The sequence below is a fragment of the Argiope bruennichi genome, chromosome 2 (genome assembly GCF_947563725.1).
Source record: "Argiope bruennichi chromosome 2, qqArgBrue1.1, whole genome shotgun sequence".
Classification (NCBI taxonomy): Eukaryota; Metazoa; Arthropoda; class Arachnida; order Araneae; family Araneidae; genus Argiope; species Argiope bruennichi.
In genome coordinates this window covers 29,440,388-29,687,098 of record NC_079152.1, presented here as the reverse complement: position 1 = coordinate 29,687,098, position 246,711 = coordinate 29,440,388, and the positions used below count along the sequence as shown (strand labels likewise).

Genomic DNA, 246,711 nt, shown 5'->3' with positions numbered 1-246,711 from the left:
CATATAACCCGAGTTCGTCTTATTGTTAAATGCAAACATTGTTTCCTTCATCTTTTCTCTCACCCCTATTTTGATTACATAAGTACATTTTAACGCATGCGCAAAAGCACGAAGGGTTTTAAATAAATTGCATTATGAAATTCATTAAAAAAAATTACCTCGTTATTTGATTCGACTGAAGAAAATTTAGTTGAATCAATTTACTGCAAATTAAAAAGTATATATATTACGAAACAAAAGCGGAAGTGAAAACCCCATAACGGGGATAATGACTGGTACAAACCTGCGATTGAATGTTTTGATGAGGAGTTTGAATTCAATCAAAGCATTTACATATATATTATATCAAATTGAATTATAAATATTATTTAATGATAAAATTATTAAATTAATGGTGAAATTCTACGAAAATAAAATTGATATTATTAAAAAAATTTTAATCTTTAGATAATGCACAGATTATTTTAGTAAAATAATTGTTTTGGAAGATATGAACATCAGTTTCCGTACATAAGTCATAACGATTACTTATCTGGCCTATTTTGCTCGAGTAAGTTTTCTGTTTAAAGTCTATTACTTGATCTCTTTCGTATCTTCTTTCCTCCAACTGAATATACTTTTTGATGATACGGCGAGCCATCTTCAGAACATTTCTAATAATATTTTGCAGCTCCATTAATTAGCTAAACGAAGCGTTGAATTCCATGCAGCACTAAAAAAGTTCAATGAAGCTAACTGAAATTCGTATGAATCCATCAGAACTCAAAGCATTCGTTTAAAAATCTACTCGGCAACAATTCGATTTCACGAAGGGAAAAGTAATTTTGATTTTAAACGATCCTTCCATTAAGACAATTACCGATAGCCTCTTAACAAGTGAACTGCTCCCCTGAACGATTTCTCGGTGGATCAAAATAAATGGCAATCTAAAACAGCAACCACTTGTGAAAATGGCGAATGTAGTAATAGTTCCGCCTTAATATTTTTAATTGACTTTAAATTTACCTACAAAATTTAAACGGGAGAATAATTTCGTTAAAACGGTGATCCTGTCGATATAAAAAAAGAATCAATTTCAATCAAAAAGTTAAGAAACTAAGTTACAAAATAATTTTTTCATCTCAGATTTAGCTATCGAATATTTACATATAAGGCATTTTATTCATTTCTGACATTTTCCAGAAATAAGTTGAAATTCTCAAAGTTTTTCAGTATAAAAATTTGATTAGATTTGAGTTCGCCGGCGTTCGGGCATAGGGGTAGCGCCTTTTCACCGTGATCTGGGGGGGGGAGAGGGTCCTGTTTCGAACATGGTTGTTCTCTTCCCTCTGTTTTATCTGTAAAGTGTGTGAAAGATCACCCTGTAAAAAGGTGTGCAAGCGAATGTGTTTGCCATCTTCATATGAGCTAGAAGTCAGACTTCTGCCCTCGAGTACTCAGGGACCTTTACCTTCAGAAGCTACTGCACACTCGGCTTAAATCACTTGACTTCACAAAGACTTTAAAGATATTTTCAGTTCTATTATTTCCTCAAATTGACAGATCGACAGATCTAACCAATTTCTCTGATTTTATAGTGCGTCATTATACAAGGCGTGCCCCAAAAATAGAGCAAGTATACTTTTCCTTAAATATTGTAACTAGGCATAACCAAAGTTTACTTAAATAAAGCAGACAATTTTTTTAAGCACTTTGATTTTTATAGAAGTTGATAATAAAAGTTATAAAATTAAAATGTTTATACGGATCCCATTGTGAAAAGTATTAGTTAATAAAAACTATAGGCGCACAAAGTTTCAGGTTTCTATCTAAAAAATTTGTTGAGATATTATCGGGAACATTTGTTGACTTAGAACCCTTTTTTTACACCCAAAACTAGCGTTTAAACGAGTCTTTCGTTGTACATTTCAAGAACGGTATACATATTACAAAAAGATATTAAAAGGACAGCAGCAAATAATAATAATCCACTTACTGCAAAACTCTAGAAGTCGTTCATGATCTGATTGAAGGTATTTATTGAATTCACGAATGCTGTCTGAATGCCATGGCCAGGCAAAAAATCCACAGTATAATCAAATTTATAAGTGAAAATAGAGACCTATTCTTGCCTCCATAGCTCTCAACATCAAGTCTCATACCAAAAAAGACTAAGCGAAAAAACAAGCACCGCAGTCTCCTGTTACACATTTCAATCAAACAGAGATTCTCTTCATTTTCATTTCTCAAATTATTTTCCATCTGATTTTTTTAACTGCATCCTGATCTACTATATCATAAAAAATAAGTGAACACAGATTATATGTATATTTTTACACATTTTATCTCACAGCATTATATTTCGAAGTTTATTACTACAAATTATATTTCTAAGTTGAAAAATTATGTAAACGGTCTCATCTCAATATAATTTCTTATATAATTGTAAATTCTGTAAATAGTTATTTTTGTTTCGCTTTCCTACTCTAAATAATTTGTTAATTAAATAAAATTCTTGTAACATGCCCACCAAACCGTTCAGTGACCAGAATGGTCACGGATACGGGGGTATGAGACGGCGTTCTGTTCTGTCTGAATGCCATTTATTACGTGGAAGTAGTCTCTGTCTTACCATTTTTAAAACGCTGAATGCTAAAATGATCATTTGTATACTAGCATGAGGGTAAGTTGAAAAATAAGCCAAGCTGTCAGTTTTTGTATCCTTTTTATAATGTCTCATACTTCCCGTTCCTCAGCGATGAAGTATAGATATCGTAATTTGTAATTTCTGTGGGGGTAGGGGGGATAGCAGTCAGCATTTTTGTTAAAATACACTTCTTGAAAAGATACTGGGAATTCGTGAAACGATAATCCCAGCAACAATTGCTGCTTAGCCAAATTTATGCTGAATGTAATTAAAATGCTGCTGCTAACCCATCATTGCGATTAGAAGCAGCATAAATAATCAGCCCATATATCAGCATTTTTTAGACAAGTTTAGTATCACTATCACGATTGAAAGCAAAGAATTTCATTTTCTTTTTCGGTATTATCTTATTTTTCTAATATATCTTAAAAGCTTACTTAAGTTGAAAATGTCGATTAATCAAACTGAATAACAGTATGCGTGATTATCCGATTATCTTTAAAGTCAATACAACTAGATGATGTGCTAATAGACGAATAGATGAATTCGATGATTGCTTTATAGTAAATAAATTTCATTTCTAAAAAAAACGTCATCATTTAAACTTATGATAAACACCTCTAAATTTAGAAATAAGTATGCCTCTCAAATTTTGTAGATAAAAGCATTCTGTGTAAATAAACGGATGTAAGAGAAACATTTCATTAGTTGATGCTTTTATACTATGGTGGCTGTATAAAATTATAGCTTTTCAATATTAATCTCAGCTGAAGTCAAAATATTTTAATACAATATCTCTATTTTATTTAAAGAACCGTGGACACCTTCTGAATTTTTCTTTGTTGAAAAAAAAAAAGCATGGTATTCCTTTCCTCTTTACCACCGCATTTCTATTTGCTTAGATTGCTTTGCATTCTTGTTATTCTCTAACATGAAATCACATTCAAACTTTATCATAAAACTATTCTTCACAAGAAAATGCATAATTCCGTAGCGAATATTTCCATACCAATCTTTTCAAAATCTTTAAACTGCTTTTTAAGTAGTAATAAAACTAGACCATGAATTTTTTAATCGTATTAAACCATTTAATGCTTAAAGTTTTTAAATCTGTATAAAAGATCAATTTTTTTTTCAGTAAAACGACATAATTAGATTTAGTTATGGCAATTAAATTACAAACATTTTAAGTCATTATTTGAAATTACTGAGAACAAATTCATACGTCCGTGTTGTTAACAGACATCAATTAAAATATTAACATACAAAAAATAAAATTAATATTTCCCGAAATAAAAAAGGGGTTTTTTGGATAATTTCATTTTACTTTATATTTGAGCATTAATAATCTAAAATATTTCAGTCTATTTTTTCTTCAAAAATTCTATATATCATTATTTTTAATCTTGAAGGGAATTGCATATTTACAATTAAATTTTCATGCTATTACATGGCAAATATTTTCTCACTTCATCATTCAACAAAACTTTGCATTGCTTTTTGAAATTTAGTGCAACGAAAGGAATCGTTGCCATGTAGCAATAATTATTTTCTATCGAAAAAATCGTTTGAAGAAAAAAATCAAATCTTTTTACACATTGTTGATTTGAATAATGTTCAATTTTTTCGAATGAGTCGGGGATTATTTTTCAGATGAAACCTTGAAGAGTAGTGGAAAGGGACGGTTGATGAACTTGAATAATAGTGAATCATAAAATTGTACGTCATGTTTATCGTTTATCGTACTAAAATCAAAGAATTTTTTTAAATCGCTTTTCTATAAAATTTAACTACAAATTACTAATATCTTCAGTTTGTTTCTGCAAGATAAATTTTCAGATGCTATCTAACCCATCGGAACATTATATTTATATTTTTCAGAAATTTGTTCCATTTTATTTCATTTCTGGAGTTCTATGAGCTTTGCGTAAATATCGAAAATTATTCATGTATTAGTTTTTTAATGACAAATCAGATATCTGTTGTATGCGATAGTTTTTTTTTTATTATTATTATTTATTTATTACCACAAATCGATATGCCAAAAAAAAATTCTGAGTAAAATCACTCCAAAATTAGCCAAATATATGAGCATAGGTTTAATAATTACATTGAACAGTTTCATTTAGTTATGCTGATAGTAAAAATTTCAAAAAAATAATAAATGTCGTGTGATTTGAAAATCTGAAAATACATAATACTTTGCATGATAAATAACCTCTAAAGATTAATACTATTTCTTAGAAAAAAGTAAAACATATGTTTAACAGATGCATAATGTTTGAAAATATTGTTACAGAATTTTTTATTGGATTGTAATGAATAGAGTGCATTTTATGAAACCATTCTGCCGAAATTTGGAGGGGCGGGTGGGGGTGGGGGGCGAAAGACGTGTTTTGAGAAAAAAGGCGCAAAAAAAAAATCCTCTTATTTTTGATCCTCTAGTTAGTCATTATTAAACGATAATTTATAGACTTCACAGATCCAACAAATTATACATTTTTGTAATCAATGAAATGCTTCTTATTTTATTAGACGAAAATTGAAAAATTAAATTTTTGAAGGTACAAATGTTCTCAGTTTTCTTAACAAGTTTCTGTTTTACAAATATTTGTTTCTAGATTTTATGTTTCTGTTTTGAGACCCGATATTCCCAGCGAATTTCAAGATGCGAGTTAATTCAGTAGAATCCAGCTTCACCAGCTATGGTGTGGAAGTTTGCAGAAGGGAGAGAAATGCTGGCTCAGATGTTGTCAGTAGTCAGACCAAAATAATCTTAATACAAGCAAAACCAATGAGTTGAACTATCTTCTGTTATGCATATTTATAATTAACTAGTGATACACTTATTACAAGATATAATTTGTGATTCATATTTTCAGCTCAATTTTTCTTTCCCAGTTTTTCCGAATCCATGCACTCCCTCTCCCATCTTCAGGCAGAACCAGTCCAAAAATAAACCTATCAATATTTGAAAACAACTATTTTTAACATATGGAAAAGGGCCTGAAAGAGCTTCACAGATGGGAGAAAACATTGGAAAACCCTAAAATAGACTCTTAGGTGAAATAAATAACTGGACTTCCTGAATGTCAGTTTGGAATACTGGTTGGGAGAAAGGAAATATTATAGCAAAACACAGGTGTTTAAATTATATTAAATTTTAAAAATAAAGCGGTTAATTATTTCTTAAATTTCAAAAAAAAAAAAAATAGAGAGATAGAAGCGCGAATAATATATTTAATGTTTTACAATTTTTTCTCAGTCGAAATTCTTCAATATTAATGACTATATTCTATACAAAGTAAAAACGTGGATAAACAATTATATGACTGTCAGAAGCTGATTTTTTTTAAAAAAAAGATAATAAATACTAGCCGCCTTTAGCGCCTAGGTTATTAACTATTTGGGTTGTTAAGTGTTAATGTGGAATGCATATTTTTTTAAATTTCATCCTGTTATTTTATAAAACCAAAGAATGATAATTTAATTGAATAAGTCAAAACAAATTATAGTACATGCAAATTAAAAGTGTATATACTACGAAATAATAGAGGAAGTGAATGTCCAAGAAAGGCATTCTTGGACATTCACTTATTTTTAACACTGGCAAAACCACACGATTGAATGTTTTGACGGATGAGTTTCGATTTTCTAACATTAAAAAATTGCTTCAAATGGTGTATTACATTAAAAAAGGTTTATTAAAATCGAAGGAAACATAGAGCAGAAATGGAACTGGCATCATGAAAAAGGCTTTTTTTTTTTCTTTTTTGAGTTTTAAAATGATATAAAAACCGCTTTTGTGAGATAATATTTTTGGAAAACAAAGTAATCAATTCCCATAAGTAAGTCATAGCGATCATCTATCTAGAAATGGTTGAGCCTATTTTCTCACCCAATTAAACTTCGTTTAACATATATGTATTTCTTGATTTCTTTTACATCGTCTTTACTCCAAGTGAATAGAGTTTCTGGTGAGCCTTACCCAGAGCATTTCTAATAATAATTTTCAATGTCATTAATTGGCGAAGTTTTGGCTGTCGTTTTAAGTTTTTCAGGAGCAGCTATAGCAACGATCAATGAAATGAACTAGAACGTTCGTATAGCGATTTGTTTACATTTGATTGCTGCCATTCGGCAATATGTAATAAAAGCGATTTTTATCCTACATACGTTACCATTTTACAAACATAAATATTTTTGAATTTCAAGTCCAAAGTTCTAAAAAACATGTAAATTCATCAAAATCTTTATATAAATTCCCTAGCTATTACACTGCTTTCTTTTTACACACATGGAAAAGTAAAAAAATCTTGGACGGAAAGAAGGCACATGCAAAATGAACACGTTCTAAAATAAAACTCTCAAATTCATGGACGCTGCCAAATCCAAAAAAAAAAAAAAAAAAAATTAGTTACAAAAGTCTTGAGAACGTGTTCCGTTTTTAACATTCTATTTTGTAGTGATTGTCGCAGTTCGCTGCTTACGCTATTTTAGAAACAGTTGTTCGTATCATTAAGAATTCTAATTTTAATGCTTCATTGTGGGCAGCAAAACGACTAGCATTAATTCGTCTTTGAAGTTCATGTTGATGCCAGTTTTTCCAACGTCTTATTCTTTTATTTTTGTCTTTGGCATTATAAAAGAGTAAAACATTATAAAGAAAAATATTTCTAATAAATGGTGAAAGGAATTTTTTAGATACTTTTTAAATTTTTAAGGTTAATTTTCTACAATTTTTTTATCATAAATTAATTATTAAATTTTAGACTAGAAAATGAATTTAGCTAAAAACACATATAACTTAAAGATTTACTAGTTTAAAAAAGTAAAAATTGTTTGATTGTTTCATTTTGAAACAATCAAACAATTCCCTGCACATTAAAATTCAGTATATATCAGAAAGATGTTTGTATTTATCTTTTAAATGCATATATTAGAGTTCCATATAAAATAAGGTTAGCATAAATAAGTACTCGAGTATTAAACATTTATATTTTCATACTTATTATACATTACATAAGCAGTAATACATGAAAAAGAAAAAAAAACATTCTCCCTTCCCTCTTAAACCTTTCCTTCTTAACAAAGGTTTCTCCCGTGATCCTCCTTCCATTAACGTGATAAATGTCATATCTATAGTCAAGTTCTTTCCACGAATTTTGATCTTTTAAATGGTGCTTAATGCAGCACTGATACGCTCTGTAAGTTCATTGACATTTTCAGCAGATGAAGGCTTATAAACAAGGTCTTTAGCTAACTCCGTAAAAAGAAATCACATTAGATAAGATTTTGGATTTTGTTTCTCATTTGATGAAGGGTAAATCAGTATTACCAACAAGTTCAATTCAGCGCGGAAACTCCTTTCTTACATTGGCTACAAATATCCAAACCCCAAAGGAAGGGATCCCATGTTGTCGAATGATAAAATTTGTACTATCCTCACGTAGTAGTGGAAAAAGCCATATTTCCTATATGCCCAGATAATTGCCACTTTTTGAGCGATGCTAAAAACTAAATTTGGACCTTTTTCTTTATTTTGTAATTATTACTATGTTACCTGTAATACGTAGGCAAGTCCAAAATTATCTACACTTTTCATTCTACAGTTTATTAACATTGTAATGATTCAGCTTCTTCCCTGCTTGACTATGGTGACGTTTCTTTTCCCACCCTCCATAATTAGCATCCAGACAGCAATATCAACAATAGCGACGGCCTACCGCAGTGTAAGTGCTTCCAGAAGTGCCAGGTAGTCAACCCCTTTAAAGTAAGGACATCTGGGCAATTAGTGCGAGTCCAGATAAGGGACCCCACCTGCATTGTATTTGAAACAGATGTAAATCTGCATTCTTTACATTGTGGAGGGTGGCTCCTCAACGGATTCCCAAGGTCGACGGTAGACCAGTGAAGTTGTTGCTGAACGATCATTGGATAACCGGGAAAATGGTCCGATGTGAATGAGGGTGGGAACAGGATAAAAAGTGCGAGGGGATTGGAAGAGAGAGGGGAAATCGTGGACACTGAGGCAGAGATCGGAGTGTCCGACTAGAATTCCACCCGAAAAGATTCGGTGGATCCCTGGAGCTACGCCTGTGTTTGCGAGAACGCTAAGAGTCGGCTAGCTGTTTCCTTAGGAGGTTTCTCCGAAAGTATTCGAGAAACTATCCTTGTTGTGTCGAATAAGAATCATTTAACCTAGATGATGATTTGTAATTTTATGTAAATAAAGAATTTGATCCTAACGCTACCCTTTATTGGATCGAGACAACATGAAGCTAGGGTTATACTAAGCACATCATTTTTCTGCGTAATCTCCCTCCTTTTCAATGCACTTGGCCCAAAGGTCAAAGAGCTTACGTATTCCTTCCAAATAAAAAAGTGTTCGGTTGGTCGTGAGGCCACTTTTGCACCGCATTTTGTACGTTTAAATCTGAGGCAAATCGGCGGCAGAACCATAACTGATGTTTAAAGCAGATGCTACCTCATCGATAGTGATTCGCCTATTCGCCAGAACTATCTCTCAAGCTTGCTGAATGTTGTCATCTGTTGATGGCCGTTCTGCTCCCTCTTCATGCGTTACACTTGTTCGACCACTTTTAAACGTCTCGAGCCACAAAAACACTGTTTTACGTGATAGTGCACTTTCCCCATATTACGATGACAGTCTGCGATGAATGTCTGACCCTTTGACACCCACCGACCAGAGGAATCGGATCACTGCTCATTGTTCCTCTTTGGTGCAAACTTCTAATGGAGAAGCCATGATATTTCTGCAACAGAAGGAAGGAAAATGGCGGAATCATGATCAAAGCAATTGCATAGCATTACCACAATAGTATAACAATAAAATAAGCGCGAAGTCAATGTGTACAGTTTAAGTAGAGTTACGTCAAAAGTGTAGATAATTTTTGACTTGCCCTCGTAGTTTCAAAAATGTAAATATCTGAAAATTGGTCATTTATGTATGCTAAAAATTGTATTTTACAATTTGCTTAATATTAAACTTATTATTGTTCTTTTTTTTTTTTTTTTTTTTTTTTTTGAAGCGTAGACAGCGGTGGAGGACTATTAAGGACATATTTCATACAATATTTTTTTTTCTAAGTCCGGCATCAAAACATGAAGTAAATTCACAGATTATTAGTCGCCTCTTAACGAAAATCTCCAAGCGATCCCCATTACGTCACGGAACGTGGAATGTAGATGGGGTGAGGGGATTTATTTTTAACAAGATCAAGATCCTCAATATAAATGACAAAACTGATGAAATTTAACATATACTCTTTTACTATTGCTCTATGACGTAAAAAATATATTAATCAAAAATTTGGAAATCAAAATAAAATCTGAAAATTATAAAGCTCTGTTAGAAGCACTCTGAATAAATTGAAATTTTAATATTATCATCATTATTATATAAATTTAATTTATAATTTTTTAAATTTTAAATTAATGTTTTGGAATCTTCTTTATTGATGTTATGACCATCGCTGACGCATATGACAATCCCGTAACTCATACCTGCTCTCTAATTAGATGAATCTTTCTCTACTGTTGATAAGACACAATATCTAATTAGGCGTCATCTAATTAAATAAAAAAATGCGATTCACAGTATGAGATATTAATTGTGACTTAATTTCCTTTTAAATTTTTCAATATCTCATAATTTTATGATTTTGTTTTCACCTCCATATTTATGACAAAATTATGCTCTTCACATTCATAACGTCTGAAATCGTGTTGTTGTTGTTGTTTCTGATGTCACTTGTCAAAGGCAAGCCCGCTGACTAAGTTACTGAATTTAAGTTGAATTTTTTGCGTCTCTTGTTTTTCAGTAGCGCCATCTAGGACCAAGATTACTTAATTACTCAAGCGTCACAACCCTTTTTACGGGGCGGACTTCATTCACGTATTTCATTCATTCAACCACAGATCGTAATTTGGACCTGAACCAGAGAATGATCACCTCTGATCCAGTTCTCCCAGCGGTATTACTCTCGACATGAAGGACTTTGTGACCACGACAGATTTATACGTGCGCCAGCCACCACCACACACGGAGAGTCTTCGAATGGCGGGTTCGAATTCACAACCTAAAGGATGCAAATCCAACGCTCTACCAATCAGGCTATCCAAAATTCGTATATCAAATTTTATTTGTATGCATATAAAAAAGATAAATGAAAAATGTAACGATTTAAATGAATGAAATTCGATTCGAGTCCTTCACCCAAATTGTGGGTCTGAAATAAGTTTTAAACATAATCCACACATTTCATAAAGTCGCTGCTCAATGAACTGAAATGCACCAAATTTCTCTGTTAAACCGCAATAGAAAATCGCACTGTATTTATCATCTTATTACTTCTCGTTTACGTAGTATAAAATATAGTAATCGAAAAAAAAAAAAAATCGAGATTTTAACGAATCTAAACATTTTAGATCACCTCGAGTTTTAAAAACACATTTTCGCAAGAAAGACAGACACACAATGTGTTCTAAAAACACATTGCGCGTCTGTCTTTCTGTGACAAATATAACTCAAAAAATGATATGAGCTAGATAACTGAAATTTGGTATACGGTCTTTACATCAAATGTGCAGATTTTTACCAAATTTTGAATAAAATCTGTTCGGAGGAGGTCCGTTTATCCGGCTGTTCGAATGTAATTTATCACGATAATTACAAAGCGAAGAGGTCTAGACGAATGAAATTGGGTAGACAGATTTAAAATCTATAGTGTAGTCAACTGTCAAATTTGTGTCAAATCCATGCACGGGTTGACTGTCTGTTGCTCTGGAGAAATAAGTAAAAGCGTTAATTCATATCGCTCTGACTTACATATATCAAATTTGATATAGGAATTTGTGACTACAAGTGCAGTTTTATGTCAGACTTTTGTATTAATCGGTTGACAAGAATACTTCTAAAATGTAAATTCCATTTTTAGATGAACTAATAGTAGTTCATATCAGGAATTAATCACCAAATAATTCGCCAAGGACGACACGATAGATTCTGTGAAAATGCTAAATTCACGCCAAAAGTAAATATTTCGTATCAATGTTGTACGCCAAAGCCATGTAAGGCTACTCTGCACGACAAATTTATTAGAGAGTATCCGAGAAATTTTTTTGGAAACCACTCTAGCTGGTTTAATGAAATCTTCTTCAATGCAGTCAAAGTTAAATATTCTGAAAAAAGTATTGGAATTGGTACTGGAAACGACATTCACGATGTAAAGATTTGAAAACACACAATGCCGGATTGGTGTAAGCGGGGTTAGAACGTCGGACCTTGGGGTTCGCAGCCCAGTAACATGACCACAATACAAAAGCAATTGCTCGTGCAGCGTAGTTGTTAACTGGTTTATAAGTTTCCTCCACAACACAAACCCAACTTGCAGGAATAGATGTAAGAAACCTATATTTATAAATATCAAAAACTAAAAACTGTACAAAAAGTCGTATTTGGAAAATGATCTCTTATAATTCTTTTTTGGACTTCGGTGGGGGGGGGGGAAACCTCACTTTCATCTTTAAGCACTTCAATAGCAATATCAGCTAACTCCATTCACTTTCATGAACGAATTTTTTTTTTTTTTTTTAATGTGGTGGTAAGAGAGAGGGAAAATATTCTTTTGAAGACGACTGTAAAAAAATACTGGGTAAAAGCAAAAGAACCAACGAAAAGTAGCAACAACCCAAATCTCATCAAATCTAATTAATGTTTCAAAATGCATCTAATAAGCAGATAAATAATGAAAGAATTCGTTAAAATTTTAGTACATAATAAACCTAAGAACATTTTTATAATTTCGAAGTGAATTTGGAATTGAAATCTTATTTCAATTCCAAATCTTATTGAAAGAAAAAAAAATCGATAACTAAAATTTAATCGTTGTTAACCAAGCTTTTTATTATGGTCTCAAACAACGCGTATAATCGAGTTCTACAGTATATGGTTTAGGATTTAAAATAACAAACGTCATCATCGCCTGAATGTATTAAAAAGTTAGACCGCCCAACGTGGGGCTCGAACCCACGACCCCGAGATTAAGAGTCTCGTGCTCTACCGACTGAGCTAGCCGGGCACGTTAAGCCACCACTAAAATAGCTTAGTCTTCAAATATATCTTTAATAAATGTTATTCATGTTTGTTGCATAAAATGATTATATTCATTTTTATTTAATTTAATTTTTTAAATGCGGATTGCTATTTTCATTTAAAAGAAATATAATCCACTTTTTAAGTCACTGCCTTGTTTATATTTGAATTGATGCAAGATATTGAATGCATTTATTTTCTGTATAAACTTTTGTCTCTATAATTAGCCATCAATTTTAATAAAATTATAAAAATCGAATAACAGTAGCTTGACAAGAACAAACTAATACAACAAAAAGGATTCTTTTTTTTCTTTTAGAAATTTTAAATTGCGTGAAAGTTATGTCTTGCATACATCTCCGAATTTATCGACAAAAATCACGAAAATCGGAAAATAAAAAATGGCATTTATAAATAAAAAGTGAAAAAAAAATATTATTTCAGCCACTTCAAGTAGGATTCATTCAATAGCGTTGCGAACGGAAGGTGGGAAAAGGGGAAAATTGATGCCCCTGACTCACTTTTAGGGGTTGCCATACTGTCAAAATAATGATGCAATTATGTCAATCTGAGAAATATTATAAAGATCGGAAAACGCTATTTACCTTAGCTACGCCATTGAATTGATTTAATCTACTTCGGTTGAAGTATTATTAGAAAAGTTTCTTTTTTCAAGAAATAAAAACAACTAAAAATGTTCAAGTCGATTTTATATGAATAGCATTCCAGAAAATTTAGTTTTATATCTCATAGATGACATTTTCGAACACAGATTAAAAATTCATTTTTATATTCGATTCTATGATTATCTAATGAAGCATTTAAAACTGTTTTTTTATTTTTATTTTTATTTTTATTTGTTTATTTATTTTTATTTTATTTTATTGTAGAAGATAAGCTGATACATGGCGAATTGCTGCCTCAAAAGAAATAATTTTGGAATATCTTTTGAAATTTCAAATAGCTATCTTGTTTAATTAGGAGTGATAGAAAGAATATTAATTTTCTTATCGATAATGAATACATTTATTGAAATCGAATGATATATAAAGGAGAAGTACAAATAATATTCATTCTATTTTTTATTTATTTATTTTTAATTTAATATTCAAATATACTTTTGTTTTTCCGTCTTCAGCAAAAATAAATAAATTTCTTAGCTGTCCAACTCGTGGGCATCTAATATACCATATGGAAAACATGGATTTTTCAGTTCAAAGCAATAAATTGGCAAAATTTAATCTCAGTCGGGTGAGTGGTAAGGCAGTGTATAAAATATGAAAAAACAAAAATTAATTTTTATATATTAGATATAATAATTGTAATATGTCTATAAACTTCGCACAAGTGCAAGATATAAGTTGTCCAAAGTCTCATTGGAATCGGTTGAATGGTACAGCAGGGCATGAAATATGAACAGACAAAAATTCATTTTTTTATATTAGAAGATTAACCACCTCTGACTGCCAGCTGGTTTGACAGAGATATTGGTTGTATTCACTTTCAATTTAATCTCCCAGATATCCATGATTCCGTCAATAAACTATTTTTAAATATTACATTCTCATAGATATTAATCCTTTAATCGCAAATGATGAAATGTTGTAGTAAGAAATGTTTGAGATGCACATTCTAAATAGTTAAGATATGCATAGTTACGAATTTGTAATGCTGCTGTAATCGCAATTAATTTCTGGTTAGAAATACAGTTCTGCAGGTAGATTTGGTGGATGCAGAATAGATGCCGAATCACTGATACAGGCCTTTGTGAAAATTTGGCTATTTTGGTGGAAAAATTGGAGATTCCGGAAACAGCAAGAATCTTGGATATAGATCCATTAGAATGCGGAGAACCTTTCTAGAATCTTCTTTGTCCTATCAGGGAAACTATAAAAAGCCTAGAGACAAACCGCAAGTTGAACAGTATTGAGTTAGCCGACGGGTGATGTCTTGAAGTCAACATTGAGTGCAACACTAGATGGGCATATGCTTCTATGCGTCTTAGCTCAAGCAAGCAATCAGTGGAGAATAGTAGACGTTCCAGAGGCGTCAATAGTAGAATGAAGCTTCTCTTCTATAGAGTTCTCTCTGAGCATTTTGTGCTACTGCTATAGTTTACTACCTATTCGCGTACGACGGTTTACGATAAATGTTGTTTTTGTGTAAACTTCGGTTGCATTATGTTGTCAATATGTCAATTGCATTTTGTTGTCAACGGCGCTTTATTCTGCAGAATAAAGCGCCGTTATATGTTACTGGGCATGTTCATTCTGTTTTACAGTACATCCACTGCACCAGAGCTTTTGATTTATGAATTTTAAAACTTCCGTAGCAGCATAATATATTTACTTGTTCCTTGGAATTTTTAGTGAATTAATTTTAGATATTTATGCTAATTAATTCATTTTGATTATTATGCTGACATCAATACACAAAAACATGCTTACAGTAGTACAGAGAAATTACTCGGAATTGTAGATCAATCATAAGAGCCAATTTTGAGCAACTGTTCCGTATAAAGGATTAAATCGTATTATTTTATTAATCTTGCACATAATCTGTTCATTGTGCAGCGGAAGCTTTCAAATGGGAACTAGTCCAATGACATCACAGCGGCATTGGATTCAACATTTTATTCACCTTGTTAAATTCATTCACATTAAATAAAAACTTTTTTTTCTTTGTTTTCCACAATGGAAAGAAAATCACACGAAAAATAATAGATGAAACAAAGAAAACTCTTTAAAATCCAGGGTAACAATTTAATCTATCGTTGAAAATTATGCAAAAAATATCTATTAAAAAATTACTAAGTTTCAGCGAAAATTTTAAAGACTATTTAATTGATATCATTAAAAAAATAATGAACTAATTTTTAAGATAATGTAAAAAACATTTTTTGTGTTGCAAATTATGGTGAATAAATGTCAAAATTTTGATTAATTTTTAATTACTTAAAGTTATAATTAAAATTTCTATAAAATCTTTTCGTGGTATATATTCCCACTCTCCAAATCAAATATGTGCCAGATTTAGTAGCTGTAGCTCTATCGATCTTTCCTGTAGGGCGCCAACACGGATACACACACACACACGCACGCACGCACACGTACACACATTCAACTTTATTATTAGTAGAACTAGAGATAGTTCCCTTATCAATGGCAAGGTGAAATAGATAGTTTTAATTTTAAAGTCCCATTTTGTTATAAAAATAACAACTTGTGTTTTTTTTCTTTTTTTAAAAAATTTATGTGAGAAACATATTTAAAAATTTTGTTCTATACCGGAATGGGAAGGAGATTTTTTTTAGTATAATATTTGATTGCACCCTGCTAATTAATACATTAACTCTGTGCATATTTATATTTTCAGCATCAATGTAACTCTAAATAATATTTCACAAACTGTTTCTTTCTTTCTTTTTTTTTTTTTTTTTTCCTCTTTGCTGTTTTCTTGTCGTGTTTCGTAATATATATTGCATTTTCAGTAGAATTTTTTCTTCTGTTTCCAAATTTAATTCTCAATATAGTATAAAACACAATTTACTAGAATATGAAGTTAAGCAGATCCTTCCTTTACCTCCCAACTTCAAATATTTTCCAATTCAGTATTCAATGAAAAGGCATAATCCAGAAATAAAAAAATATTACAGAAAATAAAAATAAAATAAATGTCGATTCTTTTTCAGAAAATAAACCTTTAACGACGCCAGAAACTGTTCAAGTTTCTCATGTAATACAAGTTGTACATATAATAAAGTACAAGTCATGCTTCGATTGCATTTGAAAGTTGATAGTAATATCATTAGTGAAGTTATTGCATGGGATATGGCTTATTAATATTGAAAGCAGAATAATTTCAATCATATTACTTATCTAAATTTGCAGAATTCGAATCCGAAATCGGCAGTATCCCAATAAAAGTTGGATTTATCCAAAAACTCGAAACTATACCTGAAAATGAATTCTTGTCTGAAAGGGGGAAACGACAATTTTCAAACAAAAAATGGCAATCAAGATTCATTCTAAGCATCTAACAGCTTTAATAAATAAAACATAATTAACAAATAAAAAATAAGTAATTTTATTAGATAAATTATGATTTGTATAGTTAACTAAAAATTCAGTAATTTTAAAGATAAAAACTCTCATAAGTAATTTTAAAGAGCAAACAGCAGAATTTTGTATAGCAAAAATTTTACAGAAAAATTTCTTAATAAAAATCATTCACATTTAAAAGTCTCCACATTCTGCTTAAAAGATGAATATATATATATATATATATTACGTTTTTAATGGAATATTTTGTATAGCTGTACAATTTTCGAGTAAAGGAAGGGCTTTAAAAACTTTTCATCAACGATCATTAGGGACGTTAGATGCTGATTTCTTTAACTAAAGAAAGCAAATCAGAAAAGATTTTTTTTTTCTTGCTTTTAGTTTTGATTTCAAATTAATAAAATAAAATATTTTATATTACGATGATCGTATTTTACTGTTATGTTAAAGGGAAATTTATTAGAATAGAGAAAAGATTTTAATTGCCAGCACATACAAATGAAAAAAAAAGTATTAAAATATTATAAGATTCAGAATTGTTTAGTTACCCATTGTAATTATACATAGAGGTGATTTCTTCATGTCATTAACTTACATTGACTGCCATTGACTCTAGAAATTTTTTCATATCATTTCGGTCTTGAGAAAGCAACAATTAAAACTACGTTTAATCTCTGCTGAAAAAATTGATTGGATTGAAAAGCCTGAACATATAAGAAAATAGCAAATACAGTCGGATCTAGCTTAACAAGTGATTCGCTTAGCAAAAAAAAAAAAAAATGTACAAAATTGCTCGCTTAACGAGCAATGTTTCGCAGAACTAGTGAGAAGGAGATGCTGTGACGTCACATACTGGATTGCCTTTATAAATTTTTATTTCTGAATGGAGAAGCTCGGCAGGATAGTGTTGTCAAACATGGTTCCGAAGGCTTTGAGAAATGTCTGTGATATCTTAATCGACGAGACTGTCTTTTGCCAAGATTATGGGCCTAAAAGTGGGCAGCAAAGACATCTTCCGAAAAAAGCCGTAAATACTGGATGGAGCTGTATTCTGTGCCACGTAAAAAGTTACAGAGGTGATTTGGCAAGGTGTAATCAGAATAACAACCTTCCAGTGAAATAAAGGTTTAGTTTAGTTTAGTTATATTAACGTACCATTTTAAGAGCTATTTTGAGACGGACCACGTAATTTTGCACTGTGATCAGATGACGAGGACGACACCTGAGCTGGCACCCCCTCTCCAAACTTCCACTAAACCAGCGGGAGGACGTTTGGTCGCGACTCTTTTAACGTGTACTTGACCCTTTTACACGATGGTTCTTCGGTGAAATCGGGTCTCGAACCTGAAGCCCTCCGGTTCAGTGAAATAAGGGAGATACTGAAAACACAAAAAATTATTGCATCGTTTGTTGAGAAGCATCACCCTATTCAAGGGGTAGCTGCAAATTATGCTGTGTCCCATTTTTACCAAATTTTGAAACGTAGCCATAGACAAATGGTTTGAGACAATTTTCTTGTAAGAAAAACATACATTATAATATATTGTTTGATTATTTTTTTTTCGGAATGGCGCGTATTATCCTATTTTACATGGATTCCTATGATTTTTTTTTTTTTTTTTTTTTTGGCTTAACGAGTGCCTTGCTTTACGAGTAAAATTTGGGAACGAATTATATTCGTTAAGCCAGGTTCCACTGTATATTAATAAACAGATTGAATGATATTCTATTAGCAAATATAGGATGTCAAAAAAAAGTTTCAAATAATTAAGCTTACAATATATAATTCTAGATAGTCAAGTAATAATTGTTTGCCAACGGATTCTTAAATCCTCCGCGCTTTTGCGCATGCGTTAGGATGGGTTTAATTTAGCGAAATAGGGGTGAGAGGAAGATGAAAGGAGGAGATGTTTAAATATAAGAATAAAGTTAATTTCGGAGATTCACACACCCTTCACCCCTTTGTGAAATAGAATCGTCGAAAACTAGTCGTCTCAGGATATTGAAACGAACAATAATATTGTTGAATTTTTATGATAGCATTATTGTTTGTAGATTTGATTAATTGGTAGAAATGAAGTTGCATAAGAATATATTCGGTTGCGCTGAATTTACACAAACTTGATGATCATTTATATATGCTAAGCAGTAGGACAAATCACAGTCCTCGCCCTACTATTCGCCTGATGCTATTGTCAAATAGTATCAGGCAATTACTCACCCAAGTATTCGCCTGATGCTATTGCAAAGAAATGATTTTTGAAAGCGGAAGATATTATTGCCGAGCGGCAACTGGCGCGAATGCTTCTTGTTTTTGTTAAAAAATAATAATGATGTTAATCTTAAAACTGCAGATGATTAAATGGATTAAAAAAATGGCAATGGAATTACGTTAACGATGCAGAACATATAATTTTAAAGGAATTATGTTAATGATGCATTCGTTAATATTCTAATAACGTTAATTCGTTAAAATTCTAGTTAATAAAAGTATTTGAAAATTAAAAAAAAAATTGATTATTATTTATCTGAAACTACTTTTCTGAAATTTTAACGCAAGTGCATCGTTCCAATTTTCCATCGACGGGTTTACACAAAGAAATAAAATTTATCGAAACCCATGAATAGAATTTACCAACTAATCTGAAATTTATCTCATCTAGAATTGTTCGCAGTTCATGGTTGGGTCTACCATGTTGTGGAGGCATCACAACAAATCAGTAAAAAATTTTGTTCTGAAGAATTATTTATGAATTATTTTTTTATTTTTCTGCATCAGCTTGAGAAAAGCGTCACTTACCAACGTTTGACTCTATTTAGCTGGGTGAAGGTCGAATTAAACAAAATTTTGTTTGATTTTTAATCAATTAAAATCTTATTTAAAATTTCGGGAAAAAAAATCTGTTTAAGATATAAATTTCCATTCACCAAAGATTATTAGTACTAAATATGCTTTAGTAACTTTAAGTCAGATAATCCACATATTATATGCTAACAGGCAGATAACAGATATAACATTCTTTTAATATTAAGTATTATAATAGCTCAATACTTATGAAATACGAATGACTCTTCTATCCTAAAGACATCACTAAGTCATATCGAAAAAAAAATCTTATGAAATAATTTCGCAACTTTCTATTTTATTTGATACATTATAGTTGTAACTACATAAAAAAAAGCTCAAATAAAGACTTCGATCTGCTGTTTTTTTTTTTTTTTTTTTTGCTTGTTTTTGTGAGTGTGTGTGCGTGAAAATTATCATGAATTTGAAGAGATAGAATCAATCTAATGGCATATATATTCAAAAATCATTTATGAAAAAAATTAAGCCAAATAAAAAAAAATTAAATATTTTGATTACGTTTTGCATAATGACATTTTTTAAATCAAAAATTACTTATCGAAGAACTTTAAAATGATAGGAAGAAATAACTTGATATTTCAAAATGCATCTGAAATCAAGATAAATATTATTTATAGAAACATTATAAAATTGCAAAATTCGATTGGGTGAAGGGTAAAATATGCATATAACTGGATCCTGGACTTATATAATTGCTTTTAATGTTTCGCAAAAATTTAAATTTTTGAAAGCATACTTAATACAATACTGTCATAAATTATTAATCGATCGAGTTATCTAAATCGATCGATATTAATCGATCGATAAAATCTAAAATTCCGACAAGCCTGTTTTATAATTCCGACCAAGTGATTTGTTTAAAAAGAAAACTGGGCGTCAAACATTGCACCGAAATCCTGTTTTCCGGATTTCGCATTCGCATGTTGTTGTTTTTTATCAGTCATGAATTTATAGGATCTTCCTGGTTATTTTACAAAATGCTGTGGAAATTTCTTTTTCTTGTGTTTTATTGAAGTTCGTATCTTATATAGGGAGAAAAAATGAATGCAAATGAAAGGGAGGCGGAAGATCAGTTTCAATAGCCTATATATTTTTTTTATATCCTCGAATATTCTTTCACATTATTCAACGATTCAGACTCTTCAAATCTTAGTCAATGGAAATTTAAACGAATTCAAAATTATTCTTATGATCTGTTTAAATACACTAGTCTGTTTTTTTTTCCAAAAAATCTAGTCTAGTAAAATGACATCCATATAATAAACTTTAGCTAATTTTTAATTCCTGCTTTTAAAAAATTAAGTTTTTTGCCACTTTTGATACTATTTTAGTAATACAAATACTGCGCAACCCAAATTTTGAATTAGTATGAGAATGAGAAAAATAATATTTCAATTTAAAAAATTCATAATATGTTTTAAATAAAGTTGTTAAATGAACTGGCATTCGTTTGTAGAAAATTCTAAAAGAATTTAGGATTATAATATAATTTTTTATTATTATTAATATATAGCTAAACTAAATTAAAATGTATCTATACTTCTAAAAGGAATGTGTATGTGTATCTAATGAAGATGAATCCTTAACATTTAAGACATAAAATTTAGTTGAGAAAATACATGGGTTTAAAAATTTTTATTTAATAATTGTGTGTTATTTTATACAATTTTTGACACTTATTTGCGGTATATCACTTTCTGGTGATCTTAGAGAAATAATCTAGCCACCATCAGATAGATCAAACAGTTATGGTTCATGTGAAATTTGTTTTGAATGTCTAACTTACTGAATCTTCAGAGATTTTTAAGAAATAATTAATCTTTCCCAAAACTTTTACGAATTAAATCGGTTCCTACATTTTAAGCTCTTTAGCTTTTTCCCATTTTTTTTTAATAATAATCGGATTAAAATTCCTAAATTTAAAAAAATGTAGAGCGAAATATCCTTTATTATTATTTATTTCACGTCGTTTTCAAAGATTTTTCTTTCAGATCCGTGGCAAAAATAAATAAATAAAAACGGACTTACATTTTTCTTCTGGAATTTTCCTTTTGGAATTGTATTGACTAAGTCTGTTCCAATCTTGATTTGGCAAAGAGCCAAATGAGAATTAAAGTTCCAAAAACCATGAAAATTATTTTTGTAGGATTTAAATTCGAATAACTTTGTTTCCAGCTTTTTTTTTTCTGCCTGTTTTTTCCTTTCCTTTTTTTTTTTTTTTTTTTTTTTTTGCTCTATCTTCATTTTTAGTTTTTAGTTTCTCTTTATCGTCTGCAATTCCGAGTGTGATGTCATTGCCGGGAATAAAAATAAACTTACAAAATCAGTACCAAACTTTTCTTATTTGATTTTGTTTTTATAATTTTACTTAAGTTTTTATTTTTGTGATTATGACTTTTTTTGATATTCAATAGGACACTGGCAACGCCATGCGGGAATTGCTAGTATAGAATATGCAGCATTGCAACATACAAATGGTTCTAGATTCGAATTTCAGAAAATCCTCGACAAACTTTTGAAAAACATTCATATAATTCTATTTGAATAAATTAAATTTATTCAAAGTAATTAATTAATTTAATTTAGTTATGTATATATATATATATATATATATATATATATATATATATATATATATATATATATATATATATATATATATATATATATATATATATATATATATATATATATATATATATATATATATATATATATATATATATATATATATATACTAAATCAGTCATTAGAGGTATGTGGAAGAAATTTGGGGAATTCATGCTTTTCTCTTGGTATAATCACACGTTGCATGTTTCCGTGCAGGAAAAGGAATTTTGTTTGTGTATGTGCTAAATGGAATATCCCAAAACTTTATATATTCAAGAACATTGCTATGAACTTAAAGCAGCAATACTGACAATTTATGAGATCTAAAATACAAAAACTAATAATATTTATGTAAATATCTCATGTTAACTAAATGTAATGATATATCAGGCTTTCAATCAGGTGCCATCTCAGGTATCATCCTTGACCGCGATTCAAAATTACCAGGCCCGTCTTAAAATAGCCCTATTGTTGCTTTAAAGCAGAAAGTTAATATAACTAAACTAAACTAAAAAAAAAAAACGCAGATAAATTCTCTCTTGAAAATTAAATGAATGTTTTTGAAATGCTGTTATTAGAAAATTACAGACAAACCTTTCTTAACGAGCAAAACAAAATGTATAAAACTGACTAGCTTAATGAGCGATGTTTCGCAAAACGAGTGACGAGGAGATACCGTGACGTCACATACTAGATTGACCTGTATCTCTTTCAACACTTGTCTGAAAAGAACACTTATATCTACATGGAAGAACTTTTAGCCGGTTAACGTTATCGAATGTAACTACAAAAGGTTTGAATAAGTGCCTGTGGCTCCTTAATTGACGAGATTTTATTTCTGGCCGAAATTGTGGTTTAGAAATTATAGCTATAATATCAATGAGCTGGTGGAAGAACATAGCTAGAGATGCCGAAGAACTTTAGCAGTCTCATTCTGTGTAAAGGTGGGTTCACACGAGGCAAATAGTTGCGCGCAATTGTTGTCTCTCTGCTGTTGTCCTTATATTGTCCCCGTGTGAACAGTTGAGACAACGTGGATGGAACAATGGCAAATGGTTGTCAAGACGGGATAACTATTTGCCATTGTTCCGTTGCAGTCACGTGATTTTCTTGAAGTAGGCGTGACCTTCTATTGCGCCCAATAGTTGGCCTCGTGTGAATCCACCTTAACAGGAAGACGCTGCGGTCGAGATTTGGTCAGGAAAGAAAGAAATAGTAGACGCAACAGAGCAACAATCTACCGAAAGTATGGGAAAATATTACATGGTATGTTGAGAAGCATCATTTCGACAAGGCAGTAGCCGTGCGCACTACAAATTCATTTTTCGGTAATACTGTGTCTCATTTCTGCCAAATTTTGATGTGCAGTCAAAGACAAATGATTTTAGACAATTTTCTTGTGCAAAGAAAGCATGCATTATAAATAAAAAAAAATTACTTTATTTTAAATTTGTTTGGTCATTTCTTTTCGGAATGGCGATTATTGTGCTATTTTACATGGATTCCTATGAAATAAAATCGTTTCGCCAAACATTTACATTTTTCACACGACTCGAGAACGAATTATTCTCGTTGAGTGCGGTTCCACCGTACTGTGTGATATGCTGGAGTAAGTTTCTACCTCGCTTATCCAATTTAGCTCAACTCAAAATTGAAAATATAGTGCAGTTAGCTAATTCAAAACTGAAAAGACCACAACAAAAATTCAATTTATTCAAAAATTAAGAAAGAGTGATTCTTAAAATGAGTACAACAACCGAAAACGATTTTTTTAAATTGAAAATAGCATTAATTTTTTTTTATATATATATTCAACAGTTTTAATAAATAGTGCATAATAAATAAACAATCAGTAATTTTAATAAATAAAATGATAATTTTTATAAATATTGAACACTAATTTTAAAAATAAAAAAATTAAGTAATTGCAATAAAGATACATAACGATCTTTTAAATACAATTATTATACAATAGAACTTCAAAGTAAATGACACACCTGATATCGGATATATTCAAATATTTATAGAAAACAGAGATTTTTTTATTGCTTTCTATACATATAAATACACACTGTGGGTTCATATTAAATAGTAAAACATTCTTTTTTTTTTTCAATTTTTGTTTTATCGAATTCAATTATATATGATAATTTAGAATTAAAGTAAAATTTAAAAAAATCGAATTTCAACCATTTTAATTAACCAAATTTCATTATAAAATCTTAACTACAAAACAATTGCATATGAATTTGGTTTTTTTGGTCATGTCCGCTTTCATGAGGTATAATTTGAAGAGCTTCTCCGAAATGCTGAAAAAAATTATTTTATCACGTTCTTGTAAGAACAAAAATAACTACTACCCGCATTACTTTATTAATCAAGAGATATGTTATATCTGATTTTGTTTCGCAAATGAACTGACTGCTTTGGCAGAACTTTATTATTACTTCTTGAATGATAAAATAAAGAAATAATCTGAAAAACAAATCATTAAACGTTGTAATTCGTACGTTTTATCACAAATTTTGTTCTATGGCTAGACGACTATCCAACTAAATTAAAACTCGCCTACAATTCAACTTTATTTTGGTCAATTCCAAGTCAAAATAGAAAATAATTATTTCATTTTTTAATTGTTTTTGTTCAATAAATGTGCTCTCAATGATCATAAGGGAATAATTTTTATATATCTTTATTACACTGGAAGATTTTGATGTCTTACAATGCAATCAACAAAAAATGCAACAGAAAATTACTCACTGTTTTAAAATTTGTTTAACATATTAGTTTTGGATTGGTAAATTGTTTTATTTACGGATTATATAATTTTTGTACTTAAAATATTGTATATCGTTTCTTTTTATGCGTATCAATTATATTAAAACTGCACATTTTTTAAAAAAATTCTCTAGTGTTTATTCATTGTTTAATTATATTTATTGTAAAGTCGTTAAAGATTATACCAGTTTGTATTTTTTAAATTGAATAAAAAATTTTCTATGTTGCAGTATGATATTTGAAATGATTGAGGTATACAGTAATAAGAATAAGTTGAAATAGTTTGAAACTTTTTCAAAATGTAATGTGAAAAAATATAAATTTGTTACAACACTTTTCAACAAGAGAAGAATACTTCCAGCAACGAAAAAATAAGAATAAAAATTAATACAAAAATTAAGCTGAATTTTAGCATTTTTCTGCTAAAACTTCAGAAAATATTATTAAACAAAAATAAATGTTATACTATATTCAGAATTTAAAAGAAAATGTTTTTTTTTAATGATAGCTATTAAATTTTCTCCCAAATTGTTTTTTTAATTTTTGATTTTTTAAAAATATTTTTTGTTTAATTTCTAATTATAAATTGCTTTGTTTTTATTGTTTCGTGAAATATTTAATCGCATGCTTTTCTTTTATTGTTGAAAATTGTGAAGGATTCTGTTTAATATCTGTCATTTACATGGCAAGTAAAAAAATGAAGTTACAATACTGCGAAATCGAGAAGATAAATGAACCGAATATTTCGTTTTCAGTAGCGTTATGATTTTATGAAACTGGCCGGCATTAAAAAGATTCATGCACAGAATTAACAGAATTTAAATAAGACAATTAAAATAACAATAGATTTAATGTCTGCCAAGTCTGTGGAATCACGGACATGGGAGTTTTATCTAGGTAATTTATTTGATATGAAACATAATTTATCTCCCCGGCGGTCCAGGTGAATATACCATAGACTAGCATCTTAATAAATAAATTAATAATAATAATATGAAAATTTGAATAGAAGTTAGTAAAAATTAAAAATTTAATGGCGGATTTTTTAAAGAGAAATACAGAATAAGTTTGGAAAATATTTTGCAGAAATTGAAGCATCGTAATTGTTATTTTTCGGTAATGCAAAGTGCTAAAAATAATGTTAATGAAAAAAAAACAAAAAAACTCATAATAATGTTTAATTTCAGAAATAAAAGCAAACTTTAATTTGAAATAAGATTTCATGAATGTTGTTCAAATATCCTTTTTGGAAATCGTTGAAAGGTTTTTCAGACAGATGAAAAAAAAAAAAAAAAATAGTCAGCAGAATAAAGTTGGAAAAAGAAAATTCCGCAGCCGGCAGGATTCGAACCTGCGCGGGCAGAGCCCAATGGATTTCAAGTCCATCGCCTTAACCACTCGGCCACGACTGCTCGAATATTCGTCAAAAGTATATTTAAATATACAAAATTATCGAATACTTAAATTGTGATTTTAAAAGGTTGGAAGGTAAAATCGTCATTTAATAAAGCCACTCATAACAAATTCATTTTTTAAATCGGTAAAGCTACATTTTAATAATATTTGTGCATTGAGTCTTTTTTAGAACAGAAATACTGGATACACTTTTTTTACACTGAAAATTAAATTCTACGTTGAATATACTATTAAAAGCAATGGCATACAACTATGAATGATTTGTTTTAAAAAACTGAGCTTTCAGGAAGTGCTGCAAACTTTTGATAACTGAAACGTTGAAATTACCTACTTCTATTTATTATGTACTCGCTTGTGTCAGATTTTTGAATAATCTATTATAAGTAAGATTTCTCTACATTTATCGATTGATTAAAAATTATGAAGAGTTTCATTATCTCGTAAATAGTACGGTCATCCTAGAAAATTACTATTGCAATTATCTAAAATCTCGTTGCATTACACACTTTTATATATAAAATAGAAAAAAAAAATTATTTCTGTCCAAAATTCAGAAAACTAATTTTCTGTTGAAAAGAAAATTTCTGAGAAATTATAGTTTTATTATTCAATTACATTTTACTCTCAGCACTTACAAAACGGGATTTACCAACTAATTTAACTGGGATTTTTCATTAAAAATAAAAGAGATTTTGATATATATTTTATAATTTTCACGCAAGGCTCACAGCAGTTTTCGACTGAAAAATATATTTCCGTTAAACAATTTACTTATTTTCCTTAACACTATGTGATGATGATCATTTTCTCCACGAGATGGAAGCACAATTCAATAAGTAAATTTCAATTAAAGAAGTTTCATTCTGGAACTTTCTCCCATGATTTAATTGTCGCTAATATTGTTTAGTGAGCAATGGATAAGAGTGGACAGTTATCAAAATATCTAATAAATCGCGAAGCAGGAAACAAACGATAATATAATCTCTCTTCATATATCTTCTTCCCCAAAGATGTAACTTCGGACATTTCGTTTGGGATTTTCTGGAGCTGTTTGCGTTCATTTTAGAACTTTTAAAGCACTCTCATACACATATTTGAGTTTGTGCATATTATAATAAATTAATATTATATGCTTGTGAATTTTTTTCTAATTGTTTTAAAGATTATAAACTATATGTTGTAATAGGACAGAGAATTAAAAAAAGGTAGTAAAATTATTTAAAGGGAAGGATGCAACTCTTGCGATGCAAGTACAATGATTACTTGGTTATTGAGTTGGAGGAGGAGGTGGGAAATCGTTAAATAACAGAATTGAAAAAAATTCATGGTATAGTATTTCCAAAAAATATTGACAAGAAATAATGTATATGTTTGTTTATGGATCGTCATTTTTATCAATTACAATCACATTAGTTAAATCTTTATTGAAATATAATCAGAAACAATTTATAATTTATTAGTATCTCGGATGTAAAGCATTAAAATCTTTTAAATAATATGAAATAGTATATCATATCATATCTAAATTTTAGAAGGAAATGAGCTGGGAATAGATTCGTAGATTTCATTTTAGTAACGATGATTGCCGAAAGGGAATTTTGATTGATATATGACGTCATTCGTGTACGTCTTTCCTGGAGCTTTCTACTCCTGCGTAAACGTGTTGCCTCTTATTGTTTACGCTCACAATGGATAAAAAAAAGTTTTAAACTCGCTTTTTTAACAATTTTTTTCGAGAAATTTATATTTTATTATCTCTTTTTATATTTACTTCTAAAATAAAGTATTTAAATTACAAGACTAACATCATAAATAGTATTAAATATATATTAACTGGATCCGCTGTGATATGTATTTAACTGTCGCACACCGTCGTTTCTTAAATCGAAATGAAACATGAACCATAGCAAATTTAACTGGTATATTCATATATAAGCAAATATTCATCTTTCTTTTATTTTAAAATGATTTTGATTCAAATAAATTTTATATATATTTAAAATGGAAGTAATTTTCTTTTATTTCTCGTCAGTTTGTAGCGTCTGTTTCCCTATCGTAACGTACATTTTTATAATTCTTGTTTGATAAATATTTTGTTGCTTATACTGTGGATAATATTGATAAATAGAAAGTAAATTACATTTAGCTATATTATGTGTTTTTTTTTTTTTTTTTTTTTGTTCTATAAAGGGAGAGAAAGTTCTAATTTTATGATTTTAAGTATTATAAGCCATAAATTTCAGCAGGATGATAAAAAGTTCCATATGTGATGTTAATATCATTCAATTCTTTCTTACATAAAATTAATAACAAGCATCTTTTTTGAAATATGATATGAAGCTGCGTAATTTTTTTTCATAATTATACGCAAGATTATGTAATACTTTTATAACCAGCAGCATTGAAAAAACGTTCATCAGATATTTAATTTTTTAATGATTGCTTTATTTGTATTAAAAACACAATCAGATCAGAAAAACAAAATAAAAAGTTGTGTGGAGGTTCCTAGATTAAAAAGCCAAATTATGTGAATTTGAAGTAATGTGTAACTGTTAGTAACATTTCAATAATGTGTGTCATACTTTGTTTCCGTCTTAAGACTTTAAAAACATATAGATGCTTGCTATATAATCCTATCTGCCACCATTAAATAATCCAGCGAAACATATTAATTTGTTTCAAAACTCAAACATACATATATATAGGATTTAATTATGTATTTGTTTCTATGTATTCCTTCTTGTGCATGCTACAGCTAATAGTTAATTAGCTTTAAAAATTTACTTTAGAATAATAGAATTATAATTACTGAATAACATAAAAAAAAGTATTACTGTATTATAAGTTCTAATAATACTTTTATATATGAATTATGTCTAACAATACTCACGATAAAATTATATTTACATAATATAAACTGATGAAGTGGAATTGTATCTGTTTTAAAAATAAAAAAGAAATATTAAAGAAATTGAGTATTTTATTAATGCATAATGTCATTGCATGAAACATTCTTGCTTATTTTTTTAAGGCTTTTAAAAAACTTATTTTGTTAAAAAAAAAAAAATATTATTTTATACTTAGTTTTTCTTTTGTAATTGAAAATATTTTGAAATCTTTTAAATACAAATTAATTGACTGTACAATTAATTTTTGTACAATCCAGGTAACATGATTTGATCCCATGTACAACTTTTATAATTGAAGAATTCTTTGGGTACATGATGTTCATTCGTTTATGTGCCTAATTGAAAATAAAGCTGTACACTTCCTCCTTTTTTTTACTTTTAATTAGTTGTTTAATGCTAGATAACCAATCTGTTCACTTAGGGGCATGAAAATTTGTAAAAAGGACGAAAAATTATATTTTGCTTTATGAATGAAAACCATAGTGATCTGGGATTAGCAGGATGGTCTCTTTTTCTACTCTGTACTCCAGGTTTAAATAAAATTATCTTTTTGTTATGTACTTTTATTGAAATTTTTTCCTTAACTTTACATTTTTATCTAATTTGTCTGATTTTATCCTTAAAAAAATACAGTTTGACTATCAGTTTTTCACTGACTTCTTGACATGTTAGAATGCTGAAATTCTATATTATCGTGTGTTCCTGCCCTATCATCTGATAACAGTACAATATTTTAACATTTTCAAGTAACCTGAATTGCTAGTTAAGTGGACCTAAATTAATCTTCAATAAAAAAATGTTCAAAATTTATTTCAGTGCCTTTTGTTTGCTTATGTTCAGTTAAGGTTATTTAGACCGCTGTCACTTTAATCTCTCCAGATGCTTAAATTTATTGAGTTTCTATTCAGTATTCTACTAGATATCATAACAAAATAGAAAAAGTTTTAAAAAGTATGTGTTTATTGTGGGCACTAAAGTGTAGAAAGAACTTTTATGTTACATCTGTAATTAAAACTTTGAGGGACTGAAACACTTTAAGGAAACAAACAAAAACAAAAAAAAAAAAAAAAAAAAAAAAAAAAATCAATCTTCATAAAAAAAAATTTCTAATGTATTATGAATATGATTAGAATTCATTTAAAGTAATTGTATGGATGCTTTGCACTTTTATGGTTTTTTTTTCTTTTCTTTGATGTCCAGATTTATGATAAACATCTTCATTTTACTATATAAAAAATATACTTTTATTTTTATCATTATCAGTAAACTGACTGCTGTACTTACAGTTCCTCCTGTATTATTTATTCTATATGTGTATTTAGAAAAACAAATTACATGCTTCTTTATATCAAGTAGTTTTAGACTTTTGATATTAACTCCCGTAGGAGGTTTTGGAAACTTTATCCTTAGTTAATAAAAATTAATTAATTAGTGCTCTAAAGTTTTTGGATAATTTAATTCTTAGTAACACCATTTGGGCACATATTTGTAATAATTCCCATTCTAGAGCTTCACAACATATATTTGGTTTGGATGCAAATATGAACTTTTAAATGTAATTCTAGCAATTTGTAAAAGATTGAAATTTTATATGGTTAGTAATTATAATAGAAAACAAATTAAATTATTCTTTGTTCTCAGATGCTTAGTATTTCCTTGATTTAATACTTAATTATGTGTGTTCCAATTTTCTTTAATGTTCAATCAGTTACTTAAAATTTAGTATAGGAATTCTGAGCCTCAATCATATGACAGTAATGACTGACAAGAAAAATCAGTGAGAATAGTTTTTCAAAAACTATCTTTTCCAATAAAGTTATCTTCTCTCTCTCTTGGTTAAAAATTGTAAATTTTAGGAACATCACAAGTCCTAAAATTTTTATTTTGAGAATCCTGCAGGTGAAAGTGAAAGATCCTTTCAAAGTGAGGAAGAAAATAAAATAAAATTTTAAGCATTTTTTTTCAATCAGTGTAAATCAAAATTTGATTCAGAACTATAATTTTGATATCAAGATCTCATATTAAGTTTCATGTATGGCATTGTGTTTTGAGTTGCCAAATTTATGTAATGGAAATATAATAACCAATAGCCAGTGAACTCTTTAACAAATTTTTCAAAATTTGATATGTATGTACTTTTAGTTCATAAAAGTGTTGATAAATTTTGTTTCTCGAACTCTTTATATTTTGTAGTTATTATATTCACTTCTACTCTGAAAGAGAAACAAATAAACTTAATAGATTTTGTTCAAAATTTGATAGCAGTCCATAAATTTGATGTTTAGTGGATATACCAAATTTTATCTATTTAGCTCAAAAGATTTGTCAGCTACTTTGTTCACAGATAGGCATAATTTTAAAAATGTTTTTCAGAATAAGGGAAGTCTGAAAGATGAATTATTATTATTTTTGTTTATTACTTTGTATATAAGGCAGTAAAAAGGCCTGAATTCTATTGTATTGTATTCCTATTTATTGTAAAATTAAAGATGCATTAGTTACTGATAAAAATATATAGTTAAAAATGCAAAGCTTGAAGAAGATGTCCATTGAGACTATTGAAATGTATGGTGTTTAAGCTGAAACAATAAAATTTGAAAAACATCAAATGAAATAAAATTTTAATCACTGAGCCTAAATTAAAAAACAGTCACAAAAAAGGCATGATATTGTTAAATTAAAAAGTGTTAAAACTTGAACCAAAATGAAAACAATGAAAGAAATAGCTACAATTTAAAAATATTTTTGACTAATTACTGTCTGTATATATTAAAGATGCTTAATGAATTCAAAAGAGAAAATGTCTGAAGAATGCTACTTAATTTTAACTTTGTTCAAAATGTGCAAATGATAAATATATTTAAATGATGAAGTACGTTGAACATTTTGATGAAAAAAGAAAGAAATTATCACAAATCACTTTGAAAAAATGATTGAAGATCAGAGAAAATTATATGGAAATGGAATTAATGTCACTGTAAGGTAATTTTGTAAATTTTAAAATGTTGGAAAAATATATTTTGTGCAATGATATGTTCCAAATCTATGACAATTTTCCCTTTGTCTGAATTGTTAATAGCATATTAATCTTTTTAAATGTTAGGGAATGCATGCACCAAATTTTATTCAAATCCATCAAGGATGTAAAATTATACTATTCAAACAAACAGATATTCAGTTATATTGGTAGATGATTTATATTAAAAAAGATTCTCTAGATTTTATTTTTTAGAAAATTAGCTTCCAAAAACCTTGTCTTCATTATTGTTATTATGTGTAGAATTTGATATCTGGATGATTTGAACTGAAGGGCATAGCTTGGATTTCAATAGCTAAACTTGAAAATACAAAGCATGCTTCCACTGGTTTTTAATTCCATCTCTTGGCAATATTAAAAAAAAAAAAAATAATAATAATAATAATAATAGTGTTCACTCTTCTAACCTATATAGCTTATAGAGAAACACTTAAATAGTTAATAAAAATTTTATATTCACAGAAATTAAGAGATGTAATTTGAATTATTAACAATATAAATTTAAACAAACAAAGAAATGAATGTCCACTAAATTTTACATTATTATATTAATTATAATAATGTAAAATATTTCTTATTTTGAAGTTGTAAGGTTGAAGTTCATTTTTTCCTCCCTTTTGTAACTCCTCCTCTACCTTGTACTGAGAAACACTTCTTTGCTGCTTTGAATATTAAAAATGTTGGCATTTTGTATTTCTATTTCTGTTTATTATTTTAATCCTTTTTTTTTTATTATCATGCAGGTTTTACCATTGAAAATCAAGCAAAGTGAATTGTTCTTCTGCCATTGCATACCTGATGATTCAACTTTTTAAATATTTCCTGTATTTTTATTTAATTTGTTCATGTATTATGTGTGTTTAAACTATGAACCTTGTATACCCTCCTGAGAATTTAAATTTATAATATGTGATGTTATAATATTTTATGTGTGCTCTTTTGTCTTTGATGAGTTTGCTGTAATTTAATTTTTGGTCATTCTACTGAAAGTATCTTTATAAGAAATAAAAAAATATATATATATTTCAGGTTTAGAATTTGAAGTCAAAATGCTTTTTTTATTTGTTTTATTATTTTTAATAATTCTTGAATGCTATCCATTTTTCTTTTGCTTTAAATTAATATTTACCATTTTGACATGCATTCATATTAATGTCCATATTTGATAAATATTTAATAATTGTTAATTAATTTTGTGTTGTGTTCTTTTTATGTTTTTGTTTGTTAGAACTGTATTAATATATTTTCTTTCTGTTACAGGTAAAAAGTGGTTATTGAATGCTGGATTTTCTTCCTCTTTATGGTTTCATATTTTTAAATGATATGTTATAAATAATTGAGAGAAGAAAAATGAATATACATAAATATTAAAATCATTTCAACTGTGTGAATGTAAACTTTTTAACCAACAGATTCTCATAGTAAGGAATATAAAAAAAATGCAATTTTTTGATACACAACATTAGCATACAAAAGAAGCTGCCATCTGCTGAGAATAATGCAATGCCAGGCATGGATTTGAAGTGGTTGAATTTTAAAATATAGTTGCAGTTTCATTTCAATATTTGTTTATTTATCAAAAAATTGGTTACTCTTGTTATTAATCAATATGTTATATTATCTTAATAACCATGCAGAATTTTTTCTTTCATACTTCCACATGGCCTTCCAGATTTAATTGATTATTTATATGTTGATTAAATAAGAAAAAAAAAAATACAAAGTCAGATTTACAGTACAAATAAAAATATTGCTTTTTCTTCTCCCTCCTCTAAAAAAATACTATTCAGTTTTGCAGCTGTTATTTATTATTAAATATCTTTATAAAATAAAAAGTTTCAAGTAAAAAATAAAACTGTGATTCTTTTAATAAAGTATTTTCAATTTAAAATCAATACTAGAGTTTTGTTTAAAAAGTTTAATAGATGAATAAGCAGTTATAGTAGCTATTTAGGAATAATGAGAGTTTATTTATCCTTCAACTATTCTCATGTCCTCACTAATTTTTGACATTGTTTAATAAATACATAAATAAATTGCAGCAAACATATTTATTTGCTTAAATAAGTACTCTCTTACACTTTCCTTTACTATATAACTTTCTGTTTATATATATATATATATATATATATATATATATATATATATATATATATATATATATGATTTTATTTCTTAAAAAATCAGATACCATGTCAGATTATTATGAATTCTGGGTAATTTTTACATCCACTTACAAATGATTTAATTTGAATGTATAAGTTTAAGAATATTAATGGCTGAGCAAACTAGTTAAATTGTTAAACAAAAAATTTAATATCCATTTGATTTCTACTTTTATAGGATATAGACGCTTTGAAAACACTAATGATCAAGTACCTGTCGAAATTCTGCCATTTCTGAAGCAGAGACCTGAATTGACCATTTTTGAAAAGAAACCTGCTACTCCAGCGCCACCACCAGCTCCTACTCGCAATGTGCGTTATCATTGTGAGTTCTGCCCATATGAAAGTAGTTCTATCCAGCAGTTCCAGGCTCACCTTGATAACCACAAGTCAACCAGTGCCCAACAGTGTCATCTTTGTTTTAAAGTATTTAAAAATGCCAGCAAATTGCAGGCACACATGTATAGCCATGAACCAACTCGCTCTCATACTTGTGTATATTGTGAAAAGAAATTCAAGACCCCGGCTACATTGAAAGCTCACATGAAAAGCCATTTTCAATTTGAACAAGTGAAATGTGCATATTGTGAAAAAAGCTTTGCCAGTGAATCACTTCTAAAGCGGCATATTGCAACATATCACATGCAGTAAAGTTGATATGGTAATTAATAACTGTTTTTCATATTTTAAAAACTTTATACCTATATTTTCTCTATGTTTTTCTTAAACTTTGTACAAAGCTTATAATAGAGAAAAGCAGTTTGTTTTATTTATTGACTTGAAAGTAAATAGATAAATTAATTCATTATTGTAATAAGATGTTATATTTTTTCCATATAAAAATTTTCTAGAACATAATGTGGTATCGAAAAAGAATTTTATATAACAAGCAATTTTGTTATAATTCCATTTCTATTATTATCAATTGCCTTTGGATTCAACAAATCTAATTTTTATAATTATGAGATTTTAAAAATTATACAATTAAATAGAAATTTCATTTCAAATGTTATATATGTTTAGCTGAACTTAGCTATGTTATTAGGAGAAACTATAAAGAGTGATTGAAGGAAGAGTATTAGTAAGAAAGTAAGGGGTTCCTTTGCTTATTTTACCATATTTTTTTTGTGTATGCTCGGGGGGGGGGGGGGTAGAGATTATGAAGCATGTAAAAATGTCTTTAATATGTATATTTCAGATCCTTTCAATTTAAACTTATTAAGAAAAAAAAAACTAATTTAGCTTTTAAAACTCTACAGATTAATTTGACTTTGTTTGTCTTTAATTTTTTATTATAAATATATTACATTATATGAATATCAATTAATAGTATTAAGCAAAATAATATTTATGTACTTAAATTAAATCAAAATGAGATGTGCAATATTTTTAAATATAATTTTTATACAAACCAAAATGATTGCCTGACTAAAAAGCTTGATTAATTCATTGTATTCAATTGGACACTTTTGTATGCTTAATCTCTTTGTAATTTAAACTATGCAATATATTGTATTGCCATCTAGTGATCTTTTATATACAGATAAATTGTTTATTGCATAGCAAAGCTATGAAAATGAGCATTCTTTACCCTTTTGAATTTTGTTTTTCTTTTTGTTTATTATTTTAATATTAATTTTTTTTAAATTCAATTAACTTCTAGATTTTTTCATTTCTGTTATATTGAATATTAAATTGTAAATCGTTTGATCCTGCATTGCTCTACATTTTTCTTAAAACTTGCATTTAAAAAAAATGTGTATTATACAAATGGATGTTATGGTCTCTGGCTAAAGAAAACTCTAAAAAGTGAATATTAGGAGATTTATGCCGTTGTGTAGCTTTCCTTTAGAAAGAAAATGAATATGCTATTGTAAATAAATGTTTTTCTTCATTTGTATAGCAGTGAGTTACGATTTCATTTGTATTTTAATTATATTGCTTTTTGTATAAGATCTGTGGCTAGATTTTGTTAATAGTTAATAATTTGTGAATCTTATGATTGAATATTTCTTGTATAACATTTTTTTTTAAGTTAAAATTTTTTTTTTCATTGATACTGTGCATATATAAACATTTAAACCTTTTATGTAAAACTCTCAATGTAAGCTACTATTCTAATAAAGCATTCTAAATAATATTAGATTTTTTTTTATCAATACTTATAAAAGCTAGTATTTGTATGTGTTTGCTTTGTACAGAGGAATCTATTGTTCTTATAGCCATAAAAGTTTACAGTACAGGTACTAATAATGGTGATTTGATGCATCTTGTAACTGAAGTTTCAACATTTTAATCTAGAAGATTTTTTTATTTAATATTTTGTATTGCTTTTGGTGATTCCATATTATGATTTCTGATGGTTGTAGAGAGAAGGAAAATTCACAATTTCAAAAAGAGAAAATAATAGCCATTCTGAAAAAAAATATTGCAACAGTATAATTTTTTGAATTTTGAGTAATTTTTAAATATTAGTCATTTTTTCTGAAAAATTTTAAAAATTGAAACTTAAATTCTGACTTTCAAATTCACTGTTTTGTTATTTGTGCATTAACTGCATGTCAGAGATTAATCGTCAAAAACAAACTGCATAAGATTGCACTTTCTTAACTAATATTTGCTAATGGCATACACTTAATACTCAAGTATTTTTTTAAAAAAATTTTATGATCATTATTTTAATATTTTTCTCCAATATAAAGTAAGAAATGATCTAAATATTTTAATTGGTTATTTTTTGTTTTACGGATTCTGTCAATGGAGAATGTTTGCCTATAAAGCCCCCCCCCCAAAAAAAAGTTAAACTATGTCCAAAAATTTGAAAATGATAAGATTGTTCTTGTAGGAAGGGCTTCAGACAGAAGAAACAAAAGGTTGAATTGGACAATTTTATTTTTTTCTAGAGCACAACTCTATGTACTGTTATATTTTGTGTATTTGACAGGATATGAAAAGGAGCAACACAAGATACTTTCTCCAAAACTGCAATCATCCTGGAAAATCTTTACATAGTTCTGTAAAGGCAATATTGTTGTAGTTCAGATTAAAAAACCAAATGTTAGACCTAGAGTTGTTAGATATGATTGGCTAGCTCCTTATTTTGGTAATACCTTCTAAGGAAAAATTAATTGAAACCAACATTGTTTTCTTTTTAAAAGTCATGTATGACATGTCTGTTTGAATTGTGAACAGTTTTTCTTTAATTTTATTATTCTTTTGTAATGTAAATTTCTGTTACCTTAATGTTCTTTTGCATTATTTGCTTTATTATTCTGTTTCATTTAAGAGTAATCTCAAACAGTTTTAAGCTCAGGGGCTACACTGCCCAAGACATGTAGTCTTTAATGAGGTATGTTTTTCGTAAGACGAATTCGTATGTTACGAATTCTGTCAATTGAATATAATATGGTTTCTGAGTGGTTCTATTTTTTCCGGAAAATACTAATAATCAAAAAACGTATCTCAACTATAAAAGAAATTAAAAGATTGCTCAAAAAATCCTCAAAGACTTGAAGATGTACTGAAAGTTTTATTTCATTCAAAAATGCATGCAAAATAAAAAAAAAAGTCGTGCACCATGTTCTAAGTTTTCTTTTTTTAATTTCCAACAAAACTAATCATGATTTTAGCCATTCATCTCATTGGGTACATCAGCTTCTCCTAACAATTTGACTCTGATTAGCCTACCATTCTTCACCTCCGCCTGTATTCTTCATCAGCATTTCATCTCTTCCGCCTTAATCTGTGCAAGTCATCACTCATTCAGTACTATGTTTCTGTCATCGTGGCGTCTCTACCCCATGATCCGTTTTTAAAATAAACCACAAATGTATTTTTTCAATATCCATTGCCAAACAGTTATGATTTTGAATAAGTGATCTTTTTTGCTTTGTCTTGGACGAAACTGTTGTATTTGACCGAGAATCTAAGTTGATTTAATGTGGAACATTTTAAATCTTTCTCTGCTCAGTGAATGTGAAGTGTAATTATCTTTTGAAGACTGAATTGTTTTTGCTTTTATGAACTGTAAATGAATTTCAGTTTGCACCATTTTAATTAAAAGTCATTCAATTTCCAAATCGTATCATCATAACACATATGCATAATTGTTGAAAGTCCTCGAAATTTCTGAGAAAATAAATACTAATTCATATAGGTAGATTCCTTATAGGAAAACTGGTTCTCATGACAAGACTTTCGAGAAAATTCTGCACATCCTCACCAAACATGGTCCCTTGAACCCAAAACCACCCTTCATTCAAAAGTTTATATTATTATGAATTTATAATATTGCTTTCCAATGCAGTAGATCTCCTAATAAGGAAGGCAGTTTTATATATAGCTCTTAGCGGATCCTGAATGGATGTCGGATCAATGACTTCCGGCTTTGGCGACAAAAATCGAAGATTCAAGAAACAGCAAGAATCTTGACGATAGTTTCATTATTACGCGAGTCATTTCATTATTATATTTGTAAAGCCTTTTTCCTCTGTGATTGGAACTATAAAAACGTAAGAGAGTAGATTTGTGAATCAGTGGTTGAATTCAGCTTAAGCTAGTTAAAAGTAGCAGGTGATTTGAGAAACTTGAGAAGTCACGCGAAGGCTCTCCTGCGAGTATCAGATGATTCGAGAGGTGTGAATAGTCGTGGGAAGTCTATCTTTGTAAGCTCTCTCTGAGTATTTTGTTCTGTTATGTTTGTCCATTATTTACTTATGCTGTCTATTGCAAAATGCCGTAGTAGGCTGGGATAGCCTGGTTGGTAGACCGTTGAATTCGCGTCCCTTGGGGTGCGAGTTCGAACCCCGCTGGCCGAAGACTCCCCGCGTGTGTGGTGGCTGACACGCGTATAAATCTGTCGTGGTTACAAAGTCCTCCATGTCGAGAGTAATATCACTGGGGGTACTGCATCAGGGGTGATCGTTCTCTGATTCAGGTCTAAATTACGATCTGTGCTTGAGTGAATTAAATGCATGAAAGAAGTCCGCCCCGTGAAGAGGGTTGTGATGTGTGTGTAACTAAATCGTTCTCTTGGTCCTAGATGGCGCTACTGCATAATAAACAAGAGACGTACCCTTGGCTTAAAACCACGAATGACTTAAAGTCAGTGGGCTTGTCTAGACAAGAGCCATTAGAAACAACAACAACAACGATATTGCAAAATGCTGTTGTGTATAAATAAAACATTCATTTAAGAATCAATTCAACAGAATTAAGATAGAGGAAAATATTCAATTTATTCAAGATATCAATAATATTCAAGAAGTAAATTGAAAAAGGAAATAGCAAAGTTCGAAGAGAGATCTCCGTCGTTTGAAAAGGACTTCATGATCCGGAAGATGAATCGAAAGTTTGTGAAGAGGTGCACGGACAGATAGAGTGCCAGGTAATTACAATAAAGCTATTTTTCGGCCATTTTGCGAAACGAAGACTGTCCTGTGCGAATAAAGAAGTATTAGGAGCTTCCACTCTTGGTTATGGGAAAAATGGATCCTACACGGCCTGATCCTTTCGTGGCTTCTGGTGTTCAACATCAGAAGCATCGTGTTAGTAAACACCGGAGCTAATACGACGGTTGAGAGCAGATTTGGTTCAAAAATTAAATAAACAATCTAAAAGCAAGTCATTTTTGTGTGTGGCTATTGGCGGAGCCTAGTAAGTGGAAACGACTGTCGAATATAGGAGTCATTTCCCTCTCTAAGCATTTCTGCACTGTTTGTGAGCACATACTCTGTGCTCCTGTTTGCAAAAAATAGAAGATTCCACGCAAGAAAAGTCAGGGAACAGTTTTCTTGACTAGTCATCCATTTATTCATAACGAGCTATTCTTTTTTTTTATACAATTTCCTATAAGCAATTCCATATCACGGTTACGAATATTGCTTAAAGACAATAAAAATTATTTTCTTCATAAGCTACTAATTTCATGAGAAACTCGCTGGTTTCCGCGTGATCGTTAAAATAAATTTGCTTTGCTTTTCCTCGCGAGTTAAAAGGAGACGTACACTCACGTGAACGTCTCCTTTTCTTGACTGCTAAGCAAACCCAGAAATCTTTTCTGAATAACTTTCAAGACAAAGGGAATGCGCTGCCATCTGGGGTTAGGAAGGGAACTAATCTCGACAGTGATGATGAAGCTGAGCGTGGGAGTAGGGACAAAAGCATATTATCCTCGAGAGCTACTCATTGCTCACACTCCTAGTGTCCACCCTTCTAATTGCCAAACAAACAAGAAATCTTTTCTGCATAACTTTCAAGGCAATGGGAATGCGTTGCCATTTGGGGTTAGGAAGGGGAATTAATCCCGACAACAACGATTCTCGGCTTGGATTTGCTTCAAAAACTTTGCTTTTCTGAATCTGCAAAGCAGTGTAATGCGGACATAAGGTGAGGAACTGCCTTTATTTCCGTACAATGTGGATGTTCTCTTTGAAACACCCTATATGGAAAGTTAAGGTCAATGCTCGGGAACCGAGGGAGTCCGGAAAAGACGAAGAAATTCCCATGAAAGCTTTGGCGACAACAGCGGTGGATCCTTGGTTTTCAAGTATCCTGACATTAAGCTAGTTCTATGGAAGAAGTTGAATGCGACCGATCAACCATTTTGATAAGAATTTGCTCCAGAAGATCCTATCTCGAAACGATATTTACATTTTAAGGTGCATGATCAAGTCAGAATTATGGCTCGAGGCTGGCGTAATATTGGTGAGAACATTTTACTACTATCATCAAGAAATCTTACTATTGTCAAGAAATTGAAACGTGGCCCACGGAATTCAGAAATTGTTTAGCAACAAGCCAAAATTGTTTACATCTATCGGTTAGCACCATGTTTTGCTACTGATTATAGTTTTATCTAAAGAACCTGCTGGGGCATCAGTCTTTGAAAAAGGGAACAGTGTTACGAATTTGTAATATTGCTTCCCAAAGCAGTAATTCTTCTGGTAATAAGGCAGTTTTTGAGATAGTTATAAAGGATTCTGAATGATACTGGATCAATATTCCCTCTGCCGACAAAATCAAAGATTCCAGAAACAGTAAGAATCTTGTCTCCATTAGGCCCCGAGTAATAGCTATCTTTCTAGGTCTTCTTTGATCGGAAAAAAGAAAATTATAAAAAAGCTGGAGACGTGGTTGAAGTGAGTCGAAAGGCGTGCGAAGATTTTTTTCTGCGAGTAGCAGATGATTCGAGAGGCGTGAATAGTCATGCGAAATGTATCTCCTGCCTGCTCTTTGAGCTCTTACGATTGTTTATTAACGATTTTTTGCTATATTGTTCTTGTATAGACTTCGGCTCTGATTTGATGTCTGTATATTCGTGTTAAATAAAGCCTCTTGGATCTTTTCATCATACACTCAAGCTTTGTTGTTCGGATCCATTTTCTATAACAATATATATTAATGTATAGTGCTTTGCACATGTTATCTTATTGACCAGAATAATTTCGGTTGGATTTTAGCCTGTCTAATATGTTTTAAAGAGTTAAAAATATCGAATGAGTTTACATATAGATTCCATCCTTCTCAAACAGGATGGATTGATGGACTAATCTTCAAAATGATCAATATGGAGATCCCAGACGACTTCATTAAACTATTCTCCTCCTACTTATCATTTGGGCAATTCATTGCCAGAGTTAAAAATTCTCTTTCGATGCTACGTAGGATTTACACTGAAGTAGTACAGGGATCCAAACTCAGACCCACTTGCTTCAACATATAATCAATGGCATCCTTCGCGTGCAGGAAGTAAAAATCAGTTGGTTTGCTGATGACGCAGCCGTGGTCTGTACTGATGTTAGATGACTACTATGAGATCACTTCTCGCCAAATATCTATGTTTACGGCGGTCGCTAAAGAAACAGGTTATTGTAGAAAGAATTCATTTTACGTAGGTAGATGTTCATTCAAGTTTTTCACACTGGCACGATTAGCGCCAAATTGGCGATATTTGGTATTACATTTAATTTTTGAAAATAAATTCAAAAAATAATTCACTAAGATAAAAATTATTTGAATACTCGCAACCTTGAAAATATCTGATATTCCTGCCATATGTATGCGAAGAATAACACAAATCAAATGGAGAAAGTGAATAATTATTTGTAAATTTAACGATTGTACAAAAAGAAAGAAAAAAAAATCAATTAAGAAATCTAAAGTAGATTCTTACATGACAGAAAATTAATCATATTCATTTCATTTATTTTAAACTTATGTAGGTAATTAATATCAAATTTTCTGGAACAAACGAAAGGTAATTTCTAATTTAACATAAAAACGACAGTATGATTAATCGTAATTATTCCATAATTTTTATCAAAGATTGCTTATATTCTAATACAAAGTAAAATGTTTATTACTAAATATGCCTAAAACCTTTTCGAAATTTATATTTATTTATTTTCTCTGAAGTATATACTATTTTTCGAAACGCAAAATTAACAACTCCATACTATTAGTTTTTCAGTTTTCAAAATTTAAATTTGATTTGCAACGTCAATATGCACAAACGTTCTGAAATAATTTCATAATTAATTTCGCAGTTTTTTTTTTCTGTAAAAATATTCTGAAATTGTAAACAATTAAAGTGTTCATTCAGGCGCCTGCCAGAGGTCTTGGAAAACTCCAAATAAAATCATTTAAAAAATTATCTGAATATCGTTTTACATTATTTCCACAAAAAAAAAAAAAAAAAAAAAAAAAAGTAAAAGTTTGCTTTAAACCATTTATTAATTTTCTCCGACTTAAAATAATTTCAAAGAAAACTTTTTCTCACGAACTGTTATTTCAAATAATAAAGTGAAAAATTAACTTTTCCTTTCAATGTATATCAGTAGTCATGAGCAGCGTAGTAATAGAGGATCCTTATATTCCTACATTCATTTTATCATTTCGGGGTTGAAAATTCTTTACACCCAATATCCTTCGGGTTTCTCCTTGACATTTTTGTTCAAAGCTCACCAATGTCATTTGAGAATACTCATCAGTCAGTCACCGTTTTAATCATATTTATCGGTAATTACTTCCATGGTGCCTTGAATATCCAAAAAAATTAAAACATTAGCCGCCTGTGGTCACCAGTTTGTTCGCCCAGGTTATTGCTATTTTTAAGTTGTTAAATTATTAATATGATATGCATTTTTTGAAATTTCAGATTATTATTTAACACAATTGAAAAACGCGAATTTAATTGAAGAAATCTAAATCTACTAGAAATTACTGTGGGTGCAAATTAAAAAAAGATTACGAAATAAAAGTGGAAAATCCTTTTTCGGAATTAATGTGCAAAGAAAGCATTTTTCAATCTTAATTTCAACATTGGCAAAAATAGGGTATTGAATGCTTTGACAAACGATTTTGAAATTAATTATAATATTAAAAATATCGTAATAGACTGTTCAAATAAATTAAAAAATATTTAAGTAAAAAAATCGTACAGAAATGAAATCGATATCATGAAGACAGACACCTCAATCTCAGAAGACACTCTAGCACAAGTCGAATCTGATTGGTTCGTTCGATCACGACTTCAAACTATACGTCATGGGAAATCTTCTGTTGGCTCTTTATCTTTCCTTTTGACAATAAGATGCGTACTTTGGCGAAATTAATTTGGGAATAGATATCAGTACTGTAGTATCTTGTTTTGTAATTCAGTTGATTAAAATTTTACACACACATCTGTTTTATAATAAAGCTGATATAGAAGAAATCAGGGTCTGCTACATGTTTCTAAGTATGCTCTTATTTCAATATTTAAAAAGAAAATATTATGAACTGTTATTACATAGGTTTATAAATGTTGTCTTTCAATAAAAATGAAATGCACAGATCTACAAAACTCTCACTGGATCCATTTTAACATATGTTTTCGTAACTTAAGGCAATAACTTCACAGGGAGAATCTCTTATTTCTGTATTTGAAAAGAAATTATTATGAGCTGTATTTTTATAAAATGCGTTTAAAATAACTGCGTTTTTATTAAATTCAGCGCCAGATAACACACATTTGAATTCCATGTTTATTGCTTATCCTTGCAATACGGAACAAAACTTACCGCTTCACTGATAAAAATTGGCGGTTTTCAATTCACTGATCGAACGAACCAATCAGATTCGACTTGTGCTGGGGTGTCTCCTGAGATTGAGGCGCCTGTATTATGAAGTAGGTAATTTTTCTGAGATTTAAAATTATTCAAAAACCATTTTCGAGAGATTAATAATTTTGGAAGATATGTTCATCCATTTCCATTAGTAAGTTATGGCGATTATTAATCTTATTTTCGCGTACGATTAAATTTTCTGTTTGATGTTTATTTCTTGCATTCTTTCATTTGACTGAATGGAGTTTTGAAGATACGACGAGCTCTCTCCTGGGCATTTATAATAATATTTTACAGTTCCATAAATTAGGAGATATTGAATTAAGTGTGTAGCTGAAAAATGTAGGCGATACTGTAGCCGTTCAATCTGAATCTTTGATAAATATTAAACCGTCTCTGAAATACTCGTGTAACAATTTGTCCACATTTGACTGTAGCCATTCGACAATAAATAAAAAAAGCGATTTATGTTCACGTATTATATATTACAAATAAAATTTAAGAAAATGCTATTTAACAAAATAACCCTATTTATTTTTAAAAGAAAAATGGAACAAAAAGAAATGTTTATAATGGCGCTAAGATTAAATATAAAAAATCAAAAGAAGAGCACTCACAGCTTCTAGAAATTTCCAATCCATCTCTGCATAGTGTTGATATGAAATTTTTTTACCATCATTTTTAGTTTTCAGCTATTAAATCTCACTCATTTAATCAGTTTTGAAATAAAAAGTTATATATATATTTAAAGTAAAGTTATATATTTCGTAAAAGTTTCGTTAAATATTTTTTCAATACGGTGTTAAAGTTCTAGGAGGCCCTCTGAAAAAGTCACAGATATAGACTTATAAATTTCAACTTCTAAGATTTAAATTAATTTCGTATATTTTAATTCATAATTATTTCTATTAATAATAATTTCGTATAATGATTCCTCTATTGCTTTACGTTAATTACAGTGAATTGAAATAAAACATTGTCAGGAAAAGGGTATTTTCAGCGTATTTTGTAGTTCATTATGTATCGCTAGTTTTAACCTAATTTCCGTAGCAATTAGGGAAATTCCGTAGTTACTGGAGGGTATACTGTGACGAAGATAATTCAAAAGTTCTTTGATCTAGACGGAGGAAATTTGGCATATGATTTTATACCACATTTGTTTATCAAATTTTCAGCAAAAGGAGGAAGTCTGTACGAATATATGTTAACACAAAAACGGACAGAGACACATAATGTGTGTACCATCTGTTGCTCTGTACTTTCAGAAGCATGTAAACATAACTTAAAACTGCAAAGATTGAAATATAACATATTTGGCATGTGATCTTGTGACTACAATTGTAGTTCTATGTCAAAATTTGGTTTTAATCGGTCGGGGAAAAATGTATTTGAAACACAAATTCGATTTTTGGATACTATTAACAATTTGCCAAGGTTAATTAATTAATCGCTGAAAAATTCGCCAAAGGTTATTATTTCTTTATCATTGTACGCCAATGGAATGCAAAGCGTTCTCTGCCTTACCCAAAATCCACAATTTTTTTTGAAAGGCCAGGAATATCAGAGTATGCGAAAATTTTTTGAAGAGAGCTAGCTTCTATTCTTTTTTGAGGTTAATTTAATTCTTCAGCTAATTTTTTTGCATAACAGATAAAAAAAAACCGGATTCTGTATTAAATTTTAAGAGACAACAACAACAAAAAGTTGCAACAATACAGATTTTCTTTCTTTTATTTCTACAATTGCGCAGCAGATAAGAAAATTTTGTTTTCATTCGAGCTTACCTCCAATAACGGATTAACTACTTTGGGTTTGCTTTTAGAAAAAAAAAAGTGTTTTTGCCAATTTTACAATATTCGATTCTCATTCAGCAAAAGACTACACCTATGCTTTTTAAAGCAAGCAATAACATATGAGTTAAATGTTTTTAAGTGCTTTGTTTTTGGTTCATTAATATATTTCATACACTCAAGGAAATCATCTCCATTATAATTACAAAAAAAAAAAAAAGAAAGGATGAAATATGGAAACTTTGATGTATTAAACAAATTTTAGATTAGCATCCTCTTATTTGGAACTTTTTAAAAGTCATAAATCAACATAGTAGCTTTTTTACATTCTGTTTTTATTTTAATTAAATTGCTTTCAAATTTTGTTTTGACAATCTTTTTCTATGGAATTCAAGATAAAAATTTTCATGTAACAAAAAAGATTAAATTTAATAGCTGCCCATATGAAGCATTAGTAACTATAATCTTTAAGTGAGGAGATACACTTTACAGACTACTAACATTGTTTTTCACATCTTCATCATATATTTGGTCTATTTAATGGATTTGAGTTGCAGCTTCCCACTTTCTGACCTTAATTACAAAGAAAATTTTTTCAGCTTTGATGCTGAACTTTTTCTTTGATACTTCAATTATTTTTTTTCTGAGTAATCTGATAGACCACCTCTTGCTGGTGTTCCAATATTGTGCAAGCTTTGCAGAAACTTGATTTCTGGGATATTATCAAACTTTCTGATCCTTGCCATGGTTCATAATTTCAGATAATTTTTTTTTAATGAAGTAATTTCAATGTTGAGAATAATTCTGCAGTTTTTAAAAAATGGAAGTGGCATTTGACTAATTCCAAATTATCCACATTTGAAGATGGAGAAAATCAATAAATTGACATAATCCAAAAATTTTGAAAAAAAGAAAAATCATTTTAGCCACTTGAACTAATTTTGATGAAAACGGGTGACAGCTTATTACTATTTTCTAGATTCTGAATATGAGTACTGATAAATCATGCATTTTAAATCAAAGTTAACCAGTAATTCTGTTCCAAACAGAAAAAAGTTTACAGAAACCTAAAAAAAAAAAAAAAAAAAAAAAAAAAAAAAAGAATTACTTCCAAAATAAGAGGAAGAGACAAAAATCCAAGAAAATTACCCATGGCAATAAATCAAACTTTAGGAAATAATGTGAAGATCCAATAGAGGTTGATAAAAAGTAGAAATCAAGTTACAACATAAGAATACCTTTTTATCCACTGAAAAAGAAAACTGTATATTTATGCATGCATTGTATTATAAAAGAATTGATGTGTTCAAAATGGATTTGGAAGCTGTTTTGCATAGTGATAAAAGAATCTAAACTGCAAAAATTCTAATTTAAAAATAATTTTAGAAATTATTAGTTAATTTTTTTATTTAATATCTAATTTTTGCATTTAATTATTTTCATCATACATTTATATAATGGAAAAATTTAAAAAAATGACTAAACAAGTTTTCCTTCTAGATTAATTTTACCTACTATATATATCCTGAGGGGGGCGGGAAAGGCCGCAGACTATTTAAAAAAAAAAAAAAAATTAAAACAGCATATTTCATAAAAAAAAAGTGATAAACATATTAACAGAAACCCATCATTTTTATTAGAAAATTTTATTTGTAGTTTTATAAATGTAGCTTCATAGGCCACACCTCTCCAACTAAGCCCAAGATTTTTTATTTTCCAAGGTAAGGATTAAGTTCTGTTTATACCTGATAGTTTTTTTTTTTTTTTTTTTTTAAACAAAAAATACTATAATTTTTCATTGGTTCCAATTGTGAGATCATTTGGATAAATACTATTCCTTATGACCACATCTCTGTTCCAAAATTTTATATATTATATAAATACCATAATTTTCTTCTATTAAAATAAACCAGCTATACAATAATAAACCCTACCAATCAATACCCTTTTCAATTTTTAGATAAGCTTGGATTAGATGGAATTGAATTATCATGGGATTGAATTATCATTTGCTGAGGTCACCAGCAATTTTTAAAAAAAATTTAGGTACACTCCTTGAAACAATATTGCTATTTTGAATTTTACTAATACTGACTACAGACATTCATTTCTCCCTTCAACAACTTGGTCACTGTTAATTTTCTTCATTTATCTGGCATTTTTAATATTTATAAACCATGTTTCCTCCCACCCCTATCATATTCTTTGTATAAAAATACAATATACAGTTTCATCCCTTATTAAAGCATCAATTTTTAATAAATTTTTACAAAATTTATCTTGGTAGTAAATTAAGAAAACATGTGATGATCTCAAGTTTTCTATATGATTTTCAGTTGATTCTGCAGAAAATAAAATTTCAATTTTATTCAAAATTGTAGTGCCCCTACCATGCACATCATCTGCAAGTTCTATTTTTTTTAAAATCTTCCGTCATTTCTGAGATCGATAATAAAAAAAAAAAAAAAAAAATCTTACTTCCTAAATGGCGATTAACATCACTAGTGCCCTTTCTAATCAAGTTTGCAAACACCTAAACTCCGACGCATCAGGACTTGCAACCATCTTTCCAGTAATTTACATGATTGTTAATTCTGCTCTGTGTTAACACTGTTTAAATCTGTGTCACAATAGTGACATTTACAAATTTCACTAACTCAGAATCAATGTATTAATTTTTTAATCATTCTTATTATTTCATTATATCCATACAATGAATCTTCAAATGATCGCGAGAGAATGATTTTTAAATTTCCCACTTCAATCAAAAGACAGCATGAAGTTTCATATCCGATTTTGTGAAAGCACATTCAATGAATGGAAATTCAATCAATCAAATTTTTATCTCCCCTCTCTTTATCTTAAGTTTTCCTACCCATAAAATCCATTATTAACTATATCATATTAAAGAGCTGATCTTTTTTATAAATTCTATAAAAACATTATGCATAAGAATACTTTCAAAGACTTTATTACTTCTGCACATTGAGTTTCAATAAAATGCACATATAAATGTATTATCAAAATGCTGACAGAATAATTAGAATACTAATTATGATTGGGAATTTATTCTAATTCTACAATGTTCAAACCCCTTCAAAAGTTTTTATTTCCATCAGAGATATAGTAAAAATATTAAAAAATTAAAGGGATACAAAATCAATACATGGTGCAAACTGAAAAAATAAAATGACAATATATATATAAAGTACTTTTATTTAGAGTATGAGGACAAATATGATGAATATCAACTATTTATCAAATTATATGTTTATAACATGAGGCAGAGGGACCTATTTACACATAAAATACGAGCAAAATTGTTACATGTGCATAGACGTTTATATGGCATTGAAAGAAAAAAATGAGCACTTCCACATAAGTTTTATAATATATGCACATCAAATGAAACATGACAATCACTGGATAAAAAAGAAGTTACATGTCTTATGAGTCACTGGCTGTTATATATTTCTAATATCCAGGGTATGTAGTAGGACCCATCATACCTAGTCCTTGGCCAGGCGAGGATTGATAACTATTATCTCCAAACAATTTTCCAGATCCATAAAATTCTGATTCATTTGTACGATCTTTGCCTAAAGAAAACAGAAAATATACTAAAAAAAAATAATCTAATCAATCAACATGATCTTTTTAATTCATTTCACAGTACACTATCAAAACAATGGATTTAATATTTCAGAGCTAAGAAAAAATGATTAAATTTAAGTACTTAAAATTATGATAATTCTTTACACAAAAAGATTTCATATATAATAAATTTATTCATTTACTTAAATTAAAAATTCCACAAATCTACCACTTACTATATCCAGTATCATTTCTCATGGCTCCTGCACTCATGGAATTTCCTTGCATACCATTTCGATATGTATCAGTCATACCATAAGGCCTCTCATCCATTCTTCGGTCTGCAGTTCCAAATCTGTCACTAGTAGAATAAGCTGATCGTGTTGGTCCACCAGCAACTCCTACAAAGCTTCTATCAGATGAGCTGGTTCCATATCCACTTCTATCACTAGTACTTCTACCATAGCCCCTATCAACAGGACTACCACCAAATCCTCTATCAGAAGATGATGCACCTGTACTAAAACCTCTATCAGATTGTCCACCAAATCCTCGATCAGCAGAACTTGGGGCATATGGCTTTTCTGAATTAAATCCAAAATCACGATCTCTACCACCAACAGAACTCATCCCAAATCCTCGTGAAGATACTGGAGATCCTCCTCCATAGCCACCATCAAATCCTCTATCTGGCTCACCACCAAAACCTCTTGCTGGCCCAGATCCAAAACCACGTTCAGGCAACCCTGCTCCATAGGTCCGGTCCAGTCCAACACCAGGACCACCATATCCAGGATCTGAGTCTGGCATAAAAGGCCGGCCACCACCACCACCACGAGGGCCAAACTGGCCTGGTCCAGGTGGACCACCAAATGGTCCCATTCCCTCTGGCCTAAAGTGGTCAGGTTCAGATTGCAAAAACAATTCAATGTAACGATGTTCTGTAAAAAAAAAAAAAAAAAAAAAAAAAAAAAAAAAAAAAAAAAAAAAAAAATTCAAAATTCGAAGTTAGATTTTATAAGGCTTAACTATATGGATTCAGTTATTAACTTGTATATCAAATACTACATTCTTTAAGCATTACATGCATGAAAATCTTTCATTACATTGATGAACCAATTTCTAATGATTTTAATGAAAACCTTGATATGAAAATAATGAAAACCTCAAATTGGTTCAGGGGTGGAATTATCAAATTAATTATTATGAAAATTACATACATTTGATGCAACAGAAGCTGTTTGAAGTGCAAGGACTATCAAAATATTTTCCTATATACTTAATAAAAGTATCTAATATCTTCTGTAAGTATTTGAATGTTGTACACTATTTGGATGCTAATTACTGCACATTTAAACCAAAATTTACCATTATCTAAAAAAACTGAACTCAATATACTAAAGCACTAAAAATACCAATATTTTCACTTTTCTGGAAGAACTGCAATTTAATTAATAGATTACCTATAAAAAATATTGCTAAAACAAAGCAGACCTTTGTTATTGTGGACTAATAATATGGTATCACTACAAAAAAGCACACATGAATTTTTTCTAATCTAACATTAAAATGCAATATTTTAAAATACATTAAACTAATTAAGGTTACATACTTTTGGGAATGCTAAAATACACAGTGCATATTTTAAATTGGAAAAATTAATATAATTCTTAGATCATGACTAAAGGGCAAACTAAGCCAAATATATTCATTTGGCATTGGTTCCCCGGGGCTACAAATTAAGCAAACTCATCAAGTCTCAAGCATCAGAGAGCTCAGAACTTAGACAAACTTTGTGAAAGGAAATTTATATCAGTGACTTACTTTCCAAAATGGATTATATAAAAACACCTACAATTTTCTAATTGCCCATCTTTGGTTGTTTTGCTTAAAATTGTTTGAAATTTCACATTCAAAGGCTTCTGAATGCGAGACATTATTTAAAAGAATAAATGTGAACTGACATTGGAATATTTAGAGACGTGTTTGTGCCATCAGTGATTTACACGTATATAAAGGAAACAAAGAAATGGTACAATTTGTTCAATCTTTAACTGTTATATTAAAAACTACTTCTGTAAAAAAACACAAGTATACGGTAAACAACAAACAAGGTAGTTTTTAACAAAGCAAAATGTAATCTTAGCAGTTGTACACCTATGACATTTCTATGTAAAATCCCTCTTTGATGAACTTGTAAGCATTTAATAACTACATCTTCAATAGTAACCTCATAAGAATGAGAGTCTATATTTTTCTTGGTAGCATTTCTCCATACCAGATATCATGATGGAAACAACCACCATACTTAATGTTTACAAAAGTACTTATGTTAAACAATAGTATTTTCGTATTAATGGTACCACATGCCAGCAACTAATCACACACACACAAATGACATGTTTGTTACAATAGTGATTAATTGTCAAAGATGTCACGCAAATATATTTACTATGTTTGCCAATGGCATATGGCTAATACACAATTAAATTAGCATAAGCATTTTATGAAGGTTTTATTTCTTTCAGCTATTGATAGTTATTAGACAATAATTAGAACATAAAAGAAGGAATATTTTACTTATGCAAAGCAAACATGAATTCCTCAGAAGTATTATAATATTATTCACATATTTCTGAGGTACTGTGTCCTAATTACATACAATCTTGTAATATAAACAAATAAAAACATTCCAACTTGAACAACTCACTCACTGACTAATAAACAAACACACACACATACACAAAAATGTTATTAGCGTAGAATAACGAAATCAGGCACATACTATTCAAACTATAAGTCGCCTTGACTTGATACAAGAATTCCAGAAATTATGCATAGATTAAAAACAATAGCCAATTTGCAATTTTTAGTATCGAACTTCAATTTAGAACTTTCAAATTAGTTTATATATATAAGACAAATACAACACTCACGAATTTTTTCTTTATCTTTCTTCATTGCTCTTAAAGCTTCTTCATGTGTAGCAAACATAGCATCAGCTTCACCAGAAGATCGTCCACTAGGCTCATATTTGATTCTCACAGCTACAGGTTTCAAAGGTGCAAAGAACTAAAATGAAAAATTTCAATATTGCTGCAACATTTCCCATATCTATCACATCATATACATTAACTCACATGGTTCTTTTCATTAGAAAGTCCACACAAGGGCTTTATTTTCTAAACCTGCCATATGAAAAGAGGCAAATTTCTTTCAAATTGTTGATGTAAACAATCAGGAGAAAATTTTAAATTATGTAAAAACATTTTTAAAATGATAAAATTAAACCATACATAAAAATTAACTATGTAAAATTAATAAAACTTAAAATGCTGTTATATGATTTTATGTGATATCAAAGCACAATTTAGCAAGTTTGTTATAAAAATAGTTAAATTTGCACTCTCTTCATAACATGAGGAATACAAAAATTATTTGATTAATAGATGTATCTTCCATCATTGTCAACTCAGTTTCCTTTGCTAATTTTTTAAGATAAATTTTCCCAAACTGTTTCACTAAATATGACTGTTACAAATAAAATAGTCACATCATTGGAAGCTAATTTTATTGGATCAATACAACATAAGCATTCTGAAACTAATTAGTGATTTTTCTAAAATATCTTTTAGCATCTTTAAAATAAATGTGTGACACTACAATTTTAAATCAAAAATACCTTCACCTTAAATATTTTAAAATGTTACTCTCATCTTAGCAAAATGGGAAAGAACTGTCCAATCACAATTAAATTTTGATATCTACAGGGTTGTCACTCAAATCTAGGGGAAAAAAATTCTGTGTCTTCCCTATACATATATTCAAAATATGAGAAAATGCACAATTAGAACTCATGTACTAATTATAATAAATATGGTTTTAAGGAGTGGGAAAAGTAAGGAAAAGAAGCAATAATTTCACATTATTTGAAATAATATATTAAAAGAAAGTTTATATTTACACACAAAATATAATATTTATATAAACAAACAATTTACAGTTATTTGATATCAAGAATTTAGCAAGTCATTTATATATTAAGAGGAGTAAGGGATATATTATCTCTCATGAGCTTTAAGTCACACAAAATTAAGGATTCAGGTGAAATAAAATGCAAAACATTTTTTATCAAGACACAAATCCTTTAATAATTAACAAAAAACATCAAAAGGAAAGACTACTTAATGCATTAAAAGACGAACGTGACACAAGTTTTATGCCCATAAAAATTAAGCTTTAAATGATTGTTCTTGAATTAAAAAGCTCGAAATCGGTTGGATTTTCAATATAATGTTTTCAGATTTTATATTTCATCGTTTCCTGTATTTCTTTTTATCCAACATCAATGATGACACAACTAGCAAATGCCTGTTTCCCCATATTATTTAGGTTTATTATCTTCTTGCAAAGCAAGCAGTATGTAATAAATGAATTTTGTGGAACTTCTCGAACACCTTCTGCAAAATCAGGATTGAGTTTTATTTTTATCTGCCCAATTAATGCTACATACAGATTTTGTGCAGCTCAATGTTTTTTTTTTTTTTTTTAAATTATTTGTTCTATTCTGAACAAGCCGATAGCTTTTCAAATAATAAATAAACCATTCAATAAACTCAAGTATGAATGACTAAACAACAGTGCGGCTTCTGTAGAATGAATTTTCTTATCAGAAAAATGTATTATATTCTTTCATGTAGTTACAAAAGTATTATGCATGCTCATCAGCTGCAATTCAGGAATCTCATGGAAAAAGAACAATCGTCTTGTAGATCGAAATTGGGGGGCTCTATATGGGGTGAAGGGAGACAGGAAAAGTGTGAATTTCCACATTACACAATCATTAACAGTATTGTTTTGTTTTAGAAGATATGATTAAGATCTTTTATTCTTGCAACCTTTAAAGATGACAACCGTATTTTATAGGTGGGGTGGGGAGAGAAAAACTTGAAATTCTCAGTCTTTTTCTAGTGGCATGACAACCCTGATTTATAAACACTATTAACAATTTCCAAAAAACACAATTTTTCTTCATACATTAAATACTGTATCCATGATTTTTTTTAAAAAAGTTTTCAGATACGATATAAGCTACTGGCACATTTCGAAGCCATCAATGGGAGCAAAATTATATATATATATATATATATATATATATATATATATATATATATATATATATATATATATATATATATATATATATATATATATATATATATATATATATATATTGCGAGTACATGTGTAAGAAATTTTAATATATTCTTTACATATGCAGGAATTTTTAAATACCAATAAAGAGCAGTAAATAAACTGCTCAAATTCTACTCACTTGCCCTATTTCTCATTTTTAATGCATTTATAATATGCACACTAAAAATGCATATATTATGGAATTCATATTCGACTTGTTCTTGGATCAGGTAGAAGAATTGCCAGCCGGTCCATCCATTGAAATTTATATTACTTTCTATAGAACTTTGTTGTGACATCATTAAATGCTTTTAAAGTTTGATATAGAACGACTTATAAAGACTGAGGTTAAATCTTTGAGGTATTTAAGTTCCAGGATCTCTCTAGTATGGCTATCTATTTACACAATTATTCAATTGAACCCAAACAATGAACACACCATGAATTTTAGCAGTATTAAACAGCAATTTCATATCAATTAAGGCAAAACAAAAAGAAATTCTTCAGGATATATTTCATTTGATTTTCTTTCTCCAAAGCTTCTCTCAATATAAATACATAACATTCATCACCCACTGAAAATATTTAATGCAAATATTAAACTAAACCTCATTTTATCCAATTCATGAAGGTACGCTTACAACTGTAGCATCCTACAATTTGTGTTGCTCAAAACGTACATCCAACATTTATAATTCACATGTTCAGTTTATGATATTTCAAAAATGTATTAAAAATCTTACATCAAATATATCTCTTTCAACAGCTCTAAAAGGTAAGCCTCTTAAGTGCACATTATGCCCTGTATCTCGGATTCGTTCAGGAAAACCACCCCTATCTCCAAAACTTCCTCCAACAGAACCACCTCTACCACGACCTACAAAATGAAAAAGATTTTAAGCAAAAACAAGACAGGTTTTCAACTTTAAATAAATGTAGAAGCACACAATTTTTATTAATAAAATGATAGCTTTAAAATCAGGTAGAAATCAAATGAAAATGACTTTCAAATCAGAAAAGCAAAATGAAACCCAATAATGATCAATTTACTTTAGATACATTTTATAATAATGCTAACACCTGCAACAATGACAATGCATGACTATATTAAACATTTGGATCAAATATGACCCAATCATTAAATACATAGTTGTAGGACTTACGTTCTGTTTTCAGAAGAACACTTTTCAAAGATAAGCAAGAATTATTTTTATTTGATACATTGTTTTTAATAGAAAAAATTCATATAATAGAAATATACAATAAATAATTATAAAGCATATACACATAATAAATTAAAAGCATAAAAATTTTCTCGCTTATATTTTTTTTGTGCCCTCCTCCAACTCCCAAAGAATAATGCAAGCAAAACTACTAGAAAAATTACTATACTTAAATATCACTTATTCTTTGAAAATAATTCACAGCACTATTTATAAACTAAAAACTTGAGCAACACACCTTTTTGTCATTTAATCATAGAACCCCCTCTCCCCAAAAGTACCACACATAATATTTTGTTTAGAAAAGGGAAAAAATTATCCAGTTTAAAGGATCAGTTTTTAACATGCGCACCCTTGTGTTAACTTTAGACTTTATATGTTAGGTCATTTATAGTTCACATACATCATTTCTTTCTTTCCCTTATCTGATTTTGACCTAGATTCTTTTCCAGTAAATATGCCTTTATATAATATTCACCACTGCACAAACATAATATTTTATTTCCATATTTAGATGTTTTATTTGATATGTACTGTTTGTTAACCATGGGGGAAAAAATATATCTATTATATAATTTTTAACAAGTTTTGCAAACAAGAAAAGGTTTATCTATGCAAGTTCTATCTTTGCATATTAATTTATCATTGAAAGCACATGCTTTAAAGGTTTTTCCATATTTTTCCAGTAGTTAAGAAAGAGTATTGCAATATGACTCAAATATGATAATATAATTTGAAAAAAGTTACAGAAAATATATAATTATCAGGGAAATAACATCCTCACACTAACAAAATTTCATACTATCATTTTTCATTTCTTGGATTCAAATAGATCAAAACAGTACAAAAGGTTTAAAATAATATCAGGAAAGAGCACAAGACAAACAATCCCAAATTTCAAGGCTGGGATTTCTTATGTAACAAGCTGCTCACAGATAAATTACAAGAACAATCATTACAATTTGATACAGAAAGCTGCAAATAAAAAAAATTAAAAATTATGATTATATAATTACAAAAATTAATTTACTCAAATACAAATATATTAGAAATAAATTCATAGGGTGTACAGAAAGCTTTATTTGCTCTAAGTGCAATCATAACCATATCTAATAAACACCAATTAGATCTATTATTTAATTTTGTTGTTATTCAATTAAAAAGTGAATATCTTGGAGATTTTCAGAAAAATTACTTAATGCATACACTAAATATAAAAATTGCTAAGTTTGGACAAATTAGTTTAATATTTTTATTGTTGCAACACATTTTACTTTTATAAAAAGATGGGTATATTAAGAAGTTTACAAAACACCTGAATACATTTAAATAAAATTACGAACAGTATTCAATATCTATGCCCCAATCATTATCCTGATTAAATGCTAGCCTTATTCTGTTAACACCAGTATTTATTGCAAAGAGTAGAAAGACCTTTTTAATACGATTTACTTTGCAGTTACTTTATAAGGAGGAAAAACAAACCACTATAATTGATCGGAGGAAAATTTACACTTTAGATAAGATGATTTATAACTAATAATAATAAAAAAAAAACTGCTAAATTATACTGAAATGCATAAGGGTAAAGTAACCAGGTATGATAAACTTAAGATACATTTTCCACTGCAAACATAAAATAAAAAATTTGTATGTAGAAGGGGAATCTCCCCCATGAATGTTAGCAACAATAAGAACTTAAACTACTGAAATAAGATATATACCTCCTCTTCCAAATGCACCAGGACGTTCAGGCCTGTCATAGGGGTTCATACGGTTAGAGCCCATTGATCGTCCCATACGAACAGGACCCATTCCCATAGCATTACGAATTTCTTGTAAACTGCTTTTGAAGATTTCAATGTACCTGTAAAAATTTCTTTTAGTTAGAACTTAATGCCTGAAAATATTCCTACACAACTTTAAAATTATAATTTCTCAAACCCGTGATCCTGAAAGTAGTCAAAACCAAGTAGTTATAATAGCTAGGATAGCAGACAGAGGAATCAATAAGCGACATATCAAACAGCTGAAACTTTATTCAGGACCATGAAACTAAATGTTAGCAGTAAATCTTAGCAATACAGATAGATATTTCAATACTTACTGATCTTTAAGTTTTAACGAGCAGATAAAAGTAATTAAAATACTAAAATAGGACACTCTGAAAGTTTAATTTTATAAAACAGAAAGAATCAGCATTAATTCTTTTATTATTAATTAGCCCAGTTAAAAAATGAAATCTAAATAAATAAATAATGAAATGAAATAAATAAATCTTAGAAATCTTTAGAAGACCAGAATCCAATTAAAAAACCAGGAGATAAAAAATCTGTGCGCAAATAAAAGCTCAACATTTCAAAAGATGAGTAACTTTATGGCTATACATGATAGCTCAAAATATACACAATATTTTAGTGAGAAGGATTAAACAGAAGAATACATATTGCAAGTGTGCTACAGAAAATGTGAATGAACCATACTATATGGTTCTCATTGATTTAACCATTTAATCAATATTTTATTTCCATTAAATGTTTTTGCTACACTAAATTTATTATTTCAACCTAGAATCATTAAATCAGCAGAAAGATATTTGAGAAAATATTTTATTTTTGTTTCAAAGCTGATAATAAATGTATGATTTACATTAGCTTTTAAATATTTAATTACATTTCCACCACACTAAACTATTAAACCTTAAAATTTCAAGCAATAAATGAACCCTTGAGTAACAACTAGAGATTTTTTTAAAGTCACCCTTTAATAAATAAAAATAATCCCAAGTATATATTTAAGATTTTTGCATGTTAAGCACTTTTTACGGTCAGTAATAACTGCCCACAGAAATTGCTTTGACTTCATATACGTCACATCCAATTTAATCTGCGAGATAAAATAGCTTTTAAATCAGAGTTCTTTAATAAATTCTATGTAAGAAGCAGTGATGGAAATGGCATAATTAACCCAGAAGAAACAAGAAACTGACTTAAACCTTAACTTTAAGAAATCAGAAGAGCCCCAATTAAAATCTATCATTTATACACCCCCCTTTCTATAAAGCGTGCCCCCATCAAGATTTTAACATCTTTAAACCTAAAGCCCTTAGAAACCAGATTGAATCATAAGTGCCAGACTATACCACTTTACAAAGACTTACCGCTCATTTCCATCACTGAAGAGCAACATCCCAGTTATAACTATCTCATAAACATAAAACAACAAAAAAATAACTAGTTATATAAAAATAGATGAACACAGCCCAGTTGACGGACATAGTCCCGCCCTGGCAGTTTTATTTAAATACCTGTGCCCAATTTTTTCCTTGTGTTTCCCCATCGCCTTTTCAGCTATCTCTTGTGATGCAAACTGTACATAAGCCTCCCCAGTGCTCCTTCCCTGGTAGTCAGTTGGAAGGGTAATCCCATTTCGGACAATCTCCAACCCTTTAAATTAAAATCCATCCCATTATAGATAACTAAATAAACTGTAGTAAAACAATCAATGAAACCTAAGGGAGAAGTATTCTCTCTCGTTAGGAAGCTAGAAAAGAATTACACAGTTCATAATGTTATAACAAGATAATAAAAAGATAACTTTTGTTTTATCAAAATAAAACCTATAAGAAACTGATTAACATACAAAATAAAAAATTCAGAAAAAAAAAAAGTCAGGAATTTTTTTAAATAAAAAACTCATGCTATAATTAACCCATTTTTTAAATCAATTAATAGAATGGAAATTATTCAATTTGAATGAAAGGGTAAATTATGCAGGATAATAAATGATTTTGAATGGCTTTAATGGCAGTAAATGTTACATAGGACAAATGAATAATATATATATATATTATTTAAGATAAAAATATTTATACTTCTTAACTTTTAAATATGAAAACATTTAGTTATTAATGTAATTTATTAAAATAATTTTTTGAAAGAACTAACTTTCCTTCCAAGCATAAAAATTCATGAATAATGAATTTTAAAAATATTTGATACCCTCCATGGAAGCTACAATTATTTTAGCATTGCTGCGTTTAAAAAGACTACAATTACAAAAAAAAAAAAAAAAAAAAAAAGAATCCAAATGTAAAATAGCCAATTTTTTTTCATAATTTAAAAATATGAGACTTCAAACAAAAACAGTCAGAAATGGGAAGGGAGGAAAAATAAAAATGCAGGTAATAGTTAAGCAAGACAGACAAAAAAAAAAAAAAAAAAAAAAAAAAAAAAAAAAAACTCTTTTCAAGTAATGAACATAAAGTCACATTATGGTATGTAAGCATAAAATCAATAATAACATTAAATACTCGTATACTTTTAAAGAAAAATGATTTATTAATTTAACTATTAGATTAAATAATGATGAAGAACTTATGGATAAAATAAATATAAACGAAGATCTGAATTTGATAGTTTATTCCATTTTGTTAAAACAAATGCAAGAACTTTTTTTTTTTAATTCTAAGAGAATAATTTAAAAAAAAAATGAAACTTGATATTTAAACTGTACCTAGTAATATTTTGATACAGGAGAATACAGATAGTTTTATTGTTATTTGAAAGAAGACTAAAAAGCTGAGTTGAAATGAACAATGCAGTGTGATTATACAACTTTTTAGACAAAGAACTTTCCACACCAAAAAGATGTAAAAATTAAGTACTTTTTCAAAAGTCCTAGAACAATTAAACTATATATCAAATTCTTCGTATACAACAACCTTACATATAAATAATCAGTTTTTTTTAAATAATTTATAAGATGCTGCCACACAAGGCATTTACACATGACTAATTTCTATAAAAAAAGTATGTATGAGTTTAGTATATTTATTCCATTTTTCAAAACATAGCAGTTTTTGCAAGTATTCAAAAGAAATTTAGAATAATTGTAAATATATACTAGTAAAAAAAAAAATCAAATCCTATATAAGTAGAAAAATATTAAATAAAAAATATTTTAATAATCATATATTAAGATAAAATTATTACTAGTGAATATCATGCAAAACTTATGTAATAATTTCATCTGAAATTAAACTTTAATTCATAACTGTACTATTGTTAAAAATTCAACCCTAAGCATATATCCAAGCTTATATATATTTAAAAAATAATGTATACATTAAAAAGCTGAATTAAGTAAAACAGACTGTCAGTTAACATTTATTAAAGTACGACTTTAACCTGTAAAAAACTGGGCTATTTCTTCTTTTGAGCATCCAAATGGCAAGCCTCTTAATCGAACGCATGCATCCCCAAAAGCTTCTTGGCCATCTAATCCACATCTACGAAGAGCCCATTCCATCTCATTTTGTTTTGAGCGAAAAACTGTACGAGATAAAATACAATATTTAAAATAAACCCAAAAACTGATAAATAAACAGAAAATAAATTACTAAACCATTAAAAATTTATACCTTCTATATAGCGGCTACCAAGATGCTCATTATTCTTTTCCAACCCTTTATCAGCATCTTCTGGAGTTTCAAACTCAACATAAGCTTCACCACTAGGTCGACCTTCTCTAGACATTGTCAAATGAATACCATTCGGGCCATTTTTTAATTTACATCCTTAAAAGATATACATAACAACTTTGAAATATTTCCACACACAAAAAAATTGTCAGCAGTTTTCAAGATAATCAGGATATTAGAGTAAATATCATAAAATTGGCATTTTACATATCTGGTTATAATAAATGCTTTTTTTACAAATTAACTGAAAAGTTTTCAGATCTTCAATACTTATTGAATAATTACTAAATGTGATTAAGTGCATACCTTCCAATAATTTCTATTCACACAAAGTTGAAAAAAACCATAACAAAATAAAAAATTTCATTTAATAACTCATTTGGTTGCTTCTCAGTAAATATTATATAGTTTACATAGAATCATAGAACATGTTCTAAAGAATTTTTTTTTTTGATTAAAGTCAATCCCAAAAACTTACCATCAAAAAATTTCACAATGTCATCCTTTGATGCAGACCAAGGTAATCCACGTACTCGAAGAACGTATGGATCAAAGTCTTCAGGTTCACTTTTAACTCTGCACAAAAATGCATAGTTAAGATAAAACTGATTAAAAGCCTACTCCAAAACCACCACAATAAATGTAATATATTGTCTATGTTGTTAGAAAGTTTAACACATAGCGAAGTTCCATACATTAAAAAAACAAAGTTAATATGAAAGAAAATAATACTTCTAATTTGTTTCTATAAAGCTATTAATACTATTAGAACAGGTATTAACATTTGTATGTGCAAAAATGTGTTGCTATATCCTTCCCTAGTTTCAGCTTGACACATCCATTAAAATTCTACAAAGCAAGCTTTAATAAATATAATTATTAGGATAACTTAGAAAAATCTGTCTATACTTAAGTTTAAAATATACAGCCCACACACAATTTAAGTTTTGCTAAACAAGACACAAAATCTTTTTCTGATTAGCGAAGGAGATGATAGCTAAATGCATCCAAATACTTTTAATAATTTTTATATTTAAACATTACAAGCATTCTTACAATAACTAAATCAGATAATAGTTTATGGAAATTTATCATAAAAAACACAGTTTGCATATTGAAAACTGAGTAATAGTATATAATAAATAATGAAGTAAAAAAAAAAAAAAAAATGGAGATTTTGGACAGTTACAGCAAGCTTATTCTACTCTAAATTTTGAAAAATTTATCATTAGTGGCACATGAATTATCTAAACATAATAAAGACGTAAAAATTAAATATAACTTAAAGATAACACTAATAATAAACAACATGTAAATTTAATAGTATGATTTACACGTGAATAAAAACTTAAGTTCATTTAACATGCACACAGTTATTCCATCGTACTGCGCCATTTTCATTTGCAGAGAAATATTTGTTGAAAAATTAAATTTAGTATGCTAAAGGAACGCATTAAAAAATAAAATTTTAGTAAACATTATCTAAGTAAAATGAATAAAATATGAAATAAATACATTCTATAAGTTAATAACAATATTTAAGAATAATAGAATGATCACAAGCACTCACCTGTCCATTTTAGAAAGCGCTCGTTTTGAAACGTCAAATTTCCGTACGTTGGAAAAATAATTAAATTGAAAACAGATAACTAAATTTAACAAGGAAAATGATTATTCTATAAGATATAAATGAAATAACAATACAATAACCAGTTAACGATCAATACCACTCGCATACAAGCAAACACACACTCTACCGGCAATGATGAATTAAGGAATTTGACAGTTGCCACCTCTGATAACACAACTCCACTTTGAAGCGTGATGTTTTAATTTATGATATTATTTAATATTCAAAGATAGGTTTTCTACTAATTTTTGAAGATACCATAAGGTTGATGGATGAAATAAAGTATTTTATCTGCTTTTTTATTTATCGAATCTTTATTAGTAAATAGTTATAAACTAAGTGAATTATCTAAGAAAAAAAGATGTTATTTTGCTTAAAGCAAGTGGCAACAATTTAACAGTGTTTATTTATTATGTTGTAAATATACCGAAGAGTCGCTCTGTTATTATAATTCTGATACTCCGCAAATTTTTAACTGCCATTTCTAATTAATATAAACAAACATGCACCTGTACTGCTTTACAGGGATATTTAAATGCATTATTATTGTTTATATGCGTGATTGCTATACTTCATGTTGTCTTCATCTTCAAAAATAACTTCTTTTTTATATAATTGTGTCAGAACAAATTATTTTAGTCATGGCAGATAAAAATATTGAAAGTGTAGATTTCTTTAAAGATCAAGAAGAAGTTTCCAACAAAAGAAAGAATTCTGAAAAACTTATTAGTAAACGTAAAAAGGTTGCTAAATTAAGTGATAAAAATACTGGTTCCAATGTACAGATATGTTTCGAGGACGCTTGTTCCAATGACACCGTGGATAATGTATTGGAAGACATGGCAGAAGAAATTGATAATGTGTTGGAACAAACACAATACAAAAATAAATTAACTCCTGCAAAAGTTAAAAACATTTTGAGAGTACGAACATTTATTTTATTTTTATTCAGTAAAACATTGAGGAATTTTTCGATGCATTTACATTCTTTTCACTATTATTTATATTCTGTATTTTGGTAACTGTTTTAAAATTGTTTTAACAGAATAAAATTGACGAATTCTGGATCGGTATTTGTGGAATATTTTTAAATTTTATAATAAGTAGCAATAAGTTAATATGTAATTAATCAGTAATGATCAACATTGTCAAGTTCACAACATTTTTAATCACTCTCATATATGTTTACTTTATATAATTGTTACACGAATGAAAGATTAAAAATGTATTAAGAATCTAAATTGGTAAAAAAAATAAAGTTAATTAATAAAAGTAAAAAATAAACTAATATATTATTTTTAAAAGTAATATCTCATAAATAATAAAAAAAAAGTAAATTTATATTTTGTGAATTATATAAACTTTATTTTTTAACAATTAATATTTTATTAGCCATTAAATAAATAAAGTATAATTGACTTACAACAATTAAGAGGAGAGAAGCTATGGTTTAGTTTGATGTGTGCATGTAAAATGGGATATTGTATATCTGTCTATTTTTCGTATGGTGCTTGATTTAGTATTTTTAAATAATTTCATAATAGATGGTATTAATAAAATGTGAAACTTGGATAAAACATACTAAAAGAAAATAATGATGGGACTTTTCTTAATGAAATATTGCTCTGTGTATTAAGTATTTTTTCATGATAGATATCTGTAGATTAACTGCATATATAGTTAAAAATTATTATGTCGAGATGACATGATACCGGAAAAGATAAATACCTTTCACTTTGGTGATTTACGTAAAATTGTTAACCAAATCAGTGTAAATATTTTTTTATTAATATATAAATGTGGTTCTACTCAATCAATCCTGATTTACCCAGTGGATAAAAGTACGTTTCTAACTAAGCTTTTTTTTATGTGCTGTTAATTTGGAAGAAAAAATTTCATTGTATAGTCTGAAATTAATTTCTATTTTTATGATAAAATGAACCATCATTAACAGATTTTAATTTTCATTTAAAACTTGAAGATATTGATTTTCTTTTATTTATATATTTGTATTATACACCTTCAAGATTAGCACTGTAAATGAAAAGGATTCTTTTTGTTTGTTCGGTTCTTATTGTATTGAAGTAAAAATTAATGAATAGTTTTTTCCCTTAAAAAGAGATTTATAATTTCTTCTACCTACAAGCATACTGAGATGCTTATCAAATTTATGACAAAATTAGTATCAATACGTTTCAACACTTAACCTTTTTAACAAGATGCATATCTATATTATTTTACTATTTAATCAAAAGTACAATGCTATTGATTGTTAGTTATCTACGCAGTTAATTTCTGTTCATTTTTATTTCTTTCCAAGTTTACTTTTTAAACAATAATATGGATGATATCTTTATATATATGTTACCGTTAAAGTATGAAATCCGTTATTTTATAGAATACCTAGTTATTCCATGAAATAACTGATTGTATCCGTTAAAGTGTAAAACTCTCTTGTATTTCATGGTTTAACTAGTTATTTCATAGAATAACGATCTGCAGCCCGTTAAAGTGTAAAATAATCTATATCATATATCTCGCACGACAAATATATTTACCTTCCACCCCTACTGCATTTATGAACTTTTCCAGGCCATAGGGAGAGAACTTGTTTAGCGTGTTGGCGCCAGTTAATTTCGGTTAATTGATTGTTTGCACGTACAGTGCCGGCTGCTGTTCATCAAATACTGTTTCCACGTATCAGTTATTGAGATACATTTATTTTTTTAAGTTTTATAATTTAGTCATTTGTTATTACGTTAATTTAGTTTGCTTACGTTAAAGTGCAATTATTTTTAAGACCTTAAATTGCCTTGAACAATGAATTCTTTAAGTGATAACGAAAAAAAAAAAAGCTGCAATGAAAGAAAGTTTCAATCTTTACTAAATAAGCGTGATGTGAAAGAGAACAGTTCTTTGCTCACCCGTGAAAAGTTATTAAGTTTGATAGCTGATGTAAAGAAATCTAAAACATCAGATAAGAAAGTGCCACGTGATTATTGGTTACTTCAACATTACGATGTCCTTGAAGTTCAAGGAGTAGAAAAATTAATAGTCCTAGTAACAAATGCAACACCAGATGAAATGTTTTATTGCTCAAGTGGTTCTTTGACATTTTGTACGAAACTCATTTATCTATTGGGCACGGTGGTAAAGACCGAATGATAAAAGAACTTAATCATCATTACAAAAATATTACGCAAAATAATATTCAGATTTTCCTGAATTTTTGTGAATCTTGTCAACAAAAACACAAAGCGGGCAGAAAAGGTGTTGTTGTTAAGCCCCTGATTTTTTCACATATGAATTCAAGATGTCAGGTTGACCTCATAGATTTTCAATCACAACCTGATGGAAACTATAAATTTATTTTAGTTTATCAAGATCACCTTACAAAGTTTGTGGTTTTAAGATCTCTTCAAACAAAGAGAGCAGAAGTAGTTGCAGGACAGTTGCTTGTTATATTCCTGTTGTTTGGAGGCCCATGTATATTGCAGTTGGACAATGGAAGAGAATTTTGTAACAAACTTATTGATGACTTAAAAGTAACTTGGCCAGAGCTTAAGATCGTGCATGGCAAACCAAGACAGTGTTGGGAGAGCCAATCAGGACATAGAAAATATGTTGACGACTTGGATGCAAGACAACCAGTCAACTTCATTGAATAACGGGTTAAAATTTATCCAGTTTATGAAGAACAGAGCCTTCCATTCTGGTATTAAAAGGTCCCCCTACGAGGCTATGTGTGGTTGTGCAGCTAGAGTTGGAATGTCAACAACTGCCATTCCGAAGGAAGCACTTAATTCGTTGGTCGACTTAGATCAATTACAAAATACTTTGACTGCAATGAATATTTCTTCTCAACCTGATAATGAAAAAGTAGTTGAACAAACAGTATTAAATAATCCCATTATGAAAGTATGTCTTGCCTGTTTAAAAGAATGCAGTGAAGATATAGTTTGCTTCAAATGTATAGAGCCTGACCATATATCATGTTCAAAAATTATGTTTCAGAAGATAAAGTTGAGCAGAAAATCAGCAAATTGTGTTTTAATGAACTTAATGTTCAAAAAGAAAGAGAAAAGTCTAAAAAAGTTTTAGAAATTCAAGTGAAAAAGATGAAATTAATGTTGGATAAATCTCATTCTGAAGCCTCTGTAGGGTTTGCCGTCCGTATCCCAGTGCCTGAAGTTGACAGAGGAAAAGGTGATGCCAAATCTGTTTTAGCTATCATCATAAAAATAACCAAAGAAGGATTTTTCCAATTGGGCACAAGAAACGGCCACATAAAACAATTATATTCCCGATCCCAGTTTAGTGTCTGCAAACAAAAATTAATTAAAATCGAAGAAGTACCGGATGTAGAAATTTAGGTACTGGTCAGGGATTTAAAAAATATTCGTGTAAAACCCAGTGTGTCAACTAAAAATGTTTTTGTTTTAGAAATAATGTTCTTTGTAATTCCAAGTGTCATTTTAGTAATCCTTGTTGTAACAAATGATTTTATGGTACGTTTCCATAAATACCATTTATACGCTGCATAAATTAAATAAATTGCTTCTTTTTCATTTTAATTGTCTATCATTAGTTTAATTTCATTTTAGATAAATTGTTTATTTTACACTTTAACTGTCTCTCATTAGTTAATTTATAGAATACCTAGTTATTTCATAGAATAACTAGTTAAAGTGTCAAATTAATAACATATTACACACTTTAACGGACACGATCAGTTATTTCATGGAATAACTAGGTATTCTATGAAATAACTGCATTATATACTTTAACAGTAACATATATATAAGGAAAAAAAGAGAGATTTAATTTAGTTTTCTTTTCATTTTTATTTCTCTTTGAATTTGTTTCTAAATAATTATGTAGATGATGTTTTTAGTTATATTAAAGAATAAAGAAATTTGATTTAATTTTTTCAGCTATTAAAAAAACTAAAAAGTTATAGCACTTTTCTATTATACTAACAAGAAATATAAATTTTAATGTGAAATGTCACTTTTTACTTTTATAGTAGTTGGGCTACACTATATTCAACATTCTTATATCAGAAATTTTGAAAAGTCTCAGATTTTCTCTATAAAACCATTTTTTTTAGGCTGCTGTTGGTCTAACAGAAGAGTACAAAAGTTTTAAATAAGTACTTTTTGTATTTAATAAATTTTTTTTGTAAGAATTTAATTGTTAAATATCATTATATTCAAATATGTTTTTATTTATGATAGTATAAATGCTATAAACTTCCCAGATTTATTTATTAATCTTGGTAGATAATTCTAATGAATAAAAATGTTTATTTAGGGCTAATTAGATCTTTTAATTCCTTCAACAATGAGATTTTTATTAACATTGCATTTTCAAGGTTTTGTATTTAATTAGACATTTACAATATATTCCAGTAATTATAATAAAAATTTTTTAGGATTAGAGACTTTTTTTTTTACAAATACTTTTACTTCCTTGATTCATATTGTTATTTTATTACATACTTTTTGTATTGTGCAATTTTAAATCAAAACAAGCCAACAGAAAAAGATGTTTTTCTAAAAGTAATATACAATGCCTTTATCTGCATGATAAATCTAAAAATATGATGTATTATGTTTCCTCCTACTTTTTCTCCCTCCCGAGTTCTTGAAAAATTTGATTTATACAGAAGAATTGAATCTTAAATAATGCTATAAACATAAATATGTTGGCAACTTCTGATATTATATGTATTTCTTGTTAATATTTGCAAATTCCTTATATAATTGATACATTGGAAAGCATTTTAGTAAATTAAACATTCTATAGTAATTTTTTTTTTTTTTTTTAAATTTGTGACTTAATTTTTAGAAGTATTAATTATATATATATATATATATATATATATATATATATATAAACTCTTTTTTTTTTATGTAATATTAATTCTATTACAATTCCCACGATCCTAAAAGTTATGTATTTTAATTCTTATCAATACTTAATTTTAAAATGTCGTTTTTCTTGAATTTTCTCCGCATCAATTTATAAATATTTAATATTACGAAAATGCACTGAAAAATTTAAGCTTTAGAACTGCATTTGAAAATTTAAATGTTAGAAAGAAAGATTTTTTTTTTCTCCACAGATATCAAAATAACACTTAATCACAATCTAATAAAAGTAATATAGCTTCATTACTGTTCAGAATTATAGGCATTGTTCAAAAAAAGTTATGATTTTAATACATATTTGTCAGCCATGTTAGAAAACACTTAAAAATTCATATGTGAAATTATTTTCATGTTGGGTAGTAGTATCATTTCTAGCAGTTTTTCTCTCTTAGGAAAGGAATATTAGCCTTTTATCTGATTTAACACCCATCTTGGTTCAATTTTAAAAGTAATTGCTGTGGACAAGATATTCTTTGAAGTAGAAAAGATAACAATATAGAGATACCAATGGTCAAGAAGAAATCATTAATCTTGATGTTTATCTTTTTTATACTGTATTTAGTGAATAAACCTATGTTTCAATAAAATTTTCATGGCTCATATTAACATTTGAATTTGATTCCTTTAATCTTTTGTAAATGATTTGAATTAATTTCAGACAAAAACATTTTACAAAGTTAAAAAATATCATGAATTTTTTTATGTGTATTGCTTTGTATAATTTTTTTAGCATTGAATGCCCATTATTTATGTTATTTTATTGTTTCTTCTTCAGCATATTATAGCAAATGAATATGTGCTTGCCATGGTTCGTAACACAATGAAACCAGAAAACAGTGATGATGAAGAGCAGGGAGACTCTACCTATGAACCTAAGTTGACAAGATCTAAAGCCAAAGAAATGAGAAAAAAACAATATACTGTAAAATACATATGTATATATAAATATATATTATTCTTTTCTCATTTTATTATGAGATTTTAAATCATTTGTTAGATGTATTGTTTTCTAAAAAAAAGTAAATTTATTTTATAAAAAAAAGTATATTTTGATATTTTGTAAATTTTCTTTTAAAAGGTTTTGTTTAATTCATATTTTTCTACTATATCAATAACTGGGAATATAATTTTGAAGATTATTCTGCAAATTTTTGTGTTATTGTAGTTTTCTTAAATCTTGCAATTACAGTCCTTTTTTTCCCTCTAAAGTTTTGTGGTTTATATTAAATTCCGCTTGGAATCATAAAATTTAGAATTTTTTATTTTCTTATATTAGAACTATACAAAGTGAAAGCATTGTTATCTGTAAAAAATCTGACCTCAAGATTTTGATGGTCCCGTGTGTTTTAAACTTCTCTAAGTATGAAAAATCCATTTTTAGAATCATACCTATCTACCTATAAACATGATGACTCAAAGATACTGTTAATTAAATGGATAAAATTTGGAGTGATCCTTCACCAAAGTTGTATAATTTTGTCAAATTTTGAATAAAATTTATCCATGGGCAGTTTATTACTTTGGTCATCCATGTTTAAGTGAACTTGATGATTAAGAAATGATAAGGGTTTGAAAGATTAAATCTAACATATATTTTATCAGCAGAATTATAGAACTGTGTTAATTTTCAATTTATTAGTTAGCTTTTTCTTGAAAATTTAATATACTTCAGTCCTCGATTGTAGGAAATATCCTTGTAATTATTAAATGTTAGCCTGAAGATATAAAAATTAATTTTACTCAATTATTAGCATGAAATTTTTCTAAAAATGTAATTTTAATTCTAGCTTCCTTGGCCAGTTTCTTCTCCTGTGAAAAAAGCTGAGAAAGTTTCCCAGAAACTTCTTGAAGAAGAATTTCCAGATGAAAGCTCATCTGATGAAGATTACAAACCAAATGAAGAAGAGGTGATATAAAATTAGTATAATAATTGAAGTATTGATTTTCTCTAAACTTTTATCATTAAAGATTGTTATTAAGTATAAATTGTTAATAAGTGTAATAAAATTGTTATTATAATGAAAACTTTTAGTAGCTTTTCTTTTTTAGTAGATTTTCATTTTCATTTTAGTAGCTTTTCATTTTTTTAGTATCAAATTTGTCTCCTCTTTTACTTTACTTGTGTCATAAGAAATTTTACTGTTCAAACACCTCTTTCAATATATCTAATATGCAGACTCAGGAAATAATCTATGGCATCAATTAATATTAGTGTAATAACTGGAAAGGGGTTTGGAACTAAACTTGAAATACCATATACTGATTATTGTATCTTCTTGTTCTTTCCATTATTTTTAAGTATGAAATATGTCACAAATATTGGTTTACTATATCAAAAGAAAATCTTAATGATTGCCATTATTTGTTTCGCTCAAGCTATTTTGTGTGTGTGTGTGTGGTTGAGCTTGCTTTAAATTTGTTTGATTTTAAAATTACTTTTATTTTTACTATTAACGTAATACTTATACTTTATAATGTTAAATTATGCTGAATAACTGAGAAATCTTTTTTAAAATCAGATTACTGTGCATATACTTGCAAACTTTTAATGTTTAATTGTGAAAATGTTTTATTTCAGTCTCCTAGCGATGATGAAGATGTAATTGCAACATCACCAAAAGCAAGTGATTCAGCACAACTTCTCACAACTGTTTATTCTTCTTCACCTGTTCAGACTACTACAGAACTGGTATCTGAAGAAGAAAAAATTCTTTCTGCTGAATCAGTTCCATTTGATATTCTATCTGGTAAAAGTGAAGTAAGCTTTTCCCTTTCTATTGAAATGTTTTCTTTAATACATTATGCTATAATGCTATTATGTATTATAATGTATTAAATATATATATAATCAGTAAATGCATTATAATAGTTACAATCAATTAAATTTTATTATATACAATCAGTTAATTTTTATACTAGAAAAGAGTTATTATGTTCTATTATATGAAGATATTATTCCCCCACCCCCATAAATTGTCTGTTAATAAGTAGTATTTTCATCGACTATATTTATCTTACATGCAAGCCTGAACCATATTGCATTAAGAAACTGAAATATAGTTTTCTATTAACCTTTTTTTATTTATTTAAAAATAAATGTGAAAATGGTCAATTACATTAAAGAAAATCAGTTTTTTTATAAATGTATTTAACTTTAGAACAGTTCTTTTATACCATAGCCATTGAGCATTTAAGTAATTAATATATAGAAAGTAGGTTATGTGTGTTTTCTACTTTGCTTTATGGCTTACATTTTGTAGATAAATGATTTACATTCATGTCTTTATTAATAAGTGTACATAATCCTGAAAAAAAATGCATATTAAAAACGATTTATTATCTGATGGACTACAAAATAGACAACCCCTAATAAAAGTAATGGATAACTTGACCTTCATTACTTTTATTAGGTATTTTGATTAGAAAATCAAGGCATAAGGATTCTCATTTTTGTGGTTTTATTATTTTGTCTCTGATTGAAAGTATTGCTTGATGCTTAAAGTTCTGTGTTTCATCTTGATCAGAATCTTGCCATTAAAAGATTAATTTTTAAGTAAGCATAGTAAAGTTTCAATATGCTTTTATGTATATAATTTTAATGGTTTTTTTTTTGTTGTTGTTGATTAGGCAGATAAAATTGCTTTACGAACTCGTTCCAAGCTTTGCTTAAATGACACTCCTTTGGAAGACATAGAAGCTTCATTTATAGCTCCTGATATCACAATTGATATGTATGATACCAAATGTGATGATGAAGAGTGGCAAGAATTTTTACGAGAATTGTGTAAACCTATAGGTAAATTTTTAATATATTTTATAATTTTAAAGGATCACAGTATCAATTAACAATTAATTTTTTGTTTATTATGAGATTATAAATATATATTTTTATTTTGGAAATATATAGACTTTTTATTAACTCTTCTTCTTCCATTTTATATATTGCTCATTCTATAAATATGTACATATTTTAATTTTTTTTTTTCATGTACATATTTTTTTTTTTATTCTTGACATTTAATCTGCTTCTGTATTTGTGGTCATTATCTTAACTTACTACATTAAAAATTATTCAAAAGAAAATTATTACATTTTTTTCTTATTTAATTCGATATATTTTTAATGTTTAGAATCTTTTTAAAAAGTAAAGTTTAACAATTTGTTTCAGTATCTTTCCTCCCAGTATATTTATATTAAGAAAATGAATGCAAATGTTTACTAGCAGTTTGTTTGGAAATGTATTAATCTTCTTAGATAAGTTTCTTAAAATCATGTTTCTCTTTTTAATTCTGTATTCTAAAAGGCATTAAAACATGTATTGCCCCATTCATAAATGAGATGACCTTGTATTTTTCTATATGTTGTGTTCACATTACTGATTTTAAAATGAACTGTTTCTTTAGATCCACAAGTAGTTTTAGAACATCCAGAAGTAGATGATGTTGAAGATGATCCAGAATATAAAGTTTTAGATGAAGAAGATGTACCAGATTACAATGATTTGCGTTATGACAGCTCTGTAAAAATCACAAGTATACATTTCTTTTAAATAGATCTCATTTTTTATTTATTGTTATTGTTTAATCATTAATTACTTGCAAAATTCACAATTAATATTTAAATAAATTATGACTAGTTGTATATTAAAGGGTAGTTTACAAATTTCTTTACAAACAGGAGATGAACTGAATGCTTTGATGGCTGAAATATTGGATTTTGCTCAACAAGACTTGGGTGATTTGGATGACGAAGAGGATGAAGAAAATAGAACTCAAATAGGGTAAGCAAATAATAATAATAAAAAAGAAAACACATATAGAGCATTTTGTTCTAAAAATTTGAATCGTAAATAAAACTAGTATTATGATAGATGTGAAAACTTATTGAGCTAAAATCCATTATGATTTCATGCTATTCAATTTTGCCTTAAAATTTCTATCTATTTAAATTTTCTGTATATTGTTTATTATAAAAATTTGCTAGATTAATATAACCCTATTATACAATACTAGCTATATTTTGAAATGATTTTTATGATTTTGACTGATAAAAATCATAAGTTCTTGAATATGGTTCTAATTTAATATAAAATAATATATATTAAGTATGGTTCTATTTTACTATTTAATATTATATAATTAAAAAAAAAACTTTAAGAACTGAATACTTTTTTTTTTTAGTCAAATGGAGCACTAACACTATTTAAACTGAAAATATTTTAGTTTTAATATGATGTATATTATTATAACACTTGTGCTCCCTTTTGAACATTTATTCAGCAGGAATGATACAGCTCCTATTGTAAATGTTTGGACCTGTTTATATGAGAATGTTCAGTCTCAATGGATGAGTTCTGATGAGAGTTATGATTCTATTTCACTATTTAATATTATATAATTAAAAAACAATTTAAAAACTGAACAATTTTGTTTTTTTTTCTAGTGAAATGGAGTACTTACACTATTTCGACTGAAAATATTTTAGTTTTAATATGTTGTATATTATTATAACACTTCTGTTCCTTTTTGAACATATATTCACCAGGAATGATACAGCTCCTATTGTAAATGGTGGACCTGTTTCATTTGAGAATGTTCAGTCTCAATGGATGAGTTCTGATGAGAGACTTCAGTTAGATGAACAAATAAGAATGGTAAGGTTTTTAAAAACATTAAATAAATTTTTTTCTAACCAAAGTACATACTTTACTTCCTATTTTTTAATGATTACTTTTGTGTAATCTTTCTAAGTAATTTATGATCTGCGTAACCTAAAATTCATGTTTCGGCTGACTATCAGAATTTCTCCTTTTAAAATCCATTGTTTGATTCAAATATTTTACTGTTATTTTTCTGATTTATGTTATATATTTTTTTTATCCAAATATATGAATCTCATTATCTTGAAATAAACAAAAGAAAGATATTTCAGTTGGTTTTATCGATTCTGAAACTTATACCCAAAAGTTGCTTATGCGTTTCATATATACTGTAAATCTCAAGGGATTATAATTAAGTGGCAGATATCCTGATTTCTCGTATTTTGATTGTTGCATGAATGTTATTTTTTAAAATCATTTTTTGATTATTATAGATTTTTAAAATATTTCAGTTAGGATTATTATGCGGCCTTTGTAATTAGAGAGAAGTTTTTGTAAACAAGTGATCAATTTAGCAACAAGATTAAATATGTGAAATTTATTTTTATTCTTTAGATTATATGTAATTTATTTTTATTATTCTATAGGCACTGAAAATTTGCCTCTCATTTATATTTATACTTCAGATGCTTTACGAGAAATAGAATTTGGCTAAATGCTTTAATTGCAGTTAAAAAATTATTTTGGTAACTTTGTTTATTATTCTTTTGGCTACTTAATATATTTCTGAGATTTCTTTGTTTTATCTATGTTCAGACGGAACTTTAGAATCAATCTCAAAAATATTATCATATCCTTATGATTGTCATTAAATAGCTTTTAAATATTGCATGATTTTTATTTCATTAATTTATGGCTTTCCAATTGGGAAATTAAAACAAATTATAAATTTTTCTGTTGAATATAAATTCAAGAGTCAACATATTGAATAAAAAAAATAATTGTTGTTTGAAAATAAGAATTATTATTATTATTTTTGTAATAAAACAATGGATCCGGTTAAGAAATATTTTTTATTCTTTATTTATACAGTTTTATATACATATAAGATGCATAAGTAATGCTTCACTTGATACATATTTTTCCAGAAAAGGGGGGGCAGTATAAAATTGTTAATTGTTTTAATTTGTTTGTGGAAAGTAAATGTTATTCATATTAAGTGTTTTTACAAATATTCTTTCAATTATATTTGCTATATTAATTTAGTTTCTAAATATCTGTCTTTATAAATTTTAAACTTTTTGGAGGAAAAAGAATAACAATTATTTTTAATTGTTTAAAATTTAATAGGTAACTATTAAACTGCAAAATAATTATGAAATTTTTGTGTCAGAATAATATTTATTGTACAGAATATTGCTTATTTTTACTATTGATGTCTGGAAAAATTCAGTGAATACGAAAAACAATTGTTTGTTGAATAATTTAAGGGTCTTTGCATAGCTGATAATTGTTACATTTTGCTGCCATAAGTATTTGTCTTGCACTTTAAAGTTTATACAATTTTCTTACAGTATGTACAGATTCTTGCACAGTCCTATTTACTCTCTCATGGAAATCCACAACTCAATTTCATAAATGTGTCATCAAAATTATTTCTGGTAAATTATATTTGCTTTATTTTATTTTTATATAAAATACTTTATTTCTGTACTGCTTATCTGTGCCTTTTCAGAATTGACAATCATGCTATAAAATAAGGATTTTATGTAGTTATTAATATTTAATATATTGTTTAGTAATTCATAAAAATAATTAGTAAGTTAAAAATTTCTGTCATGAAAACAATAAGGATTTTAAGTTCATGATTGCATTTTTTTTATATACAAAGAATTTACTTGCCTTTTGTGGCTAGGCAAAACATTTAAACTGTTTGCATTAAAAAAAATGATTTAAAACAGTTGATGTGTAATGTTTCCTTGGTGTCCAATTAAAAAAAATATTATTAAGATAAATATTTCTATTTCAGATGAAAATTTCAAGATTTGAAAACACAGTATGAATTAACTCTTATTGTATATTAAATATCTCAAGGTTGAATGCCTGCCTGTTAGTGTAATGTAGAAATATGGAATGTGGATGCAGTGTCATTATTATCATTTTTCTACATTACAAATTAAGTTCATCTAAAAATCACCCTCGTATATTTCAAATTAATCTAATTGAACTGAATTAAAGCTGAAAAAACTCCTTCTTTTTAAAACCTAAAATATAATTTAAGTTTTATTAATGTGTAGATAAATTATAAAGGCATACAAAATTTAACTTTTCATATGCAATTTACATAAATTTAAGTAATTTATTTAGTATTTATTATGCCAATTTTAAAAATTATATCCTTTTTTTTTCATAAGGATCAATAATTATATCTTATCACATGATGTCTTTAGTTTATAATTGGGAAACTCAAAATATTGAATCTGATATATATTTTTATAAATAATTTTTGCATTAATTTTATTAAATAACCTTCCTTTTGATTCAAGAAAAATCTGTGGATGATGGAACACATTAAATGTCTTTTTTGTGATCACATATCTAATTTATTACAAAGTATCTTTTACATTCTGAAAACCTCAGATTCATGTTCCCTGAGTATTCATACAAAAATCTAGATTTTTCATTTGCAATTATATTTTTTAAAGAAGCTTATGACTATTTAGAATATTTTGCATTTAAGAGATTTCAGGAATTTTATGTAAGAATTTGGCACGTGAATACTAATTTTCCAATCTTCATTGCCTGAAATTCTCTAAATAATGTTTTTTGAAATCATTTTTAATAAGTAGATTTTTAAAGAATTAGAACATTTAATTAATTACTTAATTTTAGCATTCAATCAATTAAATTTAGAAGTTTAGATATTTGTTTTTAAATTGGGTTTAACTTTTGTAAAAATTAATCTCAAAATTCATATTTATTTAAAAAAAGTAAAACATGAAAGCTTTTATAAATTTACAAAGTTTTCTTTATTTAATTTGACTAAATCTTGCTACTTTGTCTGTGTAAAGATAGCTATGTAATTATGTGGATAAATTGTTTTATTTTATATGTACCCAAGGGGTAATTATATTTCTGAGTTGAAAAATTTAAAAACTTCTAAGGAGGCAGGAGAAATACAGCTAGTTTTGAATGCTAGAAATGAGTATAATAAGTGTATTACAACTTTTTAAAAAGTTAAAATAAGAATTTGAATGTATTTATAATTTAATGTATAGCGGTTTTGATTGAAATTTGAAATTGTTAGTAGTAAAGTTATTGCAGAAATTTTACATTTGTCTCCCCCCCCCCCCACCTCAAGTTTTTTTTCTATATTTTTGTTTTTCTTGTAATCATAAAATCTGCTTTCACTTTTATGAAATCAATTAATATCATGTTGCTATTACTAAAAAGTATTGTGATTTATGTAACTGAAAATTTGATACGATTTGTAAATATAAGCAACTGGTTTATTTAATTTTGATAAATCCATTTGTTTATTTTAACACAGAAATGTTTTATAATATTTTATGAACTTTTATTTTACATTTGTTTTTTTGTTAGTGTTAATAATTTTTGTTTTTAAATCATAAATTAGTGTGCTAGTGTAATCAAAAGAAGAATATTTTTCAATGAATATTGAAAATTTAATAATGTAAAATGTTTTGAAGCAGTGAAATGAATGCTTCTTTGCAATTAAGGTTTAAGGAAGAATGGAAAATAAATCTTTATCTTTCACTAATAAAAAAGTCTCATAGTTCATTATAATGATAATTAGAGAGTTTGATTATGATAGAAGTCTTGACTATAATAATGATTTTACATATATTTGATTTTTTTCAAACTCTTAAATGGCAAAACTTGACAGTAGCATTGCTGAGAGTGAGATTTAATTCTAATATATGAATTGAAATTGAGTGTGACTACCTATTATTTAAGGTCACAATTATTGCCTAACTAACATCTACTTTGCATATGTGAGAGAGCTGTATTTTCTTTGTGTGCTTTTAAAAAGTTATTATTTCCTGAATTATGTTCTCCAGAGAAACAATATTTCTGTTCATTGTAAATTGACCAGTTTATTTCGGTTTCATTAGCATGGACTACTTACACAATAATTTCTTAGTTTTGACATGCTAAAGTAATCTATCATTTCACATCTTATGGATTATCATCTTGTGTAGTGATTTGAATATTCTAATACAAAAGGTTTCAGTTTAGTTTTAAGTGTAGATCTGCATTTAAAATAATTTTCTGTATAATTTAAATCTTATTTATTATTATTATTGTAATACAATTGTTTATATAAGTGAGAGTACACTAATTTTTTTGTAGGATGAAATGAAAATGTTTGCTTCTCGTGAGATGGCTTCAAATGAAAGATCTGCCTTTTATGCTCAAAATCTAGATGGTGCACTTGAAATTGTAAATGAGTATGAGAACCGTAAAATTCCTTTACGCCCCAAAAATGTTACACCTGTTAAAAAGTCTGTTCTTCCACGTAAGTTTCTTTCATGATAATTCGACATGTAAAAGTGAGTTATTTCCTTTTTATAATATGAATTTTAAAATTCTTTTTTCAAAAAGAGATTTTTTTTTGACTTATGACCAAATTTAAAAGATATAACTTTGAAATTTTAGCTTTTGTGATCATAAGTTGAGAAGAAAGCATTTGATGTGGTGAATATTAATGTACTGACATATTTTGAAAATGCAGTTATTTTCTGAATTTGTCTTGTGTTTTTATTTGCAATCTGTAGGAACATAAAATGACTACATCATCATTAAGATTTTGAAGAAAATTTTGTGAAGTTATACAAATTTCATTTTCAATACAAAATTTATATACAAAAAAATTTGATTATGTATGTTAAAAAGACTATTTTATTCAAATATATCAATTATTTTTAATTGCAATAGAATCATATTCAAACTTATTTAATGGATATAGTGATATACATATTACACACACACATACATACACACACACATACATACACACACACATATTGATACACAATACATATTGAAAGTATGCATTTTTCAGAGAATTCTGGGAGTCTATCAAAATAATTAGTTGTTTTAAAATTATGATATTTAAAGCAAAGATAGTTGTGATTCTCATTTTAATTTTACAGCTGTTCCTCAGCATGTGAAAAACACTCTAGCAACTAGTAAGGTTTTTATTTATCCTGAATTATTGCCTGTTTGTGGATTTCGAGATGTATTTGAGAAACAAAAAACTAAGTTCTCTGCTCCTGAAGATAAGTTTGTACCACTTTATTTTTATTATTACTATTATTTTTGAAATTGCATGCTTGGTTGAAAAGTGAACTTATTTAGATGAAACATTCATGTTTCAAATTTTTTGTTTGTTTAACTTGCTTTATTATTTTGGAATTTTTAATTTCTGAATTAAACATTGTTTGAAAAAAATTCGAAAGATAATTATGCATCAGGTGTATACTAAATTCTAGATTTAATTTTTTTTTTCAAATTTGGTTATTTTTGCCTTAAAAAATCTTTTAAATTTTCGAAAAAAAAAACTGTTTATAAGATATTGTAAAAATTTAAAATTTTTAGATTATATCAAATTCAGTAATCTTATCTGAATAAAGTAATGAAAATGCATTCGTTTTACTAAAATATATGTGTATGCATTTATATCCCACTAACAATCTGAATTATCCAAAATTATGTCAGTTTTTTATGCCATGCTTTTTAAGATTTTTATAATGAAATCACTGTCAATCCTGCTTTTCTTTCTGTTATATAATTGAATTTTTTAAACAATGTTTAATATTTTTTTATGTTGTGATAACTGGAAATGTGTAATGTGTAAATGTGTTACGGTTTGTTGTTATTTTAGTTGAGTGTAATTATCTTTATTGGAAGTTAAAAACACAATTAAAAATATTTTGTGTTTTCAATAACAAAATTTGCATTTTATTTTTGGATATATCACTGACATGACAATAAGTAGCAAATGGATGTCTCATAAAACAAATTATTTCTATAAATTAAGCAATGAGCTTTTAATGGATCTAAATCCAGGTATTCTGTTGCAAACCTGATTGGATGATAGAGATGTTTCATGGCAATTGTTTTGTTGTTTAATGGTTCCAACATTTGTTTAACATCTAATTGATTGATTGATTGTTTACTTTCTTATTCATGAAGTTATATTTGTCTTTAGTAGTTTTTGCATTACTTTTTGGATTTTGTTTTGGAAGCATTATTGTTTTTTAGACTCAGTATGCTTTATGTAATTAAATATAGGAGTTCAATTGTCAGCCTGTGCATGAACTGTTTTTTGTATCCTTTGAAAGATAAAACAAATTATTAAAAAAATATTTATTATTGTAAAATCTTGCTACTGTCTCATATTTTTGTCAATATAATTTTAACTAAATATTTTAAATTATGTATTTGGTACTTCAAAGCACAATATTTAGGCTTGTTTCTAAAATCATATATTTTTAAATAGCCAAATTTGTTAATTTAAAATGTATCATACCTGTTGTGCGGAAATAATTTTTAAAAAATAATCTCCGAGATATTATTTTTTAGAAATTTATTGAGATTTTTTTTTGTCCATTTGTTAATGTTACTTAAATTATAAAATATTTGCCAATTTCTTTTCCATATTTGTCTTTCAATGATATATATATATTTTACAGTCTCATAGCATTGGGTATGGAACAGTTTGCTGATGTGAAAAATCCTGTTGAGTGCATTCAGGCTTTATTGGTCCCTACTAAAACGGTTGAACAAATAAAGATTAGAATCAAGAATTCAAAAGTTAAAAAGAATTCTCTGGATAATCCTATTAAGGTATATGCATTCACTGTAGTGGTTTAATAATATGACACAAAATAAAAAATGTTCATTGTTGTAGAATTCTAAATCTACATATCATTATTTTAGATCACCTAGTAGAATTTTGATATTATAAAAATATTGATAGTTTTTGCCATATGTTTGCCACAAATTTTAGTTCTGATTTGCTTCATTTTCAACCTTCAAAAACAATAATAAAATTTAAATATTGACGAATATCAAAAGATATGATAGAAAGCTTGCAACAAATTTTCAATTTGGATTTATAATTGCTACAAGAAAATTATCATCACTATTGCTACATGAGTTTCTTTTGTTTAATATGTATAACTTAATGTTTTAAATATATGATTTCCGAGTAAAAATTAGTTCCATTATTGTATCATTAGTTAATGCTTCATTTTCTTAGAAATACAAATAACTTATTGAAGTCCTATGTAGCAAAGTTGGAGAAAAATATATAATGAATATGATTCTCAAATGTGAAACAAATTTTTGAAGTGAAAATGTTCGAGGAACTTTGAACAAAAGTAAAGAATACAAGTTATTTTTCTTGTGAAATCATAAAACCTTCCTCATATAAATAATAGGGATAATTTTTTTTCTAAATTTATCTGTTGGGTATGATATGAAGAATTTTCATGTGATGCTTTCTGTATAATATATGATTAAAAATTTCAATTATGAATGAATATTAATATTTAAAAATATAGTTATGAAGTAGTTGGAATTACTAGCATCTTATAATAAAGTGCTTTTTTTACGAATTTTGCTGAATAATTGAAAATTGTATGTATCAAAATGTAATAGAAGGTGAAGTTGCATTATTTTAAAAATATTTATTTCATTATTCAGTTCTATCATGTCTACAAACAAGCTCCCCAATTTCAAAGAGTTATTCGTATATTTGATCCATTGAATGTTAAAGCTCCAGAAAATTATCCATCAGAAGTCCTTCCAAAATGGATGGTAACAATTTTTTATTTGTTTTTTTGTGTGTATATAATGCTTTTCTGCACCTCATTATTTGATTTGAGAATCTTAAAACAAATTTTTAACACTGATATTTATTATAGTAAAAATGTTTATTGTAAAATATGTGTTTTATGATAAAATCTTAATGTGCATATTTGAAAATTTTCTAATGATATTTTAGTCAATTTTTATTTAGTAAGCTGCATTATTTACCATTTTGATTTCTGATTGGAATATTTACTATATATTTCTGAATATAAGCCTATCTGTGTACAAGCTGAAAATTTTTTTTTCATCAAAAATTTATCCTAAAAAATACCATATATAAGATGAAATAAAAATGTTAAAAAAATTCTATGGCATTCGAATATATCAATGAAAATATCACCAAGAATGTGAAATAGCAGAAATATTTTTCAATCAAGTTGTTGTAAAATACAACACCAAATGCAAACAACAATAATTTTAACTCCGCTAACCCACTCTGGAGTTCTTTTATTTTTATCTTCCATGTAACTTGTTGTATCCGTGCTAGTCTTTTTTTCTGTGCCATTTTATTTTTATTTGAAAGATGAGTAGGAAGAGAAATTTTTATATGGATAATTTCAAATTACATGTGATCACATTTTCAAATTTTTCTATTTACCAGGAATAAATTTCGCCAACATCATAATTTTGCCTTGATGGCAATGTAATAAATCTGCAATAATAAATAATTTCGAGAATAAAAAAAACTCATTTTTACCAAAAGAATTTGTTTATATAAGACAAAAAACTTATTACATTTACAGTTAATTTTTTTTAAAAAAATTAAATATAAACTATAAAATTAAAAGTACTTTGCGATATTTTACAAACTGAAAAGTACTTACATTGTTTTGAAAAATTAGCATCTCCATATATAAGCCGATCCCCATAATTTAAATTTAGAAAATTACCTAAATATCTTACCTTACATACAATAATATATGGTAATAATGATGATTATATAACTTATAATACTTTCCCAGCAAGAAAGGTTTGTATGATTTTTCATTCTTTTGTCAATTAAGAATTTAAATTTATTAAAGATTTGATCTATAGTATTCTTCCATTTTCAGTCTATGTCACACAGATCTATTCTTTATTGCATGTAACAGTATTTACAGATCTGCTGGATGCAAGAAAATCATTCCATAGGACAATATTAAGAGATTATGTTTTCTGCTGATTCTCCCACAATATAGGAATTGCAATTATTAATCAGTTTTTTATTCCTATATAGTTTTCTTTAAATAAAAACAAAACAAAATTTGGCTATGATTTATTGTTTGCCTTTACATACAGAACTTATTTTACTTGAGCATGCATATTTCATATAATATTGTATACAAAAAAAAAAAAAAAAAAAAAAAAAAAAAGCAATATTGCATAATCAAATGTGCAGCATAGTTTTTTTTATTGTTAAACTATTTTTAAAGTTTAGATACTCGAAATAACTAAACATCAAATTCAAATGCAAAATTCAGCTTCTTAATTAAAATATTCATTTAGTGAAGAATTTTATAGCTATATAATTAAGGTATAAAATAATGATTTTATTTTGTATCTAATGCTTTTGTAATAAATTTTCATCTATTTGTAATATAATTATTTTACTTAATTACATTAAAAATATTGCCAGCAAATATATCCTAAAAAGCAATGTGTTCAAATAAATAATTATTTTAAATAATAATCTAAAACTGATTAATCATTATCGATAAACCCTGGTCGTTATTTGAATTTCAGGGCAGATTTAATCTCCATTATTACTATGCAAGTTAATGAAATCAGCGACTTGAAATACCTTTGACTTGACTTAAGATAAAAAAACAGCAAAAATCTCACTTAATTTTGAATTAAAATTCTAATTATGACCCCATAGTGTGTATTCAACCCCCCAAAATATCTTTGTACTAAATTTGGTTGCATTAAATCAAATATTCCGGCCTGTAGAATACCAACTGTTGAGATATTCTAAAATATATACTCTTTTATTAGTAGTCAACATTATCAGTGTTATTACAATTTTTAATTTATTATTTCAGGAATCTTACAGCAAAGTTGGGATCCATGCTCATGCTAACCCAGTAATTGCTCCAATTCAGCCCAAAGGGAACACAAAACCACCCGTAGCTATTGTCCGCCCAATGTTCCGTAAACCTCTAGAATCCAGAAAACTTCCTCCCATACTTCCAAGAGGCTTTTCTCCTCTTAAACAGATATCACCAATTCTTAGAAAATATTCTCAACAAAGACGCATTGTGCCAGTTGTACCTTTTAATATAACCTCTCCCCATAAAAGAAAATATCCTCCAAAACAATATGCAAAGCCTTTTATAAAACCTGCTCCTCTTAATATAAATAATCTTCTGATACTGGATAATAAGAAAGCGCCTATTAATAAAGAAACTAGCTTTCCAGAGAACAGAAATGGTGATGGAAGTCAGACTGTCAAGAAAAAAGGAAATTTGCCCTCCACTCAACGAACTTCTATGCAAAGTGTGCCTGCTGCTATGGAAACAGAACAAATCATATCTGGTCATCTTTCTGCTTCAGAACCTCATGTAGAGACTGAAATTTTAGATGAAGCTGATGAAGAAATTGCTGAAGAAGAGCAGGATCTGGCAGTTTCTATGGCAGTCACTAATAATGTGAATGGGAAGAAACAAGTTGTTAGTAAAAAAAGGAATAAGCTCCAGAGAGATCTGGAGGCATCTCTTGCACTTCTTCAGCCAACACTGTTGAGAGATGATCCAAAGGTTAGTTCTGTTGATTCAGTGTTTAAGTATATAATTTAAAAGCCACGTAGTTTTATTTATTAAAATTCATTTTTCTTTATTGTATTTATAAAGATAGCTTTTCAGCTAATTTCTTTATTTTTCTAAGCATAGAAAGTTGTCATTTCCTTCAATTTATTTTGGAGTAGGGGATGGGGATTTTAATTTGTTTAGACAACTTCACCAGTTTTCTTGCTATATCTGTAAGATATGTTTTTTTTTTGTGTGTGTGTGTATGTGTGTGTGTTTGTGTGTGTAAATGATGTATTACAAAGAAATTTGTATTTCAAACTGAATTTTGAACATATGCAAATTTAAATACAGTAAGCATAATGCTTTTGGAAACATTAAAATATTTACTTAAAAAAAAAAATTCTTTTATGTGTAAAGTAACTTGATGGGAAAAGTGTATCACATAATAATATAGATCATAAAAACTTATTGGGTGAAATAGCAAAGGTTTATTACAACAATTAATGACCAAAACTGAACATCAGTATTAGTTTTAATACCCATATTGTAAATGTTTGTGTGAAATATAAATTATTATTTAATATTGATGTTATTACAAATATTATTATTATAGATTGCAGCATGATATATTTTTTCTCTTCATTTCATTTTTAGATTTAATTAAGGAATTATACTTACAGGTGTTTATCAAAATAATGGAAACATCTTGGATATATAAAGAATCCTTTATTAGTATGGTGTAGGACCGCCCTTGGCAAGTAATATAGCTTGGATTCGCCTAGGAATCGATTCATACAAGTGTTAAATAGTGTTTAGAGGAATATTGTACCATTCTTCCTGGTGATATTGTGAAAGTTTACTGGGAGAGATGCCAGTGGAGGATATCAATACTGTATTGAATGTTCTAAAATAGACCATAATGGTTCAATTATATTGAGGTCAGGTGGCTGTGCAGGCCAAGGCAGATGTTTAACTTCATCCTTGTGTTCACAAACAATGATTGTACAAATCTTGCTGCATGGATAGGTGCATTATCATCCTGGAAAATTCCATCTCTTGCCGGAAACAAAGTTTGCATCACAGGATGGAGCTGGTCAGCTAAAATTTCTCTATACTTCTCCCCAATGATCCTTCCTTTCAGGGTTATGATTGGTCCAGCAGAAAATCAATACATGGCTGCCCATATCATGACAGATCCACCTCCATGCTTGACAGTTGGAAGGAGACAATCACAATCATACGTTTGTGCAGGTGTCCTCCAAACAACACCCGTCCTGTTGTAAGGAAGAGTATGAAACTTGGTTCGTCAGACCATATTATTTTCTTCCACTTATCAATCAACTAGGTTTTGTGAATGTGACACCACTGTAGACGACGTTTATCATTAACATCTATGACAAGTGACTTGGAAATTGCTGCTCTACTATAAATGTTCTGTTTATTAAGGTGCCTTCTAACTATAATCACTGATACTGGAGAATCCAGATGGGTATTGGGCTCTGAGATCATTTTTGCTGCAGTTCACTTTTTAGACATTACAATCCACATCAATACCCGTCGATCTTTTTCACTGAGCTTCTCTTTCTGCCCTATATTTTGCTTTGCTGAACATGTCTTGCCTCATTTTATGTATGCTGTCATGACTTTAGACACCGTACCTCTAGAAATGCTTAAAAGTTGGGGTGTTTTGGGCACAATTGCTCCAGCTAGACGGGCTTCTACAGTTTCGCCTCTTTGAAAATCTGAGAGGTCCGACATTTTATGCTTTTGAAAAAAATCCGAGAATTACAGAACTTTAATAAAGCTAACACATACTACTAGAATATATACATTGCTATTTATAAAAAAATTGATGGCTGTTATTGCATTTTAATTCTTACCAAACACATTAAAAAATATCACTTTTATTCACAGGTGTTTGCATTATTTTGTTAACCACCTGTATTAAAGTGAGAATGAAAATTAAAGAGAATGTAAAATTATTATATATATTTTGTGTAATTTCTAAGCATTCTGTTTTTATTCTCATGTAATGTTAAACTATTCAATTGATGTAATATACATTTTGTTCGGTACTTACGTATTATCGCAACCAGGTTGGCGCGATTTGTAAGTTTGAGTAAGAATTAGCCACCAAATTTCTACAAGTTGAGTAAGAATTAGGGTCGCCAAATTTGGCGATTTATGCGAATTTTGGCCTGGTTGCGTTAATACATAAGTGCCTTTTATTCTTTTCTTTTAAAATTTAATTTTAATATTAACAATTTAATTATTTCTGCAGAAAGAGGAGCGAGAAGTATTATTTGCAAATTCTTATCTTTTAAGAGCATCTGAAGTTTTGAAAACTAATCCAGAAGTGTATGAACAATTTTTATCTATCCTTTGCAAATATCATCAGAGTACCAAATCTCCTGTAGAAGTAAGCAATTTCTTGTAGAAATTTTGATTTTTTTAATGCTCATTTGTTTTTTTGATGAATTCTATAATGATTTGAATTTTTCTTTTATAGTTGTATAATGAACTAAAAGAAGTTTTGAAAGATTACCCAACTTTAGTGAGAGATTTCATAATCTTTTTAAAGCCTGAACAAGCTAAAGAGTGTGGGAAATACAAAGAACATATTGCACTGAGTAGAATAAGAGAATTTTTTTGGAAAATAGAAGTAAATTTTTACTTTAATTTATTTATATGTTTTAAAAGAGATAATGTTATTGGAAATTTTTAAAACTAATATTTAATGAATATTCCCTTATTATTATTTTTTTTTCTGTAGATGCATTTTAAGCACCAGCCTCAGTATATCACTCGCATTTTACGAACATTTGCTCAGTTGCAACAGCAAGTAGATATAACTTCATCTGAAGTCATCACTGCCTTACAACCTTTGCTTAGAAATCAAAGTCATTTGATGGAAGAGTTATATAACATTTTACCAGATGTCTCTCCACCTGAATAGTATATAATTTATTATTTCTATTGTTATTTTTATTTTAATTTGTTGATGTCTTTATGGTTCTTTCATCTGATAGCTATATTAATGGTCCTTATCTTTTATTAATGATCGAATCTAATATAACAGAATTTCTCATTTCATAAATGTTTTTGTGTCACTTCAACTCTCCTGTTTGGTTCATCATTTGATTGATGTAAATTGAACTTTTATAATTAGTAAAAAAAGAACAATATAAAGAAAGACAAGTTTTATATAAATACATGGTATTTTGCATCTATAATCTTATTGTTTCTTTACATATACTTTTGCTGTTATGCATTGCACCTGAGTTTTGTAATTAATATCTGATTTTAATTCCTTATTGACTGAATGATTGTGCCAGTGTCGGGGGGAAAAAAGACTCGATACAAGCATTAGATATTAATTTTGTGATTTTTTTTCTTTTACTTGTAAAGCAAAAATATTTATAAAAAATTATTAACATTTTTAATAATTATAACTTACCTAGTACTGTGAGGTTCTTTTGGTAACACAAGGGTTAATATGTTGAGGCTTTTGAAAAGAAAATGTAGATCATATTTGACAGTGTGGTGAATAGCATATAAGCCAGTAACAGAGCTTCTACCTGGACAGCTGTTTTGGTAAAATCGGATCGTTACTGGACTGCTAACTAAAAGGTCCCAGCTTCTATCCTCACGCATCCCATACCTCTTCATTGGTGACCTCGGACGCTGAACCTTCAACCTTCGTACAGCTGTTGTGGTGCCATCTACCCACAATTAAAGTCGTCAGACTCACTTGATGCAGCAACCCAAACCCGTCAGACACACTTGGCACAACAGCACCCACAAACACTTGCCATAACGCTTGGCGCTATTCAAAACTGGGTACAGGCCCATTAAGACAACAGCTACTAAATATATCACCACTCAACAGCCATATCGTTCGTCTCCCCTTCGACTCACTGGAGGGAGAGTACTGTGGTGAATAGCATATAAGCCAGTAACAGCGCTTCTACCCAGACAGCTGTTTTGGTAAAATCGGATCGTTACTGGACTGCTAACCAAAAGGTCCCAGGTTCTATCCTCCCGCGTCTCACCTCTTCAACAGCATATACATGCTTTTTTTTACCTTCTATGTTTAATTTAATTGTAATATTTTAAATTGAAAGAATATGTAGATATATATATCCAAAGAAACCTTTCTTATTAAAATATTCATACTCTCAAATCCAAATTTGCAAAAATCATTAGAAAAAAAGTTAAGATAAAGATTAAATGTTTCAGATATTTGATGATTCATTGTGTTCTACGTTTTTGGAATAATATCATAAAATTTTTGATAATAATAGTTAATAAACAAGAAGGTGATGCAATAACTTTTAAAATAATAAATAAAATTTAAATTAATAAATTAAATAATAGACTGCACAATATAGAAGACATTTTCGATTATGTACTACCATTGTATGTACCATTGATTATTGCTACACCATCATATTCTTGCCCACAACATTCGTTAAACTAAAATCTTTCTTGTGCAACGATCTCATAAGGTTTTTTTGGGGGGAGGGGCGGTTCAAAGTCCTCTGATTACTGATTTTTGATTACTCAAAATTCCTTTCTTTGCTTTTTGAATAGTTATAATTATGTGATTGAAACCCTATGGTTTATCTTTGATTGACTGATTACTGATCGTTTTCATGAAGAAGTTTAAAGCTGAATAAATTTTTATTTCCTAATTTTTTTCTTTTTTCGCCATTCTCTGGTTTTGCATATCTGTAATTTTACTCAGAGGGCCAATTTTAGAAACATCTTGTGCTGTAACTAAGATTTTTGTGTATGGTTGGTTGGAGGAAAGATAGGGCATTTTGAATTTTCTGAATATTATTTTTTATTTCAAATACCAAGAAGTTGAATGTTTGAACTTAAATATTTTTTATTCACCTTGTGGCAGCTGATGAATTCATATAACACAGATTGTACTTTGGCAAGAGATCAATGATTGATAGAATATACTTTTTATTACTATGTTCAAATATCTAAGTCATATAAAAAGTGAGATTGCATACCAAAAGATTTAGTTTCACATTCAGGATTCTCTCAATAACATTGCATCAACAATTTGTTTCCATTCCTCATTTTTCTATCACTTGTTTCATCTGCATTCCCATGCCCTTCATCACCATTCATAAACAACATATGCATTGTTATTGATTCTAAATCTTTTATGACTTTTTATGCATTTATATATATATATATATATATATATATATATTATCATCAATATCTACAATGTGCAACTCCTCCAATAGTTAAAATTTTGAGTCTCTTTGCTGTGTGCTTTTCTGTTTCATTTCAGGGTCTTTGATAATGTTAGAGAAGACCTTATATTTGATTATTTCTTTCTTGTTTTTTGTGTCCTTAAAGAGTGATAGACATACAGTTATACAAATAGTTTTTAGGCTTGCAAAGTGAAAATATAAATATTGTTATAAAAGTTTTAATTTTTCTATTTAAAAAAAAAATCTATATATATTCCTCTTTATTTGGAGTTCTTTAAAGTTGAGGCTCCAAAGTATTGCCACCATGGTAGTTACAGCCATTCCAGACATGAAATGTGATTGCTTTGAAATCATTAATTAATTCTTTTACAGTATGATTTGCATCGCATTCCTTATAATAAAGTATAAATGCTTCAGTATTTTGGAAAATCTGTTTATGTTCCAGCATAACATTTTACGTGTTTTAAACTTTATTTCCATTAATCAATAATAGTTGCTTAAATTTTTGATGTTATGTAATAACACTAGATCATTACACTATTTAAAACTTACAAAGTTATTTCATATCAGCTTAGCATTTTGTTTTACTATTAAATTATAATTTTAAACAAATCATTAATCTTTATTGTATTAGATTTCTTGATCAAATTATATTTCTCTTGATTTATAATTTTCTGATGAACACCAACTTAAAAAGCAGTTGGTGTTTTATCAATTCTCAAGAATGCAGTTTTAAATATAGAGTTCTACAGGTTTCTGTCATTACATTAACTATGTCAAGTTTTTATAATAAATATTAAAATACATTTTTAATTACTTTTTATAATTGTTGTTAACATTCAGTTTCAGAAAACTGAGTATTGGTTTTCTATTTGTATAATTATATAAATTTTAATGAATTTATCAATCCATTGTTCTATAAATTTTGTTCATAGTAATTTTTTTTATTTTTATTTCTACATTATTTACTTTTTTATAGCTTAATGACAGACTTCGAGGATGTGACAGTTCCTAATAGTGATGATGATAATTCTAGTGTAGACAGCTGTGAAGATATAATGATTCCTGATACTCCAGATCCTTATGGTGGTAAAGACTGTCCTTGTGATTGTCACAATTCCTCAACTGATAATAGGATGTTGAATAAAAGCCGTCACTGTGTTAAATGTGGTGTAAAGGTAGACTTATTTTATTTAGATTAAAACGAATATTTTCTTAATTTATTGTTATTAATTTGATTACATTTCTTGTGTTGATATTAGCATTACACAGTTTAATCAGCATAACATGATGTAGATAACTGAACGTTTAAAGGGAAAGATATGTGGGATATATTTCTTGAATTATATTTTTTATGATTTTAAGTATTGGTTGAAACTGTCATACAACATCATACAATATTTGTCTCAGAAATATGATCTATAATTTCTTGTAATTTCTTTGAAAAGAAATGTTTAAGTATTGGTTTATGGAGATTTTTTAGTGGTTAAGATTATTTTTATGATTGTCATATTTCCACTTTATAAGATGCTGATTAATAATCACACTGTGCTAAAAATGTCTTATAGATAAAAACAAATTTAGTTTTTTTTTCATGCAGAAAAATTCATATTCAGTGTACATTTTTTATGCATAAATAGTAAAGAATAAACAATCAAACACATAAAATGTTTTCTTGTAAGAAGTATAGATGATTTATCCAAATGCACATTCCATTTCAAACAGCATCAATTATAAATTTTAATGAAAATAATATTAATCTCATTCTTATTTAAGAATTTTGAATAGTACTTATACACAAAGAAATTGAAACAATTTTATTTCATTAGGTTTTAGAGAATTCTAGAAGTGTGATGAATTTTTTCTTTAAAATGTGATTAAATTGCAAAATATGACTCATTTGTAAGTATTACTATTAAATTTGATTTTTAGTACCGAAATTTCATAAACATTGTCCCCTCATATTTACAAGAATGTTTAATAAATCTGTGTAAATTGCTCCTAATTGTGTGAAATTACAAATTTTATTTGTTTTTGGAAGATTTTATGTAAAAACTTGTAATTTGCTGATAGTTAGAATTCATGTGATAGGTTTGATTAACCTTTTATTTTGAAGTTACATAATTAGCTCTTGTGACTGACCTCATGTTTTTGAAATGTGATCAAGAACATTCTTATCTCCATGTTTCCATACTTCATCAACAAGATATGCTTCATCTTATATCAACATATGTTCACATATACAATGAATTCTCAGTACAATCTTGAACTCATTTTCCTGTTATATTGAAGTTGATTCAACCAGAAGCCACAAGTTATTCTAGAACTCATTATCTAGAAAATAAATATGTTGTTGTAAGTCAAGAGGAAAGTGCCATAAAGAAATGAGCATGATGTGTTTAATGTTAAGTCAGTAATGTGTAGTTACTAGTTGATTCATCATTTTTTTTTCTAATAATTACTAGTAAATATTTTGCATTTTTATGAATAATTTTGTATTAAAATGGGATTTCAACTATTTATGGTAACGTTATATTTATATATAAAAACAATTTAAAATAGAGAACAGAATAAAATTCTGTTTATTCATTTCTCAAATCCCCTCCTCCTGAATTTCAGTTGTTTAATGTTCAAATTTCAAAATGAAAAACATGAAAGATGAATGCATATCTGTGTCATTTACAGCCAATATATTTACATCCTTCTCTCTTCTCTTATTAATCGAGATTTTTTCTAAATGAATTCACTAACTAGGCCATGAGAAATAATGTACATTCACTTTCAAAGAACATTGTTTCTAAAATCACATGAATTTTATCAATTGAAACTTTTAACATTCAGAATTTGAGTTAATCAACTTGAAATTTGAAAATAAAGAGTTATTTGTTATATGTTGAAGTATAGGTATTAAGTAGTTTAGTGCTTCATTTTAGTAGGAAATTTTGGATTATTCAGATTGTGAATCTGAATGTTCATTTGTTCATAGTTAATTAGATTTATGAGAATAGTGTGCACCTACTACTTAAGATTTCATTTCATTATATTTATACAATATCAGAATTCTTTACAAAAACTTAGATTTAATATTTGGTATTTACATGTGTTTCCATTTGTAGAAATTGTAACTGAATATACAAAATATTTCCTTTTGTTGAAAAAGTAATCTTGCTTAATAAAATATTAGCATTAATTTATAATTTTGACTTTTAAAAATTCTTAATGTTGCACAAAATGATTTTGACAAAAGAAAGTTAGATTTGAAAATTTTGCTGTTAATGCTTGGATTGTTTTAATTAATGTATACTATAAATGTATATATACAGAATAATGCTATGTTTATTAGTTAATTTTTGAAAATCAAATTAATATGATTAAAGTGTAAGAAAATTGTTATTATTATATAAAATGTTGAATGCTTCTTAAAAACAATAAAAAATAAACATAATTAAATGAAAAAGCTGAAATTTTCATAATTTTGAATTATTTATGAGCAAAAGTTAGGAAAAGTTACAAACTCGAAATAGATGCAATAAATCAGTAACATTGCTTATTTATTGTTAATTGTTTAACGCAACAAAAGAGTGTTTTTCCCTCATGTGTGTATTTTCTTTATAATTTTGCATTTTCGTTATGAATAATTTATTTGATTGTAAGTTCTCTGTTTAGGTAAATGAATTGACATAATTACATAATTTTAAACTTCAGTTGAGATGATTTGCTTGTATGAAGTGGGAATTTTGTGCTGAATTTTAACCTTGATGTAGATATTATATAAGGAAGAAAAATGTTAAAAAAAGTTTTTATTATTTGAATTTGGAGAAATATTAAGTTAGATGTAAATATTATTAAAAAAATTAACTTATTTTCTTTATATACAGATTAAAATTAATATTAACTTTCATTAATAATTTTGTAACTACAAAGTAACATGAAAAATATATAAATATATTTAATCTTCAAATGAGAAATATTATACTTTCCAATGAATGATTGGATCATATTAGTATATTCGAAAAAGTACTGTAATGAAATACTTCTAAATAAATATTTACAGAAAAAAATAAAAATAAAAAACCTTTTATGAAAGTGTGAATTACTTTTTTATTATTTGTAAACATATATTTCATGCTTTTATTTATCAGTTCATAGATGGCCGCATATATATTCAAACTGGTAAAGTTTTGAAGCCCGCACAAGTAACATATCATGATCCTCCATCGAGTTCAGTAGAAAAAGAGAAAGTTAATGGCCATCCTGTGGCTCCTAAGTCTCAAGTGCTTTCTGACACATGTCCAAAATCTACTCCTACAATTGAAACCAATGGGAAGATAGATGTATGTGGAAAGTGTGATCTTTTTAAATAATTCAAAACTTTTTTTTAATGTCTACAAAATATATTAAATGTCTTCAAAGGTGTTATTATTGTTGAGTTTATAAATTTCATTTCCTATGAAATATATTTTATTAACATTTATTACATTTGAAAATTCCTAAATCTGAATTGAATTTTTAAAGTCTGTTAGAATTTAAAATTTCAATTATTTTAATGCTAAATTTAAGAAATTTTTGATTATTTTAAAAAATATTTTAAAGAATAATCCAGTGTCTTTACTGCAAATGTGTAAACTCTTTTGAATTGATAATTTATAATAAAATAATAATAATCATTACCAAAAATTTTAAAAGAAAACTGTAATAATAAATTGATAAACATTTTTGCATTCATGCTATATTTTTTTTCTGATGAAGAGGAGAAAAAATATGTGTGTACGAAAGAAGGTAGTTCAATTGTATTATTGAATTTCTAGAAAAGATTTCTTGATAAATTGTTATTTTATAAATGTAGATATGACACATTTCAACAGAAATATGGAAGTATCAATATTTTTAGAATTGGAATATTATCATTCTTTAGATTGATTAATTTTCTTTAATGTAATAATCCTACAATATTATTAATTCAAACACTTTTTCTATAAATTGATTCATTTTATTGTTCAGTTAATCATATTATTTTATATATTGTTTCTGTGTGACACAATTTATTATTTATGAAGTTCAATTATTCTTGTTCCAAGCCTGAGTCACGTCTGTAAGTGATTTTTAAAAACCACAGATGATGGTTGGATATATTGTTATTTTGCAGTGCCAAAAGGAAAGAACTATCATTCATCATATGTCAAAATGTAAAAACTATATATTTCTATTTTTATGTTTTTTTTATTTGATTATTTATATATAGGTTGTTATAACCATCAATGTTTAATTAGAAGTTATTATAAACTTCAAAATCTATTTAAATACTTAAACATTTACTTTCAGGTAATATTGATTTATTTTTGATTATTTGATTTTTAGAAATTCTAATAATACTTTATTATTTGTCTTTTCATGGAATAGATTTGACTTTATTAATCGGTTAAGATTGCTTAACATTGTTTTAAACAAAAGTGGACTATCACTTTATAATAGTTATTTCTATTGTAAACTTTTGATTGCATTTATGAAATATATATATTTAAATTCAGAAATTTCTTTTATCATTTTTGAAAAATATTAGCAATTCTATTAAATATGTGATTAATCTATATTTATTATTATTTAAATATTGTATATTTTAGAGTATTGCATCAAAAAAGGATACATCAAAACTGCACAGTGTACAGAAACCAGTTCTGAGTCATGATGAGCATCCTATATTATCAAACAACAAACTACCCTGTGATGTTATTGAAGACACTGTTTTCCCAGCTGTCACAAATAACTTAAATAAGAGTGCTCCATCTGATTTCAGCCACATAAGAGACATGATAAGGCCTGTTACTACAGCAGAATCAAATGGGAAAACTTCATCTACTCAGAATAAGAAATGGACAAGGTAAAAATGCATTTCATATTTTTTAAAACTATATTTCTAGATACATTTGATAACCAATTAAATAATTAGAATTATTGATTTTATAACATTTCAATTGAATATTTTCATATATTTTAGGTTTAATGGTTTCCTCAACGAAGCATGTTTAAATTTCAAATTTTAATAGTCTCGTAACATATATTATTTTAGAACCCTTAGACAGTTATATTCATTTGCTATATATATACATGTAGTGGCAGCTCATCAGTTCGGAAAGTAGCAGTGCTGCAAGAAATATCTATGAGGAGATTGCAATTTTAAAAAAGCTATTTTATCCATAAGTATCCTAAAATTCTTAATTTTGTACCAGATATGAAGTTGGTTTCATTTCAAAAATGCTAAATAGTCATTATATAAATAAATGCTATAAATGCTAAATAGTCGTGCTATAAATGCTAAATAGTCATGCTATAAATGCTAAATAGTCATGCTATAAATGCTAAATAGCCATGCTATAAATGCTAAATAGTCATGCTATAAATGCTAAATAGCCATGCTATAAATGCTTTTTAATTTTCTCATTAGAAAAACATATGATTAACAAAGTGATGACTCTTTACTTTTAAAATTTATCCTTCCCTTAACAGATAAAAGAAACGGGCAAATAAAAGTAACGTAACCTATTCCCCCCCATACATACCTCTAATTTCGTCCATTCCATTTGATAATACTCCAAAATAAATCCAAAAATAAATATCGTATAAAATGTACAATAAATGATTTGCAATATGGATTGTTTTCTACAAAACGGACTATCTGTGGACTGTTTTCCTTACAAAAATAAATTGATGTTATAGATAATTAGAAGACTCTGCAACTAAATATTTTCTAGAAGAAATATAACAATTACCAATTGATAATAATGACACAGCTAGAAGAGTATTGCAAAAATATAATTATCTTTTTTGTAAACTATATTATATCATCCACTCTAAAGACAAAATTTCAGTAGAAGCAATTGCAGTATTGCATATTTCCAGTTATTTGTATGTTGTTCTCGATAAGTATAAAGTTTGCATGCAAGATATTCCCAAATCTTACAATTACCTTCAATATATCAATAAAAGACTAACAATTACCTAAACAATTTACCTTCAATATATCAATAAAAAAAATAATAACATTTTTTATTTGTCCTATTCTTTTGATTTAGCATCTTAGGTAATTTTTTCATGGATCTGTTTACATAGAAAAATTTAAAACAAAAACACTTTTCTGATTAGATGAAGTCAGAGTAACTTATGAGAAATAGTAAAAATTATCTCCAAGTTCCCTTAATTAGTTTTTTAAACTTACGTACTTAAATTATTTATTAAAATGATGCAACATAAAATGATATTGTGACATAAATAATGGTGACTTTAAAAAAGTAAAAATGTTAAGTTTTTAAATTTAGAAAATTTATTTGCACACAATATAAATTAAATTTCTCTTAACATTAAAAAAAAAAATCTTTTATATTATTACTGAAAGTTGCAAAATAATTGTTGAAACTGATTTTTCTTTTGACACAGAGATCAAGATAAACTTATTATTTATAACTGCCAAAGATTTGGAATAAGCCGTAAAGCTTTTTCAACATCGGCTGCTGCTATAAAAGGCAGAACAGTTGAAGAGGTAAGAGCCAGATGTTTCTTTTAAATCTTTTAAGTGATTTATATTAATTCCTTCTTTTTAATCCCCCCTTGCATTCTTTTACTTTTTTGGAACAATGTTTTTTCTCCCTTCCTTTTTGATTGGTTGAAATATTTTCTATAATAGTTATGTTTATTATAAATTATGAAATGTGACCAAAACTCTTGTACATTACATTCATATAATAAATATGAAATTATGAATTCATATATACATCCTGCTCAAAAAATAACTAATAAATACAAAGCTCATAATAAAACAATAATTATTTAATAGATATGCGCGAAAATTATACACAGAGTAGGTGTGACATTATTAGATCACATATCAAATAAAGCTAAGAGAAGTAAAAATACTTATATTATAGTCATCGCGGCGCGACAGCCCGAATTGATAGGTAGAAAGTACAGTGGGAACTCCACGCTAATAACCCTCTATGATATAGGTAGGATACCCTCTATCTGAAACGCATTTTTGATAACGGCGAGTTATGCTGGCAAATTGTCGTTGATTGACAGTAATAACCGTTACCGTAATAATGTTTTTTGGAACTCGTGGCATGTGCCTGGCACACTTCGACCTACCATCCGTCTTCCTAACTTCCAGGATTCAGGTCTGTTGATCTAGCAGGCCACACCATCTGTGGCTCCGAACCAATCATGCTCTATGCGGACCGGCGTTATCGTCCATAAATACCGCGTCAATACCTTTTGCAATGATAAAAAAAGCAGCACAAGGTAATGTAGGATTTTGTCCGGTATCAGACAATTGTTTTGGAATCCCCATCGAATATATGGAGATCGATTCGAGCGTTCATTTCTATGCCTGTCTAGACAAATAAACCGCCACCTCTGTAATGGCCCCTTTCTATAATGTTTGGAGCGCGATAGTGTGGCCCTGACTCTCGCCATATCCTTTCCCTTCAGGAAACGTTCTGGATGTTAAATCAACACTCATTGGTAAAGAGTATATAGCCCGCTGCTGTAGTGTCCAACCGTGATGTTCATTGGCCTAATCCAACCGGACTCTAGCGAGCTCTGAGGACAAAGGCACACAATCATGTGGTCTGCACGGCACATTTTGGCGGGATATGGGTATTCTGTGATGCCAGCTGTCGCGCTGTTAATGTCATTCGGCGTCTGGCACATTGGAACAGTAACTGACGATGTGGCGATTCTCCGGCTTGCGGAACCATGTCTTCTACAGCGTTTTGATTCCTTTCATAATAATTCTGCAGTTTATGGATGGCACTGTGTTCTCTTTCACATTCAGCTCTGGCAACAGCAGATTGTTTTGCACCAGCTTGTAACATACCGACAGCCCACCAACGCATCTCATCGTGCAAATAGTTTCTTCTACTAATGCTTTCCGTTTTGGTTGTCTCAGATTTCGCGTAATTATCGCTGCTTGCGAACTGAGGCATCCTCCAGTAAACTCCCTTTTTAGGTGCTATGGTGTGATTGCATTTTATGCAAATTTTGGTTACCCATTTGCATTCGGCGACGCATGTCTCATATGTTGCCTGTTTTAATTCACTTTTTTGCATGTGCACTTCGTCTTTTCGTCTTTGTTGCTTATTTTTTAAGCAGGAATAAATGTGTGTTCTTTATATCGTGATTATTACTATTATTGAAAGAAATAGTGAAATAAAACATATATGTATTTTCCATAATACATTGAGAATGTGTTTTCTTTTATTATTGAATATTATTTGCTTGATTTTAAAGTAAACAGGTATCAAATTACAGACACACTTACAAAAAGAAAAGTCACTGAAAAACATTCAAAACGGCATAAGTACCAAAAGTAATACTCTTCTTCGCTAAATCCTTAAATTATTAGGAAGTTTAAGGTGTAAAAATTATTACTTAATTTTAAACTTGAAATGAATGATACTTATATTAATTTATTTATTAGTTTGTACATTATATAATTTCTATTATTACATTATTAAGACATTATAAGAAGGCCAATTGGAGATCAGTCAAAGGAACATATTGTTCCTTTGATAGATTGTACTTCTGTCTGTGCTGGCAGTAGGATGCAAAATTAAAACGCTTTCGTGCTTAGTACAAAAATTAATTACCTGTTATTTAATATAACTTGTTGCTATTTTAAAGAAAGCTTACTTAAGGGAATTAAATATTTATCTGATTAGTTATATTTAAAAGTATATATTAAAAACAATACCTTTTACCTTATTGCATTTTTTAATACAATTTTAAAAAAATTATTTTAGTGCATGCATGTTGTAGAGGGATTAGTAATATTTATTTTGTGCAAAATTTGTTTTTCTCCTCATAATAAAAAATGAGTTATAGAATTTAAGTGCGAAATTGCACTATGCTATCGTTTTGATCTCTATGACATGTTGTTTCTTTGATCAAGTTAGAAGTGTAGTATTTCTTATTTGAAAAAAACTAGTGATACGATATACAATAATTTTTCTCAGATTATGAGAAAGATGATAATTTGTGTATACCATCTGTATTTTGATCCATGGTTACATAGTCTATACCAAATTTCCATTCAATCTTAAAAATCAAAATAATGGTGGGAATTAAATATGTTTTGTGGGCCTTTAAAAAAAATTCTTTGTAGATTGGAAGTTTACTCTCAAAAGAAAGATTAAGATATTTCTGAATTTTAAGTATACCTCTATCTATAATTTGATGTAACGATATCGCGTGATATTTGAATTCTGTTTAATCATTGGGTTACCGTTAGTCTCCGATTATTTTCTTATGAGATTACTTCTTGATTTTCAGATTATTTTAAAAGATTAGTTTATTTCAAATACCATATCGTTAATATCCGACCAAATCCTGACAAACTTACATTATTATTCTTTGATAACCATGAAAATCATTTAATTATTCTTGTTATTAAGATGACAAAAAAAATTATGATTATCATGATTTTTATCCTTACAACAATAGTTGAATAGAGTTGTTAAATAAGGATGCATTTATAAAAAATGATTGAAAGAAAGTAATGATTTAATGTAATAATCATTTTTTTTTTCAAATTATTAAGTCCAGTAAAGATTTTTTTTTTTTCATTCATAAAATAGTAGCATAGTGAATTATTTTAAAATGAACTAAACCTTTTAAAAAATCTGAATTCTTGTAAGTAATTGTTTTTATGTATGAGAGATTTAATCAAAATTAACTATTTTACCATTTTATGAACATAAAATTCATTTTCTTATTTATATTTGTTTTCATAATAAGCACAGGTTAAAGATACAACACTATTTTTTATCATTGATCACTATGAAAGATTTAAAAAAATAATAATAAAAAAATTTTAAGATAGAAAAATTTCATCTTTTAAAATATGCGACAAATGCAAAACCTTTCCCACCTTTAATTGAATTGTGGACTAAACGTATAAAGTCAATAAAAAATTAATATTGAAATTTGGTGAAAGGTACAACATTTTCTGCTATATATTTGTCACTTCTTTTATGCTGGTAAATCTTTAAAAAAAAAGATACCTTTTCTGATTTTTCTATCCATTATTTTTATTTTTAAGTGCTATGTTCTTTTAGGTTGAAGAGAGATTCTTAAATTTGATGAAGATTCTGTCAGAAGAAATGAGGAAGCAATAAATTTCTTACTACTTTTTTAAAGAAAAGATGATAAATATTTTTTATCTAGTCATAAAAGTAAGTGTGTTTTTAGACAAAGACTAATATGAATTTCATAATTGTTTTTTAACTAAATGTAAATTCGTTTGTTATGAATTGCTTTAATAGTTTTTAAAAAGAAAATTGTTTATTGGATTTTTTTTTAAAGAAAATCATTTTTAAAAAAATCATAAAAAAAAAACTTTGTTTTTCCTTTATTTTTTAGTGATAAAATTTTATGTTGATTTTTGCTGTAATTGAATTAAATATATGAACATAAATTTGTGTTCATATATTTAATTTAGTATAATGTTTGAAATTTTCAGTTTATAAAAAAAGTGTTTTTTTTTTCCAAGGCTCCTCAACTTTAATTATTCTTTAAAGAAAATTAGGTTTCCAGATGTAGTGATGAAAAAAATAGGTATAAATGTCAAATAGAATTAAATAAATAAAAAATTATTATAATTATTTTAATTTTGAAAATTTGAAATATATTTACAATGTTAATAATTTTAAGGGTACTGTGATGGAATGAAGATCATTAGGATCTATGCAGTAGAAGCAAGAGGTCATATGTTTTCGGGAACATTTCTTTAATGATCACATTTGACACAAAACAAACACAAAGACGATATTAATGCATGGTCCTCTCAGAACAGTGTCTCGTCTCATTTTAATAACAATCGCAATGCACTATGGGAGGCATACCTAATCAGGCATCGTCGTCTATTATTCAAAAGAAAAGATAGAGTAATGCAACTGCTACAGTACAATGTATATATAGATTACTGTATTATTTTTCTATAGCTTTTAATTTATATATATATGTACTGACTCCTCAAGTGTTAAAAATTCTTTATTGCAAATATTCCATCTGTGTGATAGGATGGTGCTAACAAACCTGCTAAATGCTATTGTTTATCTGGTTCTCAAGTAGGCTTAATTATAAATTTCAATTTTTGGCAGTAAATAAGCTTTGAGTGGTATCATTCAGAGTGATTACACGTGTTATTTATTTAAATTTACAATTAAGCCAAAATTCAATTTCAAAATCAAAGTCATGAAATAAAAATGCTTAATACAGGAAGGCGACAGAACCAGGAAATCAGGGAAAAATTGCCAATAAGAGCATTTTGAGCCAACATGTGCACAATCGGTGATTTTGCGTAATCATTTCTATACATCGGAAGCATAATATCATCAAAATGTTCATAGCAACAGCAATCTGGTACACTTTTCTTTCAAGGGTATGGTAGCCTTTTGGAATTTCATTATAATAAGAAGGGTATGGTGGCCTTTTCGAATTTCATTATAATAAGAAGAGCAGTACGATGATAACTGTGGATAGCAACAACTGCAATGAAACTTTCGGAAAGACCGGTTTTCACTTTTCAAAAAACCTGGGTGGTAATAATTTTTATTCATCCTGCTCAAGCAGCCTTGTAATAATGTTATATCATTATTAAAAATGTATAATACTTTTTCATGAGTACAAAAATATAGAAAGAGAATTTTCAATCTATCGCTGTGAGAATATGAAAGAACAAATACTCATTGCAAAATGAATGGTTTATGACAGCATTCAAGAAAATAATGAAATAAGTAATTTTGAAGTATCCAAACAATTAATTTTAACTGAAAAGGGTTGTATTCTTCAAATATGAAGCAGAGTAAAAAAAAAGCAAAATAATAATTTTAATTTTTAAAGCAGCTGCAAAAGAGAGTTTAAGAATTGAGAAAAAAATTGCAGACTCCAAAAGTTTGCAAATGAAGCCTTTAAAACTTTTTGATACACTGAAAGCATTACTGGTTGTCTTAAACTAAATATTTTTATCAATATTTTAATAATTGATGCTTTAGTTTTGAATTTAATGATTATTATTTGTAATTTTTTTCATTTTAAGTGTTATAGGCAAGTGACTATTATTACTGGAGTATAACTCTTACTGATAACTTAATATAACTTGTGACCCAAAGAGTAGTTTTAATGTTTCTTACAATTCTTATGCAGTTTTAGAAGCAAGTATTGTGTTAAATTCCCAATATTTTTAAATATAAGAAATGTAATATATTGTTTAATAGATATTGCCCATTCCATTTTTTAAAAATTAAATTTTGTAAAATAAGTTGTTTCAGGTGAAATAACGCTTAAAAGTGTTTTTAATAATTATTGTACAAATATAGTAATTCTGAATAGAGAGGAAGCCAGGACACTAATATTATTAGTAGGCATACGTCAGGGAAATTTTTTTCACAGCTACTGTATCTATCCTATAATAGGTTTTAGTAAACTAAAACAGAATTGCTGAATTTCAGGTTGTAAAAAACCTATTCTATTAAAATTATTTTTTATAGGTTTTCTGGTTTCTGTAAATCATCAGTGGTTTGTAAGATTTATTTACATTTTTTTAATCTTTGGACTTCCAGCAAATTGAACAAGACACTTTTCAATAAAAGGAGCTGATGTATATAACTATTTATTTGTACATACTGTATTTTAGAATGTAAAATATGTACAGAAAAATAAAAGTAATTTGCTATAATTAATTGTTTTATATTGATGTAATTTTACTTTGTTTGAAATTTTGCACCAAATACTTGATATATTGTTTTATATTGTTTAAATATAAATGTATGAAGAAACAACTATGCTATTTTGTATATAGCTTTTAGCTCATCCACATACGCAGACTCCTCAGGTGTTAAGAACTCTTTGTTGCAAATATCCCATCTGTGTGACAGAATAGTACAAAAGTTCATTTCTGTTAATCCTAGAATGGGCAGATGACTTAAAATAGCTTCCCAGTGCAGTGGTGGCAATTCTGACACAATCTGCAAAAGAAAGTTAACATTTACCTTACTGAAAAAAAAAAAAAAATTAAGGAACGTGAAAGATATTTTTAATTTGAAACATTGTAACATGACAATATTTTAGGCTTGATGCATATATCTTTATAATATTTTTAAAAATTTAGTTATTAACTATAGTAAAAAAATGAATTTAATATTGTTGAAACTTATTGTAAAATACATTAAAAATATTTTTTAAATCTAATTTATTAAAATTAGAGGGAAAAAAATGCCTGACTGTAAAATTACTATTTTTAAAAAAGCCGATTTTGTAAAAAAAAAAAAATGTATACAAGTGATTTTGAGGTAACTTCGAATGACTTCAAAATTTTATAGGAAAAGTGTTGAAATTTATTTTTAATTAAAAATCTAATTTTTATATATTTTAATTGAGAAATTATTTCTTAGTAAGCACTTATTGCCTAAAAAAGTAATTATGTACTCAACTTAATACCACTGAGCCTAATAGTATCCTGTAGTGAGTTTTAAATTATTATTACATCGTGCATGTCACATTACACAATTTACAGATAGTGTCCATCCTATAAACATTATCTTGCAAAAAAAGGGGGAAATAACACTCTCATATAGAGAAGTGCACAGAAATTATTATTTAGGGGGGTGCATATTGTCATTTTCATGACAGAAGCAATTTCTTTAGTTTAGATTCATCACACAGAAGAAAACAAAGAATATTATGTATTAATTTTATTTCTGAGATTTAAAACTATTTAAGGATTGATAAAATTTTTATCATGATAAAAATGCTATTATAAAGAATATTAAAAAATAATAAAGATACCATGAGAACTAAAATTCTTATCAGAATCAGTAGAAACCAACATCAATATAAAAAAATGATAAAAATCTTTGAGAATATATGAAAAGAAAACTTCTCTATATAATAGTTTTAACAAAGTTATACCTATTCTTGTTTTTGCGTTTCCAAAATATATAAAACTTCTTTGTAACAAACAGAACCCATTTAAACACATTTCAGATCTACTGTGTTATTTCGTTTTCTTTTCTTTCTTTCTTTTTTTTTTTTCTAGTTCAAAACGATTTTTTAGCTGTACACATTTTAATAGACTAGGTGACTAAAATATTTAGAAGTTAATCTATAGTTGGGAACATAATTATGTTGCATTCTTGTAAAGCTTCTATAACAAGTTAATCTAGTGTATTGCACCAGTAATATCTTTTTGAATAACTGATATTCTGCAATCAAAATTCTAAAATATAATGTAATTAATATGAAGAATTTGTCTCCTTCAATATTTCTAATTTTTCTTCTACAGATATGAGATCATTCTCTGGTATAATTGAAGCATTTCATGAATTCACAACTGCAATTTTGTTTTCTGAATCTTTTTTTCGAGATGTAGAATTACAACATCCAGAAATGATTAAAAATTGTTATCTTAAAATGAGATTTAGGTGATTTAGCTAATATATTAAAATGGTGCGTTTTTCTTAAAATTATTATTTTGTTAATTATGTAAGAACAATTTTGAAGTCCTTATATATTACTTGTTTTAAAATAGATTCCGACTTAAAGAAATCGAATTGAAAATCGTTTTTGATTGATTACGAGTTATATCAAGTTCACAAAATTCAATTGCAACAATGAGTTTCACAGTCTTGCATTGCAATCCTGTAACAGAAAACATAATAGGAAATATATTTTCAACATAAAAGAAAATATTTTTTTTCTATCGAAAATAAAAAAGACAAAATTGGAACTTCTCAATGAATTTAAAAGAATTTAGGTTCAAGAAGGCGAATCCTTATCATTCCATTTTCCTATTAACTTAAGAGCATGAATCAAAAGTTGGAGCAATTCCCAGGGGTGATTGTGCACTAGATTTTTTTTTTTTTCCTTTTAAATTTCCGGATTTTTTTTTCCTTAGGTTTTTTCAACTTTCTGGAATTTTGCCTGGTTATACTTAAGATTTCATCATGATTGTCAAATAGAATTTGCTTCTAATGATAAATCGCCAAATGTGAATATTCAGATAGTTTAGATTGCAATCATAAAAATAAAATAAAATAACTTAAATGACAATTAAATACTTCTTTAAATAAACTTTTTTTCTCTGTCGAACGTTTTGTGAACTTGGCGATGATACTTTTGCGTAATTCTATCTGGAATAAACAAATATTTAACACTAATGGGTTATGCATTAAATGAACCGATTAAAGCTGCATTTAATTTAATTTTGAAATGTTATGTTCAGAATTTCGAAAATCATAATTTGTATTAAATTTATTTGAATAAATATACAGTAGACTCCCGATTATCCGCGCCTGCAGCACTAAGTTTTTTTTTTTTTTTTTTTTTTTTCTTTCAAGCAAAGAGAAAATGCTTCCAAAGAAAGAAGCAAACACAAACGACTGATTTCTTCAAAAAGGTGTAGTTTTACAGTTATGCTTTTGTAATTACATAAATACTTTACAATATTAAAACAGTATATATGTATTACTTTTTCTGTGTATCCTTGACGCCTCTCGTAAGTACAAAGCACTTTTCTGTTTTCATTAACAAAATGCATTTTATGTTAGTTTTGAGAGATATACTAAAATATTAAGCGTTAGTTAAACATTTCCTGCTGTTTATTTTACGTTTTATTGTACATAAAACGATTTTTCAAAGTTGGAATGACTGTTTTCTCTTTTGCTATACCCGTTTTTAGCTTTTTTCGGATTATCCGCGATTTTTGTTATCCGCGGCGGCCGCGCCACCCAATTCCGCGGATAATCGGGAGTGTACTGTATTTATTAAATTTATAAAAATTTTCATCAAGATCCAAAAGAAATACATCCCCAAAGAGGCATGCATTAAATGTATTGATTACATGCTGAAAATAAAAGTTACCTCTAAGGACATCTTCATCACGTTTAATAGTTTGTATCCTGTTCTACAAGGTGAAGCAACAACTTTCCTCGTTTTGATGAAATTCGTAATTTGTTAATAATAATTTCAATTGTGAAAGACCAAGAAATCAAAAGTTATCAAATAGTTTTTCAGTTGTCTTAAACGAGAACTGAAAATACTGATTTATCCACAAAGTCTATTTAATTGCTTTAGTAATATGATAGATGATGAACACTTTTTGGGAATTGATAGTCTGTAAGATGTGCAGATTATAAAGTATTATTTATTTTCTTTAAACAAAAGTGCATGTAAAATTTTAAGGTCAAAAAATTTTACCAAATTTCACTGGTAAAGATTTTGTTAAAAATTACTTCCTTTCCATGAACCTTATACATCTTCTCGAGTGTCTATTGATATGGATACTTTAAAAGCACTTCAAATTCTAATGGCATATTGGAAGATTTAAGTTAAAAGTCATTGTCTTGATCAAATGAACTTCTATTTATCAGCTGAGAAAAATGTAAATACTGCAATTTACAGAACTTCTGCTCCAAAGAATAATTTAAATTTAGCAATTATTTAAAAAAAAATGTTGAAGAACAAAAATTTCCAATAATATTGTGGTGAGTATGTGCACAACATGGTATTATTGTGAACATACAATATCATGTGTGTGGTATTGTTCACAACATCATACAATTATAATATTGTATGACATTGTGAATAATTATTTTCAAAAATTTTCTTTGCTTAATAAAGTTGTTTGAAAATATGAGAAATATAAAAAAGTAAATTATTATTTGAGAAATTAACTTATTAAAAATTATGTTCATTTGTGAAATATTTATAATTTGTACATCTTTTTTTTGCCATACTAATAAAATTTTTTAAAGATATGCACGCATATGTGCAAAAAATTTCTCATATTTCGTTTCTGTGTTCTGGTGCGAACAGACGCGTTCTGCCTTTGATCCCTATTTACAAATCATACCCTCCCTTGAACAAATAAATTGTAGTTAAATTATTGTCTTCATTTGGCTGAAAAACCATGTAACACATATAAGCATCACATAAACATTCTGAATTATTCAAGATTTTTACATCTCGCTAATATTCTGGATTTTTGATATGGAGTCGCAATCACCTTTGAATCCTGCAACCACCATAATAGATTCCTGCCATTCTTAACCAAGGCACAGGAGATAATTTTATCATTGCTTCTTTACAAGGGAAATATTCTGATATGTTACACTGCAGAACACTTATTTCTTTCAGGAGTATTCGTGAATGCATACTTTTTTCAACAACTGCGAAACAGTTATAAATTTCTTTAATCTGACATACGTCTAAACAGCCAAATTTAGAAAATGAGAAATACAATGTACATATAACGCCGATGGAGATCTTTTTCTTATTTTGCCTTGCATATTGTTAAACCTTCAGATTAGCAGTACTACCATCACACTTTAGGTTTCCTATCTCTACTAGTAATAACGGTGAATATGTATGTGTTTGCTCATTATATTTTATAGTTTAAAATATTACGGACAATTAGCGTTCAATAAATAAGGATCACAGAGAAAGCGTACTCATTCATTCACATTTTTTCTTATAATCTGGAAATATTATTCCAATTGCGATATTGCATCGGTGGTAAAGCTCAGCGGTAGAGCATTCGATTGCAGATCTAGATGACCCATTTTATAACCCCGGTGCTGAAAGAAGCTCTATATTTTGAAGTTTGAAAAACTTTCGAACTAAAACTTTGATTTAAAAAAAAAAGGATCTCAGAGGAAGCTTATTTTTTCATTGAAATTTTCTCCTCTTAAAGAGCAAATATTATTCCATTGATGGCATTGGATCGGGGGCACAGCCCAGTGGTAGAGCATTCGATTGCAGATCGAGAGGTCCTCTGGTCAAACCCTACAAACCAGAACATTTAACATACAGTACCACATTTAGCACATATATATCTCGGAGGGCAGAAATATATATTTTAAAGCGACTGTTAAAAAATTCTAATTAATTAAAAATTAATCTGAATTTTCGCGTTTTTCCACGATAAGTTTTGAAAATATTATTGCTCAAAAATAAATTTTACACTATTTCAAAATTAAAAAAAAAATCTTTTAATTATATCAATTTAATACTCGTGTACATTTTTCCTGAACTTTGGCAATATATATATTCGGAAGTTAAGGAAGGAAGATTCAGTTTAATATCTTTGTAGTTTACAAGAAAGTTAGGTGAAACAGGCATTTACATTTTTAATAGCTCTATGATATCATGAGACTGACCTTCATTAAGAAAATTCATCTACAGTGTGAAAAGAAAGTATGTGAGATAGTTTAAATAACATGGCTCTGGTGCTGATAATTTGACGGAATCTTGGTTATGAAGTTATATCTATAGCGATTTAACTGCAGTTAGATATAGCCAATATACCAACATACTCGACAAAAACGACTAATATAACTTAAATACAGTTCTAATAATTCTAAAAATAAATTGTATTTGCTACATGTTCACGTGTTGAAATTGCTGACACAAAACTGCAGCCAATGGAAGTGGTCTCACCGAAACTTTCTCGCATACTCTCCAATGAAAATCTTACCCTTTCCTTTCACATAAAATTGTGGACTTTAGGTAATACCGTGAAAGACTTTTATGCCTAAAAATTTACATTTCAGATGCTAAACTTTCGTATCAAGATTTATCCAACTAATTCTTTTCGTTTTGTAATTATCGAATTCACTTATATTCGAATAGAGACAGGCAGACAGATTTCTTCCGAACGGATTCTATTAAAATTTGACAGAAATCTTCAAATTTAGTCTACAGTCCATATACCAAATTTTATGAATATTTCAGAATTAATTCAGTACGCAGTTTGTAGTTAGGGTTATAATATCATTTATTTTAGAGGTCGTTAGTTCTGATAAGAATAATAAAAAATATTTATTAAAGCTATATATATATTTATTAAAGCTCCTCTAGGAAGTTACCTTTAAATTGACATTTACGAAGAATATTATTCTACTACAATGATTTAACTCTCAAATAAAGAACTTAAGAATATTCTTAATATATCATGGGCTATATTAGAATTTAGAAAACACCATAAGAAACTAAAATGAGTACTGAAACATAGCTTAAGATATACCTGTTTAAATGTACTCTCTCCTAGTTGATCAAAACAATCTAAAGGGTTGAAATGAAACTCTGATACAGGAATGCTGTCAGTTACTTCCAAATTCAGGACAGTAACAGTTTCTTCAAAATCTGAGACATACAGATTTCTCGGTGAATTTCTTGTTTCTTGCTTTCGTTCGGAATTACAGGATGCACCTTGACTGCTAGTATGTATAGCATCAGCAAAAACTGGAATTTTTAAAAATGCATATATTCGCAAATTGAAAGACAAATTCAAACTTTACTGTTATCATACTTTTAAACAATGAATTTTGTTAATTTATGTGAAGCTTCGTATTATTTTATACTTTTGTCTATATTAAAGTAGTATATTGGAAGTCAATACAATTGATTCCAGAAAAACAAAATTAAAAGAAAATTGTTTTTAATGCTTTCATAAAAATTAATTGAAATATAATAATAATTATTAATACATACTGATGAGGGAAAAAACAAAATAGCATGTCAATATATTAATAATTTTTAAAAAGTAGTATTTATTCCATTAAAATTCACAAAAAATAACAAAGATTTTTAAAAAATGGACTTAACTGCATTGGCTTCTGAGTACAACTGGGCGTTTACAAACTTACACCATCATGATGTATAATATAAACATAAATCGATATGTCTCCCCGAATTGGAATTTTACTATTTATTTACTGTAATTATAAATTATAAACGAAATATTAATGCCTTTCACAGTTTTTCTTAATATGTTAGCTAATCAGAAATTTTCTAAATAAAAGGAAATTTCAATTTATCTTCTATATGTTCCTTTTATATAATAAAAATATTCGTGCTATTTCTTCAAATGAAATAATTAAAAAATAACTATGTTAAATCATCTTCAAAAAAGTGTGTCGAAGTAAAGGTAATATTTGTAATTTAAAATTTATTGTAGTGTTTTATTTCTTGAATAATAGAGGACACTATAAAATTTTATCTTTTTTACTATTTATTAAAAAAATTTCGATTTCTATCATTCTTCACAAAAAAAACAATAACAATATATTGATGCAATTCCCCAGCAAAATTACGTGAACTAGAATTTTAATTCAATTGTTAGATTAAAGGATTAAAATTAAAAAAGACTTTAATATGATCGACACTTTTAGAAATCGGAAACAGATTTTAAAAATAGTAATTCCAAAATGTATAAAATATAAAAAACAGGTGGAGTGTAAGCACATTTATAGAAAAATAATGCAATACATTAGAAATTTTAGAAAAGGTCTCCAATTTTTAGGTAATTATGATACAACATGAATAATTAAAAGAAAAATATGCCATTATGTACTATATTTAATATAAACTTATGAAAAAAAGAGCCAACAAATAAAACGTTTATGTTTCTGCCTATTAATACCTTTCTCTTTATTTTATCAATATTTAGCAAAATTATGAAGTTCGAAATATAAAACTGAAAATTAAATATGAAAAAGGATTACATGAAAGAAATATTGAAAAATAAAGATAAAAATAATATTTATCTTAATATAATTCTACACAAAACATTTTAAATCAATTAAATGAGGGCATTTTTAAGCAAAATACTGCATGCTTGGGGGGGGGGGGAAGCACGACTAAAAAAAGGAAAGAAAAACATTTTAAAACTTATATAAGTATGAACCATACGCAGCATATATTCCAATCGTATAAACCAAACTAAATAAAAGCCATAAACATCAATCATTTCACCCAATTATTCTCAGCAACATAGAACTAGTTCTATTGTTATACCTGTGAATCTAACACTATCTATATACTCCAATCACATACAATCTAAAATAAATATGACCTATTATCGGTCAACTAATATGCTTCTATCACTTCTATCTCTTTTATCCACATTCTAATGTGTGGTCTCACATTATTTTGGTAGTAAAATTAAGCTTTTCGAGTTCAATATTTTTTTGTGTGCGTATATGCTTAGTTATTTTAATGTAGCAATGAAAATAACTAAATAATAAGATATGTAAAGAGAATGCTAAAAAATTTAAACTTCCATAATTTTAGACTTATTAATATTCTTTTTAAACTTATCGAGGGATTTTCCCCCAAAAAAATTGTTGGAAATAAATTAGTAACAATATTTGTGTGTGTGTGTGTTTTTTTCTTTTCAATTTTTAACAGCATAGCAGCATTTTTTACAACGCTTTTAATTTACATGAACTATAACCTTGGTTTCTCTTTAGTTGCTCTACAAATGAATCTATACACAAAAGACAAACATAACAATTATACTATATAAAACATCAGATTTTGTTATAAATACTTTTTTAATACGACGATTTTACAAGAAAATCATTTGACTTAATACAGGAATGTAAACATAATATTTGTGAGAAAATTTATGAAGAATTCATACATTTCTTTAAATAAAACTGAAACCATTTATTATATGCATTCATTAACAAGGAAAAATACCTTGAGAGTGCTGCTTTGTTTCTTTAAGAGGTACAACATTTTTTTCCTTATCTTCTATCTCTTGATTCTTAGAATATTCATTTAACAAAGGAGAGGGACTTAATGGATTCTTTACCATATCCGAAGACAACATTCCAGGAACACCAAGGCTTTTCTGGATCCATTTTTCATTTTGCTTCAGAATCTGGTGTAAGTACAGAATGATGTCATTTCCTAAAAGATAAAAAGAAAAGAAAATATAAAATTAAATAAAAAACATAGAAAACATTTTTTTTTTTTTTTTTGCTTACATAAAATTTTTTAACAATATTTATACATTTTAATAATATTAAATCCTTATTTAAATTTTCCATTATTTATTTAATTTATTATTATTTGATTTTTTGTATTTACTTCAAAGTACAGTTTCCAGTTTAAGATTTAATAATATGGTTACATTTTAAGATTTTTAAAAGTTTATGTTATATAAAGTATACAGCACTGAAGGCTTCAATTTTCTATTATTTACATTTTATTACCCACAAATGTATATGAGGGAATTCACAGCTTTAATTTTAATACACTCAAATTAGGTTAAATTTTTAAATATATTTACCAAAGTTAATTTTCACCCTTTTCAAAAATATTCAAACATGTTTAATTTAATGAACTAAATTACCATTTTTCTTTCCATCTATTTTTCTTCCTCTGAATTAATTATTATATTTATTAAATTATGTATTATTTTAGAATTTTTATAGAACTGTTTTCCATTTGTTCCTGAAGACCACTTTTTTACAATAAGGAATATGCATATACCTAAAACATAATTTGTGTAGTAGACTTTTTTTATACAATTTTTATTTTGCTAAAGAACTTTATCCAATCATACTGTTAAACACAGTTCTAAAATATATTCAAGTTGAACAACAACAACAACAAAAAAAGATTTAACATAAATATTGATGTATTTAAAGGTAAAGCATTTGAATTCCTTTTAAAATAAATAAAATAAATGCTTATGCAAACTTCATTACTATATTTAGTGAAATGTTATTACAAACTATGTTTGAAAATATTCTTTTGAATAGTGATACCTCCTGGTGATTGTAAAAGTTTGTGAACGGTTATTTCTAGAATTTCATCTCTAATGTCTTGTATGTGCACAGTTTCAGAAGTCTTCTCTAACTTTTTCCTGCAAAACAAAGTGATCATTTAGATACAAATAAAGAGCAAGTACTGCTTATAGGGTTGAGAAATAAAATTATCTCACCTTAAATCTTTAAAATTTGCATGAATTGATGATAACAACATTGTCACTAATTTTGTATAATTCTCATTGAGAAATAAAAAATCCTTTTCACAAAACAGCGTTTCCAAGGCATTTGTTGTTAATATAGCCATTTTTCTAATGTTGTCCATTATACTGCTAATAAATTTTTCATTTCGAAGAAAATCAATAGCAGATGAAATCAGAATCTAATGAACAAAAGAAAAAAATCTTATTATTTTTCATAGCTAAAAATATTATACTTTAGAAGATAATAATAATAATAAATTTCACCATAAAATATAATATAATCCTATTTTAAAGAATACAACTGGTTTACAATACATGCAACACGTTTGTTTTATCATATTTTAAATTCATTTTTATTGCCATGCATCTTGTTAATTTTGTAGCATTGTAAACATATATATTTTAATACAAATTAGAATAATATTACATATATCTTCATTACTTTTTAATAATGTATTTCTAAAGTTTTAAAAAGTTTTCTAAAATTATAATATTTTTAATAAATTTAATTATTGATTCCAATTTTACCTGCAAAGGTAATGATTGATGTACTAAATGTATCTCAGGTACATAATTTGAGATATGCAAATCAAGAGTCAAAAAGAATAATTTCAAAGCTTCTGGCAGTAAAATGATATTTCTATGCATACTTTCTAAAAATTTTCGTAAACATACAAATGAAATTATTTCATCTGTAGGTTCAAATTCATCTGAAAAAAAATGTATAAAGATAATTTAGTTTAAATATGAGAGAAGTAATTTGAAAATGATAAATAGTAATAAAAAGAAATAACAAATTTCACCTTAAACAAACAAAAAAAATTATAAATGTAACGTTTAAAGCTACTATTATACCTTAAAAACTATTTTTTTTCCTATACAAGTTTTTTGTAGCACACTTTAACTTCTTACAAATCTTTTTAAAAACACCTTGTAGTTCCCAAAACCTTAAGATGAAATTTTGAGAATTATATTCAAGATTTGTTTGAAAATTATTTCATATACAGAAAAAAAGTCAAGGAATTATATAAAAACCACATAAATCAACATAGCTGATTAATGCTACTTCTTGTTTCATTTGCAATTTCCTTCCTTTTTTTTAGAGTAACTTTTCTATTTTAAATATTTTTTGATGGTTTAGGTTTAAAGTTTTTATTTATTAATGCTCAACCTAGACTTAGCAGACTTGATTACTTAATGTAAAATGATTTAACAAATCTTATTAACATTTGACATGATTTCACAAAGGTAATGATTTATATCCATTGAGAATGCAAAGTATTCTTTTATGCACAGAATTTTTTAAAGCAGTGTTTGAAATAATATAAATACTTCTATAAAATTGCATCTAAATCTGAATTTTTCAAAGCTTTACCTTGCATGGAATTTAGTGGATCTTTATCACAAACACAAATAACATGGTTCTTTAAGCTGCTCTTCAAGGTATTGAAAGATTTTATAGTTGTTGGATCATTGCACTTTTTTGAAATGTCCAACCAAAATGGAATTACTTCTTCAAGAACTCTACAACAGAAATGTAAGCACATTTGTAAACAGCCCCAATAATTTATATTTAAAGAATATGAAAAAAAAAAAAAAGATGTGCTTTCAAAACATTACAAAAATTTATACTTACCCTACCAAATATGGACGCAAAGTTTTCACAAGACCTTTATACCACCATGACCTCTGAATCAAATGTTAATTTAGTTAAATTAATTCCACTTTGTATTTTATTAGACGATTTCTACTTTTTAACAAACACTTAAATTTACTTTACCTCATATAATGGCTTGTTAATAGAGGTTGAATCAAATTCTTGCCAACCATTAGTCCTAGAAATTAAAAGGCAAACACGAATGTATACTTCTGGCATTAAAAATATTTAGTTACATAAATTCAAAACAAATATTTAAAAATATCAAACTATATAAAATTTATAAATTATAGAATTGTTGAAAAGCCATTTATGGCACCAAACTGATGTTACAACAATAATATCTATGAGTCTCAGTGGTTGCAAAATTAAAAATCCTAATTGCATTTCCTTAATTATTTTGCATATTTTATTGTCAACATTAAAATCTTAACAATATATACTGTCAGTATTTGAACAATAATTAATTTTGCAAAAAAATCTAGCAGAGAATGAAATGGCAGCCAAAGAAAATAAATTAAAATTTAATAGAAGAATAAATTATTAGAATTTTTAAAAATTCTTTGCAAAATGTTAAGATAATAGTTTATGGAATTTGAGCATTAATAATAATGAAAATAATCCTTATTGATTTCATAAGATCATGATTTTCATAGTTATAATTAATAATATTTTGCCATTAAATTTTTAATTCCTATTAGTGGAAGGTACCCGAAAAACGAACTTTTTATAAATTTCTCCTCCTCAGAATTCCAATAAAGATATTAAATGCATTACTGGTGAAATCAAGATTTGTACTTAGTATTTAAAAATACCTTCATTGTTAATAAATCTACATAAAATAGGGTAAATAGAAGAAAGAGAATGCTGTTGTATATGTATTTTGAAATACTTAAAGAGAAATTTTAAAGTCAAGAGTACAACTTAACTACTTACACGTCACAACCCTTTTTATGGGACGAACTTCATGCATGTATTTCATTCACTCATCCACAGATCGCAATTTAGACCTGAATCAGAGATAGATCTGATCCAGTACCCCTCAGTGGTATTACTCTCGACATGGAGGACTTTGTGACCCCGACAGATTTATACGTGCGCCAGCCACCACACACATACGAAGTTTTCAGTTGGTGGGGGTTCGAACTCACAACCAAAGGGATGCGAGTCCAACGCCCTACTAACCAGGCTATCCTGGCCATCCAAGTACTTGCTGAGGACATAATATTTACTTTAAGTGAATGGGGCATTTTATAAGTAGTTACATCTCAAGTTACTTACTTTTCTATTACTGGAAGTAGAATATCTTGTAGATGAATGTGATTATCATAGCAAATTAGTAATTTTAATAAAGAAAAGGCCAATTTAACTTTTGCAGCTTCATTCAGAGTATGCGAATCTTTATGGAGTGCGAGGGAGGGACATGCAGCCTGCATCATCAATAAGATGGATAAAGTACAGTTGTGATCCGTAAATGCCTAGAAAAAGAACATATGCATATTTAATTTTAGCACTCCTTGGTGAATTTTGTTTTCTTGCTTTTCATTGTAACTGATAAGAATTTCAACAATACCAAAGACAATTTTGGTAAAATAATTTAGAATAAAAAGACAGAAGTTGAGTAGAAGAAATAATCCTTCAGTTCAAAGTTATAATCTCTTTTTTTTTTTAAATGTAATTTCCTTTATGTAATAACCATAGAAGTTTGTAGTGCACAGCCAGTTTGCTTTAAATGTATAAAAATTCAATAAAATATATGCAATGTAATATAAATTACGAAAAGTAGCTTAAAATTTGCAAATTTAAAATAAGCAAAAATACTCCGTTATCTTTGGTATCCTCATAAAATATATCTGTGGTATCCTCATAAAAAAAGAAAAAATCAGTTAGTTAACAACAAGATGGAACAACACACACACATACAAAACTTGAAATATAAAATTAAACAGCTCTGATTACTTTATAGATCCAATAATATAAATATTTATATTCTTTTTGAAGAAATTTCTTATTTCATCTTTAGGTTTCAAGCTTGTAGGACAAATTTCACTCAATTTCAAACATTTGCTTTTCTGTAAATTTAAAAGCTACTTATAATTTTAATGTAATATACATTCTTCCTTTAGTTTTTTAAAAATTATTCATCAAACGGAATATAATAATTAATTAAAAAAATTTAATTCTACTTCATCATCACCTTTTTCTTATTTTCGTTTATGAAATGATAATTTTTTTATGATTATTTTTCTTAACTTCAAAAAGTTTCCGTGATTTTTTTCATTGCCTTCATTCTACAATTACTGTTACACCAAAATACGCTTGTCAAGATTTGCCATAGAATAATAAATTGCTTGCATTTTCATTTGCTGAAAAGATCATTAACCATCATATAAAAAGTAAAACAAAAGGGGGGAAAAAGTGAATTTCAAATGTTCTTGATATAATCTCAAACTGGAATTAACTGTTATTGTAAATCTTTGTATTAGTGGATGCATCCTTAGTGATGGTGGTTTTAATTTCATTTGATATAGAAGTTGATAAAAGAATAGGATGATGAGAAGATAAATAAGAAGTGTGCTATAATCAATAGGTCAATACCACTCAGAGAGCCTAGGTAGCATCTGAGATAAAAGTTCCATGTATGGTGGTAGGCTACATTTGTGGATACTTTCCTTCGCTTCCATTTTCGATAGCTATTGTAAAATAAAATTCAGACAAAACTCTAACCTCAATAACTGGACAGGTTTCGTTGCTTAATTTCAATACTTTGCATCTAACCGATAAGAATACTCTACCATTATTATGCAATAACTGGTCCTTATTAGTGCATGGTTAATTGCATGCTTTTGTTTTAATAAGATGTATTTCATTATAACTGGTCAACAGGACTATATTAATTTATAACTATTTTAAGCATAGCGTATTTCTTGAAACCCTTATATCAAAGCATTTAATGTACGGTGGTTCAGTTTTTAAATACTTAATAAAGAAAGTGTATTTTAAAGCTTAATAGTATATTTTCTTAATTACATTTTTCAAAAAACGGAACCGCCATGTATTAAATATTTTGACATAAGAAACTCAAGAAATAAATCACCATGCTTGAAAGGTGTTAATTCGTATTAATATAATCCTATTGAACAAATTTCATGAGCTACAGCTTACTGCCAGAATTAAAATATTCTAACAATAATCAAAATATTATTACAAAAACTAAAAATATTATTTAAATTATATTATTTACTTGCGCAATATTTATAGAGTATTAATTGGTTAACTATACTTCAAAATGGCGAAATTATCTGACGACGAAAATAAGGTAAATCGGTCCACTTGTTGCAGTTGAGGATTTTGCCAACGTTTTTTAAACAATGCAAAATAATAATAATAAAAAAAAATAAAAAAAAAATGAAAGCATCCAAATTGCTACAAAATCTCAGTTTATCCAAAAGTTTGAATTAAGAAAAATTTGTAAATATGATGAATTTTAAATTACAACTGACAAAGAGTGATTCATTCATAATATTTAAAAAATTTTATTAAATATTATATAATGAGTAAATAAACTATAAAATTTAACTAAATATCTAATATTTATTGATATAAATTTTAATAATTCATTTTTTTAAATTTAAAAATTAATAATTAATTAATTTACAAATTTTAATAAACTTACTTCAAGTAATAAAAATCAGAAATAAGTTTTTTTTATTTTTTTATTGTATGCATTGAATAGCAGTCAAGTGTGGTAAGAGAAGAGTCTTAATTGCAGACGAATTAGAATAAAAAAACATTCATATTAGCAAAGTTTAAGAGTAATAATAATGATTTAACACATCTTTTTAAAGGTAAGTTTAATGTATGTGGCATAATTCTTTTTCCACTTAAAATCATTTTCCATATTGAAACGGAAATGCTTTTTTTAAAATTCTTTATACTAACATTGATAACAGTTCGAAATATTTGTCAGATAAGTATTTAAAAGATTAAGAAAAGTCAAGCAGCAAAAAAAAAAAAAAAAAAAAAAAAAAAAAAACATTTCTCTACGAAACAAATTTCAAATCATGGATAAAGAGATCGAAAAGAATATTTTTCAATGAAAACTCAGTTCTGACAATTATCTTAAAATTAAGATAAGATAAGATAAAATGAAGATTACAACACTATCTTACAAGAAATTTGTCGAATACACCACAGAATCGAAAATAATTATTCGAATAGAAATATAAGAATCAAACTAAGAAACCCACAAGAAAGAATTGTAATAATTAAATTCTTGAAAGAAAAGAACAAAGAATTTAAACTATCAGAAGCACCAGAAAATAGACCGCATAAAATCTTTATTAATTGCCTCCAAATAAATCACCCAAACGAAGAAATAGTTTCAGAACTTACATCCCTCAATTATGAAACTGGAAGAATTTCACTTCTCAAAAATTACCACTAAAACTATCTCTGCTTAATCTAACGGGTAGAATTCAGGAAAATGGGAGCATACAAAAATATATACAATCTGAAATACGTCTGCCACATTAATATCAAAACTGAATCATGTCGTTAATCTTCAAAGGCTACGAAGAGATTGCAAGGACTTCCCGATAGTAAGAAATTGCTCCCGGTTCAATAAATCTTATGCTAACGCCCTTAAAAACAAAAATGTCGAAAAGAAAGATCTCAACCAGCCATGACAATCTAAACTTACAAGACAGAACCTATCTCGAAACAGACAACAACCACAGATCAGCGCAATTTTAGAGCAAGATAACAGCTTTCTGACATTCAATATTTCAAAACACCCAAAGAAATTAAATCCTTTTTTTAAAGAATTCCCATTCCTCAGCAAGGCAGCCAAATTAATGAAGGTAAAAGGAGGAAAAAACCTCATCTTAATAAACGCACTCGTAGAATAATTCTGAACATTTTCCATCCTTGTCTCTCCCTAATTGAGAGACGTTAAAAAATAGCAAATCCTGCAACTCCTTCAGAAAACTTAGAAAATCAAGCTACCTCGCTCCTTCTTACAATCTTTTTGAAACAGCACATTGATTGACCAACTATCCGCCCCTTTCCTGATTCTTTGAAGATCGAGGACCGACTGCTAGCGTTCGAGTAATGCTTCATCTGCTTTCTTTCCTCCACCAAAAGATATAAAAGTGCATAGCATTCACTAAGAGCCATGCTTTTCATCAACTTCCATCATGACAGGAGATAGTTTCTTTTGGGAGCGAGCGCTCCTACCCATCACAAGAATGATATGATTTTGATGAGATCAAATACATTTACTAATAATAAAGGAGGAAGTGTGAATATATATATAGAACTTCTAAATTTTACAGACACACTTTGCAAGATGAGAATGCATCTCGGAATATTGAGTAATACTTTTGAAATAATCAATTAAAAATTAAGTAAAATTTTATCATTTTTCCGCTATACCTAGTGCTGATATTAGTGTCCCAAATTGATTTTTACATCGCTTTAAAACTAAAAATATATATTCATACTGTTTTTATACTAATATATTTGATGCACACATTTTCCTAATTTTTACCAATTTTTAAAAATATTTGTTCGAAATAATTTTCAACAAAATCTCCTTTTGAGAAATGATCTTAAACTATTCATCAGGTATTTAATTGAAATTAAACTTCATCAATATTCTCGGCGAACTATCTAGTCATCAAAGGCATTTAACGTTAAACAAAATAAAGAAAATAATTTTAAGTAGATAATTCAACAACAACAAAAAAAAAATCTGTACAGCACTTATTTTACTCGTGAGAAAATTAAAGATTAGTAATAAATCGAAGTAAAATGCATTTGCCAGGAGAAACTTAAAGTACCCTTTTAGCTAACTAGACATGCAAACCTTAGCAATTTTCAATTTCAAGCAAGTATTTCTTTAAATTTTCTATCTTTGGTTTTATAAAAGCTTAGCCTTCATGGCATTCAGACCAGCAAGAACTTCTGGTACTTGCTAATCTTGAATCTCTTAACTAATCTTGAATCTTTCAAAACAACAAATGGTGTCAACCTTCTATGAACCTTACAGTAATTTATCTATATGTTGGAGACCAAACTTCCAGCCAAACATTCAGAAACGCGAGGCTTCGAACCTTGTCTCTAGAAATATGGTTCTATTTTCAGAAATTTCAAACCCCTTCCTGATCAGACTGCAAAGGGTAGATAACTTCTCTAGATTTGAATTTCAGGTGAGTTCCTTATTATAGCGGGGTCAGAAATTCATTCGCCAAACAACCAAGATATTCCGTCAAGGGTCTTGGTTGAAATAAATCTCCCAAAATATGATAAGACTCATAGATGTAATTTTGAAGTAATCCATAAGTCTCCAGTAAATCCATCAAGTTATCTTACAGGAAGTACTGAGCATCTGGAAAATTATTTAATGTGGCAAAGGCTATAGTGAGCTCTGCGATTCAAGCTATTATAGTTCGAGATATTGCCACTGAATTTTGGAATTATATAAGCATACTTTCGATTATAATTTGTGACTTTCGTTTGTAAATTAAATTATTTTAAACCAAATAATCTGCATCATTATTTGAGCCTCTTTTCACAAATGAAAGACAGTATAAGGAGAAAAGTTATACGTTTTTAAACAGAAAACTAAATAGTTATTTCTTTTCAATATTTAAATAAAAGTTAAAAGTTATTTTTTGAGATATAAAATAATTATTCTTTACATCAATAAATAATTCGGCTGTAGAAACTACATAAATAACTAAAAATTAAGGAAAAGTTAATAAATAAAATAAAAAAATCTTACATGAATAACTGCAGATGGATTTGGTAAATTCCATGCTGTACAAGCTTTAACCGAAAGCCAAACAGATACATTTGATACAATCTGTCTCTGATAGAATTCTGAAAACATTTCACGTCGTATCCATGGTAACCAGGGAGACACAGATTCATATTTTGTGCGAAGAGAAAGTCGAGGCTGAGGGAAACCATTTTTGAAGATTTTAAAAAGCTCATTAATGGGAGCACTTAAGACAACTAGAACTGTAAGTAGGAAGCAACAGGAGCTGTGAATTTTATTGATGCAGGAAGTCTAAAAAGACATAAAGAGAAAAAAAGTTTAAAATATTGAAATTTTTTAAAATAATACAAGCATTTTAAAAATCAAATATCAATTAAGATATTGCTTAAATAAGGCCTTAATTTAAATTTATGGAGATAAAAAAAAACATTTTTATGATACTTGTATTTAATTGTATATATAATAAGAATTTTGTGTTATCCTACAATACAAAAATAAAAATTTCCTCATTAAAATTTGTTTGAATTGGCTAAATGTCTTTTAAAGACATCATTGTCTATATCATTTAAAATTTGTTGCTAAGTTATTTTTTAAAAAATACCTTGCTTTCTGTTAATGATTGATTTGAAAACTTATGTTAATAAATATAGATACTCTTGAAACAGTTCTAAATAAATTGAGAAGTTACATCAAAAATATTATTAAAAAAAATATCTGCCTCCTCTCTACCTCCTATTTTTTTCAATCAAACCTGCATTTTTTAAAGACCAATAAAGCAATCCAGATGCGATCCAAATCCAACTCATGCGACAAAACAAAATATTTTATTATTATAATATTAGTTCTAATCAAAACAATAAATTCATTTATGGATTATACTTTTTTAAATAATCAACCTTGTAAGAAAAATTGAATTTTTTTTTCTTCTTTCAATTACAAAAAAACTTGAAAGAGAGAAGCCTGTCACTTATACAATTTTGCATTAGATGACTTTTCACAAAATTTGCCTTAAATGTACACTCTAATTTATGAATTACCATTGATCTAAGGAGACTGGATGCTAACTTCATGTTGAGCAGAATTTTATAAAAAGTATCAAATTATACTGCCTTACTTCTACATTCCAATTTCCATATTTATTAAAACTATATAGTTACAGAAAATTTCCAAAAAATTGTAAAAATAGCAATGGTGTAGTAGGTGCATAGAGAACTAGTCTAACAGGCTCAATAACAAATAACGACGTTTATTCAACACGAAGATATGAACACAGACAGCAAAACAAGAACAGCACTTACAATAAGCACAAAAACAGAGAATCGGTAGTAAGAAACCGCAATACCTCAAAGCGTCCGACAGAACTTAGCAGGAAGCGAGATTTCACACAACTATTCACGCCCCTCAAAAGTCTGTAATTTTTCATTGTCTATTTGTTTTAATCGAACTTGATTGCTGATTCACTACTGATTCGATTATACGATTGGTACTCAGTACACGACTCAATGCTGCCTCAACTTTCGACTCGAAGGCTCGGCACACGATTCAACTGATCGTTTGAGTTCAACTCAAGTGATTCACTCCTGCTCGTCTCCCTACATTTTATAGAAACTTCTAGAAAGGTCATTATAATTCGCACCCTAGGGGTCCTATCACTAAAATTTTGTTGATTCAAGAATCCTCATTCTTTTCATCAAAGTCATCACAAAATCCAGAATTCATTAATTCGTCGTCAGTTCAGCATCCATCCGAATTATCTTTCTTATAATGGAATTAAATGCGTTGGGAAGCAAATTACAGATTCGTAGCAATATGTATAAATATTGAAATAAGATCAGAGAAGAAACAAGTATCAGCAAGTTATAAGCCTTTTCTAAAATATTTTAATTTAATTAAAAAATGCCAAAATAATATTAATTATGAAATTAGAATTTATAATAACAATACTTACGATTGCATTTTCAACCATTTCTTGCTTTCTTCCCATATACTCAAAAGCAGAAGTGCATGCTGGCCATAGAAGTTCACTTGAACATAACAGAAGCACATAGAGATCACACATTACTTGTGGTGTTCGAAATTCACTTGGAGTGGCTGAGGAGTATCGCATAAGAAAGTTTTCCAGGGAGGAACTTAAAACCTTCACATACAATTTCTGAGCACAATTTTGAGGCAAAAAAAAGTTTATGTCATGAATAAGTCCTTCCATGTATAAATTCCACATCTGTATGCTGTAAGAAATACGCTCACCCTATTAAAAGTAAAATGTAATGATTTCAAAATCATAATTAATAATTTTATAATTTAGAATGAATACCAATAAATTTTAAAAAAACAGAGGAAGGGCTATGTTTCAGAAGCTTTATGGAATTTTAATAAATTTTAATTTAAGCACTTCATATCTAACTGTACAGTTAACTTTATTTATCCAGATTGTAGGTGTAAATAACCACCAATTTAACATTTATCGAATAAAAATAAATAAATAAAAAGGATGCAATATCTGAGAGCAAATATTAAAATGAAGAAAAATGCTTTGAAAATATATATATACTTTCACATTTGAAAATGATTTTAAAGAGCTGGTTCAAAGAATGAACTGATACAAATTAAATTCATATTAATGCAATTAAACAGCCCTTATATGAAAAAGAGTGCACTTTTCTGTTAAGATAATAGCAAAAGGCACACACCAAAGCATATATAATGGTATAAAATGATTTTCTTTTTTACTTAATACAGGTACCAATGTCAGTAAGTATGTACTTCAAAGTTTGCAAAAATTTTACATTTTTTGCACAGATTGCTATTTTAGTACATTTGACATACTTTTTATTTGTTTTTGCTAAGTACAATAAAAAGTTATGAGCATGTAAAAAGTTTTGAATTAAAAAATGTTTTATTTACCTCAAAAAATGGTTTAGAATCAATAAAATTGTAGCTGTCAGCATCAAATAAAATGCTGCATGAAACATATTTGAAGTGACGAAGAACTGCTGATTCTATTAATTCATCGGTTAATTGGTCCAGAAAATGGCATATATTGTTCTGTGATCTAGTTTTAAATACAGAATACATAAATTTTTATAAAATAATTCAGAAATAAAACATAAGCTCATAAAAAGAATCATATTAATTATGTAAAAGTGCAAACAATATTTGAAAAACTATATAAAAATTATATACTGCATAAATAATTGAAAAGTGTTTTGAGAAATATTCGAAAAATGTTAAATCCAAGATAAAAGAAATTTGGAAATAGAAAAAAAGCAATGGAACTTATCAAATTAATTAACAATTTATTCAGAAAATGCTTGAATAATTATTCACTTACTCACAGACTGATCCTTTTAAAATTTCACAATAGCCATGAAGCTTATCCTTTAGGAACACAGCATTGTTTATAGAAATATATTCATAAAAAATTATGCAAGTGTTATCTGTGTACCCTGCTATTTCCTTCAAATGCTGTACAAGATTAATAACATAAGATTCCAGTGTATGGTAAAAAGATGATTTAAAGGAAAGAAATGAATCACAAGATGTATGTAGTACAGGTAAATATTTCTCCAAAGTCTTTATGGTATTGAAAGTACTTTGAAGTAAAGTTGCAGTCTTCACAGATTCTGATTCATACTGTATTGTTTTGTCAGAGATTAGAAGATCTCTCCATTGTTGATGCTTTAAAATTGTTTTTTCCTTTTCAATATGCACTTTCACAATAGTTTCCACATCATTTTGTAATGATCTCTGGAGATAGCTCAAATACCCTTTTTCAACTATATTCTGTCTGTAAAGAAAGGAATATCAATAAAATTAACAGAACCAAGTTATACTTATTGTTTAAGTATTACCAAGAAGAAAAAAAGATTCTACTATTCATTAAATTTCTTGAAAAATCATATTTCTTCCTTTTTTTTACTATATATCTTATGTTTAATTTTTATGCCAAAATTATATTTATATGCAAGTTTTCATTTTCAGTTTTTCGTTTTGTGTTAACTATAGAAATTAGCAGCTCATCACTTCTCATCCATTTTTTTTTTTAAATTTATGGTTGTTTTTGATGAATACCATGTAATACAGAAGAAAGAAAAAAAAAAATACTATGAAATATTGATATTTTTAAAAAAATAGCTACAAAAAAGAAAATTCCATGGAGTTTTAAAGGATATTAAAACTCACTGGAATCACAATTAAAAAAAAATCAGCAGCAGTGATCTATTTGAAACTTTTTCTCATATGCTCCAATATAGAATTTTATCCTTCTTCTTCAGCATAAAATTGTAGACCTTGAGTAAGGATAAATACATAGCATTGGTGAACTATAGCTACAAAATATAGATCTTTGTCTTGAATCTAGTATTTTTATTGGATCTAGCATGAGAATATGTATGTTGGATGCCTTTTATGCAGGCCGATTCACATCAGAATTTGACACAAAATTAAAGTAGTAATCTCAAGAAAACATACTGAATTTCATTGATTTAAGTCATTGCATTTATGAATTATTGCTTTTACATGCATATGAAAGTACAGATCCACAGAGAGTCAATCTTTGACAGATTTGGGTCAAGACTTGACAAGTGTCCATATTTTGGATGCTAAATCTGCACACTAATTTTAATTCACTTAGCAAATTGCGCTTTAAAGTTATTGAATTATCTGCACTCATACAACCAGACAGACAGACTTTCCGTGAATTTTATTATAATTCCATATATTAAATTTTCAACCTCTAGTTAAAAGTGTTTTTGAGTTATTATGCTCATAGACAGACAGACATAATGTCAAAAATTTATTTTTGTGACTCAGGAAGGTCACAAAGTGAAAATTCATCTAAATCTCGAGTCCAAATTTTTTGATGATTACAATACTTAGTACTTCGTACACAAGAAAGAAAAAAATAAGCACATAATTTTGTTAATATAAAAAATACATTTTTTTCTATAAAGTTTACGGTCCAATGAAATATCTAGAAATTTTCTTTATAACTTTTTGAAAGTATTCTCATAAAATGCTGATGTATATTAAATTATTATCAATTTTTGTAAAATCTTAAAAACAGTTTTTTGTATTGTTATTTTAAATTTAAGCAAAATATTAATAAGAAAGTAGCAAGACAAAAGTTAATAAGAATTTCATACTTTATTTTGTTTTGACTTACAATAAAAAGTTATAAGAACTAAAAGGAAACTATACTACATTTCATACTTAAAGCCCACCTCCAATTCCACAGAAAAAAGATCTTTTCACCCTCCATCAAAGATACATGTTTTTCGAAGATTTTCTTACTTTGTGGTCTGGAAAATGGAGATTGCTCTGGACTATCAGTTGCTAGAATCAGCTTTGATCCTGAAACAAATAAATTAGTTATAAGATTAAAAGAAAATTATCTATGAAAAGCAACTAATGAGTTCAATATCATTTATGAAATAAATGCAATAATTGAGTTTAAAACTATAAAAAAATGAATTATAATCGATTATATACACACACACATATATACATGTGTGTATGTGCGTGTGTAATAAATAGTCATTCCTTTATCTGAATTCAACTTATATTGTTCTGGAAATGGGGCAAAAAACAAAAAATGCCATAAGTTCAATGAAATATTTTAGAATAAGTATCTCAAACAAAATGTGCAAAATCTGAAAAAAAAATTAATTTGAAAAAAATTTATCTTTATATTTATAAAATAGTATGAAAAGATTTTGAATTATTGTTTAGATAATAGAAGCATGCATAAATAATAAAATAAAATTTATTGTTTAAGAGTTAGAAATCTAAAATATTTCTTTGATTAAATTTATGAATTCTTGAAGTTTTTGTCATATCAGAAAGCTACTTGCAATATAATTAATTTAAATCCTTATACCATAATATGTGACCATTTAAAATATAATATAAAAGAGAAGCAATGTGAAATAAGTTATAATAGTAAAAAAAGAAGAGAGAGAGAGAGAGAGAGAGAGAGAGAGAGAGATTGATCACAAAGATTTAAAAAAGTTTTTATGCATGTATAAAATAAAAGTAATAAATTTAGATAAATAATAATGAAATATATAAATAATAACATGCTTTTTAAAATTTATAAGCCTAATTTCTATAATAATCCAGTAGTTCTAATCCTATCTTTATTTGTAAGAATTTATTCCAGTTGAAAAAAAATAGAAAGATTAAAATTAAATTTCATTATGAAAATAATGAGTATTATTTTCGTATATGAGTCACTTACCTTCCAGCAAAACAGAAATTTCATCCATATGAGCATGATACATAGTTTCTTTTTTGTGAAATAGGATATTTATTTTATCTTCAAAGATCAAAATTGCTTCTATAACTTTGATAACAGAGCTAACAAAAACTGATTTCCAAACACTCTCAGTACCATAATTGCTCTGAACACAGTAAAGTGCAGCTTCAATTTCTGAATCTATTTTGTTTTGCATAAAGCAATCAAAACAAGTTTTAGCATGCTTATCATGAGATAAATGAGATGTATGTAAAATGGAGATTATTTCTTCAGTGAAATCTTTCTTTTTACCCATGCACTCATCAAGTAAATTTAAAAGCCTATGAAACTTTTTATTGATCACATCAATATAAATTTCCAATATATTTGATTGAGTAACTATAAAAGGATGGAAACATCCAATATAAGTTAAAAATTCATCTTCATACAAGCACTGGATGCAAAGTCTCAAGCAACAACCAAAACAAGATCCAGACACAGGGCAAAGACAACTGTAACTTTCAAAGTAATGGAAACGGTAATCTTTATATCTTTCCCAGACTAATTTTGGAACAAACATATGCTGCAAATTGATTACATGATTTTTTAGTAAACAGAGATTGAAATGGCTGTGTAATGATGCTAAAGGCACATAATTATCCAGGACAAAAGATACAGAGTATTTCTCTAAATAATAACATATTCTTTCCCACATTACATTTATTTTATCATATAAACTATTTACAGATGAGCATGTTTTCTCTACATTATCTACAGTTGTTGTTTTCAGCAAACTGATATTATTTTGCTTTTGTATTTCTCCGAGGTGAGGCAAGATTAATTCAGCTATTCCAGGTGACTGTGATAAGTGTATGACCTGAAAAATTGAAAAAAAAATCAACTATAAATGTGAATTTTAATGACTAAATCATAAATATGAAAGGCATTATAATGTAATTTTAATGCATAATTATCTTTTAATTTGCATTTGAAATCAAATGTATGTTAATAATAGTAAAGTAGCCCAATGGTGAAGTGAAAGTAAATGGCATCTGTAGCATAATATAATTTTTTTTTGCTCTCTAATTGTCTTCAGCGACTTAGTAAAGGCAAATGGCTAATCAGTGAGTGCTATAATTTTTTGGCACCCAGATCTTATTTAACTTTTCAAAAAATGCTATAAACCTACTAACATTTTATTTCCATATTGCCCCTAAGACTGGTGTTTGGAACAACTCCCCCACCCCTCCTTTGCCTTCCAGTCACTATGCACCTGCAACAAATATGTTGAGAATAATACTTGCTGATATTCTGCTTATCTAATTTAACCATATAAGCATACATGATCTTTATAAATAGTGTAGATTAAGAACATTTAAATAGTATTATTTAAATTATAATTCTGTAACTAAGTCACTTTGTTTTATGCATTCTTTTAAATTTTATAGTTTATTAAAATTATTTATATTTTATAGTTTATAAAATATAAATGCTTATATTTTCACTTCACATACTTTTATGAATATACATGACAATATATGCACTTATACAGAAAATACATATATTTATTCAAAAACATATTTCATAAAACAAACTGGAAATTTTCCTAATCTTCTGCTTATAAAGTTTAACCAAAAAATAAAAAAAAGACCATTATAAACAAAATAGAATGAGAGTATAAAAATATTTAAGTTGGTACATTTAATTACAAAAATTTATATCTCTTTCACTTTTACAATCCAGAAGAGAATTTTCTGATAAACTAATGGATATAAAAACCATTATAATAATAAATAACTATATAATAAATTTTTGTCTAAGAGAGGAAAAAAGATAATAGGAAAATATTGATGACCCAAACTCTTTTAAATACATAAATTAATGATGCAATTATATCTAACTTTAAATGATTCATTGATTACTGTCTATACATTTATGCATCCTAATTATTTAATCTAAGCATAAAATGAATGTATTAGAATAAAAAATAATTGCTATTAAAATATCTAATAATAAAATATCTGTCAAAGAATCAGTTATACATCTAACAGTTGAAGTATTTTAAGAAAAAAGAGACAGAAAATGAATTAATTAATATTTCTAATTTTAAATGAAAAGAACATGATAAATTAAAAGATCTTAGATAATTTTAAGCTTAATTATTCCCAAGCACTGAATATATTACCAATTTTTGAAGCATATCACATAGTTCTTCTGTATATATTTCATCTGTACTTATGGTATTTAATTGCCTATCAAGATCTTCAAGGCCACCAAAAATCACTGATATATCATTTATGCAAGAACTAATCCTGAAATAATGAAAAAATTTCTCAATTTTTAATATATAATCAGTATATTTCTAATGTCACCTGAAATAATAATAATACAATTGAAATATTTGTCTTTTCAAGTGAAATATGTAAGCTTTTTATTTCAGAATTATTTTAAATACAATATACATATATATATTGAGATCAAACATTTTATTTTATTTTGCCATGTTTATTGAAATTTATCTAAAATTCAATACAAAGAAATCTGATCATAGTGATGTTTAGAAAATATAACAATATTTATTCTGTTAAAATAAAGTTTTGAATAGAATAATATTATTTGCAAGCTGCAACATTAAGAAATGAAATTAAGAATTTCAGATATAATCAAAAGTTATCATTAAATGTTTTTTGATCAAGAAAAATAAAGAACATAATTTCTAATTAATTGCCTTAGTTTTCTTAGTAAGTTTACAGCACTAAAAAAATAATTGGACAATCAAAAATAAGTGAAAATGAAAGAGTAATTATCAAAGACAATTTTTCTTCAGTTAAGTTTATAAAACTTAAATAAAAACACGAACAGTTGGCTTTATTCAAAATGTCAATTAAACTCACTTCTCATCTAGCATTTGAATCTTTTTTGAAAAATATAGATTTTTAGACATAATTAATTCAACAATTGGAGGTAACTTTTTATAAATAATATCAAGTCAATATATAGGAATAAAATTTTCTACGCCTTTGATAAAATGATTATGTTTTCTATTCTATTATAAGCATGATGACAAAGTTATTTTGTTTATATCTCAGACCCGTTACTAAGCAACGAAGTAGCGAAGATAGCAGCAAACACTAATGCCAGTAAGTACTTGTATAATGGGAAACAAGAGCATTTGTAAAAAAATTACAGATATCAAATGAATTTACTTTTAAAAATCCTGTTTTTATGTAAAATCATGTGCTTATCTTCAGTTTCTCAGTAAATTTTAATTATTCTTTTAAATTCCTTGTTTTCTCTGAAATGCGAAAATGCCAATATTTTTCATAACTTTAACCGCGTAGCCGGTGTCAATAGTAATCCGGAAAGGGCAAATAAAATATGTAAATATGCATTTTTATTTATATTTATTCTTGGCTTTTTTAAAAAGACTATCATTATGATTTAAATGAAGGATGCCAAAACTATTTGATAACGTACAGATTGGATTTGTTGCCTGCAGAATCGGAATGAGGAAGGTAATGTCTTGTAAACTTTATTGCAATTTTTGATATACTTTCTTTTAATTAATACATTTGCCATTTTATAATTATATTTCCTTTCTTTTAATATGGGCTACAGTGCTGGCAGTGGCTCAGTTGCTATCGTCCAGTTATTATTATTAGAGACCAATATCAGGTGCTATGCTTGGGTCTCCAAGGTTCTGGTAAAACTACAGCTTTAGCTTCGTTAGTAGGGGAATCGGTTTCCAATATAGAACCAACAACTGGTATGTATTGATTACATTTTAATATTAGTATTCTAATTGTAAAATTAAAGCCAGCATTTTAAAAACTGTGTATGTATCTTCAATAAATGTTGACAGATAAATTTCTGTTCTTGGATATATTTGATTGTGTATTTATTTATCAAGAAATTTTTCTGTTGTTTTGTTAAAGATTTATTAAACAACATATGCAATACGCTATCTGAGAATTTCTTGATAAATGTTTTGTATTATTCCTACTTTTATAAATATTACTATCAATGGATTTTTTAAAGCTTTATATATTTATTTCATTGTGCTTATTATATTTGCATTAATTGCAAATGAAAATCTTGTATGGTGGCTGTTAGATACAGTATTGTTCTGTCAGTTGTCACTTAAATTATTATTTTTATTTTGTTATAAAATATATAAACAGAGTACAATTTGTCTTACTTGTAATTGCTCATTATTCAGCCATGGCTATAACTAAATTAGGTTACTTTTATTTTATTTTGCACAACTTCTTGGTGTGATTTTTTTTTTTAATTTTCATGGCTTATTTTTATTTTGAAGTTCTTAAAAAAAAAGATGTAACAGGTATAATTAATTTCTAGGTAACCAGATGACTTTGCATCTATTCCTATTGCCGTTTTAACAAATTTCTGTGTACTGGGACTTGCTAAGATAATGCTGAGCACAAGCTGGATGCTTGTGTTGGCAAATAGGTGTTAGAATTATATGTAAATAACTTCATTAAATAATACATATCTTACTTCATAGGATTCTTTTATTAACCTGATATGCATTTATCAAAAAATGAATCTAAATGCTAATTTGAATCTAATCTTCATTCATCTGGATAATTATCCAAGTAAGTAACTATCAGGGCCTGACTAAGGCAGGGGCATATGGGGCAGTTGCCCCGGGCCCCCACATTAGAGGGTTCCCTAAATCGAATAGAAAGTTTATTTTAAGTTTCCTTCTTTAATGAAAGTGTTTCATTACTGAAATGGTGAAGCAGAGGAGGGGGGGGGGAACTCCAAAGAAGTTTTTGCCCAGGACCCCAATTAGGCTAAGTTGGGCCCTGGTAACTATCTAGGGGGGCTTGACTGAAAGGGTTGGGGCTGCAAGCAGGTTGATAAAAAAAAATGTTATTGGTCTTGTTATGAAATAAATTTGCATAACTTATAGATCTTGTGAAATGTAAAATAGTAAGACAATATGAACAAATACATTTTTAGATTTGTTTTGTTATGCTTTGTTCTTTATCAGAACATTTATAAACATGAAGTATTTGCTTAAATATAATTGCACACTAATTAACATGCTATACTCTTGCAAGTTCTAATAAATGCACAAAATAAAATTAATATATTACGTTAAATTTAATTTTGCATTTTTATTAGTTTATTAGAAGAAGGCCTTGTAATGTATTCTGTCTATGACTGCAAAGTGGTATACTTGTGCAATTGTGTCTAGAAACAATATTAAGTGTTCTGAGGAACAAGGTATAAAGCTTTGCCATTATATACAACTTGTAAAATAAATTTTTCATGTAATAAATATTTATGGATATCTGCATCGTTTGTGAATATTTATTTGTAGAATGATTGTTTAAAGGTACATAATTGTACTGAATTTTACTATGTTGTATTACAAATTTATGACAAAGCTTTTTTTTTCCTGCAGTTTCAAAATTGTTTTGCTGTACATAATCTAATGTTTTTAGTTACTCTTGTATATATTTTGATGAGTGCAATTGTGCTAAATATTTATTTACTTTAAAATGTGATAAAAATCGTAGTATTTAAAATTGAATGAGTGTGAAATAAGCAAAGCAAGATTTGTAGTGTCAAGGTACTCTCTAATCCATGAACACTGGGTGCTGTATCTCGCAAGCGAAGCTAAATGATAAATGTATTCTTAATTCAGACTTTTAATAGACATATTAGTCAGACAATAGACTATTTTGGATATATAGTTAAAACTATAAAAATCTAAGGATTTTTATACCAACTCTTAAAGATATAGATACTAGTGTAATGATTTCAATAATTTAACAGACTTCATTGGTTTTATTTCAGGATTTAATATCAAAACACTCCCATTAAAAGACACAATAGTAGATATTAAGGAATTGGGTGGTAAGTTTCCATTTTTATTAATTTATTGAAAAAATTTGTTAAAATCAAAACAATATAAAAATATCTCTATTTGAAAGAGAATATTTAGAAGAAAGATCTGCAATAATGTAGAATATTAGGCATTAGAAATTTTAACTGTAGGCTTCAGAAATAAGTTGGAAAAATTTTAATGAACATTTATTCTGATCAGCTTTTTTAAATTAATTTTTTGCTTAGTTTCAACATTTTTTTTAATTCAAAATAAAGCTACAAATATTCATATTTGATCATGGATTAAAATTTTTTTAATTTTTAACTTAAATTTAGTCTGACAGCAATGAAATTTTGCAATTGCTATTGGTTCAAGAATGTTTATAATGGGAATGACATTACTCATAAAGAAAGTGCCTAACTTATACTAATGCAAACATTTCAGTGTTATGTTTCTTCCCTATTTTCTTTAGAAAGATAATTTTTTTTTTTTCTGTTGATTATGAAATTTTTACTAATGTTTATATGACTAAAAATATAAAATGATAAGTTTGTAACTATAAAATAAAATTCATCAATTTTATTTGGTTATAATTTTATTAAAAAAATATTCTTGACTTCAATCTTTATTTCTTTTATTTATAGTATGTTATATTGTATAGGTTCTGAAATAGTTCGACCTTTTTGGAATAAATATTTTGAAGGTCAACATGGTATTCTTTATGTGATTGATGCAGCAGCTGATGAAGAAATTTTAAAGGAAGCAGTAAAAATTCTGCAAGAAGTGGTTTCTAATAGTTTATTAAAAGGAATTCCATGTGTTATACTAGCTACACATCAAGATGTAGAGGGTTGCAGGAGTCCCCAGGAAGTAAATTGATAGTTTTTCCAATTTCTATTGATTTTTTTTTCAGTTGACTTTTTACAATACAATTTTTTTTAAAAATGTAGAAAATTTGATAATGGATTATAATTTTTTTTACAATACTAACTGATTTGCTAATGGACATAAATAATTCAAATACTGTATTAATTTCTTTAACTTGTAATAATATTCATTTTCCTGATTCCTTAATTTATCATTAGTTTGCCCCAGATTTCCTAGGAAATTTGTTCTGAAGATTTAAAAAAAAAAAAAAAAAAACTAATTATTATGATTTTTTTTTTGTAATTGTACAATAATTATGAAATATATTTCTACCACTCTTTCTCTAGGGAGCATAATTTTTAATAACTCACTTTTGCTGAAGTTCTAACATATTATTTAGTCTTTTTCTTTATTAAGTAAAATGGTTAGAAAAACCATTATAAAATTTTAGAAAATAAAAATAAAACATAAATATTATGTTTACTTAGAAACTATTCATAGATACTTGCGTTTCATTGTAAATATTATCATTTTATCTGGCAAGCTCATTACTATTCCTGCCAATATTTAATTTTCCTACTTTTGCTTGCTTATATATATATATGAGAGTCCTAATAAAATACATTTTTACAAATATTAGTCATTGTGTAATTCTTGTTTTTATAAGTTGCTTATTATTGTTATACTTACCTTGTAAAAGTGATTATTTACTGCTTAGTTCTGTTTGCAAATTGCCCATTATGTATTGTCTTATAATTAATTATATAATATGATATTAGTGAAAGTTTTTAGTAGTTTTATTTTAATACTTTTTGAATGATGACTTTCTTCAAATTTTTATAAAATATATGTCAGAAAATGGAACATCCATATTATGATTTTATTGTTCATTACTGGCTGACCACCATCAGTGATTAGCTGATTTGCTGGTATTATTGGTTCCAAAAAATTTTCATTTAAATCTTTTATATATAATTTAGTTTTAAGACTTCCTCAACAAATTAAACAATTTTCGATAGATGTAGCATGTAATTTTTAGAGGTCTTGCACAACTGTTCATTATGTTATGTATGTGGATTATGTTTTATTTTTATTAGATTTAGAATTTTAACTTAAAGTTTAATGATTTTTCCATTTAAGATTAAACTTATCCAATAATGTTTTTTCTGATATTAAACTGTTAAAAAATAACAGATGGTAAAATTATTTTACATTGATATTTTATGTGTGCTAAAAAATGTAGTTCATGATTTATGTTATATTTCAGAGAGTTATTTATAAAAATTAAATTCATTGAAAAAATAAAGCAAAATTTCAAATTAAAAAGAGCGATACATTTTTATACATCCAATTACAGAAAATAACAGTGTTTTAAAAATGAACAAACTATAATAATAATAATAATTGCTTGTTTGGGAATTTTCAACAAATTTCAACAACAACTTGTACAACAAAATTTCAAAAATTTTACTGAAATCAAATAGGAATCTACTTAATATGGAAAAGTTAATATGAAATAATTTAATAATGTCACGGGTAATTTTCAAAAATCTGCAAAATTAACAATTTTGTCCAAAGAGCTCAATGACAAATAAAAGGGTTTATTTAATATGAAGACACACAAACTCATGACAAAAATACAGGCGAGTTTACAGAAGAATAGCATTTGTAGTATACAGTACTTGACAAACAGTAAAGTAAATTGGTAGTAATGAACCATAATAGCACAAAGCACCGAGAGAGAACTCTTCAGTAAGATACTTTGCATAACTATTCACATGTCTCAAATTTCTGCTATTCTTGCTGTGTTCAATTGCTGACTTCCTACAAATGCAATACTCAACAGTGACAGGTTGCTGAGAACACAATACAATGTTGTCTTGGTATTCAACTATAAAATTTGACATACAACTAAAATGTTACTCAATTAACAACTGAACTTGACTTCACTGATTTACTGCAGCTCAGTCTCAAGACAGGGCTTAGAAATGTTACCATAAATCACATCCTAAATAATTTATTGCCAAAATTTCTAGAGGTTCTGGAATCTTTTATTTTGTCACCAATTACAAGTGTCGTTAATCTGTCGTCTATTCAGCATCTACCAGAGATATCTGAGAAACTGTCTTCTTTACAATAGAGCTAATTGCTTTTGAAAGCAACATTACAAGAAAGCAACATTACATGTTTGTAACATTTGATTATTAACAATCCAGGAGGACATATTCATATAAACTATGACAATTATGAAGATTTAAAGTACATCTGAAACATATTTTTAAAAAAAATAAATCTGGAAATATTAGCAAAAATCAAATTGAAGAAATGATATCACTTTGTTTTCCTTTAGGCATTAACAAACTAATTTGATAGTTTATTAAAAAGTTTTATATATCTTGGTAATTTGTAAAATGCAAATTGTGAATTTGGTAATCTACTGTAATTCTTTATTCCATATTTAATTTTTTTCTTCTAAAATTTCAGATTGCGCAGTTTTTTAATGAAACTTTACATGGCAGAAAATGGCAAGTGCACATGTGTGGCTTACAAGATCGTGATGGCGTTCAGATTGGCTTAGAAAATTTAGTTGACTTGATGACGGGTATTTCATGACATCTAGAAGATTCATTTAGGATTCTAAAGATTGATTTTTGGAATTCTTACTAAAGGTAATTAAAAAAATTATTAATTTACAATTGTCTAAATAATGTATTAAAATTTATGAATTAAAATTATTATGAATTTAATTTGAAAAATAATTATTAACAATGCATTATTTGAATTATCTGAAGTGCATTTGATATTCTGCATATTTTAATTAAAGCATACACTATTGTTGTATTATATTTACATCAAATAATGAAAAATATCAAACTGTCATATCCCTGAATGAAATTTGCCTTATAATATTTGAATATTTAAAAAGAAAGAATGAGCACAGTGAAGGAATTTCTGTAAATTTGGTTAAGGTTTGATAAATTTTATAAGTTGTCAAAATATATATAATGAATATCTGTTTTCTTACAGGAAGAACTTAATCTATTCCAAAGAGACAGTAGAGGAAAAGCTTTGAATGATAGTGATTTTCTGAATGATGCCTTTGATTAATATCAAATGTTCCATGTTTTGAAAGAAAATCAATCAAGTGGTGTTAAGTATTATAGATTACTTTTTAAAAGGGAATTTCATTGTTCTCTTAATTTGAATTTATTACTTTTCAAGTTTACATAAAAAAATAATGTATCATATAAGTGTATTTGTGTTTTGACTGATTTAATTTCACGTATATGCATTTAAATAATATCTTGTAGGCTTTTAGTTTTTTGAGTTAGTAATATTTTTATGTGTGAAATGGAGGATAATCAAGAACTTTTAGATTGTTTGTTTGCTATTTAATAGTTTTCTTTTCACTTGGTTTCCTATATGTTTATTAGATAATTTTGAATGATAATTATTTCTTCGCCCACTTAACAGCACTTATTCATTATTTCAAAGATTAATTTATTTTTTATAGCTCATTTATATATTTATTACTTTTAGATCATTTTGCTGTTAAACTGCTTTAGAAAATGTAGTTAATATTATTAATTTATGACTAAACTAAATGTGCTTCGATATATTTTAATGCCATTTTCAACTTATCAATTTAATTTTGTTATATAGCGTCAATATTATCGATTTAAGTGGTTTTTACTGAATTTTCTCAAAATCGGTATTTCTTAGGTTTACACATTTTTTTAAAATTAGACATACAGCTTACAAAATATTAAGTGTGGCTAAAAGAATTGGAAACATCTATGTTTTCTTCAAAAATTCCTATGTAAATCCAAACTTTTAAAGACATAGAATTGTTTTAGATTAAATTAATCTGGTTGCTCTAAATTGAAAGTGTAAATCTTTAAGTTATTATAATTATTTGTTGATAGTTGATAATTTGCTGTTTGGGTAAGAAATAGTATTCTAACATATTAATTTCAGCTTAAATTTGCTTTTTTATTCAGCACTGATTTGGTTTCATAGTAAATATTAACATAATTTGCATATTTTAAAGTTGGTTACACAGCAAACAGTGTGTATCTTTATCAAATTTTTTATAATCTATTCAGGTTTTTTAAAATTAAATTATCCTGACATTATAGCACATTACTGTTAACTGGTGGGAGTTCTAAATATTTATTGGTATAATTTAAACTTTTAAATTTCTGCCTTTAGTAATTTTCTTCTAACTGAGCATTTATTGTGATGTTCCTTGTTATCTAAAAAGACATAAAAGATCGAGAAAAGTTATGCACTAACAATATATATAAAACCACTTGAAAACTCATATTTACAAAATAGTACAAAGATTTTTTGATTGAAATAGTTAAATTTCAGGAATTATTTGGTTAAACTACTTTAGTTTTACTATACAGATTAAATGTCAATTTCAATTTTAAACGTTTCATGCAAAAGGAATGTAAAAAATAAAAATGGCTTTTTATATCAAATTTTTAATTTTCTCAGATGCATATGCATATCTCAAAATTTTCCAATGCTTTAAATTTAGTTATTGTTACTTCATTGTTTAAAAGATTTGAGGAACCATTTAATAACTATGCATAGTTGATATAATAAATCAAGCATATTTATATATATTTGTTGTAATAAAGAGACATTTAATTAAATAGAATCAGATTGTTTAAATTGTTTTATTTTCCTATTGATTTTTTTTAATATATTGATGATTTTTTCTTTATTAAATGCATCTGATCTTGAATGACCAAGTGATAGATTCGTTTCCAAATGATGATAATAATAACAAACAAAAAAAAAAGTCTATGCTTTTTACTATTATTACAGCTCATGTGATATTATTCATCATGTTGAACTTTGCAACTGCTTATCTATTTTAATTATTTGGCATTTCTTTTTACAAAGTTAAATTAATAACACTGCTTCATTTTATTGAAAACAAAGCTTATTTTCTGGGCAAATGCTACATAAATTACTTATGGTATATCAATGAAGGTGGCAAAGTACATGGTTGCAGCATTTTATAGATATGCATGTTTTCTGAACAAGAGGTCAATGTCATTGACATTTTTTTCTTTTCATTTTGTTAGAATGTGTATTTTCACCATTTATTTGATTTTCTTAGGAAATTTATTGTAGCAACAACAACAATAAACATTGTACCAAATACTAATTTTATTAATTTCTCATAACAGTCGTATTTCATCCTTCACTCTTTTATGAAAAATGAATATCTCAAAATTATCAGAAAAAATAGCTGTAATCAGGTATTTAATTATTTAATTTGGTAAATATATATTGGAAATTTCATCATGCATGTAATTTAATAAATTTTAAATAAAAATTTAAATTTTGTTATTAATCTTGTAATTGGTGTATAAGCATATTTAAATTACATTGATTGTTTTATTTTTTATTTAAAACTAATATTCTTCACATTGTCTAAAATTAAATATTTAGCAGATTTTTCCAAAGTTATACAAGAGCATAATGATTTCATAATATATGAATAAATTTAACTTTTCATTTTTGTCCAAGATTGATTTTAGACTCAAATGCATTATGAGAAATGCTCATTAATGATAAATATTAATTTTTTTTCTTTTATACTGAATTAATAAAAAGAATTGGAAAGATTTTTTTAAGAATTTATTATATCTACTTTCTTTTGCCAAAATTAAAAGCAATATTTTTTACATAAATTATTTCATATTGCTTATTAAAAATTTTCTTATTTATCTAGTTGTTATAAAATTCCATATACTTCGACATTAAAATTAAGTTTATTAACTATAAATTAAAAAATTAATCATGCATGACAGATTTTTAAAAATCAGTGTTGAAATGAAAAGGTTGGCTAATTTAATGAAAATACTTAATCAATTATATTTCCTGTTCTATTTTACTCTTTGGGAAATAAAACATTTCAAGCCATTGTTTATATTTCATCAAGGATACACATAGAAGTTCAGTAATTTAGTTTTGGGATAACCTGGAGTTATTTTTCATTTGAGTAAGTAGTTAATTACATTGGAGTAAAATCTGCAGTATTGGCTTGCAGCAAAATAAATCACAAATAAAATAAAGTTTGTAAGAAAAGCTGTATGTTTGTAACTGTTATTTATTGGAAATATGCACATCTGTATTATAATATTTATAACTAACATTTTACAATAATTAACATTTATCAAAGTTAGCAAAAACAATATTTTGTCCATAACTGATTTATATTTTTCTCGCATCAATATTTCTTTTCTACTAGAAAATAGAAATATCTTTATGCATAATTAGGGAAATATACTGAAATTTGTATTGATAAAATCTTATTTAAATGATTTTCTATAAAATTTAGTGATTATAAATGTAATTAAAATGAATATCTATGTTGTAATGTAATTGGAATTTTTGTAACATTTCTTCACATTTAAACATGCAGGTTTTTTTACTAAACTCTATTATTCTATTACTTCTATTGATTTCTGATCTAACTGAGCTTTTTATAGCTGGTTGCTTTGACTGAGCTATATACACAGTCAATGCAACCAGCAATTTATGACAGTTATTAATGACACATAATCAATAACTTTCAATAAATATTCTTGTCATATAATATTATCTGACAATTTCTATTCATATTACATTACAGTCTTTCAACAATGTGGATTAACACCTTTATAAATGACTGCCTACTTTGAGTATCTTAATCATCTAATTTAAATCTTTTACATTTTTTTACACCTATTAAACTTCTTGCATGATATCAGAAAGTTCTATTATTTTTTTTTTTCCATTATAAATTTAAAATTAATTAAAGGAAAGTTTTACTTGGACAGTTCTTTTTTTTTTTTTTTTTTTTGTAGTATAGATATTGATACTCACTGCCATTGCTGCATTTTCATACAAAGTGTCCCAAAAAAGTGGAACAAGTATTTGTTTCTTTAACTACTGCATCTAGACTATATTACATTTACAAAGAGGTTTTCATTAGTTTCATTAAATTTGGTGAGATAGTATATGAAAATATTTTGATTTGTTTAGAGATTGATAATAAAAATCTAAAAAATTAAATTTTAAGTGGTCCTATAGTATAAAAGTAAGAGTTAGTAAAATATTTCTTGTACATTCATCTATGTATGTAAAGTTTCATGCTTCTATATGCAAAGCTATGCATATTCTTAAAATTTATAAGGTTTATCACAAATTTAAATGAAAACATTTATTTCAAAAATGTAAATTTATTCAATACAGAAAAACTGTTCTATGTTAATATTTGTCCATATGCATATCACCCAATCTTTGATTTGAAACAAATTTATTAATCACAAATACTGCTGTTCATATTGATTGGTCAGCTTTGATTTAACAAAGAGATGAATTGAAATTTAAAATATCAGATATATATGGGAATACTGAGTAACTATTATATATACTATTGCAAGTACATTTCTTTACTTGCAATAGTGCATGTGATATTAAACTTTTCAAAATTATGATAGATTTTAGTAATGAGAAAAAATTTAAAAACACTGATGATTTATGTTGCATGTAATCATGATGCTGACCTAATTGAAGACGAATGCAAGCATCGTTTCGCGAATTCCCAGTATACTTTTATGAAAGTGTATTGACAGAATGACTTACTGATTGCTAAGATCTTTACTTTCCTAAGGGGTATGTGGAGAATGAGGTGTTATATAAATGATGCTAGAAGTCCTTACTTATTTGCCTTATTTTATAAAGTTATCTTCTTGCAAATATGTAAATAATGAACAAAAATTATCATTTTGAAAACAACACTGTAGAGAATAATTCAACTTAATAACTAACATCTATATAGCATTCATGAATTCTATTAGTAATTACAATCAAGTCATGATGAACATAAACATTTTTACTATTTATTCCTCCGTCAAAAAAAAAAGAAAAAAAAAGAATTAAACCTTTATTTTCTGAGAAACAGAATTTGATAAAGAAATGAATGTTGTATTAATTCAACAGTTGTCAAAGTGATCAATTTTGGAATGATGAAAATCCATTATTTGTACAAGAAAGTCTTTATCAGTGACAATTTCCATAAATATATGGCACAGCATTTTCAAAAACTCTTCAATTGGTTCCATTTTATTCAATGGTACACTGAATGATGACTAATATATTATTAGTTTGGAATGGAATGTCTGAACTAATGGATGAATAATTGCCTTTGGGTGTACTTCTACCATGTAGTTGCAATTAAACAATATTCTTACCACACATGAATTGTAAGATGGTTGTTGAATTATTCCTTCTCTCCAAACCTTTGGACTTGATGCCTCTTCACTTTTATTTCTGTAGTTACTTTTGTTCTTCTATGTATAACATCCATCTTATACATATAGTAGATCTTTCGCAACAAATTGAAATAGCCTGTCCTGATGTCATAAGAGATGAACAAGGTCGAATATATCCAAATATTTTCAGAAGAATTGAAATTTCACAAAAGAGTGATAGGTTTTCATTTTGAACAACTTTTGGAAATACTTCAGTAATGATTATTATTTGGGCATTTTTTAAAAATGAACAAAGACCAATAAATAATAAATGCATTATGATTTTCTGATTTCACTTTTTTAATTACCTATTGCGATATATGTATAATCTCTGAAATATACAATGAAAGCTTTGTTAAGACACTAGACTGAGATATGAAAAAGTGGTCTAAGTCAATAAATTTACCTTTTAATATCTGAACATATTGCAGATAGAAGCATGATATTTTAATATGCTGATACATTGTGCAAGACAAGTATTCTATTCATTAATATATATATATTTTTTCACTCAAGAGAAAATTCAAAATTCCCCGAATTGTTATAACTTTTAGTGTTTTCATACAATTCATTATTTATTGAAACTTTACCATGAAAGTATATGTCTAAATACAGTATTTAAGGAAATAAATAGAATACCATCTTTGGAACACCTGTATATTAATTTCTTCAGATTTTAATGTAGCTTGTCTTAGAATCTTGTTTCCAAATTTGTACCTGATGTATTTGCTCAAAATATAAATGTTTTATATAAGACAACTTGCATTTAATTTCCTTGTTTTGTTTTCTTATGAAAAAGATTTTGGTGTATTTCTAGAATGGTAACTTATAGCATACATTAGAAATAACTCTTAAACTTAAGTACAATACTGATTTTTTTTTGTGCGTGTTTGTACTTTTTGCTTATATGTATTGAACACATTGCAAAATATGTAAGTTCTTAAATATTCATTTCTGATAAATCTGTTGGAGCTATTATTTAATCTTAAAGTTAATTTTAAGGATATATATATATCATTAAGATTCATTATTTTTTCATTGAAATCAAATTTTAAGCAGTGCAAAACAATGACAAATGTGATGTTTTCTAGCTATATTTATCAAGATTAGAATTTTTTTTTTAATATCTTGCATCTTTCCTTCACAAATTATATATAAATAATTTTTGTAATTGATTGATTTAATTCTAACCCAAGTTACACATTTGCTCTTTACAATATAAGAATAACTTATTTAATCCTCTTGCATTGTTTTCATATAATCAAGAAAAGAATGTAAAATCATTTGAAATGTTAAAGAAAATAATTTTGCTTCATTTATTATTAGGTTTATTATATGTTTACATGATAATACATAATATTTCATATAAATTGTCACAAAAAATAATTATTTAACTAAATAAATCTAGTTAACTGCATGCAAACTTGTGAATTTACATTCTCTCTCTCTCTCTTTTTTTTTTTTTTTTAGAAATAAATAAATTACCAGAAATTTAAGTAATTACCTTTTTTTTTTTTAAATAATTTGTAACGCAACAAAAATTCAAATGACTAAATTAGTTTCAGGATTGCCTTTTAGTTTTATATAAATTTACACGAACTATAAAATAAATTTATTCAAATTTCAATGAAACTAATGCTTTTCAAGTTGTATTATTTGTAATCTTGTAAATCATTTGACATCTTTTCGTATTTGGAATATTTTTTATTGTGTATTGTTATTAATGGGAATCGGTAAAATCATAATCATTATTACCATATTATTGAACTGCATATATTTCTTAAGCAGGTTGTTAATTTGTATTTGTACAAATCAATAACCATAAAACTGGGGTTAAAAGCATTTTAGTACATGGGAGGAGCAACTCTAACAGAATTTGTATATTGTATTTAAATATGTAAAAAACCTAGACACAAAAACACACTTTTTGTGCCATTTAGATTATACAAAAATTATATATATATATATATATATATATATATATATATATATATATATATATATATATATATATATATATATATATATATATAACATAATTTTATTCAACTTTCCCAAAAGCTTGAAATGTTGATTTTCTTTGGTGTTTTGAGATATCTGGGATAGCTTTCTTGCCAAAAATAATTAGATAGCATTTCTGTGCACCATTTCACATGATAGAACCATTTTGTTAAAAATACTTTGCAAGTTTTCTATGATTTGACAGAACCTTGATTTTCAAAAATAAAATAGAAATGAGAATAAAAAAACTTCATTTTGAGAGACATATTACAACCCATAATTCTTGTATTACTGTCCTCAAAAAATTTGAAAAACATTTCTTGAGGTCTTTCCATTGACTTTTGATTTCACTTTTTAGAATTTAAAATCTTCCATTTTTAATTAAAGATCATATTTGAAAATTCCCACTTTTAGTTTAGTTTTCGTTTCTATGGTAGAATTTTTTCTCTCGGCAGTGAAACCCAATATTATATTTATCCAATGCTTTAAAAAAAGTGTTCTTTCATGATAGTTATATAAGTTATCTGTGCAGAAAGAAATTTGTCACTATTACACAAAAGTACCTTTATCAGTTTTTGATGAATCTATAAATAGTCTCCATTTGTTGATCAGGTTCACTATTTGAGTGCTCCATCACATAACAAATATTGTTATAACAAGTGTAATAATTTTCTTTAGGGAAAAAAACAAACAAACTTGTATTTCTTTGCGGTTTTGAAAGAAATATAGTTTAATATTTGTTTGAAGGAAATCCCATCTTTTCAGCCCAAAAATTTGGCTTTTTTTTTTTTTTTTTTGTAGTTTCAAATAAACAAAGGCATTTCAATCGCCTTATGTTAATATTGAATAATAGATGAAATCTGTGCCCAATCAAATAATAATCTTCAAACAAATAAAGTTTATATTCTTAATTAATAAATTGATTGGAAGAATTTCCCATTCCAACTCTTGCAGTTTTCTTTATATTTATTTTGCTATATATAGTTTGACATTATCATAGATTATACTTTTTTTCTATTTGCCAAGACCAGATGTTTTTTTTCAAATGGCTGAATCATGTTCAAGGAGTTATTCACAATACTTTTTTGATGTGATCGTTTTACTATATTAGTTTGTTTGCTATACTTTATTTAGAAATGAAATTTTCTGATGTGTTTACACCAGACACACAACGATTTTAGAGTGGAACCAGCCTTTGTGAGAGGTTTTGCACTGGCAAAGTACAGGTTTGCTTTTTTTCCCGTGTTCTTTTGCTCTAAACATATTTATATAAAATCCACTGATTATTGCCTGTTACCATATGATTTTTTTTTTTTAAACAAAAAGGACTTTTATTGTAGAATGCAATGAGAGAAATTGATGACATAAAGAGAGAGATATGCAGGACCCAAATGTCAAGTTTTTTTTTCTTAAATAGCAAAACACAACATTTTTTTTGTTTCACCAGGGGAATTGTAACTTTTATTATATCACAATTTAATGCAAACCAATTGCACACGACATATAAATTATTAAACAAAATAGAATAAAATCTGTGAGAATGCCCCAAAAATATTGGCTCATTTATGATGAATCTCATTTTATGACTGTAACAGATGTTTAGTGCCACTTGCTGGTGCAAGGATCATTCAGCTCCTTCTCTGTTTATTTTCAGAAAACTCATAAATTAATGCTATTATAATTGTAAATAATCTGTACCCAATTTAAAATACCCATGTGTTATAAATACCAGCCATAGAATGAAGACCTAATTTCAAAAATGCTATACGAAAGATTTTTTTTTTTTTTTTTTGCATATTTGAGTACTTTTTAGGAAGTTACATCAAAAATTTTGCAGGTACCAAACCATGTTAATTAGTGCAGTTTGAGAAGAATGTGTAAAATACCAATTTCTACGCTGCATGATAGAGTAAAGATTTAAGTGATAATGGAGGGCTTTCATGTTGATACAGTTTATTCTTAAATTGAAAAGAGTAACATTGATATTTGTGATTAGTGTTAACTGAGAGATCTGAAAGCTTTGCTTTTAAAATTGTAAAAAGTATTCTAAATATAATTTTTTCAAAACAAAATCCTTTAATTAATTAAAATTAACTTAAATAATAATTTGTTCTAGAAATAAAATCCTGCACATTAAATTTATCATTATTTGTCTTTTTCAAATAAAAATTTTATACTATTTTAAATATTATCTAATTTTTGTATTATATAGATAATTTCACAATATTTTGGATGTAAGTTATAATATATATACTGTTTCATTCTTATTATTAGTTTATATGTTGACACATCAAACAATATATACTAAACAATTCACAAATAAAAATTGTTGCAGCACTTGCTGATAAATTTGAAACTTTAAAATTTAAGTACTACTTTGACAGTTTTCACAATCAATTTTATAGCTAAATTACAATGCACATAGTATATTAATTAGTGAGATATAAATCAATGTTTGACAATGGCCCAATTTTTCCATTATTGAAACAGCTGCTTTCTATTTACATTACATAAAATTTTAATGTGATTTATTTCATGTGCAAAGCAAAGAAAATTAAAGCCCAACTGTTAAAAAAAAAATGTGATAAAATTTTAAGTGTGTATTTGTTAAATCACAGCTGTCCTTGAATTTTCCAGCTTTATCATAAAGAATACATTTTTATTATAAAACATGCAGTGATTTATTAGATTTATATTATACATATATATATAAAGGGAATCGATTGAAATCAGAAAAGAGTGCAGTTTTTGAGAGTGCTCTACATGTTTACTCCTGCATGAAATCACTTTAAAATAAACTGTTGGTGAGTTTGGAAAACAAGAAAAGCTGTGGTAAGACATATGCTGTTAGCAAAGTAAATGTTTTTGTGATACTGTATTGTGTTTATATGTAGCTCAAAATATAATTTGAAAATTTTAATTCCAAATGAACTGCATTGAATGTATTGGTCAAACTTTTGTGTATAAAGCTCATGTTACATTGTTTCCAAAGACTATTTGAAGTGAAAATCTATATGTACAGATGTTTAATAAATGTATATATTAGGAAATGAATTTTAAAATACAATTTTTAAATGTTTCATAAGTGATTGCTTCTTTTATTTATAAAATAAAACAATTATATTCAATTCAACAAATTTACACAAGAACTGTAATCATAGATCAGGTTAAATTTTTTAAAGTTACAATATATTCATTTATTCCAAAACAAAAATATATTTAGAGGCCTTATTAATTGATGTAAAAGTATACTTCCAGCTTTCATACATGTAATGAAATATTCAAATAATAATTAACAATGAAAAATTTCTTATAAATTAAGTTAGATTATAAATAAAATAGCATGATTGCTTATTCTACTATATTCTCTCCACTAATAACAAAAATGAATATGTGTAGTATGTATTGGCAAAAACCAAACCATTTGATCTAGACTACCAAACTTAGTAATATCTATTTTAGGAAAAATGCATAACTTGCAATTAATTTTTTCTTCGAATTTTCAAATAAAATTTAATTAAAAATAAGTGAAATTTAGGCACCATGATAACTTTTAAAAATATTACAGCATAAAAATGGTTTTTGCATCATCTTAAATTTAAAAAAAAAAAATTCTCCCATCAATTATTCCAATTTTTTTTCCCATGATTTTCCCCCTACTTTCAGCCATATTTTATAATAATGTATTTAATTGCAATAGAAACTCAAAAGATTTTCATTGCTACTACCAATATATCATTCTGCCCTCCCCCCCCCCCCCCATTGTTGATGATCGAGATCTGAAGATTTGCCTTATTTTTTCAGAAGTAAAGGAAGAAGGTTGTGTTTTTTTGGCTCTCCATTCTGAATTATTTCTTGGTGCGAGGAAGGAAGGCGGCTTGAAGTGAAGGCTGTGCTTTTTCTTGTTGTTGTTTTTGCCATTTTTTTTTTTTTTTTGCCTTTTGTTTTCTCTAATGAAAGTGTAATGGCGATTTTGTTGGGGGTGGTTCCCTAGTTTGTTTTTCAGATTTTGTTTCCATATTTTGCGTTGACTTCAAAGCGTTTTTCTTTTTATTTTTCCGGTGTCAAGGAGGCTGGCACTGGTTTTCTGAAAAATCAAGGTAGGATTTTGCTGGTTTTTCTTTTTAATTGTTTCGGTTACTGCAATTTTCGATTCTGGCTGCATCCAATTAGATTCTCCGTCAGTGATGACGAAGAGGAAACCAGAAGACTTAGAGTTTGAGGGGAAATATAAGGATAGGAAGATTAATTATATTTTAACAAATGAATTTTCGGAGTATGATAAAGCCAACATTGCAATTCAAAGGGGTTGCCCCAAAATAAAATTGTGCATTGGTAGTAATAATGGTCCGGCGCCATGGATTAAACCCACAACAATCAATGCCACGTTCGGACCACTTACCCATAAAGAAGACACCTTTTCCCTAAAAAAATACAAAAAATTGGTTCTAGTTAAGTTACTCGGCACTTAAGAGGAGAAAGTAACTAATTTTGTCAATAGTGTTCCGAAAGCAAGGATTCGTATCATTGGCACGAACATTGTAACAAAATACATCATCCGTGATGTTGACACGGATATTAGCATAGTGGAAATTAACGAAGAACTATCTTCACAGGATATTATCGCAACAAAAATTGTTAGATTTAAAAAGAAGGGGACGGCAGATCCTATCCCAATTGTTCTTATTGAAGAAATTGGGAAAACAAATCGCTCTGAAATGAAGATCGGCAATCTCATCTTCAAAGTGACCAAATTTATAGAAAATCCTAAGGTATGTTATAAATGCTTAAGATTCGGTCATACACAGCTCCGGTGTCAACACGATAAAAGATGTAAAAATTGTGGGGGCTCACATGCCGATGATTGTAAGTTACCCACTAAATGTTTTAGATGCGAAGAGGCTCACGATGCACTCGACAAAAAATGCAGTTTTTACTGTCTTGAAAAAGAGATTATAAATCTGATCAGAGAAAAAGACATCATTTCTGGAAGCAAGGAGGATAGCAAAATCGCAATCTTTTGCGCAAAAGGTAAAGGGCGATCCGCCGGTTCAGTGTACCGAAATCCCCAAGAAACAAATAACGGACCTCTACTCGGCTTTCCAGAACTTAACAAAACTAATTTCTGCTCTACTACCCCAAGGGAATGAACTCTTAAAACTTTAAGAAGTCAACAGACAGTGCATTGCACGTATTGGGGAAACTCAAAGAAATTTAGAGAAACAATTTGAAGAAAATATTACTCTCCGGAAAGAAATCGAGACTCAAAGGGCAACGATTGACTCGCTACAATCTAAAATTGCTCTTCTGGAATCCAATCTTGAATATAGTCACGTACTGAGCCCAGGCGTTGAGCACGATCAACGGTCCCTTGCTGAAATAAATCCTTTCAGTGTTACGGAGGATTACTCGGGTATCGGTTAATTAAAAAAATTAAAAGATTTTTTTTTCCCATGAGGTTTATTCAGTGGAACGTTAGGGGGATCAAAAATAAGATCCTTTGGCTTCAGGCTCCCCCTTTTTCGTCGGCCCAATGTTTAATTTTGCAGGAAACATGGCTCAATGCTTCTGCATCTTTTTATCTCAAAAAAAAAAAAAAAAAAAAAAATCTTTCGAGCTGAAAGACAAAATTCTACTAGAGGTGGACTGTTAATTGCAGTAGAACAGAATATTCCAGCTCAGGTAATTTCACACACACTTCCTCCGTCAACAGTGGAGGTCTTAGCGGTTAAAATATGGATTGGTCCAAATTCTGAATTCCCACTCACGGTTATCAATCTTTACTCTCCTGGAGGTAAATTTAATGACAACTGGTTGGAATCATTATACTCAGAAATCTCTTCTCCTTTCGTATTATTGGGGGATTTTAATATACACCATCCAGCACTTGGGAGCAATCATTCTTCTTCCGATGCAAACCTGGTCCTGGATTGGATTAGCACCAAACATATGTGCTTGCTTAATATGAAACAATATACCAGATACCAGGGGACTCAAGCCCTTTCGTTATTAGATTTGTCCATCTGCTCCGCAGATATAATCAATAAGATTACTATAGAGATCTCCCATGATATGTATGATAGCGATCACTGCCCCATTGTTATTTCCCTTTGCAATTTAGATGCAAAGTCCCTTTAAACTCGAAAATACATTAATTGGGGCCAATTCTCAAAGAAGGTCAATGCTCTTCTTCAAGGTCAAGGGGTTGTCTCTTTCCTCGATAGACTTACTAATATCTTCCAGGTAAGCGCAAACTCATCATCTTACTCGTTCTCTAAATCAGCGCACTCTCACTGTCCTTGGTGAGATGCTAAATGTAATCACCTTAAGGCTCTTAAAAGGAAATTATTAAGAAAGGCGAAATCATATCCCTCCATTTTAAACTGGACTGCATATAAAGAAATGGCGGCAGTTCTCAGAAAGTACGTCAAGAGTAAAAAACGCAGCTTTTGGGAGAGAACTTGTCAGGAGGTAGCTTCTGCCCATCAGGCTTTCAGTATCGTTAAAGCCCTACTAAACAAAGATGAGTCTCCCTGTGAATCCAATCTTGTTCTCTCTTCGGGTACTACTCTGATAGCGCCGATTGCTCAAGCAAATGCAATAGCAGCTAACTTAAGAGAGCACCAAATGTACGTATTCCTTTAGAGTTTTCAGCAGGTGATCCTAAAAATTATGATGAAATGAGTTTGAACCGCCCGTTTTCTTATAGGGAATTTCAAAACGAATTAAAAAGAACGAAAAACAAATCCCCTGGCATTGACAAGATAAATAAGAAAATGTTGTCTTGTCTTTCCGATGAAAATAAATATAAAATTCTAGACTTATTCAATAACTTATGGGCAAACACGATTGTACCAGAAAGCTGGAGAATAGCGAAGATTATTCCTATTTTAAAACCTAAGAAAAATGCAGCAGAGATCAGATCCTACAGACCCATCGCGTTAACATCAGTATTGGGAAAGATTTTCGAACGGATTATTCTGGACAGGCTTTTGCGCTATTATTTGGAATAAAGATTTTTCTCTCCTTTTCATGCTGGTTTCCTCCCGTTCAAAGGCTGTGACAGCCTATCTTGCAGCCCTACTCAATAAAATTTTAACAGCCAGAGCTCAAAAGAAGCTTGTGTATGGTATTTCTTTTGATATAAAGGATGCGTATGGCATGACGGTTTAATGCTTAAAATATTACAATCGGGGATACTGCCTGTGGATTTCACATTTCTTACAAGAAAGGAAAGCATTTATATCATGGAGAGGAGTGTCTTCCTCATTTTTTAAGCACGAAAGGGGCGTACCGTAAGGAAGTGTCCTTTCCCCGTTGCTCTTCACAATTTTTATGGCATACAGTTTGCTTCAACCTTGTCTTACCGTTCACATATTGACCAGATCAAAACTAAAGTCTTTAAAAAGTTAAATGTGATCAAAAGTTTGGTAGCACCCAGATGGGGTGCGAACGCATCTAATTTGATAAAAAAATTGTAATGCGTGCATCACACAATCCATTGAATTTGGAGCGCATACGGTTGGTATGACTAATAAAGCTGGCTTTGCAGCTTTGCAAACGATACAGAACAACATCCTTCGTTTTGCTCTTGGTCTCCCACGGTGGACACCTATCCCAATTTTATATAAAATATCAAATGAAATAAATATGAAACTTAGGTTTGAAAAGAAAAACGTGATATTCTTTGTTAATCAGTTCTCAGCCCGCGAATACACAGAAGTATCGAGATCAATTTCCGAGGTGAAATCTGTAATCTCTAACCACATTTTCCAAAGACTTCCCTGCGGAGGCACATTAGAAGAATATTGCCGTCAAAAAAACCTGTCCCTGAACCAAATAATCCCGATTAGTTGGGATGATTGGAAGCATTTCGCTTTCAAGACCCATGACTTCAGCTTCCAGCAAACCGACTACCATTAAACGTTTGTTCGCCGAGTTCAAATCACAGCTACTCCCAAATCAAATTATCCTGGCCACAGATGCATCCAAGAATGAGAATTCTACTGCGGTGGCGGCTATCAACTGCTCCTCGAATGTTGTCATTAAGGGAACGGTTCACAGCATTAATCTGTGTTTTCAGGGAAGGGCTTTGCCATTGCTCTGGCTGTAATGAACTTTGTCAAAGAACATAAAGATTATATTTTATTGACTGACAGTTTATCTAATTTGACAGCCCTGAGATGCCTAACCTTCCATTCTCCCACAAGTGCTATTTTTGTGGCCCGCGTTATATTTGATGCCTTAAAGATATGTTCCTCATTAGAGCAGATATACACTCCTGCCTGCGTGGGAATTGCAGAAAATGAACGGGCTGATGATTTAGCTAAGCAAGCTTTAACTTCTAATATCTGTGACTGGATCTCGCCCGAAGACACCAGTTTGGTATACGCTAAAATTGTATGACATAAACAAAACTTAGAATGGGAAAATTCTAAATACTATGAAAAATACAAATGGCTTGATGCTTTCAATTCAAATTGGCTTTCTTTGTGGCTTCTGGCATATTTTAAAAATTTTTGTGATATTCGTGTTTTGATTTTGTTAACCCGGCACAAGCTAAGAATCCGTTCAGGAGCATACGCCGGAAAACAAACCTCCATTCCTTCCTTCCTTATTTTTTCATATCAAGTAGATTTCAGCATAAAAACTGCTTTTAATAAAATTTTGGAAATGTTATTGCATTTATAATTAAGGTTTAGCCACAGAATTCAGCTATGGTAATTTTTTAAAGTGCATCCTTTTTAAATAAAGTTTCTTATATATTCACTTATATGACATTAAAGAGCAAATTGGTAGAAAATGCATCACAATGATGTGTTCTACAATAGTACATTGAGATATATACCAGCCAATTTTTAAAATTTAAAAATATTTTACTGGGGAAATAATATGGACATGATTCCAAATTTTTAACAGCGATTAATCCCAATAAATCAATTGGTTGCATTAAGTGCATATATATATAATATTAGAAGGGTGGAAATGGATACCTTGAAACAACTCTTTTTATGTGATTAAAAATTTAAAAATATTTTTTTTTTTTTGTGATAATAAAAATATTATAGCACAAAATGATTTTTACAACATTTTAAAACTAAAAAAAGTACACAATACCCCCCTCCCCCCGAATTTGCCATCTTTTCCTGCTCTATTCTTAACAACAAATTTTATTTCTGCAATGAAATTCAAACTGTTTTTATAATTTCAATAAATATTTAATGGTATATTTTTCTTCCATTATGGAAAGATTTTATTTAATATCTTCATAATTTACATGAGAAAGCAAAATTATACTATAGCAAAAATTAAAAAAATGTTATTGTCCTGTTCATCTAATGGTATAGTTCGTCAACGGATTCCGAGATGACCACATTTCGACGACTCCATTTCATTAAGGAGCGAGATGTGGAATGATGAGTGCATTTCTGGTATTTTACTTTGACCTTGGATTTTCCCTATTATATACTAGTAAAAGTAAACATCTCCTCCTTTAATCTTTCCTTTCACCCCTATTTTGAAAAATTAAACCCATCCTAACGCATGCGCAAAAGCGCGGAGGATTTTACAATCCGTTGCTGAATTACACTACGATTTTGAGGGATATAATTTTAATCAAGTGGTTTATATACACAATGAAGAGAACAAATATAAGATTATTAAAATAACAAAGTTTTGATGTCCATCACAATTTCATGCTCAAATTTTTTTGATGGAATCATTAATGTCAAGTAATATATATATATAAGAAATTTAATTAAAATTTAATACAACCAATAGTGCTGGTAAACAGTTGGATACTTTAGTTAGTATATAAATGAAAAATTAAAATTTATCTTAAATTAAACAATTTATAACAGGACCAAATATATATATTAGAGTATTAATTATTTTATTTAAAAAAATCCATGAATATAAATTTTTGATAATACAAAATAATTTCTTTTATCATTCATATTTTTTTCTTAGACATCAGAATCTAGAACATCAAATATATAATAGTAAACTGCAAACTGTATTGAAATTATGAAATAATTCCTCAACACAATTAGCACTTTTTTAAATGTACAAACCATTTCAACAAACATGTATTTTAATTCATGGAATGGAGGAATGTTTTTATCTCAAAGCATCTAATTGTGATTGTATAACTTCAAGCTGAAAAAAAATACCAACATAAAAATTATTCATATTCATAAGTATATCGAACATTTATTTTCATATTTTATTAAATATATTTTTGGGAAATTTTTAATCAAATATTATTAAAATAATTATCTATTTAATGTTATATTTTAATGAGATATTTTTTCTCTTCATCTACACAAATAAATTTAAAAAGTTAAATTATTAAATAATTTTATGGCTATTTAGCAATATAACAGTGAAATACAATGTATATTTAGTAAGTGTAATTTTAAAAACTTAAGCTATGACATAATCTTTATACAGGTAATGATATTTTTGATTATTCCTGAATATGAATAGGCACTTATTTCACCAAGTAAATAAATCAAACAATTTTTTAAACACATTCTTATTAATGTATTAAAAATAATTTTACTTTAAATAATATCGATTTTTTAAATCTTTAATTTATAAATATTATGAAAATTTGAAATCAAGTTTTTTTTTCTTTCTTCAAATTTATTATCTGTCATTTGTATCCAATCTAAAATTAATTGAATGTTTCAATAAGAACTATAACTAAGAACATGGAAACATATTAATTTTCAAAACCTTAACACACTAGAAAATGAATGAAATTTTGGGTACAATATTCTATCTTAAACAAAAAAATAATAATAAAAAAATGTGCATAAATTTTAAGAATTTCTTTTCTTAATAAAAAAGAATGTAGCATGCATGTCATAACTTTTTTTAAGTGTTGGTGAATAAATCTGTTTGGATTTTATATATTTTTTAATATGTAAAAATTTAAATTTTAATATAAATTCACACAAAATCTGGAATAAATCTATCTAAAAGTTTCTTCTAAGGCTTTATTTTTTTTTAATCAAAAAAGTGTGATATGCTTTCTGAGATAATTAAAATTTACTTCAAATAAAAGGATTGATATGATTAACAATTTCTGGCATCTTTTTCACTTGCAACATTTTTTTCCCATTTATGTTGCCAACCATGTTAATTTTCAAAAGTAAAAATTTTTCACAATCTCATTTGCATTTAAAAATTACTTATTTTATTGAAAACTTTAAAAAAAAAAAAATTACTTGTGAAAGTTTCAACAGCCTTAATATTTTTAATACCTCAATTTTGTTAAGAAGCTTTTTTATCTATGGTTTAAGAAGCACTAATCTATAGAAGAGAATATAAAGAAAAGTACAAAAGCAATAACAATTAATCAGGACTAGACTTTGACCAACTGGATCAGTAGATCTGAAATGGGATCGTGCTTAAGATGTCCCACATCCGAGTGTTATTAATTCTCAGCTCAGTCCAGCAATATTGAATTAAGAATCAGTAGCTAGGCTGAATTAAGTTGAACAAATGCTGTACATGCATTTACAGAGGGTGCGAAATTGGGTTAAAGAACTTAAGAGCTAGAATTTATAATTTTGTAGCATATAAAATATATAAAAGAAATATATTGCAATTATCAATCAATTCAACCAACAAAGTTTGAAAAACTCCATTTTGCATTTTCCACAGCTTTTTTTAAAAATTAAATCAATTTAACTTGATAACCCAAATATAATGAATGGAATTTGGTTTATGGTTATAACACATAAACTGTGATGGTCAACCAAATTTTGAATGAAATCCGTTTACAAGAAACCAGTTTGTCCTCCCATTTACATGTAGACAAAATATATCAAAAATGAATAGTTAGTACGATTAAATTTAGCTTATGATTTTATCATCATATTTTTTTACCTGTCTCATATTTTGAAACAAATACACGAAAGATTGACTATCTGTCTATCAGTTTATTTGTGGATATGTAAAAATTATGACTGAAAAATGTAATACTTTAAATAAATAAATAAAAATGCTTAAGTATTTGACAACAAAATTTGAATATCTTCTTTTTTTCCTAATAGGGGGAAGAAAAAAAAAAAAGATGTCTTCACTATTCTATGAAATACAACCATGTCACTTTTCCCCTTCATTCCACATTTTAATATTCTCGAAATATTAAAAAAAAAAAAAAAAAAAAGATTGATTTTTTGAAAAATTCTAATTAAACTCCATTCTTTTTAAGGATGACTCTGCATTTAACTAAGATTGTTATAATGTAATTCTAAACAAACACATTGTTTATATGAAATTAAGTATGACACTGATTTAGTTCCTGTTAAATAGTACATATAATTTATAAATAAAGTAAAACATTATAATAGAAAATATTATTTTACAAAGCAGTTTAATGTGTCCTAAAATATTCTATCACAATATATCTTGTTGCAGATATATGACTTAGGTTAGAAAAATAAAATTATATTATTTGAATTACTAATCAAATCTTTAAAAAATGGTGACAATGTAAAATAAAAGTTTTAGCAGTAAAGTCAATTTTTTTTAGCTTTCTTAACATTTTAAATAAATAAAAAAACATCACTAATTAGACAAAAATTAAGCTGAATGAAACTTAATCTAAAAAAACTTACTTGGTTATAAAAAGAATAAAGTTCATTATGAGAGAATTCCATTTGTAAATTCTCATTTTTTTCACCAGATTCCAGATTTAATTCAACTAACCCAACAGGATTTTTTAGTTTAGACATGGAAGATTGGGACGTTTGTAGACGCAATTCCCAATTCACATCATTAAGCTAAAAATTAACAAATGCAACAAATTATTTTATCAATAATAATTAATTATAAGAAGTAATATTTTAATTTATGTAATGATAGTATAAAGATCAGTATTCAATCACTCCAAATAATGTTGAAATAAGCTTCCAGGAAGTTATATTAATTTCATGTAATTTTACAATAGTGCAAATCTGTACATTTTCAAACCCAAACTAATAAAATGCTTATTAAACAAATTTTGTGAATAGCAGCAATGGTGCTAATTTAAAGCATTTAAAGAAGAAGAAAGAAAGAAAAAGAAAGTTTTAAAGAAAAGAAAAGAAAGTTTAGAAAAAGAAAGGAAGTAAACTAATTACTTAAAAGGAAGTAAACTATGTTTGAGAAAACATAGTTTACAATAGTTACATAGTTAGAAAACCAAATTATATAAGCAAGAATTTTAGTTCACACTGAAACATGCAATCTCACTATGTATGCACAAAATAAATAACCATAATGCTTGTATCCAATTTCAATATAAGGATTTTCTACAATGATATAAATTTTTTATTTTTTGTATTAATGATAGTTTTAATCTTTCAAAATCCTACTGATAATTATGGAATACTCTATGCTTCAAAATATATTATGAATCAGATTAAATAAAAGTGAAAAATTTCCCATATTTACTCACAATTATAAATACCATAAAATACACTTATTATTTCATTATATTTTATAGATTAAATAATATAAAATCGAGTTAAAATTAATGAGGTATTTCAGAATTCCTATGTCACAAGAGATTAATAAAACTTCATACATGAAAATAGCAGTGTTTTACATAACACTTACTACCAAACTTATTAAATATTCTATACTAATTAAGGCAAAATCTTACAGAAATAAGTAATCAGCAATATACTTCAATCACTCAAGTACAAAACTAATAAAACAAAAGCAGATAAATACCTGTTTAGGTGCAATGGTTTTCTTTTTTAATTTCTCAATAACTGTCTTTGCATTAGAAATCCAAGCCTGAACAATTGCAGAAATCTAAACAAGAACCTAAGATTAATATATTATAATAAATAAATAAACAGTAAAAAAAATATTGAGGGAAAAATAAAGTTTTTTTTTTTTTTTTTTTTTTTTTAAGTAGCTGAATGCCAACAAATTACAAAATGTGTCTCTACCATTAAAACGTTAACCTATAAATTATTAATCAATTAATTAAATTATTAAAAGCCAAAACTCGCCAAATGTAGGACCAAAACCAAATTGGCCATATGAATTTGCTTGAGTGCACTTCTAACTTACAAAAAGGAAACAAGTATCTGTTTACACTGTTTATAATTAATTGAAGAAATTTTCACCAGCAATTTGTCAATTCTGCACCATTAATTAATAAACACAATATTTTCAATGTATTGATTACTGAAAGCAACTTACTTATTTTTAGAAAAGTGATTTGCACTAAAAGTAGTATGCAGCATTATCAATGAAATATTTTTAAATAGAGCACATTTGTAATACCATTTCTTTCAAGGAGAATAGGATATTTAGTTTTAAATGAAAATAGAATATCATTTAAGATAGATTATATCCTAAATAATAGATCTCAAAAATGGATTATATCAAAAGAATGGTTCAAATCAATATTGTTATACTGGATGTCTTTTAAAACAATAAATATCTTCCAGATTAGCTCAGTTACATGAATATGCATTTTAGAAGTATATAAAAGTTATTTCAAAATACACCTTAAAAAAAAAATCATCCTAAGATGATGGCATTGGAGCTAGTATGTCACTTTCTAAACCATACAAGTATGAAGATTATTGACCTACAATAGCAGATTTAATGTGGCCCATATCCACATATATAAACCTTCCTGCTAACATTTCTGAAGTTGAAATTTTGTCTTCAGACAAGATGAGCCTAAAAAAATCTGCTTAAAGAACTCAATTTTACAGATATCAAATTTTATACCTAAATAAAAAATAAAAATGAGTATGCTGCAATTTTATAGTACAAATGTAAATTATAAACAAAAAGAATAAAATAGCTTGAATTGTCCTAAAAAATGCAAATAAGACAGATATTTAAAATGTTGACTATAATTTCAGAACATGTAAATATATTTTTTATCATATTTGTTAATATTAGTACACAAAAATATAACATAAATTCATAAAGATAGGAAACATTTAAATAGATAAACAGTATTTTTCAATTATTTCAATACAAAGTGTCAATAAGAATAAAAGTTGCAGTAAAGTAACTTCGGTTTTTCCAATATAGAAAAAATGCATCAAGTATTGTAAGTTGAGCTTCAAACATAGTTAATCTAAGAGTTAATGAAAACATACATTTAGTAACATTAATATTTGTTCTTAAAACAGTTGCTATACATTTTAGATGTTGTTAACTTAGATACTAAATAAATATTTCTTTTTTCTTCTTTTTTTATTTTTCACACTAAAGGATCATTTACTAACTTTTTTTTATTTTCTGTGTACAAAATATACACATTAAAGCAAAACCGAGAGATCCTAATGACACACATTTTTGCATCGTAAAGAACACCAATAATAAATCAGTGGTAGTTTTTTAGAAGAATAAAGCTTTCCTTAACACTATACATGAAATTAATTTTAAAACGTTGACATATAAGTTATTAATGAGAAATAATAATAATAATAATAATAAAAAATAATTTTAAAGTTCTATAGAAGTCTTACCTTTTCTTCATTTAATTCTATTGATTGTAATTGCTGTGACAAAACTGTTGGTTTGGCTAAATGATAAGCAGCCTGAAAAAGTAGAAATAATTTTTTTATACAATGACAATTAAATATATATTATCATCGTATTAAACAAATGCTTTAATCAAAATCCAGATGAAATGCAAAGAAAAATTAAGATATCTATACTAATAATGAGCATACATATTTTACCTGTTGAAAAATAAACATTAAGGTTTGTAAAATTAACTTAAGTTGTTCTTGGTTGACAGACAATGAAATTTCCAATTTTGCACTCTCTTCCTTGTTGAATACTTCTTCCTGAGAAATAATTTTCATGATTAAAATATAAGCTAAATCAAAATGGAATGCCTATTTAATTCAAGTAATTATAAGAGAATTATTAAACAAATTATGAAAATAGAAAGGAAGAAAAAAGGAACTTACTAACTGATTAAATTTTATTTTCTAAACAATAAATAATACACAGTGAAGTTTCATTTTTCTAATTGTGATAATCAGAAAAAAAAAAAAATAATAAACCTTTCTGAAGTAGGGAGAATCACCTTTAAATGAAGTTTCTGTAAAATTCGATTCAGTAACAACGGGAATTTTGATCCATCAATCCCATTAATTAATTCTACAGCTTTCTGTACTCTGAAAAACAAATTGTAAAAGCATACTATGAACAAACGCAATTAAAAATAAATTTAAATAAAATCGAAAAAAATCAGTAGCTAGATTTTATTTCCCTATATGTGTGTTATAACTTATTGTAATAAAATCGCATGTTTTATAATATAAGTTGAAACACAAATAAAATATATTAATTTCATACATTACGGTAAAACAGAAACAATAACATAAGTATTTTTACCTAGTACTTTTAACAAACATAGGAGCATTCATTTTATTCTATTAAACTGATTGATTGATGGGAGTTGAAACAAGCAATTCCGGCAACATAAGTTTGATGAATTCCGAACAAAAATGTTTGTTTACTTTTCCTCCCTTTCGGTTTCATGTAAATCGTACGCTAGATGTCTAGCCATGAGATAAATTCAAGAGAATAATTTGATTCAACAATAAAACTGAAGCAAATCATAAATTTATTATTGTGATATTTATTTACAAGGAGTATAAAGAAATATAATTAAAAATTGAAGCTGTTTTCTTAAATTATTTAATTCTTGAAACGAATTACTTCAAACTCTACTTTTAACTGTAACAATTGAAAGTGAAAAAGAGCAACAACTCATGTTACTCAGCCACATTTCTGTATTGTACAGAAAATACTGTTAGATCATATTAAAAATTTTTAATTCATATTTTATATCAAACTATTCTTGGGCTTTCTTTTCATATCACCATGACTGCAAGTGCACCGAGTTATGTATTAGATCAGGTTGAGGAAGATGCTGGAGAACTTCAGTTCCCGAAAGAATTTGAAAATGCAGAAACTCTCTTAGTTTCTGAAGTTTTAATGTTACTTGAACACAGAAAAAAGCAAAATGAAAACGCCGAGGAGGAGCAAGAACTTCCAGAAGTTTTTATGAAGACTTTAAATTACTGTCAAAGGTTCAGCCGTTTTAGAAACAGGGAAACCATTTCTGCTGTCAGAAGTTTATTAACACAGAAGAAAGTTCATAAATTTGAACTTGCTCAGCTTGCAAATTTATGTCCTGAAACTCCAGAAGAAGCTAAAACTTTGATTCCAAGTCTCGAAGGAAGATTTGAGGATGAAGAATTACGTCAAATATTGGATGATATCCAAACTCAAAGAAGTTTCCAATATTGATTTCTTTTTACATAAAAACAGAAAAAATTGTATTTCTGTTCATATAACTAATAAGAGATCTTCACTCACAGCATTTTCTGAATGTTTCCATAAACTTATCACTATTTGTATCATATCATTTGTTTACCATTCTTTTTTATACAGTTGAAATTTTTTTTCTTTTATGTGGAAAAATTACATCTGAATATTTATGTATTTGGGAAATTGTAACCTTTTGGTTGGAATAAAAATCTATAAATGCATATGGAAATTTAATTATTAATGTTGTGAGATACATATTAAAAATTGACATTTGAAATTCATGAATGAATATGCCTTAAAATGCAGATATTTGCCTGTTCTGTTGCCTTTTGTTAAAATTATTTAGCTTTTTTTAAGAATGAAATGGAATAAAAAAAAATTGAATATGAAAATTACGAGTTTAATGCTTTACAAGTTATATGTCAATTAAAGCTTAAATTAGATATGTCAAAAATTTCAGTATTTTTCCCATGGGAGCATTGGATTTAACAGAAAGTGCAAGCTATTTTGGGAAGTTCATATTATGAATACTCTTATATTTTATATAAGGTAAGCTTAGATGATAATGTTAAGTATTATACATTTTTTTAATTCATCAAATTATTTTTAATGTAGACAGTTATAAAATAACAACTGCATTTTTTCAATAATTGCATGTAAATAAAATATAGTAGTATTTATTGACAATTGCCTGAAGATTTTTTTTTTTTTTTTTAAGTTTTGCATTTTATTTGAATTACCTGCTTTCAGTGATAAGTTTATTTGCTAATGATTTTGTTTTCTTAGTTTTAGCTTTATTTAGATTAAAGTTTTTAAACCCAGTCTCAATTTAGACTAGCCAGCTTAAAATATGCTTTGTAAAAATCTTTATATATAAAAAGCAAATACTTTTGACTAGTTCATCAGGAAATCTTTCAAACCAATAGGATAGGAATTGGACAAGAATTTGCTTACTGACAAGTAGGTTTTTTTAAAAAAAATTATAATTCTAATCAGTAAGAAATTCTTAAATTTTAATGCTTCATTGCAATAACTTCAGTGCTTAATTTTTATATTAAATTTAATATTGTTCTTTTATTAAAGTAATAATATTGGCTTCTATAAATATTTTCTTGCTAAATATGGCCTTAGACCACAAATAACACTTAATGGTTGTAATCATTCTAATGGTTGATAAAAGTGTGGGAAACTCAGCATCAAGACAGCATTATGTTCTTAAAACTAACCAAACTGATTTCTTTCTGTGAAGATTTAACTTTAGAAATGAGAAATGTAATTAAATTAAAACCCCTTTATTTATTAGTATTATATTATGAATGAGCGGCTTGATTTTCTTAATGAATTAAATATAGTGGATTATAGGTTTTAAATAAAGCAAGTTTTTGTAGTCTTTAACATTTATATTAATTCTTGTTATTGATTCAAAAAAATTTATTACTCTCTTAGCTCTGCATTTTTTTATTTATTGAATTAATTTTTAATTGCATTTATAAATAAAATTATTTTAAAATATTATTTGGATTATGAAATTATAGTTATATACTGTTATCTTTTCATACATATAATCCAGTTTAAATATGAATTTTTCATAATTTTCATTTTTACCTTAAAATTCAAATTTGGGGCAAGATTATGAATAATTAGATATATGAGCATAGGGAAGAATACAGACACATGACTTCAAAATGTATCATAGGTTAAATGACCTGTAAATTTCTAATTCCTTGCTTAAGACACTAAATTAAAAAAAGTCATTAATATTTCATCAGTATGTGAATAAATATCAAATTCTTGAGATTGATGTTTATTTTGCAATTCATCTAATAATGCTGAATGTTAATATTCCCACTAGTTGTTGCTATTGTAAATGTCGAATGTGTCATTGATTTACTCATCACATAATTATGAATAATCAAGAATTTGAAAGTTGGCAAGTATTTACTAAGAAATGAGTTTTGGACAGTATGTTTGTAAAATGAAATAAACTAAAATCAAATTGCCATTGAATCATAACTGACACAGTTATAGGTATTTATTAAAAATTATGTTAAAATATCAACAATACTTAAAAGTAACTTTTTTTTTTTTTTTTTTTTTAGTTTTACAGACTTGTATGAAAATCATCTTGTGATCTGAATCTGAAAATAGTATCTTCAGTTTTAATCAAAACTTATGTGATGTTTTTAATATTTTTTATATTTAAAAAAAAATTGCATTAAATTATAAGCAACAATCAAATGATAATAAAATTATTGATCCTTTTTAATATATCTGTTTAAAATGGCATTTAAACATACATATCAAAATAGCTTATGTACTAATGGGATTTGAACATATATGTTAAAATGACTTTTGTACTAATTACATTTCAATATATATATCAAAATGGCTTAAGTATTAATAATGAGATGTGACCAGGCCAAAAGAAAATATACATTGAATATTATTCAATTATATAATCTATCTGAATGATATCACATTTACATGACACATACTATATCAACACATACCATTAAACTTTAAATTTCATAAAACTTCAGATTTATACATTATCTTATGCTGTACTCTGACTGCATCTTTTTCATCATGGAAAATAAAACGGGTTTCAAGATGAATCTGATTAGAAGTATTTGATGTAGTTACTATGAATAATCCGATTTCTTCATGTTTCTTATCTAGTGTTTAAGGTTGCTATTTATAGTTAGTAATTTGTTACCATGAGTATAAAATATTAAATTGCTTTGAAATATTCTATCTTTGTAGTTACACTTAAATGTATCTTGACTAGAATTTATAAAAAATTTTAAAATTTGTTTGCAACTTTTTTTTTTCCAAATGAAATTCAAAATTCCTTCTAAAATAATAAAACTCTTTTGTTTGTTGAAAAAAAAATGTTTTTTTTTCCTTTCTAACAGAAGTGAATTAATATTTAATTATTTTTTTAAGAGTCATTGAGCAAATATTAAGGCATCGAAATACAATGTATTATCTTTCAAAAATAAATTCATTCTATATTGAAAATAATCAGGTTGCAAGAAAGCTATGATTTTCATATCAATTGGTTAACCCATCATTTTTCATTGTACAAGATAAATATAAATTTCTCCTTTTTGAGAATGTTTAGTTTTAAAATTTATAGCAATGAGATGAAAACAAATTTCATTTCTGATTACTTAATTTTTTCAATATTCATATTTTTAAGAATTTTATAATTTTATATTATAGGGAATATATCTAAAAACAATTCTTCAAATTTTAAAATGTGCAAAGTATTGTAATTAATCATTACAAAGATATCTCTATTAGCTCAAAATATTGTACAATATCTCCTTGATATTATACAATATTCTGAATGCCTCATATTATTATGCTGATATCCTAGCAATATTTTAGATAATTTAGTGTTAAAAGTGCCTTAATTTTTTTTATCCATTTAAGGATTATAAATTTAAGAAAGTGCTTCTATGAGTAAGTTATAAAATATTTACCCTTGTGAGTAATACAAAGATTAACATACTCATATACTAACAAAGATTATAATTTTATGAAAAATACAAGCTATATATCTAGTTTAAATAGAAATTCCTGTTGCTTTGTAAAAAAGAATGATAACTTTTTTTTAAAGACTAATAATATTAATCAAACTGCATGTTACCCTCTTCCCCTCTTGAAATTTTGAAGTTGAGCTCAAAATTAATATAACTTTCACCTTAAATGAAAATAATTTGATAAATAAAAGCATTTGAACAAGAGGAAATTAGAAATATACTGACCTTCCAGATAAAGAGATTTAATTCTTACAATTTAATAATTTTTTTTAATTTCAACAATTATTTTTATACATAATTAATTTTTTATCTAATTATAATTTAAGACTGACAAAATAAATTTCTTGACATATATGTCTCAACTAGAAAAAAATCCAACGTTTAGAGAATACAGCAAAAAAAAAAAAAAAAAAAAAATTAATTAAAAAAAAAAAAAAAGACCTAAGATTTACAGAAATGTATTTATCTTCTGTTGAGTCATTAGAATATAGAATATACAGTTTCTATCTATCTTGTCTTTCCTTTTCAACAATCAATCTATCCATCTTCATAGAATAGAGCAATAACTCTACAAAATGATTAGAGAATGACAGATAAGTGATGAAAAAGAAGAGAAAATCTAATCTTTTGTATGTACAAAATTATACGGGGTGGGGGTGGAAAGATCTTTGATACAGAATTTATGTTTGAATAAAAAAATTAACTACATGACGGTCTTTAAAATATATTTAATTAAAGATCTACTCAAAATAAAGCTAAATACTTCTTACAAAAGTTTTTCTTATTTATTAATTAACTTAAAAGTAATATATTCATTAATTTTAATATAATATGTAACTTACACATACTTTTTCAGTCACTTCATAAAATTTTCTGAGGCACCTAGATATGGCTTGAAACGCATATGTTGGCCATACTTCATATTAAAAATATATTTATATTTTCTTCACTGAAGAGATAATTTATTATATGAAAGATAACATGGACATTCAAAAACAAATGAAGAGAAACTTTAATATTTCTTTACTGATAAATACTGATGCATATTCATGCATATATATATTAATTTGAGTCATGGTTTGGAAATGAATTTGCTGGTACTTATGTATTAACCACATGCCATTGATTATCTGCTAGAGAAGTTATGTCTATTGCAGAAAATGATAAAGTGTCATAGATATCATGTTTTTCTTAGTTAAAATTATTATATTATCAATAACATATGATTAAGCCAATGGTGTGCAATTAATACACAATTACCAATTTATTTTTGTGTAAATTTTCTTTATAGAGAGTTTTAGTGATTATGCAATCTTTTCTGGTATTCTATTGTAAAGCAAAAGCTTAATTATCTTCAAATACATAATTTAATGAATATAGTGTCAATAATAAATTTCACTAATTCTAAATTTGTATTACAGATCCTTCTATATTTATATTACACATTAAAATATATTAAAAAACAAATCAATATATCATAAATATTTATATTTTATATGAATTTTACTTAAATATTTAAATTCAAACAAAAAAAACAAATTTTTTTTTGAAAAGCATTTTTTAAAACAGAATGAACAGAATTCCTGAAATCAAAACCAATTCCTAAAATAGATATATTTATTACAAGTGAGGGCTTAGCTCAAGATACTTTTTCGAAAAAATTTTACACTTTCATCTATTAAAAGCAACGTTTAAAATAACGGAAAAATTGATATTTATATAAATATTCAGTATTTCAAATTATGACACTTTTATCATTTATTTATGAAACTTACATTTTTTTGTGTGCGTTTGATAAGAATTAAAATTTAATTCATACAAAGGCAAAAAAAAAAAAAAAAATCAGAATAAACTGATGATTTTTTCCGTTTATCTCTTTAGACAACAAAAAATATAAACTTTTATTTCGAAACGCTGGGTGGTACATGAAAAGAGAAGCGAAGAAAAACTTCTATTCCCGTCTGGTGCCGCAGTTGCCAGTAAGGAAAAAGGAAGTTTTGGTAAATAAATTACGACACGGTCGTTCCTGTGTCAAGCAATGTTACGTAAAGAAAAGTTATCTCTATTTAACCTGAGTTATCTCTCACATTGCTCCGGATAGGTCGATGTTTTTCGTTTTTTCGCCTGATTACTTATGCCGTTTACGCCGACAGCAAATACTGATTTATGTTTACGCTGTGACATCGTTCGTTTGGCGAGCATGGAGATATAGTTTTTTTTTTATAAATTTATTTGAACTCTCTACTTTTACTTTCTAGTGCTTTTGAATTGCAATTCTGTGATGTAAGGTGTGTTGATACAATTCCCAAGTAATTCATTGTGTAATTAATTTCTTACTTTATTTTAAATATGTTTCCTCTTCTTTTTTTTTAAAAACTCTGCAAAGATCCTTGATAACTGATTTAGTTTAAGGACTATCATAAATCTTTATGCAATCTATTGATGAATTTTACTTTGCAGTGTCTATCTTGTTTCGGACGAGTTTACGTACTGCCGTTTAGTTTGAGTTTCACCTGTTGGTAGATATATTACAATGGAAAAACCTCAAGAAACTATAAGATTAGCAAGATGGTATTTTGGTGGTCTGGCAGGAGCTGGAGCAGCATGTATCACACATCCTCTAGATTTGTTAAAAGTATGTTCAAGATATTAAAAAAAGTATTTGATAGATTTAATTTAATTTCTCCTCTTTTCATTTTAGCTTAATAGACTGTAAAATCATTAAATTAAAATTAATATTATTGGATTGGAACTTTCTACTCATTTTGCTTAAATTATTATGAATCGTTGATACTTGTAAAAATTATTTTTCTCATGAAAATTGATAACATTTATGTGTTAATTGATATAAGGCTGAGTTAAGGAAGTATATTTGCTTCTAATATTGAAAGATAAATTTTATATTTTTAGAAAATATAAAAAAAAGAATTATTTAAATTAAAAGCTATTATTAAATATTCTAATTAAAAATATTGAGAATTAAGAAAAATATTTAACATTTTTTGTATAAAAAAATTTTGAGAAAATATTTTCCGTTAATTGTAGAATAAAACAATTTTATACATCAGATTATCACTGATAAAAAACTAAATTTTTTCCTCAAGAAATGGATTTAAAGACATCTATAAATTTGCTGAATTTTACTTTGCTTCAACTTATTTTTGAATATTGTTTTAAATGAAATTTACTTCCTTTCTAAATGTTGACTGTATAGTTTTTTTTAGAAGTCTACTTTCTTAAAATTTGGGCTGAAGTTTTACTGTTGTTTTTGTTTATTTAATTTATAATCTTTTTTTAATAATTTTTTATGGCAAAAATTATTTTAATAAAAAAATTATGTTGAAATTTTATTGTATGTAAATTCATCAGAATGAAATGCAGAATATCATAGACTGCTATTTTTTTCTCTTTAAAGTATATTTGTAAAATTGTGTTATTTTCATAATGTCTCTCAATTTCCTTTGCTTTTAAAAATTCAGGTTCATCTGCAAACTCATCAGGGAGGAAAGTTAAGTGTAATTAAAATCACTGGTAATATCATCCGCCAACAGGGTGTGTTAGCTTTATACAATGGTTTGAGCGCTTCCTTATTACGTCAAGTAAAGCATTATTTATTTTACTTTCATTTTTATTAAATAATTTTGAAATTAATTCATTCATTTTTAAAAATTGGAAGTTTTAATTTACTATTATTTTGCAAAGAAGTTTAAGAAATTCTGTATTTAGTGTTTATTAATTTATATTTACTAGTAATTTGACATTACTTGCTTACATATTCATTCATAAAAAATTTAATTAGTAAATTTTTCATTGTTTTATAGGCGATTTCATTTTCAGACATCATATTTTATAAAATGTCTTTTTTATTACTTAAAAGAAATTTTATAATTGAATAATAAAATAAAGAAATAAATGTGAAATAGGAATTTTTATCTATATTTAGTTTTTAAAAATTTCACTCAAAATTTTGAAAATTATTTTTTAATTGCTAACAAAGGTTTTTATTGCATCTTGAAAAATTGATAATTATAGAGATAGTAAATTATTTTAATAATAATGATAATAATTTTGTTATGCTGCAATTTATTACATGTTTTAGAATTTCTTAAAACTTAAATTGGTTTTCATAGCATTAACAATATCATGATTTTTTTCCCCCACTAAGTAATCTATTCTAATTCTGCACCATTTGTGAAGAATTTTTTTTTTTAAATTTAAAGTATGTCATAAAGAATTTCTTAGTAACTATTTTGAGTTTTTCTTATGTAATATTTTTATTTGCTTTTTTGAATTTTAAAATCATGACAAGCATTTCTGTGTATAAATTTCTTTGTTAATTTTTTTTTTCATACTTATAAAGAAACCGTAATTACAAAAAAATAGTTTAAAAATCTTTGTACATAAAAAACAAACAAATTTCCCGAATATTTATCTATGTATTTATTAAAACTGGTGAGATCATGTTACATTTTTTTTTTTTTTTGCTTAGTAAAACATCTAATATAAAGATATAGCTTTAATCTAAGTAAAGGAGAGGGAGGAAGAACTTTATCTTATGACAATCCAATAAATTTATTTGACAATGTGAAAAAATAATGTCCATAATGTGCAAAAGAAAATCGCTTGTATCGTTAAAATCTTTACATATCCCATATGATTTATTTAAGTTGCATGGTCATGATAATCAGCCCTTTTCAAAATTCTACTTGGAATGATGTCTTCATGATTTTTTTTTTCAAATGTCTCTTTAATCCAACTTGTAATTTGAGATGTAACAATCATAGGATTTAGATGCACAGCTTTAAAGATTATCTCTTTCTAAAGGTAATCAGCTTAAATTGATGTTTATTATATAGCTTGGTGCTTGCTCACAGATTTCAATAAATTATAATTATTGACAACTCTCTGGATAAAAGGATTAGATCTTTCAACAAATCTAATCAATTTCTCTTTTTTTCCCTTCAATCCTTAGTTTTAAGATAATTTTCTTTCCTCTGGTGTACTCTTTTTTCCTTATAATTCTATTTCAATTTTAAATTGATATATCTTTCAAGCCCCTTGAAAATGCAATATTTTAAACTAACTTATTTGCTCTAAATATTAGCATGGAAACTCAAATTACACTTACGAATATCCTTTTTTTATACTTATACATAATTTTTTTCCCTGCTAGCTAATTTTGTAGTTCGGAATTTTTAATTTAAAAAAATGTATGTTATGTTTCTGAAATTTTTACTAAAATATAATGTTTAAGGAATATAATAAATAAAAATAAATATATTATTGTAATATAATTTTTTAAAAGATTCTTGAATATTTGCTATATGTTTGTACATGAACTTTTTCTGGTAAATGTGTGCAATTTTCTTTTATAAATTTGTTGAAATAAAATTAAAATTGTTGTATTAACTGGATTTTATTAAAGATTTTTCAAATAAAATTTGCACATTTTTCTTAAAATAAAAATTTACACTTTTTTAATACTTATTATTCATAATTATTTTGAATATATTTTGAATTGTTTTTAAACATATATTTAATCATTATTTTTTAACTGAATTATTTATTTGTAGTTAACTTATTCAACAACAAGGTTTGGAATTTATGAAGTAGTGAAGCAAAACATTAGTGCTCCAGATGAAAACATGGCTTTTTATAAGAAAATTCTTCTTGCTGCTTTTGCTGGAGCAATGGGAGGATTAGTTGGTACTCCAGCTGATATGGTGAATGTTAGGTTTGTAATTAACTCTTCACCTATTTGTAGTTTTGCAGATTATTTACAAAATACTTGCTCCAAATATTGATACATTTTGTATGTAGAAATAATAATTTTTTTATGTATTGGAGGAATCAGCAATGTTTTTAATATAAATCAAAGTAGTCGAAATGTAATTCTATAATATGTGGTACATACTATAATTACATAAGTGTTAAATTGGTGAATTATGGAGGATTGTGTTAAAAAAATAACATTAAGATATGTTTACATTATACTGCAATTGGATAATTGTAGATTATTTTTAACTACTATTATTTTCAAAAAATAAAGTTGATTTACTTTTTTCCACTTGTCTTTAAAAAAAAAATATTAATTTAGAACAACAGATTTTTAATTGCTTAGTTGTAATATTTACTATGCAGTTAATATTTTTTGTGTGCAATAATTGCTGTATTAGCCTCTACAAAATTTTTAATCCGTTAACTGTAAGATTTATGAATGTTCTTGGTTTTGTATGTTAATGTAAAAATTAAAATCCTCAGCAATCTTGGGTTTTTTAAGTTAAGGATTTAAAAGTATAGTGTAAAATGTTTTAAAATGTATTGCAGATTTTCCTCCATCTGCAATATATTGGTAAAATGCACGTGAGATTAAAAAAAAAATCATGTCTAAACATGAAATTTTTAGTTTTTTTTTGTTAATTTTTAATACTAGCCATTATTGTTAGCTTTAATAATAATAATAATAATTAAGAAAAATAGATGCCAGAATTGAAGGATTTTTATATATGCTTAATAAAATTTTGGAATTCATTGGAAAATTCTAATGCTTAGAGAAACCAATTTAATTTTAAAAATGCAATTAGAATTATATAATGCAAATTATTTTTTATTGGTGTGTGTGTGTGTGTGTGTATTTATGTATAAATCATAAATCTATAAAAAGTAGAAATGAAAAGCACTAAAGTATTAATTTTTCATCTGGGAATAAAACAATGCAGATGACAAACAAATACAGACACACACACATGCACACACATACAAAAAAAAAAAATATTGAACAATTAAATGAAAAGATATTGTTATCCCAAATGCTATAATAGGCCAGTGTGGATGGAAATCATCTTAAAATATAAAAAAAAATTAAAGAAAAGTGCGTAAATATGAATCAGAATCAAGTCGAGATACAAAATGGAGATTCTATTTGAAGAAATTAAAAGAATGTTGTTCAATATCAAAAGAAAGAAAGTCATACAAAGGATATCTCTTTACAAATTGGTTAAAAGTATATTGGCTGAATGTTTATGATGTATCAAGTTGCAAGACTTCTTTATATATTTTATTTCAAATTTAATCTCGTTTCAAATATATGTTTTCCTTAATTTTAGTTATCTTCATTGTACATACCTACCAAGTTTACCAAACTTCCTTTGGCAATACTAACAATGCACGTAAGGTAACTTGATACACCATAGATGTCCAACCAAGATACTTTTCTCTAAAATGTAAAAACGTATATTCTTTTTAATACTTATTTTCTCTTTTGGTTACATACATTTTTCTTTTGATTTCTGTAAGTTTGTTGTAATTCTGTAAAAAGGAACAAGAAAGAAATGAATTAATTACAATGTAATACTTAAAAGATGGAAACAATTTAGCAGACAAAAAAAAAAAAAAAATGAATAGAACACATACTTTAGGAATTGAAGAAAGAAGCTATATTGAGAATAGAGGCAGTGAAAAAACAGTTCCTGACAAGAAGGAGAACAAACAAATATCCCTTATTAAGGCATATGACCTCCCTTAATTGTGTAGTTGCATAGCAGCATTTTTTCATATTCAAAGCAAAATTATTCAGCAATTTTTGAATAAGAATACCCATTTCTTATTGAGCATCTGTGTCAGTTGTCTGTTGGTCCTCAGAGGATACAGTCATGTTACCAAATGCCTCTCAAATTTGTTTAGTGTGATTTAAATGATTAGAGAACTCTAATCAATTAGTTTAGTGGATATCTTCGATTTCCAGAATTTTCTGAAGAGGGAGAGACCTATGTGATCATGTGTTATCGTTCATTAGCAATAAGTTAAGTCCTGTGGTATTTCCAGACAGATATACTTGTTGGAGAATAACTTCATTACAATTATGAGCTTCTATCGCTACACTTCTATTAAAAATGTGGAGTTTCATTTTTTTTATTTGTTATTATACCTGCCTAAACAAGCATAACAAAATTGTTCCTGTTATCTCTTTTCTTGATGTTAGTGGGATATAAACGTGTCTCAATTTTTCTCTATATATCAATTGAACCGCGAGTCATGTTTGAGATTAAAATTACTCTCATCAGTAAAGAGGACAAGATCACATTGGAGAGATTTCCATTTGTTTTACACCATCGTAAATGCCGCTGCTGATGGTCTGTTATCAGTATTATGCAGCTTTCTAGAGCTTGTGGGAGTAGGTCACTTTTATGCTGACATCATCCATAGTAAATAGTGATAACTGTCATTTTATTACCATATGCAGGTGTTGAATTATGTTGTCTTTTTCTTTTCCATCAGTGTAGTGGTATATTGCCCATCTGTTACTGTTGTTTTCCTCGACTATCCATCACTAATCTTTCTTACAGTTGTACTTCAGAATATTTTCCATTTGTGTGAAACAACAATTTTTTTTCATTTCCAAACTCTTTGCTAACATGCATTAAACTATGTCCTTTTAGTTTTGTGATTATTCTACCTCTTGTAAAAATATCCCGCTGGCTTCTTGTGGCAATTTTGAATATTTGATATCACTTTCACATGCAGTGGTTGTCTGGAAATGGGACTTTCCTCCTGATTTTTAATTTGCTTTGTATTGCACATTTTGATTATGCATTTTGATAATGTCATCACCTGTGATATTATGGCTCCATATAATGATCACAAACAGAAAGAATTTAGCAAAGTTTAGTGGATATTAAGACTCAAGAAATGAAATCGAAGAATTTATGGAATATCATTATTGCTAACTAAAATGAACTTGTAAGTCATTACTTTGACTTCAACTTAAAAAGAAATAATAAAGTCACATGGCAGAGGATACCAAATTAGCTAAAGAATACATTTCTAAGGATGTATTCTTTAGCTAATTCTAAGAATGTGCTTTTAGAAATGTATTCTTTACAATACAAGAAATATAAATACAGTTACAAACAATTATCAGAAAATTTGCCTTAAGCACACTCGTGTACCCGATGTTACAACCAATTAAAAGCTTAGAGCATAAATTTTGATTTTATGTATGGAAGGTACAATTGCATGATAGTGTATTTTAATTCTAAAAATATTACATAGCTCTGTGATGCATACTGATTAAATTTGAATTTTGCATACTAGTGCAGTTCCTTTTTGGACCTTCATTTGAATCTCATTCACTTTTATTGGTGGATTATAGCATTTGAGATGAAAACAGAATCTTTTCACTGTATTGTTTAATGCTGTTTGCAGAAAAAAATCTATTAATTCCTTTTTGCAATCCTCATTGATTTCATTCACTGTTGAGAAATTACTGCTATAAATGTTGAGAAATTAATACATTGTTTTATCATTTATTATTGAATTATGACCCCCTTACCACCACCACAGCGTTGTTTGAATTGTAGCAATCTGCTCATTTTTACCTTTTGTATTTTATATCTTTCCCCCATTTTATTTTGCATTTTCCCTCTTTCAGCACTTTTTTTTTCTTCTATAATTTATACTAGTTTTTAAAAATGCTTTATTATTTTTTCAATATATTTATTATTATATATTTACTTTGGTATTTTTATTTTTGATTGAATATTTCTTTCTTTTTTTTGCATATTATATTTGATTTATTTATAAATTTTATTTTATGGTCTAAACCTGTTAAAAATGATATAATTAATCTTCAAGAATTAAAGTGATTATCCTCTTAATCTTGATCAGATGTTAAATTTATCATACTTGATTATGCATTGATTAAAAACTTTCATTTTACTTTATATAAATTTATGTTTCTAAAAATAAATATAACTCGTAAAATAAAATATATTTTGTCAATTTTATGAGTGGTTATTCATTTGATAAGTTGTCTATTTTTCTTATTTTCTTGTTTTAATTAAAAAAAAATGCTTTGTTCATGTTGATTTGCTATGTTTTAAAATTTACTTTTATGTAATGAATCATGCATTGTTTAATTCTTTAGAAATTTTCAGGATGCAGAATGATATAAAATTGCCCCGTGAGCAACGTCGTAAGTAAGTACAGTATTATAATTCTAAATTATAATTATCATTATTATTAAAAATTCTATTTGATTGATTTATGATATATGTGCAATAGTGGTTCCTAAATTTTTTTTTCAATTTTTGCTTTCCTTACTGAATTTAAATATTTATAAAACACCCTATGTGAGAATCCTGTAAGTACTTTTTACACAATTGTACATGTTTCTTGTATTGGTTTGGTTTAAAAATAATGATAACAATAAAAAAAAATTGTAAAAATATAAAGACCTTTTAGATCATATAAAAATTTAGTGAATTCTTTTTATAAATATAATAAATAATGGGTTGATGAACTCTGTTGTCATTACATATTTCTTCAAATCTTGGATTCATTTTATGAATATAATAAACAATAGGTTGATTAACTCTGTTGATAATTACATACTTCTCCAAAACGTGGATTCATTTTATCAATATAATAAACAATAGTTTGATTAATTTGTTGCACATTACATATTTTGTCAAATCATAAATTTATTTTATAAATATAATGAACAATAGGTTACTGAACTCTGTTGATCATTACATATTTCTTCAAATCATGGACATAAGCAGTTATCAGAACCACCCTCATTTCTTTTTGTCACATTGATTTTTTTAGAGCAACAGTTGAAAACTTTCTAGCTTTACACAAACAAGTAAAAGATAAATTGATAGCTCAATGAATTTTAAAATTCACTAAGCTGAGCACTTTATCTTTTACTGGCAATTAAAATTTAACTATTAGTTTGCTGATATCTGTGATCTATGAAATATAAATCACAAAATTATGAAAATTATCTATGTAATGTCTTGTGGCACACCTTTTGAAAATTGAGACTCTCAAAAGTGCCAAGGAGCAAATTTGGGAATCACTGATTTGTAGAATTCATATACTTATGTGTTTACTTTTTCAGTTATAAACATGCCATTGATGGCTTAATACAAGTTTATCGTAAAGAAGGAGTTCGGTATCTGTTCTCTGGTGCTACAACAGCTACAAGCAGAGCAGTATTGATGACTATTGGACAGGTAAAAAAGAAGCAATAAATTTGTAGTAGTTTTATTTGAAGATTATTTTGTAATTGTTAAATTATGGAAAATTTAAAGATGGTAATAGGAATATTTTTATTATATATTCAACAAATTTAATTTAAAAATCTTAATTGAAAATTTTCTTACATTTAAAAAAAATATTTATTTATTATAGGTAAATAATAGAAATGATTTACTTTCTTCTATGTTAGCATATATTTTCTTTTGGAATAATAACAAAAAAAGTTACTATCAATAATGTGAAAAAAGTTAAAAACCTATGTATTTATTCTATGTAGGTATAATCAAAAATTCTTGTTTTATTCGTTTCTAAAAATTATTGTTTTGGGCATTTTTGTTTTTCAAAATACTCTAATTATGGATGATACCATTCTATAAATTTATTTCAGTTGTAACTTTACAAATAATTGAAAAAAAATATTAATGATTTAAAAAATTTTCATTTTATTAATTTTTTCAAATATCCTTGACTGATATTTAGGAATTTAACTATTTATTTTTAGAAAAGAAAAGATTTATGCAAAATTGTTATTACAATATACATATAATATGTAATATATGTCTTTGCTCTAGGTGTCTTTCAAATTCGGTTTAATTCTTAAGCATTATCTATTATCTTAGTTAATGCTTAATAGTTTTTAAATTTGATACTTTTTTTTGTTGCTAATATGTCCAACATATTGAACTGGAAATTGCATATATATATATTTTTTTTAAATGTGAGTTTTAAGAAGGCTGTCAAACAGAATTTCTTTGTGTGTACATTTAGGAGATTCATATATATTATTTGTGTATTGATTATAAATGGAGGTTAATTTATTAAGTATGTGTATATTTATAATGATTACTTTTAAATCTAAAGTTGGCTTATATTTTCTTGATCACTTAATAGTCATATTATCTGCAAAGCAGTTACCAAGTTCTTGAACATTTAATAAAAAATTCTCATGAACATTAGTATAAAAATTGTCAAGTGCATTATTGGTATGTTTATTTGTCATTTCTAATGAAGCATTCCATATGTACTGAAACTTTTATAGAAACATTGAGAATATTGTTTATGACTCTGCTGCTGTCAAATTATGTATGATGGAATTATTTTTATTAATAAAAAGTGTTTCAAATCTTCTATAGAATGTAAGAAAAGGCTTAATTATTAAATAATATATTTGATATATTAATTATTAAATGAGTTTTATTTTCTAACTACAATATTTTATCAGGCTGATGTTATGAACAGTGTTTTCAGTTATTAAAAGTGGTGTATTTAAACTGATATAAATATCTTCCTTTCTAGATATCATTTTATGATCAAATCAAGCAATTGCTTTTGCAGACAGCATATTTTAATGATAACTTAATCACACATTTTTCTGCTAGTACCATGGCTGTAAGTATCTTTTTATATATTTTTTAAAATTTAATATTGTTTTGAATATTATATGTCTAAAAGTTTAATATCTTTGATTTAGGGGGCTATTGCAACTACAATGACTCAACCATTAGATGTTTTGAAGACTCGAACTATGAATGCTAAACCTGGTGAATACAAGGTATGGTATTTTACCTATTGTCGATCAGTTACCTGTAGCAGATTATAAATATTCTCAAAATAATAGAGGAAAAAGCTTAAGTTTCTGTTGCAACTTATAAGATAAAGAGCTTCTCGAGCTCTCCCTCCCATTTAACCTGGTTGCTCTTTCTCTTTTTGCAAATATAATATATTATCAAAGATTTGATCTAAATAATTTTTGGAATCTGAAATTTTTTTAGTTAAAAAAATTAATTTTTTAGGTTTCTTTCTTATAAAATAAAAATATATTTTAATTAATTATTGAAATATTGGAAATATTGTGTATGTCTCTATTGTTGGCAATTGAAAAGAAATATGAGGGAATACTTTTATTTTTTTTTAATTTAAAAGAGTTTCAAATATTTTATATAGTGTAAGAAAAGTTTTTTACTTACTATTTAAACTTTCTTTTTTAAATAATTAACTATTTTGTAATTTATATGCTGTTTTAATATTTTACTTGTTGTAAAGATAAATCCATTATCAGATTTGCAGATATAATACAACATATTTTCCTAAAGTTTTTAAGCTAATCTCAAGCAGTTAGGATTTGTATTTTATGTTGAAAATCTGTTTATGCATTTGGTTTTATTAATATTAGAAGCTAAATCACCCAAAACTTTTTTTCAAAGTATTATTTAGATAAAATATGCAGTTGATAAATAGTAAAATCTGATTGACATTATGGTCCAAGAGCTTAAATAATAAAATGTTAAAACCTGAAATCATATATGAATTTTGCGTGTTTGCTTAGTAATAGTGTTAAAATAAAATGTTTTGGTTAGTTATTTTTGATACTAATTTAATGAGTGTTATTTTAAAAATCACACAAGAATGGGAAATTAGCAAAAAGAAAATCTAATGATGGTACTAAAATTCTGCAAATAAAATTTTGATTTAAATTGAATCATATTGAAGTAATCAAATTAAATTAATTTGGAACATTAATTTCAGTTACAATTATTGAAATTTTGTTTACAATACATTCATTTTTAATCATATTTATATTATCAAATGTGAGATGCTATTTAAAAAGCTAAACATCATTTCTAAAAGAACATGTTTAATGAAAGTGATAAGGAATTGTGGTTAAAAAAAGAATAATTTTTATTTTTATTAATATACTATTTCTATGAAAATACTTAATTTATATTTTTCCATCTGTATAATTTTATAAAAAAAATTTAAGTTCTTAAACTGCATAATATTCTCTATTTTGAATGTTTAATATTGGTTATCAAATTTGCTTCTAGAATCTTTGGCATTGCATCACAGTAACTGCAAAATTGGGTCCTTTAGGATTTTTCAAGGTGACTATTGTTTTTGAGTGTTGTTAATTCTGTTTTTTTTTAATTAATTAACATTGTATTAATTTGTTTTTTTTCTCTTCCTTCTTGTAGGGTTATGTTCCTGCATTTGTTCGTCTAGCTCCTCACACAATTCTGACTTTTGTTTTCTTTGAACAGTTAAGAATGAATTTTGGTGTAAAAGCAGTGATTTCTAATTAAAACTGATTTTAAACTCAGGACCAAGAAAAGAACTGTGTGCTTTTTTATAAAATTTATACTGTTAATTTAGTTTAATTCTGATGTCTTCCAATGGAACAGCTGTAATATTTTGATACCTTTAGATACATATTTTTTGTAGCCTTTCCTTATTTGATATTTTTAAGTAGTCAGAAGTGATCATGAATTTACCATAGTGATTTTTGTTTGCTATGCAAACAGTCGTAAAAAAGATTAGATAAATATCTTAACAAAAATTTATATGAAGTTGAGTAGGAAGGCTTTAATATTTTGTTCGTATTTGGATAAAATTTTATATTTTTAAATGCAGTCAACAGCTTTTCTATGTTACTGGGCATGAATTTCAAATATGACTCAATAATTGTATGATGAAATTATATATTTTTAATAGTTTGCATTCCTCAGTTATTTAATTTCTGAAAAACTTTGCTTCCAGTTGCACAAATATGATCCAAATACTTTTTGTTATGAGTGTAATATAAATTCTTCTGAATTATTTTATTTTTGCACATTTAAGGTTTAAAATGTTTGTATAGAATTCATATTCTTTCAAAATTTTATATGTATTTTTTCTTGCATATGCCACAAAATGTGCATTTCACAATGTTCCTTTTGCTTGATTGACATAAATAAGTTATGTAGGCCTCTTTTAATATAGAGAATAGGAGCCAGGAGATTTCTAATACTGAAATTAGCTTGACTGTAATATCACCATTTTATATTTTATAATGTTAAGTACATGAATATATAAATGTTTTTTGTGTATGGCAATAAAAAGTGTAACATATTTATAAGCCTTGTTGTGGCATATGATGATTTCAGATTAGTGTTTGTAGTTTGTTCATTGAGTCAATGTTAATTATCATTGTAAATATTGTTGGGAGTTTCACAAGAGAAGTAGTGTTCAAGATTACTTTCCAAATGCAAGCAATATTTTAAAATTATTGAAATGTAATTAGCTTTCAAAATGCTGTATGTTGCTTGTATCATTCTTTTTCAACAAATAATCTACATAAAAATTATTAATATATGTTTATAATAAATATTTTATACTATGTATTATTAATAATTTATACTAAGTGGAAGATGAGCCTTATTCTTTATGCAGCTTCATAGTTTTTCTAAGAAATAAAAAATAACAATTCTTCTTAATGTTTTTAATATATCTTTTTTTTTGTTAGTAAAAAAATGTTCTCTTTTTTAGTTGCAATTTTTCTAAGATTTTATTTATTCTTCTTTTCACTTTTTTTAATTATTTCTTTCCAGAATATTAATTAAACAACCAATTTCATGTTTATCAACTGCAAAACTCTTGAAATATATTGGTATAAATCTTCCATCCATTGAATTTATAGTAATAAATGAATTTATGGTAATTTAATTTACAGCTGTACTAGTGAATAATCATGCAAAATGATTATTTATAAAACGGTGAATTAGTAATATAAATTTGATTACAGATAATAAGATTTTCAGATATGTTTTCATAAATTTAAGCTTCCAATTGTAAGAAGTGATTATTTGTGCTAATTATATGCATTCACATTTCCATATATATTGCCTTAATTCCAAGAATGGTGCTGCCAAATTTTCATTTTTAAATTAATTTCTTTTACTTTGAGTAGATATATGATAAATGGTTTATGATATCATACCTGTGCACTACCTTGCAGAAAAAGTACTCAAAACTTTGATAAAATAAATCGATAAAATTCTCATAATAAATATTATGTAATCTGGTTAAAGAGCTGCCAAATATTTCGTAGAATATTGAATGGCAAAAATGATTTATTCTTAGAAATTTTGTTTTCTTTTGGTAGTTCAGTTTGACTTTTTTTTTTCTTTTTATTTAAGCTATCTTATTTCACCTATATAGCTTGATATTCTTTGACATGGATGTTTGCTGCTGCTGTGTGTGTATATATATATATACATACATACATATGAATTTGTCTGTTATAGTTTTATTTATAATATAAGTGTGATTATATAATGTATGTTTTATATTTTCCCAATTAGTTGTGATATGAATATTTGAGAGATTATTTAGTGTAAAAAAATGTTAAATAATATGTATAATTTGTTTTTCTTATGCACCTGCATTATTAAAGAACAATATAAGAAATTGCATTTAAACATGAACAATTATATTTTTAAGGTAATTTTAAGATTATTTTGAAAAATTTGTGAAACCAAACTGCATTTTAGTCAACAATGAGCATTGTTCATTGTCTGTCGATGCAATTGACAGAGCAGCTGATATTATAGAATATAAAAGTGGAAAGGATGAATACATGATTTTTTCCAGTTATCATATCAGATGTTAACAAGCCTTGTTAGCAGTTAATTTATTTTAAATTAAAATTTTCTGCTTTGTGTAAATGAATATATATATCTAATTCTTTTGTTTGTATTCTATGTAAGGAAATATGGTTTCTAAAAATGACCATGTTGAATTTTAAAGAGTGAAAGAAGAATTTAAAAATATGTTAACCGTTTGTTGAATGCAATATGAGAATAACTTCCATTTTTTTCTATATAAAGTAATAGTTTTTTTTTTCTCTGAAAATCGTTATATAATATGTCAGTGTGACGAATTAGTATAAAAATAACCTTTAATATTGCAGTAAGTTGTTATTTAATAAATTTCTTATGATAATTAGTTTATTTTGTTTAGTCTGGTTTGTATTTGCCATATTTCCGAAAATAGAATATAAATATATATATATATATAGTTATCGATTTTCAGAAATTACGCAGTACTTTCAAAGTGTGTTAATCTAGTTATTTTAATGTACAAAATCGTATTTTATTAAAATATTGTAAAAGTTGTTTTAGATGTGTGTAAAAAATGTTTGTGATGTAGTGTTACTTGGTCGTTAACTTGCTTCATGTTGAGAAAATAGCAATAAATGGGAATAAGCAAATGATAAGTGGCTTAATGAATAAGTTATCATTGCAATAATGGGCCATCCCTAATAAATGCTTTTTGAAAGCTGTTTTTTTATATAAAAAATGCTTATTCCATGAATTTGTAAACACTCTTTTTATATGATACATTTTTTGAATTTGTTGAATCCTGTTAATAATTTACAATTTAAGTCATTCCTTGAACCTTATATGCTCAAAGTAGAACCTTATATGCAATACTTAGATTTGTTATGCAATTTAATTTTTAATTTGTTATAAATCTTATTTATTGTTATTTATTCTTGATATGGAATATGCAGTTATTTCTTTTTGATGTTAAGAGATTTATTTATTTGAGAATGTTTTATTATATGATAGAATATTTCCTGCCATTGTGCATTTTTTTTTTGTACTTTAGATTCCATTTCCATTGTTGAAGTTGTGAAAAATTTATTCTATTAATATATATTATTGATTTTAGATATTTATTTTAAAATAAATGGATATTATTTGCATATAGTGAATTTTTTCATTTATTCATTCCAAATAATTACTTGTACTCTAAATATAAGACATAATTCAAAAGTGTATATCAACTTTGAAAGCCTGTATATCTACAGTCTAACAAATGGTGCTAATATGCAATAATTGAAGTGAAGGCATTTTAAAATTCAATTTGCTTGGTCAGTTATGGTGCTATGTACTTATCTATTCATAAATGAAATTTTTTTTTTTTATGATTGGTTAGCTACCGTGCCATGCAAGTTATAACAAGTTGATGCACTACTGGCTACCAACTGGTTCTGATCTTAATCCCTTCATTTTTTTTTCTTCCGTGATTAATAGATTTTTTTTTTTCACTTTTTCTTCCTAGCTTTTATAAATTCAAAACAAGAATAATTGAAGATTCTAATTTAAACACACATATATATATATATATATATATATTATTGTAAATATATTGTGAAGAATGTGGAATAGCTTTTAGTTCTGAGAAGATTCGAATTCTCATATTGAATCATTACAAATTCGTGATATGTAGAATTTTACTATGTTTTGTTTGAAGTAATTGGATAATTTAGATTGTAATTCCTTTTGTTTTGTAAATTCAATCGTTCCATATGTAATTTTTTTAAACCCTATATAATCACACTACAAATAAATGTTAATTGCTTAAGGAATTTTTAAAAATTAAATTAAAAAAAATCAACTTTTTTTTCTGTACACATGTTTGCACATTGTGAGTATGTGCATGCGCATACACACACTACAGATTATTCATAAAAAAATACTTCTATAAAAAAAATGGTAAAAATCGCATATATCCGAAATTGTTAAATTTAAAAATCATGATAGAAGAAAAGAATTGTTTTCAATATACAAAGCAATATTATAAATTTAAAATAAGAGAACGTTTATTACTCAAAATAAGAAAGCAAATAGTAAAAGAATTAATCTTGTTATAAAACAGATGGTTTGAATATAACAAGACATTGCGAAGATGAATGGTCTCCTGGGTGTCTATATCCCATTCTATCCCTTTTTTTTTCCAATGACAATGCTAGAATTTATAATTTAATTAAAAAACTTTTAAATTTCAATAAGTATTCAATGAATTCTTTGATTCAGTTTTTTATTATGGATATCATAAAATTAACTTCCTTTTACTTTTTTTAAAATTTGAAACACACAGCATTTGTTTAGTAATTTTTTTTTAAAAAAAAAGTCAATAAGATATCAAATTAATGTTTAAATATATTGATATCTTTATAATACATGATATAAAATCTATGCATGCAGCAATATTCTGTAAAGATTGTTTACATTCTCTTTTAAAGTTACAGAATAGACTATAAATTCTTATTTGTCTATTTTTTAAAATAATAGAATTTCAATAATTCCCCTATAAAAACTAAAATCGCAAGCACTTCTCCACAGATAAGAATAACGAAAGCTCCGTATAGATCAGTCATTTTCAGCTGCTTCATATCATCAAATTTTGAATCATCTGGATACTTTGAAGTTAGCTGTTTTTTATACATATAATCTCCGAGGGATTTTTCATATAGTCCAGCAGCAGTTATCCTTTCTATAATTTTGTTCAATCTCTTCTTGTAGCGAAATTTCCTATTCAGAGCAACAGCCACTGGGTTAGAGAATAATGGGTGGCGAGAAATATAAAATTGGTTTTGGAACATAATTTTCATTCTTTCTCTGATATCTATGTAAGCTACATCCCCTTGTTTGAGATGTCTGGCTACAGCTCCTTCTATCTGTAAATCTACGTATCCTTTAGTTTTCGAGATGTGATATCCAAGAATTCGGTCTGATTTCTTTTTGCTACTTTTCAGAATTTCCACGATACTAGATCCAGCAGGTATGATACACTTGTATCTTCCTTGCTGCACTGCCTCTGTCAACTGAGGGATAGTTTCTATAGGACGGTCTGTTAAGGGTACTGTGAGAAACGATAACAAAACAACTGTGTAACTGTAAGAAAGGACAGTACAGCCTCCTATCCAAGATATGATCAAGCATCTGTCCCGAAAAGATCTGCACGTTATCTCTGGAGATTGTCGAAGAAGAATTCCAATGATTCCAAAGAAAATTTTCGGCAATGGATATGCTTTTGTCATGGAAATTCGATAAGCGATTGTCAAGACTATAATGGAGATTGCTATACAAATCCAGACTTGATAAGAGAAAGGCCACATGAAATCCATCCCTTTTGGCAGGCGCCCAGGCTTGCGAGTGGAAAACGTGACGTCCTGCCAAGTGTAAGGATAGCTGAAAGCTGCAACGGACATCCTTTTTTCAGAAATGAATATGGTTCCTATAGCCATATCGACTTCCTCTCGTTGTACCATTCCCATCAATCCTGACCAGTTGCCTTTCACATTTGGCACTCCCCATACAGCATCTTTTGGAACTTGAAGTACATACGGTGCTTTTAATCCTGCTGTAACCAAATGAAGAAAATTGGCTTCAGCGCCATCTACAACTTCAACGATGCCGTTGGAGGTGAGATTCACTTCGAAGGGCCCATTCTGAAGAATGGCGATTCTCACTGGTGGACGAACCATAACGGATACCTGAAAAGCCTGCAAAGAACGAATACGATTTAATAGGCATTCATATTACAGATAAAACTATTCATCAATAATGAATTTAATAATGATGTGTAATTTTCAATCCATACTTATAATAAAGCTCAATGTGTGTGTGTGTTGGCGCTTTACAGGTCAGACCGTTTGACCTACAGCTATTAAATTTAGTACATGTATACTTTGGAGGTCGGGAATATGCACCTGAGTTCCATTTTTTTTTTGAAATTTTAATTATTAATTAAAAACTAACTTTCCCACCAAAAAATCTTTTCTTTTCCCCACCGCCAAATGAGTAAGACTTCAGTTTTTTTTCCTCACCTAATGAAGTTAGGCTTAGAATTTTTCAACTGATTATTTCAAACGATTCTGTTTATTTTCTTAAAGTTTGATGCATTTAAAATTAAACATTGTTAATTAATTAATCTTTCGGATTCATTCTGAAGTACTTTTGAATTAAAAAAAAACCCAGAATAAAAGAAATTGAAAATTTCTAATCGATTAATTTCTTAATTAATCGATCTTTTATATTAATTCTGAAGTGCTTTTGAATTAAAATAAAACAGAATAAAGGAAATTAAAAATTTCTAATCAGCATAACGTTACCCCAACTTGCGTATAAAACTCACATATTTGCATTACCATAACTGGCGTTGAAAATTCACGCAGCGCATAGTGTTCTGATTGTTGACAACTATTTTCAACAGATACGGACTTGATTTAAATTAGTTTTAGGTTAGTTGTGTGCTTTTGTAATTAAATTGTATTTATGTACGATATATATATTTTTGTATATGCTTATAGTTTTAAATACATCGCTTTTTTAAGTAGTTTTTTTTTTTTTTAAATCTTTTTTCGACCGACTATTTCAAACGATTTTGTTTATTTTCTTAGTGTTTGATGCATTTAAAATTAAACATTGTTAATGAATCGATCTGCTCATGATGAATCTGAGAAAATTTTGTTGAAAAATTCTTGAGATATTACATAAATTAAGAAAGATATTCTTTAGTGCCAATAAGGTTTAAATGCTCAGTCACTCTGTTTTCAATAATCATGTAAAAAATCCTTTGTTTCAGTAAAAAATATTATTACAAAGGAGTACATACACACTAGAAGATTTTTTTTAAATTTTAATTTTAAAAATCCATTTTTTTTACAGTAGGTCATTAATATATGTTTAAACTCATTTCAGTGAGAAAAAAACCATATTGCACTAATTATTAATTAATTAAATAATATTTAATGAGCTATTTAGCCTATTTTTTGAAACATGATATCTTAAATTCTAATTTGTACAGACACACAATTCTAGTCGCAAATTATGCCTAATATTAGTTTTCATGTTGTCCGCTACAATCAAGTTATAAAAATATATAGTTTTTTTAAACAATTTTTTCATCAACGATGAATAGAAAAAGCGAGATTTTTTCTGTCATTTTAACTTTTAAAAAGCTATTAAAAATTTATTTCTATAAATATAACTTTGATTGAGACACAAAACATCCGCTATTTCATACAGATTATTTTGATATAGAAATAACTGTATTTGGTTAATTTCTTTTTGAGTTATGATTGTTTGAATGAAGCACCATAGTGAAAAAATATCATTCTTCATAAAATGAGTTTTAAAAACACCGTAACTAGAGCTTTTAATGAAAGCACCTCAAGAAAAATAATTATAACTCGAGAAATATTTCGAATATTGACAACATCTTGGTATCGTTTGAAAGCTAAAGGGCCAGGAAACATTATTAAGCAATAAAAAAAATTCGATATTTTGTACATACACTTTTTGTAGTTTAATCATTTCTACTTTAATTTAAAGCATAAATTCTACGGAAGATAACAGAAAATTAGAGAGATACATATTACGTTATGGCTGAAGGCCTTTATAATATTATGAGTGAATTATATGACTATCAAAATTTGAAGTTTTAAAATATATTAATGAAGGAGCTATTAAAATAGGAGTTATATAAAATATTTAATTATTAAAATTTTTACAAGTATTAAGATTGGCGAACCGACTGATCGCCAAAGGCGGCTAGTAAAAAATATGAGGGCCTAATTTTTTTCCACTTTCTCGTATATGGGTGATGGATACTTATGATTTTTACAAGTGAGAATTCAATGATGAAGGAGTAACTTATATTGCATGAAAATGGATAGTTGATGTTATTCAAGTGATGTTTCCCACCCTACGCGTGGTACATTGGGTATTTGCAGATGAATTCTTCAACGCAAGGATTCCAGTTTCGACCTTTTTCAGAGGATTATGCCTCTTTCAGTTTCGGTCACACCCTTCTATGCTGACGTCTCTCTCTCCTCTGCTGAACTCTGAACTCTGCCCTCTGGTTGCTGGCTATCATCTGAAGAATACAGAGCGCCCTTTCGTGTAGTTAATTTACCGTATATATATATATATATATATATATATATATATATATATATATATATATATATATATATATATATATATATATATATATATATATATATATATATATATATATATCAACTCTTTAATATCTCCGCATTATTTTATTATTTTATCTGAAGCAGAATGCAGTTTGAAGACATTGAAGAGACATTTATAATTTTTAAATTAATTTTAATCCATTCGGGAAAGCATAATTATTTACAAGCAGAGACGCAGCACGAAAGCAGAAGTGGGGAAGAAAGGAAATAAATTATCCCTCTTCTTATGTAACCTGAGATTTTGATAGGGAAAATATTCTAATATATAATGAGATTCTGATAGGGATTTCTGACGCATGTCAATCACAAGTAAAGGAAACACAGGGATATTTTAAAAAATATGTGCTTACCGAACATCTTTTTTACCCCTTCACGCGGAGCGTGTGAAAGTGTCGGCGTTTAGCCGATTCAGCAATTTTATAAAGCTTCTCTTGAATTAATTAAGTAGAGAAAGTGGAATTGGATCACGAAATAAGAGAATGAACTTACTATGTGCTAAATTAAGATAAAATCTTGGAAATTAATTAAATTGAAATTAGAGTTAAAATATCTTTACGTATTATATATATATATATACAATATAAAAATAAATTATTAATTATCTCAGCTAAAAAGGTAATTAAGTATACGACAAAATGGAAGTGAAAAATACATTGTACTAAGGAAATAAACGAGAAAGTCGAGGGGAAAGCATTTGCTGTTTTACATTCACGAAAACGAAGTATTTCAGTCGCCAAAAAATTCAAACTCGAGATTTTGACGATTCTCCATTTTCTAATCCTACGTAGTTTGGAAACATTTATTTTTGGAAAATTTCTGTTTGCCTCTCCGTCTGTGACAAAGATAACTCAAAAACGATTTGAGCTAAACGGATGAAATTTGGTATACGGTCTTTACATCAAATTTATAGATTTTTATTAAGTTTTGTGCAAAATCCGTTTAGAACAAGTCTGTCCATTCGGCTGCTTGAATATAAGTTATCACGATGGCTGCAATATAATTTCTCATTCTCGATTTAACGTGGCCGATTATATTGCGTTACTAATTCTATATTAAATCCTTTATTCTCAGAATAACTGTAATATCATCTGTTTGTCCAAAAAATACTTTAAACCGTTATTTATACGTTGGCATTTTATAGAAAGTGTTTAAAATAAAAAAAGCAATATTATATTTTTGTTTCTACCCTAAATGTATCATGTATATATATCTATATATAGTACAGTATGAAACAAATGACAAAAACATACCTCTATTTCTATTCCAAATATGGTAAAGACTCCATCTAAGTAATGGGTATGTTCGTAGTAAGGCCTTTGAGAGTATGTAAAAGAAACGAAATTCGTGTGCGTTTCCTTGGTAAATAACTGAATTGGTTACTTCCTAACAAATGCCACTGATGGCTTTCAGTTTAGAAATAAACATGCGTGGGCGATGGAGACAATCTCTGAATAATTAAACAAATGCGGCAAATGAAAAGAACGGAAATATGCATTTTCCCAGCGTTCTTTTATCACATTGGGGAGAGAAAAAAAAATCTCCTTTAGGCTTTGCTACTTTGCGTGAGCTTGGAAATGCAAAAAGAAGAGAAGGTACAGGGAGTGGATACTGAAATTCCGTGTGCTTTTTACACAAACATCTGAGTAAAAAAATTTGCAAACAGGAAAAGAATATTTAGATGGACGATTTCGAAACTAAGAGAATTCTCGACAATAAAAATTGCTGAAATTTCAATTGTAAATAAGAACGATTTTTTCTCAAGTAAAATTTACAAAATTCAAGTAAAATTAAATAATTCAAGTAAAATTAGTTCGTTCTATAAACATATAGAAAGAAACGATTTATTTTAATTATAAAGCAGTAGAAAAATATCTGTTCCTTAAAGTGTTTGTTTTTAATGGAAAATCGAATATGTGTTTTGATGGAATAGCTTTTAAATTCATAACCATAAATCGGTGGGCACAGTAAAGATAATTCAGAGTAAAATCCTACATAAATATGAATAACACATGTGTATATTACTCATATATATATAATTTAATTATATGATTTTGCTCATTTATATGAAAATAATATATGAGCAAACATTTAATGATTATGGTAAATTTATTTTCATTTAAATATGCTGATAAATTTTTTTTTGAAAAAATGATGAATGTCATGCATTTTGAAAATCTACCTATATCTACATCTATTTCCCTCTCTTTCTCTCTCTCTCCCTCATCCTCCCCCCCCCTCTCTCTCTCTCTATATATATATATATATATATATGTGTGTGTGTGTGTGTGTGTGTGTGTAAACTTATTTTGGTTGAAGCTGAATGCAGGTTCGAAGATACTGAAGAGACAATTTACATTTTAAAATTAATTTTAATATCCATTCCGGGAAAGCAATTTATTTGCAAGTAGGCGCAGACAAGGCACATCCACAACAGCGCGAAACAAAAGAAGAATTAAGAAAAGGGAGAGCTCGAAACAAACGATCACTAGTCTTATATAGCATGGGATTTCCGGCCACGTGGCGATTGAATACACGTGTTGATGACCTTTGACAAGGGCAACGGAGGGATCATTTTTACTTGATACGTAGAATTGATTACGCAGTAATTTTTACACAGCTTCATACGTGGAATGGTATCAGGAAACAAGAGAACACTTTAGAATGACCCCGACATGGGCCGAATTAGGCAACAAATTTAGGAAATTAATTTAGATTAAATTAGATAATAAAATATCATTACACACACACACACACACACACACACACATATATATATATGAGAGAGAGAGAGATAATAATATTTGTAAATTTAGTTGCATAAAATTTCATATGACTGTACTGAATAGAATGTGCTCTACATATGTAAAATTCAAAGAACACATGTTTCAAAATAAAGGCAAAAGAAAAAATCTATCTATCATAAGAATTCCTGTTAAATTCATTGTTAAAGGATACTTTACAAACTTTTGATTTTTCAAACTTATACAAATTATACATTTCTGTAGTGTCTCCTATTTTATTAGACTAAAACTGAAAACAATTTTTTGAAAGTACAGATTTTCTCAGATCCTTTAAGGTTTTTGTGTTTGCATATTTAAAAGGAGAATGTAATAATTTTTATTATTCTCTGGAGAATATAATATTTTAGAAATATAAGAAGTTAAAAGGATGAAAACTACTTTGTTGTTTTTATATAAAAATTATAAATCTTCAGCAATTGTTCGACAAAAATCTATTTGTCTTTCTACTTTCAAGCGTGCAAGTTAACTGAAAAAACGCAACAAGTACATAGATGAAATTTAGAATATGATTTTATTATTTTATCAAGCTGTTGTTATATATTAAGGGAGGCAGAAAGGAATAATTAAAAATAATTATTTATTAATTATTTTTAATTATTCCTTTCTGCCTCCCTTAATATATAACTACAGCTTGATATATAATTCAACCCCTTGATATATAATCTTTCTGTAAATAATTCATCATTCATCTGGTATGTAAATATTTATTCTTTGTTAAGAGATCTTGGAATCGAAAGTTCTGTGGGAAATAAATCTATTTACCATTCATCTCATTTGAATATGGGCCGCGGTGGCAGGGTAGTAAGGTCTCGGCTTCGGAACCGGAGGGTTTTAAGTTCGAGACCCGATTCCACCGAAGAACCGTCGTGTAAGGGGGTCTGTTGCACGTTAAATCTGTCATGACCAAACGTCCTCCCGCTGGTGTGGAGAGGGAGGTGCCAGCTCAGGTGTCGTCCTCGTCATCTGACCGTGGTTCAAAATGACGAGGTCCGTCCCAAAATAGCCCTAGTGTTGCTTCAAACGGGACGTTAATGAAACTAAACCAAACTCATTTGAATAAACTGCACCATTTTTATTAAACTCAATTTGAAATATTTTTCATCTAGTTTTAACAATTTAATATTCTATACAATTTTAATTGCATAATATTCTATCGGAAGAATCATCCTCTGGGACAACACCATTATTAGGCAGCTTGCGAGAAAGTTTTGGGGTGACTACTCTAGGTGATTCAGCAACTGAAGATAGATTTCTATAGAACAGAAATTTATTGCATGGGAATTATAAATAAAAAACTAACTTCTTCCCATGTTGGGAACTCATATATCTACCACTGCTATTATTTAAATATCTAAGCCATGTTCATTTCTTTCTCTGTTCTGATTCAACCCTTGACAGGGAAAGGATATCATTATTGTGAACTAAATAAAGGATTTAACTTTTTTTTTTCAAATTTAAATTAAGTTAAAGAAATTTGCTTAGGGAAATGACAAATAAAAAATTGATTTAAATAGATAATTTTTTCTTAAAAAATTATATTTTATATGTAAGTCATATAACTGACTCTCCGATCCACTCGAAGACACGCGGATAAAGAAAACTGAATAACCGAATCGTCGCACAACAAGATTGGCGGGAACTGTGGATGAGTCCTAAGGGCCACCACCGGCCACGGTACAACCTTTCCCGAAGGAAGTACGTCCCGTCATCGATGGGAGGAGTCAGATCCCCCACCTATTTATGCACCCACCAGAGTGGCGAGATCCAACCACCATACCAGAAGCATCTCATCCTCTTTTCGAGGTGCCCACCCGGGGGTATTTTATATTTTATACGTAAATATGTCTTGTGCATTTGTTGATATAATATTTGAATTCGAAGGTTCTTAATCTTTGAATATTAAAATTGTTAGAGAAAAAAGTATCAATACAAACGCAATTATTTAATGAATAAATAAGTGTTTTAAATTTGAAAGAATTGGAAAAGTTTCATATTTTGTTTCTAAACATTACATAGACTCTTATTCTTAAGTTTCAAGTAATGCATTAAAAACAATAAGTTTGCTGAAACTGAATGAAATCATGACTAATGGGATTCAACCAATTTCTATTTGCAACAATTAAAGCGAATAATCATGTTTTTTCGTTCCCACCACTAATGTTTTGTACGAAAATCCACTTTTGCCTGCCATGCGTTTGACCCGCTATCTTCACTCTTAGAACTTTCGACAAGAGTAAACAAGCCATTGATTCTTTTATTCTCAAGTGTTCCTCGAACATTTTTATTGTTGGTATCTATAACAACCGATCAACGAGAGATTTTTCATTCGTTGAATGTAACAATAAAAGGTTTCGTAGATGTGAGATATCGGTATAGATTACCGATTATCGCTTTTATCGATTGATTATTTATCGATATTAATTGCAGTCTTAAATGAATAGTTTTCAATATTTTTAGTATTTGGAGTTTTATTTTCCATTATCACCTTTCTATTAAATTTATTGGGTAAATGTAAACGGGGGGGAAAAGTGGAATCTACTAAAGTAAGTAAATAAATAACTGTTAATAAAAATAGATAATTAACAACTAAGACATTTTTACTCACACACACACACGCGTATATTGCAATCCATGAATTTATTTTTATTACTGCAAATATAGCATTGATATGCTCCATGAAATTACTTAGCTTTAAAGTACTGAAATTTAGATTGAAAAAGAATATTGATAAGTACATATGATTTCTGAAGATAATTTTAAATAATGTATACATTTATATTTGCACAAATCTATAGTAGATAATTTATCGAATTTAATTCTTTCATAATACTGTTGAATTTGATTAAAAATATTTTAAATATTAAATTAATTTATAGACACATTCTTATTTAGCCATGTTTTTTTTTTTTTTTTTTTTTTTTTGTGGTAGAGAGTTTTTGCCTCTTCATTAGAGAGTCGTAATTTAGAGACTTACTTCTACTAAAAATTCGCCGTATATATTGGTGACTGTTAAACCTATCGAGGATCAATCATTATTTCTCTGATATGGAGAGGGATTTTAAAATTACTTGATACACCCCTAAATAGTTCCACTTATCCCCTTAGTGTGAGTATTAATACACTAAATTTAACCATCGTATCTGAAATAGTTATATTAAAGTTAGTAAATTTTGATATATTTTAGATTTCTAATGACTTGATGATAACTATTTATTATTGCTCACTTAGGAATTATTCTAATTGTTACGAATCCTTGATGCGGCTTCCCAGCATAGTCGGTTCCATAGGAGGTCCCAGAGCTTGGCGACAAACTTGGCGACCATTTGGCGACTTTGGTGCCAAAATAGATTATACCCGAAACATCGAGAATTTTCCCGATCCGTCCAGTAGGAACGGAGTTACGCCTCGAACGTTCCTGATTGGTTGAGAGGCTTCTAGCCCCGCCTCCTGAGACCTATAAAAGGAAGCACCCGCAGCTGCCGGGCAGTAGTGAGTCGAGTGGTGAACCAGTGGTGAATTGAGTAGTCGGAAGCAACGGAGAAGAGTGGTCGTGGACCAGTGGAGTTGAAGAGTAGTCGGAAGCGACGGTGAAGAACTCGTCTTCCAGGGACTAGCGGAGCAGCGACGGAGTAGAGCTGCTGTGTATACCGTTGTATGCTGCTGTGTATATTGTTGTATGCTGCATGTCTCGGCTGAAGATAATCGTCTTCTGTGCTGTATATAGTTGTCGTCTTTGTGCTGTCCTGTATGTCTTCGTGCAAATAAACGTCGTTGTTTTATTTTCTACTGCCGCCTGGTGATTGAGCGTTCTTCACACCATATAACATCCACTATCCAAACGAAACCCGGGAAATTTCTAACATAATCACTGCTATAATCTTTCTCACAATTGGATTAAAATTTTACATGAATGCTTTTTATTTTTTTAAGACTCGAGTAAAAGCATATAGATTTATTTTAATAACTTCAGTAATTTTTTTAAATTAAATATCCCCATTAAAAGAGGAAAAAATTAGAAAATAGTGCTTTTCAAGATATTTAACTGAGTTAATTAAATAGTATTCAAATGGTTACTTCATGATTACATACGTATAAAATTGTCATATATTTGCAGTCTAAAAATATATTAAATATTAAAAAAAATATTTATGATGAAGTTCTTAAAAACAGTTCTAATTTTGCCTATTTAAATACATCTCACATTTTATGCATTTACATAAGAATTGTTCTTACATCGTGGAGTATAACATTTCAAATGATTACCCAATTTCATGCTTCGAGGAAATGAATGTCTGAGCTTGTAAATAGTTTTTGCCTAATCGGAGTCTGGATGTTAACTTCCTTTTGTGTCTGGATGTCAAAAAGTTACATCTTTTAATTTAACGTGCATTTTACAAATGTTCCTGATTGGGTGGTAAGTGTCTTAAGATGCTAAATTTCTAAATGTGAGTACCACTTTTTGTTGCTACGAGATATAATGAATATCAGATTTCTTAATAATTAAGATTTAAAAAAAATTGTATCATTTCCATACATTTGCCTATTTCCGTGTTTTATATTTGTAACGAAAGATTAATTTTTTTATCGCACAAGAAAGATGCAAAGAGAAAATGATTATAAACATATTTTATCGAGAGTATTCTCCGTTCAACGTTCTTCTATTAGATAATTAATTCAGCACCATTGCTTTCGATTCTTATTATTTTTACATCCTTTGAAACATTCTGTGGGGGAGGCGGTGAGAAGTGCAGGAAATCATTGAAAATCCCTGCAAAGTCCAAAAGGAGCAATACCATTTTCAATTCAGTGTTTTTTTTATTACAATAATTATAGATACGCCGAAATTTTGGATGAATTCATTAATGGATTGACTACTTGTCGTTCTGTCTAAACTTGTGTGTAAATGCAGTAATTCAAAGATTAAATAAGCCAATTGAATTGAATTTTAATAGATGACGTATATTAAAAATATAGATCTGTGTTTAATTAGGGACAGCGTTTGTCGCTTGGCGGATCGTATGCCAGTGTGCATGAAAACACAGTAAGTCAACCATCTAACTCTCCGACCCGCCCTAAGGCACACGGATTTAAACCATAAAACTGAATGACCGGACCGCCGCAACAGCAATTGGCGGGAACTGTGGTTGAGTCCTAAGGGCCGTCACCGGCCACGGTACAACCCTCCCCGAAGGAAGTACGTCCCGTCATCGATGGGAGGAGCCAGATCCCCCACCTATTAGTGTACCCTCCAGGGTGGCGAGATCCAACCACCATGCCGGAAGCATCTCATCCTCATTTCGAGGTGCCCCCCCCCCCGAGGGTCATGAAAACACAGTAATAAAAACACACACAAAAAGCTAGATAAATGAAATTTGCTATACCATCTTGAAAGTAATATTAAAGATCTCTATCAGAATTTGGACTCAATTGGTTAAACAAAGGATATCAAGATCATATGTTTGATTTTTTTCTCTATACAGAAAAGTTAAAAATAAAATGCACCATATTAAGTTAAGTACATGAACAATTTAAAGAGAGCATATTTCCGCTGATTAATTTGTTTCAATAGTTTTTTTTTTAAACTCAATGCCACGCAGGTTGAGAATCATGGAATTTAAATGAAACTGCAATAGTTTCATTCAAAATTTGGAAATAGTTTTGAAGATATATAAGCTTAAATATGCTTGGTTCTTTCCCATTATATTATTCCACTGCGGCTCAATTTAAATTGGTAATAATTAAACCTATTTGAGAAACATGTTTTTCAATTTAATTTTAAATTTCATTTGCTGCATATTTGTGGCATCATTAGAATAGTTTGTAAATTAGGTGTAGACTATAAAGGGAAATTTTAAGAAATTTTTATAATACAAAATTTTAGCAACATTTTAAAACCGTATTATATTTGTCTCTGTTCTGTATGATCCAATTCTGGTAATATCTGGAAATGTTCATTTTATAACATGTCAAATGCAGTTTTTTTCTCTTTTTCCAAAATCTAAAATAAATTGAAGTTTTTATATTATGGTTCCATTTTTTGCATGAAGCCTATGAGCTAAATTTTAGAAATAGAGAATGGCATGAATTAAAAAATATTTTATTTTCTTTTTTTTGGGAAAGGCGTATTTTATTTTTAGCAATTCCTGTTTACATTTTTAAGTATGTCATACAGTATCTATTTTATAATACAATTTATTTATTTTTCTTAGTGAGATTTCTATAATAATTTTTATAATTTACCCTTAACATGCCATATATTTATGCCATGTTATGTTAATAAAAAGAGAAAGATATTAGCGTTCAAATATTATTCTGCTTTGCAACAATAATAATAATAATAATAATAATAACAATAATAATAATAATAACAACAATAATAATAATTTTGATATTCAAAACCCCTACGCCGGTGTCCTGGCCTGTTGGTAACGCGTCTTTCCCATGATCTGGGCGTCTCGCTTTCGAGTCCTGTTTCGGGCATAGCTGTTCTTTATCTGTGATAAGTGGGAAAGAGCCCACTATAAAATGGGGTTGTGTAATCGATTTTGTGAGTGTCATCTTCATATGAGATAAAGTCAAACTTCTACCCTAGGGTGCTCGAGAGTCTTTATCCTCAGAAACTACTACACCCATACCTCTTTCCCCGATGTCTTGGTCTGAATTGGTGTTCAATGCAAGGGAGCGAAGCAACAACAAAAAAACTCCTGTACGCTACTTTGCATTGAACACCAGTTTTTCTGTGGTTGATTATGGCATTTTAAGAATAATTAATCCCACAAACCATTTTTTTAAAGTCTCTCTGATCATATATGATTTTTGATCATAAGTGAAACAATTGGTAATTTGCATTAGAAAGTGGTTGGGACAGTCCAAGAGCCATGAGTATACTACTTGACTTCCTTCCTTCAGTGAGGTTTAGCACTGTCAACAAAAATAGTTTTCAGGAAAACTGCTCCTAATTAAACGCGGTGCCACTTTAAAAGAAATGAGAATATCCGGCTGTGTAAAATCAATTACAAAAATCATCTCTTCTATAGATATTCTTTTGTCCTTGGCAGACGACTCACCTACCAATTTAAATCCATCCCTTCCTTCCGTCTAAGCACACGCGAGTTCGCTCACTGAACCCGAAACAAAATAGATAAAGCGTGGGGAAAAACAACATAATGCTCAGATTTTCCTCGAAATTATTTACCGGATAAAAGCAACTTGCTTTCCCCTTTTCTTTTCTGTGTTTTGGCTGATAGACTTCGGTTGATAAGATAAGGAACACTGCTTTTCTTTCTAAATTGAATTTAGAATCGCCATGTCTCTGACGGATAGTCTGAAGGATATATGGGAGCTTTCTCTGGAGACCTTGCTGTTTGTGTCCAAAGTGGTTTATATTGTGGTTAGAGAAACTGTTCTTAATATACTCCCAAAGAAAAAGAAGGATCTTTCAAGGGAGGTGGTTTTGATTACGGGTAGCGCCCAAGGCATTGGCAGACAGTTGGCCATCGAGATAGCCCAATTAGGAGCGAAAGTGGTCTTGTGGGACGTTAATGAGGTAAGTATCTTGAAATTTAATGCAATTATTCGAAATCTACTAATTCTAAATCATTGATTCATATATATTGGTAATATACAAAGACTTTATTATACTAAATTGCTCACTGGCAATATATGCAATTTCATGTGTCAATAAGGGGTTGTCTTATTGTATCTAGATATTTTGAATCTTCATCGGAAACATTTTTTAAAATTTTAATCAATGGCAACTCAGGTTGATAGTAATGATATAAAGATAACTCCAAGACAACAAGATAAATTGCCCTTATGAGACCCCAATATATTTAAAAGTACTTCAGGAATGTTTTATTTTAAATAAAATAAATTATATTCTTTGACGTTTAAATGAAAAACTTAAATTTTTTTCATTGGAAAGGAAATCTATATAGAATCTATATATCCATGAGGAAATCTATACTACATCATTCACTAATACTGCAATCAGGTTTGATTGATTTGATTTGAATTAATGGAGTTACTAGGCGCAAAGTACAGTTTTTATTATGCTAAACTAAATATGTAGCAAATAGACTAAAATTTAGCATTAAAATTTCTGTTCCGACATCAATCATGTGACTTGACTGTAGTACATATATTGTAAAAAATGGTTTCTGATAAATGAGGAAATCTATACTACATCATTCACTAATACTGCAATCAGGTTTGATTGATTTGATTTGAATTAATGGAGTTACTAGGCGCAAAGCCCAGTTTTTATTATGCTAAACTAAATATGTAGGAAATAGACTAAAATTTAACATTAAAATTTCTGTTCCGACATCAATCATGTGACTTGACTGTAGTATATATATCGTAAAAAACGGTTTCTGATGCAAAAAAATGATCTTTAAAGCATGTTTGAAAATTTAGATCACACATAATTGCCGATTAGTTTTAAGAAAAGAGAAAACGAAATTGGATTTTTTTAAAAATATTGATAAGATCTGCAAGAATTTTGAAGGAAGACTGTACGCAGTGAAAGCAATGAAGATTGAAATGTGTACATTTTATTAGAATGTATACTATTCGGCATTGACAGATGGTGTGTGGCGTGTTGAGTTTTTCCGGCAACAGATACTTATGTTTGAATATAACGTGGCTGATTCTTAATCGGATGTGAACTGTATCGAACTTTCCTTAGGATTATCAGGTGCAGTTTTCTATGGATCTAGGCGGCTGCTTAGTTTTCTTGTCAGAAATACATCGCTGAGTAGTATTTAATTAACAAAAACAAAATTTTAACAGTTTTTCTTGATAATTTAAGATAGTGTAAAATGCATGAAAACAATTTTTACAGTATATTAAAACTCAGAAAATTAACTTTTCAGAAATATTGTTTGTCATGCTACAATGTTACTGACCAGTGGTTCCAATACTTTAGATTCTTATGGGTTCTTCTACATTTTAAATATTTTTAGGTAAAATTTAAAAATATTACAAATAGCTATCACAGTAACTGTGACATTTAATGCTTTCTTTAAGTATAGTAGTATTTGACCAATTCGAACCTGAAGGTACCGCGACGAAATTTTGATTTATTCAAATATTCGAATTAGAAAAATATCTGTTGAAAAAACAAAACAATCTGGTAAGAGAAAACGACAATTTTAAAAAAAAAGGACAGAAAATTCCTTTTGAAAATTTGACATGTTTAATAAATAAATAAATAACAATGATTTAATAAATAGTTAATTAATAATTACTTAGTTAGCTAATCAATTAGTTAATTAATAATAATTTAATGCTTAATAATAAATTAATTGATATTAATTCAATACATAATATTAAATAAATTAATAATTATGTAATAAATAATAATAAATTAATATTAATTTAATACATAATAATAAATAAATTAATAATTAGTTAATAAATAATAATAAATGAATAATAATAACAATTAAATATTCAATAATTAAAAATTAAATGATAATGAATTCGTTACTTAATTAGTTAGTTAACCAATTAGTTAATTAATAATAATTGAATAAATACTAATAAAATAATTAATATTAATTTAAAACATAATTTTAAATTAATTAATAATTAGTTACTATATAATAATAACAATTAAATATTCAATAATTAAAACAATTAAGTTATAATGATAATAAATAAAAAATGAAAGAATAATTTAAATATTTAATTACATTGAACTCGAAATATAAGGATCTGTATGCTGAAAAATAGTAAATTATTCGACCCACTCTAGAAGAAAAAATAGATATGGGTTACAAGATTAGGATATATTTACGAAATCAATTAGGGTTTTAAAGCAATTTTGAATATTTCTGACTTCGAACAAAAATAATCAATATATTAAAATAATAATTATTATATTATAAATAAATAATTCACTTAAAATCATGCCAATGGGAAATTCAAAAGACGAAAGGAAAAAAATTCGATTGAACATTAAATTCGAATTAAAAATATTCGAATTTGAATAATTCCACTATAACTAAAAATAGTATTCTTTTTAACCTTTTAAAAGTTTTTTTTTTATTGTTTTTTGTAATAACTGTTTAGATGCTGCAGCGGTAAAGTCCATTTGATGGTTGAATAAGGGTAGGGAGGTTTCCTACTATTAGCCGGGATTACTGAAATACCTCTGCACCTGCCAAGACGACCCTATCTGCGCAACAGGCTATTGATCCATCGGCTGGATTCGTACAGTTTCATTCTCGAGGATCATCGTCCTCCGCCTCCCAAGGTTAAGGTTCTCGCCGGCAGAGAACCTTGACCCTGATTCCCGGAGCACACCTGCTCCTGGAAAGAGTGAAGCGGCGGCCTCGGGAGCCACCTTCGATTCACCTTGCGCGCCCTTCGGAGGTGACGCTGGCCCTGAAACGCTTTCACTCGGCCATTTCGATCCTGATTTAAGGCCATAGGGAGACGATGGGTTCGAATAAGAGCCTTGGAAGAGTTCACTAGGGTTGAGGGTGAGATTGGTTACCGCGTTCAATAGGGAGAAAAACAGAACAAAATATGAATGAAAAAGGCTGTGTTTGTTTATCTCTGGCAAAAATAATTTAAAAAATTTCGCAGAATAATAAAAAAATTAATAAATTATATAAAATTAAGCACCAATAAAATAAATCAATAAATTATATAAAATTAAGTACTAATAAAATAAATCAATTAATTGAAAATTAATAAATAAAGTTAAATAAATTAATAAATAATAATAAAAATGTTTTAAATATAAATAAGAATAAATTGAAATATATTCAAAATAAATATAAACGAATACGTAATTTTAAAATATCATGTGTAGAAATTATATTAAAATAGATTCAAAATAAAAGAAAACGAAACAAATTGTTAAGAAAACGTTTTCTTTTCTTTTTTTTTAAAAAATTAGGAAATACCTAAGGAGGATTTGAACATTTCTTCGAATAAAAACAAACTTTTGAATTTCAGTTTTTAGTTTATAAATATTTATAAGAAATAATATTTTATTATAAATATTTTTGATATACATAATTTCGATATAATTTATATATTATTTTCAATATAAATATTTTCGATACATATAATTTTATTATAAATATTTATAAAAAAATATATAAATATTGTTCTCTAATCATTCTGCGGACATGCCTATTTTACTGAACGAGTCAAAACGACGGAGGCATTTTTATCGTCTATCTTGTAAACTGTACAATAAAGGATCTTCTGTTTTGTAGAATAAACTGAAAGAAACAGCAGAAGAGATTTCCCAATCCGGCGGAAGTGTATTCTGGTTTGTTTGTGATGTCACATCGGAAAATGAAGTGAATACCAAAGCCCGTCTCGTGGAACAAAAGGTCGGGGAAGTGACCATCCTCATCAACAATGCAGGAATCATGCAGAACCTTCCCATGATGGAACTGAGCAGCGCAGGCATAAGGAAGACCATCGAGGTTAATCTCTTGTCTCACTTCTGGGTGAGTATTGCTCCATCAAGATATTCTACGATATCCCCACGATTTTTTTCGATATTCTGAATGTCGGCCAATGTCGTGAAGATATCGTAACAATTTTGTTGGACATTTTCTTAGGCCATCAGCACATGCATGGGGTCTTTTTGACCTCAAGCTTTTTTTTTTTTGTTCAGAAATTTTTGGAATTTACAAATGTTACGCTTGTTACTTTTTATACCATCATGGGGAAAATAGAATAAAATTAGAGCAATAGGAATAAATGCAACAATGTATCTCATTTTTTAATGGAAGGTTGGGGCCCAGTTGACTTCTGCGTGTTCTAGAGATTCATATTCTTTTAACTAATGATTACGACAGCGAATAAACAGGAGCAGCTGGGATTCAGAGATTTCCCGCTAGTGTTTCTTCTAATAGTGAAAATAAGGATGGTTCGGATTTATCAGGTGTTCATAAAATGTTGGAAAATGGACAAGATTCAGATTCGGAACATAACGTAAATTATAAATATTCTAGAAAATCTAATCGAAAATGTTTTCTTGCTTAAGAGAAAAGTAGAAAATCGCTATATAAAATGCTTTCTCTTATAATATGAATAAATTGCCTTGAAATTTGTGTTAAAAATTCATTTTATTATGAAGGAGAAATTAAAAAAGTGTTTTTTGAGTATACATATATATATATAAATGAAAGAGAAAAGTTATGAAGTTTCAAAGTTGTATGTTTAAGTTTCTTCAGCCAAAAAATTCAAATCTAAACTGTATATAAAATATAGATTTTCTTATTCTTTCAATATTTTTACACAGAAAAAAAAAACTACTTACTTTAAAACTAATAAGTTTTATATTAATGAAGTGAAGAAAAAGGAAATGAATACATAAAAGGTACAGAAAAAAGGGTCTAAGTCCAATTTTGGTTTTCCATATTAGAAATTACATATATGCCTTAAATAGAATATATTATTATGAAATTTTTTTTCATATACTCTGGCCATATTTTATTTTTATATAAATAACTAATAAGGTAAGGAGAAAACGCACGACAATTTGGTGTCAAAATGACCCTGCTCATGTGCAAAATGTTAAAAAGAATGACGCTTGGCATAAATTGTAATATCCCTTATTTAAAGCACTGGAGAGCAAAAACTTAATGGTTACAAATATATAAGATCACTGTATTAGACACTTCAGACCATGTGGATGAACCGACTTTCGTATAAACGTAGTGTTCGTTTATAGTATATTAGATAAGTATGGATATAAAAGTGGCCAATGAATCGCATAAAATCTCACTTGCCGAAGCAATTCGCACTTAAGTATAAATATTTTAATCGTAGTTGTGTTTTAATTCATTCATAATCATAATGTAAATTTGTCAGCAATAACAAATCATCTAGGAATGCAATAGATATTAACAAATGTCAATTGCTAATTTAGAATAGATGTTGGTAAAATAGGCAAAGAATTCTATGTCATATTTTTTCTCTATTTATTCAATCTGTATTTCTTTGTTGTTTTTTTTATGCTGTGAAATACGCAGTACTAAGATTTGGTTTTCTTGTAAGCATTAATATTTTTTCTTATCTACAGAGATTAATTAATGTTTTATTAATGTTTCAAATGATTTATTGAATGATTTATTAATGTTTCAGGCATATATTATTCTGATCATTAAATATGCTTGAATAGAACAGTTTATAAATTTATAAAAAGATTCAATAATAGATTTTGTTTATGAAGAATATATAAATAAGCTTTTAAATCTTTTTCAGACAATACGAGCCTTCCTACCCAATATGGAAAAGAATAATCACGGCCATATTGTAGGCATCTCTTCATGTGCTGGATTAGTTGGACATGTTAACCAAATTGATTATTCGTAAGTTTTTCACCTTATAATTATCTAGTCAAAAATTTTCTATTTGTAAATTTGAATTGAGGGAAATCAGTTTTTTAATTAAAAAATATCAGAGATAATCTTTAATTATTATTATACGAAAATTGCATCAGAAGCAGTTCTTTGATCCACTTCCAGTGCTAAAATATAATAAGATGCATCTTTAAAAAACTCAATTTTACATAATACTAAATGTTGATTATTCTCCTATTTTTATTTAGAAATGCATTCTGAGACACATTTTCCAATTATAAGAAACATATCCATAACTTTATCCATTATAGATGATGATGATGTTATATCCGCGTTACCACGGAAAGGGGGTGCAGTAGTTTCTGAGAGTAAAGACCCCTGAGCACCCGAGGGCAGAAATCTGACTTCTAGCTCATATGAAGATGAAACTCAGACATCCGCTTGCACAACCCCTTTTTGCGCGTGGAGGGCTCATTCGCACACCTCACAAATAGAACACAGAACAACCATACCCAAGCCGGGATTCGAACCCGGGACGCGCAAGTCTCGGGGAAGACTCGCGACCCTTAAGTCAGGACGCCGGCATTTATAATAGATACAATGGGATATAAATCATAAATGATCAAATTAGAAATCCTCAATAATCCTATGCAGAAATTTTTTAGAGTTCGTTATAGATAATTTCGATCCATTTTCATATTAGTTGCAAAGTTTTAAGTCATGCATAGTTATCAACAAAATGCTGTTATCAAAAGTGCTGTATTTGACTTGTTTTGCCCGGTGCTAATTGCTAACAAAAATGTACTTCTGAGCGTTAAAAAAGTCTCATTGGAAATAGATTCACAATGAGACTGAAATTGTAGCGATTTGAATACTGTCGATTTTTCTAGTTAGAACCAAAGGATAATACGAATGATATTGCGTTGTATGTTTCTTTAGTCCTCTTATTCCTAAAAAACTAAAGTGCTTTTAAAGCATTTCGATTATATTGATTATTCGCTTTAATTGGATCCAAAGTGATCACTACAAATAGAGTTTACTGTATTTTGAAAACAACAGTGTACACATAAAGGAAGTTAAGAAAAGTTAAGATATGCTGCTTTGAAATTTACTTTTTCTATGTTAAAATTAAAGAATTTTTATTCCTATGTGTTTTCTATTATTTCTATCATTATATTATTTACACGGGCTCTTATTTTCGTTTCAATAAAATAATATATATTTAGCATTGATAATAATATAGTCAATACACATTTTTAAACGTTTTCATTTAAACTTGACTTGTTTTGCGCTTGTAAAAACGAAATTTTAAAATCATAAGTTGAAGATTTAAAAGTGAGCGACTTGTGACCTGGTGGATAGAATGACATGTCGATTTCCCCTACTTTCAGGCCAGCGTCCTGGCATAGGGATAGCGCGTCTTCCTCGTGATGAGGGTATCCTGGGTTCGAGTCCCGGTTTGGGCATGGTTGTTCTATCTGTAAGATGTGTGAATGTACCGACCTGTAAAAAGGGGTTGTGCAAGCGAATGAATGATGCATAAGTAGCAAAGTCGTACTCTTGGTCTTAGTTGGCTGTACTAAAAAAACAAGAGACGCTCCCCGACCTTCTTAAAATCGCTGTCTTCGTAACAGCGGGTTTGTCTAAGGCAAGTGCCATAAGAAACAACAACAGGCTTAAAAGTAAAAAAAATAATGAATATAAACACTCACCTTTTTAAATGCATTTACAACAATGATTTTTATTGAATTTATAAGAATGTATTATTTTATTTTGGGTTCTCAGAGCGTCAAAGCACGGAGTTGTTGGCCTGATGGAAGCACTTTCAGAAGAACTAAGGCTTAAGGAGAGCAACATTAAAACCACCACCATCTGTCCATTAACAGTCAACACAGGAATGAACCAAAATCCAATCACCAAGTAATTTCTTTTTGTTATATTGTTTTTAAGTTATGAAAAAGGATTCATAATGCCGAAACTCAGTTATTGAATTTGAATTCGGATAACTTTGAAAACAATTACATTTCGTATTCTTGATTTTTATGTTATATTCTAAAAGCGATAAGACTGCACTTTTTTTTTTCAAACCAAAATAGGAAGAAAGAAGCATTTTCTTTCTTTTTAAATGAAAAATAAAGAAGTTGCTAATGATGAACGAAACTATTCGTATATTACTAATTGACAACTGAATGATAGGACCATCGCTACAGCAACACTGGCGGGAATTGTGGTTGAGTCTTAAGGGCTATCAACGGCCACGGCACAACATTTCCCTTGGAAAGATCGTCCCGTATTCGATGGAAGGTAGACAACACCCCGCCTCTTTCGATACTTACCAGGGCAGAGAGGACCAACCACCATATCGGAAACTTCTCATCCTCATTTTTGAGGTGACCCCCAGTAGTAGAAACTACTTCTATGTTCTTTCTGAAAAGAAATGAAGCTAAAATATTCTTTTTAAAAAGAGTTTCTCTTTGAGAATTTACGTATGTCGAAATACTAAATATCAAAAACATAAATAAATTTATTGCACCATGATAAAAGGAAAACATTTGAACAAAAAAAAAAAAAAAAAAAAAAAAAAAACTATATACATATAGTTTCATATATATATATGTAATGATATTTTAATTCTAATTTCAATTTAATTAATTTCCAAGATTTTATCTTAATTTAGCCCATAGTAACTTCATTCTAAAAGTATTCTCTTATTTCATGATCCAATTCCACTTTCGGTTTAATTATTTCCTCTGTAAAACTAATGCGTCATCAGTACTACGTATCAAATGAAAGTGATCCCTTCGGTACCCTTGCCAAGGTATCAAAGGTCACCACGTGTATTGAATTGGAGCGAGGCCGGAAATCCTATGTTATATAAGACTAGTGATCATTTGTTTCGCGCTTTTTTTCTTACTTCTGCTTTCGTGCCGCTCTGCGTCTGCTTGTAAATGAACTGCTTTCCCGAGATGAATATTAAAGAGAGAATAAAACGAAATTAAAAATAGAACGTCTCGTCTATGTCTTCAACCTGCATTCTGCTTCAAACAAAATATGTTACATATATATGATCAATAAAACAAGTTAGGAGCAAGCTAGCATCATATTTATGAACTTAATTTTCAAAATTGGCATCATTATTATCATCAAATTGGCATCATTTTAAACTTAATTTTAATACTAATTCTTAATTATAGTAGAGAAGAGAATATCTAATTAGATAGCAGGTTAGAATCACAAGTGATTCCCATAGTGAACAATTGGATACGACAATAAGATATGAACTAACCATAGGCGTGTTCCCCTCTCATACACTAAATCAGAATTGTAGCTGTTGCCTAAATATTGATGATACGGTACTCAGCGTGTTCAATCTATTCTTCGGTAAATGTTCATAAAATTTCTTCAATATGCAGGAGTAGGCTCTAAAGAGAATTTCTTCATTCTTCAGGTGTTCTTGGATGATGCCAATCGTCAGTGTGGATGACGCAGCGAGGCAGATGGTCACAGCTATAAGGAGAGAAGATTTCATCGTGACTCTTCCCAGGCGAATAATCTTCAACTTATGCTTTGCCAGGTAGGCATAATTTAGGCACATCATATTAATTTTCTCCAAAGCGGCACAAAAATAGTATTAGATAATTAACATATCATTGGTTCACGAGTGCTGTAAGAGGCATAGAATAGAGCTGTTTGTGCACATGCCCATGCATAAAAAAATATTTAATTCATTTGCTAAATGGATATTTATGAATATATTTTTACTGTAGGATATTTTAAATCAAAGCCTGTTTATATATTAGTTTATTACATTTTTTGAGATAAATCATAAGAAGACTGAAGCTAAAGGCAAACAAATAAAAATTAATGCGTATTTTGCATACAACATCAATAACAACAAATGAGAAGTATGTGAATATTTGATGTGTAAGTTGTAACTGGTGTTAATAAAAACTAATCAAAATAAGCTTTAAATAATTAAAAAAGGATCAGATTATAAATCATAAGTTCTAAATACTGGCAAAATATTTTAAAGTTAAATAGGAAGATGGATCAAAATGGTTTGCATTCATGACTACATTATTATTATGCTCAACAATAAAATGACTAAAATTATCGATATATTTAATTGTGATTTATCTGCTCTTTGTTAATTTTAAAATTGTATATTCTTTTAAAATGAATCGACACACATAAAAAAACCCAAAACAAAACAACATCAACAAACAAATTAGTTATGTCTTCAGATCAAGATTTCAATTTTATTCATTCCTTTAATTGTTTGGTTAGGTTTAGTTATATTAACGTCCCGTTTTAAAGTAACACTAGGGGTATTTTGGACGGACCTCGTCATTTTGAACCGCGGTCAGATGACGAGGACGACACCTGAGCTGGCATCCCCCTCTCCACACCACACCAGAGGGAGGACGTTTGGTCATGACGGATTTAACGTGCAACAGACCCCCTTACACGATGATTCTTCGGTCAAATCGGGTCAGGAACCTGAAACCCTCCGGTTCCGAAGCCGAGACCTTACCACCAGGCCACCGCGGTCCCTTCATTCCTTTAATATCGGGACTTATCAATAATTTTAAAGAAAAAAAAAACAATTTACTTGCATTGAATTTCTACATGAGAATTATTTTTGAACGGGTCTCATAGTACTGAACTGTGGTCAAATTACAAGGACGAAATCCGAAATGGTATTTTCCAGCTTGAAACATTCACAGTGCGATAGAATTCTTGACCCTCGATAAGTTTGATATACATCAGGCAAGTTAACACAGAAAAGCCTCAATAGAATTGGACCTCGAACATCTACCTCACAACTCTTCACATCATGCTACCGGAAAAAAGCCCAGGAGTGCATTTTAAAATAATATTTTTAAAGTGGCATATTATCTGTAAATTGATCAATACGATATTCATGACGCAAAAATCATTCAAAGTGCTTAGACCATTGTACTTCGAGCATACATTCGACACTTACTAGAGTTGCAGGCGCTCATTAAACAAAAGGATTTTTCAAAATTTAAATAAGGTTTTATTAAAATTTTAACAGTTTTCATTAAAAGCTTAAGAACATATTATTGCATTAAAATCATTTTTACATCACTTTAAATTTAAAAATCTTTATTAAGATCTTTAATAATATCAGTTTTATTTCTTCACAATATTTTCTCTAATTTTAATAAACTTTTAAAAAATATTTTCAACTATATTGATATATTCATGATCATGAGACAATCGTTTTCATTGTCTCAGTTACTGCATTCATTGCCATTTTATCACGCGAAGATATTAAATAGATTTTTTTTGCGTGCACTTTATCACTGCTATATAATTATGAAAGTCTTACTAGTAAAATGTATTTATAAACGAATGTAGCCTAGAGCTTTGCAATGCTATAATATTACAGACTATTGATTCAAATCTTTTTCAAAATCCACGAATTTTTCACGAATTTTCGGTAATGTTTATAATATTTTATTAGTTTGTTCAAACCCAGTTTTAAGTAATGTGTGTTCCGGATGAAAAGCCCAATCCTTGATGGATATGCGATTTAAGTATTGTCTTTACTAAGCTCGATATTAAAATTGTGTTTTATTTTAAAATTGATTCTGTATAATTATGATCATGAATTATTAACAAATGAACAACATCAATCACAATTTATTATTTGAAAGGAAACTATACGTAACTATTGAAAGTTGCATAATAAGAAAAGAACAATAGATATTTCATAGTTCAAAACAAACTGAAAATAACCGTGTTGTCAAGAGAAAATAATCCATTTTATGCAAACGATTTGAAGGATAATTACCACTTTTCTAAAACAAGAGATAATTGAAGAGGAAGCTGTCTACTGACAAAAGAAAAGAAAGGGGGAAAATTGGGTTTTAGTTTCCTTAACTGGAATGAGTTGGGAGATTCACGCTAAAAATTAGTGCTCTTGTAACACAAAAACCTTCTAATGAAATGATTGTTTTCAAAAAGTGACTTCGAAACAAATTTTAAAATAATTCTTTTGTAGTCCATTCTTTAAAGGGTGCAATTTTTTAAAATAATGCGTTCTTTTGAAATATAATTTAACTTTAAACAACAATGATTTTAAAAAAAGAAGGAAAACAAAGCTATAACTTTAAAAGGACTCTCAGATAATATAAATATTTCGATAAGAGTGTTTCCTTGTATTTAAAAATTTCTTTTCTCAGATTTTCTACCTTTTTCTACATAAAAATTGTTGCGTGCTACTTTGAAGTAAATTTTTAAATGTTTTAACTAACATTTAGAACAAATTAAAATGAATGCGAAATTTTTCACTGATACGATATCTTTAGGTATCTGAGATCCAATAATTATTTGCATAAATTTCAGTATTAAATGAGGTTTATTTCTATTTTGATTATTTATAATGCTTAAGTGAAACATTTCATATTTAAATATTCCAATTTTATCATTTCGCTTTGACAGCAACAATCTTTCTGTAAGTAATTTAAAATGGTAATAACTAATGTGTATACAATAGTGAATTTATATATCTTATTTTTATTATTTTATTTAATTTGATCATCTTATCATTTTAATTTGATGTATCTTATTTTTCTTATCTTATTTTATTTCTATTTTGACTATTTATAATGATTAAGTGAAACATTCCATATTTAAATATTACAATTTTATCGTTTCGCTTTGACAACAACAATCTTTCTGTAAGTAATTTAAAATAGTAATAACTAATGTGTATACAATAGTGAATTTATATATCTTATTTTTATTATTTTATTTAATTTGATCATCTTATCATTTTAATTTGATGCATCTTATTTTTCTTTTCTTATTTTATTTCTATTTTGACTATTTATAATGATTAAGTGAAACATTTCATATTTAAATATTCCAATTTTATCATTTCGCTTTGACAACAACCATCTTTCTGTAAGTAATTTAAAATGGTAATAACTAATTTGTATACAGTAGTGAATTTATATATCTTATTTTTATTATCTTATTTATCTTTTTATTATCTTATTTATCTTTTTATTATCTTATTCATCTTTTTATTATCTTATTTATCTTTTATATCTTATTTACTTATCTTATGTAATTTGATCATCTTATCATTTTAATTTGATATTTTATTTCTATTTTGACTGTTTTTAATGCTTAAGTGAAACATTTCATATTTAAATATTCCAATTTTATCATTTCGCTTTGACAGCAACAATCTTTCTGTAAGTAATTTAAAATAGTAATAACTAATGTGTATACAATAGTGAATTTATATATCTTATTTTTATTATTTTATTTAATTTGATCATCTTATCATTTTAATTTGATGTAACTTATTTTTCTTATTTTATTTCTATTTTGACTATTTATAATGATTAAGTGAAACATTTCATATTTAAATATTCCAATTTTATCATTTCGCTTTGACAACAACAATCCTTCTGTAAGTAATTTAAAATGGTAATAACTAATGTGTATACAGTAGTGAATTTATATATCTTATTTTTATTATCTTATTTATCTTTTTATTATCTTATTCATCTTTTTATTATCTTATTTATCTTTTTATATCTTATTTACTTATCTTATGTAATTTGATCATCTTATCATTTTAATTTGATATTTTATTTCTATTTTGACTGTTTTTAATGCTTAAGTGAAACATTTCATATTTAAATATTCCAATTTTATCATTTCGCTTTGACAACAACAATCTTTCTGTGAGTAATTTAAAATGGTAATAACTAATGTGTATACGACAGTGAATTTATATATATTTTATTTTTATTATCTTATTTATCTTTTTATTATTTTATTTATTTATCTTATTTAATTTGATCATCGAATGACAAAGACTCGACACTAAACCTTTTATGTTTTTGGACCAGATATGCTTAAATTTACTTAAAAAAGAATAAAGTATTCAAGAAAAATGCTCAAAAATTTTTGGGAAACGCCCATGAAACACGTCCGAAATTTTTTGATATTAGCCTGAGTCTTTCGTGTCTGGTTATTTAACGCGGTAGCATTTCAACGACTAGTGTTCATTTAGATAATATGGATAAGATTTCTTTTAAGTTTTTCGGAGATATTAAAGATGAGTATTAAAATTATTTCTCTTAATATTTTTGTGGATTAGAAGACATCTTATTATTTCTGTGGGTACATCATCGTTATAAGCTCAGGTAATGCTGAATCTTAGAGATAATTCGAAATTTTTTTGTGTCAAGCATTCAGTTCTTTCGTCAACACAATGTTGCTCCAACGTTTCAAATTGGTGATGGTTCTGAACGAAATGATCTCAGTATTCATATCTTCCATTTCTCATTGAACTTTCATTCTAGAGAGAACCGACAGACATCAGTTTACATAAACATCCAAGAATTGAGTAATTAGCTTAAATGATTGAGTCACGACTTAATATTAATAACTAATTCCTTTAAATAGTTATCAAAGAACTCAGTAATTAACTTAAGTAATTGATTAACGACTTAATGTTTGTAACTAATTTTTGCATTTCCTAATACTCGAATGTGCATTTCAGTTTATAAAGGAAGTTCAAAAATAAAATTTCCTTTGTATTAGGCAAGTATATTGATAAATATTTTTACTTAGAGAGAATGTAATCAACTTTTTTTGGTTATTTTAACTTTCTTCTGATATTCTGACTTTATTTGTTAACTCAGAGCAATGCAAGAGCAACTTGAGGACAACAATTACGGCTATTAATTTGATATTATTATAAAGACAATTTTTTTTTTAATTTTGAAACGATTTAAAATTCATTTTTTGCTTGATAATATTTTTGAAAGTTAGCGCGGCAGAAAGTCAAAATTTAGCTTAATTTTTAAAATTTCGAAAACATCGCTCCGAAGTGCACATTCTCACTCTTCCAGGTATACATGTGCCAAATTTCGTAGCTGTGGTAGCTGTTGGTTAAATGGTCTGGATTGTAGAGCAACAACAACAACAACAACAACACACACACACACACACACACACACACACACACACACACACACACACACACACACACACACACACACACACACACACACACACACACACACACACACACACACACACACACATTTTTATTATAAGTAAAGATAATATCACGTTACTGTTTGCTATAATTCTTGCTTTGTTCCAGACTTCTACCTCATCAGGTTTTGTCCGAGTTTCTCGACTTCACGGATTATTGTAGAGTCAAAAATTCTGATTTGAAAAGAGTTTTTCCTGATCAGAACGGAAAATGACCGCAAAAGGAAATATTGGTCACCTTCAAGGTCTATGAATCATGCATTTGAACAAATCGGGAAGCAATGCACTCAATGAAGTCACCCAAAGAAAGTTTCCAAGAATAATTGCAAGCTCTGTGACAATCAGAACTATGTCTTGCAATTCTTTTGTTAAAAAGAAATAACGCTTCTATAACTTGAAGAAGAAAGAGGAAGTAAAAATTTTTCCCACCCAATTATTTTTAAGTGGAACATATCAACGAGTTTGTTTAGATTACTGAACTTAAGTTTTCCTTATTGCTACATGAAGTGACTTGTGTTGTATTATTTTACTTCTGAATTAGTTACTATAAATCTGAACACTGTGATATATGAAGAAAATATATTTTAATGCAATATTATATGTTATATCAAAATGTTTTTTTTAAAGTTTTTACTATGATAGTTATATGTAAATAAAATTTTATTTCAATATGTTTTTAAATGTTTTTTTAAAGATTAAGATCTTATTACGTAAGCGTTTTAACCTAAAAAGGCATCCATTTTTAAACTTTTGATGATATAAAAGCACTTTGAGGAGTAATTAAAACAGTTCCTAAAAGGTCGCTTCAAATTTGGAGATTTTTTAAAATCACTTAATAGATTAGTGTAATTCAATATTTATATTCAAATGATTCACTGCATTTAAAAACATGTCATAGTCACTAGTTGATCCGTGAGTTGTCAAAATAAAAGCTATAAACGAGAAATGAATTTAATTTTTTAAAATAATTTTTATATTTTAATAATTGCTACGCTGGTGTTCATCCTGTGTAAATAATATTTGTTGTTTTATTTAAAATTATTTTCGCCAACGTAAAAAAAAAAAAAAAAAAATGTTTTGAAGTTTTAGATCTACCTGATTTCTTTAAACACTTTCTAGATTTAGTTTAGTTATATTAAGTTCGAGTTTGGAAGCAATACGAATGTTACTCTGGCACAAGCTTCGTAATTTTGAATCTCGGTTAGATGATGAGGACGACACCTGAGCTCTACTTCACTTCTCCAAACCTCCGCACCATATGAGAAGGTACCTCATTCCACAATATCAAATACAGAGCGCACCAACACTGCAAGCACGATGAATTTTTGATGGAATCGGAGCTCGAACTTGGAACCCTCTGCCCCCGAAGCCAGGACCTTGCCACTGGACTACCGTAACCCAAACGCACATGTGAAATTAGGTCTGCGTGTTAATCTCTTCATCCGAGTGCATCTGTGGACTCTATAGTTCCAAAACTCAATTCATAAGATTGATGAAATTTGGATGTAATTTCTGCTCGAAAATGTAGAAATAAAATTTTGGATAAAGCAAAATAACGTGAAAGTTGATAGCGATGTATGTTCTTTCACGTTAATATGAAATTGCAAAAAATCAGGAAAATAAAATTTGGTTTGTAGCCTTTATACTCAAACTGAAAATCTCAATCAAATGTTTGATCAAAGTTTGCTTTTAAGAAAGCAAACCATTGCCAAATGCATACCAGATTTTTTGAAAAGGAATAATATAAATAAAAAAAGTAGAATCTTAAAAAAAAAAATCTCACCATGTTTATGAAGTATACACTGAAATCAGAGGAGATAATATTCCAATACTGTTTAATTATGGAAGGAAATTATCATTTAGAATCTATTTTTTAACAAATTACCGCTAAAATAACAGTAAAAACTCTAATAAAACGAAAAACAATTTTTTCTTTACTCTTTTCAATAAATTATGAGATATTGATGACAAATAGTAAAACCATTTTCGAAGTAAATAAATTTCTAATAAAATTAATTTCCAACATAATACTAAAATATGAGAAGCCATTAATAACTATAAGCTGCAGTTTCAAAGAAGAGTAATGTGTAAGGATTAGATTATTAATTAATAGTATTGTAGGGTAGATAAACCGTGTGCTAACTAAAGTCAAAGAGAACACTAGCTAATCTCAACTCGAGACTTTATTCAAGGAACAAAAGCTTACATCTGCTTTTATGCACAAGACGAAATGACTCGAATCTTACAGATTTAGAAAGATACATAAATTATAAGAACATTCTAGAACAAACGAGAAAAAAAAAACTGAAAGTAAATCAATAACTAAACAGGTATATTGCCTGTAGTTAGATATAAAGTTACGAACTGTCGCTTTCAGTTCATAGCATTCTACTATTAGTCCATTCAGTTCGCGCCAAGTTAGAATAAGTTTCCTTACAATATTGTAAGAATTAAAATATTTTTACTATGACAAATGAATTTTTTTAGTTAATAAAAGTGAAAATTAGGACGAATTAATCACATAACTAGAAAGTCATGGGGAATCTTGCACAAAATGTAAGAAATATAAAAATAGTCTATAGAAGCTGGCTTCATTAATATTTTGCGCACAGTCTATATATACGATCTGTAGTTAGTTTAGTTATATTAACGTTCGTTTAAAGCAACACTTGGGCTATTTTGGGACGGACCTCGTCGTTTTGAACCGCTGTCAGATGACGAGGACGACACCTGATCTGGCACCCCCCTCTCCACACCGGTTGGCCCTGAAGGATTTATCGTGCAACAGATCCCCTTACACGGCGGTTCTTCTATGGAATGGGGTCTTGAACCTGAAACCCTACGGCTCACAAGCCGAGACCTTACCACCAGGCCACCACGGCCGTTCTACTGTCTGTAGGTCTACAGGATATTCCACTTTCACCAAAGTTTATTAATCCAAATAAACATTTGGTGGAAGTGAAAAAGCACAACACTTTCGTAACCTGTAATCAGTATTCCCCTACTTGGCCCAATAGAACTTATTTTCCGTGAAACAATTAGTTCTATCTGGTTGCACTTATTAAGTGCGCGAAACACTGCGACGTATTTCCTATGCCAACTTAAATGTTATAAAACGACGATAAATTATTTTTTCAGAGCAATATGCCACTATTACGGGAAAATGAACACTGCAGAGAAATTTTTTTTTAGTAAAGGTATATTAAAGCATTTTCGGAACTCAGATTAATTTCAGCAAAGTAATTTTTTTTTAAAGTTATTAATTTCCTACATGCCTCATCAAAATAAATCATACTTTTAAACCTAGATTAGGACGATGTTTAGACTAAAAAAAATGTATATTAATGTTGATTAAACAAAAATGAAGCAGAAGTTAATGTGGATGATCAACTCTGTGCAAATATCGAGAGGACACAAAGTAGAATATATAGACGGCTAATTGTAGTATCACATATTCTTATGAGAATTAGAGCAATAATTGCTCAAAATCTGCTATATGTGAAGAAAATAAATTTCTCCTTTATTAATAAATGTTTTTTTTGAAAGAAATTGACATTGCATTAAAAAAAAAATGAACTTAAATAATGTCTGGATAAATATAACGCCTGAAAACAAAACTTGCATTTGACAATAGCTGCTCTTTCATAAAAAAAAAAAAAAAAAAAAAAAAATGGAAGAGTGAATATGTCCAATGTTCTCTTTATGGTAGAGTTGAACATAACAACGTCATTGTTATTTATTCGTATTGCTAATACATTGTTCTAAATTACATATTAATTCGGTGAAGTATACATGTAAAACTTACAATGAAACGCAGGTGAGAAGTAAGATTTAAACAAGGAAATATGTATTTTTAATTTGATATCATTTTTCAAAAAAATATTCATACATGTTTGAATCCTCTAATTTGACAGCTTAGTAAATACGAAAATTTTATAAGTTCTCATTTTTTTCTTTTATCTCGTGATTTCTTTAGCAACCTATTTAATGTCGTATATGCATTTATTTGATTTTCATTTTTATAAGTTTGAAATTATGCAAGCTTTTAGATTTTGTAAGAACAATTTATTTTTTCGAATATGAAGAGGACTCTGTGAACCTACATTTCGTATTACTTTTTACTAGGAATCTACTATTTTTAAAATCATCTAGCTGCTTTTGCCAAGAAAAAAATATTCTATTCATATTTAAGCTCTGTTAAGCCCAATTCATTTAATGATTTTTAAGTGATTTGTACAGTTTTAAGAAGAGAAAAGTGTTACTTCTCTTCTGCACTGTATTTGTTTAACTCATAATCTATCATATCACAAAAAATAAAATTATGCATTCTTAAAAATAAGCGTAGAGTTAAAAAAAATCATAATATTACAATTTTCGACTTTCTTTATAGTATTATAAATAAAGGAATGCAATGGTTTAAGTTGAACTATACAATTATTTTTGAAGATAAACCAGACACGTTTATATCAAAATGTTTTCATTAACCCTTTGAGCACCATTTGCTTTTCTAGAATAAGAGGGTTCCACATTTGGCTCTGACACATTTAGCTTGCACGAGAGCAGCACTCGATTATTAAAGATCTATATTATAAAATAGCCTTCCATATTTAAAATAGAGCTTAAAAAGAAAAATTTTGCTATACTTTAAGCAAAAAATACAAAGTGTCTTTTTTTTTTTTTTTTTTTTTTTTGCAGAGGATAAATTTTTAAATCTAAAAAAAGTATATACATTATATTTAAAATATAAGATTAGCGTAAATGAATGATTGGATTTTAAAAATTTATATTTTCAAAATTACTAGACGATGTAAATAACGATACGTGAAAATAAAGAAAAAAAGGCCTAAATTTGGTTTTTAATATCACTTAATAGGCGGATATGTGTTGAGAACATGACCATTTCCACAATTGCGTAAGGAGAGTATGAGTATTATCTTTCAAAAAGATGGAGCTACATATCGGCCTTTCAATGTTCGTAACCTATCTAAAGCCCTTTTCACATGGCCCGTTGCCATGGATATGGTCGTAAATCTGCTATCCCACCCATCTCCCTTCCACTCTCGCCCGGCACATGTTACTACGTCTGTGGACATCGGGAGTTTTCCGCAAAGCCCAGGATAACCTCAAATGAGGGGAAAGAGGGCGAAATGCGCCTGATGCAAGACGCACATGTGCCATGGGAACGGGGTTTAAATCGGAAGCTTCCACAACACTAGATCGCGCACTCAAGTAATCCTGATTTACCCTTTGTTACATGGTCACCAAGATCCAGCGATCTTCTATAGAGTGATTTCTATTCAAGGAAGTTATATAAAAAATCTTGTTTATAAGCTCCCATTGTCGGAAACAGTTTATGAACTTAAAGTACCACTGACAGCCTGAAAGTTCAAAATACGTGGAATGAACTTTACTACAGATTAGAAGTTTACTACCTTATGAAATGTTTAAGCATCGGACATTAGCAACTAAAAAAAAAATATATATATATCTTATATTTTCGTGTAACTCTGATTTTATTGTGTATCATAGTTTTGAAAACATATATGTTTAATATAAAATCATTCATTTCTGTTATTAATTATTATCAATTCATTTTATAACATTCATCACGCATGTTCACTAAATCCTAGCTCTGAATGATTGAAACTTGATCATGAAATGTTTTAGTGGCGCCATCTATTGCACAACCATTTGCCCGAAAATTATTATGTACCTAACGCTATAGTGCTGCCATCTGTAAGAGAAAGGCAAAATAAATATGCAAACTATTGAGCCAAAATTTTAAAACTTTTAGTTCAATTTTCAAGTAGAATCGTAAAAGGAAGTTAAACAATATACTTCAGATAATCTTCTATTGCTGTTTCACAGAAAGATAAATAAAATATCAGTCAAATTGACAGACTAAATGAAAGTTTTTATTTCAAACATTTATAATTAAAAAAAAGCAATTAAAGATTCTTGTCTATTTGCAAAAGATATTCTACAATATTTATTACTTGTAGTACGGTATTATGAATGATACAATATAGTATTCTAAAGATATTATGATATTGTTGTAATCGGTTTTTGTGGTAATAGGGTTATGAATCATATAATTTAGGCAAAAGTTAGCGCGTTTATATCTGAAGTAAAATCGATGCAACGAGCTAAAATGAATTAAAGAAAAAATAGAATTCCGCCTTGTCATAAAAGTAAAAAAATAATTACTATGTTTTCAAAAATATTGAGATTTTTTTCCTCATTTTTAAACTATGCTCCTACGAAATGTTCTTCTTCTATTATAACATATATGTATCTTCTATGCAAATATTTGAAATTTTGCAATTTCGAAAATTTTAGATTTGATGTTCTGAAAATAATTATAAAATAATGATGATATAAATCTGAATTCCATTAGATAATTTTTGACCTGATGCTTATATTAATAATCATGTCCTATTAACTACAATTTGAATATCGAAACTATTAGCTTTCATCGCCATTGAGAACATATAGAATATTAGAACAGCCACTTTTTGAGATGGAATATTAAAACTGTGAGGCGAGTAAATTCGGCTTATGCTTAATATCAACTGAATGCAGGAGAGGAGAGGAAATGAACAATGGAAAGATAATCTATTTTTCATAATCAGAATGTGGAAATTATAGATCATTAGTAGAAGGAGAATGCACTGAAGATTGCCCAGTTTGGTTTATCTCTCTTTCTGAATAGACGGTCCATTTTTTTAATAGTATATTTTAACACAGAATGTTTTCTTTTATTTTTGTGTATCATTGATTATATCGTGTACAATAATTTTCAAAATATAAATGTTTAATATAAAATCATTCATTTATGTCATTCATTGTTATCAATTCATTTTATGATATATTTATTACATTTGTTCACGAAATCCTTGTTCTGAATAACAAAAACTTGATAATGAAATGTTTTTCGTGGCGCCATCTGTTGCACAATCATTGTATCTTGCTGGAAAATAATAAAACACCAAAGGGTATAATGCTGTTATCAGTAAAATGGAAGTAAAAAAAAAAAAAAAAGCATGAAAAGAAATTATATTTTAGCATTCAAACGAAGTAAAAATTTCTGGGCTTAGTACATATTAATACATTTTTTATAGCATTTATTTTACTTAGCGTAAAATTACGAACGTTTTACAAGTTATTTTTTTAATTTTAGAAGTTAATTGAGAAGGGCTACGTGAAATTATATTTCTGATCTGTAATTGACAGGAGATAAGCTTCTTGATTACAGTTCCCTAAATTTTAAGATACATTATAGAGAAATAATTCCTTAAATCCTATTTTATGAAATTATATGCTTGAACTCCTGATAATATGCCTTTAAAGCATAATTTGTTCATCAATGGTCATTGGTCATAGGTTTGTTAAGCTGTTCAAAAACTTTTTGTCCTATTTTTTCTATACAATTTTTAATTTCTTTTTCATCATAAAGTCATCAAAATTTAATCCTATGAAGGTTTATTTTTACCTCTAAAATTTTGAGATAAGATTTAAATTCGAATGCTTAGGGGCTTTTTTATATTTTTGTTGAAAGTTTGAAAGTTCTGAATTGAAAAATCAAATTCTTTGATGATTCGAGAATCATAAAAATATCTTTATATAAAAAAATCTATACTTTTGAGCAATGCCACCGAAAAAAAGGACGATCTAGAGTCATCACCCCCAAACTATCTCGCTTACTCTCCAATAAAAGTGAATTTATGTTTGAGACGTGTTTTTTGCCCAACTGATTGAAAACAAAATTTACCATACAGTTGTAGTCACAAAATCCCACACTAAATTTGATATATTTAAGCCATAGAGTTTTTGATGTATCGCTTTTATGTTTCTGCAAGTACAGACAGACAGATGTTTAAATTCTTGTTGGATTTGGCTCAAAATTTGATAGTTATAATATTATAGCTACAATATTAAAGTTATATCGGTGTAGTAAAATTTAACCATCCAGCTCTTTTCGTTTTGTGGTTATCGTGCTGACTTATATTCATATGACAGGATAGACAGACTTCCTCTGAATAGATTTTGCTTTCTACAAATTTAGCTTAAAGACTATAAACCAAATATTACCAAATATATCAATATATATCAAAGGGCTTTTGGGTTATCTTTGTCACAGAGAGATTTTTTCCAAAAATGTGTTTTTTGAAGTCAAGGAAGTTTAAAATTTTGAAATTTATATTAAAAAAATCCAGTTCGAATGTTTTAATGATTACAATATTTTCTTTATATACTTTGTATGAGAGAAAAAAAAAAGAAAGAAAAAAAACCCGTCAGAGGGCGCTTTTAATTTCTGACATCAGCTTAGTACAGTACTTCAGAATGATAACTAAATAAACAGCAAATCGGTGAGGAATCCTCTCAAACAATAGCGAAACAGCTACATTACTGTGTATGTTGATCGCACAGTTTCTTTTAAGAATTCAAGCTGGAAAATCACTCGATGCAAAGAGCAAGTCCAAAGCAATACTTGCACCAAAAAACAGACATAACTTGAGGAATTGATGTATAGCGAATTGCGATGTGCGAGGATAGAACCTGGGACCTCATGGTTCGCAACTCAGTAACATGACCACGATACAAAAGCAATTGCTCGGGTCAAGTAGCAGTTAACTGGCTTATAAGCTTTCACCACAGATGCTTTTGGTACTTAAAAAAATTTCTTTTATTTTTATATTAATATTTCCCCAAATATTATCTTGCTGTCAAATGAAATAACTATAAGTATGAAGCCAAGTGGATTTATAAAATGTTCATAAATAATTTATTTAGTTGAGCCTTTCTAGATAAAAATTAATGTTTAAATTAAACTTAACTCGTGATTAAAGTAAGTAAAACACGAAGTTTTATCATGTATTCCTAATTGTTATTATTATTGTTGCATTGTGTGTTATTATTGTTACCATTTGCTGCGAATGCATGAATATTTTCATGTTGCTTTATATTGTAATAAATTCTAAATAGCATTCTGATATGTATGCAAAATTCAATGGTTTTAAGAAAAAAAAAGTTTTGGAAAGAAGCCTTATAGCCTTATATTATATAAAGTCTTTTGAAAATAGTTCTTAAATCAAGGGATAGCATGAAGATAAATTTGAAAGTAAAACATCTTCTCATAGAAAACTTTCAAGTAATTTGATATTGTGAAAACTGTAAAGAAGATGAGTACTGTATTGCGAAAATCTTGAATTGGAAATTACAATTAATGTTAAAAAATTACAAGTACTAATTACAATAAGCTGCTTTTGTTTTAGTTGCTTTTTTCATTTTTCATTTTATTTATTTGCAATTGTTGTTCATGATTAGTGTTATGCATGTGAAATGCATCATGTTATGCATGTGAAATACATCAAAGATTTTAGACTTTTTTTAAAAAATTGTTTTTTTGAAATTAAATGTGTATAAATGTGTATATACAAAATTTCATATATGGGTGGTAAAAGCAAAACGAATTCGAACAAATTAAAAAAAGTTTTAAAATGTCATTTTTATTTTTGAACTAATAATTGATTAATTCGTTATTTTTCGAAATATTAAAATAAGTGATTGTAGTCGAGAATATATATATAATGTGGTTTTATTATGAAAATAATTTAATTTTTTATATGTATTACTATTTGAAAAAAAATGGCCTTCATTTATGTAGAAATCAAAGTTCCATGTTTTCTTTTTCAATCCCTTTCATGTTAACATGAATTTGATTGAAATATTAAAGAGCATGCTGCTGTATTAAATACTATGAATAATTTTTAACCTCTGCCATATATGTTCGCTTGTATTGGATTCTCTACAGGGCCACTTTACGCATCCGTACGTCGCCGTAGAAACGATCGAAAAAAATTGCACAGGTGTACCGGCGTTTAGAACGAGATGATGCCCATTAGATGGCGTTATTAATCCATCCTTTTTGCAAGAAAATTGATGCCAAACATTATCATTTTTCCCTTTGATTGAATTTGGGCAATGTCTGTGAATCGTTAGGTTTTCGCACATAAAAACATAACATAACGCCATCCTGTGCCCCGGTGCCTATAACACTAATTTATCTAACCAGTTGGATGAGTGCACATAAAAACAGGAACACGTATTTTCTACTGCAAATAGAAGCACATGCTCATTTTAAAGTGGCTCCTTTAATTTATTTTTTATTTGGGATCGGATGTTATTCTAGAAAAAGAGTTATATTCCTTTATATTTTTATTCCTTTGAGGTTCATTTGTGTAGTCATGGTTACAAAACTGCTTATGTTTCCGGGGGTGGGGTATGTAAATTAATAAACGATCGAACTATGGATTTTTCTGATAACCATAATAAAATATTAAATTATTTATGGAAAAATATATGATTAAAAACTTAGAAGATGCACAGTAGGCACGAAGTAAGATAAAAAGCTAAACACTGCCTATGAATATAAATGATACAATGTCAGTCTCTGCATTGATCTGTTTCGAAATTTTTCATACGGCTTTAAAGTATTAATTATTAGAATTTTTTGAAGTATTTTAAAATAACTGCAAATTTTTAATTTTCTTATGCATTTATAATTTACATCAACAATTTGGTGTTAATTTAAGTACTATCGATATTAATAAAATGCATTATATATTTTTATTTTTTATTATTAAATATCAAATATTTTAATTAATTTTTTAAAATCATGATTGAAAATACGATATCTATTGTTTACATATTTAAAAATTTTTTTAATTTCCATGTAAAGGGTACTTTTTACGAATTATTACATTCATTTTTTGGGAAGTATAAAGCGCGTCAAGCGTAGCAAGAGAAATGCTCTGGTCTGATGGACAGACCGCATTTGCCAGATACTGCGCTGTGGGAGCACTTCTTTTCGCTAGCGTACATCTAGAAGGGGTTAGTATTTCTAACTCTCGCAATGTTTTTGACTTTTTATAATGACACAACGTTTTTTATTTGCATGAAATTGAAATAGAAAACGAACTAAGGAAAGATTAAGCTAGTAGACTTTTTCAATTCTGAAATGAAAAGTGTGCGCAAAACTTAGGCGAGAGTAATGGTTATGCTTTTAGTGCTAACTATTACTCTTTGGATTTTATTGTGCAGTAGAAGATTTGTTTATATCGACTGCCATTTAAGGATATTTAGAAACTTACTCTTTTTGATTTCATAAATTCTCTCTATTCATGCTTTTCCAGTGTCATAATATTTTGTTAATGCTTAATTTTCAAATCCCTCAAGGAGTAAAACATAATCAACTAAAGAAATTAGATATAAGAGCAAAAACTTTGTAATGGATTTTTGTTCTATGGGTATCAAAGAATAAAATATAACAAGCTGGATAATGGAAAATTACTCTTTTTTACACTAAATACAAAGAACAGGCAACAAAAACATAGTCTATGCGTATATGAAGAATGACACTTATAGAAACGCATTACAGAAATGGACTCAAATAGCTCATTCGAAACAAAAACAGCTTTCAGAGTTCACAGCTAGAGAGTTTATTCCACGAGTACAGCTCAGAGAAAGAATTAATTCTCTTCATCGTTTCAGGTTTATATGACAAGGAATAATAATAAGAATAAAGAACGATAAGAAAGCCATAAAGAATTCTGTAGAAATACCTACATATATCAATTCCTAAAAAGATAGGGCCATGATTCTTGAACTTTCCAGAATCTTCACTTTTATTGCCAAATTCGGCAACTGATTGTCAAGGTTCATAGTCTTTGACTTGACATCCACTCGGCATCCATTAAGAATTCATGTCAGTCTCTCTTTCCAGTGATGTGACTAAAGTGATAATGAAGCAGTATTAAAGATTCGTAAAAGTATTATAATAATTGATTGATCCTTCATAATCATGTGAAACAATAATAAATAAAATATAAAATGATTAAGTATGAAAATAAATCGACAAATCTGAAATTTTATATACATGAAAAATAATTTGTGTTTCTCTTATGTAGCTTATTCATAACATAATGTTCAGTGCGATTCCCTGATCTAACCAGATGGGGGAAATTTGATGGGGCCACCGAAGAGTAACCCCAACTCGCACGAAGGAACAAACGACACTTGATGACATTGCACTCTTGTAAACAATAAAGAACCTTCTAAACGAAATGCATATTGGTACAGAAAAAGAATTGGAAAAAAAATTACATTTTACATTACCTATTAAGTTGTGAAACATTAAAAATGCCTAAAAGACATTAAATGAGTGTTAATTTTTTACATTAGGAGTGAGATAAATACAAAAAATTTGACAAAATGTCCCTAATAGAAGATTTAATGACAGGAATTTTTGTGAGTTCTACTTCAATAGACATCCAATTTCTTGGCCATCTGATTTTTGTATTCTTGCCATAATGCACAGGCTTTGATCACGTGATTTATAGATCCTTCTTCGGAGATACATTGACAAGTCGAACTTTGTCAAAGAAACGACTTTGAATGCACAGAAAATACACTATGATCAGTGTATACTTGGTTTGGATAAAAATCACATTCAATTCGGTTAACCGAAACGTTTTTAAAATGCTTATAGGTTGGTCGCCACTTGGTAGAATTATTCTATGAAAAATGAGCCTTTAAAAAGGATATAATTTTGAGTAAGATAGTAAAGCAAGAATAGAAAATAATAAAAATAAAGAAAACATAAGAAATCATAGATTGCTTATGTTTTCTTAAATCATATCTTAAAACTAATAAATAATATATTTTATTTTCATTTTGCAACTCTAGATAAAATCATATATAATTTTTTAAATTTATGAATATTATTTTGTATAATATTCATAAATTATATTATTGATACCAATTAGAAACAACTTATTTTTAGACTTTTTAAATCTTGAAATACCCTCTGAAATCCCAGGGAAGACATTTATGTTCCCGGGATGGAAAAAGACTAAGAAATCAGTAACTCTAGTTCTCAGATGCTGTATTAGAAAATACAAAATAAAATAATTTGAAATAAAATTTTGACTTTAAATTTTTTTTTCTTGAAGTATTCTTCCTCTTCAAGTTTGTTTAGTTTAGTTATATTAATGACCCGTTTAAAAACACCACTAGGACTATATTGGGACGAACCTCATAATTTTGAACCGCAGTCAGATGACGAGGACAACACCTGAGTTGGCACCCCCTCTCCAAAATTCCACACCACACCGGCGGGAGGACATTGACCTGACGGATTTAACGTGCACCACGGCAGTTCTTCCTGACCTGTTTACACGGCAGTTCTTCGGTGGAATCGGGTCTCGTACCCGAAACACTTCGGTTCCGAAGCCGAAATCTTACCACCAGGCCACCGCCGACCTCTTCCTCACCAAGAATTGGTATCTTCTAATATATTTTAGCACTCATTGTTTTCTTGTGACAGACTATTATCTGAAGTTCTTATTTTCAATATAAAATCCATTAAAATGTCTGTTGGAAACATCTGAGCTAAAATTTTTGTCATCAAAATAACTGAAGCATTTAATGTTGAAGAAACAGACAGCATGCGTTCATGCACAGGTTACCAACAATTTAGTTTTTTTTTTCATATTATATTTCCTATTTTCCTTCCTTTTTTTCCTAATAATGTTACGAAATGTATTTATAGTTTAGAAAGCAACAGCAGTGCTTGAAATGGAAGTCAGTTGCATGATGCGATTAATAAACTATCATGTAAACAGAGAGTTCGTGCACGTAAGATTGCTAGTAAATATTTTGAAATCTAGTGAATTATTTTTTCATGTGATTGAAGAGATGGTAAATGAAATCTTAAACAAGAAAACATCTGCTTTTTAAAAGAGAAATGATAGCGTGTCAGTAAATTTTCGTTTAAAACAAGTTATTTATTCTGTTACAGAGAAAGATTTTTCGATTATGTCGAAAAACAAATATTTGTTAAGTGAAAACTATATTCTAATATATAAAAATGGATACTGTCTCTAGCTCAATACTGAAGTGGAGTGTGTTCTTTTTTTTACACAGCAAAACTCAAAAAAGATATATCCGAAATTTGACTTGATTAATGAACATGAGATTATTGAATGTATTGTGAAACAGCTGATAAAAACTGCACAATTAAATCACATTTTCGGTTAATAGGAGGTGAATATGAATATTAATCCTAGTTTTATAGGTGGATTTCGTCTCTCGCTTAGTAGAGGAGCCTTTAATCAATATTCTGGATTACACGAAAACTCAGTTTGAATTTAGAGGGTTTCTTCAATCGTCATCCCAATGTGACTAATGGTCGCGGTGGTCTGGTGGTTAAGTCTGATTCCACCAAAGAACCGTCGTGAAAGTGGGTTAGGTGCACTTTAAATCCGTCGGGGCCAAACATCCTCCCGCTGATGTGTTATGGAAGTTTGGAGAAGGGGGTGCTAGCTCAGGTATCCTCCTCATCATCTGATTGCGGTTCAAAATTACGAGCACGTCCCAAAATAGCCCTAGTATTGCTTTAAAATGGGACGTTAATATAATTAATGTGACTGATGCTGTAAATGAGCTTTAACAGATACTAACAAAAATATGCTATTGCCTGTAAGCATCTTATAGTTTTAATTTTTGAATTACCTTTTCATGAAAGTTAAGATATCTTATTATCTTATTAAAAGACTTATTAAAATTAAATGCCTAAATTTTTTTTGATTAAACAAGAAAACGTTTGTTTCTTTTCTAGCCATTGGAAGACCGGAAGTGTTGCCTTTTTCAATCACTCTTAGAAAACTTAGCCTTGCATTCTGTAGCAAGAAATTTATTTAGTCAATCCTATCAGATGGTATAATGCAATAGATAGAGTTAAGTAAATTTGTCGTAGGATGATTAGAACTCTCATAGATTGACTCGAAATTCTTTTGGCTAAAGTCAACTCTAAGTAGGTTTTCAAAACAAAAATGTTTATCCAAATAATTGTGTAGCGCATAAAAGAATTCATAAGTTTTAAAGGAGTAAACAAAACAATTTAGAATATTACTATCTATTAACATTACTTTTGCATTCATTTTACCCTGTTTATTATCTTTTATACAGTAGTAATCATATCGATTTTTAAATAATAGCGAGATCTGAAAACTTCCCTGCATATCGACTTTTAGTGGGACAACAACTTTAATCTTTTTTTTTTCTTTTTAATCAATAAAACTAGAAGTTTTAGAAAATTTTTACTCAAAAACTTTTTGCAGTTTTCAGGAATCTATGAGTTTTAAATTATAGTGTTTCTTAGTTAATTTAAAGTCACCTGGCCGAAAAGTTAAATGAACCTAACCATTTATCAGAGGCATTGTTTTATATTGTTACCATGGCAGTGCAGTTGAAAAACGTAAAATGATTGCAGGGTGAAAGTCAATGAATAAAAAAAATGTTTATAGGTTGTAAAAGGAATGCCTCGAATTACGCTAAATCGACTTAAACGAACTCGAAATTACACGATCCCTTGTTTTTTTTCTTTACTGATTCGAATATTTTCTGTTTTCAGTAACAAAATTCAGAAATAAAGTTTATTAATTCTTTCTAAAAATGAGCATGATTTACAGTTTGATAATGATGATGTAAGTGAGAGAAAATGAGTGAACAATTGGTTACTATAGAAACCGACACTTCAAAACCAGATGAAGTGAAAAGCAAATGACGGAAGCACTTGAGTCATCTGAGAAAAGAATGCCCTTTTTGGCGATAACAGAATTCAATTAGAAATGTTCTTGGTTCCAGTTAAGAGATTAAAGTGTTATTAATAAACTGCGTAGAACCGCAGAACTTTTAAGGAAAAAAAAAATTGGTTATAAAAAGCAGAACGATTTATTTGATTTTAGAAATTTTTCATGTCAAAAAAAATGTTTCTTTGTTTGTTTTTTCATTTTGTTTAACAATATTTATTTATTTTCATACTTTTATATTGATTTTCTTACGACATGATTTAAAATTGCTTATTTCATACTTTTCTTCTAAACTATTTTCAAAGCATTTACTTGTCTTCCCTTTGGTATGGAGCGGAAGTTTAGAGAGGGGGGGAGGACAGCTCAGGTGCTGTCCTCTTCACCTGACCAAGATTCACAATTAGCAGGTTCTGAATAGCCCTAGTGTTGCTTTCAAGCGGGCCGTTAATATAACTAAACCTAAACAAAGACTTTATTTTTAATTAATAAAAATTCTTGTTTATTATTATTATTAACAATTATAGGGCTCTAAGCGTTTATTATTACAACTAGAGTTCTATTGATCAGTCTCATCTGTTGTATAAATTCGAAGGTTTGCAATAATTTTAAGAAAACTATCCAGGATTTTATTTTACCTTACCTAGAATTATTTATGATTCTTTTTTGGCAACGTCGGTATGAGCGAATTATACGGACTCCATAATTTCCCGTTAATATTTATTACCTGATCAGGAAGATTAAAGCGAAGATTAAACGAAAACCACGCTTCTAATTACAGTATCATCTAACTCCAAGTCCGTGCTTCCGAGTACTTATTGATTTTGATAAGCAGCTGATTATAATAATAAGATAATAAAAAATTCACTAAGCACCCAATCAATACACAGATTTGTTTTTTTTAGAGTATTAGAGATTTAGATAATAACATTTCTGAAGATTTTCATGTGTTTAGTTGTAAAAACCAAGAAGGTTAAGTAGAACTAAATCTTGATTAATGTTTTATCATCATATTTGTATTAAACATATTTAATTTTAAACATTTATATTCATAAGTTTTTTTAATTTTATTTTTGCACACTTCTTCATTTTGAATCGCAACCTGCGCAAACTAGTTGAACACAAATAACAAAAAAGGTAAACAATTACGTTTATGCTTGATATTTAATTAAATAAAATACTGTAACAGTTTATTTAACATTTTCTTAAATTTTTACTTCTGAAAATGCTTTAAGTAAATTATTTTACTTATAAAACACTAAACCATCAAAATTATGTTACAAAAAATACAAAATTACAATATGCAGGTATAAAGTTATATGATATAATGTTGATAATAATTAATATGTATTATAAAGATTAACATTTATTTTAATAAATATTATTGATATGCAATCGTGAAAGACAAATTAAATTTTCACAAAAAGAATTATTTGACAAGTAAATTGTAAAATTAAAAATAAATGTCATCATTATTTTCAGAATCCAAAATTAATTTTTCAAAATATTATGATATTAATTATTTAGATAAGTCCCAATACCAATAAACATAAAAAAAGTAATTCAAAAGTAAATCAATTGTAATACAATGGATTTACAAATCAATTCTTTTTTGAATATGAAAATTCTGATTTGCATCTAAATTTGTATTACGTCAAACTTTTAAAAATGGATTGAGTATTTTGTATTCTTATTATTAATCTCTTAATGTATTCTACTGAGATCGATCTAGCTACAGAGCAAATTTAAATATTAGTTGGTTAATAGTTGACTTTTTGCGATGAACAAGTAAACCACGAAGTTCTAAAAATGAAAGATATGTTTTGAAATATTTGAGAATTGGATAATATTTGTCTCCCAAGTATTCTTTGGAAACAGATCACAGTAATATTCAAATGTGATAGTTCCAGGATTAAAAAAAAGAAGTTATGTCTTATTTTCTGTAATCAGGAGAGATATTTTACCTTTAATAGTGTATTTGTATTGACAGCAAAAGTTTTTAGTGTTTATTTTATAAGTAATGATTTGAATTGAAGTTCATTTAAAAAAAAAAGTTATGTCTTATTTTCTGTAATTAGGAGAGATATTTTACCTTTAATAGTGTATTTGTATTGACAGCAAAAGTTTTTAGTGTTTATTTTATAAGTAATGATTTGAATTGAAGTTCATTTTAAAGATAATACTGGCTGGATTTGAAAGTCATGTTTCAAGTGAGAGAAAAAAAATATCCAATGTTTCAGTTTATAGTATAATTAATGCAGTATTGCAGTTCCTTAGCAACCAATAATTATTCTTGTTATTATAAAAACAAAAATTCTGTTTTTTTTATTTTTTAGTTCAAAAGGAAACGCGTCTGAGAAAAATATAATTATATCATAGAAATAGAAGGTATGTTGATTTTTGAAAATAGTTTAAAGAACAAGATCATTTTTTTCAAACACCCAAGAATAAATAAATGAATGAATAGATGCGGTCGGTAAATGACAGTATGGCAACCTTCTATATATTGTCACGTAGATACTCTAGTGTGGAACACAATGGCACACACAAGAAGTAGAGCTAAACCAATTTATTAACACAACTCTGAACTGAAAACACAGTAACTGACAAATCTTCTGCTTTTATATTAGCAGGGAAAGTTCCAAAACACTTTTCTGGAGACAGTAAGAAAAGTCCAGAACACTTGTCTGGTAAACTAAAGAAATGTCCAGAATCTTCTGGAACATGAAATAAAGGAAAACATAAAATCAATGAATTAAACATTTACATATACCATGAATCACATTGTCTCTAGCGGGATTCGAACCCACAGTCTCTTGATTATGAGACCAGTGCCATGACCATTCGACCATGGAGATTCGACTGCCTTTCTTCAATGCGGCAATATCTTTATGCAATTTGCATTTTTTTTTTTTTTTTTTTGCTGATTTAAGATGGCAACAGCCTTTTGACATATTGCGTGTATAATATCTGTTTCGGCATATGTTAATAAACTGGAGTTTCATTTTTCGTTTGTCTTATGTGTCTCTTAGTGTTATGTTTTTTTTAAAATATACATGTTAGAATTTAATATTTGCATATGTGTGGTGAAAAATGTATTGGAGTATCATTCGTTCCACAGACAAATGAGATAATCAACTCTTGTTCAAGACATCCCTTATAAAATTAACACAAGAAGAAACGATGCGAGATATATAAAAGTAGACTTTATTAACTGTCACATGTTGGTGATTTGGCGAGAAATAAGATGTGTATTAATGGTAATCCAATGAAAATAATATATCAATAGTTAGCCAAGAGCAGAAAAACATTAGTGAAATGTACATTTTTTTTTTACATTTGTGAGAAATTTTTGAAATGTGATTCTGACAATTGTTTCATAATCTTTTTCAATACATGTATAATTTTGAGTGGATTACACAGTTTATTACTGTCTCCCAAATTTTTTTAAGTGACTATAAAAAATTTTTGCTCTAAAAAACTTGCCAGCAATATTGGGTTCAGATAAAGTGTACTATCAAAAATCGCGCACAGAATATAAACCAAGTAATTGATTTATTAATTTAGTATCTTTAAATAAACTTGGTGAAGAATTATACAATTAATTATTCATTTTTGGTATCCGGAATATATCAATCGGATTCCCCCTGCAAATCTAAGGTAAAATGGTGTCAAGTTAAACATTTGGAGAAACATGTATCATTTTGAGTATATTGCCACAAACAACCATTAAACCAACTATTGTCTAACCCTCTGGTGTGGTGTGGCGTAGAGAGGGGAGTGCCAGCTCAGGTGTCGTCCTCGTCATCTGACTTCGGTTCAAAATTACGAGGTCCGTCCCCAAATAGCCCTAGTGTTGCTTTAAAACGGGGCGTTAATGTAACTAAACAAACAAACAAACTATTGTCTAAAAAAACAAAAAAGCATACCTTGCTAAGTTCTCGAAATTTTTGAGGAAAATATTTCATTGATTTATAAACATTATAACGATAATACAAGTTTTTATGAATGTCCATTATTCTTAGAAATATTAATTTCAGCAGAAGTTTTTAGCTTTTTTTTCAGTTTTTACGTAAATAAAGGAAATAAATCTCTTGTAACAATTTCTGTATTCGGTCCGGTATCAATAATGAAACATACTTTCTTCATTGTATTTCATTACTGATTATTACATTATTGCTTCGGCACATTTTCTTCGGTGAATTCAGTAAATTCACAAAATAATTCATAAGCTTGAAATAAGTATAAATAAGTAAATATTAGAATTATAGTCTTTTAAAATAATTTCAGTGTTTTATAATTAGAGCTTTTCCTTTAAAACATATTGTGACTAGAAATATATATATACATCTTAATTTAGCCTACAGTAACTTCATTCCAAAAGTATTCTCTTATTTTGGAACACTTCTCTACTTAATTAATTCAAGAGAAGCTTTATAAAATTGCTGAATCGACTAAACGCCGACACATTTTCACGCTCCGCTTGAAGAGGTAAAAACTGTCCGGTAAACACATTCATTTTAAAAAATACCTGTGTTTCCCTTACTTGTGATTGACATGCGTCAGAAATCCCTATCAGAATCTTAATAATATATTAGCACTGTAAGGAAATATTTTCCCTATCAATACCTCATGTTATACAAGACGAGGGATAATTTATTTCTCTCTTCTTCCCCACTTCTGCTTGTATGCCACGTTGTGGCGGACGTGCCATGTCCGCGCCTTCTTGTAAATAATTATGCTTTCCCGGGATATTAAAATTAATTAAAAAATGTAAAAAGTCTTTTCACTGTCTTCGAAACCACCTTCTGATTCAAACAAAACAATGCTTATATATATACATATAAACAGATTACCTGATGCCAGCCTTGGCATGAAATGAAAACTGAGCAACTGAGAAATAATACGAAGGACTTCTAATTTAATCCTTTAATATGCTCTTCAAGTCAATAGAAAAAGTTCTTGACTACTGGAAAAAAATGAATTTAAAATTTGCGTATGAAGTAGTGTTTAAAATTTACTGTAACATTTTAGTAGATCAGTGTTTTAATTTTACACATATTTTAAGAGATTGAAAGTTCAAGTGAGAGAGACTGAGAAGAATCTATAAGGTATTTCAATGGAGAATTATCATTCAACTATTATGGTACTTTCAACTGAATAGGTTTTTATAGATTCTTGTTGCGAAGAATTTGATACCCGCAAAATAGTACTCCCGCCCTGCCTTGGTATCCGAAGTAAATTAAATGATCTGCATCGTCGAGACAGAAGTCTGGTTTGAACTCCCGTTGACTATTAATGACTAACAACGACCATAGTACATCCCTTCTTGTTGGAAGTATTCTGTCCCGTAATCGGAGTGAGGGTAAATCAATACCCACACCTGCCATTGCTTTACACATTAGGATAGTGAGAACCAAACACCATACTAGAAACTTATTATCCTCATTCTGGCGAGCCTCCTGCTGAAATTAACAAATTTGATAATAATTTTAAGGAAAAAAAATACAAATTAATCTTTAATAAATCTATCCAATCTTTGCTTATTCAAGTTATACATTTTTAGTTATTCAATACAATATTCATAATACATTACGTATTAATATATTACATAATACATATACGTGGTAATATATTTTTAATTGAAATTTGTGCTGTATGATAAGTTTGGTGGCCCATCTCTTTTCGCAGAATTTCAAAAATTATTGCAAATATTTTTGGTTTGAGACCCCTGTTGTGGTCGTGTCTAAACAATTGAAACAGCTATAATAGAGTGTAGAGCTTTTAAAGGCATCTTTTCCAGTAGTGAATTTATTAAACAGTTCAGCAAGATGACAAGCGATCCTTTCATGCTTTTACTATTCACAACAGAAATTCGTAAATTATTTTCGGGTTTGGTACTTAATTATATGGGAATATTTTCCTTTGAAAAGAAAATTTCCTTAGAAATTAGCTGTTTACAAACATTTAGATTCAGTCAATTTAATATTATACCCAAATCTGAATATAGAAAGTTTAGTTTAGTTATATTAACGCCCCGTTTTAAAGCAACACTAGAGCTATTTGGGGACGTTTCTCGCAATTTTGAACCGTGATCAGATGACGAGGACGACAGCTGAGCTTGCACCTCAATCTCCAAACTTCCGCACACCAGCGGGAGGATGTTTGACCCCGACGGATTCAACGTGCACCTGACCAGCTTACACGACGATTCTTCGGTGGAATCAGGTCTCGAACCTGAAACCCTCCAACTTCGAGGCCGAGACCAGGCCACCACGGTCCCTGAATATACAAGGGAATAATTCTAAAATTTTAATGCTGGCAATGGTATACTCTCACGTTAAATGTCCAAAGTGGCTCCAGATGGGCTGTTGGTAAGGTCTCAGCTCAGTTTCAGGTTTGAGTCTTGATTCCACCGAAGAACCGTCATGTAAGCGGGTCTGGTGCATACTAAATCCGTCGGGGCGATACGTCCTCCCATTGGCATGGCGTGTTAATTTGGAGATGCGGGTACCAGCTGAGGTGTCGTCCACGTCATCTGACCGCGATTCAAAATTAAGATATCCGTCCCAAATAGCCTTAGTGTTGCTTTAAAACGGGTCGTTAATATAACTAAACTAAAAGGTAGAATTCTTCATTTTAAATTCTGAAATAACTAGGCAACCAGAAGAGCACAAAATATGCGATACAACTTTAATCTAATAGAAGGAAAATGAAATGAAAATATATAAGTAGAATCCATTATTTGTTGACTTTACTAATACCTTAAGAGATTGAACTAACTAAATAACGTCAAAAAAATGCACAAAATGACATAACTTTGTTAAGTGATATTACATAAGTAGGTACAAAAATGGAATTGGAAATGACTTTTAAATCAATAAAAGCACTAAATGGCATTTATTTTCCTTTTAAACCCATATTCAAATTAGCATTCTAAAATAATGGATGATTATTTTCCGGAATGGTGCCTATGACAATAAGGATATTGTAAAGCTTTTGGGTAGTTTTTATTTGTAATAATTACACTGCCAAGTATTTCGATTACAAGATCGATGCCCAGGAGAAAACAAGATTTCATGGCGAAACACTCGTAATTGGTTCAAAACAGACTTGTTTTGCATGAACAAGTAGCAATTAGGAGTAGATTCTGCAAGAAACTTATGCTAAATGACTTTCGTGTAAACAATAAAGAACAAGTAATTACTTTAGAAAAAGACCCTATAGTATATATATATATAATAAAAAAAAACTTCAAAGAAAAAAAATTGAGAAATATATATACATATATTGTCTCAGTTAAAGGCAGTTTTTCGATTTTTAAACTCGTGATTAGCCAGACGATTTTGAGTTATAAATAATGATTGCATGCTCGATTGCTAAAAAGCCGTTAGAGCAAATATTTTGTTTGAAAGCGATTCCAAACGGCACGTAATGGGGGATCGATGACGGTAAGAAAATATTTTTCTGAACTTTTTACACATTCTGCTGTGGCTGGTGGATGAATTTAGTTGCGTCTCTTTCGTAGAATTAGTGCACAAATGAAGAGCGTGGAATTTCATTACCGATTTGAAATTGGAAATCTTGTTCTTCTCATTTTCAGTTTGGCAGTTGCGAGGGTTATGACCAGGTAAGATTTTTAGATAAGTTAAGGAAACAACTTTTTACATTTAATATGTCACTTTTTACCAATAGTTTTTAATTTCTTATACATATATGATATTTATAATATTCCAGTTGACAATTTAAGGATGTTTCACAAATTGTATTTCAAAGAATTAAATAAATTCAGCATAAATATGATGAAATTAAGATAAGAGAAACTAGAATATTCACCACTAGAATTCTAGAAACTAGAATATTCACCACTAGAATTCTAGAAACTAGAATATTCTGATAAAAAAACATTGACTATCCAGTTTTTAAAATCATTCATTGTGAGAAACTACATTGCCAAAATTTGCAGGCGAGTAGAAATTCTTTCATTGGTTTTTTAAATCCGAGATTCAGAAAGATTGATTGCAGTAAACTATGGCGAGAAAAGCTATTGTTTATTTTAAAAATAAAAGTTTTTTTTTAGAGGAAAAATATAACAGATTGCTCTTTGTCTTACATCAAATCAATTATAATATTTTTTTCGATTAATAAAAGGTAATTAATAAGAAATTATCATGCGAATGGATAGTAGTGGGAATTCCTTTTAAAAACCAGAGGGAAACTAATAAATAACCATTACTTTGGAAATAAGAATTTAAAAGAAAACTTGCTAGAAGTACATTATGTCTAATGGGGGGGGGGGTTGTATTCTTTTAAAATTTTAAACTACGTATACTTTATTATGAAACTTTTCTGAAGCAACGAAAATCTGAAAATTTGATATTTGATAAGAATTCCCATTAAAAGAAATGTTATACATGGAATTTAAACTTACTTCCAATTTTCATGTATATTCAAATATTTCTTACTAATTATATAAATGATGTTTACTTTCCTTTATCAACAATTTCCTAAAAAGGGGCTTCATATTAAAAATCTCCATTAAACCATAGACAGAGCCTGTTCAATGTCAATGAATATCGCATTAACAGTACTATTTTTTACATATTTAATTAGCGAAAATACTTTAGTTGTTTATAAAGTTACTGAGGATATTATTACAATAACAACAGTCTGAATTTGTGCTTCAAAAGATTGAAAATAATGTCAATCCTTTCTTAATAGCATTTTTCATGATAATAGTAATGGATTTTTTTAGAGAAATAGTTCGTTAGATGTTTTACTGTAATGAAGTTGTATTTTAATAACTAATCTTTTTGAACTTAAAAAATATATAACAAGCAAGAAAATTTTAAAATAGGAAGGAAAATAACTTCGGAAAGATCTTTTTGTAATATGATATTTATAATAAAATTAAAGTTAAATTCCAGGCTTAAAATACTGATTATCCCAAATTTATGTTGAATGATTTTAACCCATTCGTTGCCATTTACAGTATCTCTCTGACAGTGAATGGGTTAAACAGAAAGATACATGGATTGGAAAATTAATAGTAGCAAACGTTGATTATAGCCGATACGAAATTGGAACTAGCTTGAAACGTTTGTAGTCCCTTGATGCCATTACTAGTGCTGTGCAATCAATAATGTGGAAATCTACTATACATGAACAGTATTAGTTCTTTTGATGGCTCGGACGGAACAATTTATATTTCACAGACTAACAAAAATAGTTTAGCAAATATTAAAAAAGGGATTCCTTCCAAGGTTATTTGATATTCATCGTTGGAGTTTAATTTAGTTATATTAACGTCCCGTTGTAAAGCAACACTAGGGCTATTTTGGAACGGACCTCGTAATTTCGAACCACAGTCAGATGACGAGGACGACACCTGAGCTGGCACCCCCTCTCCACACCGCACCAGGGGGAGGACGTTTGGCATGACGGATTTAACGTGCAACAGACCCCCTTACACGACGGTTCTTCGGTGGAATCGGGTCTCGAACCTGAAACCCTACGGCTCATAAGGCGAGACCTTATCACCAGTCCACCGTGGCCTATTCATCGTTGGAATCAAATCAAAATCATAAGGACTTAAATTTAGAGAATATAATAATACTAGAACAACTAAGAGCCTCAGCAAATAATAATAATAAAAAAAAAAAACCAATTGCTGGTTACTACAATTATATCCAGAGATTCTTAAAGCTATAGGTAGCTCCATTAGAAAGTTGAATGTAACTAGTAGCAGAAATATGAGCAGATATTCCACGACTTCTACATCACTGGAAAGAAGCAGAAAATTTTACTATTTTATAGACGCTCGCGACTATCTAGAAGGAATATAAGTTTCATGCTTGTACCAATGCTGTTTTGGCTGTAATCATGAGGGCTTTTATTGAATTTTCAATGCTTTTATTTGCATCATCTATTAAATAGGCTTTTACAGGAAGGATAAAAGCGATCAGATTTTCGTATTCTTCTTAATATATTGAAATGATTATCTAGATTTAGTTTAGTTATATTAACGTCCCGTTGGAAAACAACACTAGGGTTATTTTGGGACGGACCTCGTAATTTTAAACACGATCAGATGACGAGGACGACACCTGAGCTGGCACCCGCCTCTCCACACCAGCGGGAGGACGTTTGACATGATGGATTTAACGTGCAACAGACCCCCTTACATGACGGTTCTTCGGTGGAATCGGGTCTCGAACCTGAAACCCGACGGCTCACAAGCCGAGACCTTACCACCAGTCCACCGCGGCATATGACCATCTAGACATTTAGCATTAAATTTTAGCAAAATTTTGCCTAAGTTTAGAAAATTAAAGGCTGCTAATACAGGTTGAGAAGATTTCTTTCTACTCTTTGTATCTCTTTCGTTAAAAAAAATATTTTAAAAAATTAGGTCAGTTTTTTGTGTCTTCTTCGCTTTCTCTTTTCAGAGAAACTTTACATCTTATTTCCTTATAATCAATATTAATAATATTAATTACTGTCTTATAATCATATTATTAATGCTTCATAAATTGCAATACATAAAGGCATGAAAGTCAAAAATAGGTATTAAAAATTAGGGTTACCGAAAGAATAAAAATTTCTTAACTTCTAGAAAAAGCAGGATGATCCCGAACTTCGTTATAAAAGACAATTTCATTTCCAGATTTTTTCCTGACCGAGAATTCTTTTTTGCATATTTAAAGTCTGAAAGACTAGAACAAAATTATGTTAACATTTTAATATAAAGTAGTTAAAGCGTTAATCTGAACAAATTTCACTTTTTTATGACAAAAGTTCTCAGAAGTCTTTTTATTTAAATGTCCCCAAAACATGAAATTTTTTATCTTTATCGTTATTTCAAAAACTATAGAACAACAAACATTTGCCTGTCTTTAAGATTGACTAAAACTTCAGCACTTTTATCGTCATACATAAAGTTACCATTAAATATTATTAGGTAGCTCATTACTATTAGCTCATTTTTTACATAAGCCGATAATACAAATTACCAGAATTGCTTCAAATTAAGAAAAGATGTTCGAGTTTATTTTAATAGGAAAAAAGTTGATTAATTTTTTTAAAAAGTGCATCTATAAAGAGAGATTTATAAAGAACCTGACTAAATAATATAAATGTATAAAAAGAGAATCTCTTCAAAAGAATGCCAATTTTCAAAAAGACTAATATGGCAACCTTGTATCTAAACTTACATTTCTCTCGAATGGAAATTACTATTTCCAAATCACTTGTTTTTTTATTGAATTTTCTCACTTCTAAAAAGCCACTTACTGTAGTCAACGCTCGCTAACGATTGCTTTAAGTGGAGTTTTATCGTAGCACAAAACAAATCTCCTTTTAAAAGAAAATCAGATACAATTCTTTCACAAAAGAATAATGTAGGGTGAAAAATGTTCCTGATTTGGAATAAGCAACAAATGGTTACTACTTAACAGTTCAAACAGAGTATTTTAGAGGAAAAAAGCAATAATTTAGAATGGCTCTAAAAGTGTTTAATTTGGTCGATAGCTTTTATAGACTTTATTTTTGGTGTTGGTTAGTCAGTTAAAATGAAGTCTGGTGAAATCGAAAGTGCAGTTAATGTTAATGACCAATAAATAGTAACAAACTGGAAATAGACCCAAACGAACCGAATAGAGTATTTAAAACTATGCATTGAAACCTCATTTAATGATCATAATTCGTTTTCAAATCTGTCTCGCAATGCGAAACATTCGTTAAGTAAACAATTTTTTTCCATAGGAATCCATTTAAAATCGGACACTATCTTCATTCCGAAAAAAATGTATATAAAACAAATTTATTATAATGTAATTTATTATTTATAAAGCAATCTTTTTTTTACAACAAAACTGTCTAAAGAAAAATATTTTTGGCTGCGTTTCCAAATTTGGCGAAAATGAGGCTAGGCATAATTGTTAAATGTATTTTAAGCAAGCATATTTACTGCCTTATGAGTATGTTACTTCTCAACATATGGCGCAACAATTTCTCACGATTTTTGAATCTCCCTTATTTCACTGTGCTTATCTATTATTTCTTCCTCTTCTGACCAAATCTCCGCAGTTTTTTTGTGATATAGAATGTAGCTCTGTAAGCTCTTCCGTAGTTCTGGTTATGTGCTTAAACTAGTTCATCAATATCGTTACCATCGACCTCTAACCCACAATCTTGGTCAGAGACAAAATCACGTCGATTTAGGCTCCACAGGTATGTTCTCAAAACCCTCGGAGTCATATTCGTCAACGCTATCCGGTCAAAACTGCTTCGATGTAGATACAGGGGTTCTTTTCAAACCACCTCAGCCTAGACTGATGCCAGACCAGCATATGATGTCACGGTGTCTTCTCGTCATTCGTTCTTTGAAACATTATTTTTTTGAGAGTCAGTGTTTTATACTTTGTTTTGCTCGTTATGCAAGGTGTGAGTGTAGTTTTAGAAACCCTCAGTAATCCTCTTCTCAGTTTATTTGTATAATAATACGAAATGTTGCGTTTTGTGCTTCGTTGCAATGTGAAGAAAACAGAATACGTATTTTGGATTATTCTTAATACATTGGATTCAAAAATTAATAAATATCTACATTTTGGGTGGTAAACTGCATTTACTGCAAAACTCAATCATTAATTTATAGCATTGCCATTTATGAGTTATCATATTCAGATAAATACGAATTTACAGAGTATCATATGGTCTAGAGAGTTTTATCATATGGCTTGGAGAGTTTTAACAATTATATGGTCTGGAGAGTTTTAACAATCATATGGTCTGCAGAGTTTTAACAATTATATGATCTAGAGAGTTTTATCATATGGTTTGGAGAGTTTTAACAATCCTATGGTCTGGAGAGTTTTAACAATCATATGGTCTGGAGAGTTTTAACAATTATATGGTCTAGAGAGTTTTATCATATGGTTTGGAGAGTTTTAACAATCATATGGTTTGCAGAGTGTTAACAATCCTATGGTCTGGAGAGTTTTAACAATCCTAAGATCTGGAGAATTTTAACAATACTACAGTCTGGAAAGTTTTAACAATCTTACATAAGGCGACTAATATACTAAATTTCATTTCACACGTAACTTCGAATTCTAAATTGTATAGAAATCTACAATTTGCTGTACAGACAGTATACCAAATTTCATTCAGCGAACACATAGTGCTTTTTAATTATCTTTTTCGCAGACCAATCAGTTCAAGAAAAAGATATAATTTCAGATATGTTTATTTAAAAAAATCTGAATCATTAGATTTTAAATTAAACTGTCAAAATATAATGTCAAATTATGTATTAAGCATTTCCATTTTTTTGCCGATGATTTTTTTTCTCAGATTTAAATAGATATAATTTAGAGTTTTTCTGATTCACAAAATATTTTCTGTTTTAATGTCTGTATTCTGTGACTTAATTTGTAAAAATAAACTCAATTTTATTTATTGATATTTTAAGTAGAAGCTAAAAACATAAATTTATTTTCAGCAAGAGTTGCGTATGCACGACCAAAGGAAACTGGATAGTACCAGAAAACTATGATAAAAATCAAGCTCCTTATGAATCAGGTTTTATTTCTTTTTTATTTGTAATTAAACTATTGAATTTAAAATTCGTTGTATGATAATTGTTCGATATTATTGACTAAATATCAGACAAAAATTTGACAAATATACCCAGCATTTGACATATCTGTTTTTAAAGATACTTATAATGGAAATGGTTGAAAAATCATTTAAAAAGTACGTAGATGTGCAAGAAATATTATTTTGAAAGTCTAAAATCAGTGTCAATGTAAAAAGATTTATATAAAAGTAGAAAGCCAATAAAGTGCAGCATATTTTTGTACATGCAGCGATTTTGATAAAATAGTTTGCCAAATGGAATTATTGTATCAAAATGGGAAATGTTACCATTTATTTATTTATTATTTTTTTGAAGTACCACAGTAGTAGTAGTTATTTATTTATTATTTTTTGTATGATTACTATTAACCACATTATTATTATGAATCTGACAACGATTTAATCAAATCTGCTTATTAGCATAAGAATATTACTTGGCACAAAATCTTATTATCTCTTTGCAACCCTATATTCAGTATGAAGGACACATCTTTTTCAAATTGTTGTAAGAGAACAGCTGTTATAAAAGCTGTATAACAGAAAAATTTCATATTGATTTTTGGAAATTATAATCATTTTTGTCTCTAAGCATTGAAAGGAATTATTACAATTGCATGCATCTAATTATGCACCTTATTATTTTTTGGAAAAACAAGCAAGAAACTGCAACAGCAACAATAATAATAATAAACGTCACAATAACCTATGTTTATTTTACTGGCTTTATTCAGAGTTAGGAATGGAACGTTTTCATTTTCGTAATTGTTATTTGCCGTTTATGCATTTTTACTAGTATCTTACTCATATAATTATTTTGGCATTTAATCAAATATCTATTGTTTTAATTTTCGCCACTTTGCTCTTTGTGTGATCAAAGATCTTTTTCTATCTTCCGTGAAATTCATGAAAAATTAAAGTTTTTAATTTAGACCATTTCTTATTCCAAGATTTTTTTATATGAAAAAGCATATGCACGTGCCAAAAAAAGTCTGTCTGTCATAGCAAATATTCAACAGTAAAACAAATGTTATAATATAATAAGAATTTCATTTTTATTTATTATTTCGCTTACACAATTCATTATATTTAATAAGAACTTCAGAAATACAACACACTGATTCGAAAAAAATTAATTAAACTTAAAAATCATAAATAATTAGCAGAAAAATTTACCTAAATGCAAAAAGAACTTATAGAAATTAATTACCATGGATTATATTAAACTTTAATGGTTAGGTGGATAGCCCTAACGTCTAAGAATCTCTGTCAACCGCTTAGAAATATATTGGTTCAGTTTGGACATTTCTCCAAAAAAAAAAAAAAAAAAAATTCTATTTTGATACAATCTCTTTTTTTAACATGGCTTTCTAGGTTATTTCATGTTGGTTAATCTTGAGCTTCAGAAAATTCCCTAAATGTTCGATAAGTCCAGAGATTACAGAAGAATGAAATTGATTTTTGATATTGTATAACAACTTGAGCAGTGTATTTGCGTCCTGCATAAACCAAAAATTCATTTTCAATTCTCAAATGTTGTGCGCTCTGCTCCAAATTTCCTTTTAAAATATTAAATCAACATCCTGTACAATTAATGCTGAATCTATTAAGATCAATCGATTTACGTCACTGGCTCCACATATACCCAAACCATTATTCTTTCTCAATATTGCTTAATAGCAGGCACAAGATTCTGTTTCACGAAAGACATCCCTTATTTTTTCCGTGCCAACTTATATCCTTTGATGCCAAACATACTCAAAAATACAAAAAATTGCTCCCGTGAGAGAAAAGGAAACTTTTCCAAAACTGTAGAGGTATATCAACATACTTATTTGCCAAACCTAAACGCTTTTCCTTATTGATAGATGATATGGTTTTCTAAGAGCTATGTTAATTAGCTACACGGCTATGATAATTAGCTTTTTCATAAATTTTTTCGTATGGTGTCTGTATGAAGAATTTTTTCATATCTTTCTCTCAACCCGTTTACAATCTGAAATACATTAATGCTAGGATTTAGATGTGTGGATTTAAAGATGTATCTCGCTTTACATATAGTTAACTTAGATAAATCTTCATTTCTAGAGATATGCTATTTATTTGTCCAGTTTATTTTTTTTTCAGCAAAACCGATTTCCACAAGTAGCCAGATAATACTAGTTAAACATTAAATTAATCGAAT

At 28.0% G+C, this 246,711-nt stretch overlaps 10 protein-coding genes and 2 non-coding genes across 14 annotated transcripts; 6 read left to right on the top strand and 6 right to left on the bottom strand.

Annotated features, from left to right (window-relative positions):
* Positions 1–12,656: 12,656 nt before the first annotated feature.
* Positions 12,657–12,729, bottom strand: Trnak-cuu (transfer RNA lysine (anticodon CUU)). Its single transcript has one exon. It is a non-coding gene; the product is annotated as a tRNA-Lys (tRNA).
* A 13,659-nt stretch (positions 12,730–26,388) lies between these two features.
* On the bottom strand, positions 26,389–26,470 carry Trnas-uga (transfer RNA serine (anticodon UGA)). Its single transcript has one exon. It is a non-coding gene; the product is annotated as a tRNA-Ser (tRNA).
* Positions 26,471–34,695: 8,225 nt separating this feature from the next.
* Positions 34,696–35,236, top strand: LOC129962155 (transcription factor che-1-like). Its single transcript, XM_056075893.1, has 2 exons — positions 34,696–34,711; positions 34,764–35,236. The coding sequence occupies exons 1-2, from the start codon at positions 34,696–34,698 to the stop codon at positions 35,234–35,236; spliced, it is 489 nt and encodes a 162-aa protein (XP_055931868.1).
* A 14,441-nt stretch (positions 35,237–49,677) lies between these two features.
* LOC129960414 (heterogeneous nuclear ribonucleoprotein H2-like) lies at positions 49,678–63,737 on the bottom strand. The gene is made up of 10 exons (XM_056073838.1): positions 63,547–63,737; positions 62,455–62,552; positions 61,917–62,072; positions 61,684–61,827; positions 59,802–59,940; positions 58,219–58,361; positions 56,015–56,148; positions 53,012–53,147; positions 50,312–51,016; positions 49,678–50,080 (listed from the first exon to the last, which is right to left on the bottom strand). The coding sequence occupies exons 1-10, from the start codon at positions 63,552–63,554 to the stop codon at positions 49,956–49,958; spliced, it is 1,788 nt and encodes a 595-aa protein (XP_055929813.1). The 5' UTR covers positions 63,555–63,737; the 3' UTR covers positions 49,678–49,955.
* Positions 63,738–64,028: 291 nt separating this feature from the next.
* LOC129991826 (GON-4-like protein) lies at positions 64,029–104,662 on the top strand. Its single transcript, XM_056098262.1, has 23 exons — positions 64,029–64,529; positions 70,315–70,461; positions 71,327–71,446; positions 72,118–72,297; positions 73,167–73,335; positions 73,943–74,071; positions 74,217–74,319; positions 75,084–75,192; positions 76,713–76,799; positions 79,513–79,678; positions 80,316–80,445; positions 81,858–82,011; positions 82,873–82,986; positions 85,062–85,775; positions 88,048–88,185; positions 88,276–88,428; positions 88,540–88,721; positions 91,983–92,181; positions 95,146–95,337; positions 96,625–96,881; positions 98,435–98,537; positions 102,109–102,225; positions 104,542–104,662. The coding sequence occupies exons 1-22, from the start codon at positions 64,248–64,250 to the stop codon at positions 102,166–102,168; spliced, it is 3,888 nt and encodes a 1,295-aa protein (XP_055954237.1). The 5' UTR covers positions 64,029–64,247; the 3' UTR covers positions 102,169–102,225; positions 104,542–104,662.
* A 20-nt stretch (positions 104,663–104,682) lies between these two features.
* On the bottom strand, positions 104,683–132,571 carry LOC129991810 (uncharacterized protein KIAA0825-like). Its single transcript, XM_056098261.1, has 18 exons — positions 132,383–132,571; positions 131,674–131,800; positions 129,492–130,365; positions 128,476–128,605; positions 126,585–127,040; positions 126,158–126,305; positions 125,202–125,501; positions 123,257–123,544; positions 117,751–117,947; positions 116,593–116,647; positions 116,449–116,501; positions 116,188–116,336; positions 115,341–115,522; positions 114,786–114,991; positions 114,610–114,707; positions 113,534–113,746; positions 111,075–111,292; positions 104,683–105,018 (listed from the first exon to the last, which is right to left on the bottom strand). The coding sequence occupies exons 1-18, from the start codon at positions 132,430–132,432 to the stop codon at positions 104,833–104,835; spliced, it is 3,930 nt and encodes a 1,309-aa protein (XP_055954236.1). The 5' UTR covers positions 132,433–132,571; the 3' UTR covers positions 104,683–104,832.
* Positions 132,572–132,845: 274 nt separating this feature from the next.
* On the top strand, positions 132,846–139,607 carry LOC129961790 (ADP-ribosylation factor-like protein 15). The gene is made up of 6 exons (XM_056075360.1): positions 132,846–133,003; positions 133,107–133,254; positions 135,318–135,377; positions 136,010–136,218; positions 138,700–138,884; positions 139,243–139,607. Exons 1-5 carry the CDS (start codon positions 132,941–132,943, stop codon positions 138,826–138,828), a joined length of 609 nt encoding a protein of 202 aa, XP_055931335.1. The 5' UTR covers positions 132,846–132,940; the 3' UTR covers positions 138,829–138,884; positions 139,243–139,607.
* Positions 139,608–149,597: 9,990 nt separating this feature from the next.
* On the bottom strand, positions 149,598–163,079 carry LOC129956077 (COMM domain-containing protein 10-like). Its single transcript, XM_056068272.1, has 7 exons — positions 162,921–163,079; positions 162,610–162,700; positions 162,257–162,364; positions 162,041–162,112; positions 160,269–160,352; positions 159,170–159,334; positions 149,598–156,695 (listed from the first exon to the last, which is right to left on the bottom strand). The coding sequence occupies exons 1-7, from the start codon at positions 162,950–162,952 to the stop codon at positions 156,657–156,659; spliced, it is 591 nt and encodes a 196-aa protein (XP_055924247.1). The 5' UTR covers positions 162,953–163,079; the 3' UTR covers positions 149,598–156,656.
* Positions 163,080–163,257: 178 nt separating this feature from the next.
* Positions 163,258–164,051, top strand: LOC129956093 (DNA-directed RNA polymerase II subunit RPB4-like). The gene has a single exon (XM_056068273.1). It carries the CDS (start codon positions 163,413–163,415, stop codon positions 163,839–163,841), a length of 429 nt encoding a protein of 142 aa, XP_055924248.1. The 5' UTR covers positions 163,258–163,412; the 3' UTR covers positions 163,842–164,051.
* A 5,410-nt stretch (positions 164,052–169,461) lies between these two features.
* Positions 169,462–182,678, top strand: LOC129961624 (mitochondrial dicarboxylate carrier-like). 3 transcript variants are annotated; one of them, XM_056075139.1, is made up of 10 exons: positions 169,462–169,698; positions 169,871–170,045; positions 170,890–171,009; positions 172,984–173,144; positions 177,346–177,387; positions 178,314–178,428; positions 179,750–179,842; positions 179,925–180,005; positions 181,279–181,335; positions 181,426–182,678. In XM_056075139.1, exons 2-10 carry the CDS (start codon positions 169,944–169,946, stop codon positions 181,531–181,533), a joined length of 879 nt encoding a protein of 292 aa, XP_055931114.1. In that variant the 5' UTR covers positions 169,462–169,698; positions 169,871–169,943; the 3' UTR covers positions 181,534–182,678. The 3 variants fall into 3 exon arrangements, with proteins under 3 accessions (XP_055931114.1, XP_055931113.1, XP_055931111.1); XM_056075138.1 differs by having other exon boundaries at positions 169,462–169,731; XM_056075136.1 differs by having other exon boundaries at positions 169,463–169,719.
* Positions 182,679–186,329: 3,651 nt separating this feature from the next.
* On the bottom strand, positions 186,330–187,544 carry LOC129962154 (glutamate receptor ionotropic, kainate glr-3-like). The gene has a single exon (XM_056075892.1). The coding sequence runs from the start codon at positions 187,542–187,544 to the stop codon at positions 186,330–186,332; it is 1,215 nt and encodes a 404-aa protein (XP_055931867.1).
* A 9,640-nt stretch (positions 187,545–197,184) lies between these two features.
* LOC129962090 (estradiol 17-beta-dehydrogenase 11-like) lies at positions 197,185–215,912 on the top strand. The gene is made up of 7 exons (XM_056075811.1): positions 197,185–197,292; positions 200,147–200,393; positions 204,085–204,324; positions 206,090–206,196; positions 207,973–208,107; positions 209,636–209,761; positions 215,351–215,912. Exons 2-7 carry the CDS (start codon positions 200,154–200,156, stop codon positions 215,454–215,456), a joined length of 954 nt encoding a protein of 317 aa, XP_055931786.1. The 5' UTR covers positions 197,185–197,292; positions 200,147–200,153; the 3' UTR covers positions 215,457–215,912.
* Positions 215,913–246,711: the final 30,799 nt, after the last annotated feature.

Coding starts and splice junctions, on each gene's coding strand:
- LOC129960414 (XM_056073838.1), bottom strand. Junction 59,941..61,683: donor AATAGCCCAGTTTTTTACAG/GTTAAAGTCGTA, acceptor TTTAATTTAAAG/GGTTGGAGATTGTCCGAAAT. Junction 50,081..50,311: donor GAGAAATGATACTGGATATA/GTAAGTGGTAGA, acceptor TGTTTTCTTTAG/GCAAAGATCGTACAAATGAA.
- LOC129991826 (XM_056098262.1), top strand. CDS start 64,248: ATGGCAGATAAAAATATTGAAAGTGTAGATTTCTTTAAAGATCAAGAA. Junction 64,530..70,314: donor AAGTTAAAAACATTTTGAGA/GTACGAACATTT, acceptor TTTCTTCTTCAG/CATATTATAGCAAATGAATA. Junction 88,722..91,982: donor GATGTCTCTCCACCTGAATA/GTATATAATTTA, acceptor ACTTTTTTATAG/CTTAATGACAGACTTCGAGG.
- LOC129991810 (XM_056098261.1), bottom strand. CDS start 132,432: ATGTCTAAAAATCTATATTTTTCAAAAAAGATTCAAATGCTAGATGAG. Junction 113,747..114,609: donor ACTTTTACAATCACCAGGAG/GTATCACTATTC, acceptor TTTATCTTTTAG/GAAATGACATCATTCTGTAC. Junction 105,019..111,074: donor GAGAGAGTACATTTAAACAG/GTATATCTTAAG, acceptor TTTCTTTTGCAG/ATTGTGTCAGAATTGCCACC.
- LOC129961790 (XM_056075360.1), top strand. CDS start 132,941: ATGCCAAAACTATTTGATAACGTACAGATTGGATTTGTTGCCTGCAGA. Junction 133,004..133,106: donor GCAGAATCGGAATGAGGAAG/GTAATGTCTTGT, acceptor TATGGGCTACAG/TGCTGGCAGTGGCTCAGTTG. Junction 135,378..136,009: donor AGATATTAAGGAATTGGGTG/GTAAGTTTCCAT, acceptor TATATTGTATAG/GTTCTGAAATAGTTCGACCT.
- LOC129956077 (XM_056068272.1), bottom strand. CDS start 162,952: ATGAATGCTCCTATGTTTGTTAAAAGTACTAG. Junction 160,353..162,040: donor TAGAATTAAATGAAGAAAAG/GTAAGACTTCTA, acceptor GTTCTTGTTTAG/ATTTCTGCAATTGTTCAGGC. Junction 159,335..160,268: donor AAACCATTGCACCTAAACAG/GTATTTATCTGC, acceptor GTTAATTTTTAG/CTTAATGATGTGAATTGGGA.
- LOC129956093 (XM_056068273.1), top strand. CDS start 163,413: ATGACTGCAAGTGCACCGAGTTATGTATTAGATCAGGTTGAGGAAGAT.
- LOC129961624 (XM_056075139.1), top strand. CDS start 169,944: ATGGAAAAACCTCAAGAAACTATAAGATTAGCAAGATGGTATTTTGGT. Junction 170,046..170,889: donor ATCCTCTAGATTTGTTAAAA/GTATGTTCAAGA, acceptor TTAAAAATTCAG/GTTCATCTGCAAACTCATCA. Junction 177,388..178,313: donor CCCCGTGAGCAACGTCGTAA/GTAAGTACAGTA, acceptor TTACTTTTTCAG/TTATAAACATGCCATTGATG.
- LOC129962154 (XM_056075892.1), bottom strand. CDS start 187,544: ATGGTTCGTCCACCAGTGAGAATCGCCATTCTTCAGAATGGGCCCTTC.
- LOC129962090 (XM_056075811.1), top strand. CDS start 200,154: ATGTCTCTGACGGATAGTCTGAAGGATATATGGGAGCTTTCTCTGGAG. Junction 208,108..209,635: donor AACCAAAATCCAATCACCAA/GTAATTTCTTTT, acceptor TTCATTCTTCAG/GTGTTCTTGGATGATGCCAA. Junction 209,762..215,350: donor TTCAACTTATGCTTTGCCAG/GTAGGCATAATT, acceptor GCTTTGTTCCAG/ACTTCTACCTCATCAGGTTT.